The 268,292-nt window shown below is 41.9% G+C and overlaps 18 protein-coding genes and 9 long non-coding RNA genes across 67 annotated transcripts; 16 read left to right on the forward strand and 11 right to left on the reverse strand.

Moving 5' to 3' along the window:
- Positions 1–16,462: 16,462 nt before the first annotated feature.
- Positions 16,463–17,764, forward strand: LOC124193032 (39S ribosomal protein L10, mitochondrial-like). The gene is made up of 6 exons (XM_046586683.1): positions 16,463–16,629; positions 16,704–16,771; positions 16,840–16,971; positions 17,032–17,142; positions 17,214–17,412; positions 17,472–17,764. Exons 1-6 carry the CDS (start codon positions 16,587–16,589, stop codon positions 17,708–17,710), a joined length of 792 nt encoding a protein of 263 aa, XP_046442639.1. The 5' UTR covers positions 16,463–16,586; the 3' UTR covers positions 17,711–17,764.
- A 723-nt stretch (positions 17,765–18,487) lies between these two features.
- LOC124193028 (WW domain-containing adapter protein with coiled-coil-like) lies at positions 18,488–22,437 on the forward strand. Of its 2 annotated transcripts, none has more exons than XM_046586677.1 (9): positions 18,488–18,716; positions 18,845–18,878; positions 19,471–20,152; positions 20,323–20,557; positions 20,654–20,859; positions 20,932–21,198; positions 21,341–21,501; positions 21,581–21,708; positions 21,782–22,437. In XM_046586677.1, exons 1-9 carry the CDS (start codon positions 18,676–18,678, stop codon positions 21,852–21,854), a joined length of 1,827 nt encoding a protein of 608 aa, XP_046442633.1. In that variant the 5' UTR covers positions 18,488–18,675; the 3' UTR covers positions 21,855–22,437. The 2 variants fall into 2 exon arrangements, with proteins under 2 accessions (XP_046442633.1, XP_046442632.1); XM_046586676.1 differs by having other exon boundaries at positions 18,490–18,716; positions 20,932–21,228.
- A 1,342-nt stretch (positions 22,438–23,779) lies between these two features.
- LOC124193026 (pleckstrin homology domain-containing family G member 5-like) lies at positions 23,780–111,487 on the forward strand. Of its 13 annotated transcripts, none has more exons than XM_046586665.1 (29): positions 23,780–25,796; positions 30,655–30,839; positions 50,388–50,483; positions 67,347–67,480; positions 89,503–89,572; positions 92,078–92,207; positions 93,340–93,412; positions 104,303–104,596; positions 104,749–104,843; positions 104,979–105,118; positions 105,364–105,446; positions 105,609–105,827; positions 105,948–106,066; positions 106,165–106,300; positions 106,539–106,739; positions 106,848–106,958; positions 107,042–107,191; positions 107,301–107,546; positions 107,621–108,063; positions 108,236–108,292; positions 108,430–108,585; positions 108,680–108,861; positions 109,154–109,411; positions 109,552–109,760; positions 109,844–109,970; positions 110,025–110,260; positions 110,341–110,439; positions 110,596–110,753; positions 110,832–111,487. In XM_046586665.1, the coding sequence occupies exons 2-29, from the start codon at positions 30,662–30,664 to the stop codon at positions 110,839–110,841; spliced, it is 4,410 nt and encodes a 1,469-aa protein (XP_046442621.1). In that variant the 5' UTR covers positions 23,780–25,796; positions 30,655–30,661; the 3' UTR covers positions 110,842–111,487. The 13 variants fall into 13 exon arrangements, with proteins under 13 accessions (XP_046442621.1, XP_046442627.1, XP_046442623.1 ...); XM_046586666.1 differs by lacking the exon at positions 23,780–25,796 and adding an exon at positions 28,858–29,315 and having other exon boundaries at positions 30,657–30,839; XM_046586662.1 differs by lacking the exons at positions 23,780–25,796; positions 30,655–30,839; positions 50,388–50,483 and adding exons at positions 60,038–60,563; positions 60,660–61,872; positions 64,491–64,716.
- Positions 72,043–80,754, forward strand: LOC124193033. The gene is made up of 2 exons (XR_006873973.1): positions 72,043–72,958; positions 80,310–80,754. It is a non-coding gene; the product is annotated as an uncharacterized LOC124193033 (long non-coding RNA).
- Positions 111,488–111,777: 290 nt separating the features above from the next.
- LOC124193034 lies at positions 111,778–114,764 on the forward strand. 2 transcript variants are annotated; one of them, XR_006873974.1, is made up of 6 exons: positions 111,778–112,208; positions 113,193–113,293; positions 113,582–113,731; positions 113,787–113,902; positions 114,012–114,334; positions 114,396–114,764. XR_006873974.1 is itself a non-coding variant. In XM_046586684.1 (3 exons), the coding sequence occupies exons 1-3, from the start codon at positions 113,899–113,901 to the stop codon at positions 114,417–114,419; spliced, it is 351 nt and encodes a 116-aa protein (XP_046442640.1). In that variant the 5' UTR covers positions 113,842–113,898; the 3' UTR covers positions 114,420–114,452. The 2 variants fall into 2 exon arrangements, 1 of the variants encoding a protein (XP_046442640.1); XM_046586684.1 differs by lacking the exons at positions 111,778–112,208; positions 113,193–113,293; positions 113,582–113,731 and having other exon boundaries at positions 113,842–113,902; positions 114,396–114,452.
- Positions 114,765–115,112: 348 nt separating this feature from the next.
- On the forward strand, positions 115,113–116,697 carry LOC124193036. 3 transcript variants are annotated; one of them, XR_006873977.1, is made up of 5 exons: positions 115,113–115,418; positions 115,483–115,875; positions 115,981–116,091; positions 116,189–116,310; positions 116,381–116,697. It is a non-coding gene; the product is annotated as an uncharacterized LOC124193036 (long non-coding RNA). The 3 variants fall into 3 exon arrangements; XR_006873975.1 differs by having other exon boundaries at positions 115,486–115,875; positions 116,381–116,695; XR_006873976.1 differs by having other exon boundaries at positions 115,486–115,753; positions 116,381–116,690.
- A 2,335-nt stretch (positions 116,698–119,032) lies between these two features.
- LOC124193037 lies at positions 119,033–119,636 on the reverse strand. The gene is made up of 4 exons (XR_006873978.1): positions 119,553–119,636; positions 119,351–119,487; positions 119,198–119,296; positions 119,033–119,130 (listed from the first exon to the last, which is right to left on the reverse strand). It is a non-coding gene; the product is annotated as an uncharacterized LOC124193037 (long non-coding RNA).
- Positions 119,637–119,772: 136 nt separating this feature from the next.
- Positions 119,773–120,696, forward strand: LOC124193038. 2 transcript variants are annotated; one of them, XR_006873980.1, is made up of 4 exons: positions 119,773–120,219; positions 120,302–120,391; positions 120,456–120,584; positions 120,644–120,696. It is a non-coding gene; the product is annotated as an uncharacterized LOC124193038 (long non-coding RNA). The 2 variants fall into 2 exon arrangements; XR_006873979.1 differs by having other exon boundaries at positions 119,773–120,391.
- A 294-nt stretch (positions 120,697–120,990) lies between these two features.
- On the forward strand, positions 120,991–121,806 carry LOC124193039. Its single transcript, XR_006873981.1, has 3 exons — positions 120,991–121,209; positions 121,269–121,407; positions 121,574–121,806. It is a non-coding gene; the product is annotated as an uncharacterized LOC124193039 (long non-coding RNA).
- An 889-nt stretch (positions 121,807–122,695) lies between these two features.
- LOC124193040 lies at positions 122,696–125,137 on the reverse strand. Of its 3 annotated transcripts, none has more exons than XR_006873982.1 (6): positions 124,967–125,137; positions 124,762–124,883; positions 124,565–124,680; positions 124,133–124,455; positions 123,389–124,071; positions 122,696–123,280 (listed from the first exon to the last, which is right to left on the reverse strand). XR_006873982.1 is itself a non-coding variant. In XM_046586686.1 (3 exons), the coding sequence occupies exons 1-3, from the start codon at positions 124,566–124,568 to the stop codon at positions 124,048–124,050; spliced, it is 351 nt and encodes a 116-aa protein (XP_046442642.1). In that variant the 5' UTR covers positions 124,569–124,693; the 3' UTR covers positions 124,032–124,047. The 3 variants fall into 3 exon arrangements, 1 of the variants encoding a protein (XP_046442642.1); XR_006873983.1 differs by having other exon boundaries at positions 124,736–124,883; XM_046586686.1 differs by lacking the exons at positions 122,696–123,280; positions 124,762–124,883; positions 124,967–125,137 and having other exon boundaries at positions 124,032–124,071; positions 124,565–124,693.
- Positions 125,138–126,473: 1,336 nt separating this feature from the next.
- On the reverse strand, positions 126,474–131,105 carry LOC124193041 (probable phospholipid-transporting ATPase IIB). Of its 2 annotated transcripts, none has more exons than XM_046586687.1 (16): positions 130,783–131,105; positions 130,476–130,638; positions 130,285–130,398; positions 130,047–130,215; positions 129,728–129,954; positions 129,453–129,641; positions 129,263–129,384; positions 128,962–129,205; positions 128,748–128,891; positions 128,521–128,682; positions 128,110–128,457; positions 127,802–128,050; positions 127,531–127,740; positions 127,083–127,458; positions 126,794–126,997; positions 126,474–126,721 (listed from the first exon to the last, which is right to left on the reverse strand). In XM_046586687.1, exons 1-16 carry the CDS (start codon positions 130,923–130,925, stop codon positions 126,588–126,590), a joined length of 3,198 nt encoding a protein of 1,065 aa, XP_046442643.1. In that variant the 5' UTR covers positions 130,926–131,105; the 3' UTR covers positions 126,474–126,587. The 2 variants fall into 2 exon arrangements, with proteins under 2 accessions (XP_046442643.1, XP_046442644.1); XM_046586688.1 differs by having other exon boundaries at positions 128,521–128,676; positions 130,783–131,101.
- Positions 131,106–131,423: 318 nt separating this feature from the next.
- Positions 131,424–139,025, reverse strand: LOC124193043 (Na(+)/H(+) exchanger protein 7-like). 2 transcript variants are annotated; one of them, XM_046586690.1, is made up of 17 exons: positions 138,870–139,025; positions 136,865–137,220; positions 136,464–136,509; positions 135,433–135,474; positions 135,029–135,133; positions 134,789–134,870; positions 134,550–134,577; positions 134,237–134,467; positions 133,898–134,083; positions 133,697–133,778; positions 133,408–133,625; positions 133,137–133,339; positions 132,968–133,057; positions 132,827–132,892; positions 132,662–132,762; positions 132,197–132,602; positions 131,424–132,119 (listed from the first exon to the last, which is right to left on the reverse strand). In XM_046586690.1, exons 2-17 carry the CDS (start codon positions 137,181–137,183, stop codon positions 131,673–131,675), a joined length of 2,652 nt encoding a protein of 883 aa, XP_046442646.1. In that variant the 5' UTR covers positions 137,184–137,220; positions 138,870–139,025; the 3' UTR covers positions 131,424–131,672. The 2 variants fall into 2 exon arrangements, with proteins under 2 accessions (XP_046442646.1, XP_046442645.1); XM_046586689.1 differs by having other exon boundaries at positions 136,865–137,290; positions 138,870–139,023.
- Positions 139,026–140,134: 1,109 nt separating this feature from the next.
- Positions 140,135–155,232, reverse strand: LOC124193044 (sodium/hydrogen exchanger 2-like). 2 transcript variants are annotated; one of them, XM_046586692.1, is made up of 19 exons: positions 154,934–155,232; positions 150,843–151,425; positions 148,658–148,703; positions 147,479–147,520; positions 147,022–147,156; positions 146,431–146,512; positions 145,667–145,694; positions 144,362–144,595; positions 143,330–143,515; positions 143,085–143,166; positions 142,796–143,013; positions 142,453–142,655; positions 142,267–142,356; positions 142,135–142,200; positions 141,963–142,063; positions 141,390–141,894; positions 141,052–141,301; positions 140,636–140,978; positions 140,135–140,511 (listed from the first exon to the last, which is right to left on the reverse strand). In XM_046586692.1, the coding sequence occupies exons 2-19, from the start codon at positions 151,324–151,326 to the stop codon at positions 140,499–140,501; spliced, it is 3,108 nt and encodes a 1,035-aa protein (XP_046442648.1). In that variant the 5' UTR covers positions 151,327–151,425; positions 154,934–155,232; the 3' UTR covers positions 140,135–140,498. The 2 variants fall into 2 exon arrangements, with proteins under 2 accessions (XP_046442648.1, XP_046442647.1); XM_046586691.1 differs by lacking the exon at positions 154,934–155,232 and adding an exon at positions 151,550–151,881.
- A 2,438-nt stretch (positions 155,233–157,670) lies between these two features.
- LOC124193048 (AFG3-like protein 2) lies at positions 157,671–161,825 on the reverse strand. 2 transcript variants are annotated; one of them, XM_046586704.1, is made up of 13 exons: positions 161,350–161,825; positions 160,986–161,287; positions 160,579–160,710; positions 160,423–160,516; positions 160,174–160,339; positions 159,961–160,108; positions 159,773–159,891; positions 159,586–159,707; positions 159,363–159,516; positions 159,179–159,304; positions 158,787–159,115; positions 158,321–158,716; positions 157,671–158,176 (listed from the first exon to the last, which is right to left on the reverse strand). In XM_046586704.1, the coding sequence occupies exons 1-13, from the start codon at positions 161,434–161,436 to the stop codon at positions 157,955–157,957; spliced, it is 2,397 nt and encodes a 798-aa protein (XP_046442660.1). In that variant the 5' UTR covers positions 161,437–161,825; the 3' UTR covers positions 157,671–157,954. The 2 variants fall into 2 exon arrangements, with proteins under 2 accessions (XP_046442660.1, XP_046442661.1); XM_046586705.1 differs by having other exon boundaries at positions 161,019–161,287; positions 161,350–161,624.
- Positions 161,826–162,031: 206 nt separating this feature from the next.
- On the forward strand, positions 162,032–163,836 carry LOC124193051 (centromere protein L-like). The gene is made up of 5 exons (XM_046586708.1): positions 162,032–162,230; positions 162,295–162,549; positions 162,608–162,920; positions 162,989–163,148; positions 163,219–163,836. Exons 1-5 carry the CDS (start codon positions 162,032–162,034, stop codon positions 163,294–163,296), a joined length of 1,005 nt encoding a protein of 334 aa, XP_046442664.1. The 3' UTR covers positions 163,297–163,836.
- A 1,676-nt stretch (positions 163,837–165,512) lies between these two features.
- On the forward strand, positions 165,513–177,962 carry LOC124193046 (alpha-actinin, sarcomeric). Of its 6 annotated transcripts, none has more exons than XM_046586693.1 (19): positions 166,270–166,424; positions 166,529–166,812; positions 170,470–170,704; positions 170,782–170,956; positions 171,151–171,232; positions 171,314–171,395; positions 171,642–171,727; positions 172,766–172,858; positions 172,933–173,163; positions 173,289–173,365; positions 173,512–173,608; positions 173,680–173,804; positions 173,887–174,058; positions 174,137–174,373; positions 174,688–174,705; positions 174,864–175,052; positions 175,142–175,382; positions 175,720–175,979; positions 176,082–177,962. In XM_046586693.1, the coding sequence occupies exons 2-19, from the start codon at positions 166,696–166,698 to the stop codon at positions 176,274–176,276; spliced, it is 2,712 nt and encodes a 903-aa protein (XP_046442649.1). In that variant the 5' UTR covers positions 166,270–166,424; positions 166,529–166,695; the 3' UTR covers positions 176,277–177,962. The 6 variants fall into 6 exon arrangements, with proteins under 6 accessions (XP_046442655.1, XP_046442651.1, XP_046442649.1 ...); XM_046586694.1 differs by lacking the exon at positions 171,642–171,727 and adding an exon at positions 172,299–172,384; XM_046586699.1 differs by lacking the exons at positions 166,270–166,424; positions 171,642–171,727; positions 174,688–174,705 and adding exons at positions 165,513–165,585; positions 172,299–172,384.
- LOC124193052 (meiotic recombination protein REC114-like) lies at positions 177,011–179,876 on the reverse strand. Of its 2 annotated transcripts, XM_046586710.1 has the most exons (5): positions 178,920–179,876; positions 178,735–178,820; positions 178,624–178,663; positions 178,287–178,503; positions 177,011–178,202 (listed from the first exon to the last, which is right to left on the reverse strand). In XM_046586710.1, exons 1-5 carry the CDS (start codon positions 179,184–179,186, stop codon positions 178,063–178,065), a joined length of 750 nt encoding a protein of 249 aa, XP_046442666.1. In that variant the 5' UTR covers positions 179,187–179,876; the 3' UTR covers positions 177,011–178,062. The 2 variants fall into 2 exon arrangements, with proteins under 2 accessions (XP_046442666.1, XP_046442665.1); XM_046586709.1 differs by having other exon boundaries at positions 178,287–178,663.
- Positions 179,877–179,972: 96 nt separating this feature from the next.
- On the forward strand, positions 179,973–211,369 carry LOC124193047 (ETS-like protein pointed). 4 transcript variants are annotated; one of them, XM_046586702.1, is made up of 12 exons: positions 180,039–180,213; positions 183,713–183,837; positions 185,312–185,537; positions 193,723–194,428; positions 195,427–195,543; positions 199,075–199,275; positions 200,021–200,548; positions 207,379–207,846; positions 208,763–208,956; positions 209,049–209,217; positions 209,311–209,620; positions 209,686–211,369. In XM_046586702.1, the coding sequence occupies exons 4-12, from the start codon at positions 194,350–194,352 to the stop codon at positions 209,747–209,749; spliced, it is 2,130 nt and encodes a 709-aa protein (XP_046442658.1). In that variant the 5' UTR covers positions 180,039–180,213; positions 183,713–183,837; positions 185,312–185,537; positions 193,723–194,349; the 3' UTR covers positions 209,750–211,369. The 4 variants fall into 4 exon arrangements, with proteins under 4 accessions (XP_046442657.1, XP_046442656.1, XP_046442658.1 ...); XM_046586701.1 differs by lacking the exon at positions 193,723–194,428 and having other exon boundaries at positions 179,973–180,213; XM_046586700.1 differs by lacking the exon at positions 193,723–194,428 and having other exon boundaries at positions 180,011–180,213; positions 209,049–209,620.
- A 707-nt stretch (positions 211,370–212,076) lies between these two features.
- On the forward strand, positions 212,077–213,462 carry LOC124193053 (NPC intracellular cholesterol transporter 2 homolog a-like). 2 transcript variants are annotated; one of them, XM_046586712.1, is made up of 8 exons: positions 212,077–212,232; positions 212,360–212,399; positions 212,467–212,583; positions 212,650–212,760; positions 212,832–212,882; positions 212,944–212,977; positions 213,046–213,136; positions 213,276–213,462. In XM_046586712.1, the coding sequence occupies exons 1-8, from the start codon at positions 212,092–212,094 to the stop codon at positions 213,357–213,359; spliced, it is 669 nt and encodes a 222-aa protein (XP_046442668.1). In that variant the 5' UTR covers positions 212,077–212,091; the 3' UTR covers positions 213,360–213,462. The 2 variants fall into 2 exon arrangements, with proteins under 2 accessions (XP_046442668.1, XP_046442669.1); XM_046586713.1 differs by lacking the exon at positions 212,360–212,399 and having other exon boundaries at positions 212,166–212,318.
- LOC124193049 (zinc finger protein 622-like) lies at positions 213,448–214,960 on the reverse strand. 2 transcript variants are annotated; one of them, XM_046586707.1, is made up of 4 exons: positions 214,862–214,960; positions 214,592–214,746; positions 213,804–214,527; positions 213,448–213,729 (listed from the first exon to the last, which is right to left on the reverse strand). In XM_046586707.1, the coding sequence occupies exons 2-4, from the start codon at positions 214,725–214,727 to the stop codon at positions 213,507–213,509; spliced, it is 1,083 nt and encodes a 360-aa protein (XP_046442663.1). In that variant the 5' UTR covers positions 214,728–214,746; positions 214,862–214,960; the 3' UTR covers positions 213,448–213,506. The 2 variants fall into 2 exon arrangements, with proteins under 2 accessions (XP_046442663.1, XP_046442662.1); XM_046586706.1 differs by having other exon boundaries at positions 214,824–214,956.
- Positions 214,961–216,442: 1,482 nt separating this feature from the next.
- On the forward strand, positions 216,443–217,989 carry LOC124193054. Of its 2 annotated transcripts, none has more exons than XR_006873985.1 (3): positions 216,443–216,691; positions 216,791–217,358; positions 217,460–217,989. It is a non-coding gene; the product is annotated as an uncharacterized LOC124193054 (long non-coding RNA). The 2 variants fall into 2 exon arrangements; XR_006873984.1 differs by having other exon boundaries at positions 216,807–217,358.
- Positions 217,990–217,992: 3 nt separating this feature from the next.
- LOC124193055 lies at positions 217,993–218,967 on the reverse strand. 3 transcript variants are annotated; one of them, XR_006873987.1, is made up of 4 exons: positions 218,877–218,967; positions 218,686–218,800; positions 218,473–218,623; positions 217,993–218,380 (listed from the first exon to the last, which is right to left on the reverse strand). It is a non-coding gene; the product is annotated as an uncharacterized LOC124193055 (long non-coding RNA). The 3 variants fall into 3 exon arrangements; XR_006873986.1 differs by having other exon boundaries at positions 218,686–218,967; XR_006873988.1 differs by lacking the exon at positions 217,993–218,380 and having other exon boundaries at positions 218,391–218,623; positions 218,686–218,967.
- A 131-nt stretch (positions 218,968–219,098) lies between these two features.
- On the forward strand, positions 219,099–220,890 carry LOC124193056. 2 transcript variants are annotated; one of them, XR_006873989.1, is made up of 7 exons: positions 219,099–219,180; positions 219,244–219,387; positions 219,466–219,604; positions 219,680–219,890; positions 220,011–220,318; positions 220,379–220,517; positions 220,739–220,890. It is a non-coding gene; the product is annotated as an uncharacterized LOC124193056 (long non-coding RNA). The 2 variants fall into 2 exon arrangements; XR_006873990.1 differs by having other exon boundaries at positions 219,244–219,374.
- Positions 220,891–223,356: 2,466 nt separating this feature from the next.
- Positions 223,357–223,923, reverse strand: LOC124193057. The gene is made up of 2 exons (XM_046586714.1): positions 223,637–223,923; positions 223,357–223,536 (listed from the first exon to the last, which is right to left on the reverse strand). Exons 1-2 carry the CDS (start codon positions 223,863–223,865, stop codon positions 223,361–223,363), a joined length of 405 nt encoding a protein of 134 aa, XP_046442670.1. The 5' UTR covers positions 223,866–223,923; the 3' UTR covers positions 223,357–223,360.
- Positions 223,924–225,942: 2,019 nt separating this feature from the next.
- On the reverse strand, positions 225,943–227,491 carry LOC124193058 (GILT-like protein 1). Its single transcript, XM_046586715.1, has 5 exons — positions 227,155–227,491; positions 226,920–227,075; positions 226,681–226,854; positions 226,404–226,613; positions 225,943–226,321 (listed from the first exon to the last, which is right to left on the reverse strand). Exons 1-5 carry the CDS (start codon positions 227,293–227,295, stop codon positions 226,295–226,297), a joined length of 708 nt encoding a protein of 235 aa, XP_046442671.1. The 5' UTR covers positions 227,296–227,491; the 3' UTR covers positions 225,943–226,294.
- Positions 227,492–228,589: 1,098 nt separating this feature from the next.
- Positions 228,590–244,091, forward strand: LOC124193060 (homeobox protein aristaless-like). Of its 2 annotated transcripts, none has more exons than XM_046586716.1 (5): positions 228,590–228,991; positions 240,677–241,190; positions 241,542–241,587; positions 242,431–243,117; positions 243,307–244,091. In XM_046586716.1, exons 1-5 carry the CDS (start codon positions 228,802–228,804, stop codon positions 243,583–243,585), a joined length of 1,716 nt encoding a protein of 571 aa, XP_046442672.1. In that variant the 5' UTR covers positions 228,590–228,801; the 3' UTR covers positions 243,586–244,091. The 2 variants fall into 2 exon arrangements, with proteins under 2 accessions (XP_046442672.1, XP_046442673.1); XM_046586717.1 differs by lacking the exon at positions 228,590–228,991 and adding an exon at positions 239,552–239,757.
- Positions 244,092–262,825: 18,734 nt separating this feature from the next.
- Positions 262,826–264,908, forward strand: LOC124193061. Of its 2 annotated transcripts, XR_006873993.1 has the most exons (4): positions 262,826–262,932; positions 263,014–263,876; positions 263,947–264,767; positions 264,869–264,908. It is a non-coding gene; the product is annotated as an uncharacterized LOC124193061 (long non-coding RNA). The 2 variants fall into 2 exon arrangements; XR_006873992.1 differs by lacking the exon at positions 264,869–264,908 and having other exon boundaries at positions 262,827–262,932; positions 263,947–264,846.
- The last annotated feature ends 3,384 nt before the right edge of the window (positions 264,909–268,292 follow it).

A 268,292-nucleotide genomic window follows, 5' to 3' on the forward strand; every position in this document is an offset into this window, starting at 1 on the left:
TCTGTGGGTAAACAATCAAATTCGACTAAAATTTGAGTTTTAAACACTTCAAGCAAAGTGCAACAAGAAAATTTGATTGACCAAAATGGAAACCTGCCGCCATAGACACCTGGCACCTCCTCGCCATTTGTCTTAATGTGTTCCTTTCGGGAATGTGCCAAAATGAAAAATGATCAGCTCATCATTTTCGTTATACTGCGCCCAGCACCGCCCTTTTTTGGCGTGAACAGATTTGCAAATTTTCGCGCTCAAAATGAGGTCAACATTCGAGCAGAGGTGGCCGTGAATTTTAAATTTTAGAAAAACAACAAAAATGAATTGATTCGTGGTTTTTTGATGAAATGTAATGAATGGGGGGAAAAGGGGCGCAGTTGAAGGGGGAAAAACCGTCGTCATGTTTATTCATATCGGTTGTGTTTTTTGTTTTCTCCCTGGACGGGACGGCCAGGTGTTTGAGGGCCTCGTCAACCGACTCGCTTCATTACTCGTGACGGACGGGTGGTGGGAGAACGTGACGGATGGCCAATTGATTCATTCCGCTCCCTGAGCGCGCGCATTTGCGATTATTATTACATAAAACAATCGAAACGAGATTGTTAGGAGAGAAGAAAATAAAACAAAAACACATATTTAATTCCCCCCGTCTTTTTTGTTTCCACAAACCAGTCTCGTGTGTCGTGTACAATCTAATCAATCTGCCACTTGATTTATCCCGCGTGTATTATTACATCTTTTCAGTTGGCTTTATTATTGTTTTCCTTTCCTCAATTCATAGAAACATCTACCAACTGGGCACCCCCCGGCAACCCAACTATTGAAACCAATCCATTGATTGATTGATTTGTTAACGAAAGAAGAAATGGAAGAGATTGGATGAAAGAGAAAAAAGAGATTACGACGACGATGTGACCATCCTCTCGCTGGCATCAAGATCTTGATACGCGTACACATGTAGAGAGACTGGGCACCACCACCACTAACGGTGGCAGTTTGTGTGGCTGTTTTGGCTGTGCACGCACCAGCAAGCGCCAATGTCGTCCCCAGATTTATTCGCCATCAATCTCGCACAATTCACGGGGCTCGGCACCTGCGCTTGTCACCGTTCCTATTTGGCCCAGCTTCGATAGAGTCCACAACAGCCTCCTCTCTCCCCCCTCTAGTAGCTGCTGCTGCTGGCCTTAACATTTCCCCCAATGGACGGGTAGCCCGGCAGTCTGTGTTGTGTTGTGTATGTTCGTGTTCCATGGGTGACGTAAAAGGCGATAGGAGCCAGTCGATAGAATGATGTCAGACAACCGATGAAAATGCATCGCAACTCGATCGAACTGGCTGATGGCCACCGCTGGACAACAAAAAAACAGAAACAGAGAAACCCGTTTGAGCTGGGCAATAGACGTCGGTCCAGCAGCTGATGTATGGCAGACGGAGAAATAAGACATTGGCATCTCGATGTGAAAATCAATTGCCAATGAATGGGGCACCAGCAGACGCGTTGTTTCACTTTTGGTGGTGGTGCTGGTTAGGTTGAGTTCATTGAATGGCTCCCATTTCCAGATGGCGGCCACTGATGAAGAAGTGGCCAGCTCATCTGAGAGAGAGAGAAAGAAAAAAAAAGCCCCGAGAAAAAACTTTTGAAACAAAAATCGGAAAGATATATAGTGCTGAGAGACTGAACCTTTTGGCTGCTGCTCCCTTATTGGCGGTTTTCTTCTTCTTAGCTTCTTCTTCTTCTTCCTCTCTCTCTCACTCGGTTGTCAAGGTGTGTGTTCCAGCACTAGAGATCTAGCTGCTGCTGCCGGCCCTTCCCATGTCGTTTCTGCCATCCCATAAAATACCAAAAAGGTATATAGGTTCTTCTTCTTCTTCTTCTTCTTCTTCTTTGCGATTCCAGGGCTTGTCTCTCGCCTGCATCAGCATGGAGGGGGGTGCATAAAGGGGTCGTAGACTCTTCGCGCGCCGGAATTCATCACGCCCGTCCATTGCGGCCGGGCAGACGATACACACAGACGTATATTATACAAATGTAGATGTGTGTGTGTTGTGCACTGGAAGCTCTGAGCTGGGCAAGGTAAGGAAATGGTGAATGAGACGCGGCGGGCGCTGTTACTTTCAGCGTCTTCAATTCTTTGATATGGGAAACTCCAAATGTGGATTTCCTGGCCGGCCCCTCTCTCTCTCTCTCTCTTCCACAAATCACCGGCCGTTGCATAACTGACACACACACACACACACGACCCTTTTTGTGTGCTCTTTGGCTGGGCCGCTGGCTGCTCCTTATTTTCTCCGTTCTTTTTCTTTTTATTCTTTGGGGTCGTTTTCATTCGGCTCCATCTTTCATCCGCTCCCAGGTTTCGCGCGCCACCCATCCGCTTTTGAGAGATTCTATAAATGTTCACACACACACGGAGAGAACAAGTCGACAGCGGAGACGGACGTTTTGATAATAACCGCCTTGTGTTGCACTGCTCTCTGTGGTGTAGTATATGATAAATATAGACTTGTTGCCATTGACGCAATTCAACTTGATTTGGGTGCGGATATAGTTTTTTTAAATTCTCCCGCGCCTTTTGGCTTACACGTTCGGCTGGGCTGCTGAGCTCCACCGGCTAGCACACACACATTTTTTGTGTGTGTTCATTCATTCACAATTTCACGGTGGGCCACGCGGGACAGTCTGTTAGATTATGACGAGGTTATTTTTTGGACTGACTTGTTTTCTTTTTTTGTGTGTGGTAAGAGGGCTCATTATATTATTACGGCTGCGCCCATATTATTGCTGGGCATAAACTTATTGCCCGAACGAAAATATTGTCCAGGGCTCCTCCTGATGAGTCATCTCTACCTCTGAAGAATTTTTCTTTCTTCCAAGTCTGGATAAAAGCGTTTGGGGGATTATACATTTGTCTCTCTAGCTGGTTGGTTGGCTGGCTGGCTGGCTGGCTGTACAGACCAGCACCAAAGGGATATACATTTCCGTGTGCCCGATAATCTAATAATCTACTCGCTCGATCGTAACGGGATTTCCTTTCGTTCTTTCCCCTTTTACCTTTCTCTAGATTATACAGTGCGCATTTATAAATAACAAAAGACTATCGACAATTCCCCTATATACCACATCCAAACCTATAATACTTTATGAAATAGTATTTATGAGTCTAGCCTTTCACGCTCCCGGGCTCCTTTTTTCTTCTTTCTTTCTTCTTTCTCCCGACATCTTTTTCTTCTTTTGATCGTAAAAATAAAAGAAAAAAATAAATAAACCAGAGAAAGAAGAAAGAGATAGTTGCTGCTGCTGCTGCTGGCCAGGCCGGTATCGATTGCGTCAAAGATATGCTCTCCATTTTAGCATGTCCACATATTGGGGGGAGGGGAAAAAGATAAAAGTTAGACGGGCTATAGAACAAATCAACTTGAAAAATCTTCTTTAAATAAAAATGCTCAGTCAGTTTAAGGGAAGAGAGACTCTTGCCCGCTGGACACACACACACACACACACACACAGAAAAAGAGACGGCCACATCAGTGGATGAGGTGGTGGTGGGTGGGTGGGAAAGGGTCACACCAAAACAGATATGCTTACATGGAGATGTAAACTTTGCTTTTCTTTTGTTTGGTTGGTTTTTTTTTCTTTTTCTTTCTTTTTTGGGGTGGGCCAGGTGTCCATCCGCCGATATGCAACAACAACAACAACAACCACCGGCCCGCGCGCGCGCTTGGATATTCCGGCGGCGGCGGTGGCTGCGGCAGCGGCGGTTTTGCCCGCAGATGATGATGATACATCGCCGACTCTCCCCTCTTTCTTTCTCTCTTTCTCTCTCTTCTCGTGGCGTATAAATCACCGGTCCCCCCCCAAACTGATATGCCTTTATTTACAACGTCAGTCTCAACTTCTCTCCAACTTGTACAGCACAAGATCGCGAATTGATCAAAAGAAATATCCGCTGGATTATTTCTTTTGTGATTCGTTATCGTTTTTTCTTTCTTTTTTCTTTTTTCTTTTTCTTGGCCATCTGCTGTGCCATCATCATCCATTTTGCCAACGAACAAAAAATTCCGCCGGAAGGAGATTCGCTAATATCAGACTTGGCTGGATTCTTTTTCTTTTTTGTTAATAGTGTCACTCCTATTTTTATACATTTTTTTTTTCTTTTCCTTCTTCATCTCTACGGAGAGGATTTAAAAGAGGGACTGCGGCGAATCTCTCTGTGTGTGACAGGTTCACCGTTGTGCAGTCTCAGCGTCTATTCCCGGCCGTTCATTCATCTTTCGGGGGCCAGACGGCCAGACGGGAAAATGTCGCAATAACGCGGGAATAAGGAGGACGAACGGAGGGACGGACGGAGGCCATTCACACCGGTCACTCCTCTATTATTATTATTATGATAATAACCCCCAATCCACCCGTGTATCAATTATTATTACCAACAAATCTCCTATCGTCGTCGTTCTTTGCGTAGATTTTCAAAGTCGCCCGTGTCGTGTCTGGCCGGCGTCTCAAGGGCAACGTATCTCTCCCCCACCTTGCTGGTAGTCATGGCGACGGCGTTTTATATTTATATTTTTATTTGTTTGAATCTTTCTCATATAATAAAGGAAAAGTGAATAGAAAGAAAACAAGGTTGGGCCATCATCAAAAAGGATTTTCTTCTTCTTCTTGTCCGCCACACGCTGTCCTTATATGACGGGCAAAAGGAGGGAGAGGGACGAAAATTTCAAAAAAAAAAAGGACAGCCGACAGGTTTGAGGAAAAAAGGAAAATGGCCAGCAGACAACAAAGTGACCAGCGAAACGACCAACCAAATGAAGATGCATCGCGTATCGTTTTTATTAAAAGGAAATCAGAAAATATAATAGAACGGATATTCTATAGGTTAAAGGCTAGAGCTCGTTATCCTCATCTTTGCTTTCTTTTTTTGGAAGGTTGTTGTTGTTGTTGTTGTTGTGCCGGGCCAGATATCGCGGACGAAAATAGAAAGAAAAAAAAAGCGAATAGAATTAAGATGCAGCTAGATAAATGAATTGAATGGAGCAGGGCTTCTATTTTAGGCGAGCGCGGTTAGAGCCGAAAGCGTCGGCCCCCTCTTTTTTTATTTTTATTATTTGAATCAAACGGCCGACGAATTGGGCAGTCGAATGCCCAGCTGATGGCCAGAACGTGTGGCGGAGTTTATAGGCCACGTGAGTTTGTTCCCCGTTGTTGTTGGCGTGAGGAAAGTTTAATAGAAACCAAAAATAATTTTCAAAATGTTTTGGCGTGACTTGTCGTCACTTTTTTTTCTCTTTTTTTTTTAATTCCCGAAATAAAAATATGAACCGGGGATCGTTAGTCATGGCGAATCCGACACTTTATTTCCGCTTTTTATTATCTGCGTTGAATGGCGTTGAATGGCGTTGGATGGGTGCGGGTCCTGGCTGAATTTACACGGGCGGAAAAATAATAATAATCAATTTTCTTTGGCTTTCTTCTCACCTGCTGGTCAAAATGTGACCAGATTCTTTTTTTGGGGGGACGTGTAATTCCGGTAGTTTTGCCAACAAGATAAGCCTCAACTTCCTCAACATTCGCATTAAACATGTATTCCCAGTTGTATCCATGTAAAAATAAGAGAGGCTCTAATGTCCTATTCAAATCCTATTTGAAAAAACCGTAGACCGTCGTTATGTAAAAGTAAAAACCGTACATGGACGACATGGTCGTGTTTTGACCCAAAGGCCTCAGCAGCTCCGAGTGTTGATCGATGTCTCTCAGCAGATGAAAACGTTACTTTGGATCAACGTAAATGTGGTGGTGATTTACGAAGCAATATCAGCCATTTTCCTTGTTCGTTCATTCAGAAAAATAAAGAAAAATAAAGCTCACGTGTTGTATAGTAAATATAAAATACGTCCAGGAATATAACAAAATTATTATTATTATTATTTTTCCTCCTCTTGTGCCTTTTTTGATGGCCGGGAATTTTCTTTTTCCTCCCCCTTGATTCGCCTGTCCTCTTGTTTGACATCACGTTTGATTTACGTCTTACGTCTTCGCTCGGGGGTTTAGACATGTTCTTTCGGGATTTCTCGGGTTTTCCAGTCGCAAAAACAAGTCAAAAGATGAAAGACCCGGGCCCCTTGCAGCAAACTTGCAGTTGCCGGCCCAACCAAAGCCATTGGTGTACCAGAATGGTCACGCGCCAGCAGAGTCCGTCCGCTCCCGCTGGTTCTTCTTCTTCTCTTTTTTCCTGAATGAACGCGCGCGCCTCGTGATCAAAGAAAAAGAACCAGAAAAACCAAAATTCTCGACTTGTGTGATGATGAACTCTCCTTTTGCGTCCATAAGGTTCACGTCCACTTTTTTGTTTTTGTTTTGAGATTTGTTTTTCACAAGGAAATGAACGGACTAGGTCGTTCAGAGGCCAAGGCGATTGTTGCATTTCATTCCAAATTTTGAAAAAGAAAAAGAAAAAGATCATACATCATCCGGGGGGTCGTTCGGGAGAATCATTCGTCATCACGGCGGGCGCGCGCGCTCGTACAGACGCAAACGTCAAAGCGCCGGAAATGTCTGCCGGGCAACGTCATCGTCATTATTATTACATTTAAAAAAATAATCATCATTTTATGTATGCGGAAAAAAAGAAAAAAAGAAAAAACAATTTTCTCAGTGTGTGAAGAAGAAGAAAACGGAAGCATTGACGAATATAATCGGCAAAGTTTAAAAGGAGAAGAAGAAGGGGAGTGCTGTGACTAATGGCTGCCCGTTGTGTCCGTGACCCTCGCCGTGACTGTCGCCCGAAAAAATATCAGTTAAAGAAAAAACGGGATGTTCATTCATTCGTTTGCGTCGTCCTCCCGCAACCAAGCGCGCGCACACACCTGTGACTATGTCTCCTACCTGTCTGGCTTCGTGAATAAAAAATAAAAATCCAAAAAATGCCGCGCGGGAAAAGAATAAAATACAAAAAAAGAAACGACAAGGAAAATCTTTGAAAAAATAAAAGAAATAAATTTTCTTTTGCAGCCGGGATTCTCCTCGGTACTTTTTAAAATTTTTCCGCTAGACTCTTTTTCACCTAGCAACCCCGACACAATCGAAAAGTAACGGACTGTTTTTTTTTCTCTTTATTTGAATACGAAGGCGATGATATTTGAATGGAAAACTTTTTGGGCAGACGTTCACATTGGGCTACGTAATATCGGCGTTGTTATAGTGGGCCGGACCCATATTGCATATAGAGAGACTGGTGTGGTGTTGCCTGGACATTGTCTCGGATGATTACATGTTCCCCCCTTGTATAACAGCGTCACCCTTGTTTGGTTAGCTGATGACTGGCGGGAATTGCAAATGGACGAAAGCGCAACGGGGGGAAATGGATTTCTCCGGAGCGCTGCGCTGCGCTGCCTTGACACACGCGTTCCTTTCGTTCGTTCCGTTCGTTCGGTTGTTTAGTTGTTTTTGTTCCCCCATTGACGGCGAGACGTCATTTTCGTCGTCGTGATGGCTGCCGGGCTTTTTGGCTCGGCTTCAAACGGCTGAACGGAACGGTCGCGCGGGTTGCCCACTGAAATCTATTCAAATGTAGAAAAAAGGAGGTGATGCGCTCCACCAGGCCAAATAGAGAAATTTTTTGATGGGCCGCAGAGTGACGCCAACGTATCTAATTATTGACGCAATCGGGCAAAAATATAACGCCCGTCCCACCACCCATTTTTTCGCATATCCCACCCAAGAGACTAAAAATGAAATTAACAAGCCAGCACGATATCTCCGACTCTTCTTCCCAGACAACTAAAGATAAATGTTTCACCGGAAAAATAAAATCAAATAATTTTCATTTTATTTTATTTTATTTTTTTGCTCCGGTGTGATGACTCGCCCAGGTGATTATCGTATGCAACAGGTGTGTCGTGCAACAATACGCCGATGGTTAATTTTGTGTGTCGTGCGGGAAAAAGAAAAAAAAAACAACTTTTGCAATGTGAACGGAGAGGGGGGAAAGAAAAAATCAAAATCCAAAATAAACGGGCGGCAAAAAGGGACGCAAAACCGGACACATGATGGATGAGCGCGAGTTTTCCCTTCACGGCTAATGTTACGCGTTCCACAGCCGTTTTTTTCTTCTTCTTCTTCTTTTATGATTATCGATTTGACCTTAAACTTTGGTGCCTACAAAATGGGATGGCCGTTATTTCCCGACTCCTATTTTGTTTAAAATATTTTTCGTGAACATTTCTGACAGCAAACGAGGAAGGTTTAGACCTTCCGGTCGAGTGGATAAAATCGCTAGTTGCGCCAATGTTCTCCACACACACACAAAAAAAAACACACATTTTTGTGTTGTCTGTCGTGCTGTGTCAAATATTCAAATACAAATGTCACTCAATAAAAATAAAGAAGCCCGGCCCCGTGCGTTTACACTCCCCACCTACTACTATCTCGCCCATAAAAGGAGATTACACAGGAGACAACCAATATTTCGATTTATGAAATATAGCTAATGACTTTGGACCGTTTAACCTTTGATTTTTTGGGTTAGTTTATTTATTATTATTATTTTATTTTATTTTTACGAGTTGTTGATGTAACGGCCTGCTGTTCTTTAAAAAAAAATAAGGTCCGTCTCTTATTTCTTATCAATCGCTGCTGGCTATACTATACAAATTGTTCTGGTTGTTTTGTTTTTTTCACAATCAAGAGCAAACGCCCAAAAAGATTTAAGAACAAAACAAAAACACGTTTGCCCACCTCTCAGACGAATGATTGTTTTAAAAATCGTTCAAACGCGTTGGCGCGCGCCGTTTCCCTTTTGATTTTGATTTTAATTCCATCAGATTTATCAAGGACGGCGTTTTCTGACGTTTGAATGGGCGCCAAACTTGGCAGAGCTCAATACATTGTGAAGGCGATATTTGTATGTGTGTCTCTGACGACATGCATATTCATCAAAAAGTCTAAAAATAATAAAAATAAAAATAACCAACAGCGGCCGGCGACAGATGATGGAAACTGAATGCCCAGGGAAATTGGACAATTGATGATCGCACGCGCTGCCCGCGCTGGGTTGATTTGCTACCTGCTTATGGGGGCCTGCCTGCCGGCCAGCCAGCCACCAGCCCACCTTTTGGTCGATAGTCTAATCGAACTAATATCCTGTCTACTGAATCCATTCAAAAGGTTGTTGTCGCCCAGATAAGCTAGATGAGAGCAACTTCAAATAAACTCTGAAAATTTATTCCGATATTTATCGAGCGACGAGACCAGCCAACCAGCCAGCCAGTTTTTCTCTTTTCCTTTTTTATTTATTTCCGACGTGTTAAGGGCTTTGGGAACACGGACCATATATATAAGAGAGACGCCTTGTTAGATTCTAAACATATACATATCTGTAAATTATTCTTTTATTTTCGTTGTTTGGATGTATTGAGCTGGGTGACGGCCGTCATCAATTCATCATCTGAGCCGCAGGGAGATGAACGCGGGCACCACCCGCCAGTTATCGCCATCTTACAACCTTTTTTTTTGTGGGAGGGTGGTGGTGTCAAACCTTTTCCTTGTTTCCCTTTTCTATTTGATTTCTATTTTCTTTCCACGAGAGGACAATAAGTATAGTGCCGGCGATGTGGGGATTTGAATTTCCCGCGCCCTGGTCAATCGATCATCATTGGAGCGATGAAACAGGAAGGTCTGGCTGACCTCGATTCGTCCACCCACTTGGCGGTGGCGGCCATCTCTTTGCAAAAAGGCACAGTAGCCATCTCGTCAAAAAAAAAGTTGCGACATGATCCCGCAGGACGACGTGATACTAAAAATATATACAAACTAATCGTCCGCTATTTTTGTATTTTATTTATTTTTTTTTTCTGGGCGGGTGTGATGAATAATGGGCCGGCTGTCCACTTTTTTTTTTTTGGCCGGCAGGAGCCCAGTTGTCGGTGAATAATTCGCGAATTGTCGTCGTCGTCGTATTCCCAGTTCGGCCAGCGGCTACTGACGGACGGATTCTCTTATAGACGTGACGTTTTGCGCAGATATTTCGGTCAAGGTTCCCATTTTCTCTCTCTCTCTCTTTCCTTTTTTTTTGCTGTCCTTGTTTGATAATGTGAACGACGAGTCAAGGTTGGCGAATCGCGTGCGAGAGATTTAATCTCGAAAGATTGCGCGCCCACGTACACGTTGTTGTGTCTATGCGACGGGCCATTGAGCGCCGGGCCGTTCGATGTGTCGAGACGAAGTGAAAGTAATTTATTCGACTCGTCCCACCACCACCACCACCACCACCGCCACCGCCATTTGAATTGCTTTTCCCTTTCTGCCAATAATCAACAAGGAAAAATCAAACAACAACGGCAATATAGCCGCAAACAATGTAATCAGACCGAAATGAAATCTAATCCAACAAATCAAAAGAATTGATGACGTTTTTATGCGGACGCATCAATTCGATCGATTAACCTTCCGGCGAGGATCTTTCCATTTGCAACTTGGTGGTGGTGGTGGTGGCTCAGAAAATCAAAGATTCCAGTCTAAAAAGGAATAAATGTCAAGTTCATCCTTTGCTGATTAAGATAATGAGATGGAGCACATCCTTCTACTTTTCTTTCGAGCTCTATTTGTGTGCAAAATCGGCCCTTTGGGTAGATTTTGAAATCCCCCCCCCCCCCCCCCCGCCCCGGCCGATAAGAGCTTGTCACGGACATGCTTTAAGGTAGTGGTGGTGGTGAAGTGGTGATGGTATTCCCGGTGCCCAGCTTTATATATTCTCGCGGATGTTAGTCAGCTGCCTTTTATCTTTCATTGCCGGAATGTAATTAGAGCAGGCAGGCAGGCAGGCAGCAGCTAGCAGCGGCAAAACACTCCGTTGCTCCCGCTGATCTCGTGAATCATCGTGACTCCCGCCGGCGTCGCCTTTTTTTTTCTTCCACCTTTCCGCCCAGCGTCCGATGAGTCATGGGTGTTTGGTGCTGGACCTCGACGCCACCCAAGTAGGAGAGAGTCCCGGGTCCGCCTATAGAATCCGATTCTATTTCTCAACTTTTTATATTTTATTTTTATTTTTTTTTTTTGACCGCCAGCCTCCTTAGAATATCTGGCCGTGAATCTCAACCAAATAATTTGGCCGGCCAAGGGAGAGTGAGATCCGTCGTACGGTCCGATTGTGGAATCATTTGATTTTCACGTTTGTTTTTGGATTTTTCAAAATTGATTTCAAATTCCAAGGAAAAGTCGAACGACAGTAGCGCAAATGATAACTGGGCAGATGGGCCAGCTGTCGCGGGGAGAGATGGGCTGACGACGACGACGACGAGTAGCGTAGTAGTAAGCCGGCCGTTACGTGCTGTATATTGCGGGCGGCTGGCAATTTGCAGGATCGCTTACGACGAAATTATAACCTGTCGGGCCGTGTCGTCTGGCCATTTAGGAAGGGGCCCTATAAATATAGACGCGCGCAGCTGTGGGGCCGGCATGTTCCGCCCGACGTTTGTGGGCATCTCTCCGTCTATAAGATGCGACCGCGAAATGACAGCACCTTATTACAAACGGCCCGTTTGTCAACGGCCGACGTATTAAAAAAAACGTCCGCCGACCAACACGGGAGACCACACCAGACCACCAGAGTGCTGCTGGACTTTTCGATTGGATTTTTCCGTCTTCTTGGCTGAATAAACAAACGAACGGGATCATTCCATTAGCTGGGCAATTTTTGGGTTTTCCCATCGCCCAAATGACAGCTCTTTTCGCGTACGTAATATTACCTCGCGTTCAAGTGTTGATGTTGAAATGCGGCCAATGTGAACACACGCGTAGGCTGTGCGCTTTCTCTTTTTCTCATTCGCTATAGGAAATGATCCAAAATGCTAAGCTAATTTTTCAAGCTGTAAATGTGAGTGTAGGCCTTGTATCACGAGTGAATATCATTCGAGTATCTTATTAGATATGTATCGGCTATGGTCCAAAGTCGTAAAAATAATTTGGACAAAAAAAAACTGTCCCAAAATAGGCCAAAAACGTCAAAGTGAAAGTTTTCACCAGCCCGCAGTATCAGTTCCATAAATCAACCCATTACAAAAATTTGAAAGGGACTCTTCGAAAATAAATGATGATTCATTGATTATCAGTGCGGCTAAATCAAAAGAGACATTATTCTCATTTCTCATTTTTTTAAGGACTCGCAGACCTAATAATCTAATTTTCCAAATGCCTTGGCACTTCCATGTGTGAAACGCTGCAAAGCGGAAAAATTGAACAACCGAACAAATAGCGCGAAAATGTAATTCAAACAGGTTTGTCTTTTTTTGACATTTCACAGCACTTTCAGGGAAATGTTCTTTTGTTTGATTCGTCTGGAAAAATAAAACGAAGAACAAACAAAAGAGTGCTACAAGATATACGTGTTTTTGATAGACTCGTCATCTATTAGCCTTTCACGACGCGCTCGTTTAATCTTTAGAGTAATCACAAATTTAAAAATAAAAAGTAAGACCCACGGCGAGAATAAAAGATTTGTTTAGCCACACACACGTACACATCTATAGGCACTGATGCGTGCGTACATACGCCAATCTCTGGGAAATAGCGAAAGGCGGTTGCGGCTGGCGGACCGTAGCTCTTATTATCCGCTCTGAGTTATTATAGCCCGGCTTCAAGGTTTGACCCAGACCGGTCAGCGATGAACCTTGGAAGACCAAATCAAAATTTAAAAAAAGAAAAAGAAAAGAAAGAAAAAACGCGCAAAATAATAATCTCAACTTCCCATGAGTAGCCAAAAGAGCAACTCGCTTTATGCTAAACTAACTGGACACACACGGTCGCTGGCTGGACGTATGATCTTTGGTGTGTGTGTGTGTGCAGTCGGGTGTACATGTAGACGAAGGGACGTTGCGTGCCGCTCTTGTGTGGTCCGTCCACTCACGCCGAGCGCCAGAATATTGGGAACGCGCCTCGCATTAGATGGGAACTGGGATTTATTTATTTATTTAGTTTTTGGTCCATTCAGCATCAGCCGGTCACTTGCTGCTGGTCGTAAAACAAGCCCCCGCGCCCGTCTCTCTCTCTCTCACCCACCGCCGGCCGTGTGTCTCTCCTATAAAAGGGAAACCCCTTGCAAAGAATTCAAAGAAAAACAACAACAACAACGGCCAGCACGGAGAGATAATAAGAATGTCCGTCGAATCAAAAGGAGAATTTCTAGGTGAAGAAAATGAGAAAGAATTGCATCAGCCAACGACAGATGGAAAGTTGACCCAACGTAACAAATGGCCAACAGTCGGACCAGTCCGCTCGCGCGCGCGCGGGCGATGGCCATTCATGAGAATCGTCCCGCTGGGCCGGATCGCAATCTTGTCACACCGACAACTTTGTTCTTATTCGTCGGTCGAGATTGACGATTGATGATGGCCGTCACGGCTCTGGCCGCGATACAGTTGCGTGAGTTGATTAGAGCTCTTACAAAGTTACACACAAGTCCGCGCGTTCACAAAAAATCGATTCCAACACCATCGACTGCATGCGCTGGGCGCTGGCCCATTATTCAACGGGAAGAAAAAAAAGAAGTCGATCTGGTTACCTGTTTTTTAGTGTTTTGTTTGTTTGTTTTATTTTATTTTTTTCTCACCTGGCTGTGCTGGCCATCTTCGGTTGGCGATTGCCGACCGATCCTTGTCCACCTGTCATTTCTCACCAGTCAGCAGCGAGACCCTTATTTCTAATTAGAAGAATTAATTTTTTGTCGCTTGTCTTTCGTCCCTCCCCCCACGTCTTTTGGTGATTTTGGTGGCGATAGGGATTCCATCAACTCCTATCTACATAAAGATATACACGTACTACAAGCAGCAGCAGTCCTGCGGGAGGAGAACCAGTCTTTTCTGTTTTCCCTCCACTTTTTTTTTTACCAGCTCCAGCGCGCAGCTGTTAAATATATTCGCCCGTTTTGGTCACCACCACCACCGCCACCACCACCTGCGACTGATGCATATGACAAGTCTAGTTTTTTTTTTTTTTTTTTTGGCCTTCTGCACACGTATGTGACTCACGTCGAAAACAAAAGCCAGAAGCGAAAACACAACCCGAAATGCAGCCAACCAGAAAAATAAGAAAAAAAAAGAAGAAATGAATCCAGCAAAGGTGTATACAACAGCCTAGGTATTCCCTATGGACTGCTGCTCTCTTTTGATTTCATTGGGATTTTATTTCTTCGTTGAAACCGAGAGCTTAAGTTGTCTCTTTAATAAATTATCACACTGCTGCTGCTGCTGCTCGGCTCCCCTCGGCACTAAATTCATCAAGTTGATGTATCATGGCCGGCGTGTTCAGCCGACTATATAATGTTACGTATAGTAGTGGTTACTGTCCGCCCGCAGCTTGTTTGCTGTTGAAATAAGAAAAATTTCTGTCCGGCGCAAATCCTCGACGCGTCAAGTCTCTTCACCTGCTTTAGATTCTCATTCATTTATTTTTGAACAAATTTCACTTTTTTTTTTTTTCTTTGGCGCATTTTGTCGGCGATTGTTGGCGGCCCTGTCCTGGGTTTTTACCCGTTTAGAATTATAATCGCCCTCGGTGGGCGCGCTCATGATCGCTTGGGCCCGTCCAAAAAAGGGGGTCTCCAGACTAGCTGGCTAGCTATAGCTGCTCCTGCTGGCCTTGGGTCTGCGTCGTCGTCGACAATATCCGCCAATCCGCCGTCCATCAGCGGTCGTAAAGAGTCCAGTCGCTGATCCGTCAGCGCCAGCCAGCGGCCATGGAGTGACCGGTTCTATCGACTTGCACATCTCTTCGCCTTCCTTTAGAAACCGGACACGCGGGTTCAAGAAGAAGAAAACAAAACTCAACTGGAAAAGTTTTTTTTTAAAAAGGAAAATAGCAAATGGCAAACTCTGTGATGTTGGTTTTTTGTTAGTCGTTGCTAATTTATCAGCGAATGGCGATCTAAATGTTCTTCTTATTTCGAGCTGTGCTGTTGTCGGATCGTTGAGAATTATTGCCCAGCTCTTATTCTTGGCTTCTTCTTCTTCTTTTGAGTTTTTTCTCTCTCATGTCTTATTATTGCTCGTCTTTTACTTGGTTTTATTATCTAGTCCGGTTGGAGTTGGCCCGATTGGGCAACAACCCGGACTCGATTTGGACATGAGATGGGTGGAGTCGCCGGATGGGAAATCATTTCATTCAGGCGATCATAAAAGAAAGAAGGATCGAGCCTTTTGAGTGCGACATCAGCCAGCCAGAGCTTACAAGGGATTTTTTTAATTCTGTTAAAAATACAAAAATAAAAAAGCTCAAAGATTCCGAGGTGGACAGCAGAAAATCGGCGATCGACATTTTTTATTTCCCCCCGAGCGCCGATTGGAAAGTCGAAAAACTAGGAGGACCGACATTTATAGGAGAGGTAGTAGGCCCCTATGGGGATGTGTGTAGTAGAGAGAGTCAGATCACTTGGGCAACTGTACAAACACAACACGAGAGCGACCCCACACCTGGCGCTCCAACTTGTTTATTTTTTTTCTTCTTCTTCTTCTTCTTCCAGCCAAAGGTGTGTCCAGCATCGCGCGGACTGAATTGCCCTATAATGAGCGAGCAAGCGCTCGCCCGGCTGTGTGCCAGCCTCTCTTTTTGGCTGGTTTCCTTCCCATTTACGTCCTTTTTGTGAGTGTGTGTGTGTCCTGGCGCATACGAAAAGGCTAACGTGAGCATTCGGGGCACGTGTGCGAATGAGCCAGGCTAATCTGTCGATGACGCCCTCTTCTTGACTATGCTGCGCCGGACGCTAATATACATCGCAGCCTCTCGCGTCCAATCATGTCGGTCGACAGTCGACAAAAAAATAAAAGTAAAAAAGGTAAAAAAAGAAGTTTCCTGTGTCGAATCGGTGACTCATCCGTGTCGTATTTGGTTTAATCGATAGCGACAATCAACGAGAACATCCATAAACTGGATCGGTTTAGGCGAATCTAACAGGTATGCAATTCGTCATCACGTCGTTACGTTGGCAATGGGTCGAAAATTGGGCATAGAGTAGTCATTTTCCGGTTCATTGACATTCCCTCCGTGACACCAGAAATAAATTTGGCATTTTGATTCTACTGTCTAAAATCGGACAACCAGTTGATTACGTACAAGATGGAATTCAGACTCATTCCAGTCTTTCCTATTTTTCTATTTCTTTTTGCCAATTAGCTTTCTATTTTTTTTAGAATAAAATATGTAATAGTAATCGGATGGATTCCACTTAAATTTTCGCCACCAACACCCAAGGAAGGCCAGGATTTTCATCCTTTATTGTAGGACAATGTTTGTAATTGCACAAACAGTGCGCAAATTCGTGCCAAAAAGAAGTAATAAAACATGATTTTATTTATTTATGAATATAATCATATTCGTAATCATATACTGTTTTTAACCATTAATCTCTATCAAACTAAAATCTCGATTACACGACTTCTGCAGTTAAAAATTCTTTTTCAAATGGCGCCACTCGAATCGACATCTAGTAGACAAATAAGTGACTATGCCACTATCAATATCAGTGCCAATCGTCGTCTGCTTTGCACTTGATTTGTTTCTCAAATAATCGTGGTTAAGGTAATTTTTTAAAAAATAAGGCAGAATCATGTCTGTCATTGAATCCACTACCAGGCTCATAAATCTGCAAAGTAAGTCTTGAATAAGAATCATTTTTATTCTTGTTGTTAAAATGCTACATGTTCTAATTTATTGTAATTTGTAGGACTGTTGAAGCCCTGGATACCTACGACGACTGCAATTAGATGGAGAACAAGAAAACCAAATATCCAAGTAATATTGTGCACTTGATTTTGTATTTCCATTAGATTTTACTAACATGACCTTATTACTCACAACAGAGACCTATTCCAGATCATTATGTCAAAGCAAGATTCAAAGCTGCCCTTGAGCCCATATACCCAGATCCCCAGATGGACAAACCATGGTTCGAAAAGTGTGGCAATATTTGGCAAACTAAAGAAAAGGAAGAGGTAACAAAGTTTTACTTTTTAAGTCACATCAGCATTTCCATTAATATTATTTGTATTCAGACTTCCAAGTATGAGGAACTTTTGGCCAAAGAGTTTTATAAGAAATTCGCCGAATCACAGCTGATTGCTGTTTTTCATGAAAATTCCTCTAAAGCATATGAGCTAATTAAGGTTAGAATATTTATTTATTTTATTTTCTGCATTTTGTTGAATACCAATACACTAATACTTCTAATATCTAGATTAAACAAATGATACATGGTCACAACATGAAAATGGTCTTTGGAAGTAGAAAAATTGCCACTTTGGCTCTGGCTGGAACAGAGTTTGAGCCTGTTCTAAGATTACATGAAGGGAAAACTGCCTATTTGTGCAGTAAAGACCTTCATGTACCTAAACTTCTTAAATTTGTCAAGAAAATGAATCACTTGGTTCTTTTAGGTAAGCACAAATTTGACTAAGGTGTGTTGATGTAGTCTAATATTTCTTTCTCATTTTAGCTGGTGTAGTCCAAGGCAGGTTAATCACCAAAAGTCAGCTGCAATGGGTTGCCACTTTACCAGATATAAACATGCTGCGTGCTGAGCTCTGTTCAATCCTGTCCTCACACACAATTCAATTGAGCCAATCCCTGACATATCAACAGCAGCAATTAACACAGTCTCTGGAACAGCTTGTAAAAAAAGATAGTGAAACATCTACTGATGGAAGTGAAACATCTGCTGATGGAACAAGCTAAAAAAGTGTATTGCAGATACATTAGAGAAGATTAATACAGTGTTTAAAAAACTTGCCTGATTTTAAAACATCTATTCAATTGGAAGCTACCCACCCTAACCCCCCAAAAATACAGTTATGTATTTTTTTATCAGCCATTTTTCTCTTATTTCATTAAAATTTTTTTAGTTTTCAAACTATGTTCTAAATGGCATTAGTACAAAATTGCCATACAAAGAATAGCAAAGTTATACTAGATTTTTAAATGGCAGTTGTCAAAGAAAGGAAAATTATCCATGGCCTTGAATAATGACTTACTAAGCTAGCATTTGAGAAGGGCAAGATTCTGTATACAATGTTTATGAGATTTCTACACAATTCAATCAATGTGTGTGCACTGTGCAGGATCAGTCACATCAGTAACTTTTACTAAAATAGAAAAATACAATAAGAATAAATAAAAATGAACTCAAAGGTGGTTTTACTTAATTATCCTACGCACGGTGCAACACGGGGGAATAAAATGTTTCAAATATTCTTAAATTACGAGTTTCTCCTAACTTCAACATCCTACAATCTTTTGACAGATCGACAACACTACTACTAGTATTGGTATTGGGTATTTCCCTAAAAATGTGACGTTTCCACTTACACTACACATCGAGAGTGAGTAGACAACTACTGTCTAATAAGAGATGACATTGATATAGAAGACCGATAGAGAGCAAAAATTGCAAAATAGCGCACATGAACATTTGCACATCCAAGTTTTAATTAGTGAATGTGACAATGCTGTGTAAAAAGATATCGCCCTCTGGAGGACTGTTTATAGTAAAGTGGCAATGCTGTGTCTTGAGTGAGGGAGCCCGGATGTTATATGGCGTCTGGCCTTTTTGGAAACACTTAAACTTAAATTTCGTAAACTCGTTTCGTAGAAGAAAGAGCTGTTTCAGCTCTAAATCTAATCTCTTGTAGATCATTGCATTGATGGTAATGCATGCTAGAAAACTACCAAGACTGGATGATGGGTAAGATTTTTTTTTTGTACAATGTAGCCGAGTTCCCAAGTAAAACAAAATTCGTGACAGTTGATTCCGCCATATTTGTTGTAACTTATTTTGTTTTTATTGACGTTTTTTTTTTATTTTCGTTTCAGGTATTTCGATAAACATCAGTCCCACCCTTACCAGGTAAAGTACTGGTAAAATGAAGTAAACTTTTAAACTGAGAAAAGATGATTCGTAAACAATCAGAAACACTTTAGTGAACATCATAGTTTATAGTAGTCAAATTGAATTTTCTTTAATATTCTTTTTCTATCTTATAGAATTAACAAGTTTTATAAGTTGTTTACTATGAGATTCAGAATCCTCAATGAATATTCTTTTGAAAAATCATTATGTTGTTATTCTGTGTTCTCAATGCCATTTGGTAAACAATGGTAGCCAAACCTACAAGTAAATGACTTATCCTTCTTTCTTCTTGGTTTGAATGTTAAGTAAGGATTCTCTGTCTAGTTTTAGTGAACTTCTCGAAAGTAATTTATGGGATTCATCTTTATTTGATTGGCTAGGAAATTTTTTCTCTAACCACATCTGTAAACAAAGGGCACTCAAAGCAAATGACAGCTACATTGGACAATACAGTAGTGATATATTTGTTACAACCATACTTGGTTTAGGAAGTGTTTCAGTTGTAGAAGTGCAGATTTCTCATTGTTTATATCAAATTTTTATTTTGTTATTGTTACATTATTAATCATTGTTTTTTCTGTTATGACAGGCTAGTACCAAGTATAGTAATTCCAAAGGAAACTATGATCGATACAATGATCGAACACGCGACTCGCCTAACGGGACAGGGCTACGTTCTGATAGCCCCAACTCTTTTGGTGATAGCCCCAGAGACAGAAGCTATGTGCACAAAGGATCTTATACGCAACGGATACGGGATAAGGAGAGAGACAGAGACAATCGGTCTCCTCGTGAAAGAGAGCGACCAAGAGACTCAGATAGACGCAATAACCACGATCGAGGATCCACAGAGGAAAAGCCTCAACGAGTCGGTGATTGGACAGAACACGTCAGCTCGTCGGGAAAGAAATATTACTACAATTGTAAAACGGAAGTCTCTCAGTGGGAGAAACCTCGCGACTGGGTTGATTGGGAGAAGGAAAAGGAACATGAGCGCGACAGAGAGCGCTACAGACGTGATAGGGATCGTGATCGCGAACGAAAGTACGACCGGCAATCCTATTCGTCGTCTCGTAACAGTAGTAGTGGCCCGTCTGAAAGACATTCCAATTTTAGTCGTTCTGGTACTATGTCGAATAGTAACAACAATAGCAGTGGCAGTAGTAGCAATGTGGCATCATCTCGTTCAACGGAGAATCGAGATAATCATAGAACTCATCAGCCTCCGCCATCGGTGCCGGAACAGCCGCAGTCCAGAAGACACAGCTACGGTATGTTGTATAATGAATGAACAAAACTAGTTAAACTCTTACCGAACTTGGTAACTTATCATGTTGGCTTATTATCTAGTATGCAATCTGGTGTTTCAAACCTTTTTAACGTTGATTTCCATTCGGTCAAAGTGTTGCAATTGTTGAACAAGGTTAATTGTCTCGTTTAGAACGACCTAGCCAAGATATGGACATTTCCCCGGCGGATAGCACGCCGACTTCCGAGGCCTCCGGACCAAAAGTCGCCACACCTTACACGCCTGACCCACGGTTAACTCCGACCGCTGGTTCTGCTGCACCTGTTTCATTAGCTACTGCTCTGCCACGTCTACTGTCTCATCCACCGACCAGCACTCCAATTCAACTCATAAGACCCTCCTCTCAAACTCCAAATGCCTCGACAAGGTAATTTGTTGTCTTCGTCAGCTTGTGCTGATCAAAGAATTCGATGTTGTTAGATGAGAAGGATTACCTTGTTATTTGTCTTCGCTTTGATTCTAGTCGGGCTCCTAGTTTGATGTCGCCGTTACAGGCTGGCTCCTCCATGCCGACGACGACGTCGACTGCTACAACGACCAGTCTATCATCCCTCCAACAGCTTTTAACCCAGTTAACTCGATCATCTGTCTCAGGAACTGCCATCAATCCTGCGATACAGTCTATGCTTACGGCTACTCTCGGAAGAATGGGGAATATCACTGCTCTAGGTAATTTATGAAACGGTGTGGGAAAGTTTGTATTGAATGTGAATTGACGTTTCGAAATTTTTGTTCATCAAGGTTCGCTACAAAATTTGGAACACATGGAGCTTCCAGCACACGAAGTCTTGCAGTCCTTGCAGACGCTGCTCTCTTCTTCACAGATTGCTGTTCCCGCCTCGAATGTGGCGACACTACCAAAGAACATGAATTCGTTAGGAGTATCTTCTTCACACCTAACGGACGGTTGTCATGGTCTTTCCGCTCCGACGCCCCTGGAAGGTGATCCTGCCAACGGACCTCCTACGCCAACTCATTCGGAAAGACTTGAAGCAGATTTTCGTCGAGGTAATTCGACTATCCGATCCGACCTTGTTTGTAAGGAAGAGTATTTTTTTTAATTTTTAAATTTATTATTTTGGTCGGCTTCTGTTAAAAAGTAATTTAACGGTCGTAATCAGTTCTAATTTTTTTTTAAATTGCTAATTAGGGAGCCCAGCGACAAGTTTAAGTTCCCTCTCGGCGGCAGCGGCAAGTTTACGGCCATCTGCTGCATCCAGCCATGCTTTAACACCTTCACTAGCCTCCCATTATAGACCGGATTTGATTTCTCACGTGACCGGATGGCCCGCGGAGCTGTTAGAAAAACAGGTAAATATCTAAAAGCAAAGCAAACCTTTAAATTTTGTGTGTGTGTGTGTATTTTTAATGTTTCAATTTTCAATCAAAGGCGACGAAAGTGAGCGAAGATCTGCACACCATTGGCAATCTTCATGTAACTAAAGTATCGGCTGAACTGAAGATGGCGCGGTCTTTGGTCCGAGTAGCTGATATTCAAGCCACTCTGCAGGAGCAACGGTACGTGCAACGATTTTCTTTCATTTTAAGTTAATCCTGACCCTAACTGAAATTATTTCGTTTGGGAAAGCAGGATTCTCTTCTTAAGACAACAGATGAAGGAGTTGGAGGAATTAAAGCCGCCCAATCATTTTATGTCGGACTAAATTTTTTCTCTGCTGGAGGAAAAAATAGCTAGCTCGATTTTCTTTCGTCTTAAAACCAGAATAATATTTTTTTTTTTACTCTCGCGGAACCGTTTTGTATTTCCTCGGTGAAAACTTTTTTCTCTTTCTATCGATTCTTTCGGGGCGAAGTAACACATCAAAAGCCGGCCGTTGAAGGCACGTGTGTGCTGCGTTGAATGCATTGCGACTCAGAAGGATGTTGGTATCTCATCAGTAAGATAACAAAAGACGAGCCTGTCAGTGACAGAAGCTGTATTTATTCTCATGTAATTCTGTAGTTTCTACTGGTCGGGTCCGTAAACAAAAACAACAAAAAAAAAAGATTTAATTGCCAATTTTTCCATTCGCTCCGAATTAGTTTTGTTGTCTTGGCCTACTCCCTCGTTTGTATTGTTTCCCACCCGATTTCTTTCTTTTTTTGTCTGTGACGCAGTTTATAATTTTCCTCCCTTTTCTGTATAAAATTTTCGCCCTTCCTGGAGAAAAAAACATATTTCGTCCGCTTATTTCGACGTTGAAGTGTGATGTTCGTGTCGCCCTTATTGGGTGTTTAAAAAAAGAAGTGGAAAAGAACAAGACTATCTGCTCTTAAACAAAGTTGATTTTCGTATCAATTTTATTTCTGGGCTGGTTTTGAGCCCAATATTTTTGTTTTAAGTGATGCTGCAGCCTATGGCTATCATTCTGTTGGTTGCAATTTTCAATTCTGCATTCTCGATGGATTTTTCTGTGTCTTATCATTTATCATTCGTCGACTTTACTCCCTTTACAAGTCCAATCCGACTCGTACCAAGCCAAGAATAAAGAACACACCAAGAAAACAGTGCATCTCAGCTACCGGCTCTAACCCCGCGAAACAATTAAAGAAGGATCTGGGGTCGATTGCGTGATTCTCTACAACTTCTCCTGCCTGTCCTATTCCCCCCCTTCCTTCGGATGTTCCTGCGGTGCTGCCTCCCTGTTTCCACTTCTTATAAATAAGTTAAGTGCGTCTTCGCCAACTCGATTTAAGTCTCAAAAGCAGAAGTTGCGTATTTTAAACCGAGGGTGACGAATGGAGATCCTGCACGACCTGTGTATTGTATCGTTGATATGTTATCGAATTAATTTTTTTTTTTTATTATTATTTTTAAATATTTTTTTCTATCCTTTTTTATTCTGATAATTTTTAAGGAATACTGCGTTATTACGACCAGTACGAATCCCGTTTTGTTTAAACTGGCTCTATCCTCTGTCGCCCTTGATTTATTTTTCGGGGGTTCGTGTTAATTGAGCGAAAGAGAGCGTTACTTCTTTTTATACTCGAGTGACAATATACAGACGCCCATGCAGAAAAGTATTTCTAGCAATATGATTCACCCTTGTCAACGGCTTTTATAGATCGAAGCGTTAAAAGGATAGGCAACTGAATCTTTGACAGTCTCAGGCGTGAAATTTATTTTGCTCCTCCTTTTCCTTGTTTTCAACCAAAGTGGACAGTTGGAAACCGCTAAATTTCGTGAGGTAAGATGTTGGGAAACTTTTCAGTAGGGTAGTACTTAATGCAGCTTTTATTTTTATTTTTTTCTAACGAATGTAATATGAGAGAAAGTAACGGCATTCTCAACGTGCGCTCCGGAAGCTAAAAATGACAAATTCCACAATGGGAAGTTGAAACATTTCGAAGCGCACTGGTTTGTTTAAACTGGGTACAAAAATGACAGATTTCTAATGTTACAAGTTTAATCAAGAATTTGGAATAACCCGTTTGCATGTTGGTTACTTTCGATTGCATAGATCTACTACTGAAAGAAAGGGAAAATGTCGAACAACTTCATCAAGCATCCTACCGTAAGCCAGCGGCGCTACCTTTACAATTACTTTTACAAATCTGGCCGGGGCTTTGCTCTTTTAGTCTTTTCGTTTCAAATCCCACTTATCTAAATCCAGGAGAAAAACGCACGAATATGTAGGACAATCGGAGTACTGGTCGTAACTCAATTCCGCGTTCTCCAATTACTGTGAAGGGGGAAAACAAAATAATAGTAATCTCAAATTTAAGAAATGGACTGGAGAAAGTTTTTCGACGAACATTTATTTTTTTTCCCAGTGCCTTTTTGTTGTTCGGCACGCTCAGTTTTTATTCATCCATAAAACAATGAATGAAAGAAAGTGTATTCTAATCATTGTGTCATTTTTGATGAACGTACGTCTGTACCATTTCCCGAGCTGCTTTTTTTTTGTTGTGTAGGAGGTTTTTATGATCGTTTTGAAAGGAATGCAAACAACAGAAGAAGAGGAACGTGTTCAAGCCAAAAGAAAAAGTGGCTTTTGTGTAGAGAAACGGAAGAACGGTAGTGGTCAGCGTATATAACCAAAACACCTTGGATTTCTACTCGAGCAAGAATAGCGGAGCGCGCTCGATCGAGCGATTTTTCAGATTCTTCGCGGCGTGCAGAGTCCACATCCAAATTCAAAACATTCGTGAGAACAATTCACCTGATGAGGGGAAGACGGGGTTTGTCGACTGCACGCCGTCGTGAGCAGATAAATCGTGGGAGACAAACAAAAAGCGATTATTACTCTATTCCTCTTTTTACTGTCGCCCAACTGCCTATGGAACATCTCTTTCTCTCTATATATATAGAGGTATGCCCAGGCAGGAAGACGGCCGATTGTGTTCTAAGCCCATCTGTTTATTCTGCCCGTCGCGAGTCCTGATGATTCAAGAAGCCACGCTATTTCTGCCGGCCCCCGTGTTCCTGTTGTCGATGTGAACATTCATCGAGCGTCCACCTCCGGGAGAAAGAGACACCAACCCAGCGAAACGTAACGTCGGAGGCTTGTTCCTGTCGAGCTTGAAAGATAAAGGTATCTTTATTATATAGAGCCTATACGGCCCTGTAATACTACAGGTAGTACGGCTTTTTCTCTCTCTACGTGCGAGGTTATTGCGCCCGCGCGTGGGTCATCACCACCGCATGAAAACACAGTCGACCATCACACGATTATCGTCAACACCTCTCTCGCTCGGTTGAATAGGTTCAATGCCGAGTCAATGGGAGTGCTTCTTGGTACGAGCACTTAGAGAAAAACCAAGCCAAAGTTACCAATCAACTTTCCAATATGGGAACGCACAGAGACGAACCGCACTCTCACCGAGTCCACTAGCTTCGGAAGAACTTGAATTGGCGAACCGGAATTCATCAGACAATTGGACATGACAAAAATGTCCAGGGAGAAAATGAAATTAAGATTTATTGTTTCGCCTTTTTCCTTTTCTTTCCAATGTTGCGGCTTTTTGAATGCCTTTGTGACTTGATTTGTTTTTCTTTCTTTCCACTGGGTTTTGTTCAGCTCTATACGACTTGTTCATCCAGTTATTGTATATTATGTACGTGATGGAGGGAAAAAAGCAACTGCTGTTGCCGCCGCCCTTCCCAGAAAAAAACAAACAAACGCACCAACCGCTTCTGCCAGGTCTTTACCCACCAAGGGAGTCCAGGAGGCTTGGTCTACCGGCGACAGCAATTCGATAGATCTCTCAGTCAGGTTTTGGATTTAGTGGGTAGCGGTAGCAACAAGAGAGTCGGTGCGCGCGTCCATTTGTTATTTTGTTTAGAACTTCCCTTTCGGCTATTAGAGAGGAAAACCCATTTTTTTTGTTTTGTTTGCCCCACCTACAAGAAAAACTGAATAAATTCATAAGCCTTAATAACCATAATAACTGAATTTGCTGCTGACACAGTTTGTACATGTGAGTGTGTTGTGTCTGTGTCTGTTGAAGCGGAGCGAGAGCCAATTTTCGGCATCATTTGTTCCGATTCGAATTTGTGCTTTGCGTTGTTGCTTCCAGCGCGTCCTCCGGTGTCGTTAGTGCTGTGAAAAGAAGACCGAACGAATCGACGAGTTGCGTGATCGTGACCTTTCCATCTCACTCAGGTAGGACACTCGCCGCATGAAAATGCTTTTCTTTATTACATGTTTGAGAGCTGTCGACGGGGCTCGTCGCCTTGGCGCCGTCCTCTAGAGCACATCAACCTTGAATGCACTTGCCTTTTTCAAATTGTTACATCGAGCACGTTCGTTTTTTTCTTTCTTTCCTACGTATGTATCCAAATTCAATTTTTCCACGATCGGTCAATTGGAGACGCACCATCAACCTCTTTTGTTTTTTTATTTATACACGCTTGTTTCATCGTTACTGTTTTCCCAGTACCTCTTCGCTAATAATAACGAACCGTAAAGACGTTGGTATGTGGCGAAATAGTTTTACCTGACCGCACGAAAACCTGCTGCTGCTGCCGCCGCGCACCATCGAGCGTCCATTTTCAAAAACGAAGTGCGGCGTCTTCATCAGTTCGTGACTTTGTTAAGGCATCGCGATACAAATTCCAAACCAATTTCGCCAAAAAAGAATAAGACTTAAATAGGCGGAAAGGGGGCGGCATCGGTGTGGTTTTTAATCGTGATCAAGATACATGTACGCTCTTGTTTTATTCTTTTCACCTTGGTGTTAGAGTGTCCGTTTTCATTACACGGACCGGAGGAGATGAACGAATAAAAAAGGGATAACCGAGGAAGTATTTGTTGATGACATTCGAGATTATTGGTGAGTCGATGGCTGGCTGGTTTACATGGTGAACGCCTCTCCCGCTCGAGCTTAATTGCCTTTTACTGCGTCATGGCTTATTAAATTCCTGTCGCGGACGGGTGATAAAACGCCGCCGCGAAACGTCCTGTATTAACAGCGCTGCAGCAAACAACAACGCCTTCCTCAATTTTGTGTTATCTACAAAATAGTTTTCATTATTATTAGCTTTTAACAACAAAGGGTATTGCGAAATTTTGGCCGATGCCTTGAAGATGAGATTGAAGCAAAATATCTCAAACGAAAAAAATTCCATGACGCCAGGTGTACAAACATTCCATGCATCCGCACGAAGGGGGGCTGGCTGGCTGCTGTATGGCCTTGTCGTCAGGCGAGGATGTCTATTCTTCAACAGCATTAATTGTCGGCGATTGGTAGTATAGTTTCTTGTAAAATACCAACCTTCTTTATCGACCAACGTAAATTTTTGGACGATGACGACGACGACCGAAAATCACTGTTGAACCGGTTCTCATTAAGTTATCGGGGGGCAAAAAAAATCTTGAAAGTAAGAAATAACGGGGCAACGTAATTGCTGCCTGTGGTGATGAAGAATGTTATACAATATGCAAATGCAACGGACATTTGATTGAGAGCGAACCTAATTGGAAAGTTGAATTCGAAAACTACCCACTTTGATTCAGAGTCCGACGAGAACAATATAAGCGACAGCAGGTTGGGCCCCGACTATGCAGATTCAAATTCGATTATAAAACGGTATAAAATGCCAATCAATTATGCAGTTTGTACCGAACCAGACGGAACCAAACCAATCGAAGCGGCAAACGTTCAACAGCCCCTCTTCTTCTATAAGAAAAAAAACCCCAAAAATGCATTCGCGACATGGTCGTTCTGAAGGAACGAGATGGAACGCACCCTCGGCGGCGTACCACACATGCCGATGGATGAAAAAAGAAGTTGCGGGACCACCAGCCTTATTATAATGACGGTATCTCGGCATCTCGGACCGAAGCCAGCCAGAAGCAATCGGCGGTGTGGTATGCGCGTAATAGCTTTGGCTTTTTTTTTTTCTTTGTTCGCCTATGCCGAATTGATGATAAAAGGACATTCTACGAATTTCTCTCTCTTCCCAAGTTTGGTGGAGAGAGACCTGTGGGCTCATTACGAAGTTGATGAAAACCGATTTAACCTCGTCTTCGTCCGCTGTTGACGGGACACAATTTGGGAACCATTATTTAAAATCCACCAGACGATATCAGCGTTCGTGATAAAGGGGGGAAAAAAAGTTTCATGCTAATTGGAATTGGCAGAGAAGAAGTTTCGTAACTTTAAAGTAGAAAACCTACTGAAATTGAAAAACCAGACAGCCACGAACGAACCAACGAACTGGTTTTCTTTATATTTTCTGCTATGTGTTTTTCTGGAGAAGGGTTAAACCTTAAACGAGACAGCGATGGGTGGGGTAACTGGACATTTCTACAGCTTGTCCGGGATTAATGAAATAACGGGAGTTGAAGTAGACGAGTTAGCGTTCAAAAATGAAATTAAAATAGTGTAATCTATTATCTTGAAGAGGGATTTTTGGTCGATTCGCTCTTCACCTTTCTTATTCAATTAATTTCCTCTGAATTCAATTCAACATTTGAACAAGCAACTCGATTATATGAAAATATTGGTTTGTTAACCCATCCCTCTGCTTTTGTCACAAACAAAAACCCAAATAGGTAACCGAAAAACATGAAGATCCTACCGAAATACGCCCTAGTCCTTTTCTATTGTCAGCCGTTTATATTACCAAAGTTTGATACCTACCAATTTCTAGGTATTTTTTCCTTTTTGTATTTTTTTCTAAGGTCGTAAAAAACAGCCCCCAGTCAAAAAGTAAAACCATCTTTTGACGTAAGTAAAATCATTCATGAAAAACAGAAATCGGAATTATCCTCCCCAATCTGTCAACACTGTTCCGTTCCCCCCTATCCCCCTTTTGTTTTAGTCGTTTACCCATTCGCGCCAAATTCGTTCACGTGGTCAGTCAGGAACAAGATCACGACGATGAAAGACGGTTCTCGCTGTTGCTCTCAATTCCCCACTCTTTCTCAATCTTAATTCTCACTGTGTTCTGTATTGTAAAATACAATAACAGATTCGTTATTTCACGACACCCCTGCTACCAAATAGCGGTGAATATTACCCAAGTGAAAACCCAAATTCAGGTTTCAGTTTCAGTGATACAGATGTGCTACTAATAAAGTCCCTAGTTCGAGAGCAGACAAGTTCCGTCATTCCCCCCGTGGTCACACTTATCATTTTCCCTGTAAATGACATTCGAAGTGTTTCTTTTTGAAAAAAAAAAATGATATCGTCTGACTCGACAGCTGCTGGCACACTTATAACTGTTTTGTTGAAAAGTGTGCAACTCTAGGTAGATCAGTGACCTTGCGTTGAGTGGTGTTCGATGGCATTGACGAGATTGGGTCGATGTGATTAAGTTTTCTAGTTCCTCGAAACGCTGATGATGTGCCAGGTACGAAGTGACCAGCAGTCCATTAACGATTTTGGTGGCTAACGGACAGTTTTTTTGTTTAGCTACAAGACTTTATTTAGTGTGTGAAACTTGATTCTGGCAGTTCTATTAATATCTCTTGACCTTTTTCGCATCGAACCATAAAAATTGGCCGTTGTTGTGTGATGAAGCGCCGAGTGTTGAACCGCTATGTTGTCGATAAACAAGAAAGTAGTTAATCCAACAAATGTTGTTTGTGGAAAATTTCAAAGTGCCGCCTAATTGCAGAAACCCATAAATCATCGTCTGCTTCTCGCCGTTTTTCTTCTCCAGTTCCCGCAAAAGGTAAAAGATCCCGAAACCGATTCGCCGTGAATGTAAATCATTTTTCCTTATACCCCCCGTTGATGTTGTGCAACGTTAGGTCATGTTAATCGAGGGAGGGACACTTTAAAAGAAGACGTGAAAACGTTGAATTTGGCAGTAATATTTGAACTCGTGACTGGGATTGTTTTGTTTTGCGATGTCTTGTAATTGTTACCTGCTCGACACGCCATGTCATGTTTATTTCTTGTAGCGGGGCGCGCCCGAGTTATTCCTCCTCTTTTCTGGCCAACGCAAAGATGGCGGGAGGTGAATGGGAATCTTTTGAGTTTGTTTCTCCTGCATTTTGACGAAAATTTTTTTCTTTTTGAACCGCACGAGCGCGGCCGATGCCTCACGGCCTGTCATCCGCACGGATAGATGGATGGGTCTATCCACTCTTTTTTGAAACACGGCGACCTTGATTGTGAGACGTGCCTTTCACGCAATGTCGTGATGATAAGGCAACTGTATCCGCTCATCTTTATTTGCTATGGCGGAGGGGTCCCCTCTAGAAAATTCAACAGTAAATATTTGTGTTATTCGCCGATCAAAACCGGACGGCGCGTTGCCCGTCTGCCGAGAGCTCAGCCATCCGTCATCGCTTCTCCCTCTCTACCCCACAGAAAGTCGTCCTTTATTTCTGACTTGCGGCGAAAGCTGTTTTCGTTGAATTGCATTCCACCCATTAATTTGATTCCGGTTTCTGATGGTACCAACTTATGTGGATATATGCAGAGAGACGTTCCGGTCGGCCTCACCAGATGAATAGCAGTTGCTAGAAGAATATCTAGACAACGTCTTGGAACACACATTTCTCACGATGCTCTTTTGTTATTGTTGTTGCGGTGAGATGCGAGTGGTTAACTGCCTGAATCCTGCTCTTATAACGTCACCGCTGAATGTTTTTTTCTTTTCGGTTACGTTTAAATGCGCATTTCTATACGTTTCCTCTTTGATTTGGATCCCGTCAAGTGTGATGAACTCCTCGTGCACGTGAATAAGATGGCCTGCCGGTTTAACCTTGCCCGTCGGTGTCGTTTTCATTGTCGTCCGCGTTGAATGGGCATAATCGCCCGAATCTCATTTAAATGCGGGAGATTTGAATCGGAAAGCGCGAAAAGGCGCGGCTGACCGTAGATGGTGCTGGAACTTGCGCGCTGAAATGTTTACGACCCTATTCGCTAAGACTTTTGAAAGTGTTTGCTTACGCTCCGGATGATAAAGTGTGCCGTTTCATATTATCAAACTTGGCCATAAATCAATCTTGAATTTCATTAAATGCTAACAGTTTGCCTTTTCCTTATTGGTTCCTTGTACAGGAAAAAAATGAAGGAAGATCGAAATTGGTTTAAACCGTGGGTTGTTCGGCCGGATCAACCGTCGGCACCTCCTTGCAGCTCGGCGTCCACCTTGCCGCCGAATTTGAAACCGCCGACATCGGAGCAGCTGAATTATTACGCGCAAGCGCAAGAGAGCGCCACCAAACGGCACGGGAGCGCAAGTAGTAAGTTTTAAAAAACTCGTATTTTTATTTTTTCGTGAGTCTACTTCGCTTCGTGAGCGTTAGATAGCGTGCCAGTAGCGTGCGGCCGAAACGGGCAACCACCTTGCGCCATATTCCGTCGGCGGACGGAAGGTGCACATTTTTTAATTTTTACTGCCTCCTGGAAAACATGTTTGTGTGCCTCTTTTTTGATATTTATTATTCACTGGGCTCATCGATCGCAAAGAGGCGGATCACTCTCCATCTAGCGGTTGAGTCTTGTTCTGCAAAGATGGATGGGTTGGCGTGCGGAACGATCCGCCACCACCATCATCCCCCGTCCGCGGATCGAAATAAATAGCTCGGCGATGGAAAGGAAAGGTCGTTCGTAAAGAGGGAGAGAGTATCTCGTGAGTTTGGCGATTTCGAGAGAGGTTATACCTTCGTGATGCACGTGAACTGTTCCGTGACCCACTCTGTTTTTTGTTTTTGTTTTTTCTCTCGTGGAGATGTGGCAGAATCGAACGCGGAGTAAATAGGTAGAACAAAACGAGAAGAATCATCCATCATCTCGGATGTAACGAGGCGTGGTGGCATTCATTCATTACGCAACTAATCAGTGTTCCGGCTGTTGCACGACCCGGAGCCTTTAGCTCGCATCTCTCTCTCTCCTTACAATATTTTGGTGTTTGTTTCGGGCTTTTTATTAACTTGAACCATCTTTCATTCTTTGTTTTCTTTTTATTTACTTGTACTTTTTTTTTTTTTTTTGTTTGGTTGAGACTTCGCCTTTTTTACTTCGTGTACGTCGTTTTGTACGGCTGGTGTGTGTGTGTGTGTGGAAAGGCGCACAGCGGGTAGAGGGCGCGCTCGTTATGTTCCGTGTCGACGGAATGAAAAACAACTGGCAGGCCAAATAACTTGTAGCCTCAGCTCTCTCTCTTTCTCGTTTTGCCTCAACTGGAAACTCATCGTCTCTAAAATGGGGTTAGTTTACGATACCCCCCACGAATTTAACTGACGTTGTGCCTTTTGAAAATGATCTCTCTGGTCCGTGAAAAGATAAAAAGAAATACCCTGGACCCAACTAAGGGCTATATTCAAATGCGCCCGCGATTTCCTTGTTTTATAATTCCGGTTTTGGTTTTTGAACTGGGAACCGGATCTGATTGAAATTCAATCACGTACAGATTTTGACGTAATAGGCGTCTAGTCTAAATTTGGGAGTCAACTTTCTCTTCTTCTTCTTCATTTTGTTTGGTGGGAATGGATAACCCGTTATGGCCAAGTGTATAAAAATAAGCAGCCGCTACATCCGGACGATGTGGAGAAGCCAATGCACCAAGAAGCCAACATCCGTCCGGCGCAGTGCGATCGGAACGACGGCGTAACGTGCAGACGTAGTATTTTATAGAAGTCATGCAGCTAGTAGCTTGCTTGCCCATCCGGTGACCGCAAAGTGGAGCTCGTGCGGGCGCAATAGATAATTATCATGCGCGCCGCTTCCACTTCAATATTTTTTTCGGCACTCATCCTCTTTCTCTCTCTCTCTTCTGGATGGCATCCATGGAAACAGGCGGAGCGGGACGTAACCGCTGTAAAAAAAAAAAAAAAAAAAATGAAAAATTGTTGTGTGCGTGTTCTGTTTGCTTATATCGACATGCCGAAGACAAGCAACTACCCACAAAGACGCGCAATCGGCCATCAAGAATAACAACCTTGTTGGCTGGTCACAATGGCCGCTTTTTCTTCCAAAAATCCGATAGACTCCTACTACCACTACGTGCGCACCCGTCAATTCGAGTTACACGTCTCCTAAATCGTGATCTGGTGATTATTTCACTGTATGTCCAAATGCCCAGCGAGTTGAATGCACGATATATTATTATTGGTATTATAGTCGCACTGGCCTCGGCAGTGGCCTACCTCTATATTCTTTTTTCGAGCGGTTGATGGTCTAGTAGGTAGAGGGGGGAAGGTTTCTCCGGCCGTATCGGTCAACCTGATTTCTTGTTTTTTTTTTTTTTGTTTTTTTATCTGTTTGATTATTCCCTTCGTGTTGTTCTTTGTTCACGCCAAGCGCCACGCGAGAAAACAATAGCCGTGCAAGCGGGGGACATTCATCTCCCGCCCGGGTTCACTAGCCAATCGGCTGGCGCTTGTCTCTCGCGTGACCGGCCCGGTTTTTTTATTTTATTTTATTTTTATTTTTATTTTTTGATTCTTTTCTCTTGTCGGGTTCCGTCGATTCATCTCTTTCTGAATGCCGTGGCAGCCACACACTACTGCATGACTGCCGTATATGCAGTCCTCTCCCCATCCACTTTCTTTTCATTTTTTCGAACAATACGACAGATAGAAATAAGGGTATAGAGTCAGACGAACAAGAAAGACAATTTTTCGGTCTTTATCTCTTACACCTTCTTAGTTCCCTTCTTGTCTGCTGGCCGTCTACTCGTGATGGGCTGGAGTCTCTCTCTCTCTCTTGTGAATGGTCTTTTTTTGTGTGTATAATAAAGGTGCGAGGAGGAAGCTTTGACGTGCGGACTCGAACCGATCTATTGATATCATCGCGGCCAGCAGCAACTCGAGTGTTTTTTCGGGGAAGAAGAATAAAAGCACGCGAGACAATGGCTGGCAGCTGCCTTCGGTGGTGGTGGTTATTTTTTTTTTATTTGAAATTCTTTGGATTTTCTAGAAATTAGATTGGAATTCAATTGAAAATTCCCACTTTTTGTTGAACCGTTGAAATCGTTCTCCATCATCTCGTTTTGGCCCCCTCCGTCCAGATTGCTATCGCCCGTTTGTTCGCGATCAGACCTTGTAAATGTGTGTGTGTGTAATGCTAAGAAGAGCAGCGAAACAGGTGCGGAATTTATAAACCGTCGTTGAGTCACGTCAAACTGACACTTCTCATTATATTCGACCGTTCGGCCGGGGTTTTATTTTAAAAAAAGAGGCGAGAAAAAACGGGCAAAAAATTATATCATGACTTTCAGAGTTTATTTATTTTTCTTAAAGACTATGTGGCGTGATGGTATGCCGTGGCCCGGTCACTTGGCCTTTATATTCCCGTGTTCCTATTTTTCCACTTTTTCTCTTCCATTTTGAAAAAAAAAAGAAAAATCACTCAATGTTTTAGAATAGAATCAGGAGAGGTACAAAGAATATCAAGGTGGTCCAGATGGTCGGCTATATTCTGGGCTAATGTATGACTCTTTTTTAAATATTTTAAAAGAGAGAAGAAGCAGGAAGAAAAGGAAAAAAAAAGACGCGGGAATCCAAGAGTTCAGAGATTTATGACGTCAAGCAGGGATATAAAGAAAAAAAGCAGCAGCATCCGTCTCGTAAAGAGAAAATACAATTAAAGGAACGTGTACTCATAGGTAGCAATCATTTTTATGCCCCGACAAAAAAAAAGGAATGAAGACTTACAAAAAAAGAAAATGTGTAAGGATAAAGTAATGCCACTTGGGAAATATCCGACCCACGCCCATAATATAGAGCCCGAGATGTAATCAAAGATGTGTGTGCGCCATAAAGAGGAGAAAAAAGGGTTCTTAATAAAGGGAATTTTATTTAAAAATAAAAAACACGCTGGGGAGAATTTAAAAGAAACAACACGAGGGTTTTGGACAAACCTGAAATGTTCATCGGTTCCCATGATGTGCTTTTTTTACTTCTTTCTCGGAAAAAAAACAAACCAAGTCGCTGCCGAGTTTCGAAACGTCGAGAAATTATTGTTATTTTTTTGTTTCCAAAATAAAATGCGGGATGTGGCCTTCTGTTTTTTTGCGTAGCTACTCAAATATTTAACAGAAATTCCAGCCGGAAGATTTTTTTGTAGCTGAGATATCACGGCAGCGTGTAAGAGAGAAGCCGTGCGATTTATGTCTCTTGCAAAGTTGAGATCGGCATGCGGATGGATTGGCAACGATTTGCGTCCGGTATGGCGATGAAGGTGCTCCATCATCATGGATGAAAAGGGAGGAAAAGAAAAGAAAAGATTGTCGAATACCATAAGAAGAAGAAAAGAATTTGTCGACATTCACGGAACAATGGCGTGAATTTGGTGGTATACGATTTCACTAGCACCAAACTGCCGAGCTTTTTCTCTCTCCCATCTCGACTCGTCACTCACCTGTTCCCCCTCAGATCGTGGTTGGTGTCTAATAACGCGAGACAATCGGAAATTAGTGGACTAATAGGAAAAGAAAATCAGGTCGCTCACATAATGCACCGAACGCCATGCAAAAAGAAGAAATTATGAGCATTTGACTGGGCCCCTTTTTGCCGGTGATTGGATGGAAGTCGGCCGCCCGATTCCATAAGCGCTGCCTAGTATGTAGAGAGAGACGGAAAAAGTCAGCTGTCTTGAAACCTCCAAGACTCTGCAGGTGTATTTTGATACCCAGCTGGCGGCCGCCGTAAAATGAAAAAATACAAAACGAAGTGAAGAGGAAAAGGAATATTAGAAAAAAAAACAAATAAGATACGACGAAATGGCGATCCCGCTCTCGGTCGCTGGGACGGTCTCTAAGTCATCGTCAAGTATCACGCCGCCAACCGTTTTGGCGTGGCGGCATAATCAACTCTTTTTATACATACACACACTGGGAGCTAGAGAGAGAACTAACACACGGACACCTCTGAATTGAGCGTTGTTAGCCCCAAGCGGGCTGATGATATACAGCTACTGTCGTGAAAGTGAAAATCTAAAAATTCTAAAAATCGTTTTTTTTTCTTCTTCTTCTCTCATTCTTTTTCTCAGGTGTCTTTGTGTGTGCCAGTTCTCTCTACGTGCCTTAGAAAATCGCGCCCAATGCGCTGTGGGAAATCTCAAAGCTTTTCTTTCTCTCTTTTTTTTGAAAAAGAAGGGCTGCGGTTCATCGGAGGGGGGTGCCGAATGGTTGTACGGAAGAGAGAAAGAAAGAAAGAAAGAAAGAAAGAAAGATTTTTGTTTTCTCGAAAATGATTCTCTTCATTTGCCGATAAGTAGGGACAGCGCCGCATTAGACTCACCCGCGGCGCGTTCATTTTACCTTATTTCGAATTTTGAAAAAAAAGACACACACATTCACACAGGTGTGTATGTAGTACATCGCTATATAACAAAGCCGCAACACTGCTGTGTACTATGTACAATAAGGAAAAGTTCAATCCTTTTTCTTGCCCTTCTGGCTCCTGGTGAGCAGCGAAAAACAACAAGAAGGTCGTTGAGGGTCAGTTGTATTCCTCCATGTGGACGTTTTTTTATATAATGAACCGACTTCCGTGTTTTGTCTCCCGGTGATTAAAAAATGAGAGGAGCCTAAATCGGCAGCGACCGGAGAATAATCACACGACCGAGGACAAAGACTCGGTCGGTGCAGCGGTGCCGGTTGATGGCGGTGGTGGCGGGGGGAAAAACTCGAGAAAAACCGAACGAAGCGGCAGCAGCAGACTAGGATCGGCTCATTTATTATTATGGACTCTCTTGCTCATTTTGGGTTTCCTCTAGAATTTCGCCCGCGTCCTCGCTAGTGGCCATGATATCGAAAGAAGAAAACAAAAGGGGGGGCTTTGCGCAATGTTATGTCGTTATAACAATCAAGGGTTGAACGATTCCGTCTAGGGAAAAAGAAAAGAAAAAACACGAATGAAATCGAGAGATTGTTATGAGGCCATTTTTCGGCCGCATAACACAGCGTTTTAATATCAAATGATTGTCTGGAGTTTCTTCTGCTTTGAGGAGGGTAGACGATACAAGTCAAGAGGAAGACTTTGGGGTAATCAAAACGCCGTGAAAACAAAAGGGAACAAAAATATAAAAAAAAAAACCTGCGGTGAGGAGCGGAGAGGGAGGACGATTATGATGATGATGATGAGGAAGAAGGAGGCGACCTGCACAAATTGAGACGGCTATATCTAAATGTTTTGAGAGAGCATCCAGGCGAGCTCATTTCTTCTTATTTTTTTTTTAACAGCAAACAACATTTTATATAGGGGAAGAGGGAAATGAAAAGGGTTTGCTGACCTCCTGCCGGAGACTTAAAAAAAAAAAAAAACGAAATGTTTTCGTTTTCATCCTGGGAAATTGTTACACGCACAGTTACGAGTAAACGCAAACAATTTGAATATAAAAAAGAGCTCCCGGATCGCTGGGTCGCGGAACTGAGCAAAAGTCTAGTCGTTTTTCAAATAAAAACAAGGCGAGCTACTACTACTACTACTTTGTGTGTGCATGTGTTTGCGTACACAAGGGGTCGATTCTATTTAGTATCTCCGGCGGGACTGTTTTTTGTTTTCATTCTACGTCGGAGAAGAAGAAAAATAACCGAAAAATATTTATTTTTTACACCGGGGGGGTCTTTCTCTCTCTCTTATCTTTTTGGTTATAGGTGCAACCATCTCTTTTGTCTATTGAATTCTTTATTATCTGGGTTTAGTAGGGGCAAGGGAAAAATGTCTATTGATTCCTGTATCCCAATTCGTTTATGGTCTAAGCATTTTGTAATTTTATGTATGTATTTTTCGTTGTTGTTGGTTTTTCTCGCCAAACAAAATACGAGAAAGAAAAAACGCAAACACGTACGGAGAGAGAATTGAGCAGCGATGTCGGTAAACTGATACGGAATCGTGCGTGACGTGTGACCGTCAAAATGTTTCAACGGCTGCGGTGTGGTTTGGTGTGTGTGTGTGCGCGGACCGACCCGTTTTCTTTTCAATTTTTCAATTTTCGCCTTTTTTTGTTTTGTTTTGTTTTTTCTTTCGTGAGTTAATAAAGCGCTCGGCTGGTAGCCGCGGAAATGATTTTTTATTTATGACTTCATATCGGTCGAGTTAAAAATGATTCCATTGTACTACTCCTCCACCTCTACCATATTTGAAAAATGGGAGAATACAAAAGAAATACGAAATTGCATTGTCCAATTCGGTCGAGGACGGCCGGGGCTTTTCAGAATTCGGACTCTCCCGCGTGAAAGTGTCGGCTATAGTTAGAAGTTCAAAAAAGAGAGAGAGAGGCCACCTTTTTTTTTTCATTTTTGATGATCAGCTGTAAAAGGATGGCTGCTGCTGGGTCTGACTATCTCGGCAGTTCATCGATGATTATTGCTATCAAGTCCCTCCAATTTTTTTCAATTGACTTTGGGGCCACTTAACAGATTTTCGGCGTGAAGTGAAAAGAATTCAAGACAAAGTTGAATCAGCTCGCGCTCTAACCTCTTTTTCTCTTTTCAATTTTTCTTTTTTTCTTTCGCTTTCGTTGCAACTCTCTCGCCCGTGTGGGTCGACTCGGCGTGGGAAATAGGCAAGTCTCTGGGAGCGGGCGCTTTAAATTACAACTGCCGAGTTTATATTAGTTAGTTCCTCTTTAGCGCCGCCCCAATGGAGAGAGAGAGAGACCCGCGCGTCGCTCTTCGGTCTCTCCCTCGTTGATCTCATTAACATTCACCTTCGACGCTGCTGCTTCATGTATGCGCAGTTGCGCGCACCTTCTATATAGCCGGAGTTGTATCAAAGATATCGAATCAACCAGAGGTGCTTTCGACACGCTTCAAAGAGATTCTCAGCATGCCATCGATTGATGCCATAGAATATCCTCTGGCGGCGCTGCGCTTTCTTCTCGATGAAAATTCGATGCCGATCCGTTGGAACCAAAATAGCCATGCTGTTCGTCTTGAGCCGGGAGCTGCCAGCCGTCGGGGCACCCAATGGAGCGCTATAGAAAATTGTCGGTTGTTTGGAGTGCTGGAGAGAAAAAACGAGTGGAAAGGTGAAAGGGGAAAAAAAAATTTATAAATGAAAATTGAGAGATGGATATCTCGATGAAATCACTCACGCACCGTGTGCCACCTTTCTCATGACTACTCCCTCCATTTTTTGTTCGGGTTGTTGTTGTTGTTGTAGACTTAACGCTTGTGCGCGATATATATATTCTCTCGCATTTTGCTGGGTATTATCGCGCCTTGGCATCGCTCGCTGGCCGAGAGTTGTGGCCACTTATTTCGTCCTTGTCTCATTTCGAACCGAAAATATCGAAACGTGATGTCGCCACGCTCGTCGTTTTCGCGCCGGAATTTTCGGTTCACCCGTACAACATCACACGCTGATGCTTTCAATGAGATATCGCCAATAAGAATCCGTTCCAAAGACACTAGGAAACCAAAATTCCCGTCCGTCCGTTTCATTGGCTGCTCACGCGCGTACATCTCTCTCTCTCCCTTTTTTTTCTCTTATCTTATTTTTTGTGTGTGTTTGACTCCATCATTTCTAGCTCGTTTTTTTTATTTTTCAACTTTATTCCACGGCCAGCGCGGGCATCATTAAAATATCACGCGCGAGTTAGACGTCAGATCTTTCTCTTTTCTCTGCACGTGTATACTCGACTCGACTCGTTGTCCGTCCGTCGTTTCGTTTATCCACTCGGATGATGATGATGATGATTCGTCGTCTCCGTTGTCTCTCTCTCTCTCTCTTATGTTGTGTGTTTGTCGACACGAAAGGGAGGCTGCTGCTGCTGCTGCTCGAGCGATGCAAGTTATTCCATCACTTTCTATTCAAGAGTTCCATGATTTATGTCATGACTTTTGGCACGCTCACGTTGGAATATTTTTCTCCCGTGTGTGTGGGATGGAAGACATCAGCAGCAGCTCCTTCTTATCTAGCGTCTTTTGCAGATGATATAGCTCTCCCCGCACGAGAGTAGCCAACCGGAGCACTGCAGCAGCAGCACACCCACTGCCGTTATGTAACTCTTTAAACTCTGATACGCAGTGATGCTTGTTTTTTTTTCTTGACGAGACTAGACTTTCTCCCACGCACATGAACAACCTTCTCTTATCTTTTCTTTCGTTTTGTTGTTGTTGTTGTTGTTGTTTCCAGTTATTGTTATTGAATTCTTTCCGGCTGGTTAGAGTTTTGTATTTTTCTTTTTTCCAAGAAATCTAAACAAGAACCGCAATTTTGATGGATGGGCTAAACCTAGTCTATTCAAATATCGACGTAGGAAGAGGGGAATTTTCTCTAGCCGAAAAGTACTACCTTGAAATGTTTGCCCAAAACGGAGGTGATGGAAACAGTTATTTACCGAAAAAATAAATGGCGAAACGGGATTCAATCTCAATCTTCGTTTCAATGGACATGATGAAGGTTTTCAGTCGGCGGCTCAAATCACGACAGGAGAGCCGAGAAAAATATAGGAGACACACATAAATAAAAATGGCCAATCTGCTAATGAAATGTGAAACGGTCTTCTCGCCCTAAAAAAGAAACTGTTGCCCATCCACCGCCGCCGCCGTTAGACCGAAAAACAATTTTGTTCTCATTTTATTTTTTATTTTTCGCTTTTGATTATATTTCCTATACGGCGATACTCCCGATTTTTCCTTTATTGCGCCGCGTCCGAACTGTGGGAAATAAAAGAAATCCCTTTTGGCGCAGGACGCAGCTCACGAAATGACGGCCAACCAACGAACGGTAGGCTCGTCTGCTTGACTACACTCTGGACTCACGCATAAGCTCGTGCTGCGGTTATGTGCTGTCGATGGGTTCCTCCTCCTCTCCTGTCCGGAACATCCCGCAGAGTCTCTAACGTGTCCATAGGTAATCAGGTATATCTCTTTTTCTGGCTCCTGTCGCACTCTCTTTTTTTCTTTCTTTCTGCGTGTCGTAACGAGCTCGGCCAGTCTGAATCCACAAGCAGATTGAAGGCGGCATCGTTGGCTTTGGCCAGACGGCGAGCGTTAAATAAGTCTTTTGATGATTGGAACAGAGAGAGAGAGAGAGTGTAGTGTGTGAGTACGTGTTGGCGGAAGGGAGGCGGAGCGCGGGAATAAATATCTACGAGAAAAAAAAAGAAATAAAATAAAATTGTGTGTACGCACGATAGAGAGAAGAAGAAGAAGATACTGGAGAAACAAAAGAAACCGCGGTGTAACTCAGTCATTCCGGAGCTCCCAAACATATTTTCCCTTTTATTGGAACATTTTGAAATTTGAAATTCCATTTGCCGGTAGGAAAGAAAGGAGAGGGAAAAAAAAACAAGTGAAAAGAGAAACGAGTTGTAGTTTTTTTTATCTTTATTTTTCATTTTTTCGAATGAATAACAAAATGAAAATTAAAATACAAAAAAGAAAAAAAAAACGTGAAGGAGAAGAAGGACGAGGGCGAGAGATGGAACATGACGTGGAATGGGTGTACGAGGCAACGATGGGAGCAGAAACAATTCGAGCCGAACCGCTGCAACACGGCAAAAAATACAAACACGGACCTTTATCTTTTGCACGCCCTTCTTCTCGATGCCTTCCAAAAATATTCTCATTCACCTCCCTTTTTTTCCCTTCCTTCCACCGGTTATTGTTAGCGCATAGGGGGAAAGAAACGGTTTCTGCTATTACATCGATATTATGACAATATACACGTCCATACGTAAATGGTGGCGCTATTCATATCTATCTACCTACGGCCCTGCGCTTTTTTTTTATTCTTCGTATTCATTTTCATTTATTTATCTCTTTGGCCGAGAGTTTATACACTCCGCCTCGCCGTCCCTTCTCTCTCTCTCCTTTTCGCTATATTTAAGAAATGGTTAGTGCAGCGTGTTTATCGTCCGGTGCGCGTGATGAGCGCAAAGTCAACGAGCGACCGAGCGTAATATGTTAATGAGTTTCCAGATGGACATGAGACTTGTACACCAAGACTAATGAGTCGAACTTGAGGGCATTTTTGGCTCGTCGTCTTTTGACCAAAGCGAAAGGCAGAGAAGAAGAAGAAGAAGAAGAGGACGATAAACTAACAAACAAAACTTGAGAAAATGGAGGGAATAAAAAAGAGACTATCGTGTAGTTAATATATGTTGGCTGTTTACTTTGCGACTTTAAGTGGTTGGTTAGTTTGCCTTTGAAAAATGAAAAAAAGAAGAAGAAGAAGAAGAAACAGTTATTACGTTTGTACCGATCCAAATCCTCGGCGGACGATGTACGCGCGGTAAGCCTCAGCCGCGCTCTACACCGCAGCAGCACCCGCCACCATCCGCAACCGCCGCCACTAGAAAACCTCCAGCAAAAGCGAGCGGCCTCCAAGTCGCCGTCTTTAGTCGTTTACCTGGAGCCAACTGTGGCGGTCGGGCGCGTTGTGTGTGTTGTGTGCTGTCGCGGGCGCTCTCAATTCTCCATCCAACCCAAAAGGAAAACAAAAAAAAACAGTGCGCTCGCTCATCCCTTTAGACTGTGTCGAATTCCTGACATTTTGAAGAAAAGACCCTATAGACTTTACGTTTTGAAACGAAACATCTCTTAATCTTTGGCAGATGTGAAACGCTTGGAATTGTCACAACTCTATCGGCTTTTGACGTGCGTGTTTTGTCGATTGTCACGATGACGGATGGCAGTCGCGATTGCGGGCTCCTTCGTCAACCGGGGAATAATTAACGAGTGAGGAAGAATTTCGTGAACTTCTGGGACCAAGAAAAAAGGATAAGAATAAAAACAAGTCGTATCTGAAAAAGAAAAAAACAAAATCCCCAGCAACTCAATCGCGGGGACTGTCGACTGTCGAGTTTATTTATCTGATTTTTGATTTGTGTGTGTGCGCGCCCGCGTCCTCGGTTCTTTTTATTTCATTTTCATTTTTTTTAGTATATTTTTTTTCTTATCTGCTGGTGAGCGGCAGTTTCGGCGAGCCGTTTGGGAAGAAATGCGTCCGGTTAGAGATGCCGTGTGATAACTAGCGACGATCGTAAATCAAACCTTCCGAGTGACTCTCGGCCGTTTCATTTCTTTCTTTTTTTTCTGTCCCACTCATCCAATCGTTGCGACTTCTTTTGAGTTTTTATTTTCCCTTTGCTTCGTCTGCTCTTGTGGGCTGTGTATCTTTATATACCTGAAGAGGGAGCCCCGTTTTCTTGCTGATGGACTAAACTTAATGACCGTCCCGAGGAGCATGTCATCTCGCTGGCCAGTGAGACAAATGACTTGAAGAAGACGACACGTTCCCATATGAAAAAGAGGAACTCCCCCCTTCCTAATAACAGATCGTCAATTATTTATTTTCCTTCTGCCGAAAATCTCGTGTGTTTTCTTTTTTTCTGGTGGAAGCTTGAAACCTTTTTTTTGGGGGAATGAGACATGTAGGCCAAACGAATCGGCCTGTGTGAAAAGGCGATCGTCGCCAGTGCGTGACTGCGTGTCTTATTTTACCAGAGCGTCACCAAAAGAAGAAGAAGAAGAAGAAGAAGAAGAAGAAGAAAAAGTGCTGGGCAAGTTCGTTCACTTCTTGTGTGTGTCGTTTGTCGCCGGCTGGATCGTCGCGCGCGTTGAAGTTGAGTGATTTGAGGGAAGGAACGGCCGGATAACCCGGATCTGCTGCTTTATACCAACAGACACAATAGAAGAAGAAGAAGAAGCTTCTCAACCGACTGAGCAGTTGTCCAAGTTCAGAAGAAGAAGAAGAAGAAGAAGGGGAGAAAGAAACAAGTCTTTAGCCACCAGCAGGTGGTGGATGGTGTTGATGGTGATTCATTTTTTTTCCCGTCGAATTTATTTTTTGGGGTCTGACTGGAAGAAGGGAATCAGACGAGGGTTGGACGCGATGGAATGATCAAGTGAGACAACACAAAAGAAAAAAGAAAGAAACGCCTCTCACGTCAGAAGGAGAAAGACATTGATGTCTAGTAACAAAAATATACTGGCTGGAATCTTTTTGAACTCGTTAGTAGTCTGAGACTCACGAGGACTCTCTCTGTGCACGTCTAAGAAAGTGAGAGAGAAGAGCCTTAACGTCCCATAAAGCAAACAATCATCGTGAAGTGGCAGTCAGCGCCCAGATAACGCCAGTCCCGAACCAGTGCCAGTGCCAGCCGCAGTGAGAGTGAAAAAAAAAGACGAAGGTTGGAGGGGGCCCTATTCATTCGTTTCCCTCTGCTTCATCCCCACTATCATTTGAGGCCACTATTGTTACGGTTGCCTGCCTCGATAGCAGAAGAAGAAGAAAAAATCGTGAAGAAAAAAAAAAGGAAGACAATCGACGAATTGTGACTAAATATATAAACCGGACCCGAAAAAGGGGTTCAGCCGGTAGATTACGCGAGAGGAATAAAATAACTACAAGGTGTTGCCCTGCTGCGTTTTTTTTTTCTTTCGTCAAGTCGTGCGTTACTCACCCAGAAGAAGAAAAAAAGAATTTTTGGAACCGCAGACCCTTGGTCTTTCTGCATGGACGTCATGTCTCTTTGAGTTGTTATCTGGCGTCCAGCAATAACCGCGCAACAACGTGCTGCTTGATGATAACACTCTACTTGTAACGCTTTTTGGCGCTGTTGATGACCGATGACTAGTGGGTCTGCTGTTATATACACTCTACCTGCATATAGGGGGCGAAGGAGAGCACACAGCAACTGGTGGAAAGAAAAATAAACCCATGGTGGCCGTTGGGCTTTATTTTGTTAGCTCGCGCAATCATTTGCTTCCGTACGTGTTTCTTTTTTTGTCCACCGGTGGACTCTTTATTACCCCGGAGCAGGAAGTTTGTATTGGACGGGTGGACCGTACGAGAGACAGACACGGTCGTGATTACCTACAAATCCAAATAAAAGAAGAATAAAGGAAAAAGAATCTAAATAAATCAAGAGAAGAAGAAGAAGAAGAAGAAGAAGAAAAAAGAAAAGCGAATCCATCGCGGGTTATTGCGTGACTGACTGTTAAGCGTGCCGCCATGTCCTTCCGGGCCCTTGCAACCGAAACGTGACCGACGGATTTCTTAACTCACACAACATTGTGATTACAATATACATAATATATCCGATAGCCTCGATTTTTTCGTCCTCTTCTACTCGGTCAATTTGTGTCCTGTCGGCGATTGCGCAAACAAAAACAGTGAGAAAATTGTCGTATCCAATTTTATTTTCGTCTCGTTTGGTCGGTTGGGATTTCCATCGACCATGGCGTCGTCTTCGTCCTTCTCCGAAGACATGTTCATCATTCATCCCGTCACTGCCCGGCGAGTCCTTCGCAAACGCAAGCGCCAGTGTACTGGATGTAAGCTCTCGATTTTTCTGTTTTTTTACCTTTTTTATTTATTTCTTTTCTTTCAAACCTTCACGCTACTATTCGTTTAACAAATATCCTTCGTCTTGCTATTCTTCGAGCTATTCTTCCGTGAATTGCTCTTAGTTATTTGTGTGTGTAGTAGACGCTGGCCTTTAGACTTTGTTGTTCTCCCCCCCAAAACCGGCCGAGAGATGACAGCGTTAACATAGTAGTGCCGGAATGGGCGACGTTACCCCCCACCTGTGCCTGGAATTCTTTTTTTTTTTCTTCCTCTTGTGTCCTGTCGTGATATATCGGGCTCTTATCCAAATAGCCTTCTCACGCCTTTCATCTCTGCCGTGTGTATATATACGTAGAGGGCCGGCTGATGCTAACTATAGATAGACGCTGAACTCTCTTCTATATGTACTGAATAAGCTACTACTCAACTACTGATATGCGGATTACGGATGTATACAGACAGGCAGGAAAAACTTGTAGCGATAGGTCGGCGGCCACCCCCCGGCCCGACAGTTTGACGGGATTTTTCTCTTACGTATATACCAAGTGGTTCGATCACGCCTCACATGATACACTGATTTTTGAAATTCAAACTTGTTTCGATGTGTCGACGTGAAGCCTCTCGGGAGTGATTTCACGCCGAGTATATATAAAGAGCGTGTAGCATTGTAAAATCTCGGGCACGGATTCCGATTTGATTTCAAAAGTTTATTTCTTTCAATTCCTTTTTGTTTTTGTTCAGTTGAATTTCTTTCTTTTTTTTTTTCCTTTTTCATTTTGCGTCAGTGCGCTCATTTCCATCGCTCGACCTTCGCCCGCTCCTTTTTGTTTGGTTTTCTTTTTGGTTAAACCAGAAGACATTCTTTTGTTTTGACAGGAGAACAAGTTCTCCTTGTGTTTTCGTTTCTATCCCTGACTTTATTATTATTATTATTATTATTTTTTCGAGGGGGGTTTCCACCTACCTTCACAGTTTTCACGATCACATTTTCTTTCATATCGATATTATTATTGGAAAGGTTTCTAGGAAGGTCTCTGATTTCTTTTGTAGAGCACAAATATCTATAGGCAACAAAAAACAAAAGTCCAAATGAGTCGGAGGAGGTTTAATTTCATCTTTTTCTTTGTTGGTTGTCGGTTGTTTCACTCGCCGGGCATAACACCAGATTATGCTGACGTCAGGTTCCTCAGGATCAGGTTTGACTTGCCTTGGTGTTAGCCTGTTTTTTTTCCCTCGCGTAATATACATAGGGCTTAAGGCTTATACTCTACGGTGCGAGATAAGTGCTATTTCCTTCTTGAGCGCTCGTATCGCATCATTACCAATTCATCTCCTTGTTTTTCGGCCTTTGTAAATTTTATTCTTTTAGTTTTATTTTTATGATCGCAAAGCCCCTTTTTTTTCGAAATTGTTTTTCGACACTTTATACATATATACACATATACACGCCTCGGTCAGTGTCGGGTCATATAGTCTAGCGCGTCAATGTCCCGGAACAAGGACCGAAAAGGTACAAAAGGTGAGGCTGACATGCTGTAAACGGGAATCGGCCAAAACCGCATTTGTGCGTCGACGAGAGAAATATCTCCAAAGTTGTTTTTCGTCTTCTTTTTTAATGATAATCAACCGTCGAAGGGCTATTTGCATACAGCCAATCAGCCGCTGAACGCGCGCCGTCTCACGGGGATTTTTGAATTCTTCGGGAAAGAAAAAGAAATGCCGAACCTTGTGTGTCTATATCCCCTGCCCCGAAAACAGCGTCGTGTAAATATGAGCATGTGAACGACATAACCTCCTATCACCTTATACGGTAGTCATCCAATCAAATAGTCGACCCTGTCATCGCGATATCACACAACTTCCTCCAGCTTGCCACCTCCACCTCTTTCTCGTCCATCACCAACAGCCGCCCCACCTTCCCAATTTCTTCCCTATGCAGTTTATTAGGAAAACCCCGAAAATTGCGTAATAACACCCAGTCGAGACGTTTTTGGGGGCTTCCAACTTTGGGATGAAAAATAGATTCGTGATCCTTCCGTTATATTGTTATGTGTAGTAGCGGTGTCGAGTTATACTCTGGTAGTCTACAGCAGCAGCAGCAGCAACAACATAAAGTTATGTTATCTCTATCGTTTGAGAGTTGTTTTTTTTTCTGTTTCTGTTTCGGGACTTCCGCGTTATTCGCGGTCGTTATGGACTGAATTTCAATTGAAAAACCAACGTGGAAATTAGAATTTGCTTTTTATGGTGGTTCGTTGGGTATACGCTATACTATACGCTGTCGATTTATGGCGCTTGTTAATTGTTTAAAACAATATTTCTTTTATTTTTCTCTGTGGAAGGTTGTCGAAGGTTGTCGACATCCCACATAAAAGCTGCCGGGCTATTTTCTTGTTTAATTGAAAAGTCGAATCAGCAAGTATACAGAGAGAAAAGCCAAACAAACGATGGGCTTGACCAACCCGGAACGACTTGAACTATTACAAGGGAATTCTTTATTTAAGTTGTAATAATGAATCGACACTCCCCGCTGCGCAGCTCTCGTCTGTCGTCCTCTCCACTATAAGACAAGAAGAAGAACAGACCCGACATTCTCTCGTTTGATCTTGTCGGATTTTCCCTTTCACCCTCTACTGATTTTCTTGACTCCCCGTCTTATCTACCACTTTTGTCCCCCGTCATTCTCGTTTCACACCTGCTTCACTCGCTCAATCTCGGGTTATTAAAAATTGCCCCGTGAATTGAAGCACACAATGCCTGCTGCTGCGACGACACTTGAGGGCCACAAAGAACGAAGAACGGGATCCCTGCCAAGCTCGAATAATATAATAATACCAGTTTAATATATTTTTCTGTTTTAGAGAAAAAAACAAAGTTTTGGTTTCAGCCATTGCGAAACGTTTGGCTCTTGTGTCTCCCGGAGAGACACGAAAGATGATAATCACCAACGAAGGGAAACGAGTTAATCTTTGAGCGTAATCAGTTCTGTCTATATATGTTTATATATAAGTAGATAGCTGTGTGTGTGTATATAGCGACTGGGAAACATTTCTGGTCGGATGGACACCCGACGAACGCGCAACCAGCAGCGGGGTGACGGAGAAATATTGCGCCAGTGGTTGTTTTATGTTTTTCGTGTTTCTCTCTTGTTTTTCTTGGCATTTTTTTTTTACCTTCTTACCTTTTAGCGACATCGCTGATCAGGTGTCGATGTGAATGCGGTCGTTAGACAGCTGGGAGTCTAGCTTTTCTTTCTTGGCACACTGATGGCATTCCGTGTCGCCGCATTGCGAGCGCGCAAATGAGGCTAAATCCGGCTTAATTTAAGCTCAGCTTCGAGCTTTGGCACGTCGAACATTTAGTTAAGAAGAAAATAAACATCTGTGCGGAGGGAACGAATAAAAAAAAAGGAAATGCGAGAAGCCGAGAGAGAGAAAAAGAAAAAGAAGATGAACATTACCATTATAAAGCTATTAAGGTCTTTCGGAACAGGCCCAAAAAGACTGGTAAAGAGGTCTACGAAGTATAATGTCTACCGAAAACGGTTGCGTGCGTCTTGTCTGGCCTGCCCCGTGTGCAAGCGCAACATTCAAACACGCAATCTCCTTTTGCGGAGTAAGTCAAACAGCAATCACATTCACGTGTACAACAGGAGATTTAAAAAAAGAACAGATTCTTCTTCTTCTTCTTCCACCACTTGAAGGCAGGAGGTTGAAAAGCTGAAAGGCAACCGACTTTTCCAAGGATTTTTTCAAATTTTCTTTTCAAAAAGAAAATCGACGCGCCCTTAGAGAATTTGGCGGATTAACACTTGGATGTTTGCGGAGGAAGCGCTAGGACAAAAGGAACGAAAAACAACAAAACAATTAATAATCTTTCCTTTTCTCTCTCTTTCTCTCTCTCTCACCTTTCACTGTTGGTTCCCCTCAGCGACTCGGCCGCTTTCTTTAGAGTAGATTTATTATAATGCCACTTGATAGTGTAGGCAGTAGCGGCGCCCGTTGTATCACAATCATTTCGATTCGAGCCGCGCGCTGCTCCCTCTGATTCGCTTGTTTCCCTCTCACCATCCCAAGTTCCGGTCGCTAATTTTATAATTTTTTATTTTCATTTTTCATTTTTATCTTCTTCTCTCTATTTATTGTATTATGATTATTGCTGTTGTTATTGTTGTTGTTCATATTGTTGTGTATTTTTCTTTGGCGTTTTCTTTCTTTTTTTGACTTTTTCTTTTGTTTGCTGAAAAAGTCCAAAACATGACAAGATGATTGAAATGGTTTACGACCGTTGACGCTTGAACTCTTGCGCAAAACCAACTTTTTTTTCTTCTCGGTATAGACTCCAAAAGGGAGACCTATACTACTCATATATTTACCGCAAGGGGCTCTAAAGCAATTTATTTCATCGGGTTGTGGGTTTCGATTAGAAAGTTCGCACCGAAGAAAATTGCAGTCATGAGCCGTCATTGAAATTGAAATTAAACAAAAAAGAATTATTCAAAGAAAGGACGAAAAAGGGCGGGACGTGACGTCGCTTCAATTGATGGCCAAAAATCGCCGCCGATTGCGCAGGCTCCCCTTTCACATCTCTCTTGCGACTGGATTCAAATTTGGCAACGGGGAAAAATAAAATAAAAATACCCAGAAATTCTAGCGGGAAGAAAAAAGGAATTATACGAAAATAACTTAAAAGAGAAAGAAAACGAGACCTGACCTTCCCCTTTTTGTTGCTGTCGTATTGATCTTGATTCAAAAAAAGGTCTCTGTGACTTCAAGAAAAATAAAGATTGGAACAATGTCGGAACGTACTGAGAAGAGTGACGATGCATCACTGGCTGGGCTCTCTGCTTTGATGCTTGTCTCGTCGTTACCCTTGTTTGTTTTTTTTCCAATGCATCCCATTGTTGTTGTTTTTTTGGGCACTCTCTGTTGTTGTTGTTGCTGTTGTCTCCATTTGTTTCTTGTCTGCTTTTTCGCCAAGACAAATGACTTTGGAGAAAGAATGGATGAAACGAGAGACACACGTAACGTCTGTAGGGGTCCGGCCGCGCGATGGGCCCTGCCCATAGTCTAGCTGCTGGCCGAGGTATTGAATCATCATCATCATCATCGCTCCCGCTATGGCAATTGTGAGCTATTCTTACAGACTATACGTGTGTCTGTGTGTCTGTGTGGGGGGAATACAAAATCAAAAGAAGAGAGGAGATAGCCAAGGATGGTGGTAAGAGCGAAATTCCTTTTTTCGGCTCTGCTGCTTTAAAGGAACGCGTGGAAAGTGTCGGGTGATGGATGATTGGTTTGCGTGACTAAATCAGTGTCGTTTCATTTTTCCTCTATTGTTTCCATTTTGTGTATGTGTGTGTGCGTCTTTTTATTATTACGATTTCGTTTCTCTTTTGGTAATGGTGCGCGTCTACATACTACACGTACGTACGTGTGTATTTTTGCTTTGAAAAATTGGCTGTCTTTGTGTTGTTTTATTTCCCTCCGTGATCAATGCGAAATTACTCATGTGCGATTTTTTTCTTCTGTGTGTGTGCAGGTCACGACGGGATTCGGCGCTATTGCGTCGGGCGACCGCCCGTGCCGCAGAGGCCTCTAGTGCGTGGCTCCGATCATCAGCGGACCCGCTCCTGTGGTAAGTCCTGAAACAACAACTTCTTCTTCTTTCAAAATGTGTGCGGGGAATAGATGCGTTCGTCGTGTGTTTGTGATTTCCCTTGAGCTCCATTTCACAAACGAGACAGGAAAAACAAAAACAAAAAAACGTGGCGATAAATATGTGTGTGTAGTATAGAGCCCACTATTCTCACTGTGTTTGTTGTGATGATCTAATAAAGGACGAAATGAGGGGTGTCTAATGACACGCAGTGCCGAGCCCAAACAAAAATTTTCAAAGCGGGACCGGGAGGTAAAGGACTAAATAAGCGGCCGGCAAGAGTCTTATAACTAGAACACAAATAGTCCGTTTGAGCTCTCTCGTGAGAAGCTAGAGGCATTGCGTGAAAAAGGCATTTCAATGAACTCGCGGGTCTCTCTTCATTTGGCTGCCCTTTGTCGTAATTGAGCCACCCAAGGAACCCGAGAAGATGACAGAGCGCGGCCACTTTTCCCACCGTTTTTTTACTTTTTTCTGACGCGCCATCTGCTGATGAAGTGAAGCTTGGCTCGTTTTCCCCCAGCTCCGTGCTTCTTTTTCCCCCTCTGTGTGGGTATATAGATGGATTGCGTATTAAACTTTTTTATCTGTTTTTGAAAGAAATGGGATAATAATAGGACTGAAATGAGGCGAAAACGGACCATTCTGAGCTAAATGGGCCGAATCGACTTATTGCTTGTCACAGTACATCTGGCGATTTTCTATTTCTTCTCATTTTCCCTTCGTTGCACTTTTCCCGATAACTCTGGAGCAAAATAAAAGAAAGAGAAAGAAAAACATGTCAGCCCCGATGATTCGCTCGTTTGAGAGCGATATTCACTCATGGCTGAATGAACATGACGAACGAACTTTTTTTTTTTAAATTTTGCTTTTGGAGAGAGAGAAGTTTTTTCTTTTTTTTTAAATTTCCATAATCTTATGGATGCGGCCGGGCCTGTTATATGCACGACTAGCCCTCATCTCCACCTATCTCATCGTCGGTCGCCGAGAAGTATAACTAACTAACTAACTGTCCGTTATTTTTTGTGTGTTATTTTATTTTTCTTTTTTCTCTTTCAGAAAAGTCAAATATTATACGACGAATGTAAATCTTTTTGAATATTTGTTTTTGAGCTACATTTAAGAGAGTGAGACGAGAGAAGCGAAAGAATGGAAGAAAAGAATCTGTTAAAGTGGGTTAATGGTTACGGATTTCAAATATTACGTCAAGTGCGCCTGCATGGCCCATCCAGAAAGAATGGCAGTTGCACGCCCCACCAACTCCCCCCCGTCTATTTGCGTAACTGTTTTTTTCCCTTTTTTTCTTTTTTCGTGAAGAAAAACCTTCGGAAAATTATCGTGCGTGCATTCGAGCGTGTTTGGCTGGGGCAAAGAAAGACAAATAAATAAAATTGCCTAATTTGATTCATTGTCGTCCTCTAACGGGAAAATGGCGCAGCAAATCCACAAAATAAACATAGAAAAATAAAGTCCCAAACGTAATAAACCCCCCCCCCCCCAAATTTGAATAATTCATAAATTAAAAAAACAGAATGACGCTGTGCAAGTAGACGTCTAGCGCATCCTAATCATCCCGTCTTGTCAAAAAACGTTATTGTCGTATTTTGTGCGCTTCACCAGCAAAACTCAACGGTTTCATCTTCGGTCAATGATTTTCTTTCACCGTTTGAATATTTGTGTCCTTTTGCGCGGCACGCCAAGTTTCTTCGACGTAGTGAGTGCTCTCACCGCTAGATAACGCTAACGTCGTCGCTTTTCACGAAAATTCACGAACGAATTCAAAAGAGAAAATGAAAAAAAACCTTTGATCATTATTATCCCACACACGCACCAACCTGTGCCATAAATCTTTTTGATGGCGCATCAAATGTATCGAAGAGGTATTTTTCTCCTTTTGGGGTTTCGTCTTCTTTTGGAGCTGACCGTTTTCTTTACGATGTTGCCTTTTAGCACCGACGGTCTATTTTAATGAAGACGGGATCAAAATAATTGGCCGTGAAGATGAGCGACCTCCCCTATCCGCGAAAATCTGAAAAAAGAATCGAAACTCTCGCCGTCTTTGTTGTCGTTTCTCCTTACCAAAACAAAACAAAACAAAAACAAAAACATCTTTGAAGTCTAAGGATGAAGTTCTTTTTTGTTTGGTTTTGAGCCAAAACAATTCCTCCTCTTATACGAAACCGAATTTTTGTGGGAAAAAAGGGGGAAACTAGAGGTCCTAGAGCCGTGATATGTCATTGCGCGACGTGTTGAACGCCTAAAAACCTCCTTAATGGTGATAAGGCCCATAGTCGTGAAAATTTTCCTCATTTGCTGCTACCGGCCCTCCTCTTTTAGCGACTCCTCCTATTCCGTTTTTATATAGAGCCCCATTACATTTCGTTTTCTTTTTCTTTTTGACTTGCCTGTTGTTATTGCATCCGAAGACTTCTCGTTCGTCCGTCAACTCGTTTAACGGCCGTTCACCTGCGGGTGGAGAGAAAGAAATGGCCGTTGTTTGCCGCACTCGTATAATGCGAGTAATGACGGGGGGGGGGGCCTGGTCTGCCACGGATGAACGACTCTGCTAACGACTCGTCATCTTTATCGCATTACATCCGAGCGTCACTTCTCAATGGGAGAAAAAAAAAGGGAACGAAAAACACTAAATATTCCGACTTGCTTTGGAACTACCAACATTTTCAACTTCTTCTTTTTGTTTCCCTCGCCCATTTCCACCAGTCCTTTCATCATTATTGTTTGTTCGAAAAAGGAAAAAAGAAACAACAACAACAACAACCAAAATGAGACAAGGACGTAATAACTCGACTGAAAATGAGAGGGAAAGTGCTGCACTTCGTCAAGTGTAATGATCCGAGCAGTGGCTAAAGTATATAGGGTAGGGGGAGAGAGACACGTTACACAAGAAGAACATGGAAAACGAAAAAAGAAAAATGAATTAAACTCCTCCAGCCAAAAGTGGTTGATGTACTGTACTCCCGAAATGATCGCCAAGCTATTACAGAGAATAACTTATACGTGTTGGTATATAGTATAGCTGCTGATCTATATGTACGTATATACACTCGGCGAGCTTTCTCTGTTAAAAGTTGTTGGCCGGATGAATGGATGGAGCGGCTTGTTAACTCTTTTTTTTTTAGTTTGAATCCACTTGACCGCCGAGGTGGAATTTTTGAACGAACCAACAACAATAACATCACGCAGGGTCAGGACGGTGCGTGACTTTGCTTGGTTCGTTTACTGTTTAGGCTGATGGCGTATATAGGTGTACGTAGTTGTAGGTAACGACGAGGAAACAATGGCGATATCGGGTTGCCACCTCGGGACTAATTCCGAAAAACAAAAACAACAACCAAATAATATCCCGAAACGGATCTATACACTTTTTGATTCTGCTCGGCGTGACTTGGCCTACAACTTTTTCTTTTTTTCTTTTTGCCACAGTACCGTGTACTTCTCTTACGTGCTGTGGATATATCTTTCATTTATATAAATCTCTTCTTCTTCATTCACACACGATCCCGCATAGAGCGCAGCGTGTGTGCCCGGCCACTCTCTGGCCTTTAGAATTCATTTGGATTTCGAGAGAAATAGCGCCGCACTTTTATTTTTCCCGAGCATTTAAGCACGAAATTGCAAAACTTGATGCCTGAAATGTTTTCCAGTTTGCGATATGCCACGGGGAGATGAGTGGTGGGGGCGGGCGCGGGTCTCGATGTTGCCGTGGAATGGCATCGAATCAAAGGAATTACCTTGAGCCATTTCCTTTGGGAGGAGTTGCCATTTTGCTTTTGATTTTTTATTTTGTGAGGCCTGTCTCTTGCCTTCGTGAGTGTTTGCATTCCTTTTTGTGTGTGTGTGTGTTGATTGTGTGCGCGTTAGATGAGCGACCCTGTTTTTCTGTTGTTTATGATGCTCGTGAAATGTAAACAACCGGATACCACGGATGCCGGCCCGCCGCGCGTCTTCACTCGATTCAATTTGCTTCTTTTTTTTTGCTTCTTCTTCTTCTTCCTCTTTTACCTTTTTCTTTTTTTTTGGGGGGGGGGGGATGTTTTGTCTCTTTGACTTTTGACGGGAGAGCGAAAAAAAAAACGAATGATTTCAAGTACGAAAGCCAGCGGGTTGGATTTCCGCTCACTTGGAAATGGAACGACACCCCACCGGCCATCAACACATCACCGCGCTGAGCTGCTGAGATGGAGCGCATATAACCTGCGGTGGAGTGGCGACTTTATTCTCACCCATTTTTTCGGGTTTCGTTTCGTTTCTTTCTTTTCGGAGCTGACAAAAAGCTGCTGTGGGCGATGTCGTTGGCGGACGACCTTGTCTCCGCGCTGGATGGTGGTGGTGGGGGGAATTCCGTGACTTGGCGTCAAGATCGTGTGTCCGTCCCGCACGCAAAGCGAATCATCTGTCTGTTTGTCTTGTCTTGTTTCGTGTACTACTCCCTTATTTAAAAGAAAACGGGGAAGAAGGAGAAAAAAAAAGTTAACATTCATGTTGATTATTACGTGATATCCGACATGCGTAAAAGACCTCCTCATCCATCTATTTAACTCTGGTTGCCTATTTTTGTCTTTTGCGCTCCTGGTCTTTTTTTTTTTTTTTTCTTTTTTCCTTTTCTTTTTCCATTTTGCGGGAATCGGCAATGGCCTCCAAGTCGCCAATTGGCCCACGGGTTCCCAGCCGTGAGACTTTTTTTTAATTATTTCCCATTTTCGTGCATTTAACTTTTCCTTTTTTTTTTTAACCGGACATTGAGCTGGAACAAGTGAAAAGCGGAATATTATACAAGCTAAAAGAGGGAAAATGTTGATATTTTTTGGTTGTCTTGTTTCTTTTCTCCACATCGCCAGTCTAGCGAAGATATCTGGCCACCAAAAATCCCGTCATTTCTATCTTTTTGTTGTAAATAGAGAGCCTTCGCGGTTTGGTCATTGTGTCGACCGTCGACGGCTGTTTGTGCGGTGGTTGTCTAATGTTGATGACAGGGCGGACGAGCAATCCGCTTATATTCCTTCTTCTTCTTCTTCTTCTTCGTCTTTTTACCGGCTGAAACTGAAACTCAAGCCATAAGGAACGTGTGAGAACTATACTCTCCCCTATTGCATTGCACAAGATCAAGGGCTTTCTGCGGTCACGAGCTCTGTCGATCGAGCCGAGAATTCCGGAAAACTTTAAGAGCTGCTCATTGTTGTTCCTCCTCCTACTACCCCCCCCCCTTTTTTTTATTCTTCCATCGCTGTGTGACTCTCTGTTTTTCTTCACGTGTTTTTTTTTTTCATTTTTAACTCCGCCTGGTCTATGACTTTTCCTACAACTTCCCCTCCCGCGTTCGTCCTCTGAAGTGTTTCCGGATACTTTTTTCTTCGTAACTTTTTTTCTCGGAAGAAAAAACAAAGTTTTCATAGCGCCCAAAACAAAACTAAGAGTTCTTTTTTTTACTTTTGGTTTGCCATTGCACCCGGCTTCTTCCGAACTCGTTAACGTCTTTTTTTATTGTTGATTGCAACAATAGAGGAAATGATCAACAAAGATCAGCTCGAGTCGGAGTTTGACGCAAAAGTTTTTTCTATCGAGTTAAAGAAAAGAAAACGAACGCGAACGGGAGTTTGGAAAGAATGTGGCCGTTTATCCATTTCAGCGTTGGAATGTTTGAAAAAGCTGGCGGCCATTGAAAGGATAGCGGTGACACACTTTGTCATTTTAAATATGCGTGCCGTTTTTCGTTCTTGACAGTCAACATAGAACCAGGTAGAGTTTCGCGGACGGTTCTTCCCTTTTTGTTGTTGTTGTTGTTGTTGTGTCTATGTGACTCATCGATCGTTAATGTAGTGGGGTGAGTGTATAGTGAGTCAAGGAAGAGTCTCGGTTTTCGGACACGTTTGCGTCGATATAATACGCCAGCCGTCCGGCGGTCGGTAATAATCTGGCGACCACATTTTCAGTCTAGAATTTCCCTCGCGCCGTATTCGGTCGAAGGGGGGGGGGGAGATATAATAAAAATGATGGCCGCTCTGTTAATACGTGTGTCTACTGGTGGTGGTGGTGGTGGTATTGAAACGAACACGCAAACGTGCCGTATTCCGAAAAACGCGCACACAGAGTGAAAAAAACAACAACAACCGAATAATATAATATAATAAAAAATAAACGCAGCTGTCGTGTTTGCGCGCACCTGTGAATTTTATATGTGACGCAAGTGTATTAGATGGAAGTGGATTGCTCCATGCCACGTCCGTACGTATAAAAGAGAGAGAGAAAACCTCTTGTATATAGTTAACGTGTCATTGAAATGTCCGCCAAGTCCAAGACTTTTGGCCTTTTTCGCCTCTTTATTTGGCAACGTGCACTTTAATGTTGTACGTTCGTTTTGTTTGTTAATTATTTTTAGGGTTTTGGTTTTTTCCGTTGTTATTTACGGTGACAAAACCCACCCTTTTGCTTAATGTCTTGTGTGTAGCCAGCACTCAGCTGTTTTTTTTTTGTATATGTTTCCGTGCGCCAAGCAATCAGCTCCTGGCGACAGCCTCCAGGGCTATTGTTGTGTGCAATAAGTTTTTCAAAGGGAGTTGTCGCTGCATTTTGATATAAATCGTTGGACGTCGAGGCCGTTCTCTCCATCTTTCATTTCACTCGTCTGCAATCTCATTTCCTTTTGATTTCTTTTTTTTTTCTTTCCCTCCGCCAATTTCGAGGAAGTTGGTTCCTTCCGGTCGGCCGAATGTGGACGAATCCGGGAGCTCGGCATCCATCCGAATCACTAGTCCCATATCAGACACAGCAGACAATCGTCCCGAAAGTGAATATAGATAGATTGGCTACTGTACAAGTCAACGAGTCCACTTATAGGTTAGATAGTAGCAACAACTTCTCCTCTGCTATATAAATCTTATAGCGCAGCTTATAAAGCTTTTATTCTTGCCCTAGCTACACTCGGGCGGCAGCTACCGGTTGCCATGGCAAGAAAACAAACATGCACGCATGATAGGATATCGTGTCGGTCGGTTAGATGAGAATACGCATACACACTTCAGACGTTCACATTTATATATATATATACGTGTACATTATATATATATATAGGTGTCTGAAGGCCACCTGGATTACTAAGATGCATTAATGCCGGCCGGTCCGTCTATCCTTTTCATCCCATTTTTTAAATCATTTCTTTCTTTATTTCTCCTGTAGACCATTTTCCGTCAGAAATCTAGTAAACAGGTGGGCTGTGTGGAAGAAGAAAAACGGACTGGGCTACCGTTTACGTTTCTATTTATTTATTTTTTTTTTCGGGATGAAAGAGGAGGGAGGGAAGAAGCGCCAAGGTTTAAACGAAAAAAGAAGTTGGTGGCCGGGGGATGTGCGCGCGTGAGTCGCTCGCTCGGCAGGTGCCGTCGAATGGACGGGACTTGGGGGCACACCATTTGTAGTCGCTCTCTCTTCTTCTTTCTTCTTTCTTCTTTCTTTTCTTTTCTTTTTTCTTCTATATAAATATATTTATACGCATTTCACCTTTTTGAATGAACTCATCAAAGCGTTTACGACGGGATTAAAGGGAACGGAGCCACGGAGCCGACAGGGCCGTTGCATTTGGGAGGTACGACGTTTGGTCCCGAGACGCTTTAGCTGCGCTTGGTATATAGTCGTGTGTGGACGAATATGGCAGGCTGATCGCAGCCTGGCAACAAGCGCCCAAAGGCGAAAAATTAAAGAAAACCGAAACAAAAAATCTCCTCCCGCACGAAAGAAACCAAACGCAATTTCTTGGTGCCTTTCTTAAACGTTTCTTTTGATATTGATTTGGGAAGAGACGCTGATTTTTTTGGGCTTTTCGTCGAACCGCCATATTGTTTTAGTGGGGATGTACAGCCGAGAGCAAAACGAACAATGTCGTGTAGCTTTCCGTCGATGAGTTTTCTTTTTTCCCCCCTTTATTGCTAATATATCGCCAGTCGGTTGTTGTTCCTTGTTTTTCTTTTCTCCCGTCTGTTTGATTCCTTTTTCCTTAAACAATTTGATTATTTATTATTTTTTTCCCCTCCGAAAATGCGCGCAGTTCGGTCAAAGCTCCTTTTTTCTTCTTTTTTTCTTTTCTTTTCTTCTTCTTCTTCTTCTCCTCCTCCTCCTCGCCCAGCGCTGCCCAGCCGTGCCGAGAAGGAAAAAACGAGACTTATATATATGTATTCTCGTGTGCGTACGTTAAGGGAACAAGTTGAAGGCACTCGGTGGTTAGCCCGCGTGTGAATGCGCGTGAAATAAGACAGGAACTCTATCTGTGCAAGCAGTGCTGCGCTGGGCTTCTTTCTTCTTCTTCCTCCTCCTCCTCTCGTGAAAGAAAATAAAATAAAGAAAAAAGAAATAAAAGAAATAAAATTTAACAAATGCGCAACGAGTCCATCCGCGCACAGTAGCAGCCGAAAGACCATAATAATCTCTGCTGTCTCTACACACTTGCCTAGTGAAGTAATAACAAAGAGAAAAGAATATATACGGGCAAGCGAAAAAAGGAAGAGGAGAAAAAAAAAACAAGAAATTCGTGTCCAGGGTTCCTGGGAAACGAAAGAAAATCGACGTGTAAAAGATCGTTTTTACACGCCATTTATTACAGGACATTCCCAGCAGGCGATCGTTCTCTCATATTTTTCTTTTCGTTCTTCTTCTTCTTCTTCACCTTATCTTAATCTATACCCCCATTTAGTTTTTTTTCCTTATGTTTAAAAAAAGATTTTGATTGCTTTTAATAAGCGATAGTATACAGTCTTTCTCGGTTAAAGTTGAAGGGGGAAAAGAGTTTTTCAGTTTTCCGGTTTCCAAATTTTTTGTCGTTGCCAGAAGCCGAAAAAAAAAGAGTTTCAACTTTTACCTGTCTTCACAGTGTTTAAAGATGCTTCTAGATAGGCTTTTTGAAAAAGTCAAAAGGCATATTATTATTGCCACCAGCAGGTTCTATGCCTCTGTCCTGTTGTACGCACTACACCACCGCCACCACCACCATCACGGCTGGTGTGCCGGAGTCTATATCTAAAGACACTGGCACACAGCTCTATAGCCTTATTACAGTGCTTATCCTACACATATTCAAACCTATATTTTTACCTGTGGTGTTGGTATGTTTTTCGGGGGGAAGAAGAGAGAGAAAGGTGGTTATACACCTGACTTTGGCGTGTGTGTGTGTGTGAGTGCTCGTTCCCTCGGGAAAGATAGTCTACAACTCTCAACCAGGAGAGAAGAAACACAAGCCAAAGAGAGACGAGAGAGAGAGAGAGAGAAGGGGATGGTCGGATGGAAAAGAATGGGTTAGATCGTCTCTCTTATACATTCGGAAAGGAAGGAAAAAGCTCGAGAAAAAACAGATGAAAAGGAAGAAAGAAAGAGGAGAAGAAGAAAAACAACACAACCAACCTGGGCTCTGCTCTCGCCTAGCCCTCACTCCTCTCTGGGCTAGCTAGCTAGCTATATGCAGAGGTAGTACGCTAGGTAGTACCGCCCGCCCAGCTTTTTTTCTTTTTGTATTTTATATATTTCTCTTCTTCTGAAGGATAGTGAGAAAGAAAGTCCACGCGACTGTGGCGAGCGAACGCAGTCAGTCGGTCGACGGCGTCGCGTTTGCCCAGTTCGTTCATTTCACGATCTGACGAGACTTTTTTCAAGTTATTTAACCAAATCGAAAACGATATTTCTATTCATCCAGCGGCTAATTAAACTTTGGAGAATTGGTGGTTGCATTTTTGCGTGTGGATTACGTGTGTGTGTGTGTTGTGTTTTAGCCAGTGCTGCTGCTGTTTTGTGTTTGTTTGATCCAAGTGTCGCTATAAAAAGAAGAAAAAGAAGTTAAACATTCGTGGGGAATGACGATTGTAGTGGCGATAGCACAGTCATCAAAGGATCATGAAAACGGTGATTCGGGATTGCCTTCATCCGTCTAATAGAATCTTATCGCCGTCCGTGAGTGTGGCGTCGTGTGGCGTCGGGTCACCAAGTTCGCCGCCGCGGTGGCACCTTTTGCGACTCGCAAGAGACCCTCGACTTTAACGGACACTCTACGTAAAGCGGAAGGTGGTTGGAGTGTTCCACAGCCAGCCAGCCTTTTTCTGGCCCTTTTTTTCTACTTTGCCGGAATCGGAAAAACTGGAATTGTGTTTTCGTTTCTAGGTTTTCGGGTCTCTCCGTGATATCCGCTGAAACGTGGCAATTCCGTGATTCCGATCCGCGTGTCAGATGATGTCAAGACGGCCTTCCCCGTCCGGTTTCTGACAGCTACTCTATTGAAATAAAAGAAGCAAAAAAGAATAATAATCAAGTGAAGAATATAAGAAGCTGGGTCGCTGGGATATAACTGTGCATCAAAAGCGACTGGTTTTTATTCTTCATTTATCTTTTCTTTTTACCTCGATTTTTTCTACTTGTCATCCATCATCGTGGTTCCCCCTTTTATTATTATTATTTCATTCTTTTTTTTTGTCCACCATATTCTTCCATCTTCCCTCCCGAATTTTTTTTTTCTTCTTTTTCTTGATTTATCCAACGAGTTTTACATCCCCGCCGGGCTTTTGACTCTTGACATAATAAATCGGCGTTTGATTGTCTCGTTGGAAGTCGAAGGGGGGTGGAAATAACTTGAACAGATTGGAATCAATCAAAGAAGAATAAGATGGAGAAGACGCTGACTCGCTTGAAAAGCAATTTGAAATCGCGGCGCAAGTTGTCGCTGCCGATGCTGGTCGGCCAGTTCCACCAGCACTGGAACGGCCAGAACAGCTCCGAGTCGCGCGAGCCGCTGGCCAACAGCAGCCACGGTCCCAAAGCGGCCGAGTCTGAGGAGCTTTTGTCCGAGTCTGCTGACGTCATGGGTCCGGCTTGCGGATCCAGTCCCGAAGACGTGGACTGCAGCGATGACGAGTCTGCACTGGGCGACCTTTCGGCCCGCTCGCCCATGGGCAAAGCCTGGCTGAGTTTCGGCCGCTCGCGCCGGGTCAAGAGCCGCAACAAGCCGAGGCGCTGGCCGTCCACTCCGACCTTTCTGCCGACGAGTTCGCGGGCCAGCTCGGCGGCGGCGGTTACCCTGGGCGGCTCGTCTGGCGATTTGGTCGAGTCTTCGTCGCCACCAAAAGCTCCGCAACCGTTGCCACCGCTGCCGACCTCGTTGTCGGCGGCCAACGGCCACGGGGGCAGCAGCCACAACTTGACCACCGCAAAGGCCCAGGCTGCTGCTGCTGCTGCTATCCGACCGCAACCTTACATCCAGGGCTACCACCTTACTCTCCCTAGTTTTCTGAGCAACAGAAGTCGTCACCAACAACAGCAACAACAGCAGTCCGGCTCTAGTTTCAACCAGTCACAGCCAAAAAATCGACAGCTGCTTCAAGTATTTTGGTTTTTCTTTTCTGTAGTTCTTTCGGTCGCTCTTATTTTGGCGACCGATTGGCGGCCAATGATGTGGTAGTGCCCTTTCGGCTACGTCGGCCATCGGACAGCGGCACAGCCCCCGTTGGCTCCTTTTGGCCGCACCGTATATAGAACGCGTCGCGCTTTCCTTTTCGTTTGTTGTTTTGGTTGTTGCTGTTGCTGCTGCTGCTGAGACTCTCAGTTTCCCCTTCTCTGTCTGGAAGGCGAAAATCACGAAGGCAACACGAAAAATGTTTTTCTCTCTTTCGAATCAAAGTTGAGAGCAGTTTTCTACATGATCAAACCACGGGAATCCGAAATTTCAATTCCACTCGGGCCGGCACCTCCCCGTTTTTGTCTGAAATTTCCTGTTTTTATAATGAATTCGCCCGCTTTCCCATTTCTCCGACCGGTGTCGACGGATAGTCCGTTGGACGTTCCGTGAAAAAACACGAAATCTAGTCCAGCGAGAAACCCAACCAAAAAAATAGTTGGAACAGATCACGTCCGAGTGACCAAAAACAATGACAAACTCGAAACGAGGACAAATTGAAATTTTTTTGTGTGACAAAGTAACAATTACACGATGTTAGAAATCTCGGGACCCGAATTCCACAAATTCCCAACGTTCCGCTCGTGTTGCTGCTGCGATCGCTGCAAAAATGATTCGCATTTTGATTTTAATTTTGGCAGCAGCAGCAGCCGAGCAGCAGCCGAGCCGAGAGACTCACCCCAGAAATTTGTTTTCCCCTCAAGTGCAAGAGATTAGAAATCGGAATAATTTATACAGCGCGCGCGTCTTGCGCCAACTTTTTTTTTCTCTTTGGGTCATTACCCGAACTGAAGGTAAAAAAAAAAAAAAAAAAAAAAAAAATAACCAAATGTTAAGAGACCACACCTCAAACTATAGTGGAATTGAAACAGCTCGGATGCCCGTCGTTGAATCACGAAGAAAAGTCGGACGTCAATTGTTTGAAACGTGCGCGGGCAATAACCAAAACAGCCCGGGAAATTGTAAATGAGCAAGACGCATTTCAATCGATTGTCAACCGCTGTGTCATGGGAGAATAGGCGTCCGCTGGATTGGATCCAGCAATCCGCTTTTTTTTCCAATTGAAAAATCATCTCCATGACTCTCCGGTGTGACGAAACGGTGGAAACCTTCATTCCTTTTTGGCAATGACGTTTCACTCTCTCTCTCCAACCGCTTACGTGTCGTTTCTCTCTCTCTTGGGCTGATGTATAGATAGATAGTTTTGAGCGTGAAAAAAAAAACGTGTGCGGTCGCCGTGTGATTGTTGTTGCCTACTTAATTCTTTTGGGAGATTGTTTTTTGCGTGGGGAGATGGAAAGTAGAGTTTCGGAGAAGGACAAGAAAACAAACGCGGCAACTAAATAGAAAGGATCGGCCGGAGGACCTTTGACTATACTATTCAGCCCGAAATTATTTTTTCGTAAAAATGTTGTCATCATCACACGGCCTAATATTATAAGAGCCTCGAGGGGAGCCGAGCAGATTGTGAACGCGCGGGAGAATCGAACGTTATTTGAAGTAATAAATGGCAGAGGACAAATCGTTAGCGCTAATGATTTTTTTTTCCCATTTATATTTGTGGAAATCCAAAAAACAAAGTCGGGCGTGTGACTCCTTTCTCTCTCTGTTGTACCGTAATTTGGTTGGCTGTTGAATTCATTGTTTTGAACCGTTTAATGATTTTCACAGTAGCTAGCTAGCAGTTGCGTTCAAAATGATTCGTTGATTTTCGCTTTGAATGGCTCCAGCGTGGCTTCCCCTTTTATATTTCACAACCGTTTAGCGACTAGACCGTATCGTGGGCCCTGTTGAACGCACCGCGAAACCGGTTGGCCTTAGCCCTTTCGAGAGTCGTTAGCTTCTTCCATGGCGGAATGCAGCCCAGCTATATAGTATTCCGGCCGTGTTGCGCCCCGCTAGTATCTTGCGTGTGGGAGAAAGAAAACGGCGAAAAATGGTTGTCGCTCTCTTCTTCCAACCTGGCAGTAGTTGTAGTCCTATAACGGTTTAACGAATAAAACAAAAATAAGAGACAATAGGACGTAATCTGATGGATTAGCTCCTCCTGCTGCTGCTTCCGCCATCCATTTCACTGGCCTTCTGCCTTTTTCTTACTTATTACTTTCCTGTCGCTGGCTGATGTTGTTATTTCCCCGGGGGGATAGAGAGAGAAGCTTACCTTAGCTTAGATCACCTGTCCCGACTGTAAAAATAAAAATTATATCTTTTTTCTTTTCTCTTTCTTTTCATGGCCTGTTGTCTTTTTTTTCTTTTTCTTCCGTTCAATATATCTTTACTGTGCGATCGCGTTCATGCCGGCGTGAGAGACGCACGAAGGAGAAGAGAGTCCGACCGTGACGCCTAAACAGTACATGCGCAGTATTTAATAATAAATCTATGCGGAAATGCGAAAGAGAGAGAGAGAGAGAAGGAGAGACGTATGACGACGAGAAGAAGAGAAGAGATTGATGCCAAATGGAGGAAGAAAATATTTTGTATATTTTTCTTTGGGGAAAAAAAGTTTGTTGGCTGTTTTTGTAATTCTTGTGATGGGGGTTGTAAAGGAGACGGCGCCAGGCCGCCAAAGTGACGTCTGCCATCGAGTTTTGGAGAGTGACGACGATGAAAACTCTGGGAGAGACGCTCACACGGCGGCGACGACGACGACGACGACGCCGGCTGTGGTGGTAGTGGCGGAGGCGCCGCCGCCCGCGCCGCCCGCCAAATCAGTCAAACCCACGATACCGTCGCCAGTGCTGATGGATGTCCTAATGGCACGTTCCGAAGAAGGTATTTATTTCATATTCCAAAACACAAACCAAAAATTCCCCCGAGCGTCATCGTCTTGGGTATTAATAAAGCGGCACCGTGTAGTCGGGGCGTAATTTATATTTTCTACTATAATATCGTTAGTTAACCCAAAAAAGTCCCATCGCTGGGCTTTGAGCAACTTTGTCCTTCATTAGTGATTACGATCAAAAGTTTGGTCGTAAAGGAAAAGAAATGATCTAATTAATAAATTGAATCCGTGTTGGTTGGTGAAAGCTGAAAGCTGCTTTTCGTACATGGCGAACGAAATTGTCATTTTAGTTTTTTTTAGTTTGTTTAGTTTTTTACTTTTATGGCGGCGTCGCGACGCCCTTAGGGTCTCGACTAGCATTGCAAATCTAATTTTGCCGGTATTATTCTGTTTTATATTTATTTAGTTTGATTGAGTTTCATTTTAATTGAATTTTTTTAACTCAATAATTTTTATTGAGTATTTGTTTGTTTTAAAAAACAATTCTATAAAAAACTGAAAAACAAAAAGAACTTTTGAGAATATTCGTCTCATTTTCGCAATCTGGCAAATGCAACAAAAAAACCCGGGACATTCCCGATTGCAGACTACAGTTTAGCGAACGACACATGAAATTGAAACGTGTTTCGTCTCGTGTTTTGAATTATTTTTGAGAGTGAGAAATACTAGAAATCCTAGATAAAACCTTAAGGAAATATTTTGTGCTCTTCACAATGAATATTCTACTATTTTGGCAGGTATGTTTGTCTTCATTTTGTAAACCTGAGTGTGAATTATTTGTTCGTGTACAAAGCTGGTAGAGGCAGGCACAGACAATAGCTTTCTTTCTTGTCAGAGGCCAGGCTGAGGCCACCATGGCCGAATTAGAAAGAAACTTGGAAGAAAATGATGAAGGCTCTATTTCATGCATGAGTTTCTTTCTTGTCCAACATCATCCATGTGAACCAGTCACTTGGTGGTTCTCGTTGGTGAAGCAATTTGAACACTCAGAACTACGTACAGGTTTTTTCAATGCATTGAGAAGTAGGAATATATTTATTGAGTTTTGTACTGAGTTCAGAAACAAGATATAACTGAATAATCAACTAAAATATTATCTTGTTTAAGGCGAACAACAATTCAATTAAAAAAACCAAACAAATTATTTCGGTTTTTGAAACTCAATTTGCAATGCTAGTCTAAGAAAAGTTAATTACTTTTCTCTCCGCTCGACGAAGGATTCCTCGATTTTTTGTCTACTTGGGATGAAATTCCGTAATGCTGTTCGCTCTGAAATTTAAGTCTTAATTTGAAGTTTTCTCTCTTAATTTTTTTTTTTTGTTTCACGGAGTCCAGTTTTTCCCAGTTTTGAATTCTATTTTCGTGTGTTGTCGCTAGATTTTGATGAACTCGAGTAGAACTAACTAATACCAGAGGGGGCGGGCAATCTTCCGTCTCCAATTCCGTGCAAAGGTTTTTTCACGCCCGAAGAGAGAAGTGACGCTCTCTGGAAAGGGGAAACAAATAAAAATAAAAATAAAACGGAATGGGGTTGACAGCGAGCATTATTTCTTAGTCGTCATCCATAGCGTGAGTTTCCTGCCCAGCTGCCTGGCCAGGGAGGGGGGGGGGCAGACCCGAAAAAAAAACTGAAACCGAAGAACAAATAGAGAAAGAGTGCGTTGCTCCAAACTCTTTATGTGACAGGGTGTGCAAGGTACATCAAACTGGCCACCAATAGTAGCCGATGGTACAAAAAGAATGAATAGAAAAATCAGAAAGAAAAAAGGAAAGAGTGCTGGCTGGGCGGAGAGAAACGCATGTGGCCAGCGCATGAGAACGGGAAAGACGGAGCGGAAAAATCAAAGAAAAAAAAAACCCTCCCATCTCATACTGGACTGTACGGAGTCTCAGCAATGAGCAAAATGTAATGAGCTAATAACGCGAGCAGCAGTTAGAAGGAAGAATCCCCCAAGTTAGTTGGTCTTAACTTTCGGTCTGAGATGGTTCTGATGGGAAATGGCGGCCCGCTCTCCCATAGTACCCACCGAGTGACCGATCTAGTAGTCATTAAGTACATTCATATCCTGTGTGTGTTTATTTCGTAACGTGCAGCACCCAACTCGCAGAAAAAAAAAACACTTGAGAACGCGGATACCCCCCATCATGAAATTAAAAGAAATGAGCCCGATGGGAGAGTGTTGAATGGTTCTTCTCTCTGGCTTTCGCCTCCTTGAACCATCAAATCTAGGAGCCCAACGGAAAAGAAGAAGAAAAAAAAACAAGTGTTAAGTGTGTTTTTATTTTGAGCGAGGAAACCTCGGCGTATGGCGTATGGCTTTTCTTTTATCTGCCGCGAGTGAAAGACGCTCTGTTTCGCCCTGATTTACAGCCTCGTTAACACTTTTAAGACGGAGGAATCCGTGTGTGTAGTGTATGTTATGTACTCCCGCCGTCCGTGTGTTGCCTCAATTTTCTCGTTTGTTTAATGCGGTTTAGTGGCAAGGGAAATCCGGGTCAACGACGAACGCAAATATTCCTGAAAATCTATCGAGCTTTTATTAATAAAATCTTCGAATTTGTTTTGCCCCCCTTTACGACATGTTACCAATTCGTGTGACTTTGGGCGATCGCTCCGTAGATGGCAGCAGCTCGTCGTCGAACGGGACCCACCATCACCGGCACGCTCCGCCACCGTCGCCTTCTCCGCCGCCGCTGCCGCCGCAACGTCACCAACCTCATCTGAATGATTCGTCCGTTCAACTCAACAAACAGGTAGGAAATCAAAACTTAAGCAATCTTTATCTGTTTCTATTTTTGTTGGGGCCGTTGCCGCTATACGGCTAATAATAAATGTCGTTTCTTTCTGGGAACGCACGTGCCGCCCAATTATTTTTGGGCCCCGAAAATGTTCGATACGTTCAAGTTGGCCGTCCGGACAACACGAGTGCGCGACACAAGTTGACTAATTTATAATATTAGATTACGCAAATATAAGGTGAACTGCGTCTAGTTCACCGAAAGAAAGGAGGAAATAAAGGGCAGAAATGAGCAGATTCAAGAGAAAGACTATTGTCGGGGTAAGTGCGGTGAACCTGTCTTAAGCAGAAACCGCTCAACTGATGGGGAGGAATGATTGTTCTTCGCTCCGGTTTCGCCCGATGATGGAGGGGGTACGGAAGAAGGGAAAAACGAAAAGAAAAGTCGATGATCAATTAGTCGTCGAAACGACAACAAAAGAGATCCGGGATGAAGAGATTGTGTACGTGCATAGAAGTTGTAATCAAAACCCATTTTTTTTTTTGTGAAGGGGGTGGGGCGAAAAAATGTGAAGAGAAACGGAAAAATCGGGGAGAGAAATCGATAAAAAAAAAATCCTGTCACGCTCGAAATGCCTCGGATTTTCCATTTCTGTTAAAAGAATTCGAATCGTCTTTTTATTGTCTTTTTTTTTCTTTTTTGAGTTTGTTCCATTTCTAAAGAGATTCGGGTGTTTGTGGAGATTGCGTTTCACTCGGCGAGTCTCCCGTCGTATAGTTTTGTAGTGCGCGCCGTTGAAGTAAAGAACATCCGAGTTAGTTCAATTTCCTGCGTATTGTTTGTTTGTTTGTCTGTTGATTTTTCTCTTTTATTTTTTTCTCCGTCTTCTTCTTCTTTGCCTCTTTTCTATTCGCTTCTCCATTTTTTTTTTCATTCGCATTCTGCACGATCACTCTCCTTTTTTCCCCCTGGCCCCACTCGAGACGCTAATCTAAAGGCCACAGATTGGCCCTTAACTTGCATTTTCATCCACCATATCCGGGCGTTCCTCCTCCACTGTGATCGACTCCCTTTCTCTTTCGAGCGCCAGCACATCCAACTATCCCGAGACAGATTCGCTTGCCCTTATTTCTGTGCGATGTCGAAACGGAAATCGGTAGTCGGTACAACAAGCCAAGAAACGTGACGTTATAAAAGAAGAGAAAAAAAAAGGTAGAGAGAAATAGGAAAATATAGGACCTTGACGTCATTCATCATACTCGATGATGTATTCACAAAAAAAAATGAAAGAATACAAATACTGGACGGAGATCGATGATGATTACATAACGTACCGTGCCCCTTTTGTGTGTGTGTGTGTGTGCCTTGTCTTTGCCCATAGAGAAAATTTTTCCAAACGGTCATCACCTGAACAAATTGCATAACGATTCGCGCCGTAATCAATGGCTATTTTTGCTGGTTGGTACAGTTTAATCAAAAAAGATCTGGACGCATCCGGCAATCTCGGTGGATTTCGAAACTCTCCGTGGCAATATTCCGGAATGGTAACCATGGCGTTGCCTCGATTCCGTTCGCCTAGGCAATCTTGTTTGTTTTTTTCTTTCTGGAAGTTTTGGCTTTTATTCGTGTGTCCCTACTCCTCCTCACTCACATAGATCTTGGGACTTTCCCTTCTTCTTCCACTTTTTTGCTGTTATACTGTCTTACTCAATCTATCTTGATGACAACAACGGGGAGAAAACGTTCGACATTATCCAGCAGTTTGATGGCAGTGGGCTGGACCCGCTTCTTATTATTTTTATTTTTTGTAATTCTTTTAAGCTGTCTGTCGTTCGGGAATGACACACAAAAAAAAGAGAAAAGGGTGGCTGGGAAGTTTCATCAATCAACTGACCTATACGCCAGCATAAACAAAGAGAACAACAAAAAACAAAAATGAATAAAAGCCTCAATAAATAAATAATCATAATTCGGTAATAAAATCAGGGCGTAACAACAGAATCAAAAGGAAAGTCGAGCGATGGAGATGAAAGACTTTGCCATGTAATAAAGGTTTTTCCCTTATACAAGTATATATCTTTCTTTTTCCCCCCTTTTTTTCTTGATGTAAGCTCTGGGCACCTCGATTTTCTCGACTTTGGAGACATTGGACAAAGAAGTTGAAAGAAGGGAGAAAGAGGAAAGGAGCCGGAGAGTTGGAAATGCAATGAAATGAAAGGATTTCATCGATTTCGCTTTGTGTCAATGTCGTTGCACGGCTCATTAAATATTTCAAGACTTCGGGCGGGTAGAGCAGTAGTATTGTGGCCGAGATAAGATATCTCTACTGGCGCCGTTTAATGAGCGTCGCTCTTACTCTCTTTTACAGTCCTTCGGTTTTCTGTCCTACGCTTCTTTATCATTTTCTCTTCTTTTATTTTGTCCCCCTTTTTTTTATTTTTTACATTTTAAAACTCTTTTCGGCCAAGTTTTTTTGTTTCCTCTTTTTGGCGGCGTCCGGATGCGAAACGCGTCCTTCTGCTCGATTGAACTGGAAGAGAACGCGAACGTTGAATTCAGGGAAGAATTCAAAGTGCACACAAGAAATTGAGAAAGGGGAGGACCCCGGAGTAAGTCCTTTTTACTTTCTCTTCTCTCGGTTGCCGTCTTTTGCACAAGCGACAGCCGAGTTTGGTCCGTCTATCCAGGGCTTGTCCGACGAAACAGAAGACTGCCAGCAACTATAGACAAGAGACTAGGAAGGTACAACATATAGGGTTGCCAATGAAAAGCCAGGGAGGGAATCGTTAGATGCGGACAGAGTCGGACACGAATACTCTTCAAAGGGTATAGATTGTCATAGAAAGTTGACAGGAATCGGGATCGATTTCTCTCCTCCCTTGGCACTACGGTGTATACTGTTGTGTGCGTTCAGTCAAGCCTTGCGGTGGCTATTCTTTCTCGCACAACACTCTCGACAATCAAATCTTGTGCATTGTTTTATTGATTTATTTGTCGAGAAAGATTGAGGACGATTTCCTCCAGGAAATCTGGGCCGATGACTTTGCCTCTACGAAGGTGGAACTTTGGTCTTGTCAAGTATTCCCTGGAATACCTTCCAACGAAAGGTTAAATATTGGCGCGTTTATATTTAGCCGGGTTTAAATTTCGATCGAGTGTCGTTATACAGTCGCGGCGCAGAATCAATCAATTTGTTTTCCAATCGGGAAACTTGGCAAGTTTGAACGGCACACAAGCGCTGGCGGCGCGCTGGCCCAATTCGATCCGATCAGCAATTTAATCGAAAAATGTATGCGTCTATACGGTTGCATAGCGCACACAGTGTACGTGCGCACTTGCCGGCAGTCTCCGTCGGCAAGTTTGATTTTCTTTCTTTTTTCTTTTTTTTTTCTGGGTGTGCCGGTTGCCGCCAAATGCTATTTGAATTTTGATGCCAGAGTTTTCACAGAGTAATTACTTCATTCTCTGACTTTACTTTGTCTCGTCAGTGCGGAAGGCAAGAAGCGGAAAAGTCATGCGCTTCCCCACCGTGTAGACTCTACAGGAATAGAAATGCTGCCAGCCTCTTTTGACATAGCTCAGTTAATGAAGAATCATCTCAAGACTGATTGTTAAAAGCACTGCGTAGGGGTAGGGTGCGGCCACGCCTTGGACTTGTTACCCGAGATGCTCATCGGCCAACCTCTTCTCACTTAATCTACTGCTCTCGTCAAACTGTACGCGACGATGATTAAAGAGAGAGAGAGAGATGCTCTGGAATCTATAGATAGAATAGATTCCACAAATGACCGCGCGCTTCGTGTAACCTTGACTGTTTGGCTTTTATCCCGTAACTTAATCTCAATCCCCCCTCCCGAGTCTTTGTTCTTTGCTTGATACACCATCTTCCGTTTGCCTTCTCTTGTTCGTCATTATCAGACCGAGAGAGAGAGAGAGACCGGAAAACAGTCTACTAGTACCCTGGGTTCAAAATGTAGAGAGAGGGAGGCCTACCTAATAGCCTGTAGAATAATCAGGCGAGATGAAAGGGACGATATTTTATCGTTGGACTCTACGATAGCGTTGTGAATATATTTTGACATAATGCTCGACAGCAACGACCTCGTTATCCCATTCTTCCCCGTCGTCTATACATATTTTTCTTCTTCTTCTATACTCGATGGCTTGGATAGAAAATACAAATATTCCTGCGCCTCTTTTTTTTCAACGGCTTGAAAATGAATCTTCTCTCAGTTCTCGGTGAACTCCCCTCTCTCTTGGATTTCGCCGCTTTCCCGATAATCTGATCAATTTCAACACGTAGCGCGGGAGCGAGATAGAGATATGTACCCAGTGCACATCAGAAGAGGAGAAAAGGTGAAGGGGAGGGTGCCAAGATTCGGACAGGAGGGATCGAGACAATGCCAAGAAAAAGACGACGACGACGAGAGAAAGAAAGAAAGAAAGGAGCTCCTCTGAGACTGCGGGGCGTCGAGTGTTTCTTGAATGTATAGCGCAATAGTGCACACACCGTGAGGGGCTGCGTGAAAGAGAGTCCAGAAGGTGGGGTGGGTGGGTGGGAGTGAGGGAGAAAAAAAAGCTAAGATGAGTGGGTGGCGTCGCGGCGGTGGCGGCGCTATAGTCGACGAGAGATGGTGGCGGTGGTGGCGTTTGCGCTCCTCTGGCCTCGGCCGGGAGTTGTAGTAAGTGCGCGTCGACCGTGACGTCCTCGGCTCCCCTTCTCTTGCTCTCTTGCAGGGTCGAACTCAGTTCTGGCCCTCACTTGCAGACAGCGGGCCCAAGTGTTTAGCCCTGACGAGCCCTGTCAGTGAGCGCGCCGGGGTCCTCTGGGCTATTCTCTTAACGGGCGACGGCCAACGATTTTCCTTGCCAATCTGACGAGCGCCTTGCGCCTGAACGGACCGACATCAAACGCCAGACTACATTTTTTGTGTGTGTGAGGGTGGGGGAGACCGTCCCGTCCGCTTCGTCGTCCACTTTCATCTGTTTTGGGGAACCCTTTTTACTCCGATTGCTTTTTCTTTCGGTTGGTTGTGACAACGCCAAAGGAAAACAACAAAAAAAGATTGTTGGTGTGCAAGTTTTGATTTGATTTTCCCACCGCTCCCGCTCTCTCTCTCTCTCTTCTTGGCTGGCTGGCTGCCTGCTGAGTTATTCATGTGCGGAGTAGACCAGTGTGTGAGTCTGTCTCCATTGAGAAAAGAATCCGGCCGCGGGAAGAATTGTTTTTCGGTGACCACCAAACTGGACCTTTTTTTGGAAGCCACCTGTGTTCAAACATCTGAAGCACGCTGACTTGACTTGTTCTTATTATCCCTGGGAAAAGATTTGTGTCTGTCGCAATTATTATTTAGTCGACTGCACACATCACCGAAAGACGGACCCGAAAAAAACTCAATTCGTCACGGGTGGGCCAACTGATCGAAACAGGATTGTACATGTGTACTACGTAGTGCGCTTGGCAACGTCCGGAAATCTGTCCGTCCCCAAAAGGTAAGGGTTCGAATTTGGTTTGAAAAACCCGAAAATGACATTCCTCTGAAAGTTTGTTTGGCTCGTTTTGATTTCTCGTGTTTGGGGCGAAGTGGAACGCGTAATCAAGTCGGGAGATTCGATCGTGACTGGCTGCAATTAGTTTAGCGCGCCCTTTGAGTGGCGTCGAGGCCGTCAACAATTAATAATAAGACGACTCTCTGCATTTGCTCTCTCTTTATCTGATCGAATTGTCCGCGCAAGTTCATTTGGACCTTCATGTTGATTTAAGTTTTTCTTTTTTTTTTTTAAATTTTTCTTTTTGTTCTATGGTGGAAGGGATTTTTCCACCCAAACTGGATTGTTGTGGATGCCTCATGCGATACTTTCGGTATCAACCGCCCCTGCCGTCTTGTGTTCGCGCTTCTCTCTTCTCCATACTTTCACGGCTATAAATAACTGGGCGGACGCTAAAGTTGTTTCCTGCTCTTTTTTTCTTTTTCGTCTTGGATATTTTCTTTCTTTTTTCGATTCCCTTTTCTCGAGGGTTTGTTGTCTTCGTCGTCGTCGTTGTTTGTACCCATTTGTTTTGGTTAGGAAAACAGACACGGGAGAGCTTAGAGCGGCGGCCCGCACCTCTTTACGCGGTTTCCAGCAAAGCTCTTTGCTCCTGCTGCTCCTGCTGGTACCAGTTAGACCTGGTTCGATGGTGTGCATATCTTTAATGCTGAAGTGGGTGTGCACTCTAAGAGATGTTCACTAGTCCTTGTCGTTGTTTTCCTACTTGTTAATAGTGTTACTTACTAGACATCGCCCGTGACTCTATTAGACGGGAACTCGATGGGGTATAATCCAATCGCAATGCAGATTGCGTTATGGTAGGGAAAAGCGGGTGGGTGGCCATTACAGACTCTCTGGGTATTTCCCGCTTCGTGTTTCCAGTTCCTTGTGGAATACGGGGAATGATGAACGCAATTGGGGAAGGAAAAAAGGAAAAAAAAAACACTTAATTCTACTTGCACGTCCACTATTGATGTCCAATTCTCTATCCGTCTACTGCGAGGGATGAGCGAGAGCAATCGGAAAAATGGGGAGACGTCGCCACCGGTGAACAGCGACGACGAGAGAAAGAAATGTTGGATTTCTTTTTTTCTCTTTCGTCTTCAAACGCGTCTGCGTAGGGCTTTGTTTGTTTGGTTTTTTGGGGGGTGATTAATTGTCATCCCCTCTTTTATTTTTCTTTTGAAAAAAAAAAAATTGGATAGCGCCCGCCATTCGTCGCAATCGGATTTCCTACAATTTTTGTATATTGTGATCGTTAGCTCTTATTTGGAAAAATGAGCGGACGGCGACTGGCTAATAACGGCTGGCGCAGATGAATGCGCGTAACGAATCATTATCGAGCGGATCGCTTGTTGAAGAGAGATCTAACTTTACAAACGAAGGGAGGAGGAGGAGGACGCGCAAGAGAAACATGACGACCAACGGGAATGGAAGGATTAAACGGCTATTGTGTTGTCATTTGCTATGCGCTACCGCACAACTTTTATTTTATAGGGGGGACTAACTCAAACTGGGAAGGTGTCGATAAAAATAACCGAGAGAGAGAGAGAGAGAGCGACGATGTCATTTTCTTTCCATTTTCGTACCTCCGCCAGCAGCGGCCTTTCATCATCCTCCTCCTCCAAGCAATTTCTAACACTCTTTTACAGCGAGTCCATCGTTTTTCTTTTTTCAATAAAGCTTTGTCGGACTTGTCTGTCTCTCCCCCATAGAAAGTGTTTCTTGTATTATCAACGGGAATCCGAGTTGCATGCACTGTACCAGCACGCTTTTGAGCAGCTCGAGATTTTCCTAGTATCCTACAAGCAGCGTTGCCAAAGTTTGAGATTAATCAAGTCGAGTAGAAGTGTAGTAGTAGTTATAAATGGACAAAGTTTCTCGCCCAACTTTTTTTTTTATTTCTTTCGGGCATCCGCACCAGTAAAAAATCTATTTCTCCTCTCTACATAATTGAAATCTTTTCTTGAGAGAAAGAAAAGAAGGGGATACAACAATGAGGTTCCTGTGATTGCCCGCCGGCCCGACCTTTTTCAAACGCAGAACCAGAGCAACGACCTGTTATGTATTTTCACTCTCTCTCTCTCTTTCTCCCTTCTGCTCAACGTATTTATTATTATTATTATTATTGTCGAAAGCATTATGATTCCATTCTCTCCATGACGCTGAGGAATGGCATCTTGGTTCATTGTTGTGTGTAGGGACTCTCTCCCCCGTATGTATTCTCGATTTGTTATTTTCCATCCGCAGCTCCCCTTTTGATCCGTTGGCCGGTGTGTGAGGCTTCCGCGTTTGCACAACCGTGAACGATGCGTTGATGAACGTCATGGCGTCATTGACAAAAGGAATCAGAGAAAGAGAGAGAGAGAGAGAGTTGAAACTCGTACTCCTCCCATCCAGGAGGCAGCGGCCCCCCCTATTGTCGTCATTCTTTGATTGTGTCTCAGAAAGAAGAAAAATCTGTTCGATTCTGCCGGGGAAGGTTTCTATCAAAAAAAGGAGAAACAGATTCTAAAAGAAAAGGGGGGAAATAAATTTGTGAGTGTAATCTTTTCCAGGAAAAAAGGGGCCAGAGGAGAGAGTACAGGAAGAGTCCTTGGTGGGTTATTCACGAACTCTCACGGACGAGCGAGTCACGGCCCGTTACCAGACGAGGGAGCAGCTCTTTTTCCGTGACAGATTGAATAAGGTGATAGTCGTCGTCGTCGCCGAGGCGCTTGACGATGTTGCCTATTGTCAACACACACAGAAGACTTGTAAGTGTCGACAAGTAGCGAATCATCAATCGTCTGTCTTATCGTCGAATCCCGGCGACGACACGGTCCATCGCTCGGTTATTTCCTCCCGGCTGTTTTCAATTTTTATTTTATTTTTGTTCATTTCATCGACTGTTTAGATCAAACGAATTTAGAAACCAACGAAATAGGTTCTATTTTTTTCTTATTATTGTTCCTGAATTTTCATGGTGGAAAAAAATGCTCCTAACGTGTAAATCTAAATTCATTTTGAAAAAAGATCGACAGCCTGTCCGACCGATTTTTACGCCGTTGAAACATGTCGCAGTGCGTCCGTCTCTCTCTCCTTTTCAATCCCCCCGGTATGATTTATAGCCGCCATTTGTTGTTGTCGCAGTTGTCCTAGTAGTAGTACATGTATTGCGTATATTAAACAGGAATAGCATTGCTCGGCTGTTTCAAAAGAAAGTCCATTTTGCCGCGTGTCCAGCACATCACCTCACTCCGGGTGCCTTTAATATCGCAATGGATATATATATATAGTGCAGGACTCCGGTCTGCTGCACACACACACACACACATACAAGACATCAGTTGACGACAGTGACGCAAATAAATGAAGATTGTCTGGGTCTTTCGGACACACACACAACAAGAAAAAAAAAAGAACGAGCGATGAGCCGTTACGGGCTGCGTGTTTGCTCTACTGTACATGTAGGTGTGTGTGTCTATGGGGGTTGTTGTGTGTCCCTGGACGACTTTCGGTTTTTATTTTTTTTATTTTTTGTTCCCGTCACAACTCGCCAAAGAAAAGCCCCCCCGCCGCCTTTTTATTTTTTTATTCCTTTATTTGATTTCTTCTTATTTACTTTTGTGTGTGTGTGTGTGTGTGTGTGAGTTTACTGTACACGGATGTCGTTGGAGGCCGACGTTTCGACGATAGAAAAGGGTCTTCCAAGTCCCACGGTGTCTGGTACTGGCCCTGGCTCTGTTATTAGTGCTATATATTTTTTCTCTTTGTGGCATTGATCCTCCACCGGATCGAATGATGGCATTCAGGACATTTTTTTTTTGTCCATGAACGTCACGATGTTGACATCATTCATCATGATATACACTTTGCGTTTTTTCTTTCTTTCTTTCTTTCTGGTCGACTCTAAGCGAGTTAGTTCTCTCTTTTTTTTTTCTGGCGGATTCTTCTTTGAAAAAATCAAAATCAAATCTGGGTCGGAGGCCCCCGGGACGGTCGACACGATCGTATAGCCACACCGTGCACCAACACACACACACACACGGCAACCGTGTTCTCCTCTTGCCCGAGAATCTATAAAAGTGGAAAAGGAGAGGAAGCGATGATGGATGGAATGATACGGCCGTGTGGAAGAGCAACGACGGCGGAAAAAGATGAAGGGCGGAAAATCGAAAGCCCCCCCCCCCCCTCCTACCCCAGCTCACTCTTACTAATAATGCGCTAATGATTCGTTATTCATTTTCACTTTTGCATCGGCTCTTTTCTATGATCCCTTTTTTATTTTTTTGATAAACGCGTTCATCCAGCCACGGAAACCACCTCCACCAGCCTTTTCTTCTTTTGTTCTTTTCGGTGTATCGGTCGATTTTGGGACGGGCCATTTTCATAGATAGGACGCGGGCCCGATCCCGCATCACGCGATTGTTTGAAGAAGAACCAACGCCCACTTGAACACTTCTTCGTCCCGCGTCTTTTTTGTTTATTTATATTGACTGTGTGTAATGTCACAAGAATGATGGAAAGCGACCGTCTTTTATTTATTTATTTTTTTCAAGAAGGTGGGCGACGGTAATTTTTCAAAAAAGAATAACTTGTCACAATGTTGCCAACGGCCATCCGTTCTATCCCCCTCTGAAGAAAAAAACAAAAACGGATCATCGCAATCGATGGGAAAAGGCGTCAGGAGCTTTCTGTTTCAGACGCCTACCAACGGGGGTCTAACACGCCCACGACGTACGTACGTGGAGTGGCGCGAGTAGATTTCCGATACGAAAATTGATTGACTAACCCTTAGCGGTTTCATCATCGTCGCCATGGCGAAACCTGAAACTAAAAGAGGCAAAAATAAAAAGAGAGAAATATTACGGCGACTCGCTTCACCTGGCGCCTTACACACATACACAACCGGCAGTAAATTATACCGAAAGGAAAATGAAAAAGAAAATAGAAATGGGGCGCAGATGCTGATCACCTCGATCCAGCGCGTTGGGCGACATTATCGATTTCTCCCGTATGAGCGGCAGCCTTTGCTAACGTTACAACAGCTAGTCCGTGTGTATACCCGAAGAGAGAAAAAAAAAACTATTTACCGACGCCTCAAGGAACTTTTCCCCCCTTGCATATATAGGCCCTACCCCGTCTCTCTTGTATAACTTTTTTTTTTCCCTTTTTTACTTGATGTATATTTATGGACACGGATTTTTGATTCTTTTTAATCATCGGAAAGCGTACGCCAATCGACGCGCATCTTTTCTCAGTCCATCATCCGTTTGTGTATCGTTCCTCCGCTCCCGAGTTTTGTGCAGCTAGAACGAAACGTGTAGGATTTTCTTGTTATTGTTGTTGTTTCCGCAGGGGAGAATAAAAAAGAAAAAACTTTTTTTTTTTCGATGTGTACAACCTCCCCCTCCCCAGATCCAATCGTCTTTTCTCTTTCTCTCCGAGAGTTGATCGACTTTTGTATCTTTCAGAAAAAGAAAAAGTTTGTCCTCATCGAGCGCCGCCTGCATTTCTTCATCTTCTTCTTTCATTGCGCATCTTTTTTGGGTTATTTCTGTTCTTCTTCTTCTACTCGGCTGGCCTTTTCTTTCTCTCTTGAGATGCGGAGCGTTCTCGACCGGTGGCCAGCCGAGTGATTCCCCATGGCAAAAGTCGTATAATATATAGCCGCTCGGGTCCCAGCAGCCCAGCGCTCATCCCCGCTCCGACCCAGTTGCCAATTCGCTCTCATCCCGTTCCAGCGCCGGATCGGAACACACACACAATAGAGTGCGTGTGTCGTGACTTAATCAAAGCAAGGAGAAGCGGATCGTGATGGCTGGGCGCTGGGCCACTGCTGGCGCACCGGCTCGGTTCGCCCAGACCATTATATGACGGCCAATTGAATATGGAGAAATTAGGGCAAAGTGAGGTAACAAAGAACAAAAGAGATGAGGAGCTAGTAGTACCCTACTATACAGCTCTGGATCTAGTGTATGTGTGTGTGTGTGTGTATATATATATGTACGTGTGTGTGTAGGCTTTGTTGTGCACTGGGGGGATGCGGGCGATGAGGTCGGCCAGCCCAAGCGGGAGCGCCGACAACAAAGCTAATAGGGAACGCTCACCGTGCGTGACCAAGTATCCTCCAATGGGTCGCACTCTCTGCGAACGCTCATTCCCTAGTGAGCTAATTTACTTCGATATGTGACAACTCATAAAGTAGAGAGGTCTCTTGACTCTCCTCCTCCCTCCCTCCCCCCCCCCAAACCCCCCACTCTCACGCCCTCTCCCCCTCTCTTGTTGTGTTCGGGAATCGGGATCTATACATAGACGAAGGGGGAGGGAGGAGAATTTCAATTTCAAATAGTTTGTCATCTTCGCATGGTGAGCTTGTTTCCCCACTTCACTCTCTACAGATCCTCTCGTCGCTCTTCTTCTTCTTCTTCTTTTTGTATTTTTGTATTTTTATGCGATGGAGGAAATAGGATCAATCAATAGAATTTAATTTGAACGAATCAAAAGCTTGTCGCCCGGCGGCAGGGTCTCCCAACATATAGCTGTCACAATCTGTGTACAGAAGCGCCAGACGCTCGTGCACATTGTCGTCAAGAGTAGAGCTAGCGAAGACACACAAACATATATATAGTACGAAGGCAGCGAACAACCTGCCTCTCTTCGACAAGGGCCCAACCCGTCTATTGGCCCGGCTCCCCCATTGTTAGCTGGAAACGAACGATCCTTTTTGAACAAACAAGACGAGAGAGCCGACGGTCGGATATGGGATATAGGAGACTATAGTATAGTAGTGGGATTGGGCGTGTCCCTTTATGCATGTATATAGTACCGCGGCCGTCTGGTTTCCTCAAACTATCCGCGTCCACTTTTTTTTTTCTTTTTTTCTTATTTTTATTTCCTCTCGTTTCTATTCCATTTGCTGACTGTCAAGACGCTTTTGAATAATGGAACAGTTATACTCGTCGCCGGGATGGTGTGGACCCCGAGCGTCGGTGAAAATTCACACCTGCCCGCGCCCTCGTTCTTTTTTTTTTTGGCTATTTTTTCGGAAGTACTCGAATGAATTTATTCACTCCGCGTCAACACTTTTAGTGCATCATTTCAGACGGGAGGCGAGTAAACAGCGTCGTAAAGGAGACGAAAAGATTTCTTTTTAAATTCTTTCCACCTTGTTTTAAATTGGATCGAGTCGGAGAAAAATGCGATTACGTCAAAATGTTTACAAGACTAGCGACTTGACGACTTCATGTCTCGTATTGCCAGCGCGCGCATATTTTTATTCACAGTCTTATTGGAATTTTTTCTTTTTTGTTTCTCTTTCTGATTGCAGGTAAGACGAGTTGGAATCTTATCTTCTGGAATGTTGACTTTGATATCGACCCTCTCGAACCCATTAGGAAGGGTGACTATTGACGGTTTGAAATCCATGTTCGATCTTGTTACCTCTTTTCCCAGAGAATTTGTAATGGCTAGCGGGAGATATTCTTTCGGAAACCGACGCAATATTCGATGATGCGATCGGGTGACGAAAGACTTAAGGATATCGAGAGAGAGAGCGAGACGGTAATCAAACGACTCCAGCGCTCGTTACCGCGTCCCATCTAGACAGTTTGACATTGACATCTCTTGTCACGGCGAATTGCCCATTAGGAAGATCAAATGAGCCGATGTAGAGAAGATTTATCATTCATTAAATTATAGCGCTGGGCCCTAAAATTTAGATTTAAAAAGGCCGAATGAGGCAAAATCAAATTTTGGTTGTTGATCTCCGTCAACGGAAATGCGCTTTATTATTTCATAAATTGAATTCTCGAATCTATTTCTATTTTTTCTGGCTCGACGACTGTTTAAGTCGGTCGCCTCATGTCATTTAATCTAGCGGATAAAACGGTGGCCCGAGGTCTTCAAACTTTGTCGATTGAAGCAGAAACCGAAAAAAAAACGAAACAAGATGTAGCATACCGGTGTATATACTATAGACGTTGTTTTTCCTGAGAAACTGAGAGAGATGATGTTCCCCCTTTATCTTCAGATCTTTATCTCCATCAAAGTCTTTTCTCGGTTGGCTGATCTCACGTGTGCCATATTATTGCCGTCGGCGTGCCGTTAGATACTGCGACCTACCATCGAGTCCGATTTTTGTTTTTCTCCTTAAAAAGAAAACAAAAACAAAAACAGATTCCTCTTTGTTCTGAAGTTGTTTTCTCCATTTGTTTGAAATGGCGTTGAAACCCATCATTTCCGCCACAGCCAAAAGTCTTCCGGTTGCGGGAGCGGCCCGCGATTCCAATCTCTTTAATGATTTGACATCCTCTCTCTCTCTGTGTGTCTTTCCTATTTTTTCTTTCCTCCCTTCTCTTCTTCCTGCGCAACGAGTCTCCGGTAATTGTGCGCGAGTGCGTACCTACTCGTTCCGTCTTTACCGAAAATCCCCCCCGTCCGCCCATCCACTCTCTGTTCTTCTACTCTTGTCTTATCCGTCCCCGCCACACACTTTTGGGAGAGCCTTCTCTCTGCAAAGCTGTGCTAATCGGATAGTCGAGTCATCATCAGGAAGAAGATGGAAGGGACGCAGGAGAAGCTCGCCAGGAGTTATAGACCGTAGTTAAAGAGAGAGAAGAACTCTCCGCCGCCGGACGAGATGAGAGAGGATTCTGAGAGGGGGGAGGATCCGACGGAAAAGACGGACTAGTTTGGCGAAGAAGAAGCGTGACGTAACTCGGTCGCATGCCCTCCAAAACTCTTCTCCCGAATTCGTCAAGAAGCTAGGGAGGGAAGGAAATGGATGATATCATACACAGGGCGGCTGGATGGAATCATCCGCGTCGATCGGTGACTTCTGGGGCTCGGCTCGCTCCTCTCCCGTTTGATGTTTCCGGATTCAAACTGGCATAAATGACACACGGTTCTCGAGTCGGAAGAGTCCAGTTCAGTCGAGGAAACTGAAAAGAAGAAGAAAAAAAAAGGGGGAAAAGAAAGTGAAGATATGAATGAGCTACTAGATGAGATCCGCTTTTATGATGTTCGTGTAGATATTACTTTTGCCTTATCCTACGATGGCCGGCAGCCTTAATAGACTCTCGACCTGACTCTCAAATAGTTCCTCTCTATTTCTATTTCCATGTAGTATATCTTTTCATCTCTGTTTCTCTCCTCGTCACTTTCACTTTGACGGCGGCTATAGACTAGTCTCTAGGAGATTTCTCGGAGGCAAAGAGAGAGAAAGTTGTTGCCTACTCATTGTTGATCCGTCGAGGATCCAGACGTTTTCCTCCGAGTCCTTTACTTTCCATTTTTAATCAATGACGGATCAACGACAGCTGCCGCCGGCCACCGGCCCTCTGAATGACCTACTGAAAGGGACTCTCGTGCAATCAAGTTGTGGATTTCGGTGCTCAGTGAGCTATGTAGCCCAAACCGAAATCAAAAATCGGGAGGAAGAGAAAAGCCCATCAGTCAATACCCGTTTGAAAAAAGAGTGAGCGCTGTCGAATGTGAACGTCATCATCATCATCATCATCATCTTCATCTTCTTCTTTCGTTTCTTTTTTTCCCGATTCGCCCGCTCTTCATCTGTGTGAAATTCCACTGGGCGGGATCATTACGCACACGTTATTTTCCCATCTATTTCGGCTTAAACTTTGTATGAGGCGCTTGCCGTCGGATGCTTTTGCGGATGACGTCAAAGGCTCGCAAATGTGAAATAAGAAAAAGAATAAAGAAAGAAACCGGGTCGAATCGAAACAGCTGTGGCTAGCGCCAAGGTGTGGGCGGTGGTGACGGAACGGAGAAGTAAACAGCTCGAGCGGATAGAGGGCCGTCGGCCGCCTTAGAGTCCCGGCAAAGTGAGAAAATACAGAAGAAGAGCGGAAACACCAGGCACTCCTTTAGGACAAACGGCTGGCTCCTCTGGCCGACAAAAGAGTCTTGCACATGTCACTTTGGCGTTTACCAGCGCCCCAAACAGAAAAAAAAAAAAAGAATTCGCCAGTAGTTTGTTCAGCAAGGGAGCGAAAGGTCAACCCAGCGGGCCCATCCATCGACAAATGTCAAGTCGTCTGCAGTTTACAGAGTGTATTAAATATACACTTGATCCGTTAGATCGAAAATACATCCGAGGCGTTTTGGGGATGTCAGAACTCGGCCCGCCGCACCTAAATCTTACGTGAACATCTGAATAAAAGGACAAAACAGTTTAGACGTTTTAATAATAACAAATACAAGTATAGCGGCTAGGTTGAAATCTTTGGCACCGTTCCCAACAATCGACTACTATCAAGACTAGAAGAAAACCGGAATCAAACAGTTGTCGTCTCTTAGAAAGTTTCCGCAAAGAACAAAAGGGCCGGCGAAATTTTCTCGACATTCCCAAGTTCACTATAACTTTGAGACGTTTGTTTGACTAAGTTTAGCATTAGGGCGTGTACTGCTGCGTTTCTTGCGAGCAGCTAAAGTTGGCTGATTTGTTCTTGGTCGTCCACGTTCATCAATGAACGGTCATCGATCAGCGATCTGCCCCGAGTTTTGCGACGCCCCCGAAGCGCTCCTGAAGCTAAAACATTCTTATACTCTCTCGGAGTCTCGGAGCAGCAGCACTTTGGACCCTTTTGAAAGGTTCAACCGACAACGGTGGCCGTCGAACCTTGCTCGATGCGTTGCGAACCCCATCTATTTTTTCTTCTTCCTTTTTTTCGGCGAGCCAAGTTTTATAGCGTTTTCCCATTACAGTAGACGGGCATAAGCGATTTGAACTTGGTTCTCGCTCTCTTTTCATGACGTTCTTCTTATCGATTTCGCGGTGTGTGCCAAATCAAACAGCCGACAAAAAAGAAGAAGAAGAAAGGATAGAAAAGAAGATGGAATAGAGGGGGCCTTTGGGCTGGGTGTCGCTCTTCTTTTATTTTTTTTTTTTTGGCCAGGTGTCGATTACGCGACGACAGGAAAGGGCGTGTACCATATAGGAGGGGTACAGGTTAGATTCTTTCTTCTCTTCTATAGATCTACTATACTGCGCCACCCTTTTTTGTCGCTCTCGTTATGTATATGCGCCGTCGGATCACGAACATCGACAAAGCGATTCACAAGTCTGACAATGACGTCACGGCGCCCCATTCCCCCCCCCCCCCTTTTGCTCTCTTGCAACGACTCGTAACGTAACTCAAATCAAATCAAAAGAGGAAATTGACAACACGATCTCTACTGTGAGGTACCCATTTGGGAGTTATGTGCTTTGACGCTGAAACAAATTGATTGCCGCTTCTTTTCTTTTTATAGAGAGAGGAGGGAATAAGAATAAACAAATCGCACGTAACAGGGAACTTCTGAGAAATGGCACATATGAATAAAATCCGACCATCGCTCGTGATGTGTGCAAGTGTAGAATACGCGAGATGAACGCGAATATTCTTTCTTCTGCTGTAGTATGTCTAAGTACAGAGGAATTACAGTATAATTGGTAATTGCAGTCATCAGGAGAATATAATGGCGGATCTATTTTCGTTGTAAAATGTGAAAGAGCGGGCCGGTAGATGTCTTGCCTAGGGAAACGGGACCCGCCCCAGCGGCACGACTTGTCACTAAAAAATAGTCAGCCGGAGTGAGACGCGGGAGAGAGAGCGCAGCACAAGAGCTTTTTCTACAGTATACGTACTCTACACATGAATCGTATTCAAGTAGATCTAGACGTATATAAATGTACTAGCCTACATATCCAGTAAATGTGGATAGTATGTACACATATATACGTCTAATAACAATGTAGTTTTATACTTTCACGCAAACGTGGGTACAGCTCCGGGCTCAAGGCCGATCTCCGTGCTCTCTTGTCTCTACAGACATACAACCAGCGCCAGCCAGTCAGTTGCGTGATGACCGATTGTCGGCTTTAACCTACACACACACATACCCTGACACAGTGAGTATATAGAAGGGGTGAAGCTTAGCAATTTCTATTCCTCTCTAAACACGGGTACAATACGCGCGTCTTACATGTCATATTTCGGATTTGATTAAAAACAAATTCAAAGGCAGAAATAACAGCTGTCGTGAAAATTCCGGTATGAATACTTTGCCATCACAAAGAAAGGATTGCTTTTATTATCTTTACTATCAAAAAGTGACGTTTACTTTTTGAGTTTTTTCCTAGTAACAAAGAAAAGGAAGAAGAGAAATAAACGGGTGAAATGATGATGATGGTGGTGGTGGGTGCACCTTGTCCTAGATTGAAAAGCGATTCGGTCATCGTCTTATTTATTATTTTATTTATTTATTTTCCTTTTTTCATTTCTTTTGTGGTTTGGAAAAAAATATGGGGGAGGCGAAGTACACGGTACAAGTTTTTTGAAGAACAGAAAATGCGATTTCAATCCAGACAAGACGAACATTGAATAGCATTCGAAGGGGGAAAAAATGCTTTTAATGACATGCGCGCAGCGTAAGGCCGTGACCTTTCGAGTTCAAATCTCCCCAACAACTCTTTCACGACTTGAAAGAAAGAAAAAAAAAAACGAGGTGAATTTTAAGTTTCGAAATATTCTGTTTGGCTGACTTTGTCTTTGCTTTTTTTTTGGCTCCTACTTTGTACGAGAGAACACCCGCTGACCAAGACATTGGCGATGTTGTCCTAATTCACTTTGTCCGTGTGTTGTGTTTGTTGGCTTATTAGAATGGCACGTCTGTGATGGCCAACTCTGCGGCAATAGAAACAACAAAAAAAGATCTTTGCCAACACCAAAATGAGAAACACACAAAAAGTACAAACAAAAACAAAAGAGAGAGGAAAGACCAATTGTGTAACGGAATTTATTCCGAGTATATATAACATGCGGGCCTTCAAACCGTTTTTTTTCTCTTCTCGTTACCCTAAGCATCTACTATATTTACAAATGGGCGATTTTTCTTTTCTGATTTTAAGAATAACACGATGCATATACATATTTATATGTATAGACAAGATCGGCCTCCTCGAACTTCAACGGAAATGGGGGTACGTCTTAATTGAGCCTTTCATCTCGCTGCCTTCGCAGAAAGCCAGATATACGTATACACTGCAGTATGCAATATGTATCTTGTATAAGGAAAAGGGAAAACTTCTCCGACGTCGATTATCATACGTGCCGGCGCCGTTCTCTCGGCTGAATCTGATTACAATCGACAGCCTCAATTTATTATTATTACGTGACGGTTTCACGGCCGTCATTATTTCTTCCCCCCCCCCAAAAAAAAACTCCCACTTTCCCGCCTTTCTCATAGCGGCCAGCCAGCCGCGGCGACCGGCCTGAACTAGTGAACTGCCTCCCTACTTATTTCTACGGTCGCCAGCTATCTTAGACCCAACAGTCTCACACAATAACTAACAGCGAGGACGACAAAAAAATGTTTCTTTTTTTTTTTTTTTTTGGTTTGGTTTGGTTGTTAAAGAAATGTGGGGCGCGGATGAAGTGGTTGACGTAACATACAATCGTCTACACGTACTACTCCAGCGCACTCCGGATGCCGACATGTTTTTCTTTCTTTCTCGCTCTCCCGCTCGTCGTTCGTTCGTTCGTTCTAGAGTAGCACACACGCAACAGACAACTAGCAGCAATCGTGACTGCTGGAACTGGGCGAATTTGTGTGTACGGGGCCACGAAGTCAGAGCCTTGAGGCGGTTTTTTTTTTCACGGCGTAAACGCGACCGACGGACATGAAACAAAAAAATTGGAATCAAAAGAGGTGGAAGGAAGAATGGGAGAAGAAGAAGAAGAAGCCAAAAGAAAATGGGAGGGAAAAAAATGAAATGTGAATACAACCGAGAATCAGTTGTTGTCCGCCAGCGTAAGGCGTAAGAGAGAAAAAAAGAGGAGAAAAAAATAAAACAAAATTGCCGGCCAGATTTTCTAGTTGCCTTTCAGAGTTGGCTGAGTTCGCTCGTCAGTTGTCATTTGTCCAGTTGTGCAGTGTACACCATATTATAGTTTCTCTGAGCTGCGCGTTCAACAAACTTCTTTGCACTGCAGTCCCGTCGTTCCCAGAAAGACGAGCCCGTGGGGGAGAGAGACGTGATTGAACGACAAAACGAGTTGATGATTTCCCATCAGTTTGACTTCCAGGAACGACGACGGGAGCCATCTGTGTCATTTCGTCACATCATCACTCCATCATTTCCATGATTGACTTACCCTTATCATTAGTGATCTGCAGAGATTAATCGCGAGGATAACATGTTTCCAGGAATCGGCAGGGCCCGCTGGCACCTCAACACGACCATACCGCACATTTTTGTTCTCGAATGCGCCGATAACGAAGACCAGGTCCATTTGCTATGCACACACAACTTTTTCTTCTCAAAATTCCCCCATTCTTTTCGCATTTTCGCATATTTTCTGTCATTTCTCTAACGCTTAACGATCTGACCTTCATTCCTTAAGAAAAAAAAAAAATAATATGGTCGGAGCTTTTAAGTGGTAAGAAAACGGGGGGAAAAAAACTTTTTCTTCCATTCTTTCTTATTCCATTCTTTTCTTTATTTCTATTGTCAAATCTTGTGTGGTTGTCCTTGCTCACCGTAAGTCCTACACCAGGATTTAAAGAAGAAGAAAAAAATACTTTTGACGATAAAGAAATGTGCACTCTTTTATTTGAACAAGTTTAGCTCGTGTGTGACATTTCCCTGTTGACAATTTTAGAACGCCCGATTGCATTATATCTCACTGCGCGACCTTTTGATGGCTCAGAAAAAAATAGTTATCTTATCTCTTTTACCGCGGGGGAATTTAGGTTTTTCAATCCCCCCTTTCTTTGCCTTTTTTTTTAACGTGGCTGGATGTTCACGCTCTTCTTTTTTAACTTATTCATTGCGCGCGAGAGAATGAATGGACAAAGAAGAAAAAAAAATCGGATTCAGGATTTTCCATGTCCGCTGAATGCCTTGAAAAGAGGACACGCTCTCCGATCGGATTATTCCGTTTTGGCGGAAGTGTTTGTCGTCAACACAAAAGATCCGTGATATTCGAAAAAAAGAAAGAAAGAAAAAGGCGAAAAAATTGTAAACGAAAACACCCGAGTGGGCCGAGATTGCGCTCTGTCAGCACCGCACAACCTCGAAAGAGAAATTTTTTAAAAAATGTGGAAAAATTGCGCGTGCGATCACGCGAAAAAAAAAGAAAGAAACACGTCACGTTTTCTCTCCGCGCGCGCGTTCCCTTCAATCGCCCACCACCGACGGAGAGATCGCTGAAGATGGTATAAACCCATCAGTATACGCTCGTCAGTCATTTGTTTGGGTACTTTGTTTCCGTAGAACGACGACGCAACAATAATAAGAAAGTCAAAGTTGAGAGACGAAAGCGAGCGGTTGTTTGCGCTGTCGTCGACGACTCGCCTCGGCGTAATGGCGCTGGCTGTTGGAAAGGGAAAAAATGGCTGAATTCATGCCCGCGTGATGCTACTGTCTCCCGTTTTCTCACGCTGCTTTCCAACAATCCAATTGGTTTCCTACCTTTGACGCTCGCTTTGACCCTGTTCGTTTTTTTTTCCATTGCGCAGTTTTCACTCTCTGCATCTTTTCTCTTTCCACAAGTTCCTGTTGATGCCTGTGATTTGCTTAGACAGTTAATAACTTTACTACTTTGCGTAGCAATAAAGATGAGACTAGTGAGCTTTGCAAATATTATCTCCCTTTTCCTTTCCCCCCTTCGCTTTTTTTGTTTTTACGAGTCCCTTCTTTTTGGTTGCTCCGTGCTCTTCTTCTGTTTTTTTGTTTCAGAATTCAGTCCCGCCGTCGTCACCGGGACAAGATAAAGTTGTCGAGTGTTTGCGATAAGACAAGTATTACTTAGTGCACACTTCGCCAGTTTTCCTCCCTCTAAAGTAGTTTGATAGCTAACTGTTGCAAATGGTTAGCATACATGGCTCGCCCTTTATAGTCTTGGACTCGGTGACAGCGCGACAGAACGACTGGCACCCGGTTGCGGCTCCCGAATTCACGTAAAAATTGTCCCCAAAAAAAAGAAAATAAAAAAAAAAGGTGGACCTTTTTGGCGGCATTGGTCATCGAGTGATCGAGAGATTTCTTGTGAAAAGAGGATACAACAATGTCAAGGTAGTGTGTAGGGAATTGTTCCGAGAAAACCCTGTGCGCTTCGTTCACGAATTGAAAGCGATTTGATGTTTTTGGGACCCGTTTTTTTTTTTTTTTTCGTTTTTTAATAGTTGCGTCTTCTTTGGTGGTCGTTGTCGGCATGACGGCCAAACTAGCCAATGTGTTTCATTTCGCCCAGGTGGGCCATTTCAGTGAAAAGCCATCCGACAATAAGGAAGCGATTGCCGAAACTCGATCGAAGCCAAAAAGATTTGTTTCGTCGCCATTCCAATCCTCCTGTTGTTCGCCCTGCTCTTTTATGGAACGATCGTTCTCGTTCTTTGGGTGTCATTTTCGATAATCGACGCCCATTACATGTCGTTTCTAGTTTAAGTTTTCCCATTGTGGCTGTACAGCGACCGCTAGCTAATCAAATGTTTCTTTTTCTTATTCTTTTGAACAGGAATTTTCGGCGGTGCTAGAGGACCAAGTGCCCAGAGTCAATCCTCCGCCCCACAAGACCCACCCCGACGGTAAGTGGTCACTCCTTATTTTCTCTAAAACTGCACCGACCTTGTAGCCTACTGTAATACCCTTCCTAGTACCCCATAGACAACCGGAAACGATCGACTAGAAGAGAAATAAGAGCGCCGGGGCGTTGATTCCGAGAAGACGATCGAGTCGATCGGACCTTGATGGGAAGTAGAAAAAAAAAATCTATAGGAAATTCCCTTTGCTTTTATTTCCCCCCTTGCCCAATGGAAAAAAAAGTAGTTCAAATTATTAGGTGAAAACGCTCGGCTATAAAAAGACGCGAGTGATTGGACTTTTTTCCCCTGTGCAAAGTGGAACGGGTGTGGGTGGGCGAGGTCGACGGCGACACGAAGACCCAACGGTCCCCCCGTTGCCACATAGCTCGCTTTGATTGCATACCTCAGAGCTCGACTGATTGCTTCGCTGGGGCTGTGTTATTCGTTTGCTCACGATCGACTATCGCTATTTCTCATTAACTCCCAAGACACTGAGCGTCGCGCGGAGACAAAAAAAGAAAAAAGAAGGAGCTTCGAGTCGAGAAGGAATGAGGATTCGAGACTCACGATTCGTCAAGACAAGTTTCAAAATTAAATAGCCAAATAATCCCCCCAGGAATTCAGTCGTCATCCACTTGCACGCGTTGGGGCATCAGTTGATGCGCTCTCATTTCTCACTATTGTTTAAACTCGTTCCCTTTGGAAATTTCCTTCCGTGAGTCTATGGTTTCCGACAATGCCGTTCGCTGGAGCAGCCCACTAGGCCGAATCGAGAAAAAATGAGGTCGATCGCATGTCCCGCCAGTGTCTCACGGCGGCACTTCTACATCAGCCCTTATCATCATCAACAAAGTGTCGTGCTAAATATTAACGAGCCAAGTTGTTTTTTCCTCTCTGCACTTTTATGAGGCAGACGCGCACTTATTTCATAGTCGCCGCTACTTTTGCCCGCCGTGTATTATATAAGAATATCCAAGACTGTAGTTGGAAATTGGCTGTTGTAACTCTATTGCGGGCTTGTTGCACACTTTTCCCGTATATCCCCCTGTACGCACTTTTGATGATTATTATGATTCCTTTGGGGGAAGGGGGGGGGAGGTGATTCTATTTGGCTGTGTGTGTTTGTGTGACGGGGCCTCTCTGCATGGCCTAGTGAACCTGTTGGATGCCCCTTGGCAGAGGCGAACAAAGTGGTTGGATAGGGGCTTTTAAAATACTTGCTGTGCTTATCCCCCCCACCGCTCCTCAAAAACATCAGCCAAGACGACGACGACGACGACGCCGGGTTGTGTTTATATTTAGCGCCGTCGCGCTCTCTTCATGTTTGCCGGCTCCGCGAAGATGAACGAAACGAACGAGCCCTGAAAGGATCAAAGGGACGCTACATAAAAGAGAAAGAATACTAAGCAGTTTGCTTTTTTAGCGTGTCGCTTAATGGGTGCTCAAGGCTCGGTGTATCTACTCTTTACCTTTAGTGGGAACCAAATTCAAATGAGCTTTTCTTCTTCTTCTTCTTCTTCTTCGCGCGAAAGAATCAAAATTACCAAATAAGAAAAAGAAAAAAACAAGGAAACGAAGAGAAACAAAAAACAAATTCCAAAACACAAGAGACGCTGGGTTATGTTCTTTTGTCTCATCCTTTGACCTCCTCTCATTGATGTTCTCACTGTACACAACACCCGTCTGTTCATTTATTTATTGTATTTTTGGTTTACTTCTTCAACACAAACCGGGAGGGCGGAATTGTTCCGTAAACTGGATCTAATAAGAGCGCAACGTCGTTTTGTTTGTTTTTTTGGTCGCTGTTTGAAAACGGGGAAAATTCATTAAGAGAAGACCTAGGCGTGCAGTTGTAGGTGAGCTCACGTTTTGGGAAATGTCAGGAGCTGGTGGTGGCGGGGACGCATTTGCCGAAACTTTTTATTTTTTTATTTTTTACCTCCTTCCGGCCGGCAGCTCTAAACATATACTGGGTGATGGCTATGACGTATGTGACCCTATGGGGCGATGTCATTCCTTAGATACTCCCCGGGCCTTTTAGTGTTGTTTAGTGTTGTGCAATGTTTTTTTTTTGTTTTGTTTCTTTTTTTTTTTCGGGAGGGTGTTTGGGGCTTTCGTGGGAACGTGCAGGTGGTGTGGAATCAGGCGTTGTATTCTTTGTAGGTCTTTGGGTGTCGAACCCGATCCAGAAAAAACCAACGCACGTTCTTTCTTCTTTTAACAATTCTCCCGCGACCTTTAGTCACGCCTGTTTCTTTAATTTGTGACTATTTCGGTCGTGATTAGCTGCTTAGCGATCCCGGAAAATACGGTCACACGTCAGTTCGTCATCGTTCAGTTCGACATGTCGACCGCAGTCCCGGAAAAAAAACAAAATTTTTTTTTTGCCCGACTTCTGACCCTCACACCAAATCAGAAAAATGTTTTGTTCTCTTTTATTTTTGGGGGGTGAAATTCTTTGGCAACACGTAATAACACTAACGATTATCTCTAATTGTAATGATACAGGTATCGGACACCAGGTCGCGAAGAGCTCTTTGGCTTTGGCTGTCAGCTTGCCGTCCATTAACAACTTCCACTCCGATGCGGAGCTCGAGGAATTGAGACCCAGCGAGGAGGAGATCGGTGGCCTTGCAAGGTACCTACATTTTTTTTACCAAACCGCCAAAGTGTAGACTTTGTTGTTATTTAAATGGGAAATTCCACGAAAAAAACAAAAATGTGTCTGGAAAACTACGAAAACATTATTTGGCGGTGAATTTAAATTTCCATTTGAGAATCCATCATTATAATGACGATGCATTAGCATAAGCTCGGTTTGTGTGGGTCAATTTTTTCCCCTCTCGCCGGCCGTAATGTGATCGCAAGACCAACAAATCTTTGGCCGACAAATTCAAAGAGTAAAAAAACTAGAAAAAACGTGAATTAAAATTATGTAGATGCAAAAAAGATGATGACAAAATACGTCAATGCAAATTGGCGAGAGTGGCTCAGTAAGTAGATTATGTATTTGCACACGATTATCCATCCCCAAAGCTACCTATAGGAAGAAAAAAAAACACCTTGAATGATTCTCCCATCAGCAGCGCATTGTACCCGGTCCCTTGGTCCGTTCTCTTTTGACGTGAAAGTTTCAACACTCTTTAATAATAGGTGGGCGTGAAAAAAAAACTCCATCCATTTTCATCAAGAATCTTGCAACAACAGCCGTCGGAGAAAAAAAAAAATAAAATAAAAAAGCGGAGAAAGGAGAAAAAAAAACCCACTCATTACTAAAATTATTGACGCCAAAGTTTTCTCCCCTTCCCGCACTTGGTCCGCGTTTATTCACGTTCCCCCCACCTTGCAACAAAATAAATAAATAAAATTTTGATCCGTCGCGCATCGCAAGACGCACGGCGCGACTTTATACACATTCAAACTCTCGAATCGTGCTGCGTGAAAAGCGGCGTTAAAAATGATTGGATTGCCTATCATCTCGCGGGAGGGGTTTTCTTTTTTTCTTTTTAATATTGTAGGTGAAGTTTGTTTGTTTGACGTTTACCTTTTCAATCCCGGTGCCGGTCACCGCCGCCGCCATCAATCTTGTCTTTTCATCCTTCGGCGTCGCCCGCTCTGGTTGTGTTGTGATGTGAATAACGATAGTGCATTTTCGTGTTGTTGTTTGACGCGCTGTTAACTCTTGCTGTTCTATTTATTTATATTTTGTTTCTTTTACTTTTTTTTTTCTCTCTCTCTTGTATTTGGTGTGTTTGTCTCATCGGAAACAGTCCGAAACGACCCGAGCAGCGGAGAGTCACCAAACTTAAACGGAGGAAAGCTTACTACCGCCACAAGAAAGATGTAAGTCCACACTTCACTCTATTATCACCTATTCTTCACTTTCGCTTTTGATCGGCTGGGGGGCAAACCGTAAATTCCAGTTACACATTTGATTTTTTCTTTGCAAGTGTTGCTCTTATCCCCTGAATTTGAATACCAACTCGTACTTTGGGAATGATTGGACTGGCGAGATATGTTCGGACGAATGTATTCCCTATCGAACTTTAGACGGCATTCAACTCCAAGTTAGAAGCTTCAATTTTAATGAGCTATTTTACCTTGAAGGAAGGTGGGAAGAATTTGCATACCTTCTAGCGGCACTTCTGTCGGCAGATGATTGAGAGACAACTCATTAGAGTATCCCGCTCTCCTTTTTTTTTAATATTTCGTTTTCTTTCCGCTCATCGATTTAACTCGCAATCTGAACGAGGAAAAGCGGCTTTTGTTAATGGATACCAGAAAAGAAAAGAAAAATGTGCGTAGATGAAAAAGAATACAGGGACCGATGATTGAAAAGGTTCCGATTGGTCTATCGGGCCGCTAGATGGCCGATTGCTGATTGAGCATTAGAGGCTTATTTGGTTTTTTTGTGTTTTTCTTTCGATTCTCGATAGACGTTGGCAATCTATCCCATCGCCAATCAAATGTCTAGAAAAGTATAGAAAATGCGGTTGAAGGTTGAACGGAAATGGCGTTATTCAAACTGGATTGTTGTCGAAATCCTTGACCTCTAATCTATGTTGGGTATCGTTTAATTATCGTTCGTGTTGACGTGAGCCGAAACAGTAGGCGCGGCGAATGTTTATGATTATAGAGCAGCTGGCATTATATTGTTAACTTTATACGACGGAAACATGATTATTATCTATTCTCGCGACGGCGGCTGCCCTTCGCATTGCATGAAAGTAAAAAATAAAAAAAAAGGGTTCGCCTGTTTGATGCGCACCTACTTGAATACTTGAGCAGACTTTCGCTTCGGCTGCTGCTGCCGCCGCCGCCATCGCATCCGACCTCTTTTTTCTTGCTCCCCCCACTCGCGCGCTCGATGGACACACTTTCGTTTGTTTTCGGTCTCACTGTTACCTCATCACGTCGAGGGTTATGGTCTTGTCTCTGCTGGTCTACTCTAGTCAACAAGCCGGTCGTGACGGGCGCCCGTCGAGTTGGGCCGCTCATCCCGCTTTTGCGTTGGCGGAGTTGTCGGATTGACGGCCTTGTTGTTGGTCTCTCGCCACTCTCGTCAGTGTCTAAATCAAGTCGGCTGCGAGGGAGTTGGTGTTTTTTTCCACCCGGGGGGAGGGGTGGGGGGGAAACACTTCAAATGTATACGGACGGCGACTACTGGCAAAAGATAAAACGCAACTAGCAGCGAAAGGAGCAAAACAGTGGGCGCGAACGTCGCCCCCTGTGTGCGTCACACAGTGGTAATGGCAGGGAAAACATCAAATGCACTATCTCAAACAGCGCCGCCTGCTTTCGACGTCGATATGAAATGGTCGTGAGTGAGGAGAGAGAGCTAGAGGAACAAAAGGCCAGTGCTACTCTTGGAGAAAAAAAAAAGATTTATTTATACGCATATATTGCCAACGTCCCATTTCATCCCCATTTCAGTCCGAACTCCATTCTCCTTTCCACGTCAAAAATGGAGTTGCTGAAAGTGAAGACGGGTAGGCAGATGGTGGAGATTACGGCAAATATGCTATTGCTCCTGTATGGGCTAGTCATGCGCTCCTTTTTTTCTGTTTCTTATCCCATCGCAAGTCAGGCAGTCACATAGTCACCCGTCTTCTCTATACGCCGTCGTGGAATTGTTTTTGTTTTATTATTATTATTACTTGGGCTTTTTTCTTTCTTTCTTTCCTTCCTCCCTCTTCTTCTTCTCCTGTCGCCGTTATAGTTTAAATCCGGCTTGCTGCAGCTCTGCTGAAATTCACCAAAAAACTTTGGACGCCAAGAAAGGCCGGAGAAATGCTACTCGTCTGGGGGAGACAAAATAAAAAAACAAAAGGGCCAACTTTAGGGATTGGTGTCGGCGTGAATCCCTCCTAGCTTCTTCTCCCTCCGTTGGGTGGAATGTGAACCGCGCGTATTTGAAGCGCTTTCGGTTGATTGTTGTTATTTTTAGAGTTTATCGGGGAGTTTTTTTTTTCTTTTTCCCTAGATTGTTTGATTTTTTTGACATCATCCAGATTTTTCCAAGATTTAGTCGAGGAATAAATCAAGTGGTCCACCGTAAATTGGCTGACGTTGTCATTGACATTGTTGTCCTTCTGTATTCTTTGTACGGCGATGACGCATTTGCGATGTGCTAGCACAAGAGCAGGCCTCGATTGTTGTCGGGAAACTCATATGATTGGCTGAGAAGATAAGCAAACTGGAAATTATAATCGCCGTTATCGAATTTTCACGACGAACGAGATGGAATTAAAAAATGTTTTTCCTTTTGGTGACGGCCAAGGACCTAATTCATCTCTTAGGATTGCAAACGATGATGTCATCACACTGCCAAAAGAAAGCAAAAATCCCGAGCATCTAAAGGGATGGAGAAGAAAAGAAGTCGAGACAAATGGCACCAAACGGATTGGAAACTCGATCGTCTTTGAGGGGCGGAGTGTTATCGATTATTCCACCGACAAAGCTGGAAAAAAAAAATTTCTTCACGGGTCGCGTTTAAAGCTTTTCCATCGTGCACGTTTCTTCGCAGCATTATCAAATGGAAAGACATTTGTACGCAAACGAGTAACGAGTGCAACGAGTCCAAGTAGAATGTTTCGAACAAGAACGACGTTTCGCTTGGCTCTCATCCGAGTGACAGGGAAAGGAATGCTCAGTCCACCAAGATAAAGAAAGAAAATAAAGCGACAGAATGCGGTAAAGGCAATAATGTCGTCTGACAAATGAGAGAAATAAGAAAATGCATCTCGCAGTAGGAGTAGGAGTAGTAGTGGGGCTACTGTGTGTAGTACTACATCTACTATAATGTCAGATCTCATCAACTCTTCCTCCAAAAAAGCTTTTTGCCTCTTTTGTCGGTCAACCGTTCGCGGCGCCGCGCCGGCGCATGGGACTGAAAGAAAAACACGACTGTCTAGCAATTTTCTTTTGCCCACGATCACAAGAAGAAGAAGAAGAAATGAGTACAACCCCAATGTCAACTTTTTCTTTTCACATGGAACGTCGGGAGAAAAAAAAATGCAACAAAGTTCAAAAGCGGAGCAATCCCGACAGAGATCACGTCTGGCATCCAAGGGAGGGAGAGAGGAAAAAAAGAGGGGTTAGCGGCTGCTGAGGTAAGCAGAAAGATGGTGGAAGGTTATAACGCAAGGGGATTTCGCTCGGTGTGGCTCGAACGCCCGAGCCATATGTCCCGTCGTCCTGCCTCTTTCCACTATTCGTCCACGGCCTCTCCCCAAATCCGGCCGCTCAGTACTGAGCGGCAGTTCTGCTCGAACGGACGCCCAACTCTGGGCCACACACATCAGGCCGAGTGAGTTTTGATCCCGCCACGCCACTTGGCCACCTTTTGGTATTTATTTACTCATTTTTGGTTTTTTTGTTTTGTTTTAAACGCGCAAAAGAAAATAATCATCAGCGCAAGGAGAAGTGTATCAGAATGCGGCCAAAATTTACATCTGGATTCAAGTGTTGCGCGCCGTGTCCTCGTTGCCCAAAGTTCGTTTAACCGCTCATTGTTCTCGCGTGAAAAACGAAAAAAAAAAAAAAACACAAGTTCTAAATTTCTCCCCCAACGTGAAAAACAACATCAATTAGACACTACTCCGAATTGAACCTCGTTCATTTCAAGCGGGAAACGTCCTTGTGGATTTTTTGTATTCCTGGAAATGTTGAGATCGTGATCAAAATAATAATCCATTGATTTTAGCTGCGGAAATTCTCGTAACTTGTTAACGGAAATCGATGAAAAAACATTCGGCAAACGAAAAATAGGTGACAGATTTATAGTAGATACAAAGAGAGAGAAAAGAACTGTGTGTGTGTGGGCCGGCCCAGCCCGGTTTTTCATCACCTCCGAGTGGACTTTTATATACGCGCACCCAACAACACTCTCGCTCTCGCCGGATCGGCTTAAAAGCAAGTCAGTGTCGGTCCAAGTTGCTTAGTTTTCTTTTATACCGCCGCGCAACTCGGTCCTCATCATCACTTGTTGTCGTCAATTGAAATCAACGAACCGTTTCGGGCAAAACATTAACCAAAATATTGCTATCACCGTTGGCACCTTCTTTTTATTTTTCCTCCGGTCCTGTTTATTTTTTTAAATTTGGGTTCTCGGTCGTGTTTTTTTTTTCTCCCTGTTCCGTTATATTGTCCATCAATCCCGCCACCTCAGTACTTTTCCGGTCTCACTCGTTTTAGTGTTCACTTTCCCGGTGATATCCTTTATCCAGACACTTCGTGTGAAGAAAAAAAAACCCCCAAAAACATAAGGAGAGATAGAAGAAAGACCGACCCCAAAAAAAGAAGAAAAAGATCCTTCTTAATGGGACGTGAATTGGCGACAGTGCTGATGATGGGCAGCGGGCCAGGCTGTGAAGTGTCGGCGTGTGTACGCGCCGAAGAACCCTAGTTGGCGCTCATCTCTCTTCTCGCATTCTGTCAGACTTTGGAGGGAGAAAAAAAGGAGCTAATGGAATCGGAGGCGCCAACATCGACTTTGTTGTGCGTGTCCAACTGTTCGTGGTGTCGTGCAGCTCAGCAGTCCGTCGTGCGTGATTGACCGTTGATGAGGCACGGCCGGTGATCAGTCCAATCGTCGTCGGTGGAGAAGAAGAAAAAAAATAAGCGCCGTAAAGTAGCGGCGGGCCGTTGGGTCCTGGCAGTGGTCATGCACTCATCAGAAGCAACTCGAAGAAGAAGAAGAAGATCTGGCAGCCCCAAAACGGGGAAAAGTGATTGAAGCGGAAAGACGGAACAGGCGGCCATATAGGCAAGAGAGCCTGGAAGGAGCAATCTAAGGCCGCTGGCTTCGGTGCTCAGGCTTTTCTAGCGCACGGAAGAGATACAAAGATATCGCTGGAACGATCGATTGAAACCGTATCGATCTCCAGTCGCTCCCTCCCGTGTTTTATTCCGGCCACTATTTCTCACTCTCGTTTTCCATTTTATTTGATTCTTGAACTGCTGCTGGTATCGTGTGTGTGGAGTGGGGGATCGAGAGAGAGAGAGGGGAGAGAAGTTGAGTGGGGGACTAAGTGGAACGAGGCTCTTTTTTTTTACTGGCCCAGTCATGGGAAGCAAAAAGATGCGCACCGACACTAAATTGACGATCGGTCTACGCCGACTGACACCCGAACTGTTGCTACCGTCGGACGCTTCTTCAATGCCCAACTTGGTGGCCACTCGATCGAGTAGCCAACCCAAACTGCACGAACCGCAGCCACAACAACAGCCACAACAATCGCAACATCACACGGACGATTTCCTACACTCCACCATGAAGTTGTTTCTACTGGTCACACCTCCGGCCGCTCGAATGCAGGTAGTGTGATCACTAATGGTTGGTTAAACCCAACAGCGGCGTCTTCAACCGAGGATGTAGATAATAACCTTCGGCGATCGGCAAACCAAAATTGCCTTTCTATACGCGGGCGGGGCACCGTCATTTCAGGAAATTTGTTGGCGTTCAACTGTATTCATTCAATTTTATTTTATTTATTTTTTATTTTTAAGGAGGGAAAAATATAGAGCGAAACGTGGGTTAAACGGAGTAGGAATGGGGCTTGAAAATCCGTGGAAAAGTAGAAATTGATCCAGAAGTCTATACGGCCGAGGTATATAGGAGCTGGTAGCCGCTTTTCTGAATTCTTTTGCCCCCTCTCAGCAAAAAGTTCCACAGATCCACTCTACAACCAGCAATCCTTGCATATGTTGATGTGGTGACGTTTCCGCTTCATCGAAGGGAAGTCGATTGCTTCTTCTTCAGTCGCTCCCGACCCTCGTCTCGCTTTTGACTTTCTTGATGTCTCCAGTTCCATCTCTCTGCTCTCCCATCCATCCGGCATCTCCCCCCTATATCTTTTTCGTACAAATAACGTGACTCTCCGACGATCGAATCTTCTGTCCGGATCGAGTGTTTATCAAATGCGTGGAGGAGTCATTCTCTTTCTTTGCTCTAGACCTTTCCTCCTACTGCCCAAACCGTATGTAGACTGGCGACATTCTCCACACATGTACGTCTATTCCTCTAGTTCCTATAGGCAGATGGACTGCCTGCACGTACGAGCAGCTCCTAAATGGATTAAATGACGTCTGGAGTTGCGCTAATATACGTGAGGTAATTCACTGAAACTCTCGGGGCTAGAAAAGAAAAAGTCAAATTCGGTCGACCTTCTTGGCAGTGGTCCCGAAATTTGCCCGGAGGTTCTCTTTTTTGGGGGGGCATCGCATCCAAGCGGGGCGAGATTATTCGGCGGGAGCGTTCCTTCCCCATTCTCTCATTTGTGCAGGGCATACGGGCGTGATTGGCTGCAAACGTAACGAAATGATGAGAGAGAAAAAGAGAGCGAATCGCAGATTGAGAAAGGAGGGAGGAAATAAAAGAGAGAGAGATTCCAGTTCAGAGCTTCCATGCGCGCAATCCGATCCAAGTACATGACCGCTAATGAAGATGAATCGACAGAGCGCCAGGGCTCTGGGGTGGCGACATACCTCTGCTCACGGCGTGTTCCAAGATGATTTCATATCTAAGCGTTTCATCTTTCGTCTTTTTTTTTTCTTTTTCTTTTCATTCGAGCGGCTAATGACAAAACCTCCCGTCGTGTACGTCCTTTCCCGTCTTTGTTGGCATAACGTCGCCTTCAGTCACGAAATCGAAGGCTGCACCCTGCAGTGTTCACGACATTCGTATCTGCTCACGAAACAGCCACATGGGTGGAAGGACTCGGAAGAGAAAAAAAGAGTGGGAAAGTTCTCGAACGATTTGGCATATTGACAAAGTCCCCCTTTCGAGTTTATGTTAACAATTTGGAGCGCCGTACGTCACGTGTTGTGTAATCCACCCGGCGTTGGATCTCGACTTGCTTGAAAATTTGAGACGTTTGTCTCTATGAAAAGGCATTTTTTTCTTTCCCGAAAATGGTGGTCTGTGTTTGCCTATACTGACGGAGAATTCGCATAAGCAAGCTCGTTAGGATCACCATAACATCGTATTCACGAGAAAGAAAAAAAAAAGAAACGAGACTCTTTTGTGTGTATCGTTTCTTCAGAGTACTCCATCCGAATTAGACGGAAATGGATAGAGGGGGTTATAGCAGCACCAAATTTGTCTTTTTTTTTTTGGCCCAGAAAGAATTTATGCTCGTCTCTCATACAAAAGATGCATATTTAAAGAGCAGATCCATCGTGAATATCCATTGAATATATTTAAGGAGACTGGAAGGAAGCACGACAACGAATAGAACGAAAAAAAAAAAAAATAAAAAAAGGGGAATAGAAGAATGATCGATTTGATTATCGAGTCACCGACTTGCTCGCTTGGTATAGCATGTCAGATGCCACGCAACCTCTCGTGCACTTTTCCCCGTCTCCGGTCAGCTACTCTTTTTTCCACGCGAAAGCATCTATCCAATTTTGATTTATGTGTGTAGATGTAGAGAGAGTTATATTGTGCAAGTTCAGTTACTCGGCGTATTCTGCCATTGACAGTGATGCCACGGACCGGTCGCTGGTTTCACAGCGAGTCCCGAGTCCTACAAAAACATAACGAAATCCACAATCATTTATAGCGTACCAGCATCATGTCGAGGTCCTTCTGTGTTCTTTCGTCCTTGTTGCTAATGAGACAAGGCTCAGAGGTTTCGCGTTTATTAGAACACGGTCGAGCGCTTGATAACCTACATCCCGGGGGCAAAAACGAGGAAATGGGAAGAATCCAGTTCAACTATTAGTAATCTTGGAACCGAAATAGTAGAAAAGGGCGACGCGCTGATATTGACCAGAAGCATTGTTGGAGCGGCTTGATGAGTTCTCTTTTCACACATGGAGAGAGAAAGAGAGTCTTTTATTTCAAAGTTGGCGGGGGGGGGGGGGCACCGAAGCGGTAAACGAAGTGGCAAAAATCAAAGGAAGCCGAATAAGGCAAGAAAGAAAGGGTGGAGGACGTTGAGGTGCTGATTGGTTGGGCGTTGGCACGGTGCGTGTGTATAGGAAGCGGAAATTCGCCATATTCGGAGCCGTTGTTATTGAAACCGTTAAATATAAGAAGGCGTCCAAAGGAATTGAATGGGAAATGAATAACTATATTATACAAAGTGTAAAGGCCTCGAAAATTCGTACTTTGAAATCTATAGTGTTCAGATTAATTCGTGACTCTATGCACAATCGTGAAAGACCCCGTCTTTCGGGAATATTGGGAGTCTAATTACGAATGGATGCCTCTTCATGAACCCAGTTTAGCTTCTATTATGAACGTTCAGCTAGCTTTCTCTAACGTGCCCTTTCTCGGTTTGATGCGTCCTACACGAGCAACGGAAGCAGAAGTGTTCGACTGTCAATCTGTCTTGTCGTCCAAGCTTGTGAGCTCTTTTGTTGACTGTATGGATCCGATGGCAGCGCAGGGGACGGCCTGGGCGCCCAGTCTTTTTCCCTTTGAAATCGCAGACAGTATGTGCACCGCATTCTCATCAATAATGACCGTTGGGTAGCTAGTCGGAACCGGGCAGTCTAGTCTAGTAGAGCCGAATGAAATCCTTAATATCAAATTGGCAGCTGGCTGCTGGCATCGTCTACCTGTCAATATTCGTTCTCATATCCCCGGCCACGTGAATGGGGGAGAATGCATCATCACGATTATTCATTATTGTTCTTGTGAATAGTTCATTTGCTTTTCTATGTGAACTGGGCTTCAGAGCCGGAATTTCTCTTTCTTCGAACCCCCCTCCGTATGCCGCATCCCCGATTTCAATGTGATCCATTACAAACACACACGGGTTTTCACCTGTTAAAACTGCGCCATCCCGTGACGCACCGGTGAATGCATCTCCAGCGCTCGTTTCTTCTTTTGTGTTGTGTGGCAAGGCAAACAGACGGACGAGCAAGATAATGGGCCGATGACGTATGGGGAAACAGCAAGGAACTTTGTTGCTGTTTTCACTTTCTCTCTCTCTCGCCGTGATGACCTCCGCACACGCACCAAACAATACGAGCTATAGCTTCCGACGATTCCGCAGCATTCGCCCAAAGGGCTCGTCTCTGGCTTCCCCCAGGAGAACAAATAGCAAAGAGCAACTCTGCCACTGGATGATGCTATTTATCATCAAATTAGAAAAACCACACGAGCCAAAAGAGCGCTGGCTCCGCGCTGTTTGTGCGTGTGTGTGTGTGTGTGTGTGTGTGTGTGTGTGTGTGTGTGTGCATCTAATTGCGCATCCATCCGGATGATTCGGTGAATATGAAGAAACTCATCCGCCCCTCTACGTGATTCCCGTCGAAGAGATTATCAAGGCGACCGCCGTGTGCCGACTTTGTGTGTGTGTGTATGTTTGTGTAGTAATGGTGTTGTTTGATGTCTGTGTGTTGAGTGTATTTGTTGAAGGAGTGTTCTGATGATGAAGGGCGGTTGGGCTTTGGAGAAAGGGTGGTATATGCCTGCGTAGTGATCTCCCTTTACAATGCAATATCATTCCCTTTTCGCCAGGGTGTTGTGGCGGGGGAGAAGTTGATGAGCTGGGAGCCTTGTTGCGGTGCATTGGCCCCTCTTCGTTCCATCTCCTTATTTGATTGTTTCGAGGCTCATTTGGGTTTAGTACCCCAACGAGTTTCGATCAATCGAGTTATCCCCCTACCACCACTCATGTCCTTCTATGTGTGTGTGTGTGTTTGCAAGTGAAGTCTAGCTAGCCGATTCTGTGAGTCAAGCGGAGTCAAGAAACCATCAACGGCTTTGACCATACTACTCACTTTGCGTATAGAAAAGAAAGAAAGCCAGAGTTATTGCGAAATGCTGTCGTATATGTAGCAGCGTGACATTTGTCTTTTTCTGGATTACTGTGTCCGGTTTCTTCTTTGCCATTTTAAATGTTGTGTACATAAATCTCTTCGATATGCATCGGACCGGATAACTTAACAACCACTTCACGTTCATGTGTAGCTATTGTTGTTTGTTTGTTTTGTTTTGTTTTTTTGTCTTTGCTCCAGTTGGTCTGGAAAACGAGAGAGGAGAGGCTAAACAGACGGAAAGATTTGATTTCTTCCTTTACTTATTTCTTCATCCTAGTCTTGTTTGCGTCAGTGTCCACTATGTTTCCCGTCCAATTTTTTTTTTTTTTTTAGCCAAAGGGAAAAAATAAGAGTGATAAGAGAAAAAGGAGACAGAGTGAACGAGAATAGAAGCGAGGGGGATCACCGAAATGCCTTTAAACAATAAGAGAAGCGACTTTCCCTTTTTCGTGTATTTAATTCAGTTACAGTGGATTTCCCCTCCCCCTTCCCCCGTTAGCTCGTCTCTCTTTGGTACCGCACTCGGCCAGTGATCTATTTCTTCTGCCATTTGCTTGGCTTTATCGATTGACGGACGCGAGGGCCAATAGAATCTCGCAGAGAGTGGAATCTCATTCTTTTTGTTGTCTTTCTTCTTCTCTTTCTTTCTTTTTTTCCGCTCGTCTTCCTGCCCTGTTCCTGTCTGCCTCTTTCGTTTTCATTTGTTCGCTAATAGCTCAACCGAAATGAATCGAACATGCTCCCAATCTCTCCTTCTTATAGTTGCGTAAGCGCCCATCTGATTGTCTAGATGATATTTTCCGATCGATTCTAGTCCCAATGATGGATGGAACTATCATCTAGTTACGTTGGCTTTTCAATTTCTCAACTTATTGGCTACTCACGTGAACTCAAATAGAACCGAACTTTTAATGAACTTCCATTTTCGCATCGAATTTTCCTTTTTTTCTTTTGTAGGGTCGCTCTAAAAGTTTAACCCACATAGACACCTTGGATCCGGGCATGTTGGTGTCGCGAGAGAATTCCGGGGACAGCCGCTCAGAGCCGGATTCGACTATGCAATTGGCTGGCGGTTCACAGGACCGATTGACAGTACCGGCGATGGCGACTCCAGCCCTCTCTAGTCCCATCGTTTCGACCGTCGTGGCGTTGACGAATGCCGCGCCTACCAACGCATCCACGCCGACTACGGACGAGTCGAGCGCCACAGATCCGGCCATGAGGCGTAGGCGGTTATCTAATCTTTATAAGGTATAATAATTCCAAGCGGTTCCATTTTCACCGCGTTGTTATTTGGCTACATTTCTGTATTTATGATAGCTCGTCATCCATTCCGATCCGCCTTGCATTTTCTTATTCTCTATTCTGTTTTCCTGCTCTTTGAATTCCCGCTTGGGAAATAGATCACGAGCTCCGAGTACTTCAGTGTCAGCTTTGACTGTTTGGAGGAGCCCGGACCAGAAGAATTTGTGGCCGCCTCCAAAGGGACCAGCTTAAGGTATTGACACGTTGAACGATTTGCAATATTTTTATTTTTTATCCGTTTTTCTCTAAGCAATGATTTTTTTTCCCTCTTTATATATGTCTACGTTTATTTATTTTTAAAAACCACATTCTTTTGATTGATAAACAGAGAGGCGTTGGCGGCTGTCTGCATGAGGCGTGGCGTTGATCTGTCAAACGTCAATGTCTATTTGGATTCATCCAAAACACCTCTTTCTTTGATAACGACCGAGACTTTCTGGCTGGGTGGCAAACACCTTCGGATCAAAGGTATCAAGTGCAGCAGCCGACGTTCCCACAATATTGGGTTTCCTATTCAAACATTCCTTTGCCGAGCGATCGATAAAGCGAAAGCCAGCAGTTTTACTCTCAATTGTGACTTCCGGAATCCCGTTCACATAACTTTGTTACCATTTCTAGCCTTCATCCTATTCCCATCACACATTCTTGAGTTTCACGAAAAATACCCAAACTTATTCACGTCTCTTTTTATTTTCGCTGTATTGTCGATTTAGCCAAAGATGGCGTCAAAAGTCCGGTGCGAAATGTGGTTTCCAAGCCTCTGTTGCAGCATCAATCTTCCAGGAAAAGTTCTGGGGTAAGTTCATTTTTCTACTTCTCTCTCTCTCTATCTTTCTATCTTTCTGGTCCCCCCTTTGTTTCACTTAAAAGTTGAAATACGACCGGGATTCGGCAGGATTACTACGCCGTGTCGAGTGCAATATATATTAGTGTATTAATAATTTTCGTGAACACGCAGAGTAATCGAAGCGGAAAGACGAGCCGAGCGCTTAGCGGCGCGACGAGCACCGAGGATCCGACGGCGATAGGTGGCGATTGTCCAGCCCACCCGGTTTCCGGAAATCTGCCCGTGAGCATGGCCAACTTGGGTAGCAGCGGCTCTCACGAAGGATCGCTAAAAGGAAAAGGTGTCAAAGCCCCCACTCGATGGAGTGGGCTCTTCGGCTCCACTTACAAGGTAGACATGCTTCTTATATCAGATTGTTATGTCGGCGTGTCTCATTTGTCATTTCCGTATCAAACGCAATGGACTGTGAAAACTCTGAAATAAAAACTCGACCGTTATATTCTTCTACAGGACACGAAGATGGACCTACTCGCCGATCAATTGAATGATTACAGCCGGCACGGTATCCCGCGATTACCTCATCTCCTAACTTTCGAAGCCGACGAGGACACAGAAGAGGCACTCTACAGGTATAGAGCGAGGCTTTAGTAGATTGGTCTGGATTATGCCGATGGGTTAAATTCCTATTAATTTCGTGGGCCTTTTTTTTTTTCGTGCCACTCTCTAGTTTGGAGGAAGACTGGAAACTGATCGTGATGGACTGGACTTTGCTGCCGGAACGACAGCGTCAACAGCAGAACGCCATTTGGGAACTCGTTCAGACTGAAGTGGCTTATCTACGGACCCTAAAAGTCATCACTGACGTGAGTCTCATTCGATCTATAGCACCCATTTCTTTTTGTTTACGACCCTCTTCGTCTATTCGGTTATGTGCGAATGATGGCGGCCTGTTCTCGGTGGACTATGGTTCGTCGTTATACGACCTCCACCAAACATCAACGCCGCCTTCTCTCGTTATTGATTCATTGTTATTTTGTCCTGGGCGAGTGACTTGTGTTATTTGCCGTACATAACACGTTACATCTGGCACGGCCTTTTCAGTTGTTCATGGCGTGTCTGTGCAATCTCCAAGCGGCCCAGATCCTCAACGAGATCGACACGGAGCGACTCTTCTCTAATTTGCCAGAGATTTATGTTGCGAACAGGCAATTTTGGGCCGAGCACGTATTCCCCATGCTCAAGAACGCACGCAGTGCCAGAGCCCCGCTCGATCCTACTTCCCTCCGAGACGGATTCCTGAAGGTAAGGCGTGGGCCATTGCTAATTCATTCTGTGATGTATCTACAGTATCTGTGAAACATTTTGCTTCCCCCCCACCCAAACTGACAATTGACAAATGTGTTTTGGCAGTTTGACGAATTGTTCCACCCATACACCAAATACTGCCTGGACCAGAGCCAATGCCAGCAATACTGCAAGGAGAAAGATCACGATAACGAACTTTTCAAAGCCTATTTAGCGGTAAGTTTATTCGCTGGACAAATAATATAAATAAGGATACTTAAGTGAAGCTGTTTATTTAACTTGGCTTTTCTTTGGTTCAGTGGTGCGAGACGCAGCGCGACTGCAACCGCCTTAGACTGATGGACATCCTGGTCAAACCCATGCAGCGACTTACCAAATATTCTCTCCTCCTCAAAGCCGTCCACAAGAAGACGGATGCTGAAGAGCACAAACCCGTTGTTATCGAAATGGTCGGTTATTTTCTTGTCTATTGCCCTTTCCTGACTCCTTTCTTCTAACCAATTTCCCCATTTCTTTTTTTTTTTCTTTTTTGCTGACGGAAATGACGCCAAACAACAGATCCAAAGTGTCGAGTCATTCGTCGGTCAAGTCAACTCGGCTCTGAGACAACGGCACGAACAAGAACGCCTACGCGAAATCCTCTCTCGCATCGAATCGTATGACGTCGTCGAGACCAAGGACGAAGAAGTGGAACGTCTCGTCAAATCCCACTGCGATTTGGACCTTACCAAACCGATGCCCTTCTGCTCTGAAAACCAAAGACGCTATTTGCTGATTGAGGGCGATTTGAAACTACGCGATCAGGTATTTTCTTCGTGAAATTCCACAGCCACACAAAGACAGGTGCATATAACGCCAATTCGACTTCAATTTGGCAGGGAACCTCGAAGATGGACGTCCACTGTTTTCTCTTCACTGACGTGCTGCTCATTTGCAAACCAGTGGCCCGCAAAGCGGAAAGAGTCAAAGTGATTAGGCCACCTTGTTTGGTTGACCGGTTGGTGGTGATCGAACTGGCACGCGATCCCGCCGGTCTTGGCCTTGTCTATCTCAACGAGCTGGGAACGGCGTCGGCTGCCTTTTCTCTACACGCCTCCGAACCTAAACAGAGCAAAGTGTGGCTGGAGCATCTTCGCAAATCACAAGAACTTTATCGCGATGCTAAAGCGACAGCTGCTGCCACGGCCGCCCATCCCGATCCTTCACTCTATTACGATGAGGACGACGATCTTGATTATCCTCATTCTGCGTTGCTAGTGGCGCGCAGTCCCAGAGGTTCAAGCCGGGGTAGCCGTGGATCCTCGTTAATTCATTCGCACAGGTTAGTAGCTTAGCTTCATTTTTCCACAGTGGTCACAGAGTGTGGAAATGGATTTCCCTTTTTTTTTCTGATTTGGTTCATACAAGTTTTTGATATTTTTGAATGCCTTTTTTAAAGTTTGCATTTATTTTTATTTTGGCATGTGTGGCGTGTTTATATGTTTACCGCACAGGATCAGCCCATCGCTCCCGTTCTTGACTGCTGAGAATGACGAGTTGAATGTTGCTGTGTAAGTGCACGCCTAGTTTTGTTACAACTTACTTCATTTGTTTCTTTTGTTTTTCTCCCCATTTCCTTGTTGCGAGTTTTGTGTTGCCGAGCTATAAGCTAATTTACGTTTGCTTGAAATTTCTGTCGTCCTTGCAGCGGCTCAGTCGATATGAACGACCCATCAAATGTTAATCGAGGCAACCTGGTGGAGTCGCTGGAGATTAAACGAGCTTCGAGTGCGTCGTCCGAAGAAAGTGGACCACATCCACCTTCCACTGCGGCCAAGCAAATCCCATCTCCACGTTCCGACAGGTATACAATTTGAATGATTTGAAAAAAAACACATCGTATACATAAATTAACCCTGCTTATCTAAAAATTCTAAATACGTCATTTTCTTTTTTAGACGTTCCATAATAAGCCGATCGCTCCATCATTCCATGTCACCTGTTCCCACGCCGAACACGCTGACCGTCCAGGTCCCTCATGTCAAAGCAGTTTCCAATCAAGGGCAGTCGTTGCCGAATCTTTTGTCGATTGCTGTACCCGTTCCGATCACTCCAGCCTCAGGAACTTCATCAGGACAGGGTAAATACATGTTCTGTTTATTTTTTAAAGATTTCGCTACACCTACTTTTCAAAGAGAAAGACGATAACAAATTCTCGAGAATCACGTGAATTTTTCCAAAAGATTCTTTTTTATTTCATGCTGAAATTCTTTTTTGCTTTTGGTACAATTTATTGGACTACTTTTTGATTGGTTTAGAGAATCATTTGACCGTGATTCAGCTTGGATTAATTAGATACACTTCTGGTTTTACCTATTGGCATAATTTTCTCATATGTGACTTGCTGGCTTTTGCTTTGGTGTTATTAATAGGGTCGTCGCTTAGTGTGTCCGGCCGCGTCCACTCGGCTTCTGCTTTAAATCAGAGGGGCGTTTCATACCCTCCGCCTTCACCACGAGGTCTAACCCGAGCACAGCCCGTCCCACAGTCCCGCAATCCTCCCCTTGTTAAAACCCGTCGTTTGGCCTCCGTAGCCGGACTCATTAATGTCAACATCTCTGATGCTACCATTCAACATTCGGCTACGGTTGAAGCCACCAATCCTAATGTGGATCTAAGAAACTTGACAAGTACGTTGAGCTGACTTTTCCATCTCACTAAAGCTTTTCTTCTACAATATGGTCATCGATCGTGGAAGATGACTTGGCTTTTGTTCCATTCCGAACTGCGTGTTACAGTTAGTTATATATTTCCCCTTGTTTAATTTTAGACGGGATTGGTCCCACAACTCCGGAAATCGTGACCGAATCGTTTGATTTAAACGAAGTCGGTGCAGAACTGGAAGACGAGCTAGTCGATGCTGAATACGAAGACTCACATCGGCAGCTCTTGAACGCTGCGCTAGCCAAGCGCCTGTCGAGGAATGAACGTTTGGATCATCGTAGATATCACACTGCTGGAGCCATCGAAGACATCAAAGTAATATTCGTTTATCCACGATTATCCTTTGGAATGCGAAGAAATTATTAATGAAATTTGGCGTCACTTTCGGCATTGTGTAGAAACAGGATGCCAAGAACCACAGTATTCATAAACGCCTTTCTTGGAACTATGGACAGCAAGCAAATCAAACAGTGTCGCCCAATTCCAGCTTGTCGACGAGTAGACTTCTTCGTTCTGGTTTAATGGGTTAGTAAAGATTTACATGAAAATGAGACGTGTGTTGATTGTTTCGCGTTTTAGGAAGCGCCACCAATTCAGATTCCATGCTCAGCTTCAGTTCCAGTGGTGTTAGTAGCACCGGGTCTTTGCATATGAGCACTGCTTCGGAGGTTGAAGATGTATTGGAACTTGAACCAGATGTCAATTATAAAATGCACATCTCATCAACGTACATTTGTAACTCTGAACTGCCAAAGACCGAAGGAACTAATGTTCAGGTGCGACCTTTCCAAGACAAGCAATCTCACAATGTTCTGGTATGTAGGCCTATTCTATAGTAGCCTGTTGTTCATCAGATTTATCATGAATAATTTTTACGACTGAATTTGTCTTTTAGCCGTGCTCTCGAGCAGGGCCACCGCTGCCACCTCCACGAAGTCTACCAGTACCGGCGTCTTTGCCTTTGTCAGGAGATCTTCGACTTGATGTTTCAGAAGTAATTATTTCTTTTTGCATTTTTCTTTTTGGAAAAGATTATATATTTTGAGCCATAGTAGCTCTAAGTCAAATGGTCTACTCAAAAAGTGGCTTCTTCAATGTTCATCAGGCATTGGAAAAATAGTCTTATAGAAATTATAAAATTTTTAAATAGGTTTGCGACGGAATTTCGTCGGTGCAAATCACCGTTTCCGGCGCAGAATGTTGCTCGTCTCCAAACGCTACTTCACCAACGGTTAATGGGAAACCATCGCGAGCGGATTTAATCCGAATGAAAGATCTTATAATGGGAGACACGTCTATGGAAGCCTCGTAAGTGTACAGATTTAAGACAGCGATTGATTTTAAAAAAAAATTTTATTCATTATTAATTTTTTTTTTTCTTTTTAGTGAAGTGTAATACAGGTTGGAGAAATCCAGCAAACCAGGCAAAAATATTCCAAAGAAAAATAACCCTCCCTGAACTTGGTTTTTGGCAACCAAAGAATATTATTCGGCAATGGACGTTTGAAGACGTTTGAGGCAATCCTCCATGTTTTCGAAGATAATTATGTCAATGTTTCACGATTATGTCTAGAAGCCCAGACGAATGATATATGATTTAAAATTGGATTTTTAAATACTATTTGTTATCTAAACTCATTGTGATTCTGCATAACAATTTCCATTTACATATTTTGTCTTCTTTTAAGTATTTGATGATATCTTCACGGTTTTTCAAGTGATAAAACTGTCTACATTTGTTTGTATCCATACTAGCATTTGGTGCTGTAAAACCATGTTACGTTTTCAACTTCTCAATTTCGTCTCGGTCGTGTACACAGTAATCGATGTCTACTGACTAGTCAGCTACTATTATATCATTTAAACATCTTGATTTCTTCCCTTTGATGTGTGAAAAGGTCAAAAGGGGATCCCTTTCCTATGCATATCGAGTTATCGATGCGTTACTATTTTGCTTTGATTTAATTATATTCCCTACATTCAATATTCCTCATGTTTACACAACTTTTGAAATTGGAAAATATACAAAATTTTGCATCTGATTGCGGAGCACGAGCCAATAATTTCGCAATGTAACAGATCAAAAGAAGAGCATTGTTAAAAGATCTTCGTCATCAGATAATGGGAATGTGAAGTGTAGCGAAGCAAAACTATAGGTATTTTTAATTTGAATTTTGAACTAAGCTTTAATAAAAAAGCTATCAGTAGATTTAATATAATTGTTTTCCAATCTTTTATAGGTCATATTACTCATATATCATATTTTGATTTTTTAAATGAAAAATATCACAAACATACCTTCGGATACCTTGCTTACACATTATCTTAAGACCAGCCCTTCAAATACTGAGTTTTGAGACTTGTCCAATAGATTGCGGGTTTTTAAAAATTAGGCGGTTGAGTTGCGTAATTAGCAACGTAATTGGCAACGCCGCTTTAATTTCCACGAAAGTTCGTCTGCTCGCCAATGCTCCCCAAATGCAAAAGCCAAAAGTCAAAACGGTCAAAACATCATTCTTTTGTATCTTGTAAGTTGTAAGCTCGAAGAGTGTGGTTGTTCGTTGTTTGTTTTACACGCGGTTGCAACAGAGAAGTCAAACCAAGGAAATGTGTGATCTACAAATCGGCAGGCTGTCTAAGTGTGACAAAATTATGTCATCTACTTTCCAAGACTAAGAGTGTGTATGTATCAAGCTTCATTACGGGTTCCTTCTGAAACATTCTGAAAACAACAACTGAAAACAACAGCTCAAGGTTTTAAAAGTAATTCTTTGTAACATAATTAACTCATTAATTAATTCATTAATTAAAAATATTGCTCATTTTCCGTATTTGTAAAAATCTGATCCTTTCCCAAATTTATTCATTCTTTCTGTACTTCTGGTTACTAAATGGTTCTCTAACATGGTAACTATTTATCTTTTATCAAGACGAACCTGATTTTTGAGATCCTTGTTTAATTTCCATTCAGTTTTGTATGTCAACAGAAAATAATTCCAAGCCAAAATGACCCTTAAACGAAAATTTCCCTGTCACGTTCCTGACCAAATCCAGACTTTTGCTAGAAACAGTCCATTTCAACCCAAATTTTCACGAATTGAATTTTTTTTGTCATAAAATTTCCCACGTGCCGGCTGTTTTATTACTCGGTAGAATTTGATGTACGTTATGTTTGAGACGAAAGCCCAGTTTTGAAATTATGTGTCGTCACTCTATGTACGCTAGAAGTAGAAGGTGATCGTCCTACTCGTCCTATTGTTGTCAGGCTTGTTTTTATGTATTTATTAAAATTTTTATGTGTTTATTAATTTCCTTAAAAGCCGATTGAAGACCAGAGAGTAGATTCCTTTGTTTAATTTTGGTGTAATTTTACGTAAAATCTTAAGATGTGGTTTTACGTGATTGAATTTTCATCGTTCACCCTTAGACTCTGTCAAATCTCTCACATCTTAACAAATTTAAGTAACTGCTTAATTCTACTTTACTCCGTACAAAAGGTTCGTAGGCCTAGTGAACAGAAAGTTACCGACGACGAAAGTCCAGCCATACAACTACATTCTTCCGAGTCGCAATAATGAGTGAATGTTTCGTTTTTTTTTACATGGATGTTTCGTATCAATTCAACTATTTGTTCTCTATGTGCACTCTTACGTTACTTTATAATGTCTTAAGATGAATTTAGGTATATTTTCAACATGTTCGAACTGATGCAGTGTTTATTAATTATTTTTTCAATTACCATTGTAGAGTTCAACCTGCAGACGGACCGGCCTGTTTGCCGCTGAAGGTCACGGTGAAGATTACGTGTAAAACTGTCAATGCGGTGGTGTAGAGGTTGGGTGAGAAAGGTACGTGTTTCATCATTATTAAGCAGGTATAATAGCCGCAAGGCTCAGCCATTTGGTATTCATTTTGATATTTGTTGTTGTAGACCCATCCCCAGCAACGCCAACCTAAAGAAGGAAAGGCCAGTTTGCATTTTCTTCAATTGAAGGTCACGGAGGTCATAACGTAATACGTATCATGCGACGGCGGAGAGGTTGGGTGAGAAAGGTACGTGTTTCATCATTATTAAGCAGGTATAGTAGCCGCAAGGCTCAGCCATTTGGTATTCATTTTGATATTTGTTGTTGTAGACCCATCCCCAGCAACGCCAACCTAAAGAAGGAAAGGCCAGTTTGCATTTCCTTCATGCTCGAAGGTCACGGAGGTCATAACGTAATACGTATCATGCGACGGCGGAGAGGTTGGGTGAGAAAGGTACGTGTTTCATCATTATCAAACAGGTACAATATCCGCAAGGCTTAAGAGGTGAGGGTGATAAAAAAATCGTATATAAAGGAGAGAGAAAAGGCCAGAGACATCAGTCGAGTGAGGATCTCCGACACGGCAACATCTGCTGCGCAATATCTGTCACCATCTGCCTTCTTCACCGTATTGAAAGTTCGCATCCATGGGTAAATATTCTGTCTTTACATGGAGTTTTCTATTGATGCCAATTATTTTCTGTTTGTTAGTATGCATATTATTATTCAACATTATTGTTTGAATTTGTTTACTGTCTAGTTAATAAGGCGTCGTACGCTGTTCGGTGTTGTGTCGTTGTTTGGTGGGTCGACCACTGGTGTATCGATGTCTTCTTGGTATGGCGGCTACCAAACCGCAACGCCACCACCTTCCCAAAAGCAACTCACGCAACGACCAGTTATTGCACCAAGGTCTACAAGTACTACACTACCAAGGCACCGGAGTTTTATACCACAATTTCCGCTGCCCCCAGCCACTACACTGACGTCCTGAAGAATTACTCTGCCCCGAGTTACTACACCACCAAGGCGACGGAGTATGACTTTGCATGCTGCTCCATCCTACTACATCGAGGCTCCCAAGTATTACTGTGTTCTAAGCTACTTATTGCACCGATTTTCCTAAATACTACTCTGTTCCCAGCTGCTACACCGAGGCTCCCGCTGATTACTCCACCGAGGCTCCCGCTGATTACTCCACCGAGGCTCCCGCTGATTACTCCACCGAGGCTCCCGCTGATTACTCCACCGAGGCTCCCGCTGATTACTCCACCGAGGCTCCCGCTGATTACTCCACCGAAGCGGTAAAGTACTACTCTGCCCCGATCTACACAACCACAACTGAGGCGGTCAAGTATTACGCTGTCCCAACGTACTACAGAGAAGCTGCTCTTTTGGCTACGTTGAACAGAAATACTACACTGATGCTCCAGTTCACTACACCACGACCTACGCTAAACCGCAGCCCCCAGGTACTACACCGAAGAAGCCGCCTATTACACAACAACGTATGCTGCCCCTGCCTACTACACCGTGGCCCCGCATTACTACAACACTGTATTCCTCAATTACTAGTTTACTACACTACAACTACGCTGCCCCGAGCTACTACACCTACGTCCCGAAGTATTACTGTGCGTAAAAGGAGCCGTCTAAAAAAAAATAAATCATCCCCGAACTGCTGTGCCCTATCTGTCATCAACTGCATTCCTCATCGTGTAACCGATTCGCAATTCTGGGTAAATATTCTTATTTTTACATTGAGTTTTGTTTCAATTCTATTTTTTTTCTATTTCTTAATATGCCTGTTAAATTTATATATTAATATTAAATATTATCTACTGTTTAGTTAACTATGGCGTCGTGCTCATCTTATAGTTGATGGCTGGATCGAACGCAGGTGTAGTGATGTCTTCTTGGTATGGCGGATATCAAACCGCAACGCCGCTGCCTTCCTACACAACTTACGTAACGACGAATTCCTGCACCGAGGTTTTAAGTACTACGCCACTAAAGCACCGTAGTTTTATACCACAACTTATGCTGTCCCGAGCCACTACACTGACACCCCGAAGTATTACTCTGCCCCGAGTTACTACACCACCAAGGCGACCGAGTACTACATGACAAGGCATGCTGCCCCATCCTACTACACCGAGGCTCCCAAGTATTACTTAGTTCTCGGCTACTTACTGCACCGACACTCCTATTCTAACTACTTCTGTTCCCAGCAGCTACACCGAGGCTCCTGCTGATAACTTCACCAAAACGGTCGAATACTACACCGAAGCGGCAAAGTACTTCCTTGCCCCGAGCTACTCAACCAGAACTGAGGCGGCCAATTATTATGCAGTCTCGATTTAAAACCCAGAAGCTGCTCTTTCGTACTGCGTTGAACAGAAATACTACACTGATGCTCCAATCTACTACACCACGACCTACGCATCGCCTAGCTACAACACCGCAGACGCCAAGTACTACATACCCGCAAGGCCTTAAGAGGTGGGTCAGGGTGAGAAAAAGTCGTATAAAAGGAGGGAAAAGGTGATAAAAATCAGTCGAGTGAGCGTCTCCATCACGGCAACAACTGCTGTGCACTATTTGTCATTAAACCGCAATCACGAGTAAATAATCTGTTACTTGTATTTTTTTAATCAATTTCTTTTGTTTTTCTTATTTCTTAATATGCCAATTATTAAATATTAATGTTCAAATTGTTTATTTTCTAGTTGCTTAAAAGAAGATAAAATGCGAAATAATTAGTCGAGTGATTATCTCCGACTTGACGACAGCTGCCGTGCACTATTTGTCACCAACTGCATTCTTCATTGTATGAAATGGTTAATTTTCAGTTTTCTAATATGAATTGTGTATCAACTCTCCTATTTTTTTAAATTTATGTCAGTTATTAATGCATATTCATGTTCCATTATTTAGTGTTTAGTAAACTGTGGCGTCGTGCTGCTGTTGATTGTTGTCCTGAAATACTACACCACCGAGGCTTCAGAATACTACACTGCAACTTATGCTGCCCAGAGCTGCTTAACCAAAGATTCTTAGTACTGCATCGTGATTCCATTCGTTTTAAGCCATAACCATTTAGTATTAATTTGATATTGTTTGTTGTAGACTCATCCCCGGCCACGTCAACCTGCAGAAGGAAGAGGCTGATAGCACTTGGCTTGTATTTCACTTTTGAAGGTCACGGAAATCATTACGTAAAACTGTCAATGCGGTGGTGTAGAGGTTGGGAGAGAACGGGAAGTGTTTGCTTTGCTTTATTATCAAGCAAGTATAATAGCCGCAGAGCTTAAGAGAGTGGTCAGGGTGAGAAAAAGTCGTATAAATGGCAAGAGAAAAAAACCACGGAACTCAGTCGAGTGAGCATCTCCGACACGGCAATAACTGCAGCGCAATGTGTCACCAACTACCTTCTTCATCGCATTACCAGTTCGCAATCATGGGTAAATATTCATTTTTATTCGAGGTGTGAATCAATTTTCTTGTGTTCAGTTGATATGACTAGTTATATTCGATTATTAATGTTCAAATCGTTTATATTTAAGTTAACTATGGCGCTGTGTTGCTGTTTGGTGTTGAATCGTTAATGGTTGGGTCGACCTCGGGTGTACAGATGTCTTCTGGACTTTGGTGCATACCAAGTAATAGCAGCGAAGGAATAATAAACCACGCCGCCGCCTTACTACAAAACGAAGTTGACATACGCAACATCTACTTACTACGCCGAGGCCCCCCAAGTGCTACACCGCTAAGACTCAAGAGTTACCCGACAAACGCGACCCGAGTTACATCACCAAAGCGCCTGAGTACTACACCACTGAGTATACTGTCCCAGCTTACTACACCGAAGTCCCCAAGTACTACACGACTACGAATGTTGCCCAAATATTGCCCAAATATTACACTAAGGCTCCAGCTTATTTCAATACCAAAGCGGTCAAGTACTTCACCGAACCGCACAAGTACTACTCTACCCTGTACACAACCACAACTGAGGCGACCAAGTACTACGTAGCCCAGACTTACATCACAGCAGCTGCTCCTTCGTACTGCGTTGAACTGAAATAATACACCGAGGCTTCAGTTTACAACAGCACAACCCACGCTACACCTAGATACTATTACGAAGACTCCAACTACTATACCCAAGAGGTCACTCCACGTGCCTTGCCCCAGTTTCCTACACTGAGGAACACAAGTATTACTCTGCTCCTAGCTACTAAAAAACTGAGGCTCCTGTTTAATACAACAAGCCACCGAGTACTACAACAAAAAAGGTAAATATTCTGTTTTTACATGGAGTTTTGTATCATTATTTTTTTTCTGTTTGTTAATATGCCTGTTATTATTGAAAATTTTCAAAATTTTTTAAATTTTTTACCGTCTAGTTAATTATGGCGTCGTGCTGCTGTTGGGTGTTTTATCTGTGACGGGTTGGTCGACCACTGGTGTACCGATGTCTCCTTGGTATGGCGTAAACCAAACCGCAACTCCGTCACCTTACTTCACGACAACAACATACGCAACAGCCGTTTACTACTACCAAGACCGAGAATTACACCAAAACTCATGATGCCCCGGAGTACTACACCACCAAGGCAGCGGAGTACTACACCACCAAGGCAGCGGAGTACTACACCACCAAGGCAGCGGAGTACTACACCACTTCGTATGCTGCCCAGCCTCTTACACCGAGGCTCCAGTTTATTACGCAACCATAGCGGGCAAACCGAAGCGCCCAAGTACTACTCTGCCCCGAATTACTACACAGCGGCTGCTCCTTCTTACTACTTTGGACCGAAATACTACACTGAGGTTCCAGTTTACTACACTACAACGTTTACTACACTACAACCCTCGCTGCCCTCAGTTACCAAACCGAGGCTCCGCTCCCATACCGATGCCCCAAGTACTTCAATACCAAGTCACCCGAGTATTATATCACTACTTCGGCAGTTCCGACGTTATGCACCGAAGCTGCAAAGTATTCACTGCCCCGAGTTACTACACCATCAAGGCACCCCTGGATATTACATCACAACCTACGGTTCTCCAGTTTAGTACAGGGAGGCTCTTAAATACTAGAGTCGAAATTTCTTATTTATTTATTTGTTTTCAGACTTGTCGGTCATTAACTAACAATTACTAGTCACTGACTCACTGGGAAGTGTTGTTGATCTTAAATGAGAAAATAAATTTTTAAATGGTAACCATCTTTTACAACATTTATTAACACTTTCAAGCCTTTTGCCATTGCAACTATTTATTGGGTACCTGGGCACAATCCCGTGGTGAATAATTACAGGTGTGTAACAGCGGACGGAAGCGATCATGAAATGGTCCAGAAACTCGCCCAAGTCGCCAGTAAAGAAAAACAAATTGTGTTTAGTAGCAGTGAAGCTAGATGAGCGTTCGTCGCGAAGATAAGGATGGACGTAGGTGGAAATCCCTCTTCCGTCATGGACAAAGGTCAGCATTGGCACAAGACTCTCCGTGCCAGGACCACACGATTCCACTAAGAAACTGCGTGCTCTGTAAAAAAAATGTTTACATTAATGAAAATATAAAAATGAATAAAGCATATCAATCTTTACCTTTTCTAAGGACACTGAAATGTCCATGATGAAAAAACCGTAAAAATGGAATCCATTGCAACCAACAGCATTACTCCATATGTTATTGAGAAATGATGATGCTAAAGAAAGTGTCATGAAGTATTGCAGTAGTGTGGTGATGGTGATAGGTGATATTGATGCTTACCTTTCATATGGTTGATGAATTTAGTAAGGCATTTCTTTCATCAAGCAGCAGATCTGGTACAGTGGTACATGTACAACATACACATGGCGGGTTATTCACTTCAAGGAAATTCTCTATGTTATTTACAAATTGACACAAATTTGACTATAAGAAATAAAACTCTACCTTAGCTGGGTTGCCTTCTAAACCAAAGTAAAAACAGTCATAACGACAAACATAATGTTGCAGGTTACACCACCAAAATTGCGAGATTCAGAAAAGATCCTATGGTTCATGAATCTGAATTGTAATGGTCTGGTAGTAGTAATGGGAAAATACCTTAACTCCGCAGATTTGTATTCCACTATATGTTAGCTTCAAACATTAGTTTTAGGCTTGTGACAGCATGATGGGTCTATTGGATGGAAAGTGACTGAACGGTAAGTCAACTTGTTGGAATGACTGACAGTATGCATCTAAAATTTGAAGAAATAAGTTGGTACAGTATAAAAATAAGGAAATTAGGTCAAGATAATCCAACGTGTGAGTTACGAAGTTCAATTTGGTATATGAATTCACAGGAATATAAATAAAATTAGCAACCAATTGCTTCGCCTATTTTGCCTCGATTCACGATAAAAACAACAAGCCAACAAGGCGACACGACACTAGCGACATCTGGTTTTGAATCCTAAGTGGTTGCACAGTCACAGCTCAAATTATTGGAGTTCTATTGTCGGTTGTCGCGTAGTGGAGTTCTATTGTCGGGCACTGGAGTTCTATTGTCGGGTATTTTTTAAAATAATATTAAAAAAAAGGAGTTCTTCTGTCTTTTGAGTTCTACGGTCGCCAAACCAAAGTTAAATTGCGTTTTGGAATTGGGGTGTCAGAGGTGTCCAATAGATGGCATAGGCGTCGTCGTTTTCATGTGATGGCCGATTGTTGTGTTGAGTGGTTGTCAAAAGTTTTCCTATTTTTCCATGAAAATTACCGATGAATTCATAAGTAAATTCAAGTTTGTTTCTGTGCAACTTGTTTGTGATGTGATTTATTCTGTTTGTGTGCTGGATCAAATTCAAAATTCCTCAATCTAACCTGTAGGAAGGAACGGGAAAGGAAACAGTGCATACAAAGTAGCCTACCATCACTATACCAACTCTTTTATTAAAAATCGTCGTTCTGCTGAATGCATCATGCAGTTAATACAGGTAAAAACCAATAATGTCTTAGTCACAATTTTTTTAAATACTTGTTCCCAGACTTAGTTAATATTCGTCTAATTATCAGCAGTTTCTATTGATCTTTGTAGGTCACTACCCCAGTGTGGACATGTTTGTTTTTCTGAACATGTTTTTCAACAAATAATTCATTGACATGCAAGTATTATTCTTCTTTCGGTTTTAAACTGTTATTTTGATGTCATAGATTGTATTTTCTGTCATAGGGAAAGCTTAAAGCTTATTCATGGGTAATCTTCAGGTTAGCAGCAGCAGCTTAAGAGAAGAATGTGAACAAATGCAGGGCACATACCAACATGTGCTGTATTTTTCTGAATGTTAAGCATGAGCAGTAGGTAATTAACTTTAGTTTATTGGATAAATGTTGGAATATTTATTGACATATTTCCTTTAGATTCAACATGACTAACTGTTTCATGCCAAAGTTAGTTGGAACTCAACTCACTGTACTCTAACACAGATAACTGGTGCTGTTGCCTTACAGCCACAGGCAGGAAAATCATTTTTTTTTTCAGAAAATTGTAAGTTTAATTTTTTGTTTGACCCCCCAACACTTTCTGTTAATATTATAGATTTTTATGTTGAAAGAGTTAACAAGTCTGAAAAGCTAACTAATAACTAATAACTTTGTGTATTTGTGTCATAGGGAAAGCTGCTGGAGTAATCTGGTGTTCATGCTCATTTATTTCATTTCGTGCCAGCTAGTGAAAGCCGAAAGCCCGAAAGGCATGTCGAATTCAAGTTGAGCTGCTGCGTGCTGTCTCGAAGCAAGCAATCCAGCCGTTACGTCAGTCATTTGGAACAGGAATCTAATGGCTGTCAATAGGTGGCTGTCAAAAGTTGGCTGGAATGTCCACCAGGTAGCGCGAGTGTCTTCAGGGACGGATTTCGGCCATTTTGTTCCAAGACGCAGCAGAAATGGTTGCTGGGCATGACGTTTCTCACGATGAAAATTAAAAGGTATTTATTGTTTATTTCCTATTGTTATTGAATTAAAAAAGTTGATGTAAAATTTACAGGTGATTTAGCACAAAGAAACCAATTTGCCAAATCATTCAACTGAGACTTGGAATTGCCTGTACATTGCCGAAATGGCGTGCCTCGTGTGTCTCGCTGCCTGTTCTTAGGCGTACGTCTCATCCCATGCAACAGTAAAAAGTAATTATTTTGATCAAATGTCTTTCAAAAGTACTACAGATTTAGTTAACATGACTAGAGAGTAGACCAATTTGCTCCGCTACTATAGAAACTCTTTGTATTCTTTTGTCATAACAAGTGTGTACACAGTTGTGTTTCTCGAAAATAATTTTCTTTTCTTAAATAGGTATAACAAACACTTCTTAAACGCTGTTGGTTACCTTGTTGCAGCCAAATGGTGAAAGGTGTGACGAAGACAGATTGAACCATTGTATGCAGCATGCGGTTGCAGTGTTATCCAGAACTAGAAGTTGCTGTGCTGTTGTAGCTGAGCTGTTCCATGCTGTGAGGTTGAAGCTGAGCTGTTCCATTCATGACTTAAAAATTTTTGTGTTTTCATCCGTGTCTATATTTTGTGTTGCTGAGTTATAAGTTTGATCTGTTGTCTTTTGAGTTTTCATTCAATCATGCAGTATACGACTGAGGCAACCTGATCAATATCAGGTTTGACACAGTCGAGAACTGCTAGATTAAACAAGCTTTCTGCGCCAAACAAATAATAACTTGCATATAACTTGCATCATGTTATTATCGCGGTAGAGAAAGCAACAGGCCCCCCCTCCTGGGGGCCACAGGAAAAATATGTGTAAAATTATAAATTTTGTATAAATTTTTGTTATAAATAAATTTTTGTATATAATAAAATTTTCAAATGAAATTTTTCGCGACAATTTTTTGATAATAACGTGTAAGGGGAATTTTTTTAAAATTTTTTTCAAAAACAAAAGTCTGGACTTAGCAGAAATAATGGAAGGTGGACTTTGAATTTTTCAAGAAAATATTGTTTGTTGGACTTTGAATTTTAATGATAGAAAAAATTAAAAGGAAAGAGTTTATATATTACTAAAAATGTTTTGAATTTTTATTGTTGTATTTAGCAAGATCAATTATTTGGAAATTTACAATATTTTCTCACATCACGAAATTTTCAGCAGGAGGAAAGGTACTTCAGGAGAAAATAGAGACATACACGTGATTTATCGTTCAATCTTATATTTCAGTAATATTTCAACACATTCAATGATATACTTCAGAACTTCGACGTATAGGTCGGAGCAACATTGGTGACAGTCAGGAGAATTGCTGGTGTAATACATATGAACTTCAGATGGTAGTAATTTGGAGCAGGATAATACTTAAATTCCTCGATGTAGTATACCAGGCAGCGTACGTGGTTGTGTAACAGGAGGCTTCTTTGGTGAATTACTTGGCGGCTGTGGAGTTGTAGCTAGGTGCAGCGTAGGTCGTGGTGTAGTAGACTGGAGCAGTGTAGTATTTCTGTTCAATGTAGTACGAAAGAGCAGCTTCTGGGTTGTAAGTCGGGACTGCGTAATAATTGGCCGCCTCAGTTCCGATTGAGTAGCTCGGGGCAAGGAAGTACTTTGCCGCTTCGGTGTAGTATTCGACCGTTTTGGTGTAGTTATCAACAGGAGCCTCGGTGTAGCTGCTGGGAACAGAAGTAGTTAGGAGTGTCGGTGCAGTAAGTAGCCGAGAACTAAGTAATACTTGGGAGCCTCGGTGTAGTAGGATGGGGCAGCATGCCTTGTCATGTAGTACTCGGTCGCCTTGGTGGTGTAGTAACTCGGGGCAGAGTAATACTTCGGGGTGTCAGTGTAGTGGCTCGGGACAGCATAAGTTGTGGTATAAAACTCCGGTGCTTTAGTGGCGTAGTACTTGAAAACCTCGGTGCAGGAACTGATCGTTGCATAAGTTGTGTAGGAAGGCGGCGGCGTTGCGGTTTGATATCCGCCATATCAAGAAGACATCACTACACCTGCGTTCGATCCAGCCATCAACGATACAACACCCAACAGGAGCACGACGCCATAGTTAACTAAACAGTAGATAATATTTATATTAATATATAAATTTAACAGGCATATTAACAAATAGAAAAAAATAGAATTGATACAAAACTCGATGTAAAAATAAGAATATTTACCCAGAATTGCAAATCGGTTACACGATGAGGAATGCAGTTGGTGGCAGATAGGGCACTGCAATTCGGGGATGATTTTTTTTTTTTTAGACGACTCCTTTTACGCACAGTAATACTTCGGGAAGTAGGTGTAGTAGCTCGGGGCAGCGTAGTTGTAGTGTAGTAATTGAGGGATTCAGTGTTGTAGTAATGCGGGGCCTCGGTGTAGTAGGCAGGGGCAGCATACATAGACGTGAAGAAATCCGGTGCCTTAGTGATGTAGTACTTGGGGCCTCGGTGTAGTACTGCAGCATACGTTGTTGTGTAATAGACGGCTCCTTCGGTGTAGTACTTGGGGGCTGCTGTGTAGCGTAGGCCGTGGTGTAGCGAACTGGAGCATAGTGTAGTATTGCTGTTCAACGTAGCACGAAAGATCAGCCTCTGTGTAGTACGTCGGGGAAGAGTAGTACTTTGCCGCTTCGGTGGAGTAATCAGCGGGAGCCTCGGTGGAGTAATCAGCGGGAGCCTCGGTGGAGTAATCAGCGGGAGCCTCGGTGGAGTAATCAGCGGGAGCCTCGGTGGAGTAATCAGCGGGAGCCTCGGTGGAGTAATCAGCGGGAGCCTCGGTGGAGTAATCAGCGGGAGCCTCGGTGGAGTAATCAGCGGGAGCCTCGGTGGAGTAATCAGCGGGAGCCTCGGTGTAGCAGCTGGGAACAGAGTAGTATTTAGGAAAATCGGTGCAATAAGTAGCTCAGAACACAGTAATACTTGGGAGCCTCGATGTAGTAGGATGGAGCAGCATGCAAAGTCATACTCCGTCGCCTTGGTGGTGTAGTAACTCGGGGCAGAGTAATACTTCAGGACGTCAGTGTAGTGGCTCGGGGCAGCGGAAATTGTGGTATAAAACTCCGGTGCCTTAGTAGTGTAGTACTTGTAGACCTTGGTGCAATAACTGGTCGTTGCGTGAGTTGCTTTTGGGAAGGTGGTGGCGTTGCGGTTTGGTAGCCGCCATACCAAGAAGACATCGATACACCAGTGGTCGACCCACCAAACAACGACACAACACCGAACAGCGTACGACGCCTTATTAACTAGACAGTAAACAAATTCAAGCAATAATGTTAAATAATAATATGCATACTAACAAACAGAAAATAATTGGCATCAATAGAAAACTCCATGTAAAGACAGAATATTTACCCATGGATGCGAACTGGCAATACGGTGAAGAAGGCAGAAAGTGACAGATAGTGCGCAGCAGATGTTTCCGTGTCGGAGATCCTCACTCGACTGATGTCTCTGGCCTTTTCTCTCTCCTTTATATACGATTTTTTTATCACCCTCACCTCTTAAGCCTTGCGGATATTGTACCTGTTTGATAATGATGAAACACGTACCTTTCTCACCCAACCTCTCCGCCGTCGCATGATACGTATTACGTTATGACCTCCGTGACCTTCAATTGAAGAAAATGCAAACTGGCCTTTCCTTCTTTAGGTTGGCGTTGCTGGGGATGGGTCTACAACAACAAATATCAAAATGAATACCAAATGGCTGAGCCTTGCGGCTATTATACCTGCTTAATAATGATGAAACACATACCTTTCTCACCCAACCTCTACACCACCGCATTGACAGTTTTACACGTAATGTTCACCGTGACCTTCAGCGGCAAACTGGCCGGCCCGTCTGCAGGTTGAACTCTACAATGGTAATTGAAAAATAATTAATAAACACTGCATCAGTTCGAACATGTTGAAAATACACCTAAATTTATCTGAAGACGTTATAAAGTAACGTAAGAGTGCACATAGAGAACAAATAGTTGAATTGATACGAAACTCCATGTAAAAAAAAAACGAAACATTCACTCATTATTGCGACTCGGAAGAATGTAGGTGATGGCTGGACTTTCGTCGTCGGTAACTTTCTGTTCACTAGGCCTACGAACCATGTGAACGGAGTAAAGTAGAATTAAGCAGTCACTTAAATTTGTCAAGATGTAAGAGATTTCACAGAGTCTAAGGGTAAACGATGAAAATTCAATCACATGAAACCACACCTTAAGATTTTACGTAAAATTACACCAAACTTAAACAAAGGAATCTACTCTCTGATCTTCAATCGCTGACATTTACATCTTGCTTTTGAGGAAATTAATAAACACATTAAAATTTAAATAAATACATAAAACAAGCCTGAAAAAGTGACAACAATAGGACGATCACCTTCTAGTTCTAGCGTACATAGAGTGACGACACATAATCTCAAAATTCGGCTTTCGTCTCAAACATAACGTACATCAAATTCTACCGAGTAAGGCAGCAGTTCCTCCAGGTAATCACTAATCAGGTGCTACCTGATTAAAGACAATTTCAATGTACAGTGTGTTATCCAAACACATTGGATATCAGACTGAACGGATGCAATGCTGTTGTGATGTCAAGGATGTATTCTTCTCGAAGATAATAACAATTTTTTTACTACTAATAAATCAAAAGTAGAGATGCTCATGAGTCATGACATGCATGCATATATTAGTACGTACAATAAAAAAATAAGAAAACAATATTTGTTATTGAAAAAACTTGTAAGAGTTCCCTCAGTACATTACTTATTCGTTCTCTGCTCACACATCCTATCTACACAAACTCTTTTACTTGGATTCACTATTTTATGAAAAACAAATTTAATTGCTTGACTTATTTGACACTGAGAAATCGATTAGGCCTACTATTCACTAGTACTAGACCATGAGACCATGCATGGGACATGGTCTAAACTGTAACAGTCGTTTCAAAATCGAAGTCGATCATCACTACGCAAAAACTCAAACTAAATAAGTACACAAACCATAGATAAAAGAAACACAAACCACGTTGGTGGAAACTTGTGGTCTTTATCTGTGTTTAAACTGCCATTTGATTAGGCACCTAGTGTCAAAACAATCGCCAACTAAAGCCATCTAGTATGACAATCGCCAACTTAACTAGCCGCAGTGTATAGAAACCCTTCGAGTAATTTGGCTGGATTGCTTTCAAACAGGAAACAGCTTTCATATTGCTCAATCATGCGCGTGTATAATTTTTTTTGTGAGAACTGTAACACAACGTATGTATTTGTTGTATTGGATTTCACTTTACTGGTATCCATCAAAAAGGTTTCCAAGATTATACGATCGGGATGGGGCAGGATTGAAAAGGAAAAAAGGCACCGCATTTGACTAGGTTAATTTAGAATAGCTGGGCGGTGAAAATTTCTTGTGTAGACATTTCAAGATGTATAAAGGCAAGCAGGATATCACGGTTATCACACACACTTTCCATACAAAGTCGGCTGTCCTGATGAACTGTGAATCTAACAAGGAAAATGTATTTCATTATTAGTAAAGAAAAATAAATGCAAAAAAAATTTAAGAAATTGGCTTACCAAAGAACTCGTGGAATAAAGCAAGGGAAGCTACGTAAAGAGCAAGAGACACAAGTTCCCCAAGGATCATAATTACATGCCATTTTCTAGCAGTTAGAGTAACCATGAGGAGCTCGGTGAGAATTAAGGCCGAGAAACTGATTGCAACAATATGAATAAATTCATCATCAAATAGCAATAGAGCCCCATACATGATCACTCCACCTAAATTATACAAACCGTGAGTATTAATGACTAGCTTTAATTTGGTTGAACTTCATAATCCTGTGTTGTATAGAAATAATATTACCTTGGTAGATGGAGATTAAAACCCACAAGAAGAAAGTTTTGTATGTTAAAGACCTTCCTTTGGCTAGTTCTTTATATAATTCCGGGTAAGTCATGGCAATTTTGGACGATACATCTTTGTCTAATACCAGCGAAAAGACAGGAAGCATGGTATAAACCGTGGCATATCCGACCATCAAGAAACCCTGATAGAGGGAAACGGAAGCGAAATAAAACACAGAAGAAAAGACAGCTTGCATCGTTGAAATGATTAATCCACGATGGATAACAAATTGGGCTAAGGCGGCAGATCGCTTGTATGATCTCCGACCGTGCACCAACAATAGGCGCACTATGTGGCTAAATTGTGGAATGGAGAAATCTGCAGCTAATGAAGCCTTAACATGCCAAAAAATTCACACTAAAATTATCAGGAATTTATCACATATAATTTTATTTCTGAATTCTACCTGCTTTCCTTCTTTTCCAACAATACCAATGCCGGTGTCAGCAGCTTGAATCATAGAGACGTCATTTCCGCCATCACCTATTGCCGCTGCACGCTTTCCCGTATGTTCCTGAATTAAACGCACGACTGAGGCCTTCTGAGTCGGTGTACAACGGCAGCAAACAACGGCTGGAGCAGCACAAGCCAGCTCCATGAACTCATGTTCGTAAAACTGAAAATAAAAAGATGATTCGTTGAATAAATTCAACAAGTGCTTAAGTGACAGGATTTACTTTTAAGCAGAGCTCTAACGATTCTCCTCGAATAATAAGTGCGGAATCGGTTTTACGGCGGAAAGCGTTCAGTTCTTGATGTGTGTCTGTACGCGAGGTTACATTTCCAAAAACGTGAATACTTTGGGAACGAGGAACAAGCCGCGAACTTTGAGCAATGCATATTGCAGTCTCTAATTTGTCACCGGTGAGCATCCATATTCGAATTCCTGCATTTCGCAGAAGTTCGAGGGATGGTTTTACGTTTTCCTACAATAGTTTTCTAATAGCGTCATTCATTTTTTTTTAAATTTTAGTAAGAAAAGTACCTGTAGGCGGTCCTCAACTCCAGTAACTGCTAAAAGTTCCATATCACGCTCTAAACTTTCAACTACAGCCGCTACGCGGGCAGCTCGATCTGTTAAAGCCATTTTTGCTGCCTGATATCGCGTGTCAAATTCTGAATACTGTTCATCTGTCAATGGACGCTTAGCGACCACTAAGGTTCTCAATCCTTCTCTCGCCATGTTCCCACATTCTTCTTCGAGCCAATCATTGTACAGCACGATCCGATTCATTACCGTGTCTGCTCCTTTCATGTAAAACACAATCTCTCCTGACTGGTCGTCTCTGACGATGATACCCATTCGTTTAGTTTCGGAGGTGAAAGGGAATATCTTAATCGAGCAGATAACATTAGAAAATAAAATAATAAGGCGAATAGAATCATCTTATGTTACCTGCAGAACCGTAAACCTCATTAGTGCATTGTGTGGACTACGTAAAGTCATTGACGTTGTGTTACGTTCCATGAGAGTAAGCCCCACACTTTCTGTCCACGACACGAGCGCGATTTCATCAGGACTAGAGGCTTGGTAGTTAATTTTACTATCGACCTGCAACTAAAATATATAATCGGTTAGCAGAAAAATTAATAGGGAGGAGGGGGAGGACGTGATAAGCATACAAATTGATTTGTGTCGACAATTGGTGTGACGTTATGACAGAGACCGATAGCTTTTGCCGCTTCGACAATTCGCGTTACCACGGTCCTGCGCATTTTCCCACTACTAGGTTGCCCGGGTGTTGCGCTGGAGTAACTACTAAAAGCCTATTTAAATATGCAATTATTTAATGTAGCTACACAACATGCTAAAAAAGGTAGTGTTTATTTACGTTACCTGCCCTAAAAGAGTTCGGATTTCATCAAAAGTTTCCGTGCCATATGCGGCCGTTCCAAGATGAAGTTTTCTAAACACCATTTCATTTTCTGTTAAAGTTCCGGTTTTGTCCGATAAAAGGTAAGAAATTCTTCCCAGTTCCTCGGGTATAGTAGTCGATCGTACAACAGTTCCAGGGATTTCTTTGTCCTTCATTATGGACCAGGAATAAAACGCTTTACCCATATCTAAATTAACTCGCAGACTTAAGAGGACTTCGGTTAGTTTCATATTTATGAAAAGAAAATCCCACTATTTTTACCTGATAGGGATGATGTAAGAAAATAGTAAAACGAACCGAAAAAGATATCGATACCATGGGCCTTGAAATCCTTTCAAACACATCATCAGCAATGCAAGTCCAACGACAGCAAGGAATAAAATCTGGGGAAAAGGATAATCGGATTGTCATTTTCTTTCAAAAATTTGTTCCATCCAGTAATCTCCCGTACCTTGGTCAATTGATTAACTTCAAGATCTAGCAATCCAACTTTACTCCGGGGCTGTGAATTGTTCATAGAACTCCTCGTTTCTTTACCAGTGTAGACTACAAGACCTAAAGCAGTGCCTGAAGCCACGACTGTGTTTGCCCAAAGAGTGTTTTCTATATTCAGTGAATCCTCAATCGGTGGGTCGTCATTCTGGAAAACAACAATAAAGTAAAAAAAATAATAATAATAAATATAAATGAACGATAGAAACTTATTAAAGTGGTTTCCTATCTAACCCTTTTGAAAGTTCCAATGAAAGTGTGAATATCTCTTTGTGGTTTTTCGGCAAAAACGGAGGCATTCAGTTGAAACAAATCAGTGTCAAAAGTCAATTTCTGTGTGTCCGTCACGGCTAGACGAAGTTTCCAATCAGTTTCACCATCCAGTTGATCCGTACGGATGAAACAAGATCCAGACTTTTCCGTTGTTCTAATTAAAACCATATCAGCGGGGACTCGCTCATCTAATGCATAGCAATCAGAATATTAAGTAAATTTTATAATTAAGTATAAACTCCTTTAAAAATTATATTTACATAAAGCTCTTTATAAATACCTTTATCAACAAAAATCAGATCTCCAACTTTGATCTTCGAGCTTGGAATGAGTTCGAAACCAGATGGAACAAGTTTCTTATACAAACGACAGTTGATTTCTTTGTCACGTTGAGCTCGTCGAAAATCGTCAATTGCTTCTCTGACTGTTGTCACAAACAACACAAAACACTAAAACAGAACAATCATAATACAAGATAAGGCAATTTAGGACTTTTTTTAAACAAGTATTTTACTTACTAATGGTCCCCAATATGTGTATAAATAACCTATTCTAATTTCTGGGATGAACTGACTTATAGCCATAATGAGGAAATAAAGGTTCAAGAAAAATTTGAACTGCTGAAATAAGACCTACAGTGGAGTTTTTAAATTGGTTGGTTAAAATAATATAATAGTTGTGAAGTCTAAGTGAATTAAATATACATTACCATGGGGAGAAAAGTAAAAAAATTGTATTTCTGGTTACGAATTCCATTAGATGGGTAGTATTCCATTGTTTCCTTGGTCTGCTGGGAATGACTACCAATCCACACTGTTCGGGAATTCAGCTCTTTTTTCCTGTAGCAGCATCGCTGTAGTTTGTTGCAGAAACTGAAACCAAAATGTGTTATTTAAAATTTTATGATTAACCATTTAAAACTTAGCTGTGAGACATTATTAATGTAAATTTATAAGTGACACTGACATTTCCATTTGATCTCAATAAAACATCGAAATATGAAAAGAATATATCACCTTTCCATTCCAAAATAACTTTTTCGGCGTCGACCTCTTCTAAACCCGACATTTGCTTCTTCCGAAGCACTTAAAAGATAATCACTTTCATCATGATCGAAGGTTCTATCTTCCATGGAAACCCGTAAAGGAATATCCTCCATGCCCAAATAATCCTGTACCTTATCTTCGCGCCTCAATGAAGAGTTTTCACAGCGTCACAGAAGTTTGATTTAATACAAACGTTAGTAACTCAGCAAAAGAGGATAGCGATTTGTTGACATTTGGCATTTCACCATTTCAGTGACAGATTGACTGCAACTCTGCAAGTGCAAGACATTGCTCTACTATATTTTAAAAGGCCGAAACTTACCAACCAGCTGCAACGCCATCTCTGGAGCTTGCACACATACACATAGCTCTCCAACTCTTAACACAAGGCCAAGAACAATCCGATGTCTGCCTAGCGCGCGAGTTTCATTCTGTTTTGAATGTTTTTAAACCTGCTCATCTTCATCATCATCTGACACATCAATTTGCATACCGGAACATATAAGAAATAGACAGGAAACGAAGCCCGTGTAAGACTATATTCTATCCCAGCGACTTCTCGAGTTTTATTGGTGTATTTCATGATTTTTCCATGAAAAAATGCGAACATATGCCTCGGATTCTTTTTTATTGTAAAAATGTCAGGAATCGAGTCAAAACAAAGAACAGAGAAATCAATCAAAATTGTAAAAAATATCATGTATGCCATCCTATTAACACAATTTTTCGCGCCCTGAACCTTTACAAAAGAATTAACAATGGTCGAACAAGGAAAGATTTGAAACAAATTCTGAATATGTCATGTGTTTCTTTTAACAACATAAAAACTACATGGGAAAAAAAAATATAGTATATTTATACTACAATCCGGTCTCGGAGGCATGGTAAGATTCCGGTTGTTCATCGTCCTTTTCGATGTCTTGCATGTGCAAACTGATACTTTGTTGTACGGTGCTTTGCTCCCCGGTACGTTCGGCGATTACTCGAAGTGGTACAGTAGATCCCGATGGGTTAACCAGTTTGGATTGCTTGCTTGACCCCCTTGTTATCGACCATTCACTCTCTGTCGAACATTTAGCCGACTGATGTAGGCGGCTACCTTTCTTTACAGAACCTAAAGGTGAGCCAACAGCTGGTGCAAAACCTCCCCCTGGTAGTTGAGAGCTCATGGCAGATAAAACAGCTTGTGCGAAACGATCTCCTTGTGATGCAGAATCAGGCACCGTAGATATTCTTCGCCGTAGAGCCATCCACCTAGATGGTTCCGGTAAATCGTCGTCTTTGATCAGGTTGCGTTTCTCATGCAGCTGAACGATAAAAACAACGGCGGCGTTAGTTTTTCAAGTTGCTTGTGAAACTGTACAATAAATTCGTAGATTCTTACCCGTTTTGATTGATTCATACTACTGTTGGTGCGAAGTGCTTTACGGAATGCCTGAGCAGTCGCTTCAGGATCAAGGGGGGTCGATCGCACTAATTGAGCCGCGGGAGCATGTGTAGGCATGACGCCTTCTGAATGGGCGCTTCTCTGGTGACGTAGCATAGCAACAACATCAACGAAGCTTTTCCCTTGCATTTTCTCTTGTTGTTTCCCATGGCCCAATAATTGCGATTGTCGATGAAATGCGGGTGAATTTCGGGCATCATTCGAAGAAGGCACAGAAGATGTCGGATCGGCAGTCGCCAGTTCAGAAATGAGATGTGATTCATCGATATCGGTTAAGCTGGTGGACGTAGACGCAGGTTCACTTGTCTTGGCACGTATGTCATACATATTGGCCGCATGTTCCCTGCACAATCAAAATTAAGTTTACTACACGCACATTAAAAAAATTCGCAGTTATCATACGATAGAGTTAGTTTCTCAAACAATCGTTGCAGGGGATCCTTTTCCGTGCTTAACGTGAAGATTGGCCTAAGGTAATTCTCGTCAAAGCGCTCAATTTTCTCCTGTCACCAGGAAAAATAGAAAGCATTTTAATTAATTTAATTTCATAAACAAAATCTGTGGTACCCTGAGGAAATTATTGCCGTGTTGATCGCAGATTCCTTCAAATCCAGCGCATAGGTGGTCAAACATCTAATCAACGAAAGAAGTAACAGATCACACAGAAGGAATGAAATGTTGTTCTATAATATAGTTAGTTCCACTCACCGTTTCATTTATTTCATTGATAAGATATTGGACCGATTGGCTATCTTTCTTAATGTCGAGCAGCCGAACAAAGAGCTTGATGGTACCACCCTTAAATCAGGAAAATCAAATACAAATCACATTTTATGAAAATGGAATAAATAATTCATTTTGCGGTAAAATAAATTACTTGGATAAAAACGGTAAAAAGAATAACGACTAGCGTAGTCGTGACAAACATCTGACGTGGTTGGATGTCACTAGGCAAAAGCATCTCCACCAACGAGAAGCTGACAGCTCCTCGCAATCCTCCGTAAGCCATGATAAATTGCTCCCGCAAGCTGACTTGCTTGATACGGAATCGATTGGCAATGGCAGTCAAGATGAAAACTCCTGGAAATCAAAGAAAATAGGACATTGATCGAATCAGGCAGCGGAAGATAAGGTTGTGTATACGGTACCAATGAATCGGACGGCAAGGCACAAGAAGAGTGTCCAAAGGACGAAGCCGGTGTGCCACTCGTGGACGTCGTTGACCAGGACCATGCCCAAAAACAGGAAAATGATGCAGTCACTTGTGGAACTCAGCATTTTGATGAAGTATTTGACGGTCGTAAAGGATTTCCGTGAAATGTTTGAAAACGAGTAGTGAGCTTGAACAAGGCCGCAACCGATACAACTGAATGTTCACAATAGAAAGAAAATTTCATTTTCGTAATTAATGACGTCAAAGGTTAGATATCATCACACCTGATGATTCCGGAAAAGTGGAACAGCTCTGCGCCCATGTAAGAGAAATAGGCCATTCCGAGTACCGCCAAAGGTTCGACGACTGATGAAGCGACAAATAAAAAATAAATGTCGCCGCAGCAGATTCAAGTCCGAATATTAAAATCGATATCTTTAATATCTCGTGACCACGGTTGCTTTATTGTTCATTTGAGTATATACCTCGAACTTCAGACGTGGTGCGAGTGATGAGCGCAGTCAGCAATCCGCAGAGAATTCCAATACCGAAGCCGCCAAGACTGATTGTAAAAAACGAGACGAAACCGAGAAGATACTGCTCTCCACCGATGTTGCCATCCATTTGGGCGAAGACGACCATCATCGAATAGAGGACGACCGTCACAGCATCTGCAATAAGGAATACTTGATTAATCGGGTGGCTTGTGACGTCGCTCATGGCGTTCAAACACGCTGAGGTATAATATGTTGGCTTTGTCTATCTATTGAATCGTGAACAACTCGTTTATAAACGAGAAATCTGCAATCGCAATCAGTACGCACCGTTGAGAAGGGACTCTCCAAAGACGAGGAAATAAAGATCCTTGTTGATTCCGATTTCTTGAAAGATGGCTAGAACCGCCACGGGATCGACAGCTGAAATGAGTGCAGAAAAGACCAGACAGTCTGTGGTTTGCAGCGTGTATGATGGAGCCGACAACTCCACACCCGTTCCTTCTGGTATATGGACATTGCCAATCCATCCGATCGACACCAAGCCCAGCAAGGAGAGCCCTATACAACAATTTTGTTTTGAAGAAATTCGTCGCTAAAAGGAAAATCAAAAGATGATCAATAATTAAACGGGAAAACTCACCGATGACGAAAGTGTTAAAGATGGTACCCTATTGTGATATCGGGATCGAAGTTGGAATACAAAAACTAAGATCAGAATACGGCAGACAATTTTTACAAATATACATACTGGCGATGTGCCGAATATGAACTAGTACTGCTAATCAGACTTTTATAAATACTTTTAATCGTCGCCTTCTTGACACCTCCAGGCCCTAATACCGCATCGAAAATAAACGAAAATCAAAAAGGAAAACTTACAATCACTGCGTAAAACAGAACTGTCCCAGTGTTATCAGCGAAGGCTCGGTCGTATAAGGAATAGGATGCCTCCAGAATAATGCTGGATAAGATATAGAGCAGCAGTGATTAAAATACAAGAAATAATAATATGCGACAATAATGCATAAATTAAATTATTCAGATATTCGGTTACATTATAGATTATCCTAATTTTACATTATTAACAGATCATATATGCCAATACCAAAAATTACTTACGGGGGTAGCAGAATGAAAAAGAAAAGTTTCGGCGTAAAAGTCGGGAACACGAAAGCTTCTTCAGCGTTTAAGCTAGTTGGACCAGAGCGTTGAATTCCACTGGCACTACAAGTCGATGGCAGTCATCCATTGTACGTAGATTGGCACATGTGGGCATTTGTTGACGTGTTTGCAGAACGTGGTATCACCCAACCAAAGAAAATCACGTTCAGCACAGATTGGCACAGGGAAAAAAAGAGAGACACACAAACGAGATGATTCTTTGTACGTAATTACGTATTAGATAAAGCCATTGCGCAGCAGTATCTCGTCAGAAAAGCTTGTCTCCCAAGAGGACAAGGACAACACAAACACAAATCAAAAGAATAAAAGAGAAAGAATAGCTAGCAGACGATGTAACTTACTAAAGAATTCCGCCAACAGCTGTTCCGAGCAGAATCAGCAAGCTATTTGGACGAGTGTGTAAACAATGTCCCGCGTTACATGCAAGTACATACAAACAAATTATATTTCATATCTACTTGTGAATTCAAAAAAAAAAAAAGGAAAAGAAGGAAGGAAGGAAACATGTAATAATGGATGCAGCAGAACGGAAGGAGGATATCAGATGAGAGGAAGTAGGCTATATGTCACAAGTAGAAATTATTAATAAATATATAAGGCAACGAGCCAAGTCAGCAGCAGCATTAGTCAGTCTCCGCTGACTAATGGATATCACATTTATTTAAGTTAACAATAAGTATCGTATTATTTTTTGGCAGACATGTCCTACTTTTTACGACTTTTTACATTTTGCCATTTTGAGCACGTATATATGTTAGGTTCAAGATTTCCGCGCAGTCATTCCCGATACATAGTCTATTCCATTCCCCTTAAGAAATACTATCACGCTTGGTCTAACGGCAACGATCTAATTTACGGCTGATTATATCATACATAAAAGAAGATGTGATGAATCGACCTATAAAGATGGAAAAGTCTTTATTCCCTGAAGGATAAACAATTAAACATTGCAAAGCTTTTTAAAAAATCAAAACTTTTGTTTTGTTTTCAAAGCTTGTGAAATATAAATTTGTGCACAGAAAGTGAAAGTGACTGTTGAGGATGCATACTCCCGTTTAGAGATTGCATGGCTCAAATTTATTTAGTCTAAATAGTTACAAGGTAACGCAGCGAAATGAGCTAAGGACGACAAGGTAGAGAAATGATTACCAAACTTATTATTACTTCTTTATTTAGTTTTGGAGGAACACCGCACAGCGGCCTCGCAGTTGACATCTGTCTGCTGTTCTTTCGATATTTATGCCAGACCCTTTTACATTTTTACCAGCCAGTGACTCCCTGATGGCATGATTCAAAAATTCAGACGAGACTAAGGTCTAATTTATTTATGGAGAAAGGAAAAGAGACGTGAAACCAGTATTTAGCCACTCACCACGACTCCGGGATCCTTGATGAGATGACGTGCGCGTGATGAAAAGCTGGAGGCAAATCATAATAATGATGGCACGGAATGAAGATGGGCCAGCAGTGTGTTCAAACATAAAAAACGACATGGGAAAACACATAACAAGAAAAACGTGTAAAGAAAATGAGCAGGCTGAATGTAATACAAAGCAGAGAAATCTCATTACCCAAAACTAATGTGTTAATCAACCTTTCCCGTCAACCTCACCCCTAATTTACAACAAGTGCGTTAGAGATATAACGAATTTTTTTTTTGGCAAATTTTGTAAGAATGTTGTAATAAAAGAAAAATACATTTTTTTCCCTTTCTCTTGTTATAATAGATTGTGTGTCACAAAGCGGTCGGGACAAGGTATAATGAATTATTACCCACTTTGGCCAGACCGGCCACGATGATGAAAGTGGTGAACGTAATATAGATTCCAATTTCGTCCCAGCGCCAACTGGCCACGTGAATTCCATGGTGGTGATGTTCTACTTCTTCTCCGTGAGTGTCGTGAGCCGCCGATAGGGTTTTTTGGTCAGCCAATTCATTGACGACGCTCCGGTTATGTTCCAAGACCGGGAAAATACGCACATCAGTGTGCTTGGTGTCGGCGGAGGAATAGAAATCTGACTGGTTGTTCGTCAACTGAGCGCTCGACGTTAACGTGGAATGCAGCAGAAAGAGGAGAAAGAGAATCGCCATAGTTGCAGCGTCAGCAGGTCTTGTCCACTTTGTTCACCTAACAGTTGACAAATGACAGAAACTCGATTGGTCAGCCGATTTATGGTAATTACAGCCGCCCGACCAAGCTGCCAAAAAAATGACACAAAAGGGTATATTACGTAGGCCATATTAGATAGCATTTTTTTTCCAAATTCAGAATAACGTTGGTATCTTAATTCTTACTCATTGAATAAATTTTTTTTTTCGTAAACAAGAGATTTAGCTCACTGATGACCTATAAAAGGTCTAAAATCAAGTCGTGATTACCATAATATGAAGGTTAAAAAGCAGATTGAGGATCCCAAATCCTGTAGGGCTCACGAGTTTTACAACTTTCCATTCTAGTTGTTATTTCATCTGCCTTATTCCTATTTTGGGTTTTTTTCCCACAGACCCTGAAGATAACACAATGGTTCCCCACTAGTGTTTTCTACTAATAAGAAAACGTCGGAAAACGTTATTGCTGAGAGATTTTTCAAATTCGGAAAAATATCAATTTCGATTCGCTGTATTCAATTCTGTGAAATAGGCTAATTTTCGCAGCGATTGTTTCATTAGGTAGTTGATAAAAAAATTACAGATTTAGGATATAGATGTATTGCGCGGCGTGCAAAGAACAGATCATTTTTCCCCGCAGCCAGCGCAACAAAAAATTACGAAGGGCGATACCTATTGGCGTTTTTCTTTGGGTTTTTCCCCATGGAAAACTGATTATGGAAATACAAGGCTTTGTAAAAAAAAAAAATACACCAGGAAGCAAATGATCAGTCGTTTCATAGAACCAGTACCAACACATTTTTGTAATTAAAAATAAAAGAAAATAATTTTGAAAGTTTTAAACAACATTGATACAATTCGCAGAATCAGGGTCTTTCCGCATACCTGTTCTCAGAAAACGGAAGAAAGTTCAATGGTGAAACGCGAGAATTGTCAAGAAGAAAAAAAAACCAAACCAAAAAAAGCTGTGCGTCACAAAGATTGGGCGATAACTGCCAACGCATTCATTGTCAATGCCTTTCAGATGGCGAGTGTGGGTGGAGAGATTAAAAATTCCGGTTTGCAAAAAAAAAAGTGGCTAACGAGTACGTCAAACAATTGAATCCGCCGTAAAAGGATCGAGCGCATTATTCCTTTAAGGGAATGTGCATTCGTACGCTTGTCGATCTTGGAAGTTTTTGAAAATGTAACGAGGTTCCTGATGCACACTGAAATGGGAAGAATTTACTATCAAAATGCAGAATTTACCCCCAAAAGTCCAAAACATGGGTAAACAAGGTCTCTGCTGTGTTCTAAACCAAGACGTTCAGCCTTGAACAACACGGATACTTGAATCCAACGTTTCTGTCTTACCGCTTGGTCTTCGAAAGGTGCTAGTTATAACTAATAGGCCGATATAATAATGATTAGCGGTATCATTTGCCTGTAGTGAACATAGTGACAAATTGACAATTAACCTTTAACCAGCCCGCTTCTTTTAAAATCCTGCTATCAATGTGCGACAGAGGCTGGCTCCTAAATCTTCCAGCTATTCAAACCGCGCTCCGATTCTATTTGGCAATAACACTTAGTTCTGCAACACTAATGTCGACTTGGACAACAGTAATCTCAAGACCTTCCATTCAGCACACTAGCAAGATTTGAAAAAAAGTCAACTTTATGGCTTACCGTGATTTTCTCCGATTGCCTCTCCTTTTCAGTTGACAGCGAAACAACTTATTTAATTCCACTTGATTCGACGACGCCGATAGGAAAGACAAACAGTCGCAAACTACCAGCTCCAGAGCACTTCCACTTTGCTTAGTTCTCGATGCCCCGAATTGAACCATGGCTGAAACTTGCGAACAGAAATCAAATCAAAAAGGAAGGGAGGGGTTTGAATTCACCAAGACCTTGGCGTTGCAGATCTCGTCAGACAACATACGTGTCTCGCCGATAACATGCAAATCTTCGGGTGAAAGAAATGAAAGCGTAGTGATTATATACCTAACAAACCACAAATGAAGACGGCAATAGCAGAATACTTCTGCATTATACTTTCCCATCGCTGCCAGAAAATGTTATTAAGTTAAAATTGTAATCGATTAAAATATCAATTAAAAATTTCATTAATAGAAGCCGGGAAATGCATTAATTGGCCCGGGATATGCAATAATTATTATAGAATAATGAAAATATCTTCGCTATTGATTTAAAATTAGCATTTGCTGAAGGGTATGTTAGGGTATCCGTGAAAAAAAAAATTACGATTGCTGACGGAATAAAACCTGTCCTCAATGTTAGTGCATTTCACCTTCAACATCTACACAAACTGGTTTACAAAATCAATCAGCGCGTTCCTTTAAGAATTTGTATTTGGTATGGCCTTGATTCCCCTCAACCTTCACACGCAGAAAAAGTTAAATGGTTAAAAAATCGTAAATTTGAGTACAAACGTAAAATCAAATAGTATGGACGTTACGTAGGCTACTGTACTTTGATTTGTTTGATCATTCGATTGATTACCAATTCTCTACATCCCAAAACTAGTATTATATTTGAAACTAGGGCGTTGTCTGGAACACGTTATAAATAAGCTGTTAAAAACAAATTATTTCGACTTTCGAAAGTTTGAAATTTGTACGGGAGTTCCCCAACCATAGAAGAGATTTCTCGTTTTATCTTTCCGCTTTCTCCTGACATATTTATTGACTGAATAATCCATCGTTTTCCGGACAAATTGAAAAACGCAGTTGCTTATTGACGGAGCGACGGCATTAAAAATTAATCTATGCAATTTTCAGAGCATTGGTAGATCGATATGGTATATGACATGTTTGTGTAGGACGAAGATCATTAAATGGGCGCGGTATGTTTTGTATTGTCAGTAGTATTGTGTTTTTGAACTGAACCGATTTCAGATAAAAAAAAGAAAGGACACTGGATTTCGATAATTGATAAGACGACTCTTTTATTATATTTTTGAACTCATCTCATTGAATCGTTCACTCTCTAGAAAAGAATCAACAACTATGGTACAATTGAGAAAAATCAAACAACCGTGGTGAGGCATGTTCCTGGTATCGCGCCATCTCATAAAAAAATGATACAACAAAACAAACGGTATAACCAAGTTTTCGCATTATAACCAACATTCATTGTGTGCTGTGTCTCGGCTTTTCATGGTTCTTTCCACCGCCACAAAGTAGTGCAGAATAAAAATGTAAACTGTAATGAAAAACGAATGAATTACCTCGATACAAGTATACTCTCACACTTGTATGTATATAGTAAATTTCTCTATTGGCGTTGTCGGTTCTAATACCTAGTCCTAGAAAATAAACGTACTTCATAAAATGGCATATCAAAGAGGAAGATTTTAGATATTTGTATCATATTATTGATTTTTCAAATCATGAAATCCATCTGGAAAGACAAAATATAGAGAGTCCTACACTCCGGTCTCCTTGCTAGCACCGAGCCGAGGCGGGCGGCTGCCGTTTGTGTGGCTGGCGTCAAGTGTGAACGCATCCTCGCCATTTTCGATGTCCTGGATGTGCAAACTGGAAGAGCTGTGCTCCCCATCGCGTTCGGCAATGACCCGCAATGGGGCAAATCCAGACGGCCTCATAGCCTCTAGTCTCGGTCGCTTGCTTGTGCCGCCGGTGATGGGTGGTCGTTCATTTTCCGTCGAATATTCGGGCGGCTGCTGTTGGACGTTGCTACTCCTTGTCGGCGATACGGATCGCCGGTTTTCCCGCCTGGCTGCCTGCGGTCGCGCAGGAGGTTCTCCATTCACTGCGTAATGGATAGCAAGAGTGAGATGAATTACAAGAACGCCAATATATGTTTGTTTAAAGCATTTTAAGACCTGAAAAGGGGAAATAAGTTCCGCTATCGAAACTGGACGTTGGATTAGCACCGGCGGTAGCTGTTGATTTGGGAGACAACGGCGAGTCTGGACTGGACAGTGGAGAATTGAAGACGGAAGAAACAGTTTGCGGGAAGCGTGATCCGGGCTGCATGGTACCGGACACACTGGACAACCGTCGCCGTAAAGCCATTTCGAATTCCGGCAAATCGTCGTCTCCGATCAGATTGCGGTTGTGTTTCTGATAGACCTGGAACGGAATGATAAGTTTGGCGGTGATAGATTGAGTTCAGAGATAATGGAGCAAAGAAGTCTCGTTGTGTATTCAGTGAAGTTACCCGTTTGTATTGATTGCTGCTAGTGGTGCGAAGAGCTTTGCGGAAGGCCTGAGCCGTTGCATCCGGATCGAGGTTACCGCTGTTGGTTGATTCACCACTGTTGGGTCTCGATTGCCTTCCCTTGAAGCCCTTAATGCGCAGTTGTACGTCAGGGAACTCGGCATGCAGTGCCATCACGTTTTCGTTGTTAGTCCGCGCTGGATTGTTAGCCCCCGGAGTGGAAGCACGCGTCGGAAGCATGCTGCCGGGCGGAGCGCTCTGCTGTCGCACCAAGGGAAATTTACCTTTAAAAGATCTTTTGCTTAGCGGCTGCACTTGCCCGGGCAATGGCGACTGGGGCAACAATGGCGAATCTTCTACATCGCCCCTAATCGGCAAAGCACTTATTGGTTCTTTGGTCGTTAGCTCCGGCTCCGGCTCGGGATCTTCCATCTTGGCTGAACTGGCAACGGGAGTGAAACCCGTGTGTTCCCCTTGCCCAGCGTACATGTTTGCCGCATGTTCCCTGTTAATAAAATTATCAAATGTACACACAATTTGCTAATGGAAAACACACCCAATTCCCGTTCTTACGACAAAGTCAATTTTTCAAACAAACGCTGCAGACTGTTCTTGTCCGTGCTGCGCGTGAAGACGGGCCTCAGGTAACGCTCGTCAATATGCTCAATTTTCTCCTGCCATTCAAAGTATAAACAAAGCAGGTTGGAAATTTTGAAAAAAATAGGTAATCAAGGAAATGGTTTACCCTGAAGAAATTGTTGCCGCGGTGGCCGCAAATCTCCTCGATTCCGGCGCACAAGTGATCAAACATCTGAAAATTGGTAGATTATATTTTATGAGTCAATTGTATTTAAAGTTAATTGGAAAAATTACATACCGTCTCGTTCATTTCATTCATTAGATATTTAACTGTTTTGCTATCTTTCTGGATGTGTAGAAGCCGGACAAATAGCTTGATGGTCCCACCCTGAATTTAGAAGCCCCAACAAAAATTAATCATCACACCGGACGCTGATTAATGGGGATCGTAAAAAAAAAAAAAAAAAAAAATATATATTTTTACTTGTATGAATACGGTGAAGAGAATAACAGCCAGCGTGGTCGTGACAAACATCTGACGAGGGTGGATGACACTGGGCAAAAGCATCTCCACCAGCGAGAAGCTGACAGCTCCTCGCAATCCTCCGTAAGCCATGATAAATTGCTCTTGCAAGTTGACTGGCTTGAGCCGGAATCGATTGGCGATGGCCGTCAAGATAAAAACCCCTAAAAGAATAAGAAAAAAGAAAAAAGAAAGGAAGGAAGGGGGGGACATTGATTGAATCAGGCAACGTAACCCAGAACGAGATTAGTTTTAAATGCTCGAATTGCTCCGTCATAGAAACGAGATGATGATGATGATATACCCAGAAATCGGACGACGAGGCACAAGAAGAGTGTCCAAAGGACGAAGCCGGTGTGCCACTCGTGGACGTCATTGACCAGGACCATGCCCAAAAACAGGAAAATGATGGCGTCACTGGTGGAACTCAGCATTTTGATGAAGTACTTGACGGTCGTGTAGGACTTGTGCGAAACATTCGCAAAGGCGTAGTGGGCTTGGACAAGGCCACAACCAATGCAGCTTTTTTTGGACAGGTGGAAAGTAAAGTTTCATGTTCTCTCTCCAAATAGTCAATTCAAAAATAAAAGTACCTGATGATTCCGGAAAAATGAAAGAGCTCTGCGCAAAGGTAGGAAAAGTAGGCCATTCCAAGTACCGCCAACGGCTCAACGACTAATCAAATCAAGCGGCAAAAATGAGCGCAATCGCATCAATTATTTGGTGGTATGAGACCGCAGAAAGATTCTTAATTTCTCACGAACACGACAGACATAGTCCCGGCTCGAGAAAGACATTATTTGATAAATAACCGCGCGTGAATGAGAGCAGTCAGTACCTCGAACTTCGGACGTGGTGCGAGTGATGAGCGCTGTCAGCAGTCCGCAGAGAATTCCGATGCCGAGGCCGCCCAGGCTGATGGTGAAGAATGAAACAATACCCAGGGCGTACTGTCCTCCACTGACGTTGCCTTCCATTTGGGCGAAGACGACCATCATCGAATAGAGGACGACCGTCACAGCATCTGCAATTAGCAATCAGATTACAAAATATAGTATCTCTATCTATCGGGAACGCTCTCATACTGATGAAGTCTCGTAGTCGGATCACGTGATTCTCAACCGCGTCAAAAAGGATCGATAATCGCCCTACCACCCAACATGCTATAGGATGGGCACAGGCCGACCCCGGCATACAAGTATGTAGCAGCCAAGATCAATAAACACATACACACACACACACACACACACTCGAACTGAGGGATATGACCGAGAATATAGTCTGCATATAGCTAGCCAAATGAGGACGAAAATTTCGGATGCATTAAGAAAAGGATATACGTACGACGGGGGACTCTCATTATGCGTTTTAGTTTTCAACAAGAAAAGGCTTTTGATAAGAACCCTTTTGCCTGCTCCCAGACTCCCCACTTGGCCCTCTATTGGGGCACCTCAAAATGTGTACAATGACGTAAGGAGCTCATTGAGATGCACCTCGGCATCTTTTTCTTGAGAGTCATCAGCAGTCATTTGAAAGATGATCGAGACCGGCAACGGGAGAACAAGTAAAAAAAAAGGTTATTATTATCCTTTGTTCCTTTGGTTTCTGTTTCGCACCTCCCACACTTATTATGATGGCAATGCAACCCCGTAACCTTTTTTTGCGCTCTTTCGCTTGTTTAGCAAATCAATGATTTGCGGGCACTGGTCCAGAACTGGATTTCGACAATCAAGCAAGAAACAAACAGCCGCCATGGTTTGTTATGTGTTATGCGTTGGCGGGGGCAATAAGATAAAAGTACGGAGTGGGCGGGGGCAAGAAACAAAACAATTCCACGGGATATTCATAATAATAATATATAGACACGTACCGTTGAGAAGGGACTCGCCAAAGACGAGGAAATAAAGATCTTTGTTGATGCCAACTTCTTGAAAGATGGCCAGAACGGCGACGGGATCAACGGCCGAAATGAGAGAGGAGAACACCAAGCAGTCCGTGGCTTGCAGCGTGTAAAACGGACCCAGCCACCACTCCACATTGTTGTCGTCGGGAATGCGGACAGTTCCGATCCAGCCAATCGTCACCAAGCCCAGCAGCGAGAATCCTTTGAATTGTTATTGTTTTTCGAGAAGATCGTTAAAAAGCGCTTATAGTAACTAAACCACTCTGGCTGCTAATAAGAAGCGAAACACATGTGGAAAAAGAAGGTGGACGCTTGTTATAACCTACTACTTCGCCAAAACGGTCTTTGTTTATATTAGAATCCCAAATTCCTTTTTTAAAAGTTGGATCTACTTTTCTTGGTAACGCGCATAAAAGTTATTTTGATCAAGTATTTGCTTATATGTAAAGTTTCTAAGAATGGCAAGGGGTGCGGTGAACAAGTTTTCAAATTTTCCGCAGCGGCTAGCCTAGACTTTTTTGGAGGGTTTCTTCTTCTTCCTGGGTTTTTTGAAAGGGTCATTCCATGTCTTTCCCGGAGGAATTTGGCCTACTAAACTATACAGTACATATGAACGCTATATACTGCTGCTGTGCACAGTTATACTATGAGGAAGCGGGGGGCGGCCGTCAACTTGCCGCGTTTTATCTTCTGCTGGCTCTCGTCCGATCGTCGGGCAAATACGAAAAAAAAAAGGAACAAACAAAAAAAGAAGAAGATTTTTCGAGAGAAGAACAGAGGAGGAATATAAAAAGAGAGGGACGAAACGGAAAGACAGAGTAGTAGTATGGCTGGTGTATAGTATAAGGAGCCTTTGAATCGGCTATCTATAGCTCCTGACACGGAGAGGTTAACTCGTTTCTGTTTTTCTCGTTTTTCTGGCAAAGGGAAGCCGAAACCGTTTGGGCTTTTTTTTTTAAAGATTCCCCCCCGCTATCGATCAGGGACAAGCCAAAGACATTCGACAAGAACCAGAAGAAGAAGAAAAAAAAGGGAATTCGTGACTAAAAGGTCGACGTCAGTTCCAAATGCACGTCAACCGCGTGTTCAATTGATGTCTCGATCTCATTCAGCCAACTTTAACTTTTCTTTCCAATTTGCCCTTTTTTCATGCTACGAATCAACCCTTTCTAGTTACACACTGACTCTTATCTAATGACTGGAAAAATGAGTAGGTCGAACATCAAAAGAAACTAATAATAAGAGCTAAGATAGTCGAGACACATCACTTACCAATGAGGAAGGTGTTGAAGATGGTCCCCTGTCATCCGTCGGGAGCGGAGTTGGAGAAAATGATCAAATTTCAAAGACAAAAAGACAAAAAAAAATGGAATGAGAAAAGAAAATGAAAAGTAAGAAAAGAGAAAAAAAAAATGGGGGGAAATAATAACACGAAGGCAACATGGTCGTGTGTTGTATCATCAAGCTAATAGGCGTTCCGCCATCTCGTCATGTGTGAAACACGATCGCAAGAGCAGAGATATCAGTAGCGGCAAAAGCTTTGAGAATGGCGAGCTGGCCTCTGTGAACCGTTACGCCCACCAAGAGTCGATACAGAGAGACGAAAAAGAAAGACACAAGATCGAGCTGGAAGCAAATTGATCCGTCAACGATCCGCCAGCGTCTCCGGTGCCATGAATTGTGTAATTGGCTGGCACGCTTCCACCGGTGCTTTGAACTCGGCATCACACAAGCGGACCATGTACCAATGCTCCTTGCTCATTTTTGCCGCTACTGATCCCGTTATTGCGAGTCTCACCCAGCAGCCCATCACGGCTGAGACACATAATAATATACAGCACTGAATTGGCGACATGGAGAGGCGAGGAGGAAGTAATAAACACGAGGGCTGTATGAGATGAAGGAAGAAAACTAGCTAGAAAACGGGATTGACTATGTTTTGTTTTTTTTGTTGTTTTTGCTATCCACTTTAAATCCTTTCTACTAGCACGGGATGAGTCTAAAGGAGAGACGAAAATGAAGGAACACAAACTCACAATCACCGCGTAGAAGAGGACAGTTCCAATATTGTCAGCAAAGGCTCGGTCGTACAGCGAATAGGACGACTCCAGAATGATACTATATGTATATATAAAATAGTCGAGTAGGATATATGTTTGGTGCGAAAGATCAAACAGATAAGCCATATAATGCTCAAAAAATAAAAATAAACAGATCAAACACAAAAAGTCAAACAAATAAAAAAAAACAAAAACTGGTAATAATGGCGACCGTTAAAAAGAAAGCGAATGAATCAATCATTCGACTGGATGGATGAGCGCAGTTCAAAGGCACGTTGCCAACTGCGATACATTATCGGGAATGATTTGATATACATTTTCTGCGCCTGCTTTCATTTCTTTGGGGCGGAGGACAACTCCTTCCTTTTTCTTTTTTGCTATTGACTGCTGCTGCTGCTGCTTGCAATTCGGTTGCAGCTGTCTGCACTTTGGCCCGATTGATTTGCGCCCAGGAAAAGTCTTCCGCGCGTCATTAACTCATTTGACACGGCACGGTCATCCACGGAAATATTGAACTACCATTTAAGAACTAGGTATAAGCCCACATGGATGAAAGAAGAAACTCACGGTGGAAGAAGAATCAAGAAGAAGAGTTCCGGCGTGAAAGTCGGGAACCGAAAACTGTCGTCGCGGTCCGGATGGGTGCAACCTGGAATGCGAGTGGCGCCCCTCACTCCTTCGCATAATCCAACTCCGGCAGCACTGCGTCGTTTTCAATCATTTATTCATACATGGTATTATGTGTGTGTGCAGTATTAGGTCGTTTGTTGATGTTTGGATTGCAGATATATACACGGGAGAGCGCCAGTCCGGATGGAAACAGGATCAGCAACAGAATCGCAACGAGAATAAAAAAAAGAGCAAAAAAGAGAAAGACAAATGAGATGAATGGGATGTAAAGCCGTTACGCAGCAGTAGCTCGACAGAAAGAAAAAAAACGGCTAGTCTTCCCAAAGAAGACAAGGCCAATGTACGAGTATATAAAAAGAAAAAGAGAAAGAATAGAGCGGAGGATGTGACTTACTATAGAATTCCGCCGACAGCTGTCCCGAGCAGAATCAGCAAGCTATTTGGACGAGTGTGTAGAGAATATCCCGCGTTACATGCAAGTACATACAAACATTTTTATATCCAGTTGTACAAGCCGAAAAGAAACGGAACTGCTGAAAAAGGGACATGTAATAATGGAACGCAACAGAACGGAAGGAGGGAAAAAAGGACATCAGAGAGAGTATGACCCGAGTAGAAATGTACCAAAATATAAAAGAAAGTCAGCAGTAGAGCTAGCAGAGGGTCAATGAAGTCGTATTGCTGAACTGAGTGAAAGAGACAAGCAGAAAACAACGTGCTGCCGCCGCAATAACAAACGCTTGTACGGGGCGTACAAGTTGTTGACAAGAGCATATTATTTAAAATTACATTTGGGATCGGTTCGGCTTTCTGCCCACTGCTGTGGGATCAGCCGGTTGCCACAGCCCACGTATAAATCCGATATCTCTGCTTACAGCTCATCGTTTTCAAACATCAACTTTCAGGGGTCCTCTACAAAATGCAATTACGATCGACGTGATGGGACAGTTTCTAATTTACCGCCCATCTCTGAAATGAAAAGGGTTGAATAAAATGTATCAAATCAAAAAGCTACGTGATGTTCTCTTTTTTTTTTATTTCTATTTTTAGGGGGAATGGGGCAATATAGTTTGTTTCTGAAGTGCCAATTCCTTTCCTGGAACTGTGCAACTCTTAAAAGAACGGATGTGGAAGACGTAAAACTCGATAGGATAGTAGGATCGATTTTCTCGACTCGGGAAATTTTGTTTTTAGCTTTCTGAACATACTATTAAAGGACGCTAGAAAGTCGATAGAGATAGTAAAACGTAAAATACATTTAGTTATACAAGGGAATTGAGACTGAGACTGCACAAGGGAGCCAGCGCCAGCTATACTGTTAATCTCTGTGCGAAACGACAACATAGGAACGATCGATAATCTAATAGTAAGTTTTGAGCATCATCAGGACACACTGCGGTCTATGCAACCCGCCTTTCATCCGTTATGCATCGAGTTTCCACGGAGCCAGTGACTGCGGAACCTCCTCCCGAGAGTTCAAACTGGTTGTCATCGTCCACTCAAATGTATTTATAGAAAAGAAAAATAAGAAAGCCAAGACCAGAATTGGTCCCACGCACATATCCTTACTCACCATGACTCAGGGATTCTTGATGAGATGACGTGCGCGTGATGAAAAGCTTGTAGGCAAATGGTAATGAACGAGCGGCGTGACGAACGGCGGCGAGATTGCGGAAACCATGCAATGAAATAGAAAAACAAAAAGACATTTCACAAAAGTTTCCAACAGCTTGAAAAAACAAACATTCGTTTTGCATTGTCTCTAAAACCAAAATTGTGTGAAAAGGTAGTTTAAAAAATCATTAACACCCAACATAACGAACAATTTTTCATAGACATTTAAGCAAGAACTGTGTGGCGAAGCATAAGAGCGAGTTAATAACTCTCCTCGCCAGTTCGTGTTCTATTTGTGATGGGAAAAAAATCTTAATTTCTTTTTTCCTGCTCTCGCTCTTTCTTCGTAGCAATTAACGAAAGTGTTGCCTCGCCGGATTAGCCGGTTTCTCACGGTAATCCGTATTTATGCCAACCACGTCTTATTTCAAAAGTCTGATTTGTTATCTTTGGGGGGAATGTTTACTTATAGCAGCTGCCACCGAAGGTTATAAAAGAAAAAAAAAAGTTTCACTTCATTTCTATTCCAAGCACGAATAGGCCGGTGATTAAATTTTATTCCCTGTTTATTAAAAATAATAAAATAAACTGACGTCAAATTGAGTTCCGATGGACGTAGGATATATATAATTCGACGTCAGTATTAATTTCCATATCAGCCACTCATTCTCTAACTACAGGTACCAGGACGTGCTGCCGGCGTGACGGCAGGTCCCTCTTGGTCATAAAATTTTCTAGCTGCACTTTCCTTTTGGGAGATTAAAGTTAAACATGATTAAATTTGAAAATCATTCAACAATCTGCAATGTGAAACATTGATGATTTGTTAGCAAGACATCCAGTGTTGTTGTTTTTAGAAAATCAAAACGCTTAAAATTAAAACATTAATACATTTGCAAAGTAAGAGTAAACTGTTGAAACTACAATTATAAACACTGCAGCATGGAACATTTCAGAAAAACTTGCTCAAGAAAACATGAAGTTTATGATTACCATGTTTTCTATGTCAACGAGATTGTTTTCCACAAAAACATGTCATTTTTCTGCAGGAACAACACTGGAATGATTTGCTTGCAAACAACTTGTGTTGGTTTCACAACTAAGTTTAATTATTATTATTCAATGATTTTCAAATTCAAAAATGTTTTGCCTTTAATCTCTAGAAGTAAGGAACAAATTGGAAATTTTTTGTGTACTAAGAGGTTTTCACAAATCAACACAATTGCTTTTCAGATTTACTTTAAAAAACATTCAACAATACTTAATCAACACACTTAATCATTCAAATTGAATTTTACCTTTAGCTTAATTTTTGGCTCCTTCCTATCTTTTTTAAAAAAACTTTTGAAACAAAACAAAAAGCAGACGACATTTCTCTTCGAGAAATGATAAAATTCGAACCCCCCCCCCTCCTTAAATCCAACCCTCTTGGAAGCCAAGAGGGAATAACTTCAAAAAGTACCCAATTAAAATAAAATGATTAAAATTCAACACGTTTTCTGAACCTATTTTTGTATCTTGAACGGAAGTGTAGAAGAAAACGCTTTTCATCAACTACAGTGAGATCGAGTGCGATTTATATATGTTTATGTTTAAAGAAATGCGGGTGAAAATCGATTATTGATATTTAGGAACCCAGTAACCTTTTTAAATTGAAGCAATTTAAGCTAGTGTTCTATATCTTAAACTCTTAAATTAATTCATCTTGATATGGAAGAAAAATTTAGAAACCCTCGAGATGATCAAAGTGCTTAAAATGTAAACAAGTAAACATAATTTGGTGGCTGTTGTGCTGGTTTTTAGTCGTTGGCAGAGTATTTAATTAGAACTTCAAAAATACGCAGGAATAATTTGACCCAGCTAAAGTAAACATGAAATCGAATATCAAATTTTCTCTTGTCTGTTGTGATTCGGCCCACAGTGAAAAACCATGAATGAGAGAGCGAATGATTTGTTCGGCCGAAAAATGTCTTTCATCTATCTTCCTCTTTCTATATACAGTCAAAGGCAAATAACATCTCATCTATTTTTCAACGTAATGCGAAACTGGATACATTCAAAAAACGCCCTTGTATACAGCATATATAGATGGCCGGTCGTAAAGAAGTCATACGTACTAGTTATATAGGGATATGATTAATTACCCACTTTGGCCAAACCGGCCACGATGATAAAAGTGGTGAACGTGATGTAAATTCCGATTTCGTCCCATCGCCAACTGGCCACATGAATTCCATTATGTTCACCTCCGTGATTTTCTTCTTCGTGAACCGAACTGTTTTCTGGGTCCAGCTGCGGCTGGGATAAATCATCTTTTTCCAGCATGACTGGATGATGGTTGGTTTCGTCTTCTCCGTTGGCAACTTCCTTCCACCGCCTGGATCGGCTACTTCTCTCTGCTTTGTGGCGGAGTTCTGATTGCCTATGTTGCTTATGTAACCAGTGCCAAAAGTGCCGTTCACTTTGCCGGATGCTGGTGCTTTCGGGATGGTCCAAGACGGGCACCTGCTCTAGGTTGCCATTAGCGTACGACTGCCGATCCAACGGGTTTGTCGGTGGTCCTCCCGCCGACGTCAACGTTGCGTGTAACAACAAAAGGAGAAACAGAATCCCCATGGTAACCGGCATCGAAACTCGGAGCTCCACTTCTCAAAACCCGCTCACAAATGAGAGATAGACTCGTTGGTAGAAATGTTGATTTGACTTGTAAAAGTCGATCTCATCGTCCTGTAACGAAAACGAGGAAAGAGAAAACGAGAAATCGTGAATCAGTTGCCATAATAACCGAATTTCATATACTATACTACAACAATAAAAGACAAATGATCTTATGAATAAAATGTTTTGTGACCTTTCGAAAGCTCTCGGGGATAAATTATTCGGTGAACGCGAACTAATACAATTCTGTTGGCACAGGAAAGTGCAGTGGAGTGGAATAGTCTAGATTCTGTACACAGTAGCAGTACGCACACATAACAAAATATCCCGCAAAGTTTTGGCGGAATGTTTTCCTTTGGCTGCGCCTTTATTAGACTGCGGAATATGCGGTTTCGGTTTCAAATGTTTTCCCTTTCCGGTATGAGGTGTGACGCCGAAGCAACGGGCCCAGACGACTAAAACTTTGCACTCGGTTGAGAAAATGTCTTAACGGAGCGCAACGCTCATATCTCGCAGAATCTACGGACAAATATTAAAACCGTGTCAAAAGGGGGTCGAACATCCAAAGTATGCTGAGATTATACTTTAATACATAGGTTAACGGAAGTTTGGAGTCATGGATTCAATGTCTATTTTGTGACTGATAAATTGTAATTGCTGCGCATATAAACTTCCATTGGAGATAAGAATGGAACGTTGACCCAGACAAGAGGATTAGCTACGTAATAGAGTGTTGGCGTAGTATCGCCAACCAAGGCGTGATAATTAGGAAACAACGGAACTTACAACTGATAAGAACACCTGCATATTCGTCACATAAACAATTAGGGAATCAAAATTAACGATGTGGCCGCCGGCACTTGAAACAAAATTGATGTTTAACAGTAGTATGTCCACCTCCACGCTCACTTTGTCGTTCAGTCACGGTGACAAAAGAATACGTAACCAGTAAATCCAATATTTCTTTTATTGCGTGTGTGTCCTTTTAGATCAATATCCGAATCAATATCGTGTCTGCCACCCGTATACAGTTTCATTCATCGTTCAACTCGACAGGACAGGAGACAGATGAACACGACTAGTTCTCACGGGGTTGGGTTTACAACTACCTCATAAACTTCCGGCCGTTCCTTTTTTGGAAATTTATTGCCCCATATTCCAGCGAGGTGAATAGAGGTGTTCCAGTAATTGTTATGCTGCCGTGTGGGTGAGTGTATGGAGAACAGACAGCAACGTGTTATTACTAGCAAGAAGAACGTCGTATACATACGTGATCCATCACGCGATAAACGTAATCACGCAACGGACGAACCCAAACCATAGCACTCTAGCGTAATTAGCTTGTCGCTGCATTCATTACATAACCCGAATGCTTGAAAATATTACGCTCATTTTCTGGCTTAGATTGTGAGACACATTCTTCAACATATTATTATATATCCTAGCTCTTTCTTAATCTTTTAATTCCGTGAACAAAAGTCATTGGAGGAGGTCGTCTTATAGCCGACCCTACACACATATCCAATCTTGTAAATAGAGCAGTATCACCACCCTTTTTTCAAATGATTATAATTAAAGACGCTCCACGCGAGAAAACAAAAACAGTCACGAACCGTACATATTATTCCGGGCGTACCGACCCATTAAATCATCTGCTTCTCTCTCTCAATGTTGCGCATTTTTGCATTCAACCCAGTGATAAAGATAGACGGCCTTAGTTCGACTACACAAAACCGATGATTTCTTTAGCTCTCTAAAGGTCACCTTCTACTTCGGCATGTGACTGTGTCTTTCCATTTGGCCGACTACTAGTTTCTTGTTTGTATCTTTTGGTTTTATTTCAAATGTTGCGCCTTTTTTTATTTCGGTTCTTTCGTGAGGAGCTTTGGCTATTTTTGAAAGGGGCCAATAATAGCGAGAGACACACAGAATGTTGGTTTTTTGTCCTTCGGACGTCGCGACATAGTAATAGAAGTTGAGATATACCACCGGCGACGTTATGGGGACAGAGACCATATTGTCCTCGACACCATTGCCATAATCCAATCCCGAACGACGACGTATCGTTGCACCTTCTCATTTCCCGCCCAGTTGTTGTATGTGTCTTGTCGGGAAAACCCCGGACACCTTGATTTAGCTTTCATCTTTTAACTCTTTGACCGTTTCCTGTATTACACCAACCAGGAAAAAAAGTTAATTTTGGGCTTCCGATCATGAGCCAACTGCCAATCAGATTCTTTAAACTATTCACTTTTGCTTACAACAATTTTTTACTTCACTATCCTATGTGTAATGAAAAGGACGACTCTTTGGAGGGAAAAAAAATAGTTAACGAAATTGTTGGGTAACCATAGAAAAGATTTCAATGGTTTCTGGATCTTAATTATGAGCAATGGAAGAGATGACTTTATAAGGAGGAAAAAAAAGTAAATGGATAAAACCATACAAAAGGTTTCAATGATGATTTGTGGAATTGGCCAATGGAAACTGGAAAGAACCTGCGCAATTACTCAACTGAAACGGGAAGGCCAGAAAACGAAAGATTCCGGGAAGCATGTCAAGCCAACGGTTGGCTGGCAGTGCACGTTCCCTTCCGAGCGCTTTATTATTTAGCGGAGAATGAAAAGGAGTATATTGCGATACTAGTTTATCGCTTCAGCAACCGCAATTCATGTATACGTAATACACCACCGAATCGGACTTCCTTTTTCTTTCATCCCATCAGAACATAGAATTTCATTCCTGGGGGGGTTAAAATAAAAGTTTGGTGTGGTCCAAAAAAGATAGCGGCGCGATATGGCCGTTGTGTAGTAGTAGAGCGTATATAGAACACAATAAGTTGTCAAGTTCTATCCGCTCTGGGTTGTACATTGAGCGACGATATGCGAATAAGAGAAAAGAAGGGAAAAAAAGCTTTTTCGCTCCAAATGTTGAAATTGAAAGCTCGGCGGTAAACAATGGAAATCTTGAAGAAAAGCGTGAACAACACATATTCTTTCCTTTCCGGGGATTTGCTTGTACTTGTATCTCGGTAGTGTTCAAATAGTAAACGAGAAGGATCGGCTTTCGGGCTGCTGTTTGAGACGCTCACTTGAATTCTTCTCGCTATCACTGCGCACCCGAGGGGGGTGGGAGGATGTCAATTGTCATGGCGAATAAAGATTTTTACGTCCAGCAATTCTCGGCCCTTCACAGTCCGCTCCCATTCTTTCATCTCTCGTCTGGCGATTTTTGCCATTGCTGATGTGATCATGCGGCGTGATGAATTTCTAGACTTGTAAGCTTGGGCAAATATATTCCTTCCGTCTCTATTCGGTACTCTGAGTTTATTCGGGCGAGTCTCTGCTTTAGTGCCGCATCGATTCCTTCCGACAATCTCGCCCTTTTCAAAAATTTCGCCATTATTTCCCTTAGATGCAGATTTTTTTTTCTCAAAAATTGTGTGAGTGGGTGGACGCTGTCGCTCATCATATAGCTCTCCGTCGTATAGTCACCGCTCACAATGGGCCCTCCTTTTATATCGCAGCGCATATAGCGGCATCCAATTTACAGCCGGATTTGAATAAGAATTGCTTACCAAGATTTCGCCGTCGTTTTCTCTTTTTTTCTTCTTCTTCCGATTCCTATCAACTAACACGACCCCAAAGCGATTTCGGGAAGGCAACAATAAAGAAAGACAGTTATTTCCAAGATTTCGCACGTTTTCCCGCTAAGAACGACAAGTCGGCGGCACTGTAGAACACTCACGTGCATACCGTTTGCACCTAAGCAAACACACTCGGGTAACTAAACGGAAAATGTGATACGGGGATGGGGGAGAATGAAATCAGTCGTCCTCCACGGACGGTAGCACCACACCGACTGTCATTCCTTCTCCGAGTGACTGGAGAGCAGTTGAACTTGCGGCAAGTATTTCCCGCCCCCCAATCCCATCGAAAAGAAGAGGTCTGTAGTGGTGGTGGTGGAGAGCGTCTGCGCCCGCGCGTGATATCTTCGTGTGGCACACTCGAGATTGACGGGCGGGTCAGACCGAGAGAGAGTGAAATATGGTGAAACAAGGGAGAGAAAGAAAAAGAAGAAAATAATTTGAAGCCTCAAAGAGAGAGCGAAAGAGTGGGGTCCGGTACCCGCCCTTTCACGGTTGTGCTAATGATCCCCAAAATCGTGCCAGAAAAAGGAATTAATTCAAGTGTATCATATCGTTCATCACTCTGAATCGTTCCATTCGTTTTGTACGGCTGACTGTATATTTCCGATAGCTTTTTTGGCCAATTCTTCCGCCTACGTGCAGCTTTCACCTTTCAAGTGAAGGTCATCTCCTTTAAATGAATTATACAGCAATGAATAAGCGAAACAACGGGTTGATGAAAGGTATAGACGTAATGGGATTAACACTGTACGCATATGGCCCCAATAGTCAAGAGTCCAGATTTATTTCCTATCAAAGCCAAGTTCTTTATAAGCTTTTGCTATAAAGACAAAAAAGAAATCAAACGACGCGTGCCAACTCCTTGGCATCACATCAATTCTTTTTTTACAAGCGAGATTCTTTTTCCATACATCTTCTATTTTGGACGACGCTTAGATTGTTTTGCTTTTCAATATTTTTGCGCCTCTACCATCACAAGACATTTTCTATTTTAAGGAAACGCTTCAACTGTTTTCACTAAAAAACCTTGTCCGTGGTTTTTGTTTTTTTAATAGAACGGCCGAACTGCGTATTTTGCCCCCGTGTATAATCACGGCGGATGGCGGGCATCATCTCTTCTTATCCATTCCTGACAAAAAAAAAGCAAACATTATAAGACCCCTCCCCCCTCCTAAAAATAAAATAAAGAGACAACAACAAAAATACGGAAACATATGGCGATGAAGGATTGTGAGCAAACTGTCATGTTTGATCGATACGACGGGGGCATAGACAATTTGAAAACCGCGCGCCGGTTCAAAAATGCATTTCGCGTTTTCGTTGGCGCTATACAATCGGGTCGAGTCGAGTCGAGCCAAGTGACGAAATACATAGATTTTCTCCGTGCTCACGCAAAGTTGTTGAAAGTTGTGACGGCAGGAGACCTAAGAGGCCCCAGCTGGTCCTTTTTGCATATACAACAGCGAGCGACATAGTCACACTCGGAACCACACACACACACATGACCTCATTGCCTCTGCTTCGCATCGGCCTCATTATTAGCATACTAGAGAGCACGGAAATACTCTCGCTCGGTGGAACCTGGCATCCCACTCTACTACTGCCCCCCTATATGCTGAAGTTGCCTGTAGTGGGCGTCGTAATCCTTCCTCTTAATCTAGCGATTGATTGCCAACTATTTTTCTTTTGTGTGGCCATATTTTTTTCTCCAAAAGTTTCAGCATTGTAATGCATTTTTCGGTGGCCAGCTTGCAAGATAGGCTGAAGCGGAAAATCGTCGTCAATCTCCTGTCTCTGAACTAAAAAAATAAAAAATAAAACATCTATTGGAAAAGATAGGAAAGTAAAAAGAAAAGTGGAGAGATTCATTAATGAGGATTTTTCATTTCTGCAGTCTGAGAGAGAGAGCCGGACGACTGAACCCCTTTTCCGGCTCCCTGGTCACGTTTCTGTTTCCTTTGCATTTCCAATCCGGATGCCGCCGACGCCGCATGACAAACGTCGCATAGTCAATTCAACCAAAATGGCGAAGGTTGATTCTGTGCGTCATAAATAATGGGGGGAATACTTTCAAAGTCGATCGGTGGCTAGCATACATTATTTGCGGGTTGCCACTTATTTATAGTCCTTGGGAGAGATACACGCCAACGGTGGGTGAAACGGCCAGACGGCAATCGGGAAGCGGGACGGGGGTATTGTAAGTTTAATCTCGCCTTCTAATTGGATTCCTTTCGCCTTTTCTGACATTCTCTGAACTGATCTCCTTCAATATAGGATTTCCACTGGTTTCGGTTGCCTAATAACGTCGTTTTCATCTCATCTCTTTGAATCAGTTGGAAGTTTCGCCGATTACCCTAAAACCGGCACTTGGTCAAGATTCAGTCGCTGTAATAAATTTCAAATTGCGTGATAGCGACGTGCTCTTAAAGTGAAGCCGCTTGGGGCAACATCAAACAGGATTTCGTACTGTTTCCGTGTCGCAATAACGTGTCACGAAAGCAAAGTTTAACCCGTTAAAACTAATGGCTCCACGGCAGTTTTGGCACGACGTACGCCTTTTACGACTGGAACAACCGTCGTTCAAGCGAACAATCAAATAACAGCACTGGAATTTAAAGTAAATAAATAAAGTATGTATGTAAATTTGGTTTCTAAAGTATGAAACTTATCTAAGATTCTCTTTTTATTGTCGATTGATTTGTTTCCTGTACAAAATTCCATTGTGGACCTAAAAGGATCTAATAATGCAACAAACGACAACGAAAGAAATTCCCGAAAAACTAGAGAAGCTCCAGCAAAGTAGCAAGAAACGAAACTTTGACTGGCCCGCTGAAAGGAAGTTCCGATGGGAGAGCATTCAACGTCGTTGTCGGCACGCAGACACGTAGCTCAGGCCAAAAGGCAACAACAGAAATGGTGCAGCGTTGTTGCCGGGCCAGATTTTGCTGTTTATGATGACGATTTCTTATCGGTGTCCTTCTTCTCCGGCTCCGTCTCCTTCTTTTTGTTCCATCCTTTCAAACCTTCTGGAAGGGACGTGTCTTCGTCCAGCGAGCCAGTTCCCTCAACAAACTGCTCGTACGTGGATTTTTCGGGGAAGGGTCGTGGGCCGAGTAATTCAATCATGTCATCTCTATTGAGAATTTCTTGTTTCAACAGACGCTCGGCAACCTACGTGTCAGCAGAAGAGTTCATCAAGACAAAAGACAACAGACAAATCAGTTAGAAAGGGACAATAGAAGAAGAAAAACAGGCAGCTAGCGAACAATCAAGTATAACGAGATCCTGCTGAGCTAATCAAAACAGGGGCATTACCTTCAAGACTTTCTCCTTGTGTAGGGTCAAGAGTTCGTGGGTGCTCTTGTAGGCTGTGCCAATCAAGACGCGAACTTCGCTATCAATCAACTGTGCGGTCTCTTCGGAATAAGGTTTCTCCAACACTTGCTCTCCTGGTTGCGGCATGTCAAAGCTGACGTTGCCCACCTTTTCATTCATGCCGTAGTGAACGACTTGAGCGTAGGCGCTCTGTGTGACTTTCTTCAAATCATCCTGAGCGCCGGTTGTGATGCGACCGAAGAAGATCTGCTCCGACACTCGACCACCCAGTGTCATGCACATCCGGTCAAAGAGCTGCTCCGCCGTGTACAAATATTGCTCTTTTGGCAAATACTGTGCGTAACCCAAACCTTTGCCGCGGGGGATGATGGAGACCTAGACCGGATGCGAAAAAGGATTCTATCGATACTTGACATTGATACACATGTGAGTGATTTGATAATACCTTCAAAAGTGGATCGGCGTGTTCAAGGAACCATCCAGCTACAGCGTGACCAGCCTCGTGATAGGCGACCGTTTTCTTTTCTTCCGGCTGAAGAACGTTGCTCTTCTTTTCCATGCCGGCAACAACACGCTCGATAGCTTGCTCAAAGTGCTTGAGTTCAATAGACTCGTTTAGATCGCGAGCGGCTATCAAAGCGGCTTCATTGCAGACGTTGGCAATATCCGCACCTGTGAATCCCGGAGTCAAAGCTGCCATCTTGCGAGCCAGATCGTCTTTGTTGAGGTTGCTCTTCAGGGTGGCCAAATGGACTTTGAAAATAGAGGCACGACCTAACACGACCAAAGCATCAGTACTGTGTACTTCTGCAATGCGTTAATTCAATTAGGAAATACCCTTAATGTCTGGAGCAGGAACATAAATTTGACGATCGAATCTCCCAGGACGCAACAAAGCATTATCCAAGATGTCCAATCTGTTGGTGGCGGCCAAAACGACAACGTTAGTTGTCGTGTTGAAACCTATTCAATTTTCATGATATTTAACTATCCATACATATACATTTTAAATTTTATGTACCATCCATCTCAACCAGCAGTTGGTTAAGCGTATTTTCTTGCTCTGAATGGCCCCCAAAGTTACGGCCTCCTCTTTTACGACCAACCGCGTCGATTTCGTCAATGAAAAGAATGCAAGGAGCATGTTTACGGGCCATGGCGAACATATCTCGAACCTGTTAAACAAATTGTTAACAATTTACAAATACAGGGAATGTTTCGAGTGAATTAAAAGACAATCTTACTCGAGATGGTCCAACACCAACAAACATTTCTAAAAATTCAGATCCCGACACGGTAATGAATGGAACATTGGCCTCGCCTGCCGTAGCTTTTGCCAGGAGAGTTTTACCAGTTCCAGGTGGCCCTAAAAAGGCAATGGATATAAGCTACTTCTGACAGAAAAGATGATGTGAAGTGCGAAGGAAGTACCAGTAAGAATTGCTCCTTTTGGAATCTTAGCTCCTAGATCCATATACTGCTGGGGATTTTTTAAAAAGTTGACGAATTCCATGATTTCAATTTTAGCTTCTTCACAGCCAGCAACATCCCTGGAATAAACATAAATATCATATTTGATATCTTTTAAAGATATCAATAGAGCGTTATTGGTTCATTACTTGAATTGAACTTTGATATCGGTAGGATTAATCAGCTTGGCAGTGGATTCCATTACACCTCCAAACAAGCCACCACCGCGGCCCTTGCCACGACCGGCAGCTCCACCCATCATTTCACTTGAACGTTTTAGCATGAAGATCAAAAAACCTTTTCAAAGAGTAAAACAATTATAATCCACATTGTTGGTTGTTTTCCAATTGTTTAAAATTTACCTATAATGAGCAAAGTCGGAATCAAATCCTTCACAGTGCTACCATCCATTTCAGTCTTGTATACAACTGGCACAAAATTTTGGGATTCTACGTTTAATTCAATTTGGGCATTCTCCAAATTCCTTTCAAATGAATCTACACTTCCTATGTTAAACCATAGAGAGCTCTGCGACGAATATTAATTTTTAAACAGAAGAATATTGATTTACCATACTGTTATGTAAAAATTATGTAACACGTTAACGTTACCCCATCGGATGTGTTACTTCCAGCAGGTAGTCGAACTCGAACCCACTTTTTGTTAACGACTTCTAATTTCTCGACCATTCCTTTAGCAAGATAGCTATAAAGAAGAAAAGATAAAATCAATGATTGTAGAAATTTGAAATCAAAGAAAACACATACTTATTGATAAATTCTTTCCACGTTATTTCTCTGTTATTCAATTCGAGGTAAGTGAGGGCACCCAAAACACAAACAGTGCCGATGGCAGCGTAAATCATGTATTTTTCTTTGCCTCCTTCGCCACGGCCGTCTCTAAAAGGAAATAATAATGCAAATGATTGATGTTTTTGTGGGGTGTACGTAAAATATTCAAAAAGGGAAAGCCACATAACAAGGTTTGCTTGAAAAATAAAGGAATACAAAATGTTAAATTCTGTATAAATGAACTCAAACATCAAAGCTATTCTAAAACATTCTAGGCTATCCCAATTTGGTTAAAAAAGTGAATACCATACCACTAATTCACATAAAGCATACACATGGTGGAACACACACAACATTAAGTGAATAATGGATGGTATATTTACTTTCCCCCTGAAGATCCAAATTTAAACTCGTACTTCATAGAAAATGGTTTTCCAGACGGAGGCCCTGTGCCAAATGGACCACTTTTGGGTGTTTCTTTAGGTGTTTCTTTTGGAGCTGCATCCTTTGGTACTTCTTTAGGAGCTTCTTTTGATGCATTTTTTGCAGTATTTCCTGGCTTAAAATATTTTTCAAATCCTTTAGGGGGTTTTTCAGAAAAATGAAGACGCCACTGTTGTAGAATGGTCCGTATCTTGCTGTGAGATGGTGAGTTTCCATTCAAAAGATGAAGATTCCGTTCAATCTAAGATGCAAAATGTAAATGATTACGTCAGCTTGGACTGTGACTAGTGAAAATATACGTACAATCGTCCGGCTTAGTTGTCGTCTGGTGAAACTATTTTGCACCAACAATTCTAAATTTCGAAAAGCACTTGCTTGGCGATAAGCCATTTTATCGCCAAAAGAATGTTCCTAATATTTCACCTTCAATTACGATTTTATTAACTATTACTGAAAATAAAACTTATCGTTAAGATCAAATGCTCCTCCAAGAGTCCAAGTAGCACATGAATTCGAGGAGACGATTTCAAGCAGACGAACACTTACGTAAACTGAGTATTATTATGCGATTTTAGATACAGACATGCGCGGAATTACATCATCTTTTAAAAATTCCTAAGGACAATCTCTCGACATACTATACTCGTCAACCGTAAGAATTTTATTTTTATTGAATAAATTTTTCGCACAAACGAAAGTTAAAGCACAATTTGATTCATTTTTCTAGAATTCAAATTTAGTTCGTAAAATGGCCACTAGAGGTCCACCCGAGGTGCGTCTATAATCAGTTTTAAAAAAAATTGTTAAACCAAGCGCCCGTTTGAAAACTTGGCTGCTAATGTTTGGATCTTTTTTTGGTTTTTCCAGTGTAAACACAATCAAATTTTAAACTCTACTTCTAACTTCACTCCGTTGCTTTTAAATTTTACATTCGTTCAGACTGCGGAGTATGTAGTTTCTTTGACTGTGTAAATCGGAGTACACCATGAGCCGACGAAAAAGCAGTATTTTATTGCCCTTCAACCTCAATGCAACTAAAACTGTTAATCAAACGGACGAAAATGTCACTGCTTTACGAACCACAATCAAGACGCCACAATTTAAGACGCCTGCAAGTCGGCGGCGGACTGTGGTTGAGATTGTGGAACCAGAGTTGGATGAAAATGACCTTGAAGAATTTGAAGGTAAGCATCACATCATTTCAAGAAGAGAAGAGACTGACAACTGACTTTTTAATTTTTTTTCCAGATTTGAAGCGGAAAATGTGGAGTGTCTATCGTGTGTCTGACTTGAATAGCTTTGACCATACAAAACCAACCACGTTTCCCCGATATGGACGTATTTTATCAAGATACCTGGTCAACTCTTTCAGCACTCAAGCAGTGACATTACAGGCAAAATTTGTACTTAAACCGGATATTCAAGGATTTGACCAAGAAGATCTACCAGTTCACATTAAAGTTGAAGATGTACAGCTATCACAGCCTAGACTTGTTTACGAAGGTTAGTTGGTGTAATCACTTTAAATTTGAAACCAGCAACTAGCATATTCTCTTTCTAGGTCTCCTTTTATCAGCTCGTAAATCTGAAGAATCAAGAGCCGACGGTGTTGTTCATTTGCCGGTTCTTTTGGCAAGAGGCCCACTAAGTGTTAGAGATAAAGTTCACCATTGCTTGTCTGCCGTTTTTTCTTCCTCCATAAACGAAGTTTCAATTCCCACCGATGACATGCATTGGATGATTGCAGCTTGGTCAGGATTCTTAAACGAATCAAGAAATAATAAAGAAGTAAGCTTTATGTATGGCATTCCTTCAAGAACAGACACTATCCAATGTCAATACTCTGTAAATTTCATCAAGGACCTTTGGAGCTGGTAAACCAATAATATTTAGACATATTTTGCTTGCCACTTAACTCATTTGAACTTTATTTGAAATCCAGCATCCATGATATGGACAACCGCGATGTAGAATTGAGCGAAGTAAAAAGATTCTACTCTTCGTTGATAAAACACACTGCAAACACTGTTGGTCTAAACTTGAATAACGTTCCTTTGATCATGTACAAAACTCCTGATTTTGAACTTCATACTGTTGGGAAAGTAAGGATTAGGTGCCGAAAAATTTATGATTGTTGAATTGAACTAACTTGCCCGTTTATGTTTCTATTAGGTTAAAGTGAACACTCTCGAATTCATCCCTAGGATTTTACATTTCATTGCTGACTTATGTGAAAAAAAACATGAATGATTTTATCCAACCATAACAAGAACAGCTTTTCAAACAAACAAAACTTGTACTGCCAGTTGAAAATTTCTCTTTCAAAAAGATTGTGCAACGGCCAACAGTTAAGCGGTATCCTTTTCGGATCCAATTCCCTATCCCATGGTCAGTCAACAATCCTGCCGAGGAGAAGTGATCATTGTTTTTAGCATACAGTGTTGGATATTGTAGTCTTCCCTTAACAAAGCCGAGTGCACCATATTCTAATTTATGTGAAGAAAAAAATCAGTCTTTGTAATGATTCAACAAACAATTCTTACGCATTTAGAGATCATACATCCACGACGGAGTCGGAAAGGATCTCTTGGCCCCGACTACAGATGGAGTCTCTATCTATTTTATTAAACTCAGTTTTATCCATTACAAAGAAACCTCTTCCGTACCTTGGAACTCCTTTTAAATTTGCCATATCGTTCATATCTTTTAGCGGAAAGCTTTGTAATATATCTATTCAGTTCAATGTGATGTTGGTAATATATCTTTGCTAATACAGACAACTAAAGCGGACGTCGCGGTGATAGAGGCGGATGTAGGCATCACGTAGGTAATAGAAACGCCAACAAAATTGGCAAAGGTCCACTACTCGGTCATTGAAATCAACTGCAGTGAGAGAGAGAGAGGAATCGAAATACGCCAGCCTGTCATTCATTATGCATTCGACATATCCGTTTTCATATTTTACAGACCGGTATAAGATATCAGCGATAGAAGATCCTGTGTGATACGGGACCCGGTGACTCGACCTGACAAAATTGCGTTACAAGGAAGTGGAGAAGGAGCCGATAGGGAATACGAACCCCCGCACTATACATTATCCACATAATTTACCAATACGTAGCTACAAAGTATATTTGTGTAGAGACCCAAAAAATTGTTGGCTGTATTACGCTTCAAGATTCAGTAGTTTCCTTGAGTCTGATTAAAATTCTCCGCTTTTATTGCATTGCACCGGTCGTTTGACGTAAGCAAGTGAAACATTTTTTCTTGATCTAATATTTAATTTGGGCTTTAGTTGTGTAAAGTGAAATGAAACTTGATTAGATATGCCCTGGCTATGGTTTTCTTTCGCCTCAATTCCACCTTAGCACCTTAGCTGTTGGTGTAATTGTTGGTTAGAGAAATTAAGGCGACGCGTAAAGCTCCCGCAGACACGGCACTGAATGAAGGCGCCGTGGGATTTTTCGCTTTGATACATATAGGAAAGATGGTGATAGTTGGTCCGTTTATTTCCATCCGAAACGAATGACGACTAGCGCCAAAGAAATCTATATATAGAAGAACTAGGCACAACGCGCAAGAAAGCTGACGAGGCCTCTTCTTCAGCTATTCTTTTATTTGGTGTGTGCATGTGTGCCCGGCTTGGAAGTTAATGGCTAGCGACATCTCGTCTCTCACTAATGAAGATCGTTGGTTGAAAAAAAATAAAATAAAAAAGGTGGAAGTCTGAAAGTAGCAATGTTTTTATTTTTATTTTTCTAGGCTTGTTGACAGTCCCTCTTGAAACTGCTTAGTAATAAAAGCGTGCCAACCGTTGGTCAAAGCAGAGTCTTGTGCTCTAACAAAACTCAACTCTTTTTATATTTTTACAAAGCTTGATTCAAATAACGTTTATCATACGTTGATCATTTATACATTATTTGTTTGAATTGACTATCAGTATGTTGTGCGATAGTAAGCCAGACATGAAAGGGATTTCGACCCAGGTCAAAATATCTAATGCTCATAAGTATTATTATTCCTTTTTGTGTACTATTCCCTTTTTTTTTCTTTTCTCTGCTGCTGGAGCTGTTTTGGCAGAGACTTGCCGGACACACGGTGTTGTTGTGCGAACGAAGCAGAGGTGAAGTCATCCCACCAGATTTAGAATTTCAAAGATAGGAAGTAGGAGGGCCGCGGACGAATTCAATCGGCGTGTACACCAACCGTACTGCTACTACGAAAAAGGTGTTAGTCATTTACCGTAAGGCATTTTAACACATTTCCTCTATTCCCCAGAAAAATACAACATTGTATTCCGATTGCACTCAACCGCGTAAGTCTACACTAACAACGCCTCTTATCTTGATTGGAAAAACGTCAAGGCTATTTAAACGACAAGGATAAATATCCGATTTTCCCTCTTATCTCGAGCTCGGATGTAAGATAAAAGTCGCCCTGAAGTATGGATGGTATTCGGTTACATTACTTGGCCAGGGGAATGGGGGATGCACAGTTAAAAATTATCTTTGAAAACGCACAACATTCTTTGAAACCAAGGTAAAGAAAATCACGTTTAATAATTGGTTGTCTGTGTGTTTAAGACTCAAAAAAGAGCTTTATAGAGAGAAACCATGGCGACGGGCAGACGGAAACGCGTTGGGTGTATTAGCGTTGTTGCGTGGGAATAGATGTGCCGTTTCTTTCCCGAGGTTTCTTGACCGTGCACAAACGATATAAAACCGTCTGTAAAAGCTATACATTAACGTGGAGGAGAGCATGCGGTCTATACGCGACTGCGGCACGGAAATAAGTTGATGAAGAGTTGAAATTGGCAAGGAGAAGCGTTTCCCGAGAAAATGCGGCCGGCCAAAGCCGAACGATACGGTCGGAGGAGGCCGCTTCGTCGCGACGTCTCCAGTTCAAATATCTAAGCGAGAAAAGAGAAGTGTGTAGAAGAAAACGTCAAGGTGATTAAACGACGTCTGCTGCTGCTGTGTGGGCCAGATATATAACGAGAGACGGTAGTAGTAGCTCCCTCTCTACCGTACACTACACTAGAGAAACCGAAAAATATTCAAAGAATTCAAGGGAAAAAAAAGCCAAACAGGAAAAAAAAGACAAAAAAAAAAGTCATGGCTGGCATTAGATTTCAAAACCAAAATGGGATGGATATACTCTGCGCCATGCTAAATTCAGACGGCGGTAGTTGGGCGGTTGTGTGTGTGTCCGTCGTCTGAAAATAGGGTGTCGCTAGTGTAGCGAATCGTTGCAGACGGGGGGAGAGGTTGAGAAGCCAGTCGAGGCCGGTCTTGCCTTGTCGACGATCATTATCCTCCACCGGTGAAAAAACAGAATTATCTTGGTTAAAAAGCGATTTTCTCCTCACAATTCGCCTAGTAAGGCTTACACAATCCATCTTGTTACACAATTTTTTGATTTAGTCACCAGCGTTTGTTTGGTTGTTAAGCAATAACTGACGCCAAACTTTTCGTTCAAAAAGGGGAGACATCAACAGCTCTCAGCATCATCCAAACGGAGTGAAGAGTCCCAAACAACGTCGTGTGATTATTGGGGGAATTTAGCTTCCAATTCTTTTTCTCCAAGAGGCATCCAGCCCCCATTTGATTGAAGGCAAATCAGTTGTTTCTGTTTCTGTTTGCGAGCACGATGGTCGAAATGACGATGACGACCATGATGGATGTCAACGGCGTCTATATGGAGCAAGAAGAAGAATGGGAGCGAGAGGGATTACTCGATCCAGCTTGGGAGAAACAACAGCGAAAGGTAAGATACCAAATTCCATTTGCCATTCTTTTTAAAACTTGACAATAGCTTTTTTTGAAAAAAGAAGAAGGGTTGTTTGTATGCTACCCAACGGTGTGTGTGTGTTTACGATCACGAAAACGGCAGCTTTTTCTCTTTCCCCCCTCATCAGATTTGTTTTCTCAGAAGTATAAATGCGTTTGCCTGACTGCATTCCCCCAGTTGTGGGCAATGTGACCAGAAGTTATTTGTCCGTTAGGTGGAAAAAGGAGGAAAGAAAAACAACAAGGGAAAATATGGTTGTATAGTGGTGGGGGTCTTTTTAGAGCTTCATTTACGGATAGACAACACACAGTCACACACACACTCGGAAAAAAAACAACGGTAGGAACCTAGTCGATATGATCGTGTGTGCAACACATTTCCCAGCGTATATAATATATATACTATGCTACCTCCGTGTGCCGGGCTATGGAACAAAAATAGATGTTTGTTTTTCCACCGACACTCTCTCTCCCGCATACACTCTTTGGCTTTGCCCTTTTGGACATACAAAAAATGGTGCAACGGTCTCTCTCTCTCTATCGTCATTTCCTGCTATCGAGTCTGGCAAATTCCAACTTCCTATGAAATTTTTGTCGACACTTCCGATGGCGTTTGACCCAGTTGTTAAGAAAAGGACGAAACCAGAAACAAAAAACAGAAAATGTTGACAAATTTCGTGTGTGTGTTACACCTGATTCGACAAGGATGTTATTCCTTCCGTAGGCGTGCATGCAAGTTCCGGTGTTTGTCCACAAACATACAAAACGTTTTTATATTTTTTTTAGAAAAAAAAAAGTACAAAATGAGATTTTCTATTTTCTCGTTATTCAATCGGTCGTGCATCATTGAAGCGGTTTCGTATTACCGGGAGAATTTTAACCGTACCGGAGAGAGAGCAGACAGTTTAAAAGGCCAACCCTTGCTGCTGCTACTACTACTACTACCCCGACGCCTTTGAAATCAGAAAGAACCGGTGCCCAAAGAAGGGGCTGTGGCTATAGCCGCCGTTTTTCCGGACTTTTGCTCGTCGGTCTCACGAAAAATCCCGCTCTTGGCGCTCGCCTTCTCTCACGGACAGTGTGTTTAAACTTAGCCCAGATTTAGCTCAGGTTGCTGACACTTCTTTTGCCCCTGCTCTTTTTTTTATTTTTTAAACTTCTTTTTTACTCTCCCGATTTACTTTCGGTCGCTGCCGACGATGAATGTCATAACATTTCGCGACGGCTGGCATCTCAGACCTTGAATTATCAATTCGTTTTTCATTTTTTTTCTTTCTTTCCATCGGAGCTGCCCAGGAATGAATGTTATTCCCGAATTGATTTCCATTTCATAAATAATTTTACACCCGGGAAAAGGCAAACAACATGTTTTTCTCAAGGCTATAGAATAAAAAAAAACCGTCTGCTGATTGACTTGTTCTGATTGATCCTAACAGATGTTGTTTTTCTGTGTCGCAGACACTTCCTGGTGTGCCCTCCCTGCTATTCTCTCTCTCTCTCCATGTGTCACTTTTTATAAATTCGTGAAATTGAGGGCAATTTTTCTTCCTTGTTTTTTAATGAAACCTGTCCCACTAAAGCAAAGCTTTTAACATGGCCATCACGTCCGTCTTCATTTCTGGCTGGGTTATTTTATTCTCTAGGAAGGGCGACTCTAGCGAAAATAATAGTAAATAAATATAAAGAATACCGGTTAGGAAAGAAGTATAACTTTTTTGTCTTTTTTTAAATATTTTTCAAAATTCCTTTTTTATTCGGCCTCATTGTCCAGAACCAGTTGATGACACTCGGTGCACAGGCGATAGCTTGCGGGGGGAATCAAGGCTAGTAGTAGTGGTGGTAGTATTAGGATAATTTTTGATTGCGGGGGGGGATTCACATGCGACGGACCGTGACGACAGAGAATCGTTCCACCGATGTGAGTCCGCACAGTGCGATTAGGTCGGAACAGAAAAGAAATGCCTGGCTGGCCGGATCCCAAGAAAGTGCCGTCCTCCTCCCACACTGGCCCGATGAAAAACGGTTTCGCATCGGGTCGTTACCTGGTGGGGCCATGTGTGTGTATGTGTGTGTAGAGCTGGGGGCGAAACCGCGTCCAATTTGAAAGGGAAACAATTATTGTTTATGGAATAATTCCTGAATGGTCGCCAGTAGCCATTAACTCTTGTAATTTGATAGTCGGGAGAAAGAAAAATAAAAAAGTCAAATGAAATAAATGCACACAGCCAAGTGAGGGTGGGGTCAGAGACGAGCAGGAATTGATGACGTCATTGTTGGACGATGCGGCAAAACTGGCGGAAGATTTGTCGTGAAAATGGTGTTCCGGTTTCGGACCCCACGAAATCTATTCTTAGATACGCCTCTCCCCCGTTCTCCTCCATATACTCTGAACAACAAGAAGAAAAAAAAAGAAGAAGAAGGTCCCTCACGCTGCTGGCGCTCACAGATCGGGAGTGGACGAGATTCTCGGCTACCCCGAAATAGCTTCTCCTTCTTCTTTTTCCTCTACATCCAAGCGCAGACTTTTGTGCGGGAGCGGTAACTCTATTTTAAAAACGAGACTCGTTTTCCTCATCAAGTTGTAGTGGTAGTAGTTCACTACTTTACTGTACTACTCTTTTCTTTTTTAACTGTTTCTTTTTCTTATTCTTTTCTGACGGAAAGAATAGTTAGATATTTTTGGGGTCCGCTCTTGTGTGCGTGCGCCCGTTGTGTGTGATGGAATCTTCATCATCTGTTAATGAGAAATAAAGAAGATATGGGAGTATGCGGTTTCGACAGAAAAATAGTGTTGTCTGTTTGGGGTTTATCTTTCTCTCCATTCTTTATTCTTCGAGAAATGAACGAATCCAAAGTCTTAAAGAAGATGAAGCCCCCCGAGTATCAGGTTCTCAGATGCGGTTTCGACCGGAAAGATGATCATAAAAAGCCAACGAAAGAAACGCTGAATTTAGTGTGTGTAGCGTTGTTCTTTTTTCTTTTATTCAGTAACGAGTCTCCTTCATTATTATTATGAAGAAGAAAAATCCCACCGAAAGGTACGAATGTGTAGACGCCAGCGGAATAATATTTTTATCATATTTAAATGGGGCCAGAGTGTATAGTTTTGGTTGCGGCCTCAGGGTGCCTTTTGGGTAAGAGATTATTTCTTATGACTTATCGTCTTTTTTTGAAATGCCTCGTATTTCGCCCATCGAAATGATGTGACTCTTGAAGTGTACATGCCGACCAGATGGTTCTTCACGCTTCGGTTCTAAACCCGAGGCTCTCCTCCTATCCCATCTATTTCTCTCACCAGAAGAAAAAAGAAAGACAATCTTGTGTTTTTCTTGATTGCTCGGCCCTCCAACGGCCGTCACGTTTCGCCGGCGACGAAAAATACAAAAGACCCAAAAATTCCGTTGTCCTGGTTGTCCTGGTTTTTTCCTCGATAAACTCGCCTTGTTTTGACAGGCCTCTCCTATTTTCTTTTTTTTTTCCGTGTTTACTTTTGCTTTTTATTTACATTTTTGGGTGTTAATGACTGTACGTAGTGTGCGTAGTTGGACTGGGAAAGGTTATCTGCTAAATAAGCTGAAAATCGGGATCGACACGTCATGTGGAATTTAACGAATTTGTTTGTTTTCCTTGGTAGACTTTTACAGCCTGGTGCAATTCTCACCTGCGCAAAGCCGGAACTGGAATTGACAACATCGAGGATGATTTCCGCAACGGACTCAAGCTCATGCTCTTGCTGGAAGTCATCTCCGGCGAGACCCTGCCCAAGCCCGACCGGGGAAAGATGAGATTCCACAAGATTGCCAATGTCAACAAGGCGCTAGATTTTATCGCCAGCAAGGGCGTCAAGCTCGTCTCCATCGGAGCTGAAGGTATACTACACGTTCTATGCCTTTCTTATTAAATGGAATACTTTTAATACGCGTTTTGTTTGTTGTTTTCCCCACAGAAATCGTTGATGGCAACACCAAAATGACTTTGGGTATGATTTGGACCATCATCTTGCGCTTCGCCATCCAGGATATTTCCGTCGAGGAAATGACGGCCAAGGAGGGTCTCCTCTTGTGGTGCCAGCGCAAGACGGCGCCTTACAAGAACGTTAACGTTCAAAATTTCCACCTCAGGTATGTGCTCAATCTGTCCATTCTTTGAAAACGAGTTTCTTTGAATGCGTTGGCGGTGAGACGGACCATGCAGACGGCGTAGACGCCGTGTCTTAATGACTGCTCGTCTGTTCTGCTCAATGAACCGGTTGGGTTTCGGGGAAATAATTTCGCCTTTTTTTTTCTTCTTGTCCGTCTCTCTATTTTTATTTCAGCTTCAAGGATGGCCTTGCCTTCTGTGCCTTGATTCACCGTCATCGTCCGGATCTGATACCCAACTACAACCAGCTGTCCAAGGTACGAAGAGTGTCGTCATTATTTCAATAACTATTTTTAGTGCCTCAATTAACTTTGCTCCCATTTTTTCCTATCACACAGGACAATCCTTTGGAAAACTTGAACTTGGCTTTCGACGTAGCCGAGAAATACCTGGACATCCCTCGCATGTTGGATCCAGAAGGTAAAATCAAGTCTCCATTATCGTCTGAACCGTTAGCCTCACATGTTTCATGAAAACAACGAGGTTTATTATCAATTGCCTTTTAATTGAAGAGATTTGAAGTTTTGGGGGGAGGAATTATTTTATTTTGAGAAATCAGGCGGCGTATAAACCAATGCTCATCGTGGGCCGTTTAGTTTATTTTTAAAGAAATATTTCTGTAATGATGTGTATATCCGAAACATACGTCTCTCGAATGTAAAACAGATCTGATCAACACCCCCAAACCGGATGAGCGTGCAATCATGACGTACGTTTCGTGCTACTACCACGCCTTCCAGGGTGCCCAGCAGGTTAGAACCTGGAACACAACAATTAAATGCTACCTCATATCGTGGCATGAGACATTTATTTTTTATTTTGTGCTGACGTACATAATTAGAATGAAAAAACTCAGATTTGTATCTGTGGAAAACGAAAAAAGAAAAGACGAGCTTTTAAAACATTAACAAACATTCAATTCTCTATCTATTTCCCTCTCTCTCTCTCTTCACCTGGATCCATTCGATCGGGCCCAGAGAGAGCTTTGACTGGAACCGAAAAGTGTCTTGAATTAACAGCAGCATGACATGTACGATAGTCGACTAATCTTTCAAACAATTGATAACAAATTTGATTCGCCTTTTTTTTGTGTGTTTATGAAACAAATTTAGCCGAAGTGACGGATGTATAAGAGGTGACTATACTAATCTGAATGCTTTGTCGTTTTTTTTTCTCCCTTTTTTTTCTATGTATTTGCCTGGTGCGCATGCCCGTTCGCCCAACAAAACACTTAAAACAAAAACTGACCCACTACCATCTTACCGTTAAAACCTTTTTGCAAAAATCACAAAAAACCCAAACGAATCTGGTTAACCTTAATAGACCTGTGCAATTCCGCCATGCCTGACGAGCGTGCCATCATGACCTACGTTTCTTCTTATTATCATTGCTTTGCCGGAAAAATTAAGGTAAATTTGGCTCTCCATTCCTGACTGACATATTGAAAACAGCAAAGAAAATATTTTTTGATCTTTTCGCTCTCACCTCAAAATAAAAACCAAAAAGAGAAAAATGATAATGTCTATCCGCGGTGGACACAGCAAAATTTTCAGTTTGAGGAATTTTCTGCCAGATGATACCGTTAAAGAGCATGGGTTATATCGTATTGTGTTTGCTTCTGTGTTGTTGTTCAAGTCGGTTCCATCCGAGCGACTGTGCATGATATGTACCGTGTTTTTTTCTTTCTTTATTTAATTCTATCTAGAAAAAGTGTGCGACACCGAGACCTTCCCGCGCACTGTCTCGTTAAAGGAATAACGATGTCACTTTATCCTCTTATTATTTAACAGGCGGAAACCGCAGCTAATCGCATCTGCAAAGTGCTCAAGGTTAACCAGGAGAATGAGCGCCTCATGGAAGAATACGAGCGTCTGGCCAGCGACGTAAGTAACTAAGTTTGTGTACTTGACCGCCCATCGAATTTCAAATAATCTTTCTCCTCTTTCTCTCTGTTTAGCTGTTGGAATGGATCAAGAGGACCTTGCCTTGGCTCGAGTCTCGTCAAACTGACAATTCTTTGGCCGGCGTGCAAAAGAAATTGGACGAGTACCGGCAATACCGCCGCAAGCACAAGCCTCCTCGCGTTGAACAGAAGGCCAAACTGGAAACCAACTTCAACACGCTGCAGACAAAGCTGCGTCTGTCCAACCGACCAGCGTACATGCCCACCGAAGGCAAAATGGTTTCGGTAAGTTGGCACCCCGCACTTACCCCGGATTTACCTCTTTTTCTGGTCGATGGAAACTCCCGCCATCGGCTTATTATTTATTCCTTTTTTGTTTCCTATCAACTCAATTTTGTTTGGTTTTGCAGGATATCGCCAATGCATGGAAAGGCTTGGAAGGGTGCGAGAAATCGTTTGAGGAGTGGCTCCTCTCGGAAATGATGAGGTAACTACTTTAGACTCTCTCTTTGCCCCGCAGACATTTACCTGTTGTACAGAGTTGCAAGTGCGGTGGCCTAGGACGGTCACAGTCTCGTGCGGCCGACAAGTTATTTTTTTATTATCATTACAATCTTTAATCATCTTTTTTAGACTGGAACGTTTGGACCATTTGGCCCAGAAGTTCAAGCACAAATCCGACATCCATCAAGGATGGACTCAAGGCAAAGAAGAGATGCTCTCTTCTCAGGTATAATTTCCCATCAAAATGTTATGATTGCCAATATTCATTGCAATTATTTTTAAAAATATATTTGACAGGATTTCCGCTCTTGCCGCCTGCCGGAACTGAAGGCTCTCAAGAAGAAGCACGAAGCTTTCGAGAGCGACTTGGCTGCCCACCAGGATCGAGTCGAACAAATTGCTGCCATCGCTCAAGAACTCAAGTATTTTTCATACTCGAAATAGAGCAACCGTCGGATTATTGTTGCTGTGGGTTACTAACGTTGATTTTCGTTGTTGTTTCAGTGCGCTGGATTATCACGACACGGCTTCGGTTAACGCCCGCTGTCAGCTTATTTGCGACCAGTGGGATCGACTGGGATCACTAACCCAATCTCGTCGTCAAGCATTGGAGGAGGCCGAACGAGTGCTGGAGAAGATTGATCAACTTCATTTGGAGTTTGCCAAAAGGGCCGCGGTAATATAAACAAGACCGATATCATGCTTAAAAGGCTTCTTCCCAAAAGCTTTATCTTTCTTTTTGATTCATTGATAGCCTTTCAACAACTGGTTGGATGGAGCACGTGAGGATTTGGTCGACATGTTCATCGTCCACACGATGGAAGAAATCCAGGGCTTGTTGGATGCTCACGAACAGTTCAAAGCCACGCTCGGCGAGGCGGATAAGGAATACCAATCGATCGTCGGTCTGGTTCAACAAGTCGAATCGATTGCCAGCCAGCACAGCATCCCCGGCGGCTTGGACAATCCATACACCAGTCTTACGGCCAAGGTAAAAAGAAACAAATATTTGATTCACGTGCTGTCAACTCCTCTGCTGCGGATCGTGCAGATAACACGGGGTCGGAGTGCTAACCGTTTTTGGTTTTTAAATCATTTCGATACGATTTTATTGCTGATTCACCAAAATTTGCGTGCTTTGAATTTAATTTGGCGCTTATCAACTGGGTCGCCGTTGGCGTTGATTTTGTTTTAAATCACTAATTTATTGTGTGTCGTGTGTGTGTGTGGCCCAAACTAACTATTTTTCTTGAAAAAACAAACCAAAATTCCCCTATTTTTGCTGCAAACGCTCGTTGTTAAAAGGATGAATCATCACCCAAGGTAAAGACATGCCTGTTTGCTTGGTGAAGGGGCTATGGGGAATGTTCTTATTTTTTTTTTATCGTTTTTCATTTTTTTCACCCTTCTCTCCACCCCTTCAATCGCCTTAAAAGTTGTACTTTGTCGTTGGACTAATTTGATTTTTCTCTTGTTTTTAGGACATCACTTCCAAATGGGCGGAAGTCCGTCAGTTGGTTCCTCAAAGGGACGGCACTCTGCAGGCCGAGCTTCGTAAACAACAGAACAATGAGCTTATGCGCCGCCAGTTTGCCGAAAAGGCTAACTCGGTTGGACCGTGGATTGAGCGCCAAATGGACGCCGTGGCTTCGATCGCAATGGGAATGCAGGTCCGTCTCTTCAAAGACTTCTTCTTCCCCTTTGATGTCGCCAAACTGATTTTCTGTGTGTGTATTTTGTCGGCTGAATGAATGTTCAGGGATCATTGGAGGATCAGTTGGTCCGCTTGAAAGAATACGAGCAGAACGTCTACGCCTACAAGTCGCACATGGAAGAGTTGGAGAAGCTCAACCAGGGCATTCAAGAATCGATGGTGTTTGAAAACCGATACACTCAGTACACCATGGAAACGCTTCGAGTCGGCTGGGAGCAGTTGCTCACCTCCATCAACCGGAACATCAACGAAGTTGAAAACCAGATTTTGACGCGCGATTCTAAAGGTATCAAAGTCTAACAAGTTTCGTTATCGACAGGAAACGTCAATTTTCCCGATGCTCTCATATCATCACCCCCGAAAAAAAACATGCAGCACCCAAATGTTGCTTCACACGCTAATGGATGCGAAGCAGCAGTTCAATTGAAATTATGCTGACTCGGTTGGGCGGATGTTTGCTCTCGTAGAGACAAGCGACAGATCGTTGAACTCTTGCATAATCTTTTTTTTATTTTATTTGATGCGCTCGAGCCTCGCAACTGTCTGTTATCCCATGTTGTTCTGGCAGTCCCTTTTTTGTTAATATTTGTTGTTGATTTTATTTCTTTATTTTTTCTTTTAAGGTATCACCCAGGAACAGTTGAACGAATTCCGAAGCTCGTTTAACCACTTTGACAAGAACCGTGTCGGCCACCTGAAGCCCGACGAATACAAGTCATGTCTCGTCAGTTTGGGCTATTCACTCGGCAAGGACAAGCAGGGAGATATCGACTTCCAGCGCATCATGGCCATCGTCGATCCCAACAACAGCGGCTACGTTCTATTCGATGCCTTCCTCGATTTTATGACGCGAGAGTCCACCGACTCGGACACGGCCGAACAGGTTTCCATCTTATTTCTTACCACAAGACATTTTCCCTTTTTTATTTCCCCCTTCCATGTCAATTGACTTGAGCGACTCTTGCAATTTTCCTTCCCATCGCAGGTGATTGATTCGTTCCGCATTTTGGCTGGCGACAAACCTTACATCTTGCCGGATGAGCTCCGTCGCGAGCTGCCACCCGACCAGGCCGAATACTGCATCCAGCGCATGCAGCCATACAAGGGCCCGGATGGTATTCCCGACGCCCTGGACTACATGTCCTTCTCCACAGCACTTTATGGCGAGTCCGATCTGTAAAAAAACAAAAAGAAAGAAAGAAGAAAAACCTACGAGAGAAGAAGAAGAAGAAGAAGAAGGAGGTTGAAAATATCGAAATTATAGAGCCACCGAAGAAAGAAACAACGAGGCAACTTGTCTACCATCAAATATTACGAAGCAAATATCAACAACAACTATACGCCGCGACGCCACTCTTTTTTTGTTTACCATAAAATTATATCTACTATACAACTACGTCACCATGGAGTCGTCCTCTCGGGAAGAAAAGATTTTCATTGTTCACTGGAACCAATCGCCGACAATTTAGCGCGTGTGTGGAGACAAATGAGCGACAAGAGAAAAAGAGAAAGAAGGAGCCGATGGATATATTTAAAAGAGAGAAAGAAAAATAAGGAAAGAAAAGAAAAAAAAACTCACTGCCTTGTAATAATTTTTTTTTTTTAATGCTAACATATCTCGTCGACTGGCTCTGAGTCTTAAAAACCATTTATTCTATAATTTTTCTTTTGTTTTTTGTGTTTTTTCCTTCTCCCTCTGTTGACTCCTCTGTGTCTTCTCGTGTCTCTCTCACCCCCTCTCTCGCCGGAACTCCCCCATCCACCCCCCATGCACACACACACACACGTACCGTGTCCTAATTGACTTAACCTTCACTTTAGGTTCCTTCTCCCTCCTCTTGTGTTGCTGCTCTCCTCATCCTCGTGTGTGTTTGCGTGCGGTTAAAACATAGGCCAGTTTCTTTTTGTTTTAAGAAGAAGAAAAATAAGGGCGTGAGTGCGTCCAGGGCAAGTCTAGTCGTTGCTAAGCAGAGAAACACACATTACACACACACACACGAAAAAAAAACACGCAAAATCAAATATAAAAATAATAACTTTTAAAAGAATAAGAATTAAAAGAGGAGACGCAAAAAAGTGGCCAAACTGTTTAAATCACCGATTTGTTTTGTTCTTCAATTTGGGTGGGGGAGAGAGTCAACATCGTGACAATTGTATTAGAAATTTTTGAGACGTTACACGTTTTGGGGGACGTCACTTGTGGCTTTTTTTTTCATTTTTATACACAAATCATTTACCTTTTTTTTGGTCGTCTTGAATTTTTTTTTTGTTCGTCTAGTTAACCCTCTGACGCTGCTGATTATTTACCTTTCAAAAAACATTTTTTTTTTTTTAAATCCCGAAACAAAAAAACATTTAGCCATGTGTTTTCGAGGGTGTTACCGCGCTTTAACCTGATGATTATTTCTTTTTTACCTTTCGTGTGTGTTTTCTTTTTGTTTTTATTTACAAAAGAAAATTAAAAATGACACACACACACACACAGGCCGAAAACATTTGCAGATTAATACAATGGCGGGTCGTTCCCTCTCTTTCTCTCTTCCGATATATTATAGTCTTCTTAATTATTAATAATCTAATGATGATATATCCTACTAAAAAAAAACAAAAGCGCTATTTTTTCTTCCACCCCCTTGCTTTATTCAATAGTTTCGCTGTCGTGGACAAAGAAACCTGGATTAATTTAAAACAAAATAAACATACGCTGCTTTTTTCCTTGTTCAAATACTTTCATGACCTCCTCCGCATCCTCCCGCTCCTTCTTCCACATTTATTATTATTATTTTTTTGTTTTCGTGTTTGGAAACATGGCCAGGTGTTCACATGGAGAAACGAGAAGAAATATAAAAGATAAAGAAAAGAAAAACCGTCTTGTGTATGAAAAAACAAACGACTCATTTAAATATTACTGTGTTACAAAAATTACGATTGCCTGGTTAAAAAATGACATGACGAAAAATTTGGTTTTAACTCGAATTGTCCGAGTTCATCAACTTCTTCAGCGAACTTTCCACAGCCTCGACCAGAGCGGGGAAATTAGGATCCATTAGGCAAGAACGTAGGAGGTCCGGCACAAGTTCGGGAGACTCGCCAATTTCCGTATAATCTAAAATGTGACACGATTGAAAATCAATTAACCAATAAACAAGTCAAAGGAGGACAAAGGTCGTTTTTTCTCTAAATAACCCACCCGAAGGCCATTTGGAATTTTGAGGATCCAAGACGGCGATGGCCAACTGCTTGATCGAGATGGTGCAAGAAGGTGGATGGTCGTCGTCTTGACCTTGTCGATCGGCGTCGTGCAAAGTAAAAAAGCGGGACAGGTGACAGGCGCAAGCGTAGGCCACGGCCGTCGGTTCTTCCTGGTTGTTTGGCTGAAAGCGAATACGAAATTTGCGGCTGCTTTCCTGGTGCGTGACAGAATTCAATAAGCGTTTATAAATGTGTGAATAAACAAAAAACCTCAAATAACAAACAAATAAACAAAAGCCGAGGAAAGTTTGACATGTGGCCAACCAGCCCCTTACCTTGCTATTGGAAACGACGAACAACATGTTGGGTCCCCGTCTTTAAAATAATCAAAAAGTTGTTGCTTATAACGAAATGATTCATTTGGTCTGTCGAGATTTGAGTTTTACCTGATGGCCTTCCACACTCCCTGGGCCTCCGACAAGTTGATACACTCGAGTAACACGTCACCGTGAAGAATCTGAATGTAACGACGCTGCAACCACACAAAACAAAAAGAAGGAAAGTTGATGACTCATTTGGAAAAACAAAAGAAAAAATGGCGTGTGTGCATAATTATCGATAGTGTTCTCACTTGGGTAATTTGAATCCACATGTCATGGGGCTCTCCTGCCGTTCTCTCTTGCCACGTTCCAACACCCGGCCTTTGGCTGATGATAAAGTTAGAATATTTGGATAACGGCCATCTCGCCAACGTGTTGTTATTGTTGTTGTTGTTGCAGGCTGGGAGGAGGAGTTCTACCGCAGAATTATTTTCGGATGCTGTTGCTGCTGCTGCTGATGTACTTGGTTTCGCCTTGCTGCTTCTTGTTTGCAAGTTCTGAGATGCCTGGCTCGCCATTTTTTGAAACAAGACCGAAAAACGAACGATCGGAACTTGATGAAACAAAACAAGAAAACTTGTCACCAAACACCCACACCACTGGCAGCAATGGAGGCAGACCAAATAACACACACGCGCCCGATCTCGAGTCGAGAAATGTGTGTGTGTCTTAACGATGCAGACGATCTTTTCGTGTCGTCAGCAGCCATCTTGTATTATTATTTGTTTTGTTTCAGCGAAATTGGCGGGGAGAAAAAAAAAATGTCGCATTTTTAATTTTAGACTGGCAAAGAAATAAAACAAGCCGTGATTTCAATGTCATTTGAAAGGTATCGATGGCAGTTGGCCAACCGTTTTGTGGCTGGAGACACTCCTCGAATTCGACAGTCAGCCACAAGAGTCTCTGGAGAGACCAAGGACGGCTAACGCTTATGTAACTGTCGGCATGTTTAATTCAACAGATTTATCACGCTGTAAATCACTTTCAAGTCCTTTTTCTCGAGTAGTATATATGTGAAGACGAGAAAGAGAGAGAGACCGACAAATGGGACCCCGCGATTGAAAAGAAAAACCGGCGGTGTGAAATACGATCGCTTCCAGTTAGTTGCCGCTTCTAGCCGCTAGATGTCGTTCAGACTAGGAGAGGGGGGAGATTGAAAATATAAGTGAAAAAGTAAAAAAGAAAATAAAAAAAGAAATAGTTGGTTTCATTCATAAAAAAAGACTGTGAAGGGAGGAGGAGCTTATTGTGAACATAGCTATACAGTGTTAGTCTCATGGCAACGGCCAAGCAAATGCTAGTACACCAAACGTCAACCCCCCAGCGTGTGCCCTCTCAGTTCCAGCAGAGTGAACACACCACAGCAGAAGATCAAAACCAAATTTCCCTCTTGCCAGAGTGGACGTGCACTTGAACTCGCTCATCATCTCTCGACACACATGTGGACACTTCGATTATTGTTTTCGTGCATACTTTTTGTTCGTTTCTGTGATTCTGTTTTTGGTTTCCTTCGACTTGATTGTCGAACACAACTTAATTGATTAGGTGAGTGACCACGTTTTTGAAATTTGTATTTCTCATGGCTTCCTTCGAATGACATCACCACGTTTTTCGACGTCATGCTCTCCATTATTTGTTTTTGGTTTATCTCTTGAATTATCGATAACACTGGCCATTTCGAAATGACAATTTAAAAGCTTAAGATTCACACACACACACACACCGAGATAGATAGAGGGGCTGTTGTCGAACGTCGGTTGAAACTACTTTGTTGTTGCCATTATTTTGTTGTTCATTTTGAGGGGGCGGGATGATATCGTGGGAAATCAGTGTTCATTTTCGTAACGCCTTGAGGCTGGTCTCTCTCTCGTTTTATTATGATTTTGGGTGCTATAAGCTGGGCGCCCTTGGTCCCCCTCTCAGAAATTTCAAAATGGTAGCTACCGGCCATCGGTGAATTAAGGGGGTAGTCTTAGTAGGGAATACAATAATAATAAAAGTGTAAGGGTGGGAACACAATGTAGCCACTTCTTATCATTATTATTTAATTTAATACTTGCAACTGCATACAGTTTGAGTGTTCACCCCTTTTGATTGTTGTCGGTTTTTTATTCGAACGCTACAACCACTTTTCAGTTGCTTGTCGAGAATCGAATTTCAGAGGGGGTGCCAAAAAACCTTTTCTTGTACGGGTCTAAGGGGGGCGAGCCATATAATACGATGTGTAATATGAGATTGGCAACGTTATAACCGAAAAATATCACTCTCTTTCAGTTGTTTGAAGGGGGAAAGACCAATTCTTTTGTATTGTGAGAGTGTCTCATCAAATCCATTCCCAGAAAGAAGATCTTCTCCCAACACACATATTCCAAAGCTATATCTACTAGGTCTTTGATCTTTTTTTTAGGATTCTGGTTTCTTGGACAAACGTTGTCCTTTAAACACAAAAAAATTATTTTCGAAAAGAGTAAACTTTATTTTTTAGCCCCCAAAAGAAACTTGGTTATACTTTTGTCCTGTAAAAAAAAATATGGGGTACATATAAAAATCTGACTGCCGTCTTTTAATGGAGCTACATATATACTTCTTTTTCCTCCCCTCTTAACAATTTTTGTGAATAGAAACTCTCCTTCCAACCCCCCCGTTCTTTCATCTCGTGATTGTTCACTTCTCCGGCCGAAGGGTCAGTCGTTGAGGGTGGTAGATGATTGCACGATACAAAGGGGGGAAGGAGGCAGAACAGGTAGCTCGAGGTGCCTCAGGTGAGTGTTATGAAATAAAAAACCTCATGTGCACACACACACACACACACATGAGAGAGACTTATACGACCCCGTAACGTAATTGAGCAATAGTTTCTTCTCACGGTCCTTGTGCTTACTATGCAAATGATTTCATCTCTTTTTCTTTCTCGTAAATTTTTTTTGAATTTAAGGTCCCTCTCTTCTCGAGATGACCGGATGCGGTCGATTTAGAACATTAATGAACTCTCAGTTTTTCCTTTTTTTTATTATTTTTTTGACCCCACTAGAGGGGGTTGGACTAGACTATTATTCTCGTTAAATTGTCACACACAACCGTCAAGTTTTTTTTTTCAAAAAATCCAGGGCTTCCGGTTGCTATTTTGTTGCTGTTGTCTAGTTGAAATTTCTTCAGGGGGGGAATGAAAGGACCTGTCGTCGTGTCTTTGCCCAGTCACGTGATCTTTGTCTTGTGTACTCATCTTTGTGTACCCAAAAAAGATGCATATTTATTATGATTCAAATGAACTACTCTGTGTGTGTAGCTCGTAGTAGTAGTACAACGCTCCTATTTTTATTTTCATTTTTTTTTCGAGATCTTTGATCGTAATCAAGAGCGGAAATGACGGAGCCGTAATCTTTTTGTAATTGCCATTCAACTTTCAATGGGGTTCAAAGGTCTATACGATGATTCTGTTCCTATCTTATCTACCTTTTAATAAATAATTGATTAGAGTAAAGTAGCGACCGGTCCACTAAATTACGTAGAATTTCTCTCTGCAGGTGTTTAATTGAAAATCTCCCCCTCCCTTAACGTGAACTGTGTCATTTCATTCGTTTAGCAATTCACGAACTCTTTTTTTTTTCCATCCCCAACGGGTTGCCCCTCTAATGGCTCGATAGAGAATTGATGATTCCATTAGACGGGCGAATTTTCACGCATGACACTACTGTGCGAGAGTCTTTCCGGCTGCTCATTGAACTTAAAAAAAGGCCGGAGACGACACCGAGAGAGAGAGAGTGACCTTATTTTTTTCCTTTTTTTTTTCTTTTCTAAATGTTTAATTTGATATGGGGGGTGGTGTAGTAGTCTACATAGAAGAGAGAGATGGTGACCCCGGTACACCAAGCAGCTCCATACGCTGGCCATCTGTTGCTTCTGTTGGAGTTGTGCTGGAGGGGGTTTATACGCTACTATATGGAACCTGTTGGTAGTTAAACAAGTGAAAGAAGATGAGGGTGGAGGGGGTGAAAAGTTGTTCCCAGCACAAAGAAGTAGAAGAAGACAAACGTGAGAAAGCCTCACCCCCACGGTATATAGTAGGCCAGTCCTTGGGAGGTCACCTTACCCCCGAGTCTCTCACTCTATTACTATTGGATTATCGATAACATTTGACTAATCGTCTTTTCGAAAGTAATTGACCCCTGTGTTTACCGTGTTACTGTCAATCTGACTTCCGGATGAATAAGGAGGGGGAAGGACCCATCGGTGTCTCTTTTGCACCGACTCTCTTGTACGGCCTCTAATCTACTCTGAGCACCGTCCAAATATGAATTGTCATTAGCTTTAATAATACGGCGCCGAGTCGAGCGACACACGGCTGAAAAGTTTATGAGTCACCAACAACCACACAGTGCGAGAAATGGCCGCCATAGGAGACGACCGTGTGTGTGTGTGTGTGTTAGTGTGCGAAAGAAGCAAAGTTTACTCTTCTTCATGGTTGGTAGTTTTATAAATAGAAAAAGCTCCGAGCGCCAGTATAGTACACGACCGACACGCCGCCCCCGTGGCAGCAGCAGCAGCAGGGACGCGGGTCGCTTGAATGGCTTTCCGTTTCGGACTTGGGTGTCTATGACGTGCGTTACCCAATTTTTCTTTTTTAATTTTTTTGGCATTTTAAAAGAAAAGAATTGAAGCTGATGGATGAATCTGTTAATGAGAAATTTCAAAAAAACAAAAAAAATAGACATGTGGAAACACAACGGGAGTTTCTTTTTACCGAACGGTCACGCAAGAAGATCTGATAAGAATAAGTTCACGTCTCGGATAACTTTTGCTCGCTCGGCAGTATTTATTTTTCTTCTTGGATCTTTGAATGGCTTGACCTTGACTTGGAAAAATGTAAAAAGATGAATTGATTGAATCAACTCGAATGGATGCATATCATCTCGCTGAATTGGCGTTCTCGGCATTTTTTCGCATTGGCTTGCAATTCCCTCCCTCAACAAAATGTTTACTTTTTCCCAAAGATTTTTTTTTTTAATTATTTTTCTAACATGGAATCAAATGATTTATTTCACAGTTTTACGGATGACGACAATGGAACTGGAAGCGTCGCTCTATCCTCTAGCCTCCGACAACATAAGCAGCATCATGAGCCACAGCGCTAAAAGCCATCACGAGAATGTCGGGACCCGCCGACGTAAGGTAAAATAAAAATCATAACAAGACTCGTTTTAAAACTCTTCTAGGAACCTCCTTTTTTTATTCTTTTCGATTTAACAAGAAAAGAAAAAAAGGAGCCAAAACACAAAGTATCGGTGGGGGGAAAAAAGGGGACCCAGACTTGTAGGGTCCGCGTTTTGCTGTGCGGTAGCCGTTCGCTGATGTTTATTGGATCGTGTCGTCGACTCCGGGAATGTTTTTAAGGCGCGCAAGTCCTTGAAAGAAAAGGCGAAGAAGTAAAATGGGAAAGAAAAAGAGTAAATCATAACAAAATGGGTGTTTAAAAAAAAAGGGAGGGGGCTAGTAGAGCGCGGGTGGAGAATGAGGCCAGAAAAGGTGTCGAGTCGACACGGGCGTTTATAGCGGTTACAACAAACATTTCGTTCGTGTGCGTGTGTATGTATATAGACGCAATGTTAAACGAGAGAGGGGACGAGTTTTTCGTCGACCAAGTTGCGTGTAACTATCGCTACCTAGCGGTCGATTACGAAACTAGTTGCCAACGCCATCTAGAGAGTCGCTAGCGAGCGCGGGGGAATTGACATTTTTCGAAAAGAAAGAAAAGTAATCGTCCGAAATTTTGATTCGTTTGGAAAGAACAAGGGAAAAATTTGTAGTCAAACACGAAAAAGGAGATGGAATTCAATGAGGCGATGCAAATGTAAAGAAACCTTACTTATTAGGATAGACAAAAAAGAAAAACAACAAAAGAAGGGAGCGAGGAATAAAAATCGGAGCGAAACCAAACTCTATCCAAGAGAAGATTCAGTCGAGAGACAGATGATACGTCGGTGGGGGAGTTGGGAGAGTCTATATATCTATACGTGTCCGGTAGATCGCACAAACCAACAACAGAGAGAAAAAGCCAATGTCTTTTCTCCAAAGAGGCTAAGGAAAAAAAAAAAAAAATAAAAGAAAAGATGCCCGTGCCAATGGACTATGTGTTCAAGTTCTTTTGAGATGAAACGAGCCCGGGTTTTCTCTCTCTCTCTGGCCGGTAATTCAAGACGGGAAGATCCGAATCGAATCGGGGGAGTATAAAGGGGAACTCTTCGTCTTCTTCTCCTATACTTGTTCTTCCATGTCTCTATTGTGTAAAAAGACAGAAAAAACAAAATGGCCGGTGCTGTCATAGGATATGAGATTCTCGCCGCCCGCCGGAATCGAAGAGAATGACCCACCCCCTCCTCCCTTCACTCCCCCTCGTCTGATGAAATGATAGGCAGACGGTAGTCGAACGAGAGATGACGGCGAACGACCAGCGACGGATCATTCAGGAGGCCCCCGGAAATGCGAATCCAACTCCTCCGTTGATTGAAATCCAATCAAAGCATCTTTTTTGCTTTATTTCTTTCCATCTTGTCTGTCAATCTCTTATTCTTTTATCTATGCGATTCACGTTCTCTTCTTTATTCTTTATATTCACTCTGCGTCGCCTCTTTTTTTAATAATCTAGATAACGTTCGCCATGGAGGTGCGGGTGAAGCAAGAGTCGCAGGACGAAGCGCTCGTCCCGCTCTGCGGCAAATCCACCAACGGCACCAACGGCAACAGCAGCAGCAGCAACAACAACAACAACAACAGTCATTCCGTCAACGGATCGGGCGGCAATAATCCTCAACCCGGACCCATGCAGAAAGTGCCATCCCTCTCCGATCTTTCAGATCCGGAAAGTTCACTAGGTAAATAATAATTTCATTTTTCATTTCAACTGCGCCGAATTATTCAAATTTTTTGGCGTCCTACACCTACGCACACACGACCGGGGCTTTTTTTCCTCAAATAATTTAATCGTCGTCAAGTGGAGAGGAAAAGGAGAAGCGCCAAAAAAAAGATAAAAATTCAAAAAGTCAAAAAGATTTATTTCCGGTTCATTGGAGTTGATCCAATTACACACTAGTGGCAGTGCCAGTGCCGCCGCTGCCGCCCGTAAAAGCAACAAGTTGTTAAGCCTTCGCCCTTGGACGTTAGTGAGGGGGGGCCCCGGGAGCTTCTGTTTTGTATGTTTGCCTTCAAAGAAAAAGAGATGGTAGAGAGAGAGAGGGGAGAGAAAATCGGAAAATGAGGAAGTAACTCGTTGAGGGCCAATTGAATCAATCGAGCGAATCACCATCAGCGTCGTCCTTGCTGGGCTCTCACAGCGGGTCCGGAATTTTTCTTCTATCTTCTGACTCTCTTTCTCTGTGTGTATTTTCATCCTCGGTGATGGAATTAGTACACCCTCTCCTTCGCTCTTTTTTTTCTATAGTTAATAGGTTTATCAACAGATGGCTGTTAAGACGGACTGAGAGTTGTGTGTGTGTCGCAATTTCTAAAAAAAATGATCGTCTTTGATTTTATTTTCGTCTTTCTGAGTTGATCAACGAGGTTCATTGGGTTGATTCAATCTCGTTTCTTTTGCTGAATATTCACGACGACTTTTCATCACCTTTATTCAATCAAGGAGCCTCTGATTGAATCAAGAGGTTCACTCAATTGACGAATGTAATTGGATCGCTCAATCACGTTATGTTTCCATCCCGCCTGTAGAGTCAATGCTGCCAGCGCTTCTTGCTTGATTTCATTTCAATTTGACTTGATGTTTTTTTTTTCATCTTGCAATTGGATTTTCTTCTTCGTTTCTATTTTTTAAATAGACTCTGGATAAGTTAAAAAGCAATTAGGCCTACGACTTGGTGTAGTATACGTTATTTGTGCAGCTGGAGATTATGCGCTGCCAAGATGGGCTTGTAAATCATTCAATCAAACTGCAGTTTACGTAATGGTGGGACTGTCACTGAAATGGTCGACTGATTGATAAAAGTGGGTCTCATCGTCCCAAGAAGTTATGATGTCCTCGACTTTGTTAAACGGCAGTCGTTTCCCCCGTAAACGACTGCCGACTTCTTTCCAACTGAAACCGTTTCTTCTTTTCGGGAGAAAACTTAAACAACATTCGAATCATTTTCTTCTCTTTCTGGTGAAAATGAGAGAAACAAAACAAAATGAAAACAAAGTTAAATTCTAGCGGTTTCAGGGCCGGCACCTTATCGCTTTGGACCAGTAATGTGTTTCTCTTGGAAAAAATAAAATCCTCGCACACACTGAAAACTTCTTTCGGGTTGCAGTGGTGGTGGTGGTGGGGAGGGGGACGACAACAACAACTCGGGAAAACAAAAATGAGATCAACTCGAATCTAGCCGCAGTGTTTTTATGTTTAGCGATTGCGTGGATCTTTGTGTATGTTTGGAGGACTCTTTGCTAACTATACACAGACTCTGGCACAGAAGAAAAGCTAGAGAATTTAGACACAGAGAGTTTAGGACTGGCACCCTCACCGCGCGCTTGCCACCACCACCAACAACAACAACAACCACCACCACACCAGTCAAAACTGCGGTTTCCGCTCTATGCTGATAACTAACTGCTTCACTATTGGGAGTTGATCATCTCTCTCTCTCTTCTTTTTCTGGGCTATAACTCTCGAGAGTTGTAGCTCTGCTGTTACAACAGTTTCTCACAAGGATTTTCCCTTCAGTCACGTTGTGTCATCCATGTTCGATTAGTTGCTCCTGATTCAGTTGTAGGACCCACCGGGATCGTTTCTTTTGTTGGCCAAAAAAACAAACAATTTGTGTGTGGATGTCAGTTTTCCCGGTCCGTCATTTGTCTTCCAATTAAAAAGGTACACTCAAAAAATGTTCTTTGAAAATTCAGAATTAGAATTCAGAAAAGTTGTTAGGCCTACAGTCGGAAACAATTTCCGTGTGTCTATTTTTTCCCTGTAGTGTGTCTCTTTTTTATTATTATTTTTCTCTGGGATTGTTTGTTTGCTTGTTATGATGATTCCCTTTAACTGCTGACATCAGAAGAAGGGAGGGGGGCCTGGTAAAAATTTAAAAAAAGGATCGTCATTGTCTGGTGTGACAGGATCCTTTCCATCATCCCCTCCCACTCGTCGTCTCCCTGGATATATAATCTCTAATTACAGCATGATCTGTTCGTCTATAACAATCACTAGAGAAAAGACTAAGAATATAAGAGGGGGGTGTCTTTTCATATATTCTTCACAAGACAAAAAAGGGGGGGAGAAAGAGAGAGGGGAGAGAGACGGACGGCGGCCGGAAGCGGGTCAGGTGGAGACGACGTTGGAGGGTGGCGACTGCTGCTGCTGCTGCTGTTGCTTCTGCTAGCCGCTGGATGAGTTTTCAAGGCGCGCATTGTATGGTTTTTTCCCACGTTACTTCATCTAGACTAAGAGAGAGAGAGAAACATAGGGGCAAGGGGTTGTGTGTACGCGTGTAACACCGTCCTCTCCTCCATCCACATGCGAACAGACTAGTAGGGCGGAATAAGAACCGGATGCCACCCCCGTGTGCTCTTATTTTGTATTTTTATATATTTTTTTCCCTTCCAGTTCTCTTACCCTCTCTCCCCCCTAGAAGATGTTGTATAATTTAAACGCATAATATTCGTAATAATTCCAAATTTTTTGGGTAGAAAACTAAAAGGAAACAACAAAAACCAATCGGATGTCGTCGATTGTTTTGGCTATTGCGGGGGGAATGTTAGTCTGCGGATTAATATATTAGTCTCGTGCTGTTATGGGGAAATAACGTCATTTATCAATTCCCTCGAGTATATTTTTGTCAAGCTCCTGGTCGAGGATTTGAACCGAAAAAGAGCACTTCCGTTTTTATAAAGAAAGAGAAACTTTATTGTTTTTCTGTTTTGTCGTCATGACCCAAGCCCTCGACCTCCTTTTTTTTTTCTTTTATTTTTTCTTCTTTTCTTCATATACAGTGCGTCGCAGCTTTATTTATTTAATCACATCCCGAAATGTTGTAGCTGGTTGTTGTTTTTCTGAGGTAATAATCAAATCCGGTACGGTTGGTCTACTACCAGAGAGATTCAAATCCGTCAATCACCGTCGCATTACCAGTTAGACGCCGGATTGTTGGTTCATAATCAAGACGGATTGTGTTTCGATGAATGTGTGAGTGTACAATATATAACACACATCACTCGATGTGTGTGTGTGTGTACTAGAGACCTCTTTTCCTTCTTTATATTTTCCGAAAGGGCCGGGCGTTGTTCTTTTTCCAAACCGTCCCCACCTGAAAATCGTATAATTGGGGACGAACCTCATCTTTTTCTCTTGTGTGTGTTCCGCGTTTTCCAAGTCACGGATGGACTCGCTCGAATAATTTTCCGCGCATATCCCCCTCCTTTCATATATATACAAGTATAACTTTAATTGTTGCTATATTTATTATTATGACTGTGTGCTGCAGCAGCTCAAAGTCGAGGGGGTACAAACAACACACCGTGGGCAGGTGCGCACTTGTATCGGCCGTCTAAGCAAAAGTCAGGTGCACCGGTTGTTTTTTAATAGCCTAACCGTTCTGTTTGATCAAACCCCCCTTTAAAGAACTTTGGAATTGTTTTTTAAAAAGTGAAATAATAATAAAAAGAATTTTTTTTTTAAATGTTATTATTATTATTTCACACTTTGCGGAATGGAGACTAGCAGGTTAAAATCTGGGCGCGGCTCTTCAGAGTTGCTGTTGTTCCGTTTTAGTTTTTTGTTCCTCCCGCCCCTCTTGACGGATGCATTTGTCACACGAAAAAAAGAAAGAAAAAGAGAAAGAAGGCGTCGGCCATTGTTTTGTTTATTATTTTTCCATTTGGTTTATTCCCGTTTTGATTTGCATCACCGCGATGATGATGATTATCTCCACTTTTTGGAAAAAGAAAAATACTTTACACCCAAAAAATGGTTAAAATCTTGACGTCCTGTTTTTTGTTGTTGTCAATTTTTGTTGTTATCTATTTCCCAACTGTTTTATTTGAACGTCAGAGAGAGAGAGAAAAGAAAAAAACTTGTCGCCACCGTGTTATATATTCAGCGTTGAAAGAATTGGGGGATTTTCGGTGGTGATGGTGGTGGTGGGCGGTGGCGTGGCACCTTTTTGACACCTGGGCACCGCGCGCATCGTATTAGCGACAGTCGATAGCCCCCGCTGGATGGATGGATGGATGAGTTTTCATTGGGGAAACAACAACAAGAGCCGACATCCATTAGCATTTCAATAGTCGATTTGTCGGATGGGTATCAACTCTTTTTTAAACCATTTTTCTCTTGAGGCTCAAAATGCGGTCGGTTTGTTTTTGTTCCCACATGCCGGACGGTTTTTTCTATTTTTTGGCGACTCGCTCATTCACTGACGGATGATCCGATAAATCTCCGCTAGCAAAAGAAAGAAAAGAAAAGGAAAAAAAAATCTTAACTGGAATGAAGGAGATAATGAATTTATCTGGGGCTGGAATACAAATATGAGGAGGCCCGCATCGGCTGTTGCTGGCAAATGATGATAATAAGTAGAGAATAGAGAGACTCCTCTACACACCACACTAAGGGGGGGGGCCTTCACACACACAATGTCGATGGGGTTTTTTCTGGTTTCTCTTATCTCTGTGGCGGCGGCCCACCATCATCGCCCGCCATTAGTTAAATGGATGAGAGAGAGAAGAGAGAGGCTCGTGTGACAGACAGCAGAGAACTCGAGAGGCAACGAACCATCAATTGAGATCATCAGAGAAAGAAAGAAAAGGTTCTTATCAGCCCCTGCCCGTGTGTGTTGAGGGGAGTCACTGGGGCTCCCGGTTTTGGTGGCCAAAGAAGAAGCCATCGCTCATCTCTCCAATCGCCTTTTTTCTTTACGAGTTAACTTCATCCTCTCTCGAGCAATTGCTGTGCACCACACAAGATGACGACTAGACTTTTTTTTCTTTCGTTTTTATCTGAAAATACCAACTATGCCTCCAAGTCCAAAACAACAACCAAAATTCCTGAAATTTGGTCGAGAGAAGAAAACAAGAAAAAAACCCTTTTTTGGGTTATTATTCGGGTTGAAAACATTTTGGGTAAAAGTCAGAGGGGGAGTCCTTGGAAAAAGTTCAAAAGGATCATTGACGTGTGACCCGTATCATCATCATCGAGTTCCCCTAATTTTTATTTATTTGTTTATAAGAGGGGACATTGCAGACTACAAGGGCCGAGAGCAACCGCCGAGAGTGGGGGTGGGTTTCCGTGACCCGAAACCCGAACAAAAAATCGGCCCGCAATCTTTTGGAGAGTAATATGTAACAGCCCGCTCGTTTTGTTTTCGTAGAGAGAGGGATTTACCGTGTTGCTTTTGTTGTTCACTTTTGATTGAGAGGGTTCTCTCTCCCACTTGAAGCTTCACAAAAGAAGATGAGGGGGGAACAGAAAAAGGTCACGTGACCCTCGTCGCACATCAAATCAGCGCAAGTTGACCGCGCCCTTATCCCATTTTTTTTTTTGTTTTCTTTTTATAATTTCAATCAAATCGAGAATGGAGGTCGTCGACTTGTTAAAGAGCCCAACAAAGGAAAGTTAAATGGGGAATTTTAAAAAATTTGAAGAACCTTTTTTTAGTTTAAAAAAGATTCCTACGTTTATCTCTTCGGAAAGAAGAGAGAGGGGACCGGATTTGATTGTCCGGAATCATGAATGAGCTTCTTCTTTTTTTTTCTGTCTTCCTGGATGCATGTACATATATAAATATAAGGTTGGGGGACGCCCTTATAGAAAGGGAGAAAGCAGATGAATGGAACAAGACACATTCTCTCTCTCTCGCAACAAGACGGACGGGAAAAAGAAGAAGCGCCCTCTACTACTACATCCAGGGGTATACTACTACTACTCTTTTTTTTTACTACTATCCACTGCTGCTGGCTAGCCGAATGGATGGTAGGAGGAATGAATGAACCAAACCCCAAACAACTTCCTCCTCGGGGGCCCCTTTTTTTTCTTTCTCCCCTTCTCTCTACCACACGACGACCATTCATAAAAACAGGAGAGAGAGACTCCTTTTTTTATTATTATACTATTTTTCTCTCTTATATATTTCCCCCCTCCGGAGAGAGCTGCAGCCCAAGGTGTAGGTGTATAATTCGAGAGAGGGGGCGCGCTTGAATGGAGGGTCAAAGGCTCACATACATAGAAGAAGAAGAACTTTTTTTTTTCTCTTTTTTCTGGGCTGTTCTGTTGAAAAACTGGACGTCGTCGCCTCCAGCTCCCCCTCTAGCACTCTCCCGAGTGTGTGTGACCCAACTTCCGGCGGCGGAGTCTCTCTCTCTCTCCTACACACACACACACACACAAAACACACGCGTGTATACATAGAAGAGTGAATATTATATATCCCCTAGACTCTCTCTCCGGTCACACAAAGAACACAACAAACATTCAATCCGTCATTTTTAGGATGTGTGTGTGTGTTGTACTTGTAGAGTAGAGAGAGAGAGAGTCTTTTGTTGGCGATTGGCGCAACTCTCTTGTGTGTGTGTGTGTGGGTGGATATCAATTTTGTAGATTTTTATTTTTATTCCATTTTTAATAGCTCAGGTTTTTCCCTCTTTGTGGGATAGAACATTTTCTTGGTTGTGTGTCGCCATGGAAGAAATCATTTCTTCTTTTTTCCAGGGTCATTTTTCCAGGAGAACCTCGAGCCTCAACTTGGGGTAGTACACACACACTAGTAGATATAAATAAATAAGAACGAAAAAAAGGGTATGAAGAAGAAAATAGCGCTAGTAAGTTTGATATTAGTGTTCGTATAGCCAGCAGACTCCCGCGTGACTGCCTCCGGGCGAAATTTTTTGTGTTCGGGACAAATGCCATTCCCGCTGGCTATTTAAATCTTTGTTTCCCTCCGGCTTCCTATTTTTTTTCTTCTTCTTTTGTCAAGTTTAATCTCTACTCGATTCACACGTACCACCAAATTTCCATTCAAAATTTGACGGACAAAAGCGGGAAAAATCAAACCGCTTGAAAATCCTATTGGCGGCGATTTAAAATTTCCCTCTCGCTCTCCTGGTCCCATAGTAAATCATTCCGCACAGTATTACATCTATTAAAAGTAAAGTCCCTTTTAATCAACCCAGTGGACACACACATACAAACACGGGTCTGAATGAGCTTCGCCCATTCATCATCTCATTGAAGAAAAATGTTTCAAAAAAAGGAAAAGATAAAAAGAAGAAGAAGAAGAGCGGCGAGGCCGGTTTTTCTATTTAAAAAGAAACGGGAGAACACGTGAAGGAGTTTGTGAATGACGTCCCACTCGATGAATGGACTCTGTCCAGCGTGATGATTACCGAGATGATGATGAAATCTTTCACGACTGTGGCGAGAGGTGTACAACAATAGGACTGCAGGGATTTTGCCATCGGAGCGAGCGCTCTTCTATTTTCCTATTCAATTGTGTTTGAATTTTACGTCGTCTTCATCATCACCGTCCACTGAGCAGCTTCTCTTTCATGCCGCTCCTGATCTCGATGGTCTTGTACAACTTGATTGTCGTTCAACTAGTACCTGCTGGTTTTCTCCTTGATGGCAAAATTAAATTCGAATTTGAGCGGTGTAGAAGAATTGTCGAAAACCTTCGGACGATCGAATCCCTTCAAATTACATAAAAAAAACCTACACGACCGATTTCCATGAAATTTTCGATGGGGGGGTTGTTGTGTGGGGTGGGAGGGTGGCTTTTTAATGGCGACGCACCACCTAGCGGCGGCTTTAACCTTGGAAAAACGAAAAAAGCTGCTCTATTCTCTCTCTCTATTTACACACTGGACTGTGGTGGGTGGGCACCGCCTACACCACCCACCACCTTCTTCCGCCACGGAGGCCCCGCCCTCACGGTGCGCGCTCCACTGAAAGAAGCCGGAGCAGGTTTTTTCTTTTTTGTTGTGTATTTTTATATATATTTCTCTCTCTCATTTTTCTTTCATCTTTTTTTTCTTCTTCTTCCCCCCTCTCTTTCCTTCTTCTTCTTCCTCTTTTTTCTACTTTTCTAGTAAACTCGCAGAGAAGCCCAGTCATTCATCAACCGTAAAGTCGGACGCATCGCAGTAGACCATCTCTTGCTTATTATTATTATCTCTCTCTCGCAGACTTGTTTTTATTTTTTTTCACGAAAGTTTCCTTTGAGAGTGCGTGTGTTTTGTGTTGTTTGGTTGGTTCTCTCCGGCAGAACTGCACGAGTGACAGACAGTTGTGTGTGTGTGTGTGACTTTAGTGCCAACTCTTTTTTGTACCTCATCTTTTAATTTTTTTGAACAGTTGAGGGTTTCTTACGCGTGTCTTGTTCTTTTTTATCGTGCGTGTGCCTGTGTGCTAGTTGTTGGAGGTCCTTTATTTTTCACGAATTTTACCTTGGAACGGCGGCGTGAATTGCGAGTTGTCGTCAACGAGACGTCAAGGCCGTTGTTGGTCAAGCGGACCGACGCCGACGACGCCTCACGCGTGCGCACCTGTTGATTGCCCGATCACGTGGCGTCTGCCTTCGAAAATATTGTTGATTTCTCTTTTGAAAAAGAAAAAAACGAACCTCTCAATCAAGTCGTCACTTGCTTCTTCTTTTTATTTTTTAAAAAATTCCTGCGTGATCGTCGTCATCATCATCGACGTCGATCGGGTTGATTATGTACATCGACTGTCACCCGAGGTTGATTATGATGGGCATTAAAACTATGAAGCCCCTCAACGGCACTCGTTGCAAAGGTAAAAATGAATTATTAAAAATAGACGCCCGTTCGTCTCTTTTTTCTATTTTTATTTTTTTCAAATTTTCATTTCCCTGAAAATGGTTTTGAAATGAAGAGTGATGCGTTTGATGATGTGCCAAAACCCTTCGGCGTCGGCCACCATGTGGCCATTCACCACACAAGTCGACGCTGGACATTAGGCCAACACACAAAGAGTCAGCTGGCAGTCTAGAAGCTAGGGACCTCGGACCTTTTTTTCTTTTTTTTTTAAAATAGAATTATATCAGGTGGTCAGCGCGCGGTACCGAGAACAAACTTTTTTCGGGTGTTGAGGGAGGGGGGATGTATGGGCAGGGTTTCATCCCTTTTAGGAGGGGGGAGAAAAAAAGGTTAAACAAGAAGATGGAAACTTATAATGACCCAGAAGGTTCTGTTCTGTTGTACATGTATACAACAAAAAAAGAGGGTTCACTTCGCTAACCTGCTGCTGCTGCCCGTTTTTTCTCTTTTCTGTGTGTGGCGATGCTTATGCCTATCTCGTTAATGCTCTCCTTATTTCGTTTTTTTCCCCCTTTCGGTTGAGCTCATTTAGCGATGCATCGAACAAAAACCCCCCCTCTTCTCTCTTCGAAGATATCCGATTCTTATTTCCCGGGAATATAACAGGCGTGTAATGGAGTTGGACTTTTCTTCTCCCCCGAGTTAGAGAGTTTTCTAATCGTCAATTAACTCTTGCGCTTGTCTCGACAACTTAACTGTTGATTACCTCGATGCAACTTGTTATTATCATCTCTATGAATAAAAATAAAAAAGAAGAAGAGGAGAATGAGCTGCTGCTGTTGCTGCCGGTAAAGTGTGGCTTGTGCTACAAAGCAGCTGTTTTTTTTACATAGCCATCACCTGTCTTTCTCGTTTTTTCTTCTTCGGAGATGTACAGACAGCACGAAATAATAAGAAGAAGACGTTGTTGTTATGATGCTAATTTCTGTTTTTTTCTTTTTTCTATTTATTTAGATATACCGGCCCAGGTGCCACCGCTAACGCCGGGTACCAACAAGAAGATGACAGAGGCCCTCAAAGCCTCGTTCGCTTCGTGGGAGAAGGAACAGGAGCGTCTGGGCATCCCCAAAGGTAATAATTACATATCTATTCTATTCTATTCTTTCTCTTCTTCTTCTTCCATTTTGACAGTTTGAACACGACACGCCAACACAAACGAGAAAATTTATCGTTAAAAAAAATCGAGCTCGATCCTCCTTTTCAACCACTGGAAACCTGTTGTTGTTGTTGTTGTTGTTGTTACGGCAAGCGGCTGCTACTCATCCAAATAAGGGGAGGGTCTTTCTTTTGTGTACCACCATCGAGTCCTATTATCTTTCTTTCTTCATTTTTTTCTTCTGCTTCTTCCCTCCTTGACGCCTTCGATATCCATACGGGATTGTGTGTGTTGGAACAAAAAAGTGAACATTTCAGCTTCTTTAATTCCTGACACAGAGGCCCATGAAACAAACCGCCCTCAATCAAGTCTTGTATTCCATCGAGGAGTAAGAGGGGGGGGGGGCCTATAATATAGAGAGACACCATCATCATATCTTTGGTTTCATCTTGTTCTTAAACTGCTAGCGGCTTGGGTGTTTTGGGGGAGAAAACTGGTAATCTAGAATTTATCCTGGCGGCGGGGAAGCTATTATTCTAGCGTCTCATCTCTAAACCTTTTATGACACCAGGTCGAGATAACGTCGTATCCCCTTTTTGGAATATATTTTTTTGTTTTTTATTAAGATAAATGCGACTATAGGGTGTCACCCCCCTTCTAATATTATCACACACAGGGTCGTGTGAATCTCTCGGACACGTCCAGTCGGGCGGTGTCAATATCTCATCTCAGTTTGGGTGCTGTCCGGTCATCTCTCCCTTTTCTAGACAGTTGATAAGAGAACAAGAAGAAGAAGAAAATCGGTCGATCCGTGGAGAGCACTTGTCCGAGAGATTATTAAACGATGCCGGATGATTGGAAGCTTTCAGGTGCAAAAAGACGAGACTATATGAAAAAGACCATCAAGGTGAGCGCGGGTCGAGATTAATCAGCCACGCGCCTATCTTCCGATTTTGTGATGGGTTCCGGGCAATATTCAATCAGGCCGTCAGAATAAAAATCCAATCATCTCTCCAGCGTTTGGCCAAACTATTTTTTGACCTGTTTTATATCTTCACTTACTCGAATTAGATAGAGGGAAAAATTGGACAATATTGTTCAAGATATTGGTAAAATGGCGATTATTCGGGTAGACTTGAAATGTTTCTGGTAATTCTAGGAATATTACACGTAGGTTCTCTAGTCTCTTCACATGTTTTTGTGTGTGTGGCTCTTTTTTTTTCTCTCTTGACACCTGCCGACGAATATAATGACGGGCGAAAGGGACGGGTGGCGGCGGTTGTGCGTTCTATACCTTAGCGGTGAAGGAGAAGAAGACGAGGGGGGGAAACACGTCGGCGCCTCGGGTCTGCCCAGCACAAGCCAAAAATATTGGGAGTCGAGTTGAACAAAGAAGAAGAAGAAGAAGAGTTCCTCCCCCCCATACCCATTCCCCCCCGATTCTTATTTAACATTTAAGGCACGCTTGACCACAATCGATTTCAATATGGATGTGCACAGGGACGATTCTCTTTTTTTTCTTTTTTCAAAGTCGTGAAGCTCCTAGAAAGAAAGAAAATAATATATTTTAATCGGATATATTAAAACCCTCCCCTTACCATTTCGGGTACAATATCATTAATTTTATTTATCTTTTCTTCCCTACCAACCGAAAATTACCTTTTTTCTTTTTGGTTTTCTTCCATCATTTCTTTTAAATGGTTTTTCTTTCTTTTTCTTTTGGTTTTTTCGGGGAATCATTTTGTCCGTGACCGAACGTGTTTCACTCGGACTTTTGCTCTCCTTTAAAAAAATAAAATTCTTTGATGAATTTCAAATTCGCCGCCTATGCGATTCCATTCAAAAGTTCCGCCCCGAGTAAAAAAAAATAAATCGACTAAACAACAAGTCGAAACACGCCGAAGAAAAAAAGAAATAAAATAAAATTCTCGCTGCCGTCGATGATGACGTCACGGAAACAAAAGTATGTCTATACCTACCTACTTCTGTATGTGTAGGGATTCCGGTGCGTCGGTTGCCGCGCCGAGGCGCCGGCATTTTCGGCCGTCACGCTCACGTGCGTCGACATTCCCGATACTCTTGAAAACTCCTTTCTGACTTGTTACCTACTGTTGCAGGAGCTCACATGACATGGAAAAGAAATAGAGAAGCTTATAAGTCTAGTTATCTCTCTCTGACTACTACTAGACACGAGTTGCTGTGGCCCCCCTCTAAATAATAATCCAACGTCGGCATGCCATTCTATGTATTGGAATAACAGATTTCAATCTGGGCATTATTATTTTTTCCTCCTCCATTTCTTTTGTCTCTCTCTCTCGCATTTTCCAGCGATTGCATCTGATTTTATTTTTGGTTGGGGTTTCTTTCTTTTTTTCCTTACTGGCATTAGGGGACGTAATGAGTTGTGTCTTTGAGAAGGAACTGGAATGAACCAGGTGGAACCCAACCGGTAGACGTCGAAAAGAAGAAAAAAAAAGAAAAAGAGATAGTGTCGTGAATGGAAATATTCCCAACTTTTATTGTCAGATGCTATCGGCAGGGCAGTCGAGCGAATCCACTAGAATATTATTTTATTTTTCTTTCAGTGTGCGGGGGGGGGGGAATATAATAATAATAATAATAATATTAATACTTTTTTTGTTTTCGTGGTTCACTAAAATGGGTAGCGGCGACGCCCTTATTCTTTACTGTTTGATTTTGACTTGTGCTATCCCCCCTTATTCTTGTCGTGGCTCCGCCTTGATTGGAAACAATCGCCTCGCAACAACAGCAACAACAACAACACAAAAGAGATTTGTTAGATTTCGCGTTTTTTTCATTTTATTATTATGACTATAAGGTAGACCAAATTTGTTTTTTTTTAATTTTTTATTTCGGTTGTCGGGATTGAGAATGACTCGATCTCGTGACTTGTCGCATTCTATTCGTATCCGGTGGCCGCCTCCTTTTTTCTCTCTCTCTCTCTCTCTGTGTGTGACAACTTCTTCTTCTAACTGCAGACTCTATAGACACGATATGCATAATGTACACGTAGATACAGTAGTACAAGTGGGGAAACAGTAGCGGCGGCGGCGTCGTGAATCCAGCCCAGCTTTTTGGTGAGGGGGTGCTGGTGGGATGACCTACATATAGAAAAGGCAACCTTCCTTGCCTTGCTGGTCTCTTTCTGCTTTAGTGCTCCTCCTCTATCCCCTCCTTGTTAATAAGAGAAAGGGGAGGAGCGGGGGAGGAGGGCATATACGGCGCTACCATCGTCCAATAAAAACCCGTGTGGCAGCTGCTCTTTTGATTCAGTCGTCGATGAGGAACCGCCAACGCCGCACAGCGTTTCACCCTGCCATTTCTCTTCATTTTTCTTTTCATTTATTTGAATTTTGTTGGTGCGGCGTCTAGCCAAGTGCCCCGTGTGCTAACAAGTGTCTCTCCATCTCGGTGTGTGTGTGTGTGGTGTCTTACATTTGCTGATTGAAATATTTTTTGAATTCATTTGGTGAACGTCGTCGCAGATCCGCGACTGTGGTCAGAGAGCGACGTCTCGCGCTGGCTCAACTGGGCCATCAAAGAGTTCTCGCTGGAAGGTGTGGTGCTGCAGCACTTTCGCATGCGAGGCCGCGACATGTGCGCCATGGGCAAGGAGAACTTTCTGGCCCGAACGCCTCCCTTCATGGGCGACATCCTCTGGGAGCATCTCGAGATCCTCCAAAAAGGTAAAAATCAATTTCTTCTTTTACCAATTTTTATTTGCCAATCGAGTCTGATCAACTCATAAAATCACGACCGATGATTCAATCACGAAATTGACATTTTGTGCGTTGCATTTTTTAGTGGCTTGCGCACACACAGAAAAAAAAAGTAAAAACCCGACAAACCGCATAGGTAAAAGTCAATGTCTAGTTTGGTAATCAAAAGAAGTAGAAAAAAGGAACGGCGGGAATCCCGACCGCGATCGCTGGGTTGTAAAATTTCAAAGATAGATAGATAGACTATAGGCTGCGCAGAATGTTGGTCGGGCCATTTTATAGTAGGGGTTGTATAATAAGTAGATGTCTATACCTTCTTTGTGTGTGTGTAGTTGATGTTACGTCCTCGATCGGAGCGTTTCTTGTTTTTACTGCACGGGCACAATGTCATGACGTCTCCTGGCTGCTGGAAAACATTCGGCCATCAAACGTCAAATAATCATCAGCCAGAAAAATAAAGAAAAATGTTGTCTGACTTGTTTGCACCTGGTGGTTTACCATCCACGCCAGGAGAAAGAAAAAAGACGAAAAAATTCGAGTAGTATATTATAGGTGCCCATTTTTTAATGCCTTTATTTGGTTGTTACCTTGCTGGAATTACTCTACTTAAAAAAAAAAAGGAAAATGTTGTTGTATTATGTTCTATCTCTTTTGCTGCTGTTTGTGTGTGGTTAATAATTGGTTTGGTTGCTGGGCGTATTTTTGTTTGTAGACGTGGAACGTGCAGCGCTGGGCAGTGTGCCGGCCAATTTTTACGAATCCATTTGCGTGCCAGTGCCGGATCTGAGAGACTTTCTGGCCGGCAGTAGTGCCAACAACAACAGCGGCAATAGCAACAACAATAACAACAACAGCAACAGTAACAGCATCGGGGGAGGAGGCGGCGGCGGAGGCGGATTCTCTCCGCCACCTCCGCCTCCGCCGGCCGCCGTCTCGTCGTCCGGCTCCAATTCAGCCTCCAACGCCTCGACTCCGGCCGGATCTTCTTCTTCGAATACGACGTCGCATCCGCCGTCCGCTCAGCCGCAGGTGTCGAGCGGATCGCCGCCCCTCTCCATTCAACCCGTGTCCCCGCCCACGCCGCCCACTCCGCCGACGCTCAAAATGATGACATCCGCCGCCACCCTTTCTCAGCAGCAGCAACAACAACAACAACAACTCAACAACGTGCTGTCTTCGATGAATCCATCGCGGCTGGCCGTGTCATCCTCATCCAACGGTGTCACCTCCTATCTCGAAGGTAAATCAATCAAAATGATCCTCTTTCTTTCATTCTTTCTTTCTTCTACTTAACATCAAACAAGAAAAAGAGAAAATGACAAAAGAAAAGAAAGAAAAAATGGGAGTCGTCGCATAACTCATCACAATTATACGCGGCTGGCGTGCAATTGAATATGAGGCGATGCAGCACGGCGGAACGATATTCCCGAAAAACGGGCGACACAAAAGAGACAGAAATAAATAACACACAAATCCCCCCACCAGTAATAGGAAAGAGAGCGGTATTACGCATTATCTCTTCTTTTTTTTATTTTTTATTTTTTGGTTGTGTTGTTTGGATATTTCTTTTCTTTTCGCCGCCCTTATTGTATGCGTATCCCTTCCACCCTCCTCCCACTCTTCTTGCAACCTGTACAACTCCCAGTTCTCAAACAACTGGTTAGATGTATACATACCAAGGAGAGAGGTTTTCCATTTTTATTATTTTCAGACAGAGAGACAGAGAGAAAAGTGTCAAAATGGATATTAGAGTTAAAAAATAGAAGAGACTCTCTCTCTATCTATATATATAATAATAGCAGAGAGAGAGAGAGAGAGAGTAGTAGATTGTGGAAACAAAAGCAGGCGTGGAGAGTGTCCCATTGCAGGCGGGCCGGAAACAGGAAGTTGGCATTTGCCAGGGCAGAGAGCGTCCCCCCCCCCTCCTTTTTCTACACTACTCCCATGTTGTCCTTTTTACTTGACTCTTTTTTCTTCCTAATGAAATGAATAGAAAGAATGACACACCACAACAGGGTGGAAATATATTTATTGCGCCAACAATGAATCGGGCCAAAAAGAAAAAAAAAAAAAATTTTTTTTGTTTATTCTCATTTAAATATGATTCCTCCTTGTTGATGAATCATCGGATTTCTAAAATAATCATTTGAAAAAAAGAAAAGGAAAAAATTCGCCACGGTCATACACTCACTCGGTGAGTAGTGAGTGTACGAGCTTGGCTTTTTTTTAATGCACAATGTGTGGATGCGCATAGAGCGACGTCAAGTACCGTTGCCCGCCAGCGCTTGATGCGTGTACGGCTATTGCGGTCGCCGTCATTAAATCCACCCTCCCCCCCCCTCCCATCTACCCCCCTCCTTTTTTTATTTTTTTTTTTCCTATTGAAACCACCTCATCAACCTTGTATGTGTATGCTCATACCTTGGAGCCGGCCCGCCCCGACGCCCCTCCTCGTCAGTCAGCTTTTAACATTGAGAGATCGGACCGGAAGTCAACTCTCTGCGCTCCATGTTGTTGTTGTTGTTATATTCTTCTTCTTTTTCAAACGAAAAAAAAAAATTGTTTTTTGTTTCTTTTTTTCGGCGCAGTGATTTTATTCCATGCCAACAAACAACAACACAGGGTCGTAAAAGTTTATAGAGTTTCCGAGTGTGTCTCTCTACACACACACACTCGTGTGTGTGTCTAATATTTTCGGGATGCGCTTAAATAAAAAAAAAAGAAACGGACGACAATGAAACGAAAAAATGTAGACGAAATGATAGAACAAGATTTTTGATTCAATCATCGTGATGCGCGCGCACACACACACAGACTATGAATAATAGCAGTTAAGAAGACTGTTCTTTCTTTTATTTTATTTTTTGGGTTGTTTCCCTTCAAAATCAACGTGGCGTGAACATCTAAACATGTTCTCCAACAACTCGTTTCTATTTATTTTTATTTTTTGGCCAAGTCTTGTACGTACAATAGACGCAACAACAGCAACAACTAGAAAAGAAATAGAAGAAGAAGAAGAGGGAAAATGAAGGGGTTCACCGGTTGGCGTCCCGAGTAAATGAGGGAACGGCCGTGAAGTTGATGGAAGACCTACGCACAAGTAGACACGACATCCCCTGCACACATAGACACACACACAAAAACCCTGGTGGAATATCAGACAAAAGAAAAAAGAGAACTCGATGATGATTTCTGTGTCTGTGTGTTGCAACCTGTAGAGTTGTACTACCTCTCTCTCCGTGATTTTCTTTCTCTCAGCTGATCATTCACGTTGTGTTGTGTGTGCTGGATAGCAAGCAAGCAAGCCCCCCTCCATGTGATTGGTTCCGGTCGGCCGGTTCTGTTTGCGTGCGCTATCTGCACGCCGAGTTGTTGTTGCTCATCGGGAGAGAGAGAGAGTTGTCGACCCACCAATTGTAGGCTGGCGCATCATAATCATAATATCCAAGCCCGAAAAAGGAAAAATAGACATGATGATGCGCGTGCTTCCATCGCATCATGGGGATGGCCTTTTCTACCAGTTCCAGTTGGTTCCCTGATTTTTTCGGTTCGGTTCGGCCGGGCCCCACCAGAACGACACGCAACCTTTTCATTCTCTTCTTCTTCTTCTTCTTCTTCTTCGTCGGAGGGTGGTTGGGTTGCCGTTCTCCATCCCACCACCCACTTGGCCCCCATTGACTAATGTGTAGATAAGGAGGAGGTTCCCTTTCGCTCCCCCCCGTTGAAATGGAAAGAATCAAAAAATAAGAAAAAAAATAGAAAAATAAAAAAAGGAACTTGCGCGCGGGACCGTGCGTCTCGCTATAACAACCCGCACGCCCGCGTCTAATACTTGTTGGTTCACTCACGGCGCGCACAGACGTAGTACGTACACGTCTACTGCACTGAGTGGCCCGTAGTTGGAAGTGAAAAAGGGGGCGGCTGTTACCGGCGAGACTCAACCCACAAAAGGGCATGGCCCTCTCTCTCCTCTCCATCCATCCAGCCCTTGGCCGTCCGACCGACTCAGTTGTTTGCGCGACACGACAAGGCGTCGCGGCGCTACCCGCTCTTCACTCCCATTGGCTCAGCTCACAACCTCGGGCTTTTTGGGGGCTTTTCGTTGGAAGGTTGTTGTGCTTTTTTCTTCTGTTCTTTATTTCCCCTCTGTAAAATAAAAAGAAAATTTTCTTTTTCTTTTTTTTTAAAAAAGGAAATAATATTATATAGCCTGGTGGTGTACTACGACGACGTCGTGTGTGTGTCTGTGTATAAGAAGAAGAAGAAGGAGAGAAAAAGGCAACAAGTCGATTTGAGACTCTCGGCGTGCGCTCGGCCCTGAACCTGCTCCGCGGTGGCGCGCGGTTTACGTGCAAAGTGCGTGAGCCATGCATCAGTGTCGTTGTTGTTGTCGGGCAGCGCGCTGCTGGCGTCGCACCGTGCAGTGACACAAACCAGCCGGCCTCAACACTCCTAGTTAGATTCCGATCGGTGTGAAATGTGAACAGCAACCAATTCAGATTTTGCGATTCTTTTTGGCAATTTGGATTTTTTTAATTTTCGCGCCACTAGAGTAAAACAAACAAATTTAGTGAACTTTTGAAATCAAAAATTATTTTTTGGTGTTTAGTGGGATTCTATATGTGTCGGATTTGCCTTGCCATTTCGAAAAGAAAAGAAAATAGGTCTTCACGGGTATCCTCCAGGTAGAGTCGTCTAAATTACATTTTATTTTTAAATTTCACCCCCCTTTTTAAACTCACCAGCTGTGGTCGCTCTTGGATTATCATCATTGTGTGATTATGTAGTTGAAGAGTAACAAGTCAAAAAAAAAAAAAAAAAAAGAAGAAAGGAGAAGAAGAAGAAGAAGGGATAGATGGAGGAAATCAAATAAAAAAAAATCCGGACAGGAAGTGCAGGTCACACTCTGACATGACAGGTACACACACAACACGCACCTTCTACAAACTAGAAAAGAAAGACACTCGAAAACGGAATAAACTTAACATCCAGACAACAACAGCAACAACAACAACACAAAAAAATGGCCGGAAGTGAATCGGGGGGATCGGGACTGGACGTTTGAATCCAGTCAGAGAGTTTGAGGGCAACTCGGAAAAAAAAATGAGTTTCCCCCCGGAGAGAGAGAGAGAGCATGCACCAGATTTATTTAGTTTTATTTATTTATTTTTTTTTTTTCGGTGGAAATAATTTTTTTATTTGAGTTTAGAAAAGAAAGAAAAGAAAAAAAAGGCAAATTTGAAAGAAGAAAAAAAGAGAAAAGAAAAGAAAAAGAAAAAAAAAAGAGAGCCATTTCCGCTGGCTCTGCTGTGTGACGGCCGCTCAACACGGCAATAATCATTTCATTGAATGTACAATCATATCGTGATTCGTGCGGTAATCATAGGTTTTTTGTTGTTGTTGTGTACGTTGTTTGGTCTCCCTCCCCACCCAAGTCCCTAACTTTTTTTTATTCTTTTATTTTCGGATATGGAGAATTTTATTCCGTCAAAAGAAAAGAAAAACAAAAATTTATCCCCCCAAAAATAACCGAAAGAAAAATTTTTTCAAAAAAGGTTCCTCACTTTGTTAAAATTTGAAACTTGGAAGTCATGGTGATCGATCGTTCGCCTTATATTCGCATCCCATTGGCAGCCAAATGAGTTTCAAATGTCAAGTCGGGACGCTTGATTGAATTACCCCACCGTTTTTGTTGGCCGCTCCGGGTAGAGATAGAGACGGAAAGTCCAGGGAGAGCCGATAGATCAGTTGGTAATTGAGTGTGTGTTGACATTCGATCGCTTTCGATCATCAACGGCAACATGGTTGCATCGTCTTTCTTTCTCTTTTATTTTATTTTACCTTTTTTCTTTTTCATTTTCTTTTATTTTGAATATATTCCCTCCCCCCTCTCTTCTACTCTCCGTGTATTGTTTGAGGGGTTTCACGGTGGGGCGGGATGTGAATGAGCCGTTTCCGGTGCCGACGCCGACGCCGCCGCCGCCGCCCGTCACTTGCGGCAGGATCGGATTCATTCCGTTCGTGTCCTTGAAAGCATCAAATGTATATTTAATAGGACGACATTAAAAAACACACACACACACACACCCGACACTCGTCAGTCAATTCGGATCGCAACTGGCCAATTTCGTCTTTGCTCATTTAGTCCAAAATATTTTCCCAACTCTGTGAATGAACAATTTCGCCCCCAGAAAAAACTGTCCCGTCTCGTCTTTCATTTCCCCTCCTCCTCTTAAGTGTGTGTGTTGCATCACGAGAATGAACAACGAGTGAGAGATAACTTTCCAACATTAGTATAGACACACAACTAGCCGCACGCCGGGATGACCTTAACTCCATCCACATGCGCACGGTCTCTCTCTTTCTCTCTCCCGGAACGTGTCCGTCAATATTGACTTGTTTGCACGGAGCTTCTTTGTTCAAAGCGTCTCGTTTTCTTCAAACCAGCAACTCGAACCACAAAAAAAGATGTGACGAGATAAGCGACGAGCGGCGCGCACTTGCCCCGCTGGAATGTCGTTCGTCGTTCCTTTTTTCTTTTTCTTTTTTACGATTTATTTGATATTTCTCAACTGTTTGTCTTTTTTATTTTGTTTTTTCTTCTTTTTTTGGAGCGTGTTATTTGAATTGGATAAGGGCAAAGAAGAATTTCTCCGTTTTTAGTGGTGCCGTTGACATTTCAAAATTATTTTTTTCTTTTCTTTTTTAAATTTTTTTTTTTCCCGGGGATTTTTTATTTTATGATTTTTTCATTTCCAAAAGTCCGCCGTCGCTACGAAAACAACGTCATCCATTTTGGAGGTTTTGTTTTTGTGTTTTTATTAATTTTGGATGAATTTAAGATTCGTGTGGCGTGAGAGGGGTCGTCAGGTGGGTCGGGGAGGAACTTTCGGTGTGAAACGGGTCACTATATCGTGAGAATGGCCCAGGACGCCATCGGTTCCTCTTCTTCTTCTTTCTCCTTGATCCAAACTCTTTTGTCTCGACACCCAAGACGCGCGCACTGTTGTCTGTTGCGCCGACATGCGCCGAGATCAAAAAAAAGAAAAAGAAAATTTCATTTGCTCCTTTTTTGTCCCGTTTTGTTTTCGCGGCGAATAAATCGTTAATTGTTTCACGAAATCCCCAACATAGAAATGAGGCTGTTTGGTTCACAGGAGGGGGCAGTCCGATTGCCCACGTCAACTTGTTGAATTCGAGAGACGGATCGTGCCGCCATTATTATGCATTTTCCAAAAAGTGTATATACGACGACGACGACGACGACTTTTTTGTTTCGGATTGAATTGATTCACTAGAATCTAGCGGCATTGAGATTCTCTTATTTGATTCTTTTCAGCCATTTCTATACGGTGCCCATCTCCTTTCTCTCTCTCTGCTGTGTTGCCGTTTTGTCATTGTCCCGGCCGATTATGCCTATTGTTGTCATGTCGAGTTCCCATCGAGACCTGCTCCTGGTTACCTTCTTCTTCTTCTTTTCGGTGTGCGCTTCTGATTTTGAATCGAGTCATTCTCTTTTCGATGAATGGCCCAGGGGATTTCTTCTTCGGCTGCGAGGGTTACCAGTTGTTTGGTGTGCGTGTGTCAATTCTGCGTAGACCTCATTGATCAATAATCGTCGGGGTATATACACGGACCCCATTCATTCAACTTCTTCTTTTTCTGTTGTTGTCTAAAACCCCCCCGAAAACCATTCAGTTATATATAGCAAACCTCCCTCTTCCGGCGACTGATTTTTGTCCATTCTCTTTTGTGTGCATTCATATTATCGTCATTCAACAACAAAACCTTTTTTTTTCCATTTCTATATTTCGATTCTTTCTATTTTTATTCCAAACTTTCACGCTTGACCAATTCTTTCCCCCCTTTCAAAAATATAACGAAATTGTGACGTATCGCTACAGCGACCATCCATCATACCATTATTTTTCAATCGATTTGTTTCCATGTCTTTGGTGATTTTTTATTTCTTTTGGGAAAACCAGAATAAGACGTCCCCCATTTTTTGGTGGGAATTTTGAATTGAAATTAAAATTTCATTTTTTTTGTTTTTTGTTTTTGGAATTTCAGGAGGGTACAGCTCGTTGGGCGACCCGATGCAGACCGGAATGGGAGAAATGGTGCCAGGTTCCGGTTCGTCGGCTGTGGTCCAGCAACACCATCCGCACCAGCAACAACACCAAGAAGTTGTCGACTCGCCTTTCGGAGTCGGCGTGGCGTTCGGTGACGGAGAAGCCGACTATCAAAATTTGGACTCGGTGACCAACGCTGGACACCACCACCAACACCAGCAGCAGCAACAACAACAACAGCACCACCACCTCCACCACCACCATCAGCAGCACCAGCAACAACACCATCAGCAGCAGCAGCAGCAACACCACCAGCAGCAGCAACAGCAGCATCATTTCCTGCCTCATCCCGACTTGGCGTCCGATTTCTACCCGCAACCGGCCCACAACAACCAGACGCAACAGCAGCAACAACAGCAGCAACAGCCCTACAGCGGCAACATGAAGCAACAGCCGTACGGACGAGGTAAAGACTCGTGAAATGTTCATCGGTTGGAATCAAACACAAAATAAGAAACAAAAACAAAAAAAAAAAAAGGAAAATAGAAGAGCGTGTGGTGGTTGATGGTTTTGTTCTTGTTGTTGCGTTACTCGGTTGTTGCGCCATGCAAGGCAACGCCAAGCGGAAATGGATGCGCGATTAGATTTTTCCCAGTGACTTATCGAATCTCTCGCCTGGGTTTTTATCCAAACGAGCGTCTACCAACCACTCGGGTTCTCTCGCTGTGCAACCCAGAGATAAAAAGTTAAAAACATTTCTCTCTTGTTACTTTTTTAATGAAATAAAACAACAACACACAAAGTCGGAATAATAATCAAGCGGCAGTGTTGCCACGTGGCAAATGGACAGCGGGTGGCAGCTCTCGCTGTTACGCCCGGCCAGCGGATCATTAACAAGGGCGAGCACCAAGAACAATAGAGATACGAGAACTGGGCAAAGAGAGAGATAGAGCGAGAGAGTCACCAGTTGCGGGAAAAGGTCCTTTTTATATTTTATTAGTCGGTTCAACCGGCCGTAACCGACAACACCGAAACGCGTACGTGTATATTTATATAGCGACGACCTTTTTCTTTTTTCTTTTTGATAAAAAAAAGAGAAAAGGAATCAACAAAGACCACCTGTTCCGTGACTCCTTCCATCATGATGATTACCGGGACACGCCATTTTCTCGGAACTACCGAAAGAAGTCGACATTTTTATTTACCTGTGTGTGTGTGTGTTGTTTTTCCTTTCGGAGAAAGAGAGTCGGGGAAAGAAACTGTCTAGGAATCAGGAATTGAGTTTGGGGTTTTTCTTTGTATGTTTCGCCATCCGCAACGATTCGGATTTCACTCGTTTATTTTAATCATTGATTTTGGTTTTTCTTTTGTTCGTTTGATAGGACGGTATCCTGGTCATGATGGAGGTTACGTTTCTGATCCTTACGGGGCCACTACGCCCGGTGGAGGACATCCAGCGTACGGCGAACACAGCCCGTTTCAAACAGTACCTAACCTTGGCGGAGGAGGCGGTCCCAATGATCCTTGGGTACCACCCGGTGACCTCGGTGGTCACCACAATGGAATGCAAGCTCAGGTAGATACATCACGCCAACATTTAATGAACCAACCGTTGAGTCTAATTGTCTCCCTTTTGGATATTTCATAAAAATAAAAAAAAACTTGCAGCACCATCCGGCGGCGTACATGAACAACCACGGCGGAATGGGTCCCCAAAGAGGTGGCAATGATCCAGTCCTTGGCGGACACATGCACCAACTCAGCAGTCACAGCCCGACCATGGGCTCACCGGAATCCAAGCCAGTCATTCAAGCTTCGATGCTGGCCGCCTACCAAGGTAAAAAAAAACATCACCTTTTTGGTTTTATTTTCTCTTCACTTTATTCTTTCCAATTAAAAAAATGCTCAAATTTTATTTTGCAATCATCAGGTGGACCACCAGGCAGCGGACCTTGTTTCACGGGATCGGGACCGATCCAGTTGTGGCAGTTTCTACTCGAGTTGTTGACGGACAAGTCGTGCCAGAGCTTTATTTCGTGGACGGGCGATGGCTGGGAGTTCAAGCTGTCTGATCCGGACGAGGTGGCTCGCCGCTGGGGCATCCGCAAGAACAAGCCCAAAATGAACTACGAGAAATTGTCACGCGGTCTGCGCTACTACTACGACAAAAATATCATCCACAAAACGGCGGGCAAACGATACGTTTACCGTTTTGTTTGCGATCTTCAAAATCTTTTAGGGTAAGACTTGGATTAAAATATCCCATCAACGGTCGATCAAAATATATAATTTCAAATTTCAACAGGTACACAGCGGAGGAACTGCACGCCATGGTCGATCTCAAACCGGACAAGAAAGATGACGAGTGAATTTCAAATCCCCTTCTCACCTCACCTGAGATTACACACACACAAACACCAAATGCTAACTTCATCAAACAATGCGGCATTGATATGATCGTTTCAACCCAGTTTATATAGTGACGTCTCTTTTTAGATTGACAAACCGTCAAACAAAAACAAGAAAAAAAAACCATTGAAAAACTTTTTAGTTGACGGCTATGTGAATTTTGCATTATGCCAAAGCCAATCTTTTGATTTCTTTCTCTCTCTCACTTGATTATTTTTTTTTCTCTTCTTAAACTCTTTCTCAAGTTTCGATTGAACTTCGCGATCCTTCATTTATATATATTATATATATATATAGCAAATCCCTGAAAAAAAAAATGTTTATATTGTTTGCGGTCCATTCACCACCGAGTGCCTTGGTGTCGTTTATTTTTTCTCGAAATTCTTTTCCCCCTCTACTCTGCGTGTCCGTCTCTGTGTCCGCGCTGTCATTTGCTGATCCATGTGAAGCTGGGCAAAGAGGCATCCAGATACCAAAATGTTGGTATCGAAATCCATTTCGTGTGTCTCGTAAATCCCCGTTTCAAAAACAAACAAACAAACACAAAAAAAAAAGTACCCGAGTTCAGTGGCCAATCGATTGCCAAAACCAAATTCGACCGGAGTTAATTCAATCGGATGATTCTCGTTTTCTTTCTTCTACTTTTTTTTTAAATTCCAAAAAGTCGCCAAAAATACCATTTTTGAGAGGGGACAATCAATTCTGATGGAAATTCGTTTATTTTTCTGTTTATTATTCCTTTTTTTTTCTCTCTTTCGGTCGAGTAGGAAAACAATCGTGTTGGCTTCACCAGATGGCGCAAACACTAATGTCTTTCGAATCGCTGTACCTCACACACCTGATGATTGTTTTTGTTTTTATTTTTCTAAGAAAAAACAAATGAAGACACTTTGTTCACAACAAAATCTTTTGGAGGGATAAAAACGAAAGAGGGATAACGGCGTGTGTTAAATTTTTTTTTTAATTATTATTATTATTCGTTTTACAATTTTCCCGTGAACCAACCATTTTTAAAATGCTTTTTTTTCGTACTTTAAATGTATAAACTCTTATATTTGTCGTGTTCTTTTTTTTCCAAATTTCAATAACAAGTGCCTTTTTTTTCTCTTTTTTTGTTGTTGTTGGCGACATTGTCGAAGTTTTCTGTTGTTTCCGGATCGTGGGCGTGTCGAAGGATTAGACACACGCATGTAGTGAAATGTGAAAAAAGAAATGATTTTTGGACAAACAAATGAATGGAACTGTCTTAGCATAATGGAAAATCGTGTATAATGTACAGATTTTGATCATGACGGTCTATCGAGCTTCCGCCGCGATTTGACATGTGAACGTTTTCTCTTTTTTTAATTTTTTTTTTTAATTATAAAAATAAGCCCTATGTCATTTCTCGACAGAAACATTTGCTATATCGTGTGCGAATCATAATAATATGTATAACCAACATTTTTGCTACCATCTCTCTTATTTGCATTTCTTACGCTCTTTATTTTCTCTCTATCCTCCATATTATTGTTGTTCTCCCCCAATCCCAATCTCCCCCTAAAACAAAAACTATCCGAATACATGTTTTTTGGACTCGATCATTTTTGCTTTGAAAAGAAAAAAATCTTGACAGTGTTAAACTACACATGCAAGTTGCTTTTCGTGGTCGGTCGGTATAGTTGGCGGGGCATGTTTTTTGGGGTCGGATGTTCAGCTGATCTTCGTCGGATGCAATTTCATTCAGCAAACTGCAGAGTTTGCAGCGTACGAATGAGGTCAGTTTACGATCAAAGTGCGCGTTTTATGATCCATCCTGTCAGCGGAATTTGGCATCATCGTTAGTCGTTTGGTTCAGGTCTGAAAGTCGCTTCAATTTGAGCTGCAGAATGAATGAACCCGAACGGGATCCATGCGTCGTTATTTATCATAGTTTTTTTCTAAACTGTTTTTGCACAGTAGTTAATCGAATTAACCCATTTCTTTCAGTTTTAGACAAAAAGTCTTTGAAGGATGCTTAACATACCAGATCACTTCTAGTTAGTATCCAACCCCCTTAAATTATGAGTAAATACATCCTTAATCTTCAAAGTTCTTTTATGTTTAAACAGTTTGAAGGCTGGTGTCAATTAAATAATGTTGCCCATTATAATCACTTGTTCCTTTTCGATTACCAAGCACTCAATCCGTGGGCTCAAGATAAACTTAAAAAATGGTGAACACATAAAGATAATGAATGTACTTCCTTTTGAAAACACCCTTGCTAAACAACAAATCTTATCTTATTTGATTACAATTGGTCATAGTTTTCGATTCTTTATCAATGGCGGAAGTTTTTGAAATATTGTACTTAATCTCCTCGTACTGTACCACGCCCGCCCATTGGCCATGGCGTCCAACAGTCGAAAAAGTGGAGCAGTTGTACAAACTTGGCATTGATCATTGTTGCTGCAGACAGAAAAATGTAACATCGTAAATTAATCGTTGGTTATCTGTCAACGTAGACGCGTCTCATTTCGTTAACGAAGTTTTAATTGTTTTGTTGAATTTGTAAGTATTTTTGCTGAAGTAGTCGTAATCTCCGATTGCAGGTTGAGCCAAATTGTTCAATTCTTAACGTTGGGCAAAGTGGTACACCACGTCCGCTTCCTGGCTACTATATATTGCGTTTTGTGTAAAGATGATCACTTTCTCACAGGCTTTCACTCTCTGTCGACCACTTGTTCTCCCAAAATGACTGCTGTGAAATCACTCGCCGTTCTCGTTCTTGCCTCTGTTGTGTTGGCAACTCATGCCTTGATTTTCAAAGATTGTGGTAAGGTTCATTTGTTTATTTTCTATATTAAGCTTGCCAATAACCATCTGATTTTGGTCACAACAGGATCGGTTTATGGGAAAGTTCGGTCAGTGGCAGTTTCTGGTTGTGAAACGAGCAACACATGTATACTTAAATCTGGTTCCAGTGCCAACTTTACAGTTGTGTTCACTTCGTGTAAGTATTTCAAGCCCAATTTGTATTTAATAAGTCTGAAGTAAAACACATTCACTCTGTTCATTATCTAGTGGAAGATACTGATACAACCAAGGCTAGCGTCCATGGTATTATTGCAGGAAGTAATATGAAAATAAACCTTTAATTCTATTCAAGTAATTAATAATAATACATTACTTTTAGTTCCTATGCCTTTCCCTCTACCACAGAGTGATGCGTAAGTGAAAGCACAATTTTAGATGTAAACAGTGGTTTTCCTTAATTTTATCATCTTTCTGTTTCTAGTTGTCAAAATTCTGGTTTGGTCTGCCCCTTAAGTAATGGACAAAACTATACTTACACAGCATCCATTCCAATCAGTCCTGCTTACCCTAAGGTAAAAAAAAGGCTTACTATTTTACCAAAAAGTTTCGCATAATCATTTTGGTCTTCAAAATGCTTGCACTTCATTGAAATGTCATTTAGATCAAATTTTACCTTTTTTGTTTCTTAATGATTTATTCTTCTATGTTTAGATCAAAGTACTAGTCAAATGGGAGCTTCAAGAAGTTCATGGGAAAGATTTATTCTGTATTGAGATCCCTGCCGCAATCTTGTAAGCGGACTCAAAACATACCTTACTTTATTCTGTTAATTTGTGTTCTAAAAGTGTTTGTAATCCAATAAAAAAAACAGTGAAATATAAAATGTCGGCGAAACGTATATATTCTTCACCAGTGAATGAATCAGCAAGTACTTTTAATAATCTACATATCAACTTGTCTTCTAAAATGTTTTTGCAGTTTGTTAGCCTTCACACTAACACCAAGCTGATTTTTCAAAAACATTTTCCGCATAAATGTGATGTCTCTCACTTTCTTTTCCACTATCTCTTTAGTTGATGTCGTCCAGCCTAGAGCCTTGAAATAATTTCCGTGCTGAATCGCTGCGCGCGTGGGTACTGGTCTTGGGTTTGGATTCAATTTTTGACTAGGAGTTTTGCAAAGAACCGAATAAGTAAAATGGCAATTGAAAAAAATAATAAATATTAACATTTTTTTTACCGGTAATAGCGGTTAAGGGATCGATGCCCAATCGTTGAGCCAGAAGGCAAAACTAGTTCGAATCCTAGATCGTTTATGACATTTGGCTCCACTTCTTCATTTGCATCCCCACCATCTGGGTAGCTAGTGGAGTAATCATAAAAATCTGAATATTCCAGCAGAACTTCACCTTCATGAAACAATTTGCAATGTCCCTTGTCAAGCATATGCTTCTGTACTGCCTCTGTTGAAGGGAACTGCCGTCCAAGATGCCCACACCACGTACAAATATGTCCCTGGCCAACTCGTTCTCCCAAGTAAGTTACCATTCCTTCTATATCAATAACATATTCAAAATCTGGTATGAAGAATGAATGCTGTGATGACATATGCTTCAGACTGCTCTCCAATGAATCACTCTTGTGATTGCAGAATAAGCAAGATGTTACTGGAATTGCTTCATCATCATCTTCCCATTCATCTGAATCGTCTTCTTCTTCAACTTCTATTTCTTCCTCGTTCACAGCTACTTCACTTTCAGCAGGGCCAGCATTTTCTGTCTTCTTGATAGCAAGTTTAGGACCATTAAGGACATTATCTTGATGCTTCTTTGATGGCAAATGATTTTCATATGACTTTTCAGAACCAAACTTTTTCTTGCAGTAGGTACAGTAGGGTGTCAGGCTCTTTGTGGCTTCTTGCTGGTTTGCCTGCGTCCTCTGTTCCAACACACGTTGCTGGAATACTGAAAACGATATTACATGCATAAATTTAAATTTGATATCATATTGAAAACATTTGTTTTATACCCTCTGCAGTAACAGGCGGCAAGTCCACAACTTTTCTTTTGAGGTTGTAGCGATGCCAATCTGTTTTATAGTGCTCACGTTGGATGTTTGGCTCTTTAAACGCAACGTGACACGATATGCAAGTAAATGTCATCATTTTTCTGGCACCAAATAATCTAAGATATCAGGTAGTTCACATAGAAATGTTAAAAACAACTATTATGAAAAAGTTAATGTAGTTCAGAATACATACGAACACAAAATGAAAATCAAACAATCCCGTCGATTTACCGTTGATTAAAAACAAAACGTAACTGCTTGAAGACAATTCAACACTGCAACAATGCAACGGCCATGCTGTTCAAGAATATATTATTGATTGTTACTCATAGATGGCGTTTCATCAGCTTCACAATTCTGTTTGTAGATGTCACTTTCCAATGTGATTGACAATGTGAAATTGTTCAACTGGTGGCGGGAGTTATTCGTGATTGATGACATTCCTCCATTTGCTTTTGAGTTTTGACTTTAGAGATAAGTTGCTAGACTTGCTACTCAGATTATGGTGCATTTGAGATTATACATAATTAAAATTAAAGGTAATTCTGTTGTTTCGATTTGTGTTTGAAATTTACAAGTAATCTAGCAAATCCTTTCCACTGGGTCAAATCACCTGATGCCTGGTCCATTTTGTCAGTCATCTCTTCACTTCATGTTGATCAAATTTTATTACTAGAAAGCTATTGATGTAGTTAATTGATAACTAAGAAGTTGATTCCTTTATACTCTGGTCTTGTTGAGTTTCAATAAGACATCAGACATGATTGAATTTCTTTTTGTTTGAGTTTTTTAAGAAGTTATAGGAAAATCTTGATAACTCTTAAATCTCTCTCTTAAATTTTCAAGTTATTGCTGATGAGAGCTCTTGTACGTTCCTTAAGTCTGTCAACAAAAAGCAAGTTCCAACTTGTGCAATGTTTATGTTCAGTTATTAAATTCCCCCATTTGTGGAATTCAGTTTTCAATGTGCAGATTATGACACAATTTTTTTTTTAGCTTTTCTCTTTTTCCTAGTAATTTCTTTTACTGTTTCTTCTTCACATGCACATTTCCCCCTAAATTATTAATAATTGTGAAGGTAAATTTCAATAATAATTGAATAAAGTGTCTTTAAAAAATGGGTTGGCAAGGAATTCTTTTTATTCCATCCAGGTTCCTGAGTGAAAACCTTTTTTTAGTATTTAGTTGGAGTGCTAGTGCTTGTGTTGAAGCCAGAACAAAAAACAACGATAGTTTTCTTGTCCATTTATAACTTACATGCCAAACTTTCTATAATATTTATTGTGTTGTATGGACTGTATATGCAATTGATAAAGAAAAGAGGTTTTCAAACAAGGATCAACATCAACTGTGTGCACATCATGAAATGATCATGGATTGAGTTTGAAAACTTTGATTATTTTTTAAAAAGCCAACTGTCCTTCAAATGGTTCGAAATGAAAGATTTATTCATTCACCGAAGAAACAAGTCAAATAATTAAAATGGCAATTGGTATAAAGTAAGTTTTAAGCCATAACCATTTGGTATTCATTTTGATATTCGTAGTTTTAGACCCATCTGGCCATCTCCAGCAACGTCAACCTGCAGAAGGAAAGCCCAGTTTGCATGTCCTTCACTTTCGAAGGTCACGGAGATCATTACGGTAAACGTGTCATGCAGTGGGGGAGAGGTTTGGTGAGAACGAAACGTGTTACATAACCATTTGGTATTCATTTTTAAATTTGTTTTTGTAGACCCATCCCCAACAACGTCAACCTGCAGAAGGAAAGGCCAGTTTACATGTCCTTCGCGCTCGAAGGTCACGGAGATCATTAAGTAAAACTTGTCATGCAGTGGTGTAGAGGTTGGGCGCGAACGGGCGTTTTGCATCATTATCAAGCAGGTACTTAAGCCGCAAGGCTTATTAGGAGGTGAAGTATGAAAAAAAAATCGTATATAAAGGAGAGAGAAAAGGCCAGAGACGACATCAGTCGAGTGAGGATCTCCGACACGGCAACAACTGTAGCGCAATATCTGTCAACAACTGCCCTCTTCATCGTATCATCAGTTCGCAATCATGGGTATGTAACATGTATTCTGTTTTTTACATGGTGTTTTGTATTGATGCTACTTATGATTATTTCTTAATGTCAGTTATTAATTGAATATTAATGTTTAAGTTTATTTATTGTCTAGTTAATTATGGCGTCGTGCTGCTGTTGGGTGTTTTATCTTTGACGGGTTGGTCGACCACTGGTGTACCGATGTCTCCTGGGTATGGCGGATATCAAACCACAACGTCGCCGCCTTACGGCAACAACCGGTTACTCCACCAAGACTGAGTATTACAACAAAACTTACGATTCCCCGAGCTATTACACAGAAGACCAGAAGTATAACTCTGCCCCGAGCTACATCATCAAAGAGCCGTAGTACTACACCACTAAGGCATCGGAATACTACACGACTACGTAAGCTGCCCCTGCCTACTACACCGAGGCCCCTAATTTCTACAACACCCAAGCGCCCAAGTACTACACTATAACCTTCGCTGCCCCGAGCTACTACACCGACGCCCCGAAGTATTATTCTGCGTAAAATGAGTCGTCTCAAAAGAGAAGTCGTATAAAAGGAGAGAGAAAAGTTGGCAAAAATCAATCGAAAGAGTCTTTCCGACACCGCAACAACTGCAGCGCACGATTTGTCAACAATTGGATTGTTCATCTTATCATCAGTTTGCAATTATGGGTAAATGTTTTGGTTTTTACATCGAGTTTTGTATCAATCCTTTTTTTTCTATTTATTACAGTTATTATTAAATATTAATGTTTAAATTTATTAATCGTTAGGTTAGCTATAGCGTCATGCTACTGTTGGGTGTTGTATCTTTGATGGCTGGGACGATCACGAGTGTACCGATGTCTCCTGGGTATGGTGGATACCTAACAGCAGCGAAAAAATACTACACCACGTCGCAGCCTTACTACACAAACGTCAACATACGAAGGACCTGCTTACTACACCGAAGCTCCGAAGTATTAATCTGTCCCGAGTAACATCACCAAAGCGGCTGAGTAATTCACTGAGGCTTCCAAATACTACACCAACAAATCTCCAGAGTATTACACTACGCTACCCCAGCTTACTATACTGATGCTTTTGGTTTAATACACCACCAAATTTCCAGAGTCTTACAATGCAATCTTCGATGCCCCAGCTTACACCACCAAGGCACCGGAGTACTACGGCTGCTCCTTCGTACTACTTTTCGTATGTTTTAGAAACATACACAAACTGATTAGTTAAACACAAACAGAGTGTCCGGTTCAAAACATTTTTCTTTATGCAATGTAAAATAAATAAATCTGCTACCCAACTGCCTAAAGCTTTTATTGTGATTGCTAATGCTCGCACATGCAGTTAATTTAGTCAGGGGGAAAAATTGCATTGATTGATTACGACTAGAGAGAGAGAAGAGTGCGGGACCAGTTTTGGTAGGGAAAGATAAGTCGTAGTAAAATTCCTAGTGACTAATAACTTACAAAAGTTGTCCTCCGACCATGCCCCTTCCAAGTCACCGTTCGATCAAAGCCCTCCTCATCCTCCTTATTATCACAGCGACAGTGATCACTGGCGGGCGATGATCAGTAGTTGGGTGGTTGATGTTGATGTAGTTAGGGAAACAGAGCCCACACAATAGCTATACATCTACACAAATTATCAGTCTTCAATTCGAGCAATCTCTCATTGGTTTCCAAACAATATAACAGCTACGAGGAATTAACAAGAAAGTAAAGAAAAATTTTATTTTTAAACCATGTTGTAGCGACAGCAAGTAAAACCTCAAATCAATCAATCTTACCCCTAAATTAGAACTCAAGTTGTGGTCACCACAGCCACTTTAGTGGTAGCATTGTCTTGCAGTTGTCCTCAAAATAAATAACAGCAAAGAATTGGATCTAGGGAAGGCAGCAATATTTAGATGTACTACGACTTGAATGCCAAATGTTAACCTGAAATGTGATACATATTGAATGCCACAGTAATAAATTTAAATCCTGGACAAAATAAGTACCTTGCAAATAGAAACAATTTTGCTTTCAAAGACATAGCTTGCATTATTGGATTGGACCATTTGATCTCTGTTGTCCCAAGCACGTAGGTCACACGAAAACATCAGATGAAATTTTCTGAAAACATTAAACCAAGAATGCAATAAGAATCATTAGCAAAATTTTGTGTTATTTAAAAAGAGTTAAATTTAACTCAAAATCCTAATCAGAATTTGTTTAGATTTTTTTAAGTAACTTATGATGTGTCTCGTATACACGAGACATGTGACATTTGTAAAAAAGAGGCAGATCGGCGGCAGACGAAGCTGTCAAATTCCGAGAGCTTCAGTTGTTTTTTTTTGTACTGGTTCTTTACTGACCGCTAGATGCCACTGACTTCAATTGATTTTGTCATAAAGTCAGTCTGCAATCTGCATCACGAAACATGGCGAAACAAATTGTTGCTATTTTATACTTATTTTTCTGTGATTCCAAATACCGAATTGAACTTGGTTTGTGTAGGTTTATCTTGGCCTAGTTTCATTATTTTTATATATTACATCAATTTCTTTAAATTCTAGAAAATCTGTCAGTTGTCATTCCAACAAGTTGACTTGCTCAGTCACTTTTCATCCATTAGATCCTTATGCTGTCAAAACTGAAATGCCTGAAACTCATATTTGACGCCCACATACAGTGGAATTGAACAAATGTGCTGAGATGAGGTATTTTCCCATTACTACTACCACACCAGAAAAATTAAGCATTAAGACCGCTATAATTCATATTTTCATATAACATAGGTATTCTTGTTCATGGATCATAGGACCTTTTCCAAATCTTGTGATTTTGATAGTGTAACCTGTGACCAGCCTGTGACTGCCTGTTTGTTATTACAACCGCTTCTACATCCATTTAGAAGGCAGCCCAGCTGAGAGATAGGTAGGGGTTTCATAGATAGATTTGTTTAATTAATGTAGATAATTTTCTTTATCCCATTGCTACTTTGAGTTCCAGTTTCAGTGACATGAAGAGTGTGAAGTCCCTTGTGCTTGTACATTTACAAGATCTGCTTGATGAAAGTCAAATGCCTTAATGAATTCGTCACCCAAATGATAAAGCTAAACATGAAGGGATGTCGCCCGTGACAGAGGAGTGAAGATAGCTTGGAACTTAAATTACGATAAAGCATTACCACGAGAGGAACGAAAAAGCTGCTGCTAAACGGGTAAGGCCATCTTATCTTTCTCGACTTAAGGACAAACATTAAGGGACTTTGGGATCTGGAGCCTTGAAAGAGTTAAAAGTCTGAAAAGCTAACTAAAAACTTTGTGTATTTGTGTCATAGGGAAAGCTGCTGGAGTAATCTGGTGTTCATGCTCATTAATTTCATTTCGTGCCAGCTAGTGAAGCCGAAAGGCATGTCGAATTCAAGTTGAGCTACTGCGTTTTGTCTCGAAGCAAGCAATCCAGCCGTTGCGTTCAGTCATTTGGAACAGGAATCTAATGGCTGTCAATAGGTGGCTGTCAAAAGTTGGTGGGAATGTCCACCAGATAGCGCGAGTGTCTTCAGGGACGCATTTCGGCCATTTTGTTCCAAGACGCCCAGCAGAAATGGTTGCTGGTCATGACGTTTCTCACGATGAAAATTAAAAGGTATTTATTGTTAATTTCCTATTGTTATTGAATTTAAAATGTTGATGCGAAAATTTACAGGTGATTTAGCACGAAGGAACCAATTTGCCAAATCATTCAACTGAGACTTGGAATTGCCTGTACATTGCCGAAATGGCGTGCCTCGTGTGTCTCGCTGCCTGTTCTTAGGCGTACGTCTCATCCCATGCAACAGTAAAAAGTAATTATTTTGATCAAATGTCTTGCAAAAGTACTACAGATTTAGTTAACATGACTAGAGAGTAGACCAATTTTCTCCGCTACTATAGAAATTTTGAATCAGATATCAAAGTTATTCTGTTGGACTGCGTAGTTTTCTGTTACTCTTTGTATTCTTTTGTTATAATGAGTATGCATGTGTACACAGTTGTTTCTCGAAAATAATTTTCTTTTCTTCAATAGGTATAACAACCACACTTCTTAAACGCTGTCGGTTACCTTGTTGCAGCCAAAGGTGAAAGGTGTGACAAAGACAGATTGAACCATTGTATGCAGCATGCAGTTGCAGTGTAATCCAGAAGTTGCTGTGCTGTTGTAGCTGAGCTGTTCCATCTGGGTTCATGACTTGAAAATTTTTGTGTTTTCATCCGTGTCCATATTTTGTGTTGCTGAGTTATAAGTGTGATCTGTTGTCTTTTGAGTTTTCATTCAATCATGCAGTATACGACTGAGGCAACCTGATCAATATCTGGTTTGACACAGTCGAGAACTGCTAGATTAAACAAGCTTTCTGCGCCAAACAAATAATAACTTGCATATAACTTGCATCATGTTATTATCGCGGTAGAGAAAGCAACAGGCCCCCCCTCCTGGGGGCCACAGGAAAAATATGTGTAAAATTATAAATTTTGTATAAATTTTTGTTATAAATAAAATTTGTATATAATAAAATTTTCAAATGAAATTTTCGCGACAATATTTTAATAATAACGTGTAAGGGGAATTTTTTTAATTTTTTTTTCAAAAACAAAAGTCTGGACTTAGCAGAAATAATGGCAGGTGAACTTTGGATTTTAAGAAAAATTTTTGGACTTTGAATTTTAATAATAGAAAAATTTAAAAGGGAAGAGTCTAATGTAGTTCAAGTTTGAATTTTTATTGTTGTATTTAGCAAGACCAATTATTTGGAAGTTTACATGGCACTCAGAAATATTTTCTCACATCACGAAATTTTCAGCAGGAGGAAAGGTACTTCAGGAGAAAATAGACATAGACGTGATTTATCGATCAATTTTGTATTTCAGCAATATTCAACACATTCAATGATATACTTCAGAACTTCGATGTATAGGTCGGAGCAACATTGGTGACAGTCAGGAGAATTGCTGGTGTAATACATATGAACTTCAGATGGTAGTAGTTTGGAGCAGGATAATACTTAAATTCCTCAATGTAGTATACCAGGCAGCGTACGTGGTTGTGTAACAGGAGCCTTCTTCGGTGTAGTACTTGGCGGCTGCGGAGTTGTAGCTAGGTGTAGCGTAGGTCGTGGTGTAGTAGACTGGAGCATCAGTGTAGTATTTCAGTTCAACGTAGCACGAAAGAGCAGCTTTCGTGTGGCAAGTCGTGACTGCGTAATACTTGGCCGCCTCAGTTCTTGATGAGTAGCTCGGGGCAGAGTAGTACTTCGCCGCTTCGGTGTAGTATTCGATTGTTTTGGTGGAGTTATCAGCAGGAGCATCGGTGTAGGAGCTGGGAACAGAGAAGTAGTTAGGAGCGTCGGTGCAGTAAGTAGCTGAGAACAGAGTAATACCTGGGAGCCTCGGTGTTGTCGGATGGGGCGGCATGCGTTGTCATGTAGTACTCCGTGGCCTTGGTGGTGTAGTAACTCGGGGCAGAGTAATACTTCAGGGTGTCCGTGTAATGGCTCGGGGCAGCGTAAGTTGTGGTATCAAACTCCGGTGGTTTAGTGGTGTAGTACTTGAAGACCTCGGTGCAGGAACTCGTCGTTGCGTAAGTTATGTAGGAAGGCGGCGGCGTTATGGTTTGATATCCGCCATACCAAGAAGACATCGCTACACCAGCGGTCGATCCAGCCATCAACGATACAACACCCAACAGGAGCACGACGCCATAGTTGACTAAGTATGAAATAATATTTAATATTAATGTTTAAATTTAACAGGCATATTAACGAGTAGAAAAAAATAGAATTGATACAAAACTCGAAAAATTAAGAATATTTACCCATAATAGCGAATCGGTTACACGATGAGGAATGCAGTTGGTGACAGATAGGGCACTGCAGTTCGGGGATGACTTCTTTTTTTTTAGACGACTCCTTTTACGCACAGTAATACTTCGGGACGTAGGAGCAGTAACTCGGGGCAGCGTAGGTTGTAGTGTAGTAATTGAGCGATTCAGTGTTGTAGTAATGCGGGGCTTCGGTGTAGTAGGCAGGGGCAGCATACATAGACAATTCCGGTGCCTTAGTGATGTAGTACTTGGAAGCCTCGGCGTAGTAAACTAGGCAGCATACGTTGTTGCGTAATAGGCGGCTTCTTCTGTGTAGTACTTGGGGGCTGCGGTGTAGCGTAGGCCGTAGTGTAGCGAACTGGAGCATCAGTGTAGTATTTCGGTTCAACGTAGCACGAAAGAGCAGCTTCTGTGTAGTACGTCGGGACAGCGTAATACTTGGCCGCCTCAGTTGTGGTTGTGTAGATCGGGGCAGAGTAGTACTTTGCCTCTTCGGTGGAATAATCAGCGGGAGCCTCGGTGGAGTAATCAGCGGGAGCCTCGGTGGAGTAATCAGCGGGAGCCTCGGTGGAGTAATCAGCGGGAGCCTCGGTGGAGTAATCAGCGGGAGCCTCGGTGTAGCAGCTGGGAACAGAGTAATATTTAGGAAAATCAGTGCAATAAGTAGCTCAGAACACAGTAATACTTAGGAGCCTCGATGTAGTAGGGGCAGCATGCATAGTCATACTCCGTCGCCTTGGTGGTGTAGTAACTCGGGGCAGAGTAATACTCGTCGTCGTCAGTGTAGTGGCTCGGAGCAGCTTAAGTTGTGGCATAAAACTCCGGTGCCTAAGTGGTGTAGTACTTGGAGGTGCAGTAACCGACTGTTGCGTATGTTGTTGTCGTGAAGTAAGGCGGCGGCGTTGCGGTTTGGTATTCTCCATAGCAGGGAGACATCGGTACACCAATGGTCGACCAATCCGTCAAAGATAAAACACCCAACAGCAGCACGACGCCATAATTAACTAGACAATTAATACATATAAACATAAAGATTAAATAATATAGGCATACATCAAGAAAACAGTAAGATTAATACAAAACTCAATGTAAAAAAATATTTACCCATGGTTGCGAACTGGCAATACGGTGAAGAAGGCAGATGGTGAGTGCGCTGTAGTTGTTGCCGTGTCGGAGATGCTCCCTCGACTGATTTCCCTTCGCCTTTTCTCTCGCCTTTTATACGATTTTTTTTCTCACCCTCACCTCTAAAGCCTTGCGGGTGCTGTACCTGTTTGATAATGTTGCAAAAGGTGAAAACGTCCGTCCTCACCCATCCTCTACACCATTGCATGACACGTTTTTCTCCATGACCTTCGACTGACTGTGACTGTCCTTTCCTTTTGCAGGTCGACGTTGCTGGGGATGGGTCTACAACAGCCAATATCAAAATGAATACTAAATGGTTATGTAACACATACCTTTCTCACCCAACCTCTGCATGACAAGTTTTACGTGCCTTTCCTTCTGCAGGTTGTCGTTGCTGGGGATGGGTCTACAACAACCAATATAAAAATGAATACCAAATGGTTATGTAACGCATCCCGTAATCACCCAGCCCCTACATCACTGCATGAAACGTTTTACTTAATGATCTCCGTGACCTTCAAGCGCGAAGGACAAGGCCTTTCTTTCCGCAGGTTGACGTTGCTGGGGATAGGTCTACAAAAACAAATTTTTAAATGAATACCAAATGGTTATGTAACACATACCGTTCTCACCCAACCTGTTCACCACTGCATGGCACGTTTTACGTAATGATCTCCGTGACCTTCAACTAAAAGAGAACGAAGAAGGTAGGGGCTTGCCTAGTAGGCTCAGCCTACGTTCAAACATCGGAAGGCAAATCTGACCGCCAGCTTTCCTCTTCCAACCACAAACAAATATATATACATAAATTAAATTGTAATACATGTCAACGATCAAATCCATCAGGATTTTAGTTTTGCCAAATTGATGGATGGACTGACTGATAAAATTTCTCAACACTTCAATCTGATTTTTACTCCAGATGTTCACCTCCAGATCCCAAAGTCCCTAAAAGTGTGCCCTTAAGTCGATAAAGATGAGGTGGCCGTACCCGTCTAGCAACAGCTTTTTCGTTCCTCTCTAGATAATGCTTTGTAGTACTAAAGTTCCAAGCTATCTTCATTCTTCCGCATTCTTCACTCCTGTGGCGACATCCCTGACCGTTCTTACCGTACATGCCCATGTTGCCGGCTTTGGTCACCATTTCTTCTCAGCGGGACACAAACACGGGGGTTCCCACTTACAGAGAGAATTCTCTCAACGATATGAGGCCGTTTGTGCAGAAAAAGGACACATTTAGCCATAAACAGAGGTCTAGCCAATGTTTAGATCCAAGCAGCCGAGTTATTCTTTGGGCTGTGATGGAAATCTTGAATGATATTAGGCTAGATGCTTCACTTCGTGATACTGTGGAACTCAAAATTGAGTTCCGTTTGACCGTAAAGACGAATGTCATCACTTATGTGTTTGTAAATCTGTTGAAAGTAAAATAAAATACTCATTACCTATGGAATCGAAAAGAAATAAAAATTTTACTTATTACCTGGTGCTTTACGTCATTGCCTATAATGGAGGTGATAAAGGTTTGATAATGGCCAGAGCCCAGTTCTTACTGACCGTAAGTGGATTGCTCCTGCACTGGTTGACATATGTTAATCAGTAATGTATATCAACAGTATGTCAACAAGTCCTGCAACAGACGTATGTATGCCTAATTTGGAAAAGGACGTCGTTGGTAAAAGAATTTTAATGCAGGGGTGCCACTGTATTCCTCTTTGATGATTCCACCAGAACCTTTAGTAAGTCAACAAGGGAGACAACACTAATCGTCTATAGCAATACACCCCACCCTCAGGACCCTCTTGGAGGCCGGAGTTGAGTGGAGATTGTGGAGAGGGAAGTTGAGTTTGATTTGGATTGAAACTAAAAGACGAGATCCTAAGAGCATTCAATTCAATATTCAATATTCAGGAACTTAACATTGTAGCTGGTAGAAGCGATGCTGCTCTTTTATGAAGTTGCAAAAAGATTTCACTTTTTGATCTGCTTGATTTTTTTTTTGTGCACTGCAGTGTGAGACATTGAGCTGGATTGTTTTCTAATAAGAAACCCCTGGTATCTCGGCTAGTTAGGCGATGGAAAACAAAATAACAGGATTTTTACTACCTCACTTGGATGGCGCTGCTTAGCTTCTAGATTTACTTCCGAAGATAAAAGAGAATTATCGAGTTCGAGTAACCAAATTTTACATTTTGGGGAGGTCATTTGGCGTTCCAAGGTATTTAATAATTTATAAATAATAGTAAAACATTGGAAATAGAAAATGTATTTTTCTATACAAATTTACAATTTTTCTTGTTTGTGTATTAATGTATAAATGATAATACGACAAGAATAACAGAAAACAGAAATTTCAACTTTCTTATGACATTTCGGATTATCGATTACTTAACTACAACTACGAACCCTCGCAGGTCGCAGCTGAAAAAAATGTTACGAGTGCCCTTAAAAATTAACTCTTTGCATAAAAAGAAAATACGAGCAATCGTGGTTATTGTGCGATGGCGTTTTTAGATATTCCAGAATTGCCGCAGATACCGATATTTTGATCAGTTAAGATAGAAAAAACCATTTACTTAGAAATATTTTTAGAAACTGCAAGGGAACGCAATGACTCAAGTCGATGTTGCATGCTTACAAACAAGGAGGTGGTTTGTCTCCCTAAAATTAATATAGAGTAAAATGCCAAAGAACAGAAAAAATTTACTTGAAGAAAATTTATAACACGCTACTTGCAACTTACTGAATACTTGGAGCAAACTTCTTTAAGGAGATCTTTCAAAATATCCTTTTGATGTCCTTGATTTTTATCAAGGACGACTGTGGGAATGAATGTTACAGTTGGACTCAAGTTGTGAGTTTCCTCTCCATAACCTTTCAATAACTCACTTCCCTCCATGCTGATTGAACATTTCTGAATTTCATCCCAATTTGCATTGACTTCAAGTGCACACTGTAGAAAACATAAAAATAATAAATTTTAATTATGGGCACAAAAAACCAAGAATTTAACTTATTACACTTTCTGCTACAGATTGGGGGTTCCTAATATTATTGATGAGGCAAGATGCAAAATTAAGTTGTTTTGATCGATTTGTAATGTATTTGATCCCACAGGCATGTATCTTGTTGCCTTGGCATTCTAGTTCACGATGTTGGCAAGTGAAAAAAATTCCTGTTGCATTCTCAATAGTCTGAAATACAATTTAAATCTGAAATAATAAAAATTACTAATCTAAGAAATAACAGCTTGTATTACCTTTGCTTTTCCATAAGGAATCAACCTGAAATCAATAATTTCAGGTATTTTTTCAATGGTAGGGATAAGCTGATGCTTGATAAAATATTTGCTATCTGGACACATAGACTCGTAGTATATTTCGATGAAAACATGGTCATCTTTTAACTCATGTTCCTGAAAATGATTTAGATATCACACACAAAAATCTTTTTAATTAGATATACATCAGACACAATGCATGATAAATAGTCACCTCTTTGACCAGATAAGAGTTCTCCGAAATCACAGAAATCATTCTCCAAAGACCAAAAATAGCAAGACAAAATAACATACCACGAATAATAAAGTAAATCACTCGGCGTTGCGCCATGTTTTTAGGTCTGGTATCCTGCATTTACAGTGAACGGAAAGCTGAACACCGTATGCAAACGCACACGTATGTCATCTGTCGTAATCGAATTAATTACAGTTGGACAAAGCTCCTGCTGCAATGAAAACAAGTTTATTCAGTATCATACGACCATGGTCGCCATGGTTTGGGCGGTTTGGGCTTTTTTCGTTTTTTGACACTTGTCTCTGACAGCTGATCAGACATAGAAAAGTGACATCTACAAATAGAATTGTGAAGCTAATGAAACGCCATCTATGAGTAGAAGTAAAAAAATGATATTCGTCCGTTTGCTCGTTTCGTTCGTTTCATAATTAGGTTCATGAATGAACGAAGACAACTTATTTAAGTTATACAGGACGTATACAAATCAATGGATGGGCCCAAAAGGAAGCTTGTGGCAAGAGTGCGCTTTTACCATTAGGCTATGAGTACAACAGTACATTCAACCAATTCAGAATATTTCCATTATCACTCTCAATTAACTATCGAACTGTCGACGATAACAGGAGTACGCCAAATAAAAGCATCGTCTCAGTTCTGCCTCTTTTTTAAATCACCCCGCAAAATGAATCTGGAAGTTAAGCTTAAAAATGGAACCATTCGACCCACAGTAAGAGAATGTGAAAAAAATAATTCATAACTATTGGTGGGAGTTTTGTCAGTTTTCCTTCTGTCAGTGAGTTGGTTTCCTTTTGCTTTCTTTGGATCCGCGTCTTGACACTTTTTGAATTTTGTGGCCTGAATTGAACCTCACGTTTGTTTAGTCTACAATCCTGCAAATTTCATACCTATTCGTTTTATTAGACTAGGATGGCCAATCGACTTTCAAACTTAACTCGCGACAAATTTGAGTAATTCCTGTTATCCTAATCCCGCAAAGATGTGGCCGAAGAACACTACCGAGCAAGCAGCAAGAAAACAATTTGGTCGTGTTGACTTTTAATTATGGTGTAATGCGATTTGGAATCTTGTCACTAAATATTTGTACAACTAGTCAGGGACAAACGAAAAATCGATTAAAAATTTTCCTTTTCAAATTTGATTAGGCAAGTTACCTATTATTACAGCTACACTGTCTTCTGATTCTAGCATTTTTAATCGTGAAAAAGAACAAGTTTTGCTAGAGTTTGCCGGATATAAATTCTTTGAAAGCTAAAGACTGCGATTGGTTATGCAGCTAACCTATAGGGCTCCACAAGAAGGCGGGATCTTATGGAGCTCCGCCCAACTATCTATTTTGTTTTTTCGTTCAGATAAGCGTAAACTTGATGACTTGTTATTGCCAAGGAAACAAGACCCCAGTTCTCTCTTTGACGTTGGTAGCCGAGTCACACACTTTTGATGAAAGTTACATTTTTGTTCCCTCCATCGCTTTTTCCATCATAGCGGTGATTCCAATCGTTTTCTTAATACCGAAAGCAAGAAATCTATTTTTATTTCTGTTTACTTTCATTTACTGCTGTGAAAAGTTGAACAATTGTGACGCAATTTTGCCACGTCGTTGAAACAATGGATCTTACAACTCATCGCCCTGACATGTCTAGCGTGGTTCATCATTCTGGGGACAACTTTTGTATTACAAGTGGAAACTATGTTTCTCCAAATGTCGCCAACGCTCCCGGTCCTCGGGCAGCCAAATCCGTTTTTTCTATCCGCAGCATTGTTGAAGAAAGTAAAAATGGAATTTCTTCATCATCCGGTAAGTCAAAAGTTCGGAAATGTTTCAAACCGTATCGGATGGCGGCATTCGACTTAAGATTAGAATTAGGCTTGATTTTGGGGTTTATTCTTAAGCGAATGATACAGAATTGCGGCCTTTTAGATTACATCACAAGCACGCCTAAAATTATACATTCTAGCCTGAATACTATTATACTTATCATTGCGAAAATTCAAAATTCTAACTGTATTTACTGTTTTACGCCAAATTTTGAATACTGTTTTATCCAGACTGCGAAGTCAATGCAAAGAACAATTAGTTTATAGGCCTATCAATTCGGCGGGATGGCTGCACGTGTGGAGTATTTTTCTATTAAACCAAGATCCTGCACAAACATACAGGAGACAGATTTGGGAATTAATAAACATTCCTTTTATTCACGGACCAATAAGATAAAATTACTTTCTACTAACTGCGAAAGGGGTCTTAATGTAGAATCGGCGTCGGTAAATCCAACCCGCTCACATGTTTGTCATTGGTACAACCAATTTCACTATCCTATTAGATCGAATATTTGCACAAAAAACAATCGTGCTTTCTCGATGAGTAGCAAAGTAATCTAGGGATTTAAATAAGAATTTTGATAGGCTGCTGTTAAGGTGAAAAATAGAAATCCTATGTTTGATTATGGTATATGATGGATACTTGTGTTCGATTGATTTCTCTTTTATTTATTTTCCCACCTGATTCTTTATATCAACACTAGTTATACAACGGCGATATTTATAGTGGCGAATGCGCTTTCATAGCTTTTCAGTTATTCTTAGTGTTATAACAGAAATGTGCGTTGCTAACATGCGGCAACACATTTGTCAAAATCTCTCACTGGAAAAACTATTTGTTTCTAATCAACCGAATGTACAGGCATCACAAGTTGTGAGGCAATATTTTTCTTTAACTGCTTCTTAAACTTTTAGCAGAGAGCTGACAAATTTTAGTCGGGAAGGAAAATCTCCTCGGAAAACTGGTCTTAATTTTCTTTTCATGTATGCAGCAAACTTGATAGCAAAAAGAAATTCTTTTTAATTATAAGAATAAGACATTATTTTAAAGCAAAAAAATAATAGCCAAGTCAAAGCCGATTTAAGCTTCTGTTCAATATCAAAGAGTACATTCTCAAAAGGGCATTCTACAATCAACTTTATCTTTATTTTACAATCGTCTATAAATGTATAAGCGATTGCGTCGGAATACATTTATCGGTGTTGACCAGTATGCCTATTATAGCCTATACGATGTGCCCCCTAAATACGCAATATTTTGATCGCCGCGAGGATACATTCACCTAATAGGTTGGACTATCAGCCAAACAAAGGACTATTACTTGAAATCACCTTTTCCAAAAATAGACACTTATATAGCTACTAGTGCTACCACTGCTACTCTTGTTCAGAAATATTTCGACAAATTACAGGAAGGAAACCATAATTTTTTATTCCAAACGTCCGCAGCTACTTAGCGTATTCTCTATCTACAGCAGAGAGTATTTAGACAAATCAATAAATCGTTCAGTTTTCGTTTGTCCAAATTATGAAGTACACAAGTCCAGCACATCGCTCTGTGTGGTGAAGCAATGAACAATATCCGCTTGTTGGGGGCGGTGTATAGGCTTTTATTTGTGATAAAAAGAAACTGACCACAGTTTATCGTCCGGAACAAAGTAATAGTAAAAAGATAGGTTACACCACTCCTTATATATTCCCTTGAAAAGATCACCGTAGCAAATAGCAAGTGATGAGGTAAAGATGGCTTTAAACCACAAAACATATCATATTTGACGTTGGTGAAGTTGTTAGTACTTATATATATACTTTCTTCTTATTATTATTTTTTTGTTCCATCCTTATTTCTTTGACGGAGCTTATAGTATGTTGGTTTCTCATGAGAGAAAAGACCAATCATCGTCTGGCATCTTAATAACAATCCTCGCGTCACATTGCCCCAACTGTTCCTAATAGTTCAATAAACAAGGCATGGAACCCACCTTTTTCCTGCTCTAATAACCCGCCCACGTTACCACCCACCAACTCGACTTTTGCTATCGGTCATGCCATCCGTAGTTGTAACATGTTAGACATTCAAGTAGCCTACCCCTCCGTCCGTGGCTGTTGTTAAAACTATGGCGAGGGGCCACACAGGGGTGTCTCATGCGATCTGCTCATACACTTTTTGTTTTGTTTTTTCTTTTCTTTTTTTGTATATAATGATGGCTCTGGAGCGATAGCCGTTTTTTTGGCTGTAATACATTTAATAGATGTACGCCTTTTTTACTTAAAGTTTTTGTTGAATGGTTGACTCCTATTAGAGTGGACTCGGAAAATGACGCCATACCTGATGGCATCAGCCAATTCTACCGATTAATTTTGGCTAATTTCTTTTTCTTTGATCCAGATTGGTCGAAAAATTTTATACTGCCATTAAATAAGAAGTGGACAATTTTTATTTATAAGACAACTTTTATGAAAAATTCAGCGAGTGTAATAATGGAACCTCTTAATGGCAAAATTAACCTAGGATATTGATTCAGCTGAAAAATGCTATCAAAACTTATTCCGATAATTGGGAGCCCATTATGGAAACCAGATGAGTAGAGACATTACGCTAGCTCACGAATTGAATTTGTGCTGGAGATTCCTGCTGCCACCCGATACGCAATCACGTTATAAAACTTTGGGAAAGGGGGGAGGATGAGGGCATGTACGATCCCGTCTTTTTAATGGTAGAATAGAAAGAAGAAAAAAAATAAGCTAAAGCAATGACTCTTCTAAATCAAATAGATAAACTTCCTCGATCCATTTGAGTGATGAACTCCTCACCCATCTGAAAATGAGCGCCGAGGGTCTATGCGTATAGCCACAGAGGAAAACTTATAGAGCCTTGAGGTAAAAAAAAACAAGCGGAGGAATCTAACGCAGGAGCCGATAGTCGAAATGATGGGTGGTCTATTACCATCAAAATCAAAGAAAATATACGACAGGTTTCTGTCAGTGCCATGACCGATGCATAAAAATCATCTTGGAATTTTTCCCCCTGTTTTTTTTTTCATATCAGCATTTCAAAATAATAGGTTTAGTTTTTCCCTTTAACCCTCCAGCCTGCTCCCTGTTGTACACCCACTGTTTTACCTTAGCCCCCCCCCCCTTCTTCTATAGACTTATATGTATACAGTCTATACGTCTGCCGATAACATGTCTTGGAATCACACAAAATAAAGCCCAAGTTTGTATATCATCAGGACTCTTTTTTGTTCCTCTCTTGGTGATATTATACTAATCAACTTCTCTTCAAAATGTCAAACCTTTGTTATAACCGTTTCAAGGTAGGCGGGTATACGGTAGTGAATTATATCGCTCTATCGCATTATTGGGGTCTGATGACCAAGCAATTGTCTCTGTCGGTCTATATCACTGCGTGGAATGATTCACCAGATTGAATGTATCAAAGTTTGGTAACCCCATTCAAATTTTTAGTAAACCCATCAAAAATTCATAATAACCACATTTTGAAAAAATGTGACGGCACGTAGGGCAATTGTGATCCATGCATGAAGATAGGCAATTAAATTTTACATGTCAGTGGTGGTCTCTCGGGAACCCATGAATAAGTTGAAAGAATATTACTGTTGAAATAGTTTCTTTAAAAAAACAAAAAAAAAAAAACAGGTCGTGAGTCGGTTTGAATTGATGACGAAAGTCAGTCTCCATGGCGATTGCATTCAGTTACGGTGCTGTCGGCATTTATGCATTTGGCTGACTCATTGCGAGTTTAACTGTTAGCTAGCCATTAAGCTTCGGTCGTTTCGGAAGCCAAAGCAGCAGGCGACTTTTTGCCTGTTGGCTACTCACCAGGGAGGCCAATGAATCACTGCTGCTCAAGAAAAAGAGCCTCACCCTTGGATATAAGTTGTTACACAATATCTCGTCGATTGTTTGGCTTCTACAGTTTAATTTTCCAAGATCGGTGTACATGAGCCTGACCTCTTCAAAGCAAATTTGACTTTTTGAAATTCCACCGTGTTACATGTCGTCAGGTTTTTGTTTGTTTTTAGAGCGTCTAACTATACCCAGGCTCAGCGATTGGTTTTTGATCTACGACCGGCCTCGTTCAATGCTCTTGTATGGAGATAAAGAGTGAAGTGTGAGGGCTACAGAAGTCTCGACTCTAGTCGTCAGCGGATGTGGCGAAGGGATTCTTAAAACAGAAAAAAAAAAAAAGCTGGCGGGTAAAACAATAGACCAGGGGTGCTTATTATGTATTCTGGGTAGTTATGAACGAGCGGTAGACAAAGTCCCTGCTAATTAGCTGATTTCTTTATATGTGAGCAATTAACGGCCGGACGTTTACGTTTTATGTTCTACGGTTCAGCAGAGCCACTCGCAAGTTCCATTCCATATTCTATTTACATTTCTCTTCTTTTTTTGTTTTTTTTTTGTTTTCCCGGTTAATTGGTGGGGGAGCGAGGAAGTTTGTGTGCCGACTCAGAAAAATGAACGGTACCGCGCTTGGCAGTCGACTCATTCATCGTCGACGTTGGGCCCATTAAAAGGGAGTTAATTTCAGCGGAGTTAGCCGTCAAAACTGTCACACAATGATGATTTGTTGGCAGTTCTTTTTTCTTTTCTTTTCTATACACCTCAAACAGCCCAACAACCCAAAACTCAAATGAGATCCTGCCATGAAACAGCGCCTGATACATAACAGTGACATCGAGGGAAGACTCTCTCCTCTCTTCCTATTATACTGTAGTCAATACAATTGATTTTCTCTAGTAACAAACGCCTTTGATGAATTTATTTCCAAGGCATAGTAGGTAAATTATTATTCATTGGAGAACGGGCGTTGGTTGCCTTGTCGATGCGCGTACCTTTTTTCTAATGAAACTGATGAGTAATTTCATTCATGGATTCAGATTTTTATCTCCAACGTGTCGGCTCGTTAACTCCCTCAAAGGATTGTTGCCGCTTGGGCCCAACTAGCATAACATAGGATAGGAAAGCTGAATATATTTGGGCATCGATAGGATCTAAAGAGCGCACTTTCAGAAGCCTATTTCAGTCAGATCAAATTTAACCACCGCTGACGAAGCATTGCATTATTATGTAGGCTACACTCAAATGAAGAAAGCTTCTATTATTAAATCCCTTAGTAAAAAAAAGCATTCGGGTTTTATTAAAAAATCTAATTTATTACATTTTTCTACAATGCAGGCATATACTCAATTATTTTCATTCACTACAAATTAAATAACTTTTTTTTTGTTAACCCCTTTTTGTATAATTTATCAATTAAAACCACTCCGGATGTCCAGCGGATGCTGCTTTGTAAATCTATTATATTTTGATTTAATTTACTATATAGCCGTCGGAAAAAGAAACCTACACTGTTGCCCAACCTGGCGTACTTTTCAACTTCCACTTTGATATCGATGAACAACCCCTTAGGCCTGTCTTGTAGTTCTCGGTACCTGATTATTATACCTGTCGTAATATTCTCCTTAAAAAGCACAAATTATAAGAGAATTCTTATCGAAGGAGGCCGCTATCAGACGCATACACGAAAAACAAGTTTTTATAAGAACAAATATTGAATAATATCCCTTATTATAATAGTTTTTATCCCCTCACATCAAAATCTGTCATCGTACATTTGTCCTTGATTGTTTTGTTTTTTTGCCGGTTATCACGTCACTTATTCTTTTACCGAACTTGACATATTTCCAAGCGGCAGATCAGCGGGCAATGAAGGCAGAGTCAAACCAGCGCGCTAATCACAGTATATCACTAAACACGACGGGATGATTATTACGAATGAAGGGTTATAACGGGCTAACGGGGGGCGTCTACCCTTTCGGTCGGAATTTTCCTTCCTCCACGATTCACTAATCAACATTCTCCTACGGAAAACAAGATAACTAACGTCTAGTAGAACGACTTGATTTGGCCAAACGTATATAACGACCCATCTAAATCCAATCTTTTATATTTCTCTCCAAGGTTAGCTTTACTCTTTGAGTTATCCTTACATAGACGATTAAACTAAAGTGCCGGCGGGTATTCTCCGCGATTCAAACCGATGAGCCGTAATGATTCGAAACTTTTAGAAGCTTACGAATACTACATCGACTCATAATTACAATAACACACCCATCGACTGCAAACATGCGCAAGTCAAACATATAATTTGTTGGCTTGTATTGCCCAGTTATATACGTTTATAACTGATTTGCAACGTCAAACTGTGTATTCATTACCATCTTATACGTGAAGATGCTTTTTAAAATGGCATCTTTTCCTTTTTATTATAAGAAAAAAAAGCTATTTTGGAAACTCAGATTAACTGGCGGCAGTTATTCCAGTCATTGCTCCAAGGCACAATTTAACTTTAATTTATTTTTTACAAACAAGGGTTTCTGCTTTATGAAGATGCCCCATATCTAACTAATGTGTACAATTGTTGATATATGCTGTTGTCATTACTAAATTTCCTTGAAAAAGTGTTAACTGACATGAATAGTGAATATGGGCTGCAGAGGGAAAGCGAGCTGTATAGACTGGAATATATCTACACACAACGGAAAAAAGGGTCGAATAGCTTGCTTGCATTCGAAAAAAAGCTGTAGGAAATAATAACCGACTAATTACCCTATTGACATGGAAAGGGCTAGGCACAGCACGCACTAAACGCAGCAGTCATATTTTCCATTGAAACCCAGCATTTAGCCTTTCTCTCTTTAGAAGAAGAAGAAAAAAAACAACAACTCTGAATTATACCTATAGGTCGATGATTTTTTCCAACTCTTATGGGGAGGACGAGAAGAGAGGAAAGAAAAGAAATGGGGAGGAGCCCGCCATGAAGTAGCTCTCTGGACACACGGGGGAACCGGGGCCAAATGGCGAGACTAATATCCCTCGCGGCGTGATTCCTCTCCAAGAAGACTACCTCCGAGAGACGGGCGAGCCCAGCAAAAGACCTTTCTTGTGTTTGTGTTATTGTGGGCCAACAAAAGTTATGACTTTTCTTCTCTCCTTTAGTCCATCCCTTAAGTAAGCTATTTTTAACCGGCAATTATGAAACATGTGGCGAGTGGTGGAAATTCTTTCAATCACTGCCAAATATCATGCTAAGTATTAGTGGTGGGTTTATACCACGTCGCCAATGGAACGACCACTAGCCCCCCTTTTCTTTTTTAATAACTATACTTTTCGCTAGTTCTTTGACAGGCGAACATAGTGAAATATCAAATAAAGAGGATAATGGATAAACAGTGGAATTGTTCCTCTTTGATGGGTTCGCACTGCAGAGAAAAGGAAACGGCAAGACTTGCCCCGATGGTTATCTTCTTTCTCCAGTCATCTGTGCGCTTTTGAGTATTTACACCTTATGTAAATGGACGGGCGGTTTACTGTTGATACTACAACTCCTGTGTATCCCTCTTTTCCCATGGCCGCTTAGTGAAAATTCTATTATTTTAATCGTGGTTATTCACACCAATTTTATTTACTGTTAGCTTTGTTGTAGAAAGGAATGCATCCGATTTGGCCAGTCTATAAAACATAATTAAACAGAATTTGTGAAAGAGAATTTCAGCCAAGAGAAGAATTTTCTAGACAAAAGTGAGCGTACAGAAATAAAAGAATGACTGACAATCAATCCGCGTAATAGTATATAGGACCTGATGCAGGGCAATTCCTTGAAAACGGAACGACAATGGTAAAATTTCATCCGAGAAATACTTGGAATTCACGGCCTTTCTTCCTTTTATTTTTCCCGTGATTTAATGCGCGGTTGCCGGCCGTTTGACTTACTCAACAACTGTGGCTCAATCACCGTTCGACAAGCTTCAAAGCCGCTACTAAAACAACCACAGCTTAACAAAAACATGGTAATATCAATTGAATCAAACGCAGTTGAGCCAGTGAGGCTATTCAAACTGATATTTGGAAAAGGTTTTGACCGAAAAGATAGGAGTTCTCGGTAAAAACTCTATGCGGAACAACCAACAAATACGTACCCTGGAAAAAGAACCATTTTTCGAATATAACCAAACTTGAATGGAAAGAGCCAACAAATAAATCGGGCTTCGTGGACCACAATAGATGTAATCAAGTTAAAGGATTGTACGTCTCGGACCACAAAGAGGCAGATGGACAAAGCACTTCTGTGTTTCGTCCCTAATGCAACAATAATTGCTGAGTAATTGGCTTCAGGTTCTTATTCTAAAGGCAAGAAGATTCCAGGAGGGGCTTTCCCCTGCTTAACTTGCACCTGCTCTTTGAAAAGGCGGTCCTTTTCAACAGCCACAACAACAGAAATCGGAAAACAATCGAACTATTATGTACCTGGGATAGAATGAAAACACGCATTGACTGTCTCGTAAACAGGTGTGCCTAGTAGTGCTGCCTACTGCATTTCTCTTGTTTTTCTTACGAATTTTACGACGGACGTTTGGCAAGACTTAGAGGAATTCCTGGGAAAAAAGATTAAGAAATAACAGAAGCCGTTGAGTACTTTTTCCCAGCATTTTATGCATATCAAAAGCAAAACTCATCAGCAAATGACACAAAGGCGATTCTCGCTAAGCGGATTAATGCACCACTTGAAAACAATTAAAATAAAGGCGACAAACACAATGTTTTGTCGCGATTAAAATACGTTATAACTAAAAACACAGAGCCTGGTGATTTCCAACCTGGAAGTGCCGGTGTGGCGGCAAGACCCTATTGGTGAAAAAAAAAAAATTGCTCAAGTTGCACTTTGTTTCAAGTGTTTCAAGTTCAAATATTAATGAATTTGATTCACAGACAAAGTTGCGAGGTACAAAAACAGGCCTGATTTGCAATGGTTCTTCGCGTGAGCTACTTAACAAACACTGACTGAGAAAAACAAAAAAGGGCAATGGAAAACAGTTTCAGTCAACTGTATGGCCCAGGAATAATCGTACTCCGTATCTCCGCAACGATTTAAAATCAACGCCACCATATAGTCAAAAAGGAAGAATAGAGATGAATTTTTCCTACCTTTCAGCCTGGGAAATACAGCCAGACATCCACAAGTGCTCCATCCATCCGCAGAGAAGTTGAATCCACCAAGAGGGATAGGTAAAGGGAGTCCTCGTGAATACACCCACACTCGCATGGGCGTACACGAGGACATTTAAAAAATGGGGAATGGAAGAGATCCTTAACTCGGTCGACAAGCTGGAAGTTTCTCCAATTTATCTAAATAAAGAATTTCAGCAATGAGTTACGGAAAAATATTTAGAGAAACAATAACAAGCAAGGAATAGTTGAAAATTTGACAGTAATAAACATATACCCTAATTGTTAATAAACAGGATAATTTAAGGTTCCTATGTAATACGCTGCATTTCTGCAAGTCTACATAGCATCATTAAGAAATCTGCATGTTTATGAAAGCAGGTTTATAAATGTAACGAAAATGATTACCTGGATGATACTGATGGAAACCGTGATTGTTTCTGATGGTAGGAGGTCATCAGTTAATCATTTGACTGGAGGTCCAGCACAAGCACAGCTTTGCTGTTACGATGGCTGGCTGAGGCCTCAAACCTGCACATAGGAAAAGGTTACACATAGTGGAAACAAACTGCCATGCATTGACAAGGGAATAAATAATGCTCTAAGTCAAGAAGTAACCATTCACAATCTTGGAACAAGTTGAACACTTCTATTTAAGCTCCCATAGCCATCCCATTTCTATTTCAATGAGTATTTGCCTGCCAAAGAGTATGAGTATGGGGTGGAGAGCATGGAAAGCTGCGACACCAAAGTTGGCATGACGATGACCACATTTTTGTAATTTTATTTTCGTGCATTCACGTCCAAAAAAGTGATTGCTTCGTTTTTTATCAAATCACAATAACGAAAAGTCGAAAATGAAAGCAGACAAGACTAATCGAATAATTAGCAATACTTAAGCTATCGATTAGAATTTATTACAAATCAACCCCCCCCCCCTTAGCCAATAGGGAATAATTTAATTGAGCTTTGAAGATAGGCATGCATTAAGCATTTTCAATTGGTTAAGTAATCAAGTAGGAAATGGTTGCAATGACCTTGAGTTCCATTGTGTCACCATTTTGGTTGTTTTGTCGCACGACAATTTAGTCCATTCCCCGCAAATAATGGAGGAAGCATTTCTTTGTCTCTTCGACAATTGACAGTTCTAGTTTCGTTCCCATTTTTTTCGTGCCCATGCCTTGGCAAAAAACATTCCAGAAATCCCCAAACGTTTGAATATATCCAATTAAGGATATTTTGCATTGAAAGTAAAAAAAAAGTTTCCACCTACCTGTTAATTATTCAGAAAAGAATTCGTCGGATTTCCGTTTGGTTTGTAAAAAAGGGGGTTTAACTTTGACGTTGTAACTCTGTAAAGTGATGTATAGTGCCAACCTCACTCCTCCGAGCTCACACAGCCAATGAACAGCCACGAAGCTCAAGTTAAGCTCCGCCCGTTCGTCTGCATGCGGTTATCTCGACAACCGAGAACCGTTCCGAAGCTTTCAGGTGGGCTTCAGTACGTCTTGGACTCTTGGTATCTCGGCATCGTCAGATAGGCATTTTCTCAACAAGTTTTTCCAAAGTTGAAACAAAAAGTTTTCCTATTTTCAACCGTGAACGGTCCAGATTTTTTTACTGTGGCTCTTGTGGCAACCATTTCTCAAGTGGCAGCACATTTGTCCTTTTATTTTGGCTAATTTCACATCATCCACTCGTTAACAGGTATTTAGATCGAAGGCTAATTAGCATAAATGGCATATTTAGTTTGTAGAAAAAATAAAAGTGTAGTTAATATCTCATAATGGCGGGCCTATTCTACGATATCGTGAAATTTCTAAAAATTAATTGTTAAGAAAATTAAATGTCGCAAAAACGTGGTATGGAGAGATAGTAAAGTTGCTGATTAGTATCACCACGTGCTTTTGCAGTATTGCAGTTTGTGCGTTCGTCGTTACTTTTGACGTGAGAAGAAAGTTGGCAAAAAAACAGTAACTCTAATAAAATTTCATGGTCTTTATTAGCCGGTAATTCAAGGCAAACGAAAGTAGGTCGTGGCACGGTGAAAGGAAAATACAAATAGACGAGTGATTTATTGCTGTACAAATGTGTTAAGTTGTTTTTAGCCGGAAAAAAAGCTTCTTGCGTCGGGCGGTGCCATCTCATCTGCTGCAACGATATCCGAAAGAGCTAAGCAGAAAGGTTAAAGCGCCCATCAAAAGTGGCCCATCAGTCCGTCACCTATCAGCATGTCGCCTTGAATGGATGTGGCGCCACCACAGATATTGATTCCCTCATAGCCTCACATTAATCTTCCACTGCCGACCCGTTACTTAATGTTTCTCTTTCTTAGGCACTGCGTGATTAGACGATTGCTATATACATTTACACTCTTTCATTTGTACAAATCTTCTTTTGAATGTCCATCTAATCCAAATCGTAAAAAGAATAAGAAGGCTTGCGGGCCTGGGTTCCATTCTGTTATGCTCTATTATTTTTATAACTAGCAATCAGTTGATAGTTATTTTCTCTGCTGTAATTATGGTGATGCCAGTGATTGTCGTAATAACAAGTCGTTGGCGAAACAACGGTAGATAATCTTTTATGTCTTTCCTTAATTTGGTATTTCTTTGTTAAATCACAGGTCTGAGTGACGAAGGTAGCGACCGAGCATTCCTAGCAAGTTCATCAAGAAACATGGGCATTTATGACAAGTCGGGACCCAGTTCCATGGAAGAAACGGCTGTTCGGGCTGAATCAGTTCCCGATTTTCGGTTGCGCGAGGACATGTCGGGAGTATCGGGATTGGCCGGGAAAGCCCATCACCCTTCGACCAGCTACAACCGGATGCACCAATCTCTGCAAACGGACGAATCGAGGAGCAGCGGCGGCAAGCGACACGTTTCTTCCGACAGAATCAGTGACGATTTGAACAGCACTGCCTCGAATGAGGACATGAACGACGCCGATCATGAATCCCGCAAGGGAGGATTAGGCAACGGTGACGTTGATGGCGATGCGGCCAGTGATGGAGATCATCCCGACGAGTTCACGCCTAAGCGTAAGCAGAGGCGCTATCGAACCACTTTTACCAGTTATCAGCTGGAGGAACTTGAAAAGGCGTTTTCTCGCACACATTATCCTGACGTATTCACGAGGTATGCATAGATTTTATTACTGTCTAACTCATGTTGAAATGGTCGCTAGCATAAAAAAAGAGGGGAATTCGAATCGAAAAATGATGTCCACCTCTGGGCAAATGACACAACCCTAAATTGTTTATTTCTTTTTATTACACAACACCTGGTTCTCGGACTTTGTCGATGTCGGTTGATGGCAACCTTTCGTGCGTCCCTGATAATTCTATTTTAAATAACTAAGAAAATTTCGATGATTTGGCTTTTGACGGACAAAGTGGCAATCATCTCACGTCCCATTAGCGAAATTATTACTTTGCCGAAAATTTTTAAAAGGGTTAAAAATAATAACTTGTGTATTTTATTTTCCAGGGAAGAACTGGCGATGAAGATTGGACTCACCGAAGCTAGAATCCAGGTAAGAAAAGCCTGTTCTTTTTTAGCGTTTTTGTGATTTTATCTGTATGTATCCATCACCATTTCTGTTATCCTTAGTGTATAATGGACTTTCAAGTCGATGTTTCCGTTATGTACGCTTGCTTTCTCGGTATGACATGCAGCTGTTGTATCGCAGACGATACGGGTTTCGTTTTTTTATAATCATCTGATTTTGTTTTCGGTGCTAAGACAATAACGACGGAAAAGGGGGGAAACAAATGTTGGCTCAATAGCCTAGCAGCTAGGCTCTTGGAATGCTCTTTGCCCGTGGGTTTATTCGTCGCAATCTGTCTAATAATTGGTCCAGCATGATCAGCAACTTTTTCCGGTTTTATCAAAGGCGCGGTTTAAAACACAGCGCGGTCATGGTTAGAGTGATTTTGTTTTTAGGACCAATTTGTTCACTCTAAAGGAGAAGAGGGAGTAATCAAATAGAGAAGATAAATAGAATATCTCTTGCATTAGCCTCCCATATAGAATCGAATTTTTCTTTTTAACGAACGAGTCAGACAGTCAAAGCAATTTTCGATTGCTCCTAAACTTTGGGGGCGGTTAAGTCGTGAGGTCCCTACAGTGTTGTGATCTAATCCCATTACGACTGTAAAATAGTTGATTGTTTCCCCCTTTTTTTTGTTTTTGTAATAATACACCGCACGCAGGTGCACTTGACGGCTGTCATTCTGTAGATTTTCCGCATTTGTGGACTTGTCGCTTTAGGCTGCAGGTTTTCCCCCCAACAACATGTCCGGCATTAATTAAATAAATTTTGCTGGTTGCTGTCATTTAGAAAATAACTCGAGTGCAATCATTTGATTTTTAATAGGTTTGGTTTCAAAACCGTCGTGCCAAGTGGAGGAAACAGGAGAAAGTGGGTCCGCAGGGTCATCCATACAGCCCATATGGTGGAGCCGGCGGAGGTGCTGGCGGAACTGGAGGAACGACTGGAATGCCAACTTTGCATAACCACCACCATTCTCATCAATTAAACAGCGGTGGATCCGGTTCAAATGGAGCTGGAGGTTCTATGCCTCTTCCGGTCTCACTTGGTGGACCTCATCCGTTTCCAGTTCACCTGGGATCCAACCACGGGCTTCCGTACATGCCCCGCAAATCTTTGGACTTTTTGACTCGTCTACCCAGTTTACCTAGCTCGCCAATGGTGCACGGCCTTCCAGTGAGCATGGCCGGCCTGCACGGCCTCTCGGGACTCCCGCCCGGATACCTGTCGCCCGGCATTGGTTCACCATTTTTCGGATCTGCACTCCACGGTTACCGCAACCCACTCGTACCTTCCGTATATAGCCAGCCAAACCCCTCAGTGGCCGCTCACTCGTTTCAAGCTCTGTTGGCTTCGCTTTCCAATCAGCGGCCCAAACTTGCCAGCGAATTGTGTCCGAACGACTATCAATCACTGCTCTGTAGACTGTCAACACTCCATCAGTCAACATCTCCAACTGGTTTGACATCCTTGACTTCGCCACCGTCTCACCACCCGGTTTCTCTCCAGCAGGTACGAAATGCTTTACTTAAATTTGCGCGTGGGAAATTCAAACAATTTTTGAAACATTCTAATTGATATCACATGTGATAGTTGATAAGCATATTTGATTGCCAGCGACATGCTGCTGCTGCTGGACTGGTCTTTTGACTGGTCGCAACTTATCACTCTAGCTGATCAAGCTATTACTTCTTTTTATAGCCACAGGCTGGGCAGCCAGGTGGGGCACCTTCTGTTAGTCCTTCGAGCGTTCCCGCCGGTACCGGGACCAGCCCTCCTATTCCTCAAAGTATCAGCGCTGCTTGTGACAACAGCAACAGTGGCGCTGGTAATGGAGAATTGCCGCCAGCAGCGAGTTCTCCATTAGGTGGTGAGCTGGATCGCAGGGCCTCCAGTATAGCCGCCTTACGTCTGAAAGCCCGGGAGCACGAACTCCGCATTGAGATGATGCGGAAGAACGGGACTGACTTGCTGAGTTGAAGATTGGACCATTGTGTGTTTGCTGGCATTCGGGTTTTGACACGTACCGAGTTGGCATTTGCCTAAAGCCATTTGCTCACCACTGCATTTCTCTCTCTTTTACTATATCATCTTTCAATTAAAAGTATTTTCTTTTTTCAATTGGCTCAACCATAATAATATCCATGCTTATTTGTTTGTTTTCCTCAATCGGATGTACTTTCGTTCTTTTTTTTTCCTCTTCATTGGAATTTTGACTTTCTTGTATTTCTGTTTCTCTTATTGTACAGTGGAAATCTCGCTTTGTCTCTTTTTTTTTTTTTTTAATTTCGTATTCTTTTACGAGTTATTAATGGTTGATCCTTTTTTATATAAATAGTAAAACCACAAATAGATTGCGCAGTGCTTTTTTTCCCTACTCTTCTCGAAGTTCTCATCATCTGATGTCTCGTTTCCTGCTCCTGCCCCCACTCATGTTCCTTTCATTTGATAAACGTTTTCAATACATTTTCGAAGCGAAGGGTAAATGGCCACTTTGTTGATTAGCTGATTACCGATTACAACAAATGTCTGTTGCTACTCTTAAGGGGAAGTATATCCGACTAGTATCGACACGGTGTCACCGCCTTTTCGGTTGCCGGTCTTAGCTGCTGGGCCGCGCGCGCGCTTGAGTGACGCAAAAGGGGTTTTGTGTCCGTTGGAATCCGCATCCAGAGTTGGCTGCTGGCATTGATTTTTCCGTGATAGATCCGTCTAGCGGTCTAGGCGTCAGCCCACACAACATTAAGAATTAAGCTTTTATTTCTATTTTTATTTATGTCTTTGTGTGTCTGCGTGTGTGTGTGTGTTGGTTTTTGCTGACAAGTATAATCGAGTTGTATTTTATGCATCCTGGTCGTCGCCGTTCGATTATTTGAACGAGGAAATGCAATTATGAAATAACAAGGATGAGAACTCGGCGCGCAGAGATCTGATATAGATGGGAAGAAGAAGAAGAAGACCTGAGTGTGGAGGAGACTGAGTGAAAAAGTACTACGGCGCTGCTGTGGCCGAGTCTAAGAGTGTTTGTCTGCATGAAATAAGGCGCAGATGCATGCACTTGTCGGCGAGGATTTGTCTGTTGATGCTGAGCCAAGTCCGGTTTCGGTCGTTTCACCTTATCAAAGTCTGGGATTATATGGAAGCGGCGCCATTGCCATCTCTTTGCCTTCATCCTCCATTTCTTCCTTCTTCTTCTCGTCTATCTTTTTTTCGGGTTTCTTTTCTTTCTTCTTTTCGCCTTTTTTTTCTCTCTTTTGGGGGCTCTTTATATTTATTATATTCACTCGCTCTTTCTTTCTCTCTCTTGCTATTCTCTTTCGAACCCACCGTTTTGTTCTCGGCTTGTTATTCATTATTTCGATTTCTATCCTAGTTATTGCATAACAGTACACAACTGGTAGTCGGATTTTCGCTTTAATTCAGTGCGACAGTTTCCAAAGAGTTTAGTGATTACAGCAAACACACGTAATACGCTAATTTTGGCATTAACTGACTTTCCCACGAGAAAGAATTTTGGCCGCAGTGCAGCATTGCAACATGTGTGTGAGCTAAGTCTATGAATCTATGAACAATTAATTAGTTGCGCTTTTAATTGCGGACCGGTTTTTATTTCTGGCTGTGTGATTGTGTTGTTGTTGTTGTTGTTTTCAGCTTTGGTGGTTGAGTGATTGTCTAATTTTACGTCTGCTAAATGGAAACGCTGAAGGTTTTTTTGTCTACCGGTATATTCATTATGCAAAATAAATTCATGAAATTATTCGAGGGGTGTACTTTGTTTTTTGTTTTGTTTTTTCGTTATCAGCCAATTGGCATTCTCCAAGTGACGCAAGCCTAATATACATTCTAATAGATATTAGAGAGAATTCTTTGAGATTTTTTCTCGTCTCGAACCGAAGAGTTCAGGTTTCATTACTGGCACACTGGTTTGTTGTGATATGCGATACCAGGGTTTGTTCCCTCGCAATTCGCTCACAGCATGTGGTCGAATTTTTTTCAGGTCGACTTTTTTCTCCCCTCTTATTTTTCCCTTTTATTTTTTGACTAGAAATCTTTGCTTCAATCATCTCGTTCCCTTTAGTCAAGTCAGTCGGAAAGCTCTCTCTTTTCATTATAGCGATTGCCGCTCGCTTTGTCACTCCACGGGGAGGCCACATCAAGTGTTCTTCAAGAGATTTTGACTCTTTATAGCTTATATACTGTACCCTAGCTAGCTCTTTTCTCTCTATATGTCCGTCGAGTTATAATGCTCTCGGCCGCGATCCTGACCGCACCAGTCAAACTCGTGTTTTCTAGTTATAATTTTGTTTCCAAACAAGTAAGCAACTCGACTAAGTGTCATTACGTAAAAAGAATTAGGATTTGAGAGCTGTCTGCTGGCGGTAAAACCTGTTGTTGTTTCTTCGCCGCCGTACACATTTCCAATTTGGGAATATGAAAGAATTTCGGGTTTGACGACGACGACGACGCAAAACGTTTCTCATGGATTACTCGTTTCGATAGATGCGCCAGCCAGTTGGGGAAATAGTGTCGTGATAATATAATGTAGCGCTCGTGAAGAATTAATAAGTAACGCTCGTGAGGAATTATTAAATCAAAAGACGTTCCGTGTTTTGAACCCCCCCGAAAAAAAATCTTTATGGTGCGCTAGCTCATAGCGAGGTGCATTTAGACAAAAACATGTTTAACACAATATGACGTCCATCTTCTTCTTTCACCATTTTTCGCATTAAAATAATTATAAATCGTGGCGTTGCTGCCGCCAGAAGGTACATCTTATTAGAGACGAAACAACCGTGCAAGAAGAGAGAAAAAGATCAAACCGAGATAAGAAAATAAAAATAAAAATGATGATGAAATGAACCCGCTTTCAACATAGTACAGCATACAAACCTCTGTAGAGAGCTCGAGTGTTAGCTCGGAATGTAGCCTATACCAGAACCACAAAAGTTTATGTGAATGTTTCATTTTTTCCGAGTTGATTGATTGTTAATTTGACCAGCACAGCGCAATCCACAACCCATTGCTAGGGATGGGTTGTATATAATTGGAAATTTCGATTCGGGAGAAAGGTAAAAAGAGAGCGAAGGCAGGTTTAAAAAAAGATGAGGATAGAAAAGGATGAAAGGGAGGGGGAATAAGAATTAAGGGGCGAAAGGAGATTGCTATAGAGAGTAGGCTAGTAATTCAAGTCATTTCTCCAGGCCGTTCTTTCGGATTTTTACCTGAGCTTCTACATTAACTAACCAAGTAAAAAAAAAGGGAAAAACGAGTGCATAGAGAGGCTGTAGTAATATAGGGCACGTGTTCCAAAGTGATGAACGATCAGTGTTGACGGTTTCTGTTCATTGGCTTAAATTGCATATTGCCTCGGCTGAGGTACGCGATTACAACATCTTTCACCTTCAGAATTTTTTTTCATGGCATTTCCCCTTATTGTTTATACCTTTTTAAGTGTGAGATTAATAAGATGAGCATTTGGAAAATGTGGTAATTGGTGAAAAAGTTCGGCAATTTTTTTTTAAACTCTCACCTGTGTTGTATTAAATCAGTAAAAGAATATAAGAACACAGACAAAGAAAAAGTTTTTCCTTTATTATTATTTTTAAAAAATAAGCTTTCTGATTCTTTTTACTTATATAAATTATAGACTCCATTTAAGGTCCATTTTGGTAATCACAAGTTGCCTTATTATACTGGCTCCGCGTCCAGCCCTTATCAATAAAATAACACTTTGGAGCTGCTTTCCTCTCTAGCGCATAATAATAACTAATAATAAGTGGGCTAAACAAATTTAGCGGATGTATCAGCATATTGTCATCCAGGAATCAAACAGTACATGCTTCTCGAGTATGTGGCCTTATCTACTTCATTACCTTCACTTTCGGCTATCACACGCCAGATAGAGAGTAGTGCTTAGCTTTTGAATTCCAAGCCTTCTAGGCGCCATTAGGATGTCTCATCCGCTTGAGTGATTCTGAGAGCTTTACCTATAACAAAAGACACGAGTTTGATAGACAAAATCCATTGCTTACAAATAGCAACTTATGGTTGTTTTTCCCCCCTCAACCGGCGCTTAGAAACCCGTGCTACACCGGCATTATAGAACACCGATATCTTTGATCGGCAGGGCAGCAGCAGCAGCCATCGACGCTCAAATAATTTTCAGTCGAGTGGAAGCTAATCGAAGTTCACTCTAATTCACTCAAAGCCTAAAACTGATTAAAAAATGCCAGCCCATTTGGAAAATGGCTCCCGAAAGCCGACGGAAACCAAAACACGCACAACAAAAAACAAATAAATAAAATATAAGTAAATAATAAAAAAACAAAAACAGAAAAACCCTGGCGCAAGGCCTGTGGTCTTCCACGTAAAAAAAAGGGGGGAGAAACCACATTGCAGCTGTAACGAAACAGACTGTAGTAGCATAACCGTTGTGTAGCTTGCTATGATTACTACTTAGGATATGACTTATTAGAACAGCTATTATTCCCCATTGTACTGCCGAGCTAATTGCTGTCGTCAACGTAACCTATAAGCCAACCAGAAATAAGGCATTCCGTGATTGGCAGCAATATGACTTCTGTTAGGCGCATTTTTTTTGAAAAATGCAGCTGATGATGGCCGAGGTCTATAAAAAGCTAGGCATGTATAAAGAAAACTGAGGCATTTAGACGAATCATTAACAATTGTGTGTAGTGAGCTATATAGTCTAGGCGATTGTTATTCTTAAGCGGCGCTGCTCGTAATTGGTAGAATCAATGGAAACTAAGATTTTGTTTTTTTCCTTTACTGCGCAATTTGAAAAAGAAGAAAAAAAAAATAAACTTTTTGTTGTTTTACTCTGCTTTCTTTCTATAGTATATATTGTTGAAACGCATGCGTATATAAGCCAGGACGAAATTATTATTTTTCCAAAAGACAATTACGTCGTTTAAAACAGCAGTTCGTCTATTTATTGTTCTACTGCAAATTATAACGGAATGCCAGCTCAGGGCTAGCTACTAACACATGGGTGGCAACACAATTTGGTAGTAGTGGTTTAAAGCAAGTGAAAGTATTATTTAGTTAACCAACGCACCAGCGCATTACGTCAGCAGGCCACTGCTGCGGCCGGTGTTGCACGACTCGTAAACTATCTATTTAGTTGCTTTAATGCCATCACAAACTGTTTCGTAATAATATTCTTAACGAGTTCACTCACAGTGCGATAGTAATTCTTTAGGACTGCTGTAGGATAGTGCGCTAGGTCAAGCCATGCTATATAATTCAATAAGATATATACTTAATCCTTTTTTTTTCTCTCTCTCTCCCCCCACTTAACTGCGGGCTAATAATGTCTTTTGGTACCTAAAATCGTTTCAGAAAGTTACGACGTAATTATTATACTGCTGTGGAGAGTCTAAAGTAAATTTCGTTTGTCCTACCTTTATTTCTTTTCATCTGTTGCTCTGGATGGGCTCTTTTCTTTACAAATGAAGACAATTTCGTGGTTGGTTTTTTTCTTTTTTTTTAATAAAAGAGAAGAAAAAACAAGAATTTGTTTTACAAGCCTATTTGAATTTCTGGGAAGTCTCGGAATCAATCAGTAAAAGGGGAAAGTCCATAGCCTTCGCCTAGAGCTGGAAAAATATCTCAATTTTTCGAATTGTTTCCAGCAGCAACAGCCAATAAAGTCGGAGTGGTGCTGGCCAGCTACTACGTATATAGACGAGAGAGCTAGCCTGTGAATATAACACCTGATGCAAACATCCCTATTCATGTTCATTAAGGTCTCGTGTTTGGGAAGGGTCGAGAATAGAATCTCAACGCATGACGACTCGCATGAGACTCACTCGAGAGCAACTCGAAAAGAAAAGCACAGTAGGAAGAAATAAGGAAGGCGTGGAATGGGAACCAGCACGGATGGTAATCTGCCGTGCAATCTCCTCTGACAGACCTGATTATTCCACTAGATAAAGCGTTTGCCTGATGCGGAGGTGATGTTGGAATATGGTAAGATGGCTAGCTCTCTTCGTATATATATACACATCCTGCAATCTTCATCCATCTTGCTTGGGCTCCTATCCAAGACTTGCCACCCAACTACTGAACCAATCACACAGGCGTTTGTCTGCTGGGCCTTACTGTGAAGCCCTCAGCCCCCACACACCGCATGAATAACCACTTCCAACATAATATTCAGTGGGCTTTATAGTATACATCTACGTGTGTGCTGTGTGTGTGTGTATACCAAAGACCCTCGAGTTCAATAATACGAAATAATTACGAACAAAAGATGGAGATTGCGTTTGGCTGTGGCTCAAGCATTATTATAAAATATGACTGGTGGTCTCGGAATGAGGAGAGACTACCAGATTACATGTGTTAAATCCAGCTGGCTACCCGTACCATGTCGATCCATCATAAATCATAAACTCGTATTTTTTTCCAGCCTTTTTCTTTCTCTTGTGTTTTGTGTGTGTGTACCTTGGCCAGGTTGATTATCAGCAAAAACCAGTGAATGTAAGGTGACATCTAGCCTCTACCCTCTCTCTTATACTGGATGTAATACAACAACACGCACTGCATATGTAATTATTCCATTACACACGTCATTATTAGATAAGTTAGCAGATGGCCAATCAAGGAATTTCCAAATAAATCTTACTCTGCATCTGGCGTTTATCTATATCCTGCTAGATTAATAATTAAGAAAATGTCTTTACGAAATAAAAAAAGAGAAGCTCGGGTCTATTTTTACAAATGCGCAGGTTATAATAATGCAAAATATACATTTATGTATGGGTCGTTTTGTAAATCCGTGTACCACTATATGCAGAAAGAAGAGAGCGTGGGACTGTGGCGCGGTGGGAGCCCATCATCAGCCCACCTTATTTGCGTACACACATATATTATTGCCGCCTATATTGGTTTATAGGATGGCCCATCTCTCCTTTGCCTTCTCTCTAAAGGCCCGCAGCAGCAGCAACAGAGAAGATGAGGCCTAGTTCATATATTTCAAAAGCCGTTTTCCAGGAGTGAACTGCTGTGGTGAGTGAAGAGGCGAACTGTGACCTTGCTGAGCGTTCCCTTCTCCTATCCACGAAATGAATAATTCATTTGCAATAAATATCCAATCAGCTGAAGCGTTTCTAGTTTATTATTTATGGGAAGTTGTTTTTATTTTTTCCGGGTCAAGACACAAATGAAAACACAAAGAAAGAAACTAAAATAAAACCCCAAATGCCTTATTCCTCTATAGCCTTTCACGATCTCTACCATAGCAGCGTGTAAGGTAGGGAGACAGAGAGGCTTTCGTGCAAGACAAGTTGAAAGAAAAATCACAAATTGATTCAGAAAAGAGAAATACGAAAAGGGAAAACGAGTCACGCACCCCCCGAAAAAAAAACCCAAATGCAGAGGAATGTTTATTTGAAACTGAAATGGGTAAACGGAGAGAAATGAAAAAAGAAAAAAAAAGAAAAATGATTGGATCAATCCATCGTGTGGTACCTGGCAGTTGCTAACAAAGCGTTCAGTCTGTTAGTGTGTCAGCACTGCTTAAGGGGAGGGACATGAGCAGTCATGAAATAAATTGAAACTGTCCATCAGCCTAATGAAATAGACAGCACAGCAACCGGCCTACACATAAACAGACGAAGAACTCCCTAACTTCTTCTCTCCCCTCATCTTCATCTATCCTCACTTCTTTTTCTTTCCGTTTCTTATCTCTCTACCTGCCGCGGTTGGTGGTAGCTGCGGTCGCTGCTACTTTATACACTAGACACAACGTTTAGCTCCCTCTCAGCTGAGAGCTGACCCTCCTCGAGCTCAACCATCTAGCTATAGGGTTCCCCTTTTTAGATTATTTCTCTTCTGCAGGCAGGCAGCAGCAGCAGCAGCAGTACAAAACAGTTTGAATTTGAATTAGAAGATTATGCATGCAGACATGCTCCCACAGTTTCTTTTTTCTTCTTGTTGTTGTGGCTGCTCCGAAATGGATGGAGAGCCCCGGAGAAGAGAAGGCTGAGAGAGTCAATTTTCTCGAAATCCATGCATGCACGATGCCGTATCGCCTGCTTTTTCTCGGGGTTTTTTCTTTCTTCCTTCCAAACAATCGAAATGGTCGACAGCTAGTTCAAAGTTCGAGCTACTGCCAGCGTAATCCTTCAGGAGCCCGATGAGATCGCGGGTGTGATGGATGTGTCAGATGCAAGTAGCTGCATCTCGTATAGCCCCACACATCCGTCTCACTCCTCATCCACAGATGCCCGGTAATCTGTCGACCAAGAATTGTATATAATAGCATAAAAGCAAGTCGATTTAGTATTCCTATATGTATATATGTACGTAGGCCTATATAGCTGGAGCCGAGATTCTAGTAACATGGGATCGCGAAAGTATATGATGAACAAATTCCTATTTGTCATCGCGGGACAGACTTTGAAACCAGAAGCTATATACCACTGATTTATTATTATCAGGAAGCATAAACTCATTTAGAATTCCAACATTATAGGCAATAAACAGGAAAAAAGTATGGGCCTAGTAGTTGTATAGTCTTTGGCTGCACACACACAATGACGGTATGTAACCAATCACCATAAGAATAGACGAAAGATTTGGCTATATACAGATGAGTATATGGTCAGGTGGACTTGAAAGAACGATTCATATTCCGCCGGGGCAATATATACAACAATCAGGAAATAAATGAAATTCCCTTAAACCAATGCTTCGTTCCATCAGTCATTTTGCTTATTTTGCATTTAGAAATTATTCTGATTCCTTATCGTCGTACTTTTACCGCTGTAGGGCGAAGCATTTTTTCACTTTAAAGTAGTTCAACAGCAATACATCAGATAGTAAGCGGAATTCCGTTATCGCTAGCGAGTAGTAGTTTTGCAGCAGAAATTCAAAATTTCAATTTCAAAAATTGCAGAAGAAATGTGGGTTAAAAAAAAACTCAACGTTACAACAACAAAATTAAATTTTTAAAAATCATTGTTTAAAAGTTATTTCTTCAAAGTTAAAATACGTTTTAAGTGGTGGGGGTCGATTATAATTTCTATCGATATCTTAATCAATAATCATGGCTAATTAGAATATTACTGTCGTCTGCGTTTCTTTGTTTCAAATTTTCGAATTCGAAGTTCGAACAAGCATGGAACAAGAGACGAAGTTCAAGAACATGAAAAAGAATAATTTTTTTTTGAAATGTACGTGGGCTAAACGAACAATAGGACATCAAATAAGATTACAAAAAAATGTGGTCGTCGTTTCAATGAACAAACAACAACTCAATACTCCAACTGCTCCAACTCCATGCTATTTAGCAGGTAAAGAAAACTAAGAATACATGTAGAATGACTATGGGAACTTAGATAGAGAGTTAAATCTTTTCAAAATTTGTAAAATTTCATTCCTAAGATGACAAGCATTTAACTGCATTTAACCAACATGCTGTAAGCCCCCTGTCGAAGCTTGGCAGTTTTTATTTGCACAATTTAACCTGTTCTTTGTGCAGATTTGAGGCCTGTTCCAGTCTTCATAACTACAAGGTATCCCAGTTTTTCTTGGGCTGGTATATTGCCTATCATCAGCAACAATCTCGGTTTCATCATCACTATTGGGTAATGTTTTTCGTTACTTTTTTTTATGTGACCTGCTAGATATGTTATTGATGCATGGCTTGCATAAATGCAGTGTATTACATGTAAATATGAAATTATCCTGGTTATTACTTATTAGGGTTTACCCATTGTCTCATTTTAAACTTTACCATACTTGTTGTTACATCTGCAAATGTTTTTCGTAACCAATTTTTTATTTTCTATTTAGATAAACATCATCCTGTTTGGTTGGAGATACTGCCGATGTTGATCGAATTTCGGATCTCGTCTTCCCCCTTTCTTTAAATCCTCTGTGTCTTCGTGTAACCCATTTGTGTGTGGGGTATTCATGAGGACGCCTGTTTTCTATCCCATCCGGATTCAACTTCTCTGCGGATGGATGGAGCACTTGTGGATGCCTGGCTGTATTTCCCAGGCTTAAAGGTAGGAAAAATCTATCTCTATTCTTCCTTTTTGACTTGATTTGGTGGCGTTGGTTATAAATCGTTAGATAGTAGGGAGTACTATTCCTGAGCTAGGCGGTTGATTGGAACTCCTTTCTGTTGCCGGTTTGTTGACTCAGTCAGGATTTTTAAAATAACTCATCAGGCTTGTTTTATTTTGAACCTCTCAACTCTTGTCTGTGGATCTAAACAATTGAATTTAAACAAACTTCAAAAGCGAAGTGCAACTAGAACATTTTATGACCAGAAGGGACCTACCACCTCACCGGCACCTCCTCTTTTGTAGGAAGACTGGTAGTCTGGTACAGTTTTCCGCACCTTGGTGATGTCACCATAATGCAAAGGCGCGGATTCGCAGTGTTCTTATAAAATCCTGTGCGTGTTGCATCATATCATCTTTTGAAGCATGTGTAAAATCTGTTTAATATTACATCTTAAATTAGGCAAAGCCCATCACATAGTTAAATCATCTGTGACGCAGCACTCTGAGAGGAACCACAGAATTCAGTATAAACTCCAATAAATTCCTTACCATAATTGAGCAAAGGCTAGGCAGGCTACCCACTCGCCAGGAACCTTTGAGCAATTTTAGGTGCGGAATTGCGCGGAATTGCTATGTATCTTCCCATGATAACCCGTGAGAAGTGATTCGAAATTTTTTTAAACTGAGTGATTGTCGGTTCAATCTTTTTCACCGAGTGAATCTTGGAAAACCAAACAAGAATTTATCTTATTTGTAAAACGATAAAACTAGCATGCGTCATCAGGTAGAAAAACGAAAAAAAAAAGAGGAAATAAAATAATGCGCAATGCGCATTTGTAGAATAATGGAGGTAAAGCGGCTTGTTTACTCGTAACTCGCTTATACACACCACGCATGAGCCTGGAAGCTCATCCGTAAGTGTCAAGTGAACTCAGCCAGCAAATGCTACGAATATACCGCGAGGCAGATTGTTTCTCTCGCCTATTAGACTAAGTCTACACCAACCAGCAAACCGACAAAATGCTTTGCTAGTTGTTTTTACTCTGTCGTAACTTGGTTGAAAACAAAGCCCGCGGCGGCAGCTGTTTTCACGGGAGGTAAAACATTTCGAAAATCTACTTGAGAGCAACTTCACCGGAAAAGGGGATTTTAAAGAGGCGCACTGTGCAGTATTATGTAGAGCTCTTAGTTTTTTTGTATTAGTGTTTATGGACATATGCGGTTTCTTTTCAACTCGAGAGATTTTTTAAGAAATAAAATTATGAATTGTAGTATATTGTAGTAACTTTTACTGGCCATGTTTATCTTCGCCTGTGGCAACAGTCGAAAGAGGTTTGCCTTTGTTCTTTTTAAAAAAATTCAAATAAGCAAAGGTCATCAGGTTTATCAATCAATAGACGACGAAAACGTTTTTGTAGAGAGGGCATTCGTTTTGCAATTTGCGCAATAAAACAAAATAGTTGACTGTCAGAATTTTTCTTTTCGAAACGGAATTGAATTGAGGCTTTCCGTGACAGTGAATATTGGAAGAACATTATGCATAGGATAAATGCCAAGGTGGGTTATGTATGTTCAAGATCGTAACCTTTTTTTCCTTCTTTTTCTATTGGAATGCCACATAGCTAGTCGAAACAAAAACAGCAGCGTGAGATTGCTAGCTTCCTGATATTTATTTACCTCCCATGGCGATAAAAACTATTTAAAAAACCGTTTGCCGCGGGAAGCCGTGAACATACTTTCTTGTGATAATACGGTCCATAACCGAGCATTTAGTTATGGTGTTGCGTTGGCAGTGTGCTGTGTGTGCGCGCTGCGCGGATGGTTTCCATTTTCAACTTACAATCAAAGACAAATAGTAAATGGGCCTAATAACACAAATTATTGTGTCGGACAATCGGACGGCTTCAAACGATAACTATAAATTTTGTTTTCTCTACCTCTGGGTCAATCTTATAAGCCATATTCAGATAAAAATAGATTTCAACACTTTTGCTGGCACAATACATTGTGGGTGGTCTCACCCGTTGCAGACATTCCTCATGCCTGCTTCTGTCGTATACACAACTTCTGTGCGTGTTTTCTCATCATATGCAGCTCGGCGGTTCTGAAATAGGCCTACATAATGATGCAGGCCTATAGCTCGGACATTTTATTTTCACTTTTGTTCTTTCAGTCTTTCACCTGGCATCGATTTGCGATACGTTTGATTTAGCAAGGGCAAGGCGGAAATTTCTTTTGCTTCCGCCGGCTTCCGCTACATCGATATGCACCAAGTTAGATGATTTGTTTATGCTCAAAGTATAACGTATTCTGGTACTTTTTAAACCGATTTGATTTAAAAACGGTCAATAACTTGAGTTACTTGTAAAGTTGTAATCGGTTGTAATGTATAAAAGAGAAAACTATTTATCGCGCCGTCAGTAAGTTTTCTTCAATTTTCGCTAACTACCTCTTATTGACGCAGGGTTTTTTCCAGGATAAAATAGCCGAATAAAGTTTGGACACAATAATAGTCGTATTAGATGACACAGCCTTGTCGCACCCTGAACGCTATCTTCCTCTCTCTCTCTCTCTATATCCAATAAAATTTTTAATCAAAGGATGATTATTGCGTTTAGTCGGTCATAAAAATCTCGACTTGAAATAACAGATGCACGACGGGGCGTCAGGGATTTACGATTATCGCTTAGTGATTATAGGTTTGAGCTTCAGGCTATACAATCCCACTACAATATAAAGCAGAACTCGCCGCCCTATTTTCCCCCCACATCCTGTAGACTTCTCTCCAATAATTCTGATATATTTTCTTAAAATAAAATAAATGATAGCTTATTGTTCCATCATACATCAGTGATAGGAAAAAGTATATATATATATATACTTTTTATAGCACCAGGTGTACCTTGACCACCATGCTAAATCTAGCACGATTCCGCTATTGACACCATTAGGTGAAAAAAATAAAATAAAGTTGGATGTCAGCGCTCCTCTGGATGTTTAATTTCTGTAGCTGTTGTAGCTGTCATATGACATATAATTTAGCCCGAGTTTTTTTTTCTTCTTCTACTTCTTCTTTTTTTAGTATAGTATGAGGAGAGTGTCATATTCAAGGTCTAAACGTTTCATTCGTCCTGCCTCTAGCACAATAGATTTGGTCTCTGTACTGTAAAAGCAGCGTGCGTCAATTTTAGACGCGGAAGAAACATGGTAAGAAGTAGCTATTACGTTAGTTTTAGTGCTTCAAAGGATCAATCCAGTTTGGTGCATTTTCTTTCGAATGACAAATAACGGCTATATAAGATAAACTATTCAATTTTCGTGATAGCAGCATTATTATATGTGAATTAGCTTTGAACTTGAATATATTTGTGCCTTGATGTATAAATATAATAATAGGACACTGCCTCGGACAATCCGCTGTATTTAGTTATTTTATAAAACCACCGACGACCCTGTCATTTGCTGTAGTAGAATAGCTGCGTTCCACTTCATGTGATTTTGACCAAGACACTATTATAGCTAAGTTAAATAATCCACAGCCTAGAACTAAAGAACTGCTGTCATTACTTTCTTGAAATTCTTCTACAAGCAAACAGTAAAAATGTTTCTAAAATTACCGCGTTTTTTGTATACGTAAAAATATATGAAAAGAAAACTTCTATGTAAAAGTATACTGTGAAGAAATCCTCGGAAATCCTTCATAAACAGGATTTGTGTTTTTAATTGTGGCGATGCTTCTGCTTTAAAGGCTGAATGACTTACCAAAGTTTGACAGATCACATGATCAGGAAGGGGGCTTGAAATGTATTAAGTCCGTCTCACGCAATCGTGCACGAGTGAGCGCGTTTTATTTGGCCTCAGGCGTTTCGTCGTCATGCAAACTGATTTTAACGATAAGCAACAATAAAACTACTATGGAGCGGAATCATCAAGTCGCAGGTAATACCTTTTTGATAATATAAAAACACTGGCTTAATGGCCTTTTGTCCCGCCCGGCATCCAACTAACTTGATCGAGCTACTGATCCCGCATGATAATTAGATTTTGTAACTTAAATATATGAATTCCCATTGTGATGAAACTGACAAGGGCGGAGACAAACTCAAATTGTCCAGCAGGTAAAAAAAAGAAAAATAAAGAAAAAAAGAATAGAAAAATGTTTTACAATTTATAAGATCGAGCATTCAGATAAAATAATTGTTTTGAGCGCAATGGAAGAGTGAAACTAAATAATTTTCGGTCAAATGGGAAAACCTTTAGACTGGCTTTTTCGGAAGTGACCGCTTAAGTCTGATCATCATGAAAAGCATGCCACTAAAACACTAAAGCAGTTAACAACCGGAAAGTAAGGACAAATTTCTTCTATCGTCAATAAAATAACAATCATGCGAACCAAGGAAGGTAAAATTCATGAAGCTCCCGCAGTGTCATGAACCTTTTTAACTCAGTTTAGGATCTAAACGTCTAATCAGAGCTTTTCAACACGAATCCCTATTTTGAAGCTATATTGTGGTTCGGTAGCCACCGTAGAGAAAAACATAGCGCGGAGCAAACAGACTGTACTGCATTTGTAGTAAATCGTTAATTTCCGGAAAGTAGAAATGTGGGTACCTAAATTATAAACTGACTAAAAAATTTTGAATGCAGGCATATTTTAAAAAATTGAAACTGTATAGTGATTATTGCAACTACATATGCATCTTCCTCTTTAAAATCCGGAAAAAAATTGTACACTATAATTAAGTGGCTGGTTCTATTTTGTGTTACAAATAAAAATGGACGAATTTATGCAAATTCAGGATCATTTTCTATGAATTTCCATTCGTTTGTTTTGCATAAGGACACAGCAGCGACGTTCTTACACAGTTTAAAGTGAAAGGGAGGTTTTATTTGTTCTGTAATTTACATTCCCCTTTCCCCCTTTCCCCCTGAGACGACTAGAGAGTCAATAGAGGCTATGTCGTGCTTGTAAATCTACGGCTGGTAGTAGTAACTAATGTGTGCCTGAAGCGCAAACCACGGAAGGGTTGTGGTCGAGCCGAGAGGTTAATTGACCCTTGCTGTTTTAGCTGTTTCATTAGCCTCCAACTCTCTACGTGGTCCTCAGTTTTCGTTGTTTAGGAGGCTCGATATTTAAAGTAATTCAGGCAAACGGAAACCCTTCTTCAAGGAAAGGAAAAATAAATAAATAATTCGGTATGTTTCTTCAGAAATTTCATTTATTTATTTTTTTTTTTTGTTTAGGTATTCTGCGCGATTTAATCAACCGATCAATGCAGTCTATAATGCAATTTCCACACCTGTTGTTTGCTTCGTCTCAAGCTAATTAAGCGCCTCTAGCTATTCAAAATTAATAATCGACCTCCCACCTCTCTCATTAGTGTTTCTTTTCAAATTCCAAAGTATCCATTTATTTTTATTTTGCTGCAAGAAACACACACACACTCAAAGCAATTTTCAAGTGGTACCCTACTTCCAAGGGAAGTACAAAAAGAAACAGAAAACTTTGTGTTTACGAGCCAGCTGGTGGTATAAGAAGGTGAACACGCTATTATTAAATAGTGAATTATTGTTATTTTCGACTGTAAAACTAAACGTTTATCTTTAATTTCCAGAAAAATTAAAGTTTTAAACGCCTCAAGGCTTATACTCTTTGATAAAGGGTTAGTGCAGAGATCACCTATTCACCTAATCACCTAGCTTCGCTTTATTTAATAATTTGGTTGGGAAATTGCCTCGTACTAGCAATGGGGTCGCATTCACCTAATAGTATTCTAGTTTATTATTTGCTAAGTTTCTGTAGTACTTTTACAGTCATTTTCTGAAAGAAAAAAAAAATTTGAATTTAAAAAATTCCTTATTTTAAAAAGTAACATTAAAGAAATACGTTCTCTATCAACTTTTGCTTTATTTTAAAATCAATAGTATTTTTTAAAATCAGTCCCAATCAACAGACCTCATCTTTCTTGCGGAAAACACGCATATATTTTCTAATAACATCCAGGAATGCCGATTTTCAAAAGAATTTAAAATTAATTTGATTTAGAAATTAATCTTGCAATAATTGTAACTGGGACTTATTATTGATAGATTTTTGTTTTGAAAACCATTCATTTTGTAAGTTGCCGAATTTATTTTTATTTCTTCTTTATAACATTTCATTGTTCTTCTTTCAATGATGGACGAATGCTTGAGCTTGAATCAATTAACATTTAAGTCATTCACTTTCAATTAACTCGAATCAGTCATTCATGGAAAGTGGAACCTTGTTTATTTTACGCACTTCGAACTTCGAAGAATGGGTTTACAAAAAACATTTTAAAATTCTCAATTGCCCAGAGTCACCTATCGTAAAATGCTCCAACCTTTTAGGCGAATGGGAGGCGGCCACCCCACGACCCCATGTCCGCCCATGTCGAAATGCAAAATTCATTCGCAATTTTTCATTTTGCAATTCATTTAATTGCCTATTATTTCTACTAGGCAATTTCATCTGATCATGTGGACTGAAACTGCTGTATATTTTGCCACAATGTCACTCTTGCTGCCTGATACTGGCTGCATGTTTCTTCATATCATGAAGGAGGAAAGGAGGAGACGCTGCTCCCATAAGCATGGTGTATTAGTATGGTGGGGGAACTTTGGTTGGAATCGGCTATCTCGAATGAAGCCAGTTTCCGGACAAGAGGCGGAGCTTAGGGCAAAAGAAAAAATTCTTAACAGCCAATTGCAGGGCTGGTCGGCTATTGTCAGTGCCCTCTATGAACCAAAATACATATCTTTTGTAAAGTAATTCGTCTGTAAAATAGTATATATATTTAACTTTTTTGAGCTCAGACATTATCCGGTTGTCGCAGTGGTTAGAGTAATGAGCTCCGACTCTAGAAGGTTAAGGTTCGATTCCTATATTCGTCACTTATTTTTTTCAGATTTTTTTTCTATTAATTTTAAAATAATTAAAGCTGGAAAAATAATACTTAATTACTGTTATTGACTCATTTTTTACGATTTTATAGCTTTATTAGTACATAAGCAAAGTGCAATCGGACTTGGAAAATTTTCAAACCGTTTATAGCTCATAGTTCACCCAATTGTCCACCAGGCAGCGCTGATCATAGCCGACCACTGGCTTCAGCCGAGATAGCCGATTCCAACCATAAGTTCCCCCACCATACTAATACACCATGCCATAAGGCCCTCCAGAAATTTTTGAGGCGATGATGATATCTGCCTCAGGGGAAGGATTCGTTCCTTTTTCTGCCACCAGATGACGGAGAGTAGCGAAATCTGTGAAAATCTAGGCTTTATTTTGGTTGCCACCGTTACGGACATTTCATCTGCAAGACTGCGCCAACCCGTAACGATAGCAACCAGCGAAAGCCCAGATTTTCGCAGATTTCGCTACTGGAACTGGAACTGGAACACTCGAGGAGAAGCAGTCACCAACACGAACACACTGGGTGCGACCAGAAAGGTAAGATGCAAACCAGAATAGGGCATCAGCAGCAACGCTACAACGAGTTGAAAGAGAGTCGAGAAGAATGGTGTGATTGATAGTATGTATTCAAAGGATAGGATAGTTAGGAAGGATAGTTGTATTCAAAGGCAGCTGTCAGATCAAGGAAGCAGACGGCAGTGGCCTGATCGGCATCGACAGTGCAGTCAGCGGTCATTGTAGAGTCCAAGAAGCGCAGTCTCAGTGGAGTAATTTGTGCGATAGGCAGACTGACGATCAGGAAGAAGGTTGAAAGCCCCAAGATGAGTAGAGAGTTGGCGGTGGACTACACGTTCAATCAACTTCGAAAGAAAGGAGAGTCCAGTCCAACTTACAACTCTGGTTAATTTGTGCAAACGTGCCGTGAGAAAAATTGACGCAGCCTTACAAATAGCGAACTTAATGAAACGTTTCAACAATGCCGAAGAACGACAAATTTAAGAAAAACAGACAGAAGTAAGTATATCCAAGTTATTTCATGTTTGTGTTTTTATGTAAATTTTTGTTTTCTTTTTAGTGCTGAAGCTGCTTTGGAAAGATCTAAGCGGAATGAGGCATTGGCCAAAAAGGAGCTGGCCTCATTCCGATCCAAAATGTGCAAGGATGAAGCTGAGGCTAAGAGAATGTTTGGAGATGCGTTTTAGTTGTTTATTGTTTGATTTTTTCAATTATATTCCTTGTTTGTTATTTGTTAATTTTGTTGTTTGTTATTTGTTAATTTTGTTTATTTGTTTGTTATTTGTTAATTTTGTTTATTTGTTTGTTATTTATCAGTAATAAACAGAGTATTTGAAAAACCTAGAGGATGTTTATTGCGATATGGATGAAGAAAATGATTGGTTGAAAATGGAATCGAATTTAGAATATTTTCAGAAAAACTTTGAACTTCTTCACATGACAGCAACATCGGAATCGTGTTTTTCCGTGGCTTCGCCCGTGACGCTAGACTTCGACATAAAAATGATCAGTACGATTATTGGCAATTATTATTACGAGATGATGGACAAACTTTGGTTAAACGATTTATGGCTGGCCGCTACAAACCAATTGTTGACGGATGTCGAGATCTTTGTCGGAACTGTGAAGCTGATGGAAGCCCATCGGATTATTTTATGCGCCCGTAGTCCTGTCCTGAATGAGTCTTTGAAAAAGATAGCAACACGGGGAAATCAATCCTCACATTTGGAGCGGAATTCGATGTCGATAATGTGAAGCATTTTCTAAATTTCCTTTACACCGGTTCTTTAAAGACGACTGACAAAGTCCAACAACTTAGTAAATTGGCCACAATGTATCAAGTGAAGACTTTGAAAAATGTGTGTCAATTACTTGATGCCAGCCCAACGGATGCAGAAAAACTGACCGACTATCTTCTACAATTATTGTAATTAATTCACTTTTATTGTGTATTTGAAACATTCGGCGTTTATTATCTACGTCTTTAAAATACAGAAATTCATGCAAATATTTGCATATTTGGTATTTTTTAACTCTTTCCATTTTTATTTTATTATTTTAGTTTCTTTTGTTTTTATTTCAAGTTTGTTTTAGAAGAAAAGGAAGGGTAAAGATAATCTGTCTGGGCATCCCAAGGTCTCACCCAAACCACGTGGTGGCTTTGTCACCCCTACCCCTCTTAAATTTTCTTAACCCTTTCTCTCGCTTGGCCACCGGTTGCTCTAAAATTTATTTTTCAGTTTCTTGTTGAACAGCGACTGGTCGAGTCTGCAGTTCGTTTCAAGTTTAACGTCCAACAATTATTTTTTTGAGATTCTAGTTACTTCTTTATTTATGGTGAGTCGATCAAATAATTTTAAAACAAATTCCGTTAGAATTAACAATGCGACAATGCGGTTTTCGATATTTTTTCGTCAGTTTTGGGAAACATGGCATCCAATTTGTTTGGTACTCCGAAGATGATTTTGCCGTACGAGTGGATTCTGGAAAATGTCGAGGAAGAACCGGTAACAATGGCGTCGAAAATGATTTTGTTTCGTGGCGAGAAAGTGTTCCGTGTGGGTTTGAAGAACCACGCCGTATCGGCCATTTTGTTTTTCGTGGGCATTAATGATTAATCTCAGCAAAATTGGACTGAAAGTAGAAGACGTAACGTACCAAATTCAAGATGGTGGCACAACATAGCCAGTAACGATGGAGCAAATGAAAAAGGAGAATATCGGCGATGGAGGAAGTCTGCAACTATTCAAAACTCGACTTGGCAAAAAGATTGTTGGAAATTGGATGTTTTCGTTTCGAATTGTCCTTGAAGGAGTCATCCCCTGCTGTTCGACCTATGGCTATTCCTACAAACTATGCGATCGCCTTTCCAAGGAGCAATTTTGGAATGCCATAACAAATCAAAAACATCTGGCGGACGTAGAAGTGATTGTGAAAGACAAAACATTTCCCGTTCATAAAGCCATTCTTGCTGCCCGCAGTTGAGTGTTTGCAGTCAAATTCATGAAAGAACAACCGGGAAAAGACGGTCCTCATCAGGTCCGGTTGGATGGCGTGGATCCTTCAACAGTGGCCAAGTTTCTGTACTACGTTTACACGGGAGGACCGATAGGAACATTGGCAGATGAATAATTGCTCAAATTAGCCAACAAGTACGGGCTGCTGGCTCTGTCTGGTTTATGCCAAGTTGAACTGAAGAAAATTGAGGCCATGCAGATGGCAAAAGTCATGGACATTTTAAATAACGGAGTTGAAGCACCAAATTCTTCTTCCAAAATTATGTAATGTTTATTTTATTTATTTTGTTTCGTGTATTTTAATTTATTTTTTCATTTTTTTCATAGGCCTTAGGCCGGAGAAAGATACCGAAATAATTTTTGATCGAACCACGCCCACTTTTAGATGCGCATTGCGGTTTACTGAATCCAGAATACCTAAGTGTATAATGGAATATAAAAAAGAAGAATTGTTTTTCGCTTACATCACTGGGAATTTCGGTGAAAGCTGTATCAGTAAACCCGGGATTCATTTTACATGCGCCAAGCACCGAAAATTCGGCTTGAATGCGCTTGAAAGTTGATATTTATTGCCAACTGAAGAATAACCGACTTATCATGGTTAAGTTGGAAGCGAAGAAATCGAAAGAAAACGCAAAAGTACTTTTACGCTTCAACATCTGGTATAATTCACTTCTCTCACCTCAAAATTCATTCACTTCAACCTCGACATCAAAACAATGTGTACGATTGGCAACTATAACTACGAGATGATGGACGACGCGTGGCCGACAGATTTTTGGATGGCAGCAACAAACCAAAAATTGACAGATGTCGAAATTATTGTCGGGACTGTAAAAGTGATGGAAGCCCACCGAGTTATCCTATGCGCCCGGAGTCCTGTCCTGAATGTGTCTCTAAGCAAGATCAGCTACACAGAAAAGCCTATTGTTCTATTCGAAGCAGAATTCGATGTCGAGATTGTCAAGAATTTTCTAAATTTCCTTTACACTGGATCTTTGAAAACGACTGACGGTGGCCATCAACTTGGTAAATTGGCCGCAATGTACGACGTAGAGACATTGCAAAATGTGTGTCAACTACTTAACGCCAACCCACCGGATGCCGAAGAACTGACCGACTATCTTCTTCAGCTGTAATCGCCGGATAAGTGCCGTAATTCTTTTATTTAATACTACTCTACATTTGTTTTGTATCGTCTTCGTTTTTTTTTATACAGACGTTTGAATTTTCATTTCAGCTTTTACTTTTTGTAGGTTTGTGCAGTGTTTGGATATCAAAGTTGAGAAATAACCACAAAAAGGTGAGTTTCATAAATATTTGAGATTCATCTGCTTCTTGAACTCGTACAGATTTCACGTTCTAATATTTTAGGTAAGCACACTGATAGTGTCTTGAAAAAAGTATTTCCTGTTTTTAAATTGACAAGTTTTACTCCAAGCGTAGAATGGCTAAAAGCTTATTCTTATCTTTTGATGAGAGGCTGGCTTATTTTTCTGTCCTAGCTCGTTAACTCCTAAATCCAAAACTACACAGAGGAAATAAGAGTATAAATTCAATTAAGGTTTATTCACTTTCAAGTCTTATACAACCCAGTAGTGGCCTGTTGCTTAACACTGTAGGAACTATATTTATTAATATCGTAATTCTGATTACAGGTTCAGATTCTGAGCTAAAAAAATATTCAGAAATAAAAAATATTAAGAAATTATTCAGAATATTATCAGATTATTATCAGAATATTCAAAAAATATTCAGAAATAAAAAATCTCGCTTCGTTGGATTCTTCCGGTTCGTCACTTACAGTACCAGGCGGCAGAACATTTCCTGCGTAATCGTAATTAAAGTAACCGGTAGGCGAATAATAGCAACAAAAATAGGTCCAGCCGTTCCTTCCAGTTGCCCATCCGACGCCCAGCTCTCGACTCGATTTCCACACCACTTGGGTAAAATGTCCTTTTTTCAATGATGAGAATAAAGAGAAATTATATTCTTTTCATAGACACATTAGTATAATCAAAAGTAAGCAATATCTTCATTACCAGTTCCAGAACTAGATCCTGGTCTTAGTCTGGGAGCTGGGCGACAAAAAAATGACAATTTATTAGCAAAAGGTTTGAGGTTAAAATGTGGTTAGGGGGGGTATGACACACACGAAAAGCCACGTCTGTCGACTGGCGGCCGGGGCGTTCAAGCGTGACGCGATCCCGAAATCGGCGGGAACAGTAAAAAAATCACTTTTGTTTAGAAAATCTGAACTATATCTTAAAAAATAGAGGAATATCAACTTTATTTAATTTCCGACAGACAGACGTCATAATCTGGGGCCTTGGGGCCATCAGACGTCGGTGTGTAAGAAATTTCACAAAATTTCAGTCAATTGTGAAAATGGCAACGCTGCATCTTAAGCGCAAAATTTAAAATAGAGAGATTTGGGGAGGATCTGTGAGTTTTTAACTAAGTAAATGCGAACACAAAATGCAGTAAACTGTTTTTTTAAATAAAATTATACATTTATTTTATTTAACCGATAATTTTTTGATTATTTGGTTAGTGTTATTGGCAGCTAAATTTTTGGCGGTTCAAATTTCTTCCATATGTAACCCGCTTTTGCTCTGCTCCTATTTCGTGAAAGTATACCGAAAGTCACGGGAAACCCTTGACTAACAGACGTTATGGTTTTTCCCCTGTATTAGCATGGGTTGTTCCCCGCTTATGTGTATGCGCTCTGATGATATCGGAAACAAACGCTAATCGGAGCTATCGACCAATACTCGTTATTCTTCTTCTTCCTTTTTGACGATATCTTTTAAGTATATTACTTATTGATGCTATACATATAGGCCTTCTTGTGTTTATTTTCCCCGTTCTGTTGAAGAGAGACGGGACCTTCTCTGGTTGTCCCGCGGCCAACCACTTGCCCATCCGCAACGAATAAATCAGGCGCTTCACGCTATTGCAGCTGGAGTTGGCGTCGACCAATTTGTCCCAATCGACGACGACGGCCAACGATGTCAACCGTTTGTTTTTCTTATTCTCGCTATATAGACGCAACAGAGAGAGTCTTATATATATATTATATAGCACCACAGGACTATAATATTATAGTCCGGAGATAGATGGATGTGCCACTATTTCGCAACAACCTGTTGATGCGCTGGTCCCACCGTCACGAGCGCATCAGCCTTTTCTGTTATCATTTGGTTTAGTAAAAAAATAAACTGGCGAGAAAGATTCAGGAATTAATAAGTAAAATAGGGCAGATTGACTGCTGTCAAGCTTGACGTGATGTCCTATAGAAGAAAAATAAGAAATTTGATAACGCGATCCATCGAGGGTCCGGCCCAATGTTCGATTCCGGAGAAAAAACGAGTCTGTCACGTCTTAGAGATATTGAGCTAGGCATATTTACAACTATTATTTAGAGATGTGCTGGTTGTGTGTCCGTCCTTTATTTTTTAAGGGCTCACACGCTGTTGCTGGCCCGGTCCTGTGTGTTTTTGGTTGGTCACGAGCCCTCGGAGCATTTTTGCCCGACTATAGAAATTTATTAATTTTTATTTTTTGGGTGGCGATTGGTGGCACACAGCGCAGCCTGCCAGGACCACAACTTTGACTCCGAAAATCCATAGGGGGTTAGCTCCGTATGCATGCATACGGTCGTGATTGCAATCACGACCTTGTGGCAGGCCCTTCTTTCACGCACAGACGACTGCTGCTATACGTAGTGTAGTGATGGACACAATCGGCCGCGGGAAAAAGATATAAGAAGCCACACATGCAAAATCTCGAAAGAATAAAAAAATAGAAAACGTTTGGCGATTGGATTGATGCATCCAAATAAAAAAATCAAAAGAAAAAGAATCTCTTGGACATTTTCGATTCAATATAGGTTAATAGGTATTTAGTCCTGATGCCGTCTTATGTTTTCTAACGGGAAAGAAAAAAGAAAAGAAATAAAACTCCGGGCGGAACGACGAATCTCTCTCGAAATAAAGGGAGTGAGTCATTAAGACGTAAGAATCTCCGGACTATAATATTATAGTCCTGTGGTGCTATATAATATATATATAAGACTCTCTCTGTTGCGTCTATATAGCGAGAATAAGAAAAACAAACGGTTGACATCGTTGGCCGTCGTCGTCGATCGGGACAAATTGGTCGACGCCAACTCCAGCTGCAATAGCGTGAAGCGCCTGATTTATTCGTTGCGGATGGGCAAGTGGTTGGCCGCGGGACAACCAGAGAAGGTCCCGTCTCTCTTCAACAGAACGGGGAAAATAAACACAAGAAGGCCTATATGTATAGCATCAATAAGTAATATACTTAAAAGATATCGTCAAAAAGGAAGAAGAAGAATAACGAGTATTGGTCGATAGCTCCGATTAGCGTTTGTTTCCGATATCATCAGAGCGCATACACATAAGCGGGGAACAACCCATGCTAATACAGGGGAAAAACCATAACGTCTGTTAGTCAAGGGTTTCCCGTGACTTTCGGTATACTTTCACGAAATAGGAGCAGAGCAAAAGCGGGTTACATATGGAAGAAATTTGAACCGCCAAAAATTTAGCTGCCAATAACACTAACCAAATAATCAAAAAATTATCGGTTAAATAAAATAAATGTATAATTTTATTTAAAAAAACAGTTTACTGCATTTTGTGTTCGCATTTACTT

The sequence above is a fragment of the Daphnia pulex genome, chromosome 4 (assembly GCF_021134715.1).
Source record: "Daphnia pulex isolate KAP4 chromosome 4, ASM2113471v1".
Classification (NCBI taxonomy): Eukaryota; Metazoa; Arthropoda; class Branchiopoda; order Diplostraca; family Daphniidae; genus Daphnia; species Daphnia pulex.

Coding starts and splice junctions, on each gene's coding strand:
- LOC124193032 (XM_046586683.1), top strand. CDS start 16,587: ATGTCTGTCATTGAATCCACTACCAGGCTCATAAATCTGCAAA. Junction 16,630..16,703: donor CAGGCTCATAAATCTGCAAA/GTAAGTCTTGAA, acceptor TGTAATTTGTAG/GACTGTTGAAGCCCTGGATA. Junction 16,772..16,839: donor CAAGAAAACCAAATATCCAA/GTAATATTGTGC, acceptor TACTCACAACAG/AGACCTATTCCAGATCATTA.
- LOC124193028 (XM_046586676.1), top strand. CDS start 18,676: ATGGTAATGCATGCTAGAAAACTACCAAGACTGGATGATGG. Junction 18,717..18,844: donor CTACCAAGACTGGATGATGG/GTAAGATTTTTT, acceptor TTTTCGTTTCAG/GTATTTCGATAAACATCAGT. Junction 20,153..20,322: donor GTCCAGAAGACACAGCTACG/GTATGTTGTATA, acceptor TGTCTCGTTTAG/AACGACCTAGCCAAGATATG.
- LOC124193026 (XM_046586661.1), top strand. CDS start 61,159: ATGGAGAAGACGCTGACTCGCTTGAAAAGCAATTTGAAATCGCGGCGC. Junction 89,573..92,077: donor CCACAAGACCCACCCCGACG/GTAAGTGGTCAC, acceptor GTAATGATACAG/GTATCGGACACCAGGTCGCG. Junction 106,067..106,164: donor ACAGAAGAGGCACTCTACAG/GTATAGAGCGAG, acceptor GCCACTCTCTAG/TTTGGAGGAAGACTGGAAAC.
- LOC124193034 (XM_046586684.1), top strand. Junction 114,335..114,395: donor TACTACATCGAGGCTCCCAA/GTATTACTGTGT, acceptor CTCTGTTCCCAG/CTGCTACACCGAGGCTCCCG.
- LOC124193040 (XM_046586686.1), bottom strand. Junction 124,072..124,132: donor TACTACATCGAGGCTCCCAA/GTATTACTGTGT, acceptor CTCTGTTCCCAG/CTGCTACACCGAGGCTCCCG.
- LOC124193041 (XM_046586687.1), bottom strand. CDS start 130,925: ATGGAGGATATTCCTTTACGGGTTTCCATGGAAGATAGAACCTTCGAT. Junction 130,399..130,475: donor TTTTTACTTTTCTCCCCATG/GTAATGTATATT, acceptor ACTCCACTGTAG/GTCTTATTTCAGCAGTTCAA. Junction 129,955..130,046: donor TCTGATTTTTGTTGATAAAG/GTATTTATAAAG, acceptor GCTATGCATTAG/ATGAGCGAGTCCCCGCTGAT.
- LOC124193043 (XM_046586690.1), bottom strand. CDS start 137,183: ATGGCGATTCTCTTTCTCCTCTTTCTGCTGCATTCCACGTTAACGTCG. Junction 133,058..133,136: donor TTTTTACCGTTTTTATCCAA/GTAATTTATTTT, acceptor TCCTGATTTAAG/GGTGGTACCATCAAGCTCTT. Junction 132,603..132,661: donor TTTGAGAAACTAACTCTATC/GTATGATAACTG, acceptor TTGATTGTGCAG/GGAACATGCGGCCAATATGT.
- LOC124193044 (XM_046586692.1), bottom strand. CDS start 151,326: ATGCCGGTTACCATGGGGATTCTGTTTCTCCTTTTGTTGTTACACGCA. Junction 144,596..145,666: donor CTTCAACACCTTCCTCATTG/GTAAGTGATGTG, acceptor AACAATTCAAAG/GATTCTCGCTGCTGGGCTTG. Junction 141,302..141,389: donor GCAGCAATCAATACAAACGG/GTAACTTCACTG, acceptor ATTCCGTTCCAG/GTCTATCAGAAACACAACCG.
- LOC124193048 (XM_046586704.1), bottom strand. CDS start 161,436: ATGGCTTATCGCCAAGCAAGTGCTTTTCGAAATTTAGAATTGTTGGTG. Junction 161,288..161,349: donor GACAACTAAGCCGGACGATT/GTACGTATATTT, acceptor TTTGCATCTTAG/ATTGAACGGAATCTTCATCT. Junction 160,340..160,422: donor GAAGTAACACATCCGATGGG/GTAACGTTAACG, acceptor TATTCGTCGCAG/AGCTCTCTATGGTTTAACAT.
- LOC124193051 (XM_046586708.1), top strand. CDS start 162,032: ATGAGCCGACGAAAAAGCAGTATTTTATTGCCCTTCAACCTCAATGCA. Junction 162,231..162,294: donor TGACCTTGAAGAATTTGAAG/GTAAGCATCACA, acceptor TTTTTTTTCCAG/ATTTGAAGCGGAAAATGTGG. Junction 162,921..162,988: donor ATCAAGGACCTTTGGAGCTG/GTAAACCAATAA, acceptor TTTGAAATCCAG/CATCCATGATATGGACAACC.
- LOC124193046 (XM_046586693.1), top strand. CDS start 166,696: ATGGTCGAAATGACGATGACGACCATGATGGATGTCAACGGCGTCTAT. Junction 173,609..173,679: donor AAGAGATGCTCTCTTCTCAG/GTATAATTTCCC, acceptor TATATTTGACAG/GATTTCCGCTCTTGCCGCCT. Junction 173,805..173,886: donor GCCATCGCTCAAGAACTCAA/GTATTTTTCATA, acceptor TTGTTGTTTCAG/TGCGCTGGATTATCACGACA.
- LOC124193052 (XM_046586709.1), bottom strand. CDS start 179,186: ATGGCGAGCCAGGCATCTCAGAACTTGCAAACAAGAAGCAGCAAGGCG. Junction 178,664..178,734: donor GGAGTGTGGAAGGCCATCAG/GTAAAACTCAAA, acceptor ATTATTTTAAAG/ACGGGGACCCAACATGTTGT. Junction 178,203..178,286: donor AAATTCCAAATGGCCTTCGG/GTGGGTTATTTA, acceptor GTCACATTTTAG/ATTATACGGAAATTGGCGAG.
- LOC124193047 (XM_046586700.1), top strand. CDS start 183,721: ATGACGACAATGGAACTGGAAGCGTCGCTCTATCCTCTAGCCTCCGAC. Junction 195,544..199,074: donor GCGTCTGGGCATCCCCAAAG/GTAATAATTACA, acceptor ACGTCGTCGCAG/ATCCGCGACTGTGGTCAGAG. Junction 209,621..209,685: donor GATCTTCAAAATCTTTTAGG/GTAAGACTTGGA, acceptor AAATTTCAACAG/GTACACAGCGGAGGAACTGC.
- LOC124193053 (XM_046586712.1), top strand. CDS start 212,092: ATGGCGGAAGTTTTTGAAATATTGTACTTAATCTCCTCGTACTGTACC. Junction 212,233..212,359: donor GTTGCTGCAGACAGAAAAAT/GTAACATCGTAA, acceptor CTCCGATTGCAG/GTTGAGCCAAATTGTTCAAT. Junction 212,761..212,831: donor TACAGTTGTGTTCACTTCGT/GTAAGTATTTCA, acceptor TTCATTATCTAG/TGGAAGATACTGATACAACC.
- LOC124193049 (XM_046586707.1), bottom strand. CDS start 214,727: ATGATGACATTTACTTGCATATCGTGTCACGTTGCGTTTAAAGAGCCA. Junction 214,528..214,591: donor GCCGCCTGTTACTGCAGAGG/GTATAAAACAAA, acceptor TATCGTTTTCAG/TATTCCAGCAACGTGTGTTG. Junction 213,730..213,803: donor TCCCTTAACCGCTATTACCG/GTAAAAAAAATG, acceptor CAAAACTCCTAG/TCAAAAATTGAATCCAAACC.
- LOC124193057 (XM_046586714.1), bottom strand. CDS start 223,865: ATGCAATGGTGTAGAGGATGGGTGAGGACGGACGTTTTCACCTTTTGC. Junction 223,537..223,636: donor TTGCCAGTTCGCAACCATGG/GTAAATATTTTT, acceptor TTAATTGTCTAG/TTAATTATGGCGTCGTGCTG.
- LOC124193058 (XM_046586715.1), bottom strand. CDS start 227,295: ATGCAGGATACCAGACCTAAAAACATGGCGCAACGCCGAGTGATTTAC. Junction 227,076..227,154: donor ACTCTTATCTGGTCAAAGAG/GTGACTATTTAT, acceptor AATCATTTTCAG/GAACATGAGTTAAAAGATGA. Junction 226,614..226,680: donor CCCAATCTGTAGCAGAAAGT/GTAATAAGTTAA, acceptor TGTTTTCTACAG/TGTGCACTTGAAGTCAATGC.
- LOC124193060 (XM_046586716.1), top strand. CDS start 228,802: ATGGATCTTACAACTCATCGCCCTGACATGTCTAGCGTGGTTCATCAT. Junction 228,992..240,676: donor TGGAATTTCTTCATCATCCG/GTAAGTCAAAAG, acceptor GTTAAATCACAG/GTCTGAGTGACGAAGGTAGC. Junction 241,191..241,541: donor TATCCTGACGTATTCACGAG/GTATGCATAGAT, acceptor TTTATTTTCCAG/GGAAGAACTGGCGATGAAGA.